Source organism: Micromys minutus (assembly GCF_963924665.1).
Source record: "Micromys minutus genome assembly, chromosome: 14".
Lineage (NCBI taxonomy): Eukaryota > Metazoa > Chordata > Mammalia > Rodentia > Muridae > Micromys > Micromys minutus.
In genome coordinates, this window is record NC_137983.1 from 1,822,771 (window position 1) to 2,046,387 (window position 223,617).

General features: G+C 53.6%; 16 protein-coding genes and 1 pseudogene across 39 annotated transcripts; 10 read left to right on the forward strand and 7 right to left on the reverse strand.

Annotated features, from left to right (window-relative positions):
* Window positions 1-2,788: 2,788 nt before the first annotated feature.
* CRLF1 (cytokine receptor like factor 1) lies at window positions 2,789-13,487 on the forward strand (the record flags this gene model as incomplete). Of its 2 annotated transcripts, none has more annotated exons than XM_080928667.1 (9): window positions 2,789-2,912; window positions 8,256-8,537; window positions 8,766-8,895; window positions 9,021-9,190; window positions 10,476-10,633; window positions 10,702-10,870; window positions 12,830-13,017; window positions 13,110-13,157; window positions 13,334-13,487. In XM_080928667.1, 9 exons carry the CDS (start codon window positions 2,789-2,791, stop codon window positions 13,352-13,354), a joined length of 1,290 nt encoding a protein of 429 aa, XP_080784793.1. In that variant the 3' UTR covers window positions 13,355-13,487. The 2 variants fall into 2 exon arrangements, with proteins under 2 accessions (XP_080784793.1, XP_080784794.1); XM_080928668.1 differs by having other exon boundaries at window positions 13,115-13,157.
* Window positions 13,488-13,811: 324 nt separating this feature from the next.
* REX1BD (required for excision 1-B domain containing) lies at window positions 13,812-16,154 on the reverse strand. The gene is made up of 5 exons (XM_080928689.1): window positions 16,059-16,154; window positions 15,895-15,977; window positions 15,145-15,349; window positions 14,454-14,530; window positions 13,812-14,016 (listed from the first exon to the last, which is right to left on the reverse strand). The coding sequence occupies exons 1-5, from the start codon at window positions 16,125-16,127 to the stop codon at window positions 13,944-13,946; spliced, it is 507 nt and encodes a 168-aa protein (XP_080784815.1). The 5' UTR covers window positions 16,128-16,154; the 3' UTR covers window positions 13,812-13,943.
* Window positions 16,155-17,208: 1,054 nt separating this feature from the next.
* Window positions 17,209-18,910, reverse strand: UBA52 (ubiquitin A-52 residue ribosomal protein fusion product 1). 2 transcript variants are annotated; one of them, XM_080928692.1, is made up of 4 exons: window positions 18,877-18,910; window positions 18,095-18,205; window positions 17,876-17,962; window positions 17,209-17,474 (listed from the first exon to the last, which is right to left on the reverse strand). In XM_080928692.1, the coding sequence occupies exons 2-4, from the start codon at window positions 18,195-18,197 to the stop codon at window positions 17,278-17,280; spliced, it is 387 nt and encodes a 128-aa protein (XP_080784818.1). In that variant the 5' UTR covers window positions 18,198-18,205; window positions 18,877-18,910; the 3' UTR covers window positions 17,209-17,277. The 2 variants fall into 2 exon arrangements, with proteins under 2 accessions (XP_080784818.1, XP_080784819.1); XM_080928693.1 differs by having other exon boundaries at window positions 18,095-18,208; window positions 18,877-18,896.
* A 2,096-nt stretch (window positions 18,911-21,006) lies between these two features.
* KXD1 (KxDL motif containing 1) lies at window positions 21,007-29,847 on the reverse strand. Of its 4 annotated transcripts, none has more exons than XM_080928686.1 (5): window positions 29,811-29,847; window positions 26,955-27,079; window positions 25,311-25,463; window positions 22,832-22,878; window positions 21,007-21,756 (listed from the first exon to the last, which is right to left on the reverse strand). In XM_080928686.1, exons 2-5 carry the CDS (start codon window positions 27,053-27,055, stop codon window positions 21,524-21,526), a joined length of 534 nt encoding a protein of 177 aa, XP_080784812.1. In that variant the 5' UTR covers window positions 27,056-27,079; window positions 29,811-29,847; the 3' UTR covers window positions 21,007-21,523. The 4 variants fall into 4 exon arrangements, with proteins under 4 accessions (XP_080784812.1, XP_080784809.1, XP_080784810.1 ...); XM_080928683.1 differs by lacking the exon at window positions 29,811-29,847 and adding an exon at window positions 29,576-29,705; XM_080928684.1 differs by lacking the exon at window positions 29,811-29,847 and adding an exon at window positions 29,440-29,560.
* A 3,309-nt stretch (window positions 29,848-33,156) lies between these two features.
* Window positions 33,157-39,797, forward strand: FKBP8 (FKBP prolyl isomerase 8). Of its 3 annotated transcripts, none has more exons than XM_080928677.1 (9): window positions 33,157-33,249; window positions 34,671-34,926; window positions 36,135-36,304; window positions 36,380-36,468; window positions 36,718-36,938; window positions 37,708-37,880; window positions 38,649-38,726; window positions 38,967-39,098; window positions 39,348-39,797. In XM_080928677.1, exons 2-9 carry the CDS (start codon window positions 34,695-34,697, stop codon window positions 39,432-39,434), a joined length of 1,182 nt encoding a protein of 393 aa, XP_080784803.1. In that variant the 5' UTR covers window positions 33,157-33,249; window positions 34,671-34,694; the 3' UTR covers window positions 39,435-39,797. The 3 variants fall into 3 exon arrangements, with proteins under 3 accessions (XP_080784803.1, XP_080784805.1, XP_080784804.1); XM_080928679.1 differs by having other exon boundaries at window positions 36,721-36,938; XM_080928678.1 differs by lacking the exon at window positions 33,157-33,249 and adding an exon at window positions 33,402-33,448.
* Window positions 39,798-44,040: 4,243 nt separating this feature from the next.
* Window positions 44,041-91,918, forward strand: ELL (elongation factor for RNA polymerase II; the record flags this gene model as incomplete). The annotated part of the gene is made up of 12 exons (XM_080928664.1): window positions 44,041-44,175; window positions 74,165-74,212; window positions 79,428-79,549; window positions 79,691-79,854; window positions 81,603-81,868; window positions 83,687-83,811; window positions 85,086-85,164; window positions 85,459-85,939; window positions 89,798-89,858; window positions 89,964-90,135; window positions 90,465-90,509; window positions 90,595-91,918. The coding sequence occupies 12 exons, from the start codon at window positions 44,041-44,043 to the stop codon at window positions 90,709-90,711; spliced, it is 1,815 nt and encodes a 604-aa protein (XP_080784790.1). The 3' UTR covers window positions 90,712-91,918.
* A 1,136-nt stretch (window positions 91,919-93,054) lies between these two features.
* Window positions 93,055-96,235, forward strand: ISYNA1 (inositol-3-phosphate synthase 1). Of its 2 annotated transcripts, XM_080928666.1 has the most exons (11): window positions 93,055-93,580; window positions 93,657-93,785; window positions 93,860-94,021; window positions 94,164-94,296; window positions 94,386-94,579; window positions 94,726-94,875; window positions 94,957-95,172; window positions 95,259-95,423; window positions 95,504-95,617; window positions 95,703-95,920; window positions 96,003-96,235. In XM_080928666.1, the coding sequence occupies exons 2-11, from the start codon at window positions 93,666-93,668 to the stop codon at window positions 96,202-96,204; spliced, it is 1,674 nt and encodes a 557-aa protein (XP_080784792.1). In that variant the 5' UTR covers window positions 93,055-93,580; window positions 93,657-93,665; the 3' UTR covers window positions 96,205-96,235. The 2 variants fall into 2 exon arrangements, with proteins under 2 accessions (XP_080784792.1, XP_080784791.1); XM_080928665.1 differs by having other exon boundaries at window positions 93,055-93,785.
* A 175-nt stretch (window positions 96,236-96,410) lies between these two features.
* Window positions 96,411-106,942, reverse strand: SSBP4 (single stranded DNA binding protein 4). 7 transcript variants are annotated; one of them, XM_080928676.1, is made up of 17 exons: window positions 106,784-106,942; window positions 101,341-101,413; window positions 101,167-101,228; window positions 100,997-101,081; window positions 99,277-99,366; window positions 98,730-98,789; window positions 98,586-98,655; window positions 98,390-98,460; window positions 98,241-98,311; window positions 97,986-98,031; window positions 97,857-97,892; window positions 97,719-97,773; window positions 97,568-97,638; window positions 97,405-97,483; window positions 97,098-97,126; window positions 96,904-97,011; window positions 96,411-96,660 (listed from the first exon to the last, which is right to left on the reverse strand). In XM_080928676.1, exons 1-17 carry the CDS (start codon window positions 106,837-106,839, stop codon window positions 96,631-96,633), a joined length of 1,092 nt encoding a protein of 363 aa, XP_080784802.1. In that variant the 5' UTR covers window positions 106,840-106,942; the 3' UTR covers window positions 96,411-96,630. The 7 variants fall into 7 exon arrangements, with proteins under 7 accessions (XP_080784802.1, XP_080784801.1, XP_080784799.1 ...); XM_080928675.1 differs by having other exon boundaries at window positions 96,411-97,011; XM_080928673.1 differs by having other exon boundaries at window positions 97,405-97,638.
* Window positions 106,943-115,824: 8,882 nt separating this feature from the next.
* LRRC25 (leucine rich repeat containing 25) lies at window positions 115,825-119,083 on the forward strand (the record flags this gene model as incomplete). The annotated part of the gene is made up of 2 exons (XM_080928594.1): window positions 115,825-116,612; window positions 118,867-119,083. The coding sequence occupies 2 exons, from the start codon at window positions 115,825-115,827 to the stop codon at window positions 119,003-119,005; spliced, it is 927 nt and encodes a 308-aa protein (XP_080784720.1). The 3' UTR covers window positions 119,006-119,083.
* Window positions 119,084-120,630: 1,547 nt separating this feature from the next.
* On the reverse strand, window positions 120,631-122,720 carry GDF15 (growth differentiation factor 15; the record flags this gene model as incomplete). The annotated part of the gene is made up of 2 exons (XM_080928681.1): window positions 120,631-121,262; window positions 122,441-122,720. 2 exons carry the CDS (start codon window positions 122,718-122,720, stop codon window positions 120,631-120,633), a joined length of 912 nt encoding a protein of 303 aa, XP_080784807.1.
* A 10,117-nt stretch (window positions 122,721-132,837) lies between these two features.
* On the reverse strand, window positions 132,838-133,431 carry LOC308429664 (U1 small nuclear ribonucleoprotein C-like; annotated as a pseudogene). Its single transcript has one exon. The product of its transcript is annotated as a U1 small nuclear ribonucleoprotein C-like (transcript).
* Window positions 133,432-137,190: 3,759 nt separating this feature from the next.
* On the reverse strand, window positions 137,191-145,880 carry PGPEP1 (pyroglutamyl-peptidase I). 2 transcript variants are annotated; one of them, XM_080928688.1, is made up of 5 exons: window positions 145,790-145,880; window positions 143,806-143,858; window positions 140,638-140,754; window positions 139,712-139,830; window positions 137,191-139,143 (listed from the first exon to the last, which is right to left on the reverse strand). In XM_080928688.1, the coding sequence occupies exons 1-5, from the start codon at window positions 145,821-145,823 to the stop codon at window positions 138,951-138,953; spliced, it is 516 nt and encodes a 171-aa protein (XP_080784814.1). In that variant the 5' UTR covers window positions 145,824-145,880; the 3' UTR covers window positions 137,191-138,950. The 2 variants fall into 2 exon arrangements, with proteins under 2 accessions (XP_080784814.1, XP_080784813.1); XM_080928687.1 differs by having other exon boundaries at window positions 139,712-139,944.
* Window positions 145,881-154,961: 9,081 nt separating this feature from the next.
* LSM4 (LSM4 homolog, U6 small nuclear RNA and mRNA degradation associated) lies at window positions 154,962-159,771 on the forward strand. Of its 2 annotated transcripts, none has more exons than XM_080928690.1 (5): window positions 154,962-155,150; window positions 158,006-158,047; window positions 158,872-158,970; window positions 159,048-159,228; window positions 159,386-159,771. In XM_080928690.1, the coding sequence occupies exons 1-5, from the start codon at window positions 155,148-155,150 to the stop codon at window positions 159,475-159,477; spliced, it is 417 nt and encodes a 138-aa protein (XP_080784816.1). In that variant the 5' UTR covers window positions 154,962-155,147; the 3' UTR covers window positions 159,478-159,771. The 2 variants fall into 2 exon arrangements, with proteins under 2 accessions (XP_080784816.1, XP_080784817.1); XM_080928691.1 differs by lacking the exon at window positions 154,962-155,150 and adding an exon at window positions 155,472-155,672.
* Window positions 159,772-178,338: 18,567 nt separating this feature from the next.
* On the forward strand, window positions 178,339-180,053 carry JUND (JunD proto-oncogene, AP-1 transcription factor subunit). The gene has a single exon (XM_080928680.1). The coding sequence runs from the start codon at window positions 178,489-178,491 to the stop codon at window positions 179,512-179,514; it is 1,026 nt and encodes a 341-aa protein (XP_080784806.1). The 5' UTR covers window positions 178,339-178,488; the 3' UTR covers window positions 179,515-180,053.
* Window positions 180,054-186,285: 6,232 nt separating this feature from the next.
* Window positions 186,286-196,341, forward strand: IQCN (IQ motif containing N; the record flags this gene model as incomplete). The annotated part of the gene is made up of 2 exons (XM_080928652.1): window positions 186,286-189,618; window positions 195,379-196,341. The coding sequence occupies 2 exons, from the start codon at window positions 186,286-186,288 to the stop codon at window positions 196,339-196,341; spliced, it is 4,296 nt and encodes a 1,431-aa protein (XP_080784778.1).
* Window positions 196,342-197,376: 1,035 nt separating this feature from the next.
* CIST1 (colon, intestine and stomach enriched 1) lies at window positions 197,377-200,646 on the forward strand (the record flags this gene model as incomplete). The annotated part of the gene is made up of 4 exons (XM_080928595.1): window positions 197,377-197,464; window positions 199,395-199,643; window positions 200,338-200,492; window positions 200,599-200,646. 4 exons carry the CDS (start codon window positions 197,377-197,379, stop codon window positions 200,644-200,646), a joined length of 540 nt encoding a protein of 179 aa, XP_080784721.1.
* Window positions 200,647-202,310: 1,664 nt separating this feature from the next.
* PDE4C (phosphodiesterase 4C) lies at window positions 202,311-222,838 on the forward strand (the record flags this gene model as incomplete). Of its 7 annotated transcripts, XM_080928657.1 has the most annotated exons (17): window positions 202,347-202,464; window positions 202,661-202,713; window positions 205,557-205,762; window positions 216,890-217,081; window positions 217,448-217,484; window positions 217,577-217,647; window positions 217,750-217,802; window positions 218,089-218,201; window positions 218,285-218,378; window positions 218,714-218,874; window positions 218,961-219,059; window positions 219,282-219,446; window positions 219,525-219,624; window positions 219,802-219,956; window positions 220,344-220,466; window positions 220,654-220,836; window positions 221,191-222,838. In XM_080928657.1, 16 exons carry the CDS (start codon window positions 202,672-202,674, stop codon window positions 221,428-221,430), a joined length of 2,034 nt encoding a protein of 677 aa, XP_080784783.1. In that variant the 3' UTR covers window positions 221,431-222,838. The 7 variants fall into 7 exon arrangements, with proteins under 7 accessions (XP_080784780.1, XP_080784783.1, XP_080784782.1 ...); XM_080928656.1 differs by having other exon boundaries at window positions 218,106-218,378; XM_080928654.1 differs by having other exon boundaries at window positions 202,311-202,356; window positions 217,750-218,378.
* Between the last annotated feature and the right edge of the window lie 779 nt (window positions 222,839-223,617).

A 223,617-nucleotide genomic window follows, 5' to 3' on the forward strand; every position in this document is an offset into this window, starting at 1 on the left:
TCCACCCACCCCTTCTAACATTCCCAGCCACCTTCAATGACTTAGGTCAATATTTGTCAGAAAGTACACCACGACTACCTTCCTTTCCTAAGCAAAGAAAGGCCTGGACTGGGGAGGAAAGAGTTAATTTCCTGGGAACACAGGGAAAGGGTGGGTGCACCATAAGGTCAACTTCTTTGCCCCAAAGGGTAAAGGTCATTCAGAGGGCAGAGGTCAAACACCAGAGAAGGCTGTCTGCCAGCTTGGGTCAGACAGCTTAGAGGGGTGTGTGTGTACCCTACTCTGAAACCCAGCTGCAGGACACTAGCTGGTGTTGTTTTCTGGCTACTTGGGGAGGGGGCAGGATTCTTTTTATGGCCTTTTCTTTTTGCATTTACCTAACTCTTCTGGCCTTCACAAGGCCCAGCAGCATGGGGTCTGGGGGCCCTCGGGTATTCAGGACTGGCGAAGTTAAGTGGCCAGAGAGCAGGCGCTTTTTAGGGCTATGCTGCAAAGACAGTGGAAGAGTGAAGGTGTCGCTGGGGAGCAGTGGGAATTCACGAAAGGCGCGAGGGAAGTTTTCCCAAAGCCACAGTCAAAGAACTGAAAACGAGCCCAAACAGCCAGGGAGCTGAGATGGGAGCATATGTGTGGGCACAGGGTGGCAAGGCAGAGCTGGGTCCCACTTTTTTCAAAGCCTCTTCTGCCTGGAGTGAAAAACAAAGACAGGAGGAAGGCGGAAGGAACCCCAGAGGAGGGCCTTGCAACATCCCGGGGAGAGGACTAGGGGCCTGGACCAGGGGGGGGGGTCAGATTCTCAGGATGGGGGTGTGTTTTGGAACCAGGGCCAACCGGATTGCTGATGGATTGTCCGTGTGGGAAGAAGGGGAAAGCACTCAGTCTCGCAGCTCCCAGGACGTTGCCTGCAGCACCTGGGTGCATAAGGGAAGTTACCCCCTTTCCACCCGGGACTGGGAGGCGGAGCATTCGGGGGGGGGAGAAAATAAAGATCTTTGCTCAAAAAACCTCCCGGGAGCCGAGATTCCTGCCTCCCTACCTATGCGGACGGAAGCAGACGCTGTGGGGGAGGGGCAGCGATGATCCTGGAAATGTAGCCAAGACCCACCATCTCCACAAACCCTAAGCCACCTGGCTACATTTCTCAGAGGGGACCTTCAGGCCAGTTCAACCCATTCACCATACTGTGCTAATCAGATTTTAAGTTTTGGAAGATAATTTTTCCGTACTTTATTCTTCCCACGTGAACTTTTTAGTTGGTCCCAAATTATCCACTGTACAAAGAAGAAACTGAGGCACAAGAGGCCTGGTTTGCCCCCCTCGAAATGGCAATGGCCGACTTAGTTTGTATTTTCCTCCTTTGTCATTTGAAGCTACTTGGAGAACCTTTAAGGAAGGGGCTGAGCCTCCAAGGAAACGACTGTATGGGAGAAGTCGAGCCCTTTACTCTCAGGGAGCTGTGGCTGGGGCTTTTACCCAAGCGTGGGGTGGGACCACCCGGGAACTCGCATTTCAACGCCGCCCCGCCAGCGAAGACCTTACAGGCCAGAGACCTCCGTTTGTGGGCATCCGGATAGGGTGGAGACGAAGACAAGACGCGATCAGGAAGATGCCAGGTCTGGGCTGGTCCGGGAGGGGTCCCCAAATCACCAAACAGTGGCCAACAAAAATAACCCAGAGACAGAAGTCTGCGCTCAATCGGAGATAATTCTGCGTTGCTCCGGGCTGCCCGCGTTACCTGAAGTTGGCGGGCGGCGGCCGCCGCAGTGATTACTCACCGCGTGGCGCACCCCACCCGCGGGCCGCTGAGTGGATTTTTCCGTGGGGGGGTGTGAATAAGTCTAGGGAGAACTTTCTTGCACCGGTGCCCTTCCTGGGAACTGGGAATGCGGGGTTCGGTCCCGTTCCCCAAAGGACACACCTCTCCCCATGTGCCCATTCATAGGGGCTCCCTGTGCATTCTCCCGAACATCTCCATACCTAACACCCGCAGAGAGGACAGGCGAGAAGGGAACGGAGGCCGGAGAATCCCTGCCTTCTGGCTAGCCCCCACCCACGTCCCCTGCGCGAGACCAGGCTGTGTGTGCACCAGGATGGAAAAGGTGGAATGAAGGCTTAGGGTAGGGACCGGTGAGACCCGTGCGCCCAGGGCAAGGGACTAGGGGCAACTTTCAAACTCTCTGGGGAAGGAAGAGGGACTGAAAGAGAGGATGAACGGGTTCAGGTACTTCTCGATATGTGTATGGCGAACCCATGTGGTTATGCGGGGGGGCCGCAAGGGGCGGGAAAGGCGGATAAGAAGGGTCCCGGTAGACTGGAGGGGATCCTGGAAAGGCACCAGGGCTGAGAGCTAGGAACCCATTCGGAGTTAAGGGTACAAGATCCCAGATGAGGGGGTGGGAAGCATGGGACGGGCGGGACCGGAGAGGGAGGTCCCACGGGCGGGTGGGGAAGGAGTGGGGGGCTTCGCGCAGGAGGATGGGACACCCAGGAGTGGTGACTGGGCGGAGGCCGGTCGGGTGGGGCGCGCGGTGCCCGCGGGCGGTGGGAAGGCCGGTGCGGGGCCCACGATCACCCCCCCCAGGGGCCGGGCCGGGCCGGGGGCGGGGCGGGGCCGGGCGGGGCGAGCGGCGCATTAGCGCCTTGTCAATTTCGGCTGCTCAGACTTGCTCCGGCCTTCGCTGTCCGCGCCCAGTGACGTGCGTGCGGACCCGAGCCCCAATCTGCACCCCGCAGAGTCTCCCCCGCCCCACACCGGCGTTGCAGTCACCGCCTGTTGCGCGCCACCCCCATGCCCGCCGGTCGCCCGGGCCCCGCCGCCCAATCCGCGCGGCGGCAGCCGCGGCCGCTGTCCTCGCTGTGGTCGCTTCTGTTGCTCTGTGTCCTCGGGTTGCCTCGGGGCGGATCCGTAGCCCGTGAGTACCGTGCGCCCTGCTCCCCACCTCCCCAGGGAGGCCGGAATCGAGCGCCCCGGGGGGTAATTGCGGGAGATGGAAGAGGGGGCGCGAGCGCCACCTGGACGGCCCGGGAACAAAGGAAGGCGGCCCTCGGGGCGCCCTCACCTGTGGGACTCATGGTACCACCACCCAGCAGCCCAAGAATACCCCGTTATTCATCAGGGGCCTTTTATGTGGGTCCCCTTTTGCGAGGCTATCCGGCCAGGCTTGTTTTGAGGGACATCGCAATGTCCTGGGACCCCCCCTCCCTTTAGGGTGCTGGGACGACTCGGGGCGCACGTCTGCGTCTTGGATCTCAGAGCGAAAGGGAAGCCTCCCTGGCCGGGGGCGCACGCTTGGGTGCGTTGGGTTGGGTGCTGGCGTGGAGTGGGGTCCCCTCCCCCCTCAAAGTGATGATCCCCGAGGGGAGGGTGGAGCGTTATCATGAGCCCTCCTGTTCTGTCCGCCTGGCATGCAGCCCGGGGTCCCCCGGGACTTGCCTCTCCGTGGGGCCGGCGCCGCCCCCTCCCCCTGTAGCGGACCCCATGCTTTGGTATCCTCGAAGTCCTCTCCACTGGTGGGACTCACAACTGGTCTCACTCAGGCTGCGCTGGGTTGAGAGCCTCTAGCGACTGAATTTTCGGTGAGGAGCGAGAGCAAGCGTGTCCGGGCACCGGGAGCCTAGACTTCATTGTCTAAGGGGCACCCAGTGGGGATCAGCTGCCGAGAGAACCCCACTGTCCCAGAAGGAACTCCTGGCCTTGAGGCCCCATCACCCAACGCACACACTCCCGCCAGGATGCGGTCTCCACATCCAGACCCTCTCTGGGACACACCCAAAGACACACAAAAGAGCCCCACTGGCTTATGTCCCGTCACCCTGCCCTCCGACGCGCGCTGCAGCCCAGATGCGTATTCGCACACCATCGCGGCGCTCGCATTCCATCCTCTACACACACACACACACACTCTCTCTCTCTCTCTCTCTCCCCCACCCTCATGCACGCACTCGTGGTCCTACATTCATTTCACAGGGGAGGCAACACCGGGGTACGCATATGGCCGAGTGCACTGGAGATCTTTCGCAACCACTCTCGGGACCCCATCCGGAGTCACAGGCCACACCGCAGAGGCACCAGGCTATGCTGCTGTTCCGGGGCTAGTAGCCTGTGCAGTTTGTCCGCGGTGTCTATGGACACCCTTCCTCTCTAGTCAGGGGACAAGGACTCACACTCCTGCTTGCCCAAGACGTCTGGGCAGGTGACGGGGTGACACCCGGGACCTTTCCAGGGAGTTGGTGTCCTGCCAAGCTTGGGCAGTTTTTGAATGCCACCAATAGCGTTAAGCTTTGTTTCCTGGCGGGCTGCAGAGCAACAGGCGAAGGTAGTGGGGGTGGCGCGTGTGGTTTTTCCTTTAAGGGGGAAAGAAATTAAATAAGAGGTTCTCACACCTCTGCAATCTGTTTGTACTTACGGTGTGTCTTAGCACCTGACCAGCCGGCCGATGGGTCGTAAAAGTGTATGCAGGTACCAGCGGGACAGGAGATGGGGACCCCTGGGGGACGGCTGGGATGGAGGCCACCTTCCCCTTGGCCTTTCAGGGAATCTCACACTTTTCCCTTTTAAAACACATGGTGTTCTTTTTAATAATGGCAGCAACGCCGCACTGGGAGGGGAAAAGCTTGTATAGGCCCCAGCTTTGTGGAGGGAAGGAGGGGTGTCTCTCTCTCCAGGCTTAGGGGGCTGCTGTCAGCTGCTGCTCGGTCTAGCTTGGCATGTGTGCGCCCCAGTCTCCAGTGGCCTTGGTCCATTGTTTGTGGAAGCCAAGAGGGAGACTGGAGTCCTTTAGCCTGGCTGCTACAGGGTGCCAGCCAGGCTAGTAGTGCTCGGGAGTCCCAGCCCAGAGAACGTCGTCCCTGCTTTATGGAGGAAATCAGGGAAGGGGGTGCCAGGTGTATTAAGTTCTTTTGGGGTTTGTACCAGTTGCTCTAAGGAGAAAGCTTGGCCGTAGGTCCAGGCTGGCTTGGCCTTGTCCCCCTCCCCCCCTCAAGCCATGAAGGGCAGCTGCCGGGGAATCCAGGCCAGGCTGGTGTGGTAAAAGGGCATTACCCCCCAGCCAGGACCCCCCAGAGAGTCCCCTTCCTGGCCAGACAAAGGCCAGGGATGGAAATTGGGGTGTGATCGTTGCCTAGGAGTACAGGCTGTGGGGTCCCGGGTCGGGGCAGTGCCTCCCACCCTGCTGATGGGGGCGCCCAGGCAGGAAGCGGTGGGTGGGCCGGGGTAGAGACGCTGGCACGTCCCAGTTCATGCCGAAGGAATTCTGAATTAGCGGGCGGCTGGCTGCCTGGGACCTCCAGGGCGGCCCCCTGGCCCCCGCCGCCTCCGCTCTGGCCTGCTCCTCCTGCTCCTTCGCACGGACGCGGAGACCTCCGCTGAGCCCTGGGACAAGCCCCAAATGCAACTGCGATTGCAGGCTTCAGCAAGACCCGCCTCCTCCCGAGGCCAAGTTTGCCCGAGAAGCATGTCGGTGCCACTTCATCCAGCATGAGGGACCGTCCAGGGCTGAAGCTTAGCTTCTTAGCGGGAGCCCGGGGGTGGGTGCAACCCCTGTTCTCTGAGTCTCTTGGGGAATGGGTTTTATTTGGGGGAATTGTTTCTGTTTTTTCCCCAATACTCTGCCCTCTCACGCCAACCTAAGACTCAATTTTCCTTCCTAAGGGTGAGAGACTTGCAGTCTTCCTTAACCTTTCCTTTGCTTCTACCCCAGGGCCTTTGCACGTGGAGCCCCACCTCCCCCCTTGCCCAGCTGTGGCTACCTACTCACTGCATTTGGCTCTTGGTAACAACAGTTCCAGGGCCTCAAACACAGAAGGCTATAGCCCTAGCCCCCTTTCTTCTCTTCCTCCTTTTCTTTTTTCCTTTGGAGACAGGGTTTCTAGGGCTGGTCCTGGATGGTCTCTAACCCACAGACTCACTGCCTTGCCAGTGCTGGCCCTAAAGGTGTGGGCCACCACAGTTAGTAAGGATAAGTATCTTGCTGTGTCTTTATTTCTATGGTGACCTCAGTTCCTGGCACACTGTAGGCTATGAATGAATGAAGCATGAGTTATCTCACCTGAGTAAAAAAGAGGCTTTAGAGAACTGAATGGAGTTAGGTACGCAGGGCAGCCTGGCTTGCTGGTCTCTTGGGAGCTCCCTGTGAAACTTCCCCCGTACCTCCCTGTGTGGCTGACAAGGATGGCCAATGGTCAGTCCTGCTGAGGTCCCAGCCTATAAGTAGAACAGTAGTGGGTTGCCCTAAGGGTAGGTAGGCAAGAAGCAGGGAGGTCCCCCAGGGTTGGTCACATGATTGAGGTCACGTCCTAAGTGGCCATCACAGTGGCACTAGGAAGTCTGATGGTGGAGAGTTGGGAGTCCTGATAGACAGTTGTAGAGAGCCTTGTATGTGGGCTTCTGTGGCTGTGCCTTGTGGCTCAGAACACGGGAGCAGTCCTTTGCACAGTCCCAACATGTACGGGGATGCAAGCAGGGCACAGAGAGAAAACGAAGGCTCAGTCCTCAGATTGCCCTTGTTCACCAACAGGGCTTCTCTTCTCCTCTGGACAGGGTCTGGCTGTGTAGCAATCTCTGTAGCAATATGTGGTCCCCTACCTTGGTCTCCTGGGTGCTGGGATGACAAATATTACCAGGCTAAGACTTTTCATTTCAGGTGTGTCCACTCCGCAGAAACACACGTGTGAGGTTAGGGTGTCAGAGAGAAAAGACACCACCTACACAGATAAAGAGGAGACGAAGGAAATAGGTAAACCAGGCAGGCCATGCTTGGAGGTTCATGTGATCCCAGAACTCTGGAGGTTGAGGCAGGAGAATGCCAAGTTTCAAGGCAGTATGGTCTACGTATAGTGAGATCCTGTCAAGACAAGAAAAGATTGGCTGGAGAGATGGCTCAGAGGTTAAGAGCACTGACCGCTTTTCCCGAGGTCCCAGCAACCACATGGTGGCTCACAACCATCTGTAACAGGATCCGATGCCCTCTTCTGGTGTGTCTGAAGACAGCTACAGTGTGCTTATACACAAAATAAACAAATAAATAGATCTTAAGAGAAAAAGAAAAATAAAGAAAATGTTTATAGACTGGCGAGACAGTCTGGTGGGTGAGGGCATTGCCTTCAATCAAGATGACCCCAGCTCTGTCCCTGGAACCCCATGGTGAAAGGAGAAAGCAGACAGCAGTCAGCAGACCTCCACACCTGTGTTACAGTGTGCCCACACACAGGGAGCCATAATAAATTCATTGAAATTACTTAGATTTGAGTAGGCATTTACGACTGATGCTTTTAAATTTTGGTTTTGATGGGGCATGAAAATATACTTCTTTGGTTTTGATTTGGTTTGGTGTCAGCTTTGGTTTTTCAAGACAGGGCTTCTCTGTGTAGCCCAGCCCTGGGTGTTCTAGAACTCTCTCTACAGACCAGGCTGGCCTCCACCTCAGGGACTGACTTACCCCTGTCTCCCAAATGCTGGAACTAAAGACCTGGCCCTGCCACTCAGCAGAATGCATACTCAAACCCCAGCATTTGGGAAGCAGAGGCAGGCTAATGTCTGAATTCCAGGACAGCCAGGGATAGAGTGAGACCCTGTTCTCACCCTTTCCCCCAAACCCCAAAATGTATTCTGTGCTTGTGTATGTACATATGTGTTGCAGCGTGTAAATGTCTGAGTACTTGAAGAAGTTAGCCCTCTCCTTTCACAGTACATATCCGGGATTCAAACTCAGGTCCTCAGGTTTAGCAGCAGTCTCCTTTATGCACTGAGCCATTTCCCTGGCCCCTGATTGCTGAGGGATTAACTTTTGAGATAAGATCTCCTGTAGCTCTAGCTACACTCAACAGTGTACCCAAGGCCTATCTTGAGCTGCTGATTCTCCTGCCTTCCTCTCCAGGTGCTGGAGTGATGAGCACACAGTGCATGTAGCACCTCTCTGGGGAAGGTGCATTTATTATATGTAAATACAGTGTAGATGTCTTCAGAAACTCCAGAAGAAGTTATCAGATAGATGTGAGCCACCATGTGGTTGCTGGGAATTGAACTCAGGACCTCTAGAAGAGCAGTCAGTGCTCTTAACCACTGAGCCATCTCTCCAGCCCCCTCCATCCCCCCTCACCTTCAATGAGTGCTTGGGCCTCATTGTTTCTGTTCTTTATCTGTAAAATGGGTGAAAATTAGTGCCTGCTCAAGACTTCCAGACTCTGGGACATCCAGGCAGGGTGAGGGACTTGATGTTGGCTCATCACATGCCTGACAAGTGTCTCTTTGATCCCAGACACAGCTGTGATCAGCCCCCAGGACCCTACTCTTCTCATCGGCTCCTCCCTGCAAGCTACATGCTCTGTACATGGAGACACACCTGGGGCCACTGCTGAGGGTCTCTACTGGACCCTCAATGGTCGCCGCCTGCCCTCTGAGCTGTCCCGCCTCCTTAACACCTCCACACTGGCCCTGGCCTTGGCTAACCTTAATGGGTCCAGGCAGCAGTCAGGAGACAATCTGGTGTGCCATGCCCGAGATGGCAGCATTCTGGCTGGCTCCTGCCTCTATGTTGGCCGTAAGTGGGGCCCCGGGATAGTTGGGGGGCAGCAATGACAGACTTAGAGAGTAGAGCTTGGGTCCTCTGTCCTGGGGTGGAGCCATGGGCAATCTGTGGTGGAAAAGAAGCTTGCATGCAGGCATGGTCATTCTGGGTACAGGTGTTGCAGCTCTGGGGACAACTGTGGCTACACTCTCCCCTTTGTGCCCAGCTGCTTTAGAAAAGCCTGTTATCTTTTTCCTGTAGTCCCCCCAGAGAAGCCCTTCAACATCAGCTGCTGGTCCCGGAACATGAAGGACCTCACTTGCCGCTGGACGCCGGGTGCACACGGGGAGACATTCTTACACACCAACTACTCCCTCAAGTACAAGCTGAGGTTGGTGCCCAGCCTAACCTTAGTGTGTGACTTCAGGCGATACTTGCCTTTTCTGATCAAATATGTTCCTGTTGAACCCTGCGGTTGCAGGAAGCAGGACAAAAGGGACTCTCCTGCCTCTACAGGTGGTATGGCCAGGACAACACATGTGAGGAATATCACACTGTGGGTCCTCACTCCTGCCACATTCCCAAAGACCTGGCCCTCTTCACTCCCTATGAGATCTGGGTGGAAGCCACAAATCGCCTGGGCTCAGCGAGATCTGATGTGCTCACGCTGGATGTCCTGGACGTGGGTGAGCCCCCACTATCCACCTGGTTTTCCCAATAGGGCTTCCCCAAGCCTTTTTGGTTCTTCTATAAGTCTTAGCCACAGGCATGGTGGTTGCAGGGTAGCTGTTGTTCATAACTTGATGCAAAGACTCGCCCCACCCCCCCACACACACTGCAGAAAACACCTGGCCTGACCACCCTCCCTCTCAGCAGCCCAGGTGTTCAGGAGGGAGTCCTAGGGGATCTGAGAGGGGGCGCCCAGGTCAGAAGGCGCCCCAGGAAGCTGAGGCCTTGAGCTGGGGGGTGGGTGAGGGTTGGAGGCAGGAAGTGGATGATCCCTGAACAGAATTGGGCCTAATCTAATTAGGGTGTTCCCAGCCCAGAGCAGCCTGGGCCATTTAACCCTTCAAGTGCCTCACTGAGGACTCGGGGGAGAGATCAGCTTGTACTTTCTCAATAGCCCCCCAGAAGGGTTCCTGGGTGTCCCTGGATCATTTCCAGAGCATTTGTGTCTTCCTGGTATCTAACCTTCAGTTGTGCCCTGTGGCTGGCACAGCTGCCCCTCAGAGGTTCCTGGTAACGTACAGGACAACAGAGGTGGGCATGGGGGTGGGGATACAAAGGGATAGAGCCAAACAGCACCCCGGGGTGGAGTGATATATAATAAAGCTTGTCATCCTGAGGCTCAGGAGGCAAACACAAGATGATCACAATCGTTGAAACTACTCTGGGCTATGTGGTGAGACCCTGGCTCAAAACACAGACAGTAGTAGTTTTAACAGTCAGGTTGTGACTTAATACTGGCACTCAGGCCTCTTAGATGCTGGGTGATGCTCACAGGTGCTGGGTGAGCCTCATTCCTGTTTAGTGAGAAAGCTTGCTGCTAACCTCCACCCCAGCTGGACTGTGTCTTCCATCAGAGACAGTCACAGTGATAGCAACTGCTGGTAGCTGTTTCTGGAATATTAAATGACAGTGGCCTATCAGGCCTGGGTGAGTAGCCTACAGGTGTGTGTGGTGGGAGTGGGGTCTGGAAAACGCAGATAGGGTTGCAGGAGCCACAGTAGCCTAGATTACACACCACTGGGAATTCTGTCCCTAGACAATTCTCATCAAGCAGAGTCCTCAGGGCTGGGCAAAAGCCTTTTAATTCCAGCATCAGGGGAGGCAGAGGCAGAAGGATCTCTCTGAGTTCAAGGCCATCCTGATTCACATAACGAGCTCCAGGCCAGCTAGGGCTGCACCGTAAAACCTTGTCTCAGAAACAACAAAGAGCATCTCCAGTGACTAGGCTTGCTCCACCCCCAGTGACCACGGATCCCCCACCCGACGTGCACGTGAGCCGCGTTGGGGGCCTGGAGGACCAGCTGAGTGTGCGCTGGGTCTCACCACCAGCTCTCAAGGATTTCCTCTTCCAAGCCAAATACCAGATCCGCTACCGCGTGGAGGACAGCGTGGACTGGAAGGTGCCCGTCCCGCCCCGGACCCGCCCCTGGTCCCGCCCCCCGCATCTGACTCCTCCTTCACCGTGCAGGTGGTGGATGACGTCAGCAACCAGACCTCCTGCCGTCTCGCGGGCCTGAAGCCCGGCACCGTATACTTCGTCCAAGTGCGTTGTAACCCATTCGGGATCTATGGGTCGAAAAAGGCGGGAATCTGGAGCGAGTGGAGCCACCCCACCGCTGCCTCCACCCCTCGAAGTGGTGAGCACCTCTCCAGGGCCGGCTAGCCCGTGAAAACCCCAACCCAGTCTGTTTCTTTTTTTCCTTTATTTATTTATTTATTTTTTTTTGAGGCAGCGTTTTCAGGTAGCGCATGCTAGCCTTAAACTCAGTATGTAGCCAAGGAGGACCTCGAACTCCTGGTCCTTTTGTCTCCACAGACAATGGCCAGCAGCCATTTAGGAGACTAGCCGTGTTACACTTAAGGCTCCGGATTCTATTTAGTCTGTCATTTGGTGAGGGATGGAGGGCAACAGTGTGACCTGTTGGGAGAGAACTGAAAACAGGCTTTCTTAACCAATGGTCTAGACTCTTCTAAGTTAACTTTACATAAAATAGAATGTTACACGTGGTCCCGCCCGCACAATCCATAGACCACACAGTGCCTTGTGTCTACCACATGGGGGTCTCGACTGTTGGGCCACCCTACCCTTAATATAAGGGCACCTAGGCAGCCTGCACGAGCCCTCTTTATCTTCTCTGGGTCCCTTTCTCAAGGTAGGAGGGCCCAAAGTTTGTCCTTTGTCTTGCAGACTTTGAGCCCATGGATCTGCATTTTCTTCTTTGAAATACATTGCTTAAAATGTCTGGCCTTAGTTTCCCCAACTGTCAGGTTTAGGCAGCATGGCCCAAGGCACTTTAGTAGTTGCAGGCAGTGGAGGAGGATGCTCCCATCCCCCACTCTCCCAGAGAGAACACTTTTACACTGAAACTCTGAACTCACACAGACGCATATGCTCAGTTTGCTGATGATGAAATAATGGGGAAACTGAGGCCCGGAGAGATTCCTGGTGGAAGAGAGGGTCAAAACCAGCTCCAGGAAGCTCTCCAGCCCCCATCCAGGCCTCTCCAGGTTCTGGGCTTGGCGGGAGTGAACACAGCCGGGAGGGGCCAGAGCCTTGGAGCTTTGGCCCTTGCTCGTGCCCAGCACCTGCGATTCTTGCACGGGAGCCAGCAGGCGGCTGCGTCCGCCCGGGAGACTGGGGAGGCCGGGGGTAGGGTTGGAGGGAGGTAAGCAGGGGCTGTGGGGGCCGAGGCTTGTGCCAGGGCCTGTCAGCGAGTCCCCAGTTTTATTTATGGCGTGAGGCCGATGTCCTTATCCGCTGGCCTGCTGGGGGACGACTGCGGCTGGGGATTGGACCCAAGGGCTGGCCTCCCACTCGGTCCTCTCAGCCCATCTCCATTCACCCGAGAATTCTCTCAGGCTTATCTTTCCGACTCACCTCTTGGTCTGTGCTTGCTGTCTGTCTCCCTCCATTTCTGTCACTCTCTTTCCCAGAGCTTTCCTTTTTCACTTTTCTAACGTAATTAAACAACTTTTTAAGTTGCTTGTTTTTGTCTGATGTGTGTGCCTTCGTGAGCATGCGTGCTACGGCACATACACAAAGGTCAGGGAACTTTTGTGAATAGGCTCTTTCCACTATGTGGGGCTAGGGCTGGAATAAATGCAATTACCCACTGAGCCTTCCCACCAGCCCTCACCCCTACCCCGTTCGGATTGTCACAGGCAATCGAAGGTAAGTCGCTGGCTTTAATTTTGCAGCTATCTTGCCTCAACTTACCAAGTGCTTGTGCTACCACGTTTGTGGGAGGGGCTCTCCTCCCGGTCATTAGGGGTACATTCTCAGGACCTCTGCTTTCTAGGTCTTTGTCTTGGTCTGTCCCATGCTTTGTCCATGTCCCTAGAGTCTGTCTGGCCCCATTTAGTCTCCATTGATTTCCTTTCCGACCGAACACTCAGTTTTGCCTCCCACTGATTTGACTCCGTCCTTTGCGCGTCTCCATCGCTGTGGCGTTGCCATTCCTCTGGGTGACGGTGGGTTCACACCTGACACATTTCCCAACTTTCCCCCGACCGAGGCTGGGCCGATATGGGAAGCCGCCGTCCCGCGCGCTCCCCCTGCCGGCCGCGCCCCGACACTGCCGCTCCACTCTCTTTAGAGCGCCCGGGCCCGGGCGGCGGGGTGTGCGAGCCACGGGGCGGCGAGCCCAGCTCGGGCCCGGTGCGGCGCGAGCTCAAGCAGTTCCTCGGCTGGCTCAAGAAGCACGCGTACTGCTCGAACCTTAGCTTCCGCCTGTACGACCAGTGGCGTGCTTGGATGCAGAAGTCACACAAGACCCGAAACCAGGTAGGAAAGTGAGGGAGGCCTGCCTGGGGGTGAAGGAGCTGAGAGGGACCCAGGTGTGCAGCCTCCACAACACCACAGCTCTTCTTTCCAAGCACAGGACGAGGGGATCCTGCCCTCGGGCAGACGGGGTGCGGCGAGAGGTAAGGGGGTCCGGGTGAGTGAGGGCTTCGGCAGTCTAGAAGGCCTTTCCCCCTCCTTCTTAGCGTTCATTTAGCACCTACTCCTACGAAGTATGGGGCACCATCATCCAAGTACTGAATGAAAGGGAGCCATGTCAAGATGCCCAGGCTTAGTATGGCCTCATTTCTGCCCTCAGGTCCTGCCGGCTAAACTCTAAGGCTAGGCCATCTTCCTGCTGGATTCAGACCTGGAGGCTCACCTGAACTGGAGCCCCTCTGTACTGTTACTTCGGGGCAAAAGAAACATACCAGGGTCCGGGGCCCAGTGAGCTCCCACCACAGCTTCAGTCCTCACGATGGTCAACCTGGGGTGTACCCTGTGAGGGCAGGGTTGGGGTAATGACCTTGCTTTTGCAGGACCCTCCAAGAGTTTCTTTAAATAAACGAGTTGGTTCAGGTCCCCTGATGGCCAGTGTGTTAGGGGCCTGTGTGCTCTAGGGGGTTGATACACCACCCTCACCTCTAAATTTCAGTCCTATTTTCTGGAACACTACCTGTCCTGAACTCCTTGGGTTTGTGAAATCTTACACCTGCTCTCCCTGTTCTGAGGAATCCCCTCCCCAAGGTAGCCGACTCATCCCAAGATACAGAGCAGATGGAAAGGCTGCAGAGGGAGAATTCTTTATTGCGTGAGGCACATTGGAGGGCAGCCCAGCAGGGCACGACCTCAGCCAGCTGGCGGTCAGGGCTGGGCTGGACGCCATGGGCCTCTTTTCCTGTCTTCCTCTGGTCCCTGGGGAGCCACCCTCACTCGGCAGATTCGGCATCAAACCTGAGTTCCTGCAGAACCTCGCTGATCGCCTCCATGGTTTTAATTACCCTACAAGAGCGGATGGAAACTATAAATAAAACCCAGATGGGGTGAATTAGCTGAGCTGCACAGCTAGCGGGGAGGGGGGTTATGGCAAGCCCTAGGCCCTCCTGTCTGCTGCCAAACCTCAAGCCCAGCCTGGGAGCATGCCCAGGGGGCTGGGTGGCTCGGTGGGTCACAGAGGGCTCATGGGAAAGGCCATGATGGGGGAAGGGGTGCACGTCACCACTAAGTTAGGATGTTTCTGCATGCCTGCAATAGAACTGTAGGGGTTCACACAGGGGAGCATGACTGGTCATGTTCAAACTCCTGAGAGCAGTGCTAGTGTGTAGGTGACATGATCCTAGGAAGCATGCATCCAGGAACACCAGAGTGCAGGTCAGAATGCATGCCCTCTGACTGCCGACCCAAGGTGCCAGTGTAAGGTGGTAGGTCACGGGGCTCACTTTATTTTCAGCTGGTGCAACTTTTCAGGGTCCTGTTCTGACACACCAGGTGTCCCCATCACCTGCAGCAGCGCCACCTGGAGGGGGAAATGGGAGTTACAGTAGACAAAAGCCACACAGAGGGAAGGATGGCCAGGAGAGGAGGGAGCAATGGTTTGCTTTAAGGTTCTCCTGTGGAAGGCAGTACAGAATATGGTCATAGTTTGGAAAAGCCAGGTAATGGTGGCAGGAATGGGAGTTTTATTTCCAGGATGGAAAAAAATCTGGGCTCTGCAGAGTTTGGGATTCTGCACTAAGAATTCCAGACCAAAGTCCAACATGTTTATAGTGGGCAAGCTCCTCCCCTGTTAACACTGGCTGTAAGGTTAGTGTAGGTGGGGCCTTGGGATCTGGGTCAAGGATGATAAATAAGTGTCTGAGGGTATTTGTGCGCTACAACATTAATAAATAAGAGTTGGAGAGGGACTGAAACAGCCACAGTGATTGACGTTGTTGGGTCCCCAGGGTTCTTGGGATAGCTTTACAGAGGGACTGGTATAAATAAGCAAACTCGGAGAGGAAAATATAGGCAGGCAGAAAAGACCAGAAGAAGGCCCAAATGCTTCGAGGCGTGTGGCAAAAATAGCAGGGCGGGTAGCTGGGAATGAGTTGTGGCCTATGCCCCACCCTGAAGGAGAGCTGGTGGTCTTACCGTGGCTAAGCGCCTCTGTTCTAGCTCCTGCAGGCTGCGCACGTGGCGGGCGAGCACCGGTTGCGCTCGAGGCCCCGCCAGCTCCGCTTCCAATGCCAGTACCTCCCGCGAGGCAGCGGCGAAGGCCTGGGTCACCTCATGCACAACACTCCGGTAACTCGGGAAGTCATGGTGCAGACCGCTGAGCAGGTACTGACGGTGAGCTCTGCGGTGGGCAGGGACGATGCTAAACCAACACTTCTGAGCAGACCACGCTCCCTGCTCCAGCCACTTGGATGACCCACCCTACTCAAAGCCAAACCTGAATCCCACAGACTGGGCGACCTGCTGTCAGGACAGAGCTAGAGCTTACCTATCTCTGCGCTCGGAGGATTGAGGGATCTGGTGGAGGGTCACGCCACAGCGGCTCCCCCCCCCCCCCCAGGCCACGGCCACAGTCACATTCTTCTCTACCCTGCTACTACGGGCCACACCCCAAGCTCTACACAACTTCCCGGAGTAGACGTGCTCTACCGGACAGATTTCTGTGTCACCAACCCTTTTACCCACCCTCCTAGACCTCGCCCCCAAGTACATCCGGCTACCTCATTCCCGCATCTCCTGGGTCAGATCTCGATTGTCCCCCCCCACCTGTTCCAACCAAGTCCACAACCTAGTTTCTCCCAGCTATGCATCCAGCCTCCTCCCCGCAGGCACCCCACAGGCAAGCTCTCCCAGGGCCCGCCCCCTCCTCCAGCCCAGCCGGCTCACTGGTCCAGCCGGCGGAAGGCCTGTGCGCGTTCATTCTGCAGTTGCTGGATCCTCTGCACCAGCGTAGCGATCGGGGCGTCTCTCTATAGGGGTGTGGGGCCATGAAGCCAGAGCCCCGAGCCCGCCCCGCCGCCCCGCGCCAGTCCCACCCGCACCAGGCTCACCCAAGCCCATGCAGGTTCCGCAGACCCGGGGCTGTCCGCAGCTACCACCTCTGCGGCAGCGGCGAGCATGACTGCGCAGTCAAGCGTCGCTTGGGAACTGCCACCGCGCCCCCTACCGACCGGGAGGTCCACCACCAACCCTCGCGCACCTGGCTGCCTTTGAACTCTATAGCAACTAGTTAGTCCCAGCACATCCGCCAGATCCTCGCAAAAGGGTCACAATCGAAGTTAAAGCTACAAGTATTTTTGCACGGGTGTTATTATAGTGACCGAACACTGGCTGCTGTTTCAGGGCTGGACCCAATGCCATCATTCGTTCACAGGGCTACCCAAACCTGTCTGCAGGACACTCATCACTGATGTCACCTCATATAGTGCATCCAAACTGTTCAAACTATACCTTTGAAATGGGATGCAGGGCAATGCATGCCCTTAATGCTAGCACTGAGGAGATAGAGACAGGAAGGTCTCTAGGAGCCCACAACACAGTGAGTTCCAGGACAGCCAGGGATACAGACCAGAAAACCCAAAATAACGCCGGGCCTACTAGACTGAGGAAGAATCTCCGAATGGTTCCCTCCCATATACCGGGACTTGTAACCGCTGGCTATCCGCTGGCTATCCGGTTCAAGCCACAGAACCTTTCAAATGACTTCGAAACTGTCCCAGGCCCCCTAGAGTGCCCAGCCCCCCCCCCAAAGTGTGCCTGTGATCCCCGGTGCCATGCCTAACAGAACAGGGCTGACGGTGAGACTTGGTGTCATGTTGTTCAGTAACGTAACTGGCATATGGAGTGCTGTTGAGTTAACTGCACCTCCAGAGACCCTAAACTGTGGTCCCTGCACAGACTAAGAGCTTCCCCATACACACCAGCTCTCCACAGCAGCACTGTGGGCTCCGTTCTTACACAGGTTCCAACAATTTCGTATCTTAACACACTGGTTGACCCTGCAGCCCAGGACTAGTCTTTTCTACCCACAGTTCACAAGCAGAGAGCCATCTGCAACCAGAGGCCTAAACTGGGTGCAGCAGAGGCACAGGCCTGTCTGCCATCCTACCCTGCAAGGTTTGTAGCCTGAGCTACATGCTGAGATCCCCTTTTCAAAGGCCCTCCCCCATCCCTGAAAAGAACAGTCCAAAGTGACACCAATTACTGCTCCAGTCGATGAAAGGGGCCTTTATTTGGTCCCAGGGGCCCAGGCCAGGCATAGCCCCAGCTTTATTTGACCTTCTTCTTGGGGCGCAGGTTGTTGGTGTGGCCGCACTTCTTCTTGCGGCAGTTGACTGCACGGGGGTGCAGACGTGCATAGCACTTGCGGCAGATCATCTTGTCACAGTTGTACTTCTGGGCAAGCTGACGAAGGGACGGCTCGATGATGCCACCGCGCAGTCGCAGGACCAGGTGTAGGGTGGACTCTGGAAAAGAGGAGAGAAGCTGAGCCAAAGAACCTCCTCCAGAGGCAACAGGATTGTCAGCTGCAGAGATTTGTGTGTGGGTGTGGCAGGGACATCACAGAATAAATAGGCAACAGCTCTGCTCAGAAGGGTTGGAGGCTAATATGAGCCACTAGGACCCCGGACAGTCTGGGCCTAAGCCTCCACTACAAAAGGCTTGGCAAGTAGTGGCGCACAGGCTTGTCTGGTGACCTGGGCTCAAGCCTTGAAGCCTGCACAGGGTAGAGAGGAACTGATTCCAAAAAGCTGTCTTCTTCCCTTTGTCCACAAACACACCACACATACCCACAGTAAACTCATAAAGTTATGACACAAACATGCCAGGTGACAAGTCCTGCCCTAACCAGCAATACAGTCCTTACCTTTCTGGATGTTGTAGTCAGACAGGGTACGGCCATCCTCCAACTGTTTGCCAGCGAATATCAGCCTCTGCTGGTCAGGTGGGATGCCTGTGCAAGGGATACCAGACTGGTCAAAGTTCCTTCCGGCAGGAGCTGGGACCACCCCATTCACTCAGAGGCAACCAAGCGCCTTAACCACTCCCGCCCCCCCAGGACAGGGCCCCGAACAGCACAGCCCACCTTCCTTGTCTTGGATCTTGGCCTTGACGTTCTCGATGGTGTCACTGGGCTCGACCTCAAGAGTGATGGTCTTGCCCGTCAGGGTCTTCACGAAGATCTGCATGTTGGCGTCTGCTACGCAGTGCAAGGAGTCACATGTTGAGAAAGCCAAGAATTATCGTCTTTTAGTAACCACCTAAGACTGCTTATTTCTTAGCTACCTTTATTACCAAAAAGGTCAATCCTGCTGCGAACGAAAGCTCAGTATTCCCACTCTGCCCAGTCCCAATTTTTCTAGTCATCACCACCAGGTGGGGTGGCAAGTCCCACCAAACAGGATCCTATCCTAGCAAGGGCAGACTAGATTCACTGCAACCTACTTCTCAAGTGTTGAAGTGAGATAAGTACACCACCACCACCATTTCCGGCTTTTTTTTTTTTTTTTTGAGATAAGATTTAGCCAAAGCAAACTTCCCAGGCTTGGGTGGCCACAGCCCCCATGCACAGGCTGGCCCTGAACTCCCTGTATGGCCACCACTGAAACCAAACATTCAATATGTCTCAGAACAGGCCCAGAACTCGCTCTGTAGCTCAGATCAGAGTTCTTGGTCTTTCCGCCCGCAGCTCCCGGGCCGGGCTGCCGCGTGTCCGCCGCGCGCCCAGGTCACGGCGGCCGCGTCCCACCGAGCATGCGCGATCCCAAAGAGCGCTCGCAGACCCCTACAGTCCCCTCGCTGGTTCCCACCACGTCCCCAGCCCGGCCCAGTCGCCACCAGCCCATCCGCAACGCAGCCGCCACCAACCCGCTCGGCCGCCTCGTTGAAGAGAAAGAGGACACCGGAACCGGAAACCCCCAGTTTCCTCTCAGGACGCCTGCGCACTGAGCACGCTGCGCATAACGTCACAATCTGCGCCGCACGTCGCCCCGTCCCGGGCTTCGCCAGGCGCCATGTTGGGTCCTGGCAAGAGAAGCCGGACTGTCTGGAGCCGCTTCTGGGTGGAGCTTCGCCTTCAGCTCGTGAGTGGTAGCGGCTCCTGTGGGAGGGTCCTGAGCTGCCTTTCCGGCGGGGACAGGTTCTCGTTTAATTGAGGCGTAGGTAGATTTGCGCTGGCCAGCCTGCTCTACAGAGTAAGTTTCTTTCAAAGCCAGTGAGAAGACTCAGCGAGTAAAAGGGACTTTACCATCATGGTGGAGGGAAGAGAACCGACTTGAGTTGTTCTCCCACTTTAACCGGAGCGCACACGCAAAAGAAATGAATCCTAGCAGTTGGGGGACAGAAGCCGCGGATTACTGAAGTTCAAGGCCAGTGTGGCCCAGAGTTCCAGACCAGCCTTAGTGAGATCCTGTTTCAAACAAAAACACAATCACCGGACGCTAGAGAGCTAAATTTCCTGTGAGCTTGTTTGTGTGGCTCTTTTTGTTTCTTAACTATTCCCCAGGCAAAAAGCAGGTGTGGAAGTAACTGGGAAAATACCTTTTCTTAAAAAAAAAAAAAAAAAAAAAATGGAAATAGGCTTTTTCTCTTTCCCCATACAGTATAGTATGATCGAGTCTTCCTTCTTCAAGTTGTCCCAGATTCTCCCCAGGTACCTACTCACTCAAATCCACACTTTATTATTATTATTACTATAAAACAGGCATATAAAATAAAACCCAGAATAGGCCGAGAAACAGACATAGGCTTATACATTTGTAAAACACCAAGTTGGAAACCATAATATGCTACCAAAAGGTCCAGACAAGGCATGAGGCAAACACCTCATGTGTGGTCTGTATACGGAGTAAGACTTTGTTGGAGATAATTCATTTGTGATTGAAGATAGCTTCTGAGTTAGGTTATCTTCCCTCTCAGCACAGCAGCCCTTTGCTTAAAGCCCTCCAGATCCTGCCATTCTGAGCTCATCCGTGTTCGTCATGCTGCGTTACAGGCCCTGTTCCTTGGTGTCCTGTCAGATTTCTAGTCTTCCTGCTCTAAGGTCTCACTCTGCACACTGTCCAGTTGTGGGTGTCTCTGTTCCCATCTGCTGAAGTTTACTTCTCTAAAGCTGGCGGAACAAGGCACTAGTCTGGTTCCCCACCACTTGCCAGGCAAAAAAATACCTCCAGAGAAGACGCTTTGACTCAGAAAGTACATACATATTGTTTTCCCTACTGCTTAAGTGTACCATACATAGGGCTGTGCCCATAGACCAGAAGAGGGCACTGATACGGAAATACTGATGACTGTGAATCTCCATCTGGATACTGAGAAGTGAACCTCTTCAAAAGCAGCCTTCTAATCTCTAAGCCATTTTTGCAGCCCTAAAAAAAAAAAATTTTTTTTTAATGTGTATGAATGTGTTGCCTGTTTGTGTGTCTGTGTACCATTAAAATGGATGGTGCCATGAAGTCCAACAGAGGGCACCATTTGTCCTGGGACTGGAGTTAACAGTTGTAATCTTCCATGTGGGTGGATCCTGGGACCTAGTGCTTGCTTGGCATGGCTCCGAAACCAGGCTGTCCTGACAAACTATCCTTTAAGAGTGCTTCAAGGCCAGAAAGATGGTTCAGTGTGTAACACTCCGGTTGTGCAAGCCTGAAAACACAAGTTCCACTCTCCAAAACCCCAGTAAAAGCTGGTATCTACCATCCTAGCTGCAGGGTCTAGATAGCCCAGGCCTGGGAGTAGCCTTCGCAGGGAACAAAGCTTTCTCAGAGAAGGTGGTCTATGAAGGCAGGGCTCTGCCCTTTCACCCCCACTTGGGTGCCTCAGGACTACCATCTAGCACAGCCTTGTCTTGGTAGTTCACAGGGTCTGGAGTTTGGCCAGCCTCTTCCAGCAGGGCCCCCTGGAGACATCCAGAACTTCCCCACGTTCTGGGGGGTGAGGCCCAAAGAAGCAAGCCATTGCTGGTATAACTTTCCTTTTTAACAACAGTCTTTATTGATAACTTCCCAACATCTGTAAACATTGGGTACAAAAATATTCCATCCAGCTGTTTTCTAAGGTGACCAGCAGCAGCTCTTGGAGACATTTGATGGACCTTCGAGAAGCAGAGCTTCCCACTGCCAAGGCTGCCTCTGTCTGGATCCTACTAGTCCTCCAGAACTCAACACAACAGGAAAACGTACTCCAGAGTGCAGGGAGACCACAGCTGAGTCAGCAGCTGCCAGTGGGAACAAGCTCAGCCCTCCGGTGTCCACCCAGGGTGTAGGGGACGATCTGGCTTTGGTCTCTGGGGACCTTAGAAGCACTGTTCAAAGCTGACCCAGGCTGAGCTCAAGGTCACCTGTCCCCAGACCCACCACCCCAGCTGGAGCACACATGCTGGCACAAGGAAGTCCTGATCTTAGGGGGAGTGGAAGAATTAGGAACCCTGCCTATGAAAGAATGGAACAGCAAAGCTACTGATTGTGACCCTAGGAGGACCACAGCTGCCCTGGGCCTTTCTGGGATGTTGGGAAGGAGGCTATTCTTCATGTGTCTCTTCCTCATCATCTGTCTGGCTGTGGCCATTGATAGCAGGAGAGCCAGGTCGCATGTGTGATAGGTCCTCAAAGCCAGGACTGAGGGACGGTGAGACAGTGTCAGGGCTGGTGTCACAGGAACCTGTGCTCTGCTCCGAGGTGGCGATGGTTGTGGTGATGCTGGGCGGAATAGGGTCTTCATCTTCGTCCTCTAGGAATGAACCTTCTGGGATGTCTGGGGAAGGAACCCTCATGTTGGTCAAGTCACCCTGTGCAGATTCCAGCCGTCTTCTAAGGGTAGCCCATAAAACTCTCACCCATGTGGTATGACTCAGCCCATTTTACTGAGGAGGAAATTGAGGCCTGGGCTGATGAAAGAAAACTCATCACGGGTCTAGGGTGAGGATGAACTCAGAGTGAGCATGCCCATCTGTCATCCTGTATAGCAGACAGAGGCAGAAAGAATACAAGAAATCTGAGGCTAGTCAGGACTGCACATGAGATGCTGGCTGGCACAGGAAGAAAAGCTGGGTTTGTGTGTGCACCAGCCTTGCCTAGTACTAGCATTCTAGGTAGAGGCAGAAGGATCAGGAGTTCAAGGTCATCTTTAGCTACAAAAGAATTTGAGGCCAGCTGGGTTACCTTAGACTATGTCTTGAAAACACAAAGCAAAGCCAGGTGGTGGTGGCACATGCCTTTAATCCCAGCACTAAGAAGGCAGAGGCAGGGGGATCTCTTGAGTTCAAGGACAGCTTGGTCTACAGAGTGAGTTCCAGGACAGACAGAGCCACACAAAAAAACTCTGTCTCAAAAACCAAATCAAATGACCAACAAAATCCACAATGCAAATAAAAGAAACCCCAGGAATTCCGCTTGTCACTGGAATGGACAGACCCACTCAGGAGATGAGATGAGTAGATAAAGCCTTTGGCAATGTCAGGGTCCCAGTGGTTTTGCAGCTGTAGATATGAGAACTGGATAGGTTTCTAGCCCTTCTGGCCCAGCCTCATTCACAACCCAGATACTATCACTTCCCTCTTCTGGGATCTCAGTTTCCTCTTTGTGAAATGGGATGTCCCACCCCCACTGCACACATGCTTCTGACAGCCTGCTTCACATCTTCTGGATGTGAGAGTCACTATTCATTCCTGAAATCTGCTTCCTAAAGGACATGGCAGCCTCTGCAGCCTCCCACTGCAGAGGCCTCTCCATCCACTACCCTTGGGACCCTGGATAGACAGCTGTCCAGGTAGATTTCAGATACCAGCAGAAGGCACTGGCAGCAGCAGGGTGGGGTGGGGCACACTTACGGCTGAAGGCCTCTGGGTGCTGCCGGGCCAGCTTCCCCTTCAGCGTCCTATGGAGAAGAGGACAGAAAGGAATGAGCCACCAACAGGAGTCTCACTGGGCTCTGGGAATTGGCTATGTCTGTCTTACTGTTTCGGGCACTTGTCTCCTGCTGTCCCATGCCCATGGCCTCCTCTCTTCCTAGGCTGTAACCTGAGCTGACCACAGCTGTCTACCCTTGTTCCTTCTATCTTGGGTCTTCCTTCTCAATCCATGTCCACCTCAGTTGTCCCAGCAGTGCCTCCATGAACCAGGCTCTCTGGTCAGCAATCTTCAGAGCCCAGATGACAGGCACCACCTACACCCAGCATTTAAAAAATTCATTTTGTCAGGCTGGAGAGATGGCTCGGTGGTTAGAGCACTGACTGCTCTTCCAGAGGTCCTGCGTTCAACACCTAGTAACTACATGGTGGCTCACAACCATCTGTAATAGGATCTGATGCCCTCTTCTGGTGTGTCTGAAGACAGCTACAGTGTACTCACATACATAAAATAAATAAATCCTTCAAAATATTTCATCTTGGAGCTGGAGAGATGGCTCAGCATTTAAGAGCACTGTTCCTTCCAGAGATCCTGAGTTCAATTCCCAGCAACAGAATAGCGGCTCACAACCATCTATGAAGGTATCTAATGCCCTCTTCTGGCCTCCAGATGTATATGCAGTGGGGCACTCATACACTAAATAAATAAAAATTGAAAATTTTTTTCATCTTGCCTTTAATGTGTATGTGCGTGTGCGTGTGTATTTCTGTGTATGGTTATGCACCTGTGTAGGTGGCCAAGGCTGACTCCAATGCTCTGGAGCAGGAGTCAAAGGCAGTTGTGAGCCATCTGACCTGGGTGCTGGGAACTAAAATCCTGTCCTTTGCAAGAGCAGTACACACTCTCAGCCACTGAGCCGCCTCCATAGCTTCTGTGCCTAACTTGTGTGTGTGCTGGGAACAGTCTCCTCCTGGGGCCCTTTTTTGGCTTTTTCAGACAAAAACTTGCTGGTAGCTCAGGCTGGCCTTGAAGGGCTCCCATTGACCTGGAAGTCAAGTTCCTTCCATCTCAAGCTCCGGTGCACAGAAGCACAGGCACGTGTCATCATCCCAGTTGGCTTCATTACCTTATGAAATGGCTTCTGGTTGCTCTGCCCTAAAGTCCTGCAGTCCAGGACTGACAGGGGCTAGGGAAGGGTCTTGAGAGAGCACAGCTCCTACTCTGACTGCAGCCAGCGTGGCATTGTCACACAGTGACTTGTCACTTGATACACTGGACTTCTGTCTCCTTCACATGCTATTGTATTAACTCTTAGGGTTCGAAGAGCTCCTATCTGTTCCCCAAACTACATGCAGAGTCAGCCTGGTATTTGTGGCTAGAAGTGTGTGTTAGAGGAAAAACTAGGATACAAAGGCAGCAGAGCACCTTGGCATTAAAGCAGTGGGCAGGTGGATCTATCTGAGTTTCAGGAGACCTTGCCTCAAAAATAAAGCAAAAAATCACTAATATACAATGAAATAGACTGTTCTAGAGCTTCTCAAGGCTTCTGGGTAGTTTACTTTGTCGCCTTGGCCTAAAGGAAAGGCACATGTATAATCTGGATTCTGTGGTCTTGGCTGTTCTGGGTCTGTACAGCTGGCTGCAGGTGTGTCCACTACAGTGATAGGTAAGGCTGTGCAGTACACCCGCAGCACAGTGCTGAGTGCCAAAGACATGGGCATCATGGTCCAGGAGCCAGCACCACTGTGGGGAGACCCAAACCAAGCCCTGCCCGTATCCAGGATGGACCCAGGGCCCTGGTTTTCTGCTGGCCAGTCAGCCAGAAGTAGGGGGCCTGACCTGTCTACCCAACTGTAACCTTTCCTGACTTGTATTGGGTCCCAGCTATGTAGCACAGATACCAAAGAAAAGGGAAAGTCACAACTGGGTGATTGAGTACCCAAACCTTCAATCCCAGCACTCAGGAAGCAGATGCAGATGGATCTGAATTTGAGGACAGTCTATTCTACAGAGGGAGTTCCAGGATCGCAAAGGCTACAGAGAGAAACCTGCCTCAAAAAGAAGAGGGGCGGGGAGAAATTCACTACTTGCAGATCACTCCCTCAGAGGTCAGCTTTGCCTTGTAAAACAACCAGAATTCCCAGACTGGAGAAGGCAGAGGGCAGAGCCAGTGGAAAGAGGGGGCCTCAGAGGGAAAGGAAAAGGAGAGAGGGAAGGGCAAGGACTTAAGGGAAAGGGTGTGGCTTCAGAAGGGACTAAGGAGGCAGAGGCTAGCAGAGGCCCCTGGCATAGGGTCTTGGAGGTGATAGGCAGAGCTTCAGAGTGGAGCTGCTGAACATCTAAAGAGAGTTGGTGACAGGCAGAAAGGACAAATAGTGGGGGTTGGGGAACAGTGGGAAAGATGTGCTGAGGAGGCATCTGGCTGTAAGACCATAGACGAGCTCTGGGGGGAGGGGCCACCTGATCCTGCGGAAAATGCTGTCCAGGTCTCGTTTCATGTCCACCAGGGTGCGCGTATGGTGCACGAAGCGTTCACTCATCTGCTGCAGCCGCACACTGGACAGATTGTTGAAGTTCAAAAGCATCTCGTTGGTTTTCTCGAAGCGGTCCAGCCTAGGGGGAGAGGGCAAGGACCTTTGCATCAGGCCTAGGAGCCCCCTCAGCCTGAGCTAATCCCTGAGAGTCACAGCCTGAAAAATTCTGTCTGCTGTTCTTGTTACTCCTACTCTCGGTTGGAGGTCCATTCAAAAGTTCTGACTTTGCAGCCTGCGTCTTTCATGGAGTTCTTTAGTGTGCATTAGTTCTGACAGGATGCGGCCGGTCTGGGGCCCACTCCATGCTGTCCTTGAACTGACTCTGGAGAAGCTCTGCAACAGGCTCCTGCCACCACTCAGCCACGAAGCCAACCTTTTCATTTTATTAATTTTTGAGACTGTCTCACTGTGTGGCTTTGGCTGGCTTGGGGCTTACGGAGGAGTTAAAGGTGTGCTCTGCAGCACCACACCACTCATTTCTGTTGTGTGCTTTGCCTTTGTGCACTGCCCACGGAGGCCAGGTGTGGGTCCCCAGAATGTGAGTTACAGTTGTGAGCCGACATGGGTGCTGGGAGCAGCCAGGGCTTTTAACCATTTACGAGTCTCAGCCCATCTTTTTTTTTTTTTTTTTTTTTTTTGTGTTAGATTTTTAACGTTTCCTGAGGCCAATATTATGACTTAACATACATCTACAGACGCATATGATATTGGGAGGTGTTGGAACATTAGGGTACACCCGCAAGGGGATCTTGGGAACCCAACCTCTTCCTCCATTTTCTTCTTGGCTGCCTGGCTACAAATAAAGATGGACAGAAATCTAAGCCAGGGCTTTCCTCTGTTAGGTCCCACCTCCTGCATTTTGTCACATCACTAGGAAGCTGATGGCCTTTCTCAGAACCTCTCAGTCCTCAAGCTGACTACTGAAAACCCCAAGCCAGTCCCTAAGACCAGGACAGTTCCCACTTGATTTTGTCACCGTTAGTCTGGGAGTTTACATGGCCATATTGGAACCTAGTGTAAAGAACCAGGAAAGAGTCCTGGGTGTGGTGGCAAAACCTAAAACAAACAAACAAACAAACAAACAAACAAAAACCCAAAAAACAAACAAACAAAAACCCAAAAAACAAAAAACAAACAAAAAAAAAACAAAACCCCAAACAAAAGTAACTAAATAACCCGGGGTAGAGAACCCCAGAAGAGTGCTGTCTCTGTCTGCAAGCTATGTCATAAGCACGGAGCTGGGAGGGCCAGCCGCTAGAATTGACTTGGAGTATCTGTATGCTTGGCAAACACTCACCACCAAGTTACCTTCAAAAGTCAAGCTAAATTCAGGGTAAGGCTGTCCAGTGAGGGAGTGAAGCATCCTGAACCAGGCTCCCTGCATACCCACATTGGTCGCTGGGTACCAATGCCAAAAGCCAGCATAGAAGCTCCTCTAAGTACCCCTATCCCTCTGGCCCTCCCAGCCTTGGCTTGGGGACAGGAGCTCATTTTCTTTATCCTATCACATCTCTGGGCAGGGTCTGGGGGAGACAGTGGGTCCTTCCCACGCCTCCCATGGCCTGCTCACATGTTCTTCTGGGCCAGAATTATAGCATTGACGTCGTCAGTGTTCACCATGCTGAGGAAGCGGCCACAGAACACCCTTGAGGCTGAGTCTGGGGTATCCATCTCTTTCTCTTTGGCCTCCAATGCCTGAAATGACCGGAATAGAATGTGGGGTCAGTACTGGACAGGTGAGGATGTCAAAAGCCCATCATGGTCCCTAACATGTCACCCCAGCTGGAATCCTGGGGTGTTTGGGGGCCTAAGAGGGACCTATCTCCTGAAAACATAATCGTGAAAGGCTGGGAAGGTAGCACACTTGTTGATTCTAGCTTAGGAGCTGAGGCAGGAGGACAGAGACCTAAGCTACCTGGGGCTAAAGAGTGAGGTCTTCACTTTGCCACCCTCCATAGCTCATAGTGGGTGAAAACCAGAACTCTGCACAGGCACAGCTGGTTGTTCTCTCCTCTCACTGGCCACACGGGGTCTGCTGTCATTCTGCCTCCTCTCAAGCTCTGTGCTTGTCTAGCTTCAGGTCAGTGTTTTCTATGGTACACGCCCAGGTGCTCTAGTGCTCACATCCACAGGTCCGCTCTTCACCAGCTTCCAGGGTCTGCCTATACCTGCTTCCTACCTCACCATCACTGAGCCCAGCTCTGTGTGTAGGTTCTAGAGACTGAACCTGGGTCCCTAAGTATGTTATCAGCTCAGTTCATGCAGCAAGCACACCCCCCCTTTAAGATAGGGCTGCACCCTGACTTACAGTACAGCTGAGAACAACCTAGGCTTCCTGATTCTCCTGACTTACCCCACAAGTGCTGGCACTTGGTTTTTATACATACTTACAAGTGCATGTAAGTACTGTGGTTGTTATGCATATGGGAATCAGAGGGCAATGTTGGGAACTGGTTTGTTTCTACCATGCTGGTAGCCCAGGACAGCTAGGGCTACACAGAGAAACCCGATCTCAGAATGAAACAAAATACTCCAAAAACAAAACTATACATATTTAGTTTTTTGAGACAGGATTTAACCCTATAGCCCTGGAACTTTTTATGTAGACCAGGCTGGCCCATCTCCTTTGTCAAATTGCTGTGGCTGGAACACAGGCCCGCCCACATATTCTACACATGAGGGCCTGCGGGCCTTACTCAGCCCTGCTTCTGATTATCTTAAAGAATGGAGTTTATACAGACTTTGTCTGCACTTCTTTCCTCCAAAGCATCAAGACTATTTGTGGCCTGAATCTGTCTATTGTAATACAGCCCTGCATCGATTAGAAACTAGCAAGAAGCAGGACAGTGGTGGTGACGGCCTTTGATCCTAGCACTCAGGAAACAGAGGCAGGGGGATCTTTGAGTCTGGTCTGAGTGGGTTCCAGGACAGCCAGGGCTACATAAATCCTGTCTCAGCAACAAAACAAAGAAGAAACTAGCTGCAGGCAGAGCACAGGCTCTTCCACCCAACAACCACATCAAGTCCAGTCCCCCAGTCATCAAGCATGAGCGTGGACAAAAGCAGGGTTTTAAACCCTAGTGCAAAGAAAGAAGAGTAATGAAGGAGAATCCAGCCTTCACAGCCAACCAGAACTTCTTAGATCTTCCCAAGCAAACCTGGGCAACATAGGAAGACTGGCCCCATTTCAGGTGGATGGCCTGTGAGATGGTTCAGTGCTTAAAAGACGCTTGCTGTCTAAGCTGAGGACTCCAGTTCAGGACCTGGGACACACCTGGCAGAAAACTTCTGCAAGCTGTCTCCTGCACAAGAAGGTGCATGCCCCCATTTCCCAAAGTAGTGTGTAAATTGTCTTAACAAAGAAGAAAAATGATGTGTGGTTAAAGGGCACATCCAACAACCAGGTTAGCAGCAGCTAGCACCTCCCATCAAGAATTCTGCTTCTAGAGATTTTGTTCTAGATCAGGTGTTAGTTCTGGTATGGTGCTGAACTGGGAGCACGAAGAAGCCCTGGGTCCCTCAGGACTTAGGGTCAGTTTGGGCTGTACATACTGAGATCCAGGACACCCTAAGATGCATGAAATTATTTTAAAACAGAAGCCTGATGTGACAGCTCATGTTTGCCAAGACTATTGTAAATTCAAGGTTAATCTGGGCTATGTAGTGAGTTCAAGACTGAGACACATAAAATTGTCTCAAAATAAATAAGTCAGATGTCTCGAATGCCTGTGAACAGTGTTGGAGAGGACAGGAAGATCAGAAGCGCCAGGTCATTCTGTTTTGTGAGTTCCAGGCTAGCCTGGGACAAATGAGAAAACAAGATTCAACGAAAGCCAGGTGGGTAACTCACGCTTGTCATCCCAGTATTCGACAGACTCAGAAAAGTGCATTTCAAGGAGATGGAGGCCAGTCTGGGCTACTATCTCAAAATCTTAATGACTTTCTCCTTGTAGTTGGGTGGCTGAGGCAGGAATTGGAGGCTAATTTGAACTATTATCTGAAAAAATACTAACTCTTCCCCCAAGAATGGCAGGCTGACAGGAATGGGTCTGCACCTCAAGGTCGCAAATAGGAGCACAAGAAGCCGTGCGGTCCGAGTCCTCTAGCCTACTTCAACTCCGCGGCCAAACTCCGAAGGGAAAACAACAGCAAAAAGAACCAAACCGGATAAGGCGGGGCTCAAACACACACCGAAGTCCCTGCCCCTTCGAGCGGGGAAACTGAGGCACACTCCCATTCCAAGCCGCTCAGGGCTCCCGGTTGCGGACCGTCACACATCTAAATTGGCCCGCGCTATCGCTGCGCATCCGGGAGAACTGAGGCTGTGTCGGTCCCAGAGCTAGGATGGGCACTCCCTCCCCGCCGCAGCCTCCCGGCGCCCTGCGGTCCCTCCCCAACCCCGCCCCGGCGTCTCCGGCCTCGGCACCTGAACATCTGGCGGCCTGGCTCGCGCTTCCGGGATGGCGCCCGCGCGCACACGTCATCACTGAGCGTCCACGAGCGCCTCCTGTATAGGCGCCTACGAGCCTGCGCGTACTCGCAGCAAGGAGGTAGGATGAAAATATTGAAGCACTTAATATAAACGTCAAACGAAGACCAATCACAGGGCGATATGTGCGCACGCGCAGTGTTCCAAACATGGCTCATAAGCGATCCATAAGTGGGCAATTAAATGTACTATTTATTAGTACAGGGTTATACAGAGAAACCCTGTCTCGAAAAGTAAACAAAGGCTGGAGAGATGGCTCAGTGACTGTTCCTCCAAAGGTCCTGAGTTCAATTCCCAGCAACCACATGGTGGTTCAGAACCATCAGTAGTGGGACCAGATGCCCTCTTCTGGTGTGTCTGACGATAGCAACAGTGTACTCATATCTCATGTCCATAAAATAAATAAATACAAAAACAAAAAGACAAAGTCATATGTACCCAGGCTGGATTCTAACTTGCCATGTAGCTAAGGTTTCCCTTAAACTCCTGGTCGTCCTGCCTCTACTTCTTGAGATGAAATGTATGCCATTGTATGCCACCATGCGTGACTTTCAGGGTTTTGCAATATTGCTGTAGCCCAGGCTGCCCTGGTACTCAGTATTGTGAGAAATAGCCTCTGATCTCTAATAAAGAGACTGATAAAATAAAAGCAGGAATTTGTTTTGTTTGAGTTTTCCTTTTTTTTTTTTTTTTGAGACGGTTTCTGTATGTAACAGAGCCTTGGCTGTCCTGGACTCTCTTATTTAGACCAGACCAGACTCAAACTGATAGATATATGCCGCCCTTTGCCTCCTGAGTGCTGTGCCACCAGGACCAGCCAGTTTTATTTTTTTGAAACAGGTTTCTCTTTTTATCTCTGGTTGTCCTGGGACTTTCTTTGTAGGCCCAGCTAAGAGAAACAGTTTTCAATATGCATTCTGCAGAAAAGGATTTTAACGCAGAGAAAGAGCAGAGGCTGGCATGGCGATTTCTTGCAAATAAGGCAGTGTTTGATTTCCTTTTTCTTTCTTTCTTCTCCTCCTTTTCTTGAGTACTCCTGGCTGTCCAGGAACGCCCTTTAGTGTTTTGAACAGGCTGCTCTTGAACTCAGAGATCTGTCTTCCTCTGCCTCCTGTGTGCTGTTATCAAAAGTGTGTACTACTATGCTGGGATAAGGCAGTGGATTTCAAAGTCCTGATCATAAGAAATCTCTGGCTACTTTTTCCTGTAACTCAGAGTTACAATCTTTGTATACTTTATCATAGTCCTCTTTAAATTCCCCATTCTATCCCAGGGATTCAAAATCTTATCAAGGGGCTGGAGAGATGGCTCAGTGGTTAAGAGCACTGACTGCTCTTCCAGAGTCCTGAGTTCAAATCCCAGCAACCACATGGTGGCTCACAACCATCTGTATTGGGATCTGATGCCCTCTTCTGGGGTGTTTTCTTGGTGCTCCACAGGACAACCTATTTGCCCAAACTCCATCAGCTCTTAGCCGTATAGCCAGGAGTGCTACCACAGATCTCGGATCCAGTTGCTGAACAAGCTGTAAAATGGATTATCATCACAAATGTAAGGCCAACCTGGGTTACAGAATGAGTCAAAGCCAGGCTGGACTATGTATGTAGTAAGACTTTCCCATCTCAAAAAGAAAATAAAATGTCAGGTGGTGGCACACACTTTTAATCCAAGTACCTGGGAGGCAGAGGCAGTCGGATCTCTGTGAGCCAGCCTGTTCTACAGAGCTAGTTTCAGGGTAGCCAGAGGCACACAGAGAATCCCCGTCTCAAAAAACAAAATCGAAAAAGAAAAAGAAAATGAGGAAGAAAAAGAAACTAGTTAAGAGATAAAACTGTATGACAGCATGAATCCACATGAAAAGGAAAAGAGCAACAGAAAAGAGTTTCAAACTTACACACCTGAGCTCAATCTACAGAACCAATTTGTGTGTGTGTGTGTGTGTGTGTGTGTATCATAATATATATTCCCATATGTAAAAAAAAAAAAAAGACAAAAGACACTGAGGTCTGCACTACTCTTCTGAGCACATACATATGCAAAGGCCCCAGATCCTATTTCATGTAGTACAAGAACCAAACAACAACAAAAAACAAACCCACTGGGTTTCAGATGTAGCCAGGTTCAAAGCCCTCTGAACTAGCCCAGGATTGCTTTGATGTCATGTGAGAAAGAGTTACAGAATCATTCTTGAAAGGGGACAGCCCAGGGAGGGAATAAAACAGCTGGGAAGAGTAGGTGAGCCCCTTCTAGTGAGAGGCATTCCTTCTCCCTGGCACCTTAGCACCCTTTGGCAGAGCTTGCACGGAGGGCAGGCAGTTACTGAACACCTGTGTGCTACAGGTGACTATCTTGGAACTAGAACATAGTGGCTGGGGCCATACAGTGTCCTCATGGGCTTGTCACTGTCCCTCAGCTTTGAGCTACTGTTCTTTTAGACAGTGCGATGTAGCCAAGCCTGATCGTGAAATTCTGATCCTCTGATTCCCACTTACCAAGTGCAGAGATGACAGGCAAGTACCCTGCCTGGCTTTCTGACCACGTTGGTACGTTCAAGGTAGTTTAGTAAGCAGTCACCAAGATCCCAGAACCTCACAAACAAGCTAGTTAAACACCTTGTAGTTAGAAGTGTTGGGTCCCAGCAATCAGGGAGCTGAGGCAGGAAATTGCTGCTAGCTTGTGCTACATATCCTGGCTAACTAAAATACAATATAAAACATGAAACAAAAGAGAATACTATAATAAAAGAGTTGAGACGGGTGTGGTGGCACACACCTTTAATCCCAGCAGCAGACAGACAGAGGCAATATGATCTGTGAGTTCAAGGCCAGCCTGGTCTGGTGTATGTGCAGTATGACAGCCAGGACGACAGAGAGAGGCTCGCTCCCCTCGCCCCAGGGAAAGAGAGGGAGTAGGGAAAAGAGGACATGGAATAAAGTATTCAGTATAATTATGAAAAATTACTGTTTTCCAAAGAGCCCCCAAATTGGCCGCTCATGAGCAAAGATGTTGTTTATTTCTAATTCCCACGTGAGTAGGAAAAAGCCTTCCACGGTGTGAACTCAAATCAGGACCCGCTGCTATCCTCCCATACTGAGGACCGGCCTGGTGCGTTCCCACCTCCCACTCCCAACAGCCCCTCCACCCAGAGGCTAGAGCCCCTTTAAGAACGGGCAGCGGAGCTTACCAGGAAGGAGGTGGCGTCGAGAGCGCGTGACAGACGTGTGCACAAGCCAATAAGTGTGGCAGCCGCGGTGTGATTAGCCAATGGGTGCGCGGGGGCGGGGTGGCGCATCTAAAGCTGTTTCCCGAGGCGCGGCGGCCGCGGCTGGGGGCGGGGAGGGGGCACAGGACCCCAAGCGGGGTCCCGGAGCCGCAGGCACGTGTGACGGGGCGTAGCGAGGAGGCTGAGGCTTCTGGGGCCAATGCCCGCCGAAGCTGCGGGGGCCAGGGCCTACCGGGGCGGTAGCGTGGACCGGGCGCGGGGCAGCGTTGGGGTGCGGGGCGCGCGGGGCATTGTGGGGGCTCGGGGCGGGAGGGTCTCCGGTCGGGGCCGGATCCCGGAAGGAGCCCCGCAGGTGAGGGTCGCAGGGCCGGGACGCGGGGCTCCGGGGCTTCCTGGGGCTTAATGAGAGGGCCTGATAGGATGTAGGGTTCTGCAGCTGGGTTGGGGGCCTCCCCAAGAGGCCTGGGGCCAGCAAGATGGTGCAAGATTCCATATTGGTGTTCCAACTACTCTTTCGCTTTTATTTAATTTTGAAACTGCGTCTCACGTATTCTAAGCTAGTCTTCCAAGTGGCTGTGTAGCTCAGGATGGCCTTGAACTCCAGGCCTTCCTGTCCCAACCTCCTAAGAGCTGGTTGACAGACGTTCACTGCCGCACCAGGTTTACAGGGGTGCTGATTTCAAAGCGTTGTGTTTGCTAGGAGAACGCTCTTCCAACGAATTACAACCGTGTCTTATGTTTTGAATGTCTTGAGACAGGGTTTCATGTAACCTATGAATTCCATGGCCTTGTACTTCTGATCATCCTTCATCCACCTCCCTATTGCTGGGATAAAGGCATTTGCTGAGGATAGAACCTTGGGTGTTGTGTTTGGTAGACAAGTGCCCTATGGCCTGAGCTATCTCCCCAGTGCCCTGCTATGATTAAAAGCTGGAAGCAGGCCTGATGATAGAGGCAGGATGGAGCCATGGTCTCTGTTGTTGGGAGATTCAGTACCTTCAAGGAATGGAGCAAGAGACATTAAGTATATGGCCCCAGTCCGTTATTGCTGAAGCCTTTAGCAGACAAGGTAGCCAGAGGCAAGAACCTCTACTAAAGATTCACTTTTCTCAAGTTACCCAGAAGTTAGAAAATAGCTGTCCCAAGGCCTCAGAGACTGTCCCCACTGCCTTAATAACGCCAACACCCTTTTCTTGACATTCAGTTCAATAACTTTTCAATCTTGGCCCTACTGTTAATTGGCTTGTTTTCTGACTTTGGCCAAGTGGTTTTGTCTTTCTGTGCCTGTTGGATCTTTTTTGTGTAAGCTAGGGTTTTTCTACTTTCTGTGTTTATAAAGATTCCATGGTAATTAGTTCCAATAGCAGTTAAAACAGCTGCAGTGTGTGGCTCAGAGTGAGGTCTGTGTTCCTTCTTTTAACAAGCCAGGTTGGTAGGATGCCCCATGTATACATGACTGTAAGGGCTGGTCTTGCTGAGATACTCAAGGGATGCCAGTATAGGGGTTGGAGCTTAGGGGAGTTAGAGGGGCTGTGTCGATGGGACTGTCACTGTCATGCTTGACTGTCCCCTAGGGCCAGTTCCTGATCCCCAGCAGCATGGCGTCTTGGGCCGAGCCCTCTGAGCCTGCTGCCCTGCGACTGTGTGAGGCTCCACTCCTGGATGCAGATGAGGAAGATGACTTCAGTGGGCTCCCACCATTAGAGGACATGGGACAGCCTACCGTGGAGGAGGCTGAGCAACCTGGAGCCCTGGCTCGGGAGTTCCTGGCAGCCACAGAGCCTGAGCCAGCCCCAGTCCCAGCCCCAGAAGAGTGGCTGGACATTCTGGGTAAGTTCCCGAGTCGGTCGGAGGTACCTTGATCTAGGGACTTCTGGTCTCTTTGGGCTTTGTTGCCCCTTCTGTGTGAGTTGGAAGTGACAGGATCTCAATGGCTGATCTTTATTTGTTTACTTGATTTGAGATAACCTTACTGTGAAACCCAGGCTGGCCTTGAGCTAATGCTACAGTCCAAGCTGGGTTTGAACTTTGGATCCTCCTGACTCGTTGTCTCAGGCTCACTGGTCTTACAGGCCTGAGCTATGTGGCTGGCTTCAAAGACAGCTTGCCACTGGTGTATTTGTGAACTCCGTTTGCTGGCTCATACCTTGGCATGTACACACTATTTGTAACAGGTTGATTTTTACTCCCAGTGCTGGTATCAGCAGCTCAGAGAGGCTGAGTCACCTTCTTGGAGCCACATAGCCTTTGCACTGGGTGCCAGCAGCTCTAAGACAACTCCCACTATATTTCCCTAAGCATTTGTCTAGACATGTGACAGAGTCTAAGAACTATGGCACAGCCCAACAGAGCGTCCAGTTCTGTTTACCCTTCTCTTGTTCCACAGCATTTATTTTCTCTTCTAAAATGCCTTCTCTGGATAGTGCCAGAGGATCCCCCCACCCTTCGGAGTGGTGCTAGGGCGTAGAGGGCCCCTGTATGCCATGTAGAGACTACCACTGGGCTCACCCCACCTCTCGGGGATTTTAGGAAGGGTTTCTTAAAATCCTGACCAGCAGGAGCTGGGAAATAGCTGCTTTTTTTAGAGGATGTGGGTTCAGTGCCCAGCACCTGCATGGTTGCTCACAAGAACCTGTAACTCCAGTTTGAGGGAATCTGGCGCCCTTTTCTGGGCTGCACCCATGCAGGCAGAATGCACATTTAGTTAAAAAAAAAAAGAAAAAAAAGTCCAGAGCAGCCATGTTGGCCAGGCATGTTGGGTACAAGGTGAAATGCACGTTCAGGTAAGCTGTTTGCTCTGTTTGAAAGAAGGTGGCCAGGCCAGCTGCGCTCCATGGTGCCAGTTTCCGGCTCCAGCCTTGGCCTGTCATTCCTAACTCTGTCCTGTTGAGGTGGGGCACTGGTGGAACATGCACAGGTCTTGGTTCCACCCTAGTGTTACAGTAGCACTGGGTGTTCACTGCACCTGAAGGTGGCTCCGTAGAGCAGAGACCCCCAGCCTGGCTACCAGATTACAGGTTCACACCCCGGCCCTGCAGGGAACGGATTGCTGCGGAAGAAGACACTGGTCCCAGGCCCGACCGGCTCTAGCCGCCCACTCAAGGGCCAGGTGGTGACCGTACACCTGCAGATGTCCCTGGAGAATGGCACCCGCGTACAAGAAGAGCCTGAACTGGCCTTCACGCTGGGAGACTGCGATGTTATCCAGGTGGGAGCTGGGTGGGCAGGTGGGCGGCCCATCACAGGGCCTGTGCTCTTGTGACACTCACTGGCTGTCCTTCAGGCCCTGGACCTCAGTGTCCCGCTCATGGATGTGGGCGAGACAGCCATGGTCACCGCTGACTCCAAGTACTGCTACGGTCCCCAGGGCAGGTGAGAGCTGGCCCGTGTATTTAGCTGTGCCCACAACTCTTCCCATTTTATAAAAAGGAAACTGAGTTTCAGACTGGCGGAGTCACAGGCTCGGGGATAGTATCTCAGGCTGTGATGAGTACCTGACACAGGGACCCCACGACCTGAGTCCTGGCCTTCCTGCCTCAGATCCGACTTGGCGAGGAGGGTGTGGTGGTGGCTGCAGCCTGGCTGCCAGGTCTGAGTGTCCTCTGTTGGCCACCTCCTCAGCAGGAGCCCATACATCCCTCCCGATGCAGCCCTGTGCCTGGAAGTCACCCTGAAGACAGCAGAGGATGGACCCGACCTGGAGATGCTGAGTGGGCAGGAGCGCGTGGCCCTGGCCAACCGCAAGCGGGAGTGTGGCAATGCCCACTACCAGCGTGCTGATTTCGTGCTGGCTGCCAACTCCTATGACCTGGCCATCAAGGCCATCACCTCCAACGCCAAAGGTGACCAGTTACCCGGGGTGTGTGTGTACATGTGGAAGTCGGGACAAACCAAGGAAGGTCTGCCCTTCCATTATGTGGAAAGGGCTCAAAACTCAGTTTGTCAGCCTTTGCAGCAGGACGTTTACCTGCTGAGCCATCTTGCCAGCCTGTAGGATGGCCAGACTTCTGCACCATCATTTGGGCCATAGAACATGCTAGAATATTCCAGTATATAGACATATTTCCTGCTATCATAACCTTCAGGTCAGTGGCTTCTTCCAGGTGGTATATGTAAGGTCAGAAGCTAAGGCAGGAAGATGGCCAATTGTAGTCTAGTCTGGGTTACATAGCAAGACCCTTTGTGTGTGTGTGTGTGTGTGTGTGTGTGTGTGCGTGTGTGTGTGTTCACTTGCAGTGGGGTCAGAGGTGAACACCTGGTGTTTTCCTCAGCTGCTGCCCACATTTTCTAACATGTCTTTGAACCCAGAGCTCAGTGACAGTGAGTGGCCATGCCTGCCTCTGCCCCAGTGCTCAGATTACACACATGCACATTGCACTTGGCTCCTAAGTGAGCACTGGGATCTGATTTCACACCCTCATGCTTGCACACCAGCCCTTGATGGCACGGGCCCGTCAGCATGAGGGTGGACATGGAAACGTCAGGAGTTGAAGTCGTTCATGACTGCATAGTGAGTTGGAGGACATCCATAGCTGCTTGAGATGGACTTGGGTGGTGTAGACCCTGGGGGCGTGTGTGTGTGCCTATTTCCCAGTGACCACTCCCCTACAGTGGACATGACTTGTGAGGAGGAGGAGGAGCTGCTACAGCTGAAGGTGAAATGTCTGAACAACCTCGCGGCGTCGCAGCTGAAGCTGGACCACTACCGAGCGGCGCTGCGCTCCTGCAGCCAGGTGCTGGAGCACCAGCCGGACAACATCAAGGCACTGTTCCGCAAGGGCAAGGTGTGTAGTAGCTGCCACGTTTGTGACAACTGCTTCTTGTATACCACCCTCTTTGGCTGCCAGAGAGAAAACTAGCTTTGTCATATCATGTTCATGGGGGCTTTAAGCCATGTGTCTCTGCTCCCATGTGGGCTCTGTAGACACAGGCCCTTCTCTCCTAGTTTCTATGTCAGCCATTTTGCGCAGCCCAGGTTGTCTGGCCCTGGTACTTCTGACCTGGTGCAGTTGTTAAGTTTTGCGGTGATGCAGTCCAAGGGCTTGCACAGGCCAAGGAAACCGAGGCACAGAGACACCTGGGGTATGTGGGAAGCTGCTTATGAAGCACTGTGTGCAAGCTTCTACTGGGAATCCAGCTGTGCTGTTCTAGGAGCCGACAGTGGAACCAAGGCCCTGTGACCCAGCCACACAGCTGAAGCTAAAGGGGGATTGTAGCCAGACACAGCAGTGTAGGCCATTAGTCCCAACACCCAGGAGACTGAGGCAGGAGGATTGCCACAAGATCTAGGCCCTCCTGGGCTATAGTGGAAAAATCCAGAAAGATGGTTAGCTGTTGAAACTGTCCTATCAGGAAAGCTGCCTTCAAATCCAGTTGGATTTTTAGGACCATGGGATATTGAGTCTGATCTGAGGCCCCTACAATCTGAGGTGCCTGTCCCCAAGTCTCTTGTCCCAGTGCCAAGCTATGGCTTGGGATCAGGGAGGGCATCATTGCAGGGTGGAGGGGAGCAAGCTGCGGGCAGATACAGAGAGAGGGTGCCTCTCCCATAGGTGCTGGCTCAGCAAGGCGAATACAGTGAGGCCATCCCCATCCTGAGGGCTGCCCTGAAGCTGGAACCTTCCAACAAGGTAAGCAGAGTTCTGCTGGTCTGGTCTGGCAAGTCCCTCCAGTTGTTTGCCTCTCGTTATTACTGCAGTTCTTTCTGACTTGCTTGGGGGTGATGTTAGAGCTGATGGGGGCAGTTAGAACCCCTGAATCTTGACAAACTGACAAACCCTGGGACCTGCTACAAGAAGGGAGTGGTAGTGATGACAGGCAAGTCGGCTGCCTCCTACATGTGCTCACCCACTCCCACCCACCTCCCACAGACGATCCACGCGGAGCTCTCAAAGCTGGTAAAGAAGCGTGCTGCGCAGCGGAGCACAGAGACCGCCCTGTACCGAAAGATGCTAGGCAACCCCAGCCGGCTGCCTGCCAAGTGTCCGGGCAAGGGGGCCTGGGTGAGCCTGGGTGGGGTTGGGCAGGGCTGGAGGGGATGCTGGGGACATTAGCCCAGGCAGAAGATGGGACTCTCAACCTGCAGGACTTGAGGTGTGGGTTGGAAGCTTAGGCAGAAGAAAATCCATTGGAGGAGTGGGTATTTAGTTGGTGTAGGTGTGCATGGTACAAACACTGGCTAGGATGCCTGTGTGGATCATAGCAGTTGCTTTGGCTATGCAGCCAGCTTTCACCCTTCCCTTTATCCACAGTCCATCCCGTGGAAATGGCTGTTTGGGGCAACTGCCGTGGCCCTAGGGGGCGTGGCTCTCTCTGTGGTCATTGCTGCCAGGAACTGACTGTCCCCCTGTGCACCTGGACCCCAACCTTTGCTCCCCAACTCCCCCAGGCTCCCTATCCACTGCCCTCCCTGGCCAAGATGCCTCCTATGGGTTGGGAGAGCAAGGATTGAGGGTTATATACCCCAACAAGCGGGAAGGACTGAGACCCACAAGGGGGGCATGGGGTGCAGCCCAGAGAGAGGGGCCCTGTTCCTCCAGACCCAGTTGTCTCTCTCCCACAACCCTGTCCTCTGGGGTCAGGCCTCAGCAGGGGCAGCCTCAGTTTTCCCTCTCAGTAGGCCTGGGGGCAGCACTACCATTCCTTCCTGCCCGCCTGCATCCTCTGTCCAGGCTCCCCACAGTGAGTTAAATAAAACCTCACCCCGCACCCTACTGCTTTCCAGCCTCTTTCTGATGAAACTGAGAAGCCCTGAGTTACAGCTGAGCCAGGTCCCCCACAAAAGCTGCTTTAAGGAGCGGCCGGGGTCGGGGGGCTGTGCCCAGGCTGCATACAGCTGGACTTGAGAGCAATCCTGCACACCTGCATCTGTGCTTTCATTCCCTGCCTGAGGTTGGGCCATGCTGGGCTCCTGTGGACGCTGGGTTTTTATTTGGTGGGTGTTATGATTTCAGAAGTGTGTGTGTGTGTGTGTGTGTGTGTGTTACTTTGAGTTGTGCAGGGATTATGGTCACCTGAGCAGGCTGCTCTAAGGCAGTGCTGTAGTTTATCTGAGACCTTGGGGCTGATGCTGATGGATGGGGGGCTGACCTATGAGCACTGGCCTGGGCTTTGTTCTGTTTCTAGAAGTCAGGATCACCTTGACGACCTTGTGTAGGTCAAACCTGTGACCTCATACCACCTGGTGTTGCCAGCAGAAGGGTCATGGCTCAGGCAGTGCCTGGTTCTCTGGGAACCTGTTTTGAGCAGGGTTTCATTGTAGCTGTAGTACCAGCTACCCTGCTCTTCAACTCCTCATCCTCCTCCCTCCACCTCTCAAGTGTTAGGATGGCAGCTGTACCAGCTACGATATCATACATCACACCTAAATGTTTTTATCTTTTGTTGTTTAAAACAATGTTTAGAGTTTTGGGATGGAACTAAAGACCTATTTCTCAAAAACCCTTCCAAGAGTTCAGAGGTGGACAGTGACTTTTCCTGGATTGCTACACAGCAGCTGTCCTGCAGATTCTCTGAGCCCCAGCTGCCCTTGCATTTTCCCAGCCCACCCGGCCCAGCCTTGGGGCTGAATGTCTGAGCATAGTGTGCCTGTCACCCAAAGCTGTTCTGAGCTGATCTCATTTAGGATGTTGGGGAGCCCTCCGCTGTTGAGGAAGGTACAGATGGTTTAGTCATATTACCCTACACCTGCCCACCAGAAACTACTCTTGCCCCCCCCCCCCAGATGCCCAGACTCCGACCTCCTCTGTATAAAGTACCCTGAGGTTGGGGTGCACCTACACATCCTGCATCCTTTGTTTACCACAAGGTCTTGCTGTGTAATCTCGGCTGAGTTTTGGGATTGCTGGATACTGGTGATCCTCCTGCCTCAGCCTTCTGGGTAGCTGGTACTACAAGCTAGTCACCATGGCTTATTTTGTAGTACTGGCAATCTAAAATCTCATTACATTTTATTAATTATACATTTGGGGGGTGGGGTGTTTGTTCAGTGGTACATATCACTTCCTCCTTGTGGGTCCTAGGAATTGCATTTAGGTCATCAGACTTGGTAACAGGCACTTTACCTACAGAGAGATGGATGAGCCGTGTGCCCAGCCTCTCACTGGGGGGTCCTGGGCTATGACTGTCCAACCTTTGGAGGCTGGGTACAAGGTAAGTAAGAGGACTGTGGATCCTATGATGGAGTCTGTCCTGCCATGGAAGATACAGAACACTGAGACTAGAGGGTTCTGAGTTCAAGGCCACCCTCAGCTATTTGGTAAGTTACAAGCAAACCTGGACTCATAAAATAATGCCTTAGAACAAGGGTCTGGAGAAGTGACTCAGCAGCCATGGGCATTTGCTGCTCTTGCAGAAGACGGGGGTTCAGTTCCCAGAATGGAAACTAGAGCCATCTGTAAGTCCAGTTCTAAAAGATCCCATCTCCTCTTATGCCTATACACGGCACATAGATACGTGTATGCAAGCACTCATGCACACAAAAGTAGCTTAAAAGTGGGTGGTCACTCACACCCACCATCTTAGCACTAGGGAGACCAGGACTGTGTTGGTGAAACAAAGCAGTTCCCGACCCTTTGCTTTGTGGTTGAATTAAATTGACTGGGAAGATAACGAGAGATATCTCCAAGAGTCTGCAGATGGCAGTTCAGTTGCCCTATGGCTTGACAAGCTAGGACCCCTCCTCCATTATACTATGTTAAAGACTTTCTGCTGGGCGTCAGAGGCAAGTGCAAGAAGCTCTTTAGTTTGCGGCCTCTTGCTCTCTACATAGCAATTTCCAGGCTAGCTGGAAACCCCGTCTCAAAGCTTTTATATATATGATATATGAGAAATACATCTTTAAAAAGATATATTAGGGGTCAGTGTGTAGGCGTTCAACATATCCCAGCAATTTGGTCTATTAAAAATTGTCCACAGGTAAGCAGTAGGAGCAGCAATTGATGCTGACTGTCACATGGGTAAGAAAAGCTGTTAAGTATACACAACAAAATATTAGTCGTCAAAAATGAGTGAAGCTCTGATTCATCACCAATTGATGGTCCTTGACAATAAATAATACCTCAAAGGCCTTAGGTTGTGGGACCGCACTGTGAAATACCCACAAAATCAAGCAGATCAGAGTTGCCAGGTGACATAGAGAACAGGAAAAACTGCAAACGAGGACCAGACTTTCCTTTGACAGGAAGGAATGTTCTGGAACAGTCAGTGGTGGCGGTTGTGCAACATTGAGTACGTGTTGGATGTCGTGTTAAGAGTTGTTTATTGGAAAGCCAGCTCATGACATGTGGGATTTCAGTTGTTGAACTTTTAGCATCAGACACGTTTAGCACACCCTATTTCCACAGATCTTGCCCGGGTTCTGGGAATCCCCCATCAGCTGGACACCCCCCCAACCCAGGCGCACTTGGTTTCATAACCACGCCCACCAGACCAGCCTCTCAGCAGACACCCACGCCCTCCTGGTAGGAGCAGGCCCCGCCCACTTCACCAGAGGGCTTTGCGCAGACTCCAAGGAAATGCTGAAGAAAACGCATAAATATCGGAACTCAAAGGCCCGAGTGGTGCTAATCTCCTTCAAGTGTTAAGGGTTCACGAATAACAGATAGAAGCAGGGCTAGGGGCTTAGAGAGGTGAAACCGTCAGCACCTTATGAATATGCATGAAGTGCGTGGGGAATAGGAAGCGTCCGTCAAGCGGTCAGGGGTCGTAGTCCGTTGAGTGACAAATGCTTAAAAATTGGTTTGCGCAACGCGGCAGCGGCAACTCCCGAGTAACTCAGCTTGTCCGAGCGGTTGAGGCTGCTGGGGATGGTCTCGGGACCTTGGGGTCTGGCAATGTAGCCCGGTGTGTGAACTGAAGTAGGGCCTTCCCTGGGACTGCGAGAGGCATATCAGTTGTGCGTTTGGCGGGCAAGCGGCGGTCTGGGAAAATCTCCAAGCACGCGGTGGGGAGGGGGCAACTGACCAAACATGCCTCATGAATAATGCAGCAAGTCGTGGGGCGGGCTTTAGGGGAGTTTAGGGGCGTGGCCAAGCGCGTAGCGTTTGGAGGAGCAGTTCCTCAGTGACGCCAGGATCCTTGAACGTTTGGGGGCGTGGCAAGGAACTGGTGGAGAAGGCGGGCTTCACCACATGTAGGCGTGGCTAAATGTGCAGTGTTTTTAAAGGTGATTTTTTTTTCCACTGGGGGTGGGCTTCCTGCAGGTGGGATACGTGGCCATCTAGGTTGTGCTGGCAAGTGCGAACAAACATGTTCGTCGTCGCGGACTAGCAGTGTACAAACATGTCGGAGACCACGGCCAGTCTCTCATAAATTGCACACCCTCGCGACTGGTCGCGAAGCTGAGAGGGCTTTGCTGGGTTTAGGATAAAGGTGGGTTTCCAGCGCTCCCGGCGGCGAGGCTACTTTCGACTCATGAATAATGCAGCAGGAATCGTCAGGTAGGAGGAACCTGCCTGTGAGCTGGGAAGGGGGTGGCCACCTGCGCACGCGCGTGGAAGTTGTTTGCCAGGAAGGGAAGTTTCTTAGAGAGCTCGGAGGCGTGGCCAGTTGGCTGCGCGAAGAGCAGTTTTAAGGCTAAGACTGGCCTCGTGAGACCCTTAGGGAGTGGCCAGTTGCGCTGCGGTTATTTTTTTATTTTTTTATTTTTGCAGGCGGTTCGGAACGCGCAGGAAGGCGGAGCTAACCTCTCCGTGAATAAAGCAGCAAGACTCGCAGTCTTGCGGCCCGAGGGCGGGCCTGTAAAGTGCTTGGGGGCGTGGCCATCTGTGCGGGCCGCGGGCAAAAAGTTCCTCAGCTCTGTCAAAGGTGGCACGCGTGCCCGGAGTGGGGCGTGGCTATGCTGGGCTCATGAATAATGCAGCACGTCGGCGGGCGGCGGGGCGGGGCGGACCGGCGTGCGGGCGCAGTCGCTGAGGAGGGGGGCGGGGGAGTGATGGTTGCAAGATGGCGGCGCTGAAGGAGGCTCGGAGTTACGGGTTGTCGTGTGGGCGCGTGAGCGACGGCAGCAGGGTGTCGGTGTTCCACGTGAAGCTCACCGACAGTGCTCTGAAGGCTTTTGAAAGCTACCGGACCCACCAGGTGAGCTTTGCCGCGTCCTGGCGGGTGGGCTGCGCCGTGGGGAGACACTTGCTGGGACCTGTGGGGGACAAGGCCGCGGGTCCACACCTGGCGACACCTTGACCAACCCCAGTGACATCCTTAAGGTTGACTCTACTCTTGACTCTTGTTATAAAACAGGTCCTTTCTACGTAGCCCAGGTTGTCCCTGAACTGATGGCCATCCTCCTACCTTAGGTTCTTAAGTGCTGTGATGACAGGTGTGTTTGAATCCACTCTTAGAAGGGGTAGTTTAGGCCGAAACTTACTGCCTGGCCCCAGATCCTGTCACCTCATGTAGCCTTGTTTCCTCCGATACTTTTGGACAAAACTGTTGTGTTTTTCTCACCGACTAAGGTGGTGGTGTTAGCGTGTTAGCCATGGGAGGGGCTTCCTCCGGCTGGTCACTCCGGAGGAGGCAGCTTGTATGTACCACACTTGGTTCCTTCTTCATATTCACTCTTTTTGGTACTGCCTTCTGGCTTGAGAGTGGCGTTAGGGATCCTGGCAGTATCCCTCTCTCCTGGGCCTCACTCTGGGTCACACCTCGATGCTCCACCCAAGCCTCAGCATCACCCTGCATCCATCCACTGGGACAGAAGTTGCAAGTCCCCAGGGGAAGTGACTTGAGGGTTCATCTTACTAAAGTGACTGGGGTGTTGGGTTTGTCTCTGGGATGTGTGTTTGCCTGTGCTGGCGCAGGGGGTGTTGACGGGTCGAGTGAACAGAGAGTAACTAGGAAAGAATGTGGTTTTCTTCCTGCCCGGGACATGTGCTGCACTATTGGCCAAGCCAGGAATTTATTCCCCATCCAGTGGTCTGGGGAGCCTACTTCTTCCCAAATATTTTCCTTTCACTTCTTTGAGCCACTTCCTGCCTGTGCCCAGGTCTTAGTTTTCTCCTTCCTAGACTAGGATTGAATCTCTTTAGAAAAAGTCATTTTTTCCCTTGTCGAAAAGGTCCCTCATCCTGAGGCAGAAAGTGCCCCTGCAGGTGAGAAGGAAGAGGTGGTGAGGATTTGGGTGGCAGCCACTGAGTGACTGGCCCAGCCACTCTTCCTGGTTTAAATTCCAATCTGGAGTCTTTCCCCTTGGGCCATTCTGACTAGTCCTGGAGGACCAGGGCCTTCTCAGAAACAGCTGGGCCAGAGCATGAATCACCGCTGTCAGGTGGACTTGGTACCTGGTAGCAGTAGCTGGCCCTTGCCCTGCTACCCCAGCAGCCTCCTCCAGCACCGCTGTCATACTGTTATTTTTAATTTTGGGTGTGCGTTACATCTCCTAACTAAGCCTGATCTTGTGAGGGCGCTTGTGGAATTGCAGGCCACCATGCTTGTCCCCAGCGGAAGCCAGCAATGTCTAGCCATGTGACTACCACCCATGGCCTGGGCACCGTGGCTGGCAGCATTCAGTTTTGGGACAGTCCAAACCTGTGTTTATCTGGAAAGCTGACAGGGCACTTAGTGGCAAGGCAACTCTAGAGTGTAATCTGTCATCAGCCTCAGAGCTCTACTCTGTCCTAGGCTGCTGTCAAACCCCTGACTCTTGGCACGAGGTGCCAAGGTAGCAGACAGGCACCCACCACCTCCAGCCCAGCTTCAGAGACACATATAGTTTGTTTCTTGTTTTTAAGTAGAGTCTCACTTAGTAATCCTGGTCTCTAGCTCCGGGAGATCTACCTGTCACCTTTGTTACATTGATGGTGTGTGCCACTGTTCCAGCTTACTCTGAGTGTGGAAGGGTCTGAGCTGACACAGTGGTAGCTCTGGTGGCAGGAGAGGATAGGTTTGGGATGGAGAATCATGGGGAGGGACTTGGAGAAAATTGGGTGATCAGAGAGGCACTGGTCATCAGCTGATGCTCACAGGGCCAGTACCACCTCTTGTCCCTGCTTTGAGTTAGTGCCCCACTAAAATGCAACAGTCCAGGTCGGTCCCTTTTGCTTTTCCAGCAGCTGGGTCTTAAGTCTGCTGGGCACTTGCTTACCACTGAGCGGTGCCGTCAGCTCTTACTTTTATGTTTGGTTTTTCTAGACAGGGTGTCTCTGTGTAGCCCTGGCTTCCTTGAACTCTGTAGACTAGGTTGGTCTGGAGCTCAGAGATCTGCCTGCCGCTGCCTCTGAATGTGGGGGTTACAGGTGTGCGTCACCACTTTCCAACCACTTGATTTTATTTTTTCAGGATTTCTTTACCGCTTCTGTATCCCAGGCTGGCCTTGAAGTGAGGACCCTCTGACCTTAGCTTCCCTGTTGACTGTCATGCCCCAGTACCATCCTGTCCTTTAGTTTGAATTACCAGGAGCTTTTTCTTAGCTTTAGGTGTAACCAGAGCAGGGGTTGGAAGGGAACTGGCTGTGGAAAGGGTATGTGTGGCCTGGTAAAGAAGCTTGTCATGTTGGGGGGAGGGAAGTGTGCTCTTGCCTGTACTGGCACAGAAGGCCATGCCAGTTTAAGGCACAACCATAGGCATGGCTGGAGCCAGGGACCTCTAATATAAAGATAATATTAATAAATAAAAAACAGGAAAACCGTCTGCGGTCCCAGGGCTGGGTAGGATGAGGCAAGAAGATTGGGAATTCAAGGCCAGTCTGGGCTATGAGATCTTTTCTCAAATAAACAATCTAAAAAGTCCTCAGACCAAACTGGTGCTGCTGTGTGTTTTTGGGCTCTGTGGGTGTGGCTCCCTCCTCCTTCCAGGACAGCCAGTTGCTATTGAGAGGCATGTTACCTGAGAGCCGTGAGGTGGGGCCCCTGCCTTCACCTACCCCACTGTAGTTCATCATTGCTGGGTAGGTGACTCTGTGGCCACATGCCCTCACCCTGCGTTTGTGGAGAGGCATGGAAAGATCAGGAAAACTGAAGGTTCTAGCGGGGTCCATGTGGCAGGGTTAAGAACTTTGAGCATCTGTGGGCTAGCAAGGGACAACCTCCCCCAATGTCAGTCCCTTCTGCAGTCTTCAGAGTCTCCACCAAGAGTGGCTCTTGCCTGTATCTTCTGGGCCCATCCTTAACCACCTGCCCCCAAAGAAAGAAACACCCCTTTGCTGTCAGCATACACCTTTGGGCCCACATGCTACCTCTCATGCTACACCTGATGTTTGGGAGGCAGAGATGTGTGGGAGATCCATCAGGATGGGTATCAGTAGGGAGCAAAGTGAGGGCTGCCATGGCCAGAGAGGGCCCAGAGGAGGGCAGAATGCCCTGGCTCACTGTGCTATATTTTGGGAAAAATCTGGGTGTTGGGCAGGAGGTCCCAGTTAAGCCAGCTCCTTTCTGGTGTGGCTGTCCTACCCCTGGGGATTCCAGCCTTTTGGAATTACCAGGACCCTGCCCTGGTCAGAATGGACTAGTGGCTCCCACTTTGTTCTGAGGCAGATGAGCCTGGAAACAGCACCTTATCCCCTTCTTCCCTGACTCCTTCAGTGCACAGCAGACTCAGGCCATTCTGCTAGTAACCTTCGAGCACACTCAGTGACTGAGGGGCTAGCTCACCTCACTGGCATGTCTGCTGTGGCCTGCTTATTATCCCTGCCAACCATCCCAGTCAGCCCCATAGGGGAGCAGGGTCCAATCTTTAGGTCACTGGTGGTGGCTTCCCAGGACCTCCAAGCAGGGAGGTGGCTCAGGAGCCAGGCGTCAAGGCCTCAGAAGGGCTGTGTTTCTGCCAGGCAGAGTGAAGCATGCTGGTTTGGGCATCAGGAGTGTGACAGCCTGTGCCTTTGGCCTCCTGGGGAATGGGTTTCCTGTGTGTGTTGCAAGGATGGTTCTGAGGCTGAGTTTCTCCAAGGCCTTTAACAAGAAGCTGGAGTCTTGAGTGGGTGATTGGTGTGTGTACTGGGGACCAAGCTCCTCCCTGGCTACCGTGACCCTTGACTGTGCTTCCGGCCGCCTGGCTGTGGCCGCGGCGACTGTGTGTAAACAGCAGGCACTCAGAACCCACCCTCTGTTGACTCATCTGCAGGCCAGAGTTCATCACCCTGCAAGCAGTTTGACAGCACACGGGGATTGTGACATCCTGGTGTCCTTGAGGGAGGAACTACCCAGCATGGAAAACACGGCTACTTTTTCCCTGCTTGGTCCTTAGGCCCAAACCAAACCTACAGGAGACCCAGGGACGGGGCAGCAGGGCACAGAGTCCTGCTGCTGTTGATCTTGATGCTCTGAGCTACACAGCTTGGTTTTTTTTGGTTTTTTTTTGTTTTTTTTTTTTTTTGTCAGCTCACTCAAGAGTGTCTTCAAGTGACTTCCTACCAGTAGGCAGCTAGGGTAGATGAGTATTTTTTTCTGTTTTTATTCTTTCTCCTCTTTTTAGACATGTGTTATGTAGCTCAGGCTGGCCCTGTCCTCTGTTTCCTGCTTCCCAAGTGCTTGGGTGACAGGTCTTTGCCACCACACCCAGTTGTTGTGTCACCTTTCAATAAAAAGAAAAGCTGGTGTCCAAATAGGCCATTCTGAGGAGTCTGTCCCACACTCGGTGTCATAGCCTTGTGCCCTTATGGTGTCCTGCAGACAGGAGCCTCTCTGGCCAAAGGGGAGATGTGTCTCCCCACTGAGTCACCAGGCCCAAGGGGTGGGGGTAGGGCTGTCTTTAAAGTGATTGGGAGTCTCCCGGTGTCTGTTTGCAGCACGTGGGAACCTTCTGAGCTCAGCTTGCAGGAGGGAGGCCCACGGAAGACAGTTGTGACTGTTCCTGCAGCACAACATCGCACTCCAGACACACTCTTCCCTAGCACTAAGTAAGCGGGTTATCGTCCCTTAAGCCTCAAAGCCTGTGTGCCTGGCCTCCACAAAACTGCCGCTCAGCCCAAGCTCTCCTGGTTGCTCCATTTTGCTTTTTTATTTTGTGTGAATGGATATTCCACCTGCATTCTCAGTGCAAGATGACGGCTTCGGGGCCTGAATCTAGGGTTACAGATGGTTGTGGGCCACCATGTGGGTGTTGAGAACTGAACCTGAGTTCTCTGCAAGAGCAGCCAGTGCTCTCTGCTGCCGAGAGCCACCTCCCAGCCCCTTAGTTTTTTCTTTACAGTTCTAGGGGTGAAACCGACACACTAGAGCATGCCAGGCAGGCAGTGACCACTCAGTACCCCAGACTCTAAAGCTTTTCATTTTGATCTCTTCGCCTCCCACGCTATACCCAGCAGGTCTCCCTGCCCCTTGGTCAGACAAATATTCTAAATGTGGTCCATGACCCTGGGGAGGGCTGCTGTGGGGAACTTGAGAAGAGGCACACTGGTGTGTGCTCTGGGTGAAGGTGTCCTAGGGAAGAAAGGCCTATGAAGGCAGAGGCCTGTGGTCTCTTGAAGGAAGCTCTCAGTGCTAGTCACTGGTGTGGCCCATGGGAGAGGTACGCTGAACAGGGAGAGCCAAGCTGGAGGGAGTGGGGCCCAGAGGAGGCCATAACAGAATCTTCAGACAGCTCTGAGGCCTGACCTGGGACAGTACCTGGGAAAAGACCAGAGGACCAGAGAGGTATGTGGGACATCCTGGTGTCGGGTCCCAGAAGGTAGGTCTCTCTTGGAGCCAGGTGGCTCAGAACTCTGCCTCCTCAGTGCTGGGATGAAGGTATGTCCCATGAGCCTGTCTTTCCTTTTTCCTTTCCTCATTCCCTCTCTTCTTTCTTTCCATCCTTTTCTCCTCTTTATCCCTGTGTCTCTCCTCTCCATTTGTATTCTTTCTCTGTTTGTGGAGATGGACCCTTAGGGCTTGGACTATGCTAGGCAGCTACTTATCATGGAGTAGCACCCCAGGCCACATGTGCGCAATTAGAATTTTTATTTATCATTGTGTGTGGACAACTTGCAGGAGTTGGTTTTCTCCTACCACAACTTGGGTCCTGGGAATTGAACTCAGGGTGGCAAGCGCCGTTCCCCACAGAGCCATCCGGTGAGCATCCTATGTGCAGTTTGAAGATGATTTCAGTGGGTGGAGTAGCCTCTTCCTCCTGGCTCTCAAGTGACTAAGCATCAGATGTCAGGGTCACCACATTATATTGGTGTTGAAGCCCAGGCTGGGGTGAGGACTCCTTCACCTAGGCTGGTGGAAATGTAGAGGTAGTTGGAAGGCCTCAGTGGCTCTCAGGTCACACCACTGGCTAGCTGTGTTGGCAGCAGGCTTTGTAGCAGCCCTCCTAGGACTCTGAGGTGCAGATGCAGGTCCCTGGAAAGGCAAGCTCACTGTGGGGATGCCACTCCTAACATGTTCTTCCTCATTTTTCCCCAGTGACTGTCCTGCATGCTTGGATAGGGTATGACAAAACCATGTATATCCCTCTCAAAAGGCCTAAAGACTGTCACTGATTCTGGCAAAGTCACTGTGCCACCCTGGAACCTTGGTGTCTCTGGGGACAGTGGGATATTGCCTTAGAGGTCTATCTTATTTTAATAAAGACATGGCCTCTCTTCTTACTAGCACTTTACCCTCTGGAGGCAGAGCGGTCAGTGCTGGGCCTCATGTGTCCCTGCCGCGGATCACTCAGGCAGTAGCGTGGTGGATCTCCTTGGGAGCCTGTGTGGCTCCCTCCTGGCAGGCTGCAGGTCATAGGAAAGAAGCCCTGCATTGTTTCCACAAGGTTCACTGTCACCTCCCCCTTGGCATGTGACATGCTTTAGTCTCTCTACCTCCTGTCCATCTTAATGTTTTTTGTTTGTATGTTTTGAGATAGGGTCCACATAGTTCTGGCTGTCCTAGAATTAATTACGTAGACAAGGCTGGCCTTGAACCCATAAAGAACCCACTGTCTTTGCCTCCTTGCTGAACATGCACTACCATGCACATCTTAGGTTAGCTGCAAAAGTGCTGGAATGACAGGTGTGTCCACTGATAATCCCATTATTCCACTGCACCGTCTCCATTCAATTTATCTTTATTATATTTTGGGTTTTTTTGTTTTGTTTTGTTTTTGTTGTTTTTTTTTAAAGACAGGGTTTCTCTGTACAGCTGTCCTGGAATTCTCTCTGTAGACCAGGCTGGCCTTGAACTAAAGGAATTAAACTTCTGGGATTAAAGGCATGTGCCACCTTCCCCGGCTAGATTGGTCTTTTTCTGTGTGTGTATGCACATGCTTGTGGACCTTTGTGCACAGACAACAGCAGTGTGTGGCAGCCGGAGGACAACACTGGAGTTTCTCCTCCCATGTCCATGAGTATGCCAGAGGCCAACTCTGGTTATAAGGTTTGGAGACAAGCACAGAGTGTCCTTTACCACTGGACATTGGGCTTTTGGCTCATGCCTAATAGAATGAATGTCTTCAGGAGGCCAGATGAGAGGAAAGTCTATTCAGCCACACTAGCTTAGTGAGGTGGTGTGATCATTGCCCATTGCTGGAAAGGCGTGCAAGCCTTTGTGTTCCTTCAGGATACAAGATGAGGAGGCCTGGGGAGAGCCTTAGTGACCACTAACCAATGCAGAGGTGAGAGAAGGTGACAGCTCTCCAGCCTTACAGCCTCATGGAGGTGAGCGGGAGGGAAGGGAAGATTTCTGAGATCCCATTTTCGGGCTGTTGGGAGAAGCCCCAGTCCTTGCCTGCCCCTCCGAGTGAAGTGCCAGCTTTCAAGCCCAGGAAACTGAGAGTCTCTGTCCCCAAGCTAGTTGAACTGGTTTGGGGTCTCTCTTCTTCACCCCCTCCCAGCACATACACACTTCACAAGTTTGTACATTTGCCTTTTGAATCAGGGTCTATCAATGTAGCCCGGGCTGTCCTAGAACTTGCTACATAGACCAGGATGGCTTCAAACTCATAGAGATCCACCTGCCTCTGCCTCCCAGGTGCTAGTATTAGAGATGTGTGCCACCATACCTAGCTCCCACAATTTACTATTGTGACTTGACAGGATGCAGGGGGCACACATGTCATGGCATACATACAGAGTTCAAAGGACAACTTTGTGAGTTTGTTCTCTCCTTGCTTCTTTTCTTGAGTTCCAGGAACTGAGCACAAGTCACCAGGCGTACACAGAAAGTGTCACTGTTTGCTAAGCCAACTCTGTGGCCTCCCTCTCAATTCTTTAAGGTAGAGTTTTTTTCCTAGGTAGCCTAGGCTACCCCATAACATGAGGTCCTCCTGCCACAGTGCTGGGTCACAGCTATACCACCAATCTCTGGTTCTTTCCTTCTTTTTCTTAAACAGTGGTTTTTCAAGGAAATTATGCTTCCTGCTCTGGACCTCGTGGTCTTCACACATCCGGCATGACTTCATGTCTCAGCAAGGCTCTAAGGTGATGAAGACATTTGCACCCACAGTTAGTCCCAAGGCTAAAAGGTGGACAGGACCCTCAGGAGAGGTCCCCAGGTGTCTCTTGTCCTCAGCTTCTTAAGGCTTGTCTCCAGGATCCTGATGGTCCAGGGCTATGTTCCTCTTTGATTTGTCCTGCTTTCTTTCTTTCTTTCTTTCTTTTTAAGATTTTTTTTTTTTTTTTTTTTTTTTTTTGGTATGAGTACACTGCAGCTGTCTTCAGACACACCAGAAGAGGGCATCAGATCTTATTACAGATGGTTGTAAGCCACCATGTGGTTGCTGGGAATTGAACTCAGGACCTGTGGAAGAGCAGTCAGTGCTCTTAACCACTGAGCACTGAGCCATCTCTCCTGCCCTTGTCCTGCTTTCTAAAGGGTCCTTTTTGCTACCTCTGCTGTCATGACTATGTAGGGAAGATCCTGTGTAGTGTTCTGTGCTGTGCTGCCCTTGGGTCAGTATATCAGAGGACACTGTCATGGTTGTTTCCCTAAATCAAGGTTGGGATGGCTGTTAAGCTTAGAGTATTGGCTTTGCCTTCCCTGTGGAGCCCCTTCTCCCCCAGCTCTGGTCTCAGGGTTGCACTGAGCTTGGAGAGAGTCCCATGGTTCTGGTGTTGTCATGTCAGCTGCAGGTGCTTGGGAGGGATGTCCAGCTACATCACATGGTCCACATGGCCAACATCGGACTTTGGAAAAGTAGTTACTAGGGATGCTCTCACCCCTGAATACTCCACAAATGCCACAGGACAGTGACTAGCCTGTGCTTCTTGCAGAGGAACCTAGGGGATACCTGGGAACTAGTGAGCTAGGTGACTAGTGACTTTCCCTGTTGAAAATCAGATGCATCCCTGCCCTGGACAGAGGACCCTGGTCCCTGATGAGTTAGAGCACAGTGTGGATGGAGGGAGCTTAGCTCCTACTCAGTTGTCTCTCTGGGTGCTGACTGCAGTCCTCTTCTCTTCCCACTCAGCTCTGTGAGGCCGCTGCCACCATAGGGTAGGTTTAGTGGTCTGTAGGGTAAGCAAGCGTACGCCTGTGAGACCTGAACTCTAGAAAGCTCCTGCTGGATCTGCCCAAGGTCATGTCCTTCAGGTAGCCACCACTCGCCACGCAGGGTGGAGACCTCCCTGGGAGCTGTTGGGGGCAGGGACAGGCCACAGCTAGAAGAGTGCCTTCCTTTCCTGTGGCCCTATTTTTGGAGTTGGCGTGATGCACCTGCCTCATGTTCCAGGAAAATGTACTTGGCTCAGGGGACATCTGAGATGGGGAGGGGATAGCAGGAGCTTGTGCCAGCCCACCCCAGGGTTTCAGCTTCCTTAGAGGGGGATAGGATCCCCTGGTCAAGGACCCTCAGTCATTCCTGCCCCTCCCAGAAATGACAAGGCTTCCCTATTGGTGGCTATCCACCAATAGAAAGCCAGCTGTTCTGAGCAGGCCAAAAGGGGGGCAGGGGGTCACCCTCTCTGCTGTCCCCCTTTTGCTTTCTCCTTTTGTCATAGCACTTCTTCCCCTCCCTCCCCCCAGGGAAGGTGCCCTGTTTTCTCTCAGCTAGGAAGGTCAGGAGTCCATTGCCATAGAGAAGGAGAGAGCCTGCTTTGGTTGATAGGGCCCTGGCTGCTTTTGCTGCAGCTCCTGTTCTCCACTCACATGATGGCTTGGGCTTTAGATGTCATCTTTGATGGCTAGCTAGCTGCCTTGGGACCCCAGGTGCTCCTACCTTCTCTCCCTCCCGTTCTCACCTCTGTGCAAGTACATTGAGAGCCTGGTTACCTTATGTTGTGACAGGAGCAGCCAGCAGTAAGGATGTTCTCCTGGGCAGTGCCTGAAGCTCTATAATGCAGGAGCTGCAGGTATACCCATCCTCTGCCTCACACCTAGTCCTAGGTTCCTAAGGGCCTGTGCAGAGGCCCAGAGAGTCCCACCTGCAGGCCAAATACTCTATCCAAGGTGTAGCCAAGCCAGGACAGAAACTTGGTAGAAGCTGCTTCTTACCCAGTGGTATCTGTGACCCAGGTGGCTAGGCTGAGTTAGGGCCAGGTTCCAACCTATTAATCCCCATGCTGGGGTCACTACTGTGAACCTTGGATATGTCCTAGAACCCTAAGGGTAGGTTGGTGGGGACATAGCTCCAGCCTTTGTGAGGCTGCAGCAGGAATTGTATGTAGCTCTCTGAGCCTTGGCCCTGATCTACCCTGTGGGGCCACCTCTCTCCTTGTGCTTGATAGTTGCCCAGTGATAGCCAGGCACCTTTGCTTTGAAACCTAGGTCCATGACCTCCTTAGGAGGCAGATGTGAAGGAGTGTGCAGCCCACCAGGCTGCCCTGTCTAGGCCTAGTAGTTCCACCTTCCAGAGCAGGCACGTCTTGTCCTCTGTGAGTACTGCTAGCCCTTAGCTACTTGTGATAAAGCTGGAGGCCCAAATGATTGGTGTGCTGGCAAGGGTGATGAGGATGTCATAGTGCCCACAGGCCTGCCCCACTGTCCTCAGATAAACCACTGAATACAGGGGAAGCCCTGTGTGGGCTCATGAGCCAGGTCTGGACTGAGGTGTACCTGGTCCCTGTAGACACATCTTAACATTTGATGGGAAGAAAATATTAGAAGGTAGAGATGTCACCACACTCATGATCTGGAAGAGCCAGTGGTACTACCTTTTTGTGGTCTTGTGACTTTTAAATTAAAAAAAAAGCAAAAACAAAAACCCTAGCCAGACAAGTGACTTACACCTTTAATCCTGGCAGAGGCCCTCTGCAGTCTAGCCTGCCTGGTGTACACAGTGAGTTCCAGGCCATGCAGGACTGCATAGTGAACTGCTGTCCCTGAAAAATGTATATGGGGAGGGGTGTGCCTCAGCATCTCTGTGGATCAAAGGGCTACACATATTTGGTTTTCCTCTTCTCCTTTATGTGGGGTCTTGGGGGTGTTATAAGCCCTTCACACACTGAGCCGTCTCTTGGACCTCTTTTGGTAGTTTTTTGAGATAAGATCTCACTATGCAGTCCAGGCTGTAATTTGTGTGCTCCTTCAGCCTCAGTCTCCCCTGTGTGGGGTCCCATGTGTGTCACTATGCGCAGTGGCCAGTGGACAGGCTTCCTTTGGCCTAGAATATGGTTTCCCTTTAAGGGCAGACTTTTTGAGTGGGGAACAGGTTGCTGTTGCCACCATGGATCTCACTATCTAGTCTGCTCCACCTTCCTCTGGGTGCACCCCCAGGGCTTTCTCTTTTGCATCTCCCCCTCCCAACTGTGCCAGATGCCAAGTGGGATCCCTTCCAGCTTCTAGTGTGTTTCCAGGCCACTCTGTCACTCACACACATGCTGGCTGCATATGATGCTTCCCGTTGGGTGTCTGTCCATCATTGCTCATGCTCCCAGCTCTGATGACTCCCACATACCCCTCCACCTTGTCAACTTGCTGGGTGGGGGTGTGGTTGCTATTCTGGAGAGGTGATTCTGCCTGCCCATGTGAATATATGTGTATATACTCATGTACATGCTGACATATTGTCTTAGTTAGGGTTTTGCTGTGAACATACACCATGACCAAGGCAAGTCTTATAAATAACAACATTTAATTGAGGCTGGCAGTTCAGAGGTGCAGTCCATTATTATCAAGACAAGAGCATGGCAGCATCCAGGCAGGCATGGTGCAGGAGGAGCTGAGAGTTCTATATCTTCATCCAAAAGGAAGACAGGAACAGACTGAGTATCCTCAGGCAGCTAGAAGGAGTATCTCCAAGCCCACCCCCAGAGTGACACACTTCCTCTAACAAGGCCACATCTTCTAATAGTGCCACTTCCTAGGACAAGCATATGCAAACCATCACACATATATGTGCATGTGCACATGCATTTGTTGTGTTTCATGTGTGCCTGGGGCAGTGGCACAGGCTGTTTCCACAATCAAGTTAGATTTCCATCTCCCAAAGACAAAGTCCAGAAAGGCCGAATATCTTATTAAAGAGACAGTTTAGAAACGACTGACCCATATTGAACCAAACATTCTAAGTTCAGCTGCATTCAAGAGCCCATTTGTCATTTCTACTTGGCAGGATTAGGTGAGGCAGGGCCCATGTATTGTGTGTTCCTTGGATCTCCTGCTTAAGCATCACAGCCCTTCCCTACTGGGCAAAGGCAGCATTTATCCCAGGAACATCTGAGCAGGAGCCTCTTGGTTGTCTGTGCATTGAATTTCCAGCCCTGGACTCGGTCACCGGATACCCAGGCGAGGTACTGCCTCATCAGAGCTGGCAGAAACCCGTTCTGGTCCTGGTGGGCTCTGCCTCCCCCACAGGGGTCCTCACAGCACTTGGTGGTGTCCAGTGTGAAGCACAGCTGCCTCACACCTCTGGGAAACAGCTGTGGCTCTGCTTGGTCATCCCAGCTGACTCTTAGAAGTAGGAAGGGAGAACACATGGGCTTATGTGGAGATCTTAAGGCTTTATTTATTTAAAACCAGTCTGATAAAGGCCAGGCTTGCCTTGAACTCTCTAGCTGAGGACAATCTTGAGCTCCTAATCTTGCTGTCTCGGCTCCTAAGTACTGGATGATGGGTGTGCAGTCTCTGGTTTGTGTGGTGGTGCAAGCCAGACCCACTTGTACTCGGCAAGCACTCTGCCCACCAAGCTGCACTCAGCCTCCCCACACTTTATAGCAGTTTTAATTTTACAGCAACACAGAGTATACTGTTAGAGATGTCTTACTCTCTCACCTGCACAGTACCCGTAACCGGCAAAGCACCTGCCATCTTGACTCTTGAAGGAACACTGGCAAGCATGGTGGGGATCTTTGCAGCAGGTAGCACTAGAGCTGGTGGCAGGTCACGTGGTGGCAGTACGCAGGAAGCAGAGAGCCTTTAAGAGAGAAGCAGGGCTGACCTGTACCCCTCATTGACCCACTTCTCCCACCTGGCTATACTTCCTAAGCACTCCAAGAACAAAACCAAACCAGCACCCCTGGCCAGGGAAAAATATGCTTACATGGGAGTCTGTGGAAACGGTTCACACTCAGACAGTGTGAGTGGGCTTGGGCTCATCTTCCAACCCTCACAGTTGCAATGGTTTCAACACTGTTTAAAAGTCCAGAGTCTCTGCTGTGTCCCTGTGAAGTCAGGCATGGCAGCTGTGCTGTTGTTATGGAGGGTCAAGAGTTAAAGGTCAACTTCAGCCAAGTAGTGAGTGAGTCTTAACACCCCGTCTCAAACAGCAACCACATGGTGGCTCACAACCATCTGTAATAAGATCTGATGCCCTCTAATGGTGTGTCTGAAGACAGCTACAGTGTGCTTATATATAATAAATAAATAGATCTTAAAAACAAAACTTTCAAGTCACATTCTCAGTATACAGTGGTACAGAACAAAACTCCCTCCAAAAAGAGGAGCCAGGGGCTGGAGAGATGGCTCAGTGGTTAGAGCACTGACTGCTCTTCCAGAGGTCCTCAGTTCAATTCCCAGCAACCACATGGTGGCTCACAACCATCTGTAATGAGATCTGATGCCCTCTTCTGGTGTGTCTGAAGACAGCAACAGTGTACTCACATATATAAAAATTTTAAAAATCTTTTAAGAAAAAAAGTAGGAACTCTTGAACCAGGCAGCCTCAGGCGTGAACAGTGCAGCAATGGCCAAGATTAAGGCTCGGGACCTTCAAGGCAAGAAGAAGGATGAGCTGTTGAACAACTGGACGATCTGAAGGTGGGACCATCCCAGCTTCGCGTCGCCAAAATGACAGGTGGTGCCGTGTCCAAGCTCTCCAAGATACAAGTCATACACGATCCATCACCCGTGTCTTCACATTAATCAGACTCAAAAGGAAAACCTCAGGAAATTCTTCAAGGGAAAGAAGTACATGCACCGCCAGCTCACCAAGCACAAAGAGAAGCTGAAGACCAGGAAAGCGCGGCTGTGGGCACACTGAGGCCTGAGACGACGGCAGTAAAGTGCAAGACTGACTGGCACAAAGAAGAAAAGAGGAGTCAGTATGGCCATGAAAGACTGGACCAAGCAAAGCCGCGCTCCAGTGAGGCACAGGAAACTGAATCATGTCTCTGGGTGGGCATCTAGGGCTCACAACAGCATCATCTGAAGTCTTGTGCCTGCTCTGCCCTGTGCCCACAGCTTTCCTTGCTGGGCATCTGTCTTAGAGCTTTTTCTGTGGCTGTGGTAACACTGGCCAAGATCTACTCGAGGAGGAAAGGGTTTATTTCAGCTTAGAGTTGTAGTCCCTTATCAAGGGGAATCAGGGCAGGAACTGAAGGCAGGAGCCTAAACAGAAGCCATGGAGGAATGTTGCTTATTGACTGGCTTGCCTGCTCATCTGCACGCCTGCTGGCACTGCCCAGAGGGATTATTAATCAAGAAAATGCCCCCCCCAGACTTCCCTGCAGGTCATTCTGATGGAGGTGGTGCCTCATATGATACTCCCCTTTTCCAGATCACCCTAGCTTGTGTCAGGCCGACAGAAACCCTAACCAGCACAGTGTCCCATGTTCCTGGCCATCTTGGCATCTCCTTGTCTCCATTACAACTGGTGCTTCACCTTCCTGGCTCTGTGCCTTCAGGGCTGCATATAACATGCAGCCAGGATCCATATTACCTGCCTCTCACACTTTAATTCTGGAACCTTGGTCTGAGTCTTTATGACTCTGCTACTGCTGCATCCTGCAGCACACAGAGCCAGTGTGGGTTCTACTGCCATCTCAAAATGTCACAGCCCTGAGTTGTGGCTACAGTAGCCTCTGCCTGCTCAGCTGAACCTGAAGGACACATCCCCAAGTGGCCATTTTCCAGTAGAGCATCTTTGCATTTGGTTGTCTCTTAAGATTCTCAAAGGAATGTTTTCCAAAGGGATCCTCAGTCTGAATCTGAGGGGTGGGGCCAGCCTGTAAGGTACTTTCCTGTTGTGTTAGAACTGCGTCCATGTCAGATTCCCTTTGAGCTCTGAACACATGCAGCCCTGCTGTGCTTTGCACAGCCACCTTGTTCACTTCAGTTTGCTATTCACCTCTCCACACTGCGCATTGGCCACATCTTCCTGCCCTATTACTCTCTGCTTGTAGTCTAAGAGCAGTGGGTAGAGACTATCCCAAAGCCTGGTGCTCTGCTCTTTTGAAATTTCCTCTGCTAGTTTATTCTGTTTATCTTGATAGTTTCTCAACTGTACAGTTCTGGTTGGCATGGAGCTTGCTACATAGACCAGGCTGGCTTCAGACACAGAAAAATCCACTTGCCTCTGCCTTGAGTGCTGGGATTAAAGGCTGCACTACCGTGCCTGGCTTATTCTGTTAATTTTAGGTGCACCCTTCCTGAAGGCTGGGCCCAGGCAGGATGCAGCCAGATTCATTGCTGGAGCCCACCATGAACATGCTGTACAGAGCCTTGTGGAAGTGCTGGGTCTGCTTGCTGCTGGCAGTCCGCCCCACGTGCTCCCTTCTCTGCTGAGGGTTCCTCTTGCCTTTCAAGGCTTAGGGCTGTTGCTCAGGCTTCTCACAGCGCTCCCACCCTGCTGCAGTCCCTGCCACTTTGGCAGGACACAAGACAGGAACTCGACAGTGCTTTTGTCCCTTGAGTCTCAGGGCTGAAGCGGTTTGGTGTGTGGTAGTGGGAGCTGTGGCTGGTCATATTCTGACAAGATAAAAACAGCTCAGACTGTTAGTGGGGCCAGGAACAGGAAAGCCGGCCCCTATTTTTCCCCTTCCCCGGCTAGGCCCCACCCTTTGGTGATACCACCTTTAACACAGCACTACCAGCAGGGACAGCGTGTTCAAATGCTGAACTTGTGGGGGATGATTCACATCCAAACATGCTCATATGTGCCTTGTATCTATGAAACCTGATGACGAGTTCTGAGCCTTCAGTACAGCACTGTGCAGAGTTCCTCCAGTCTCCCACACCTACCCTCTCCTCTGTTCCTTCATTCAGCCCCCATGCCCTGGGGCAGCTGATTGCTTTTGAAACAGGCTCACATAGCTCAGTCCTGAAGTTTGTTTTGTGGAAGATGCCTTGATCTCTCTACCTCATCTGGAGTGCTGGGGTGACAGTCTTGTGTTTTCTCCTGTGGCATGTCTATTATTTTTTGTTATTTAATGTTTATATGTGTGTGCTTGAATCTGTACCATATGCCTGGTGCCCTCAGATCTCAGAAGGGGCATTGGATCTACCAGAACTGGGGCCATAGATGGCTGTAAGCATCATATATGTACTGGGAATGGAACCTAGGTCCGGTAAGAGCAGTACATGCTCCTAACTGCTGGGCCACCTCTCCAGGCTCTTGTTTTGGTTTTTTAAAGATTTATTTATTTGTTATGTATGTATTTACACTGTTCCAGCTGCAGGCCAGAAGAGAGCACAGGGTCTCACCAGAGATGGTTGTGAACCGCCCTGTGCTTGTTGGAGATTGAACTCAGCTTCTCTGGAAGAGCAGATAGTGCTCTGAGCCATATCTCCAGCCCTTGCTTTGGTATTTTTGAGACAGGGACTTGTTGTAGCCCAGGGTGGCCTTTTCCCTTCAAGATACTGGGGATGCTGGGTCTGTGTTATTAGGGTCCATCTATCCTGTTGTATGATAATACTGTTCATTCATCTGCCCTATCAGTCCCCAAACCCATGTATCCTCATGGTTCAAAAAGCCACGGACATCCTTGTTTTTCCACTTTTTGACACATGCCTTTAATCCCAGCAATCACCAGGTTTGGAGCTTACCTGGTCTTCGTGGTGAGTTCCAGGCCAGTCTGCATTGCACAGTGAGAACAGTCAGAACAGAGCAGAGAAGGACCCTTTCTGGAGTGGCTGGCTTTGTCTCTCAGAGGCAGGCCATTCCGTTCTCTGGGCGCACACTCTGGTCTGTACTGTTTGGACTACAGGAGTGCCGGGATTCCAGATGCACATCTCTGTGTACTTGTATTCACCCGTGTTCCTGAGAACCAGGCCTGTGCAGTGACTGCTTTACCCACTGAGCCTCCTTCCTGGTCTGGCCTGTGCTTTTACTACATTCTGCTTGAGGCAGTATTGGGGATAACATATAGCCAGGTTGGCCTCTGATGTACAGAGAGGCCTTGCCTTAAGTTTCCCATACCCTGCCTCTGCCTTCTTAGAGTGAGGATTAGGTGTGTGCCATCACCTTCCTTAAGTGACCCCCATTCCCCTGAGGCAGTGAAGAGGAGGGAGCTTTTGGGACCTCAAGGTACCATCTGCAATTTGTCTTAAGGAAGACTAAAACCTGTCACATCTGCCACATTTGCATAGTGGTGCCAGGAGCTCCATTGCATCCTAGTTGTCACTTGGTGGTGTAAATAGCTTTGGCCATTGTCTCACAGTTCTGCTGTGACTTTTCACCACCATGGGCATAGACTTTGTGTCACAGACTACAGTGACAGTCCACCTCCTGTCTGCTGGCACCTGGGCTGCCTGCCCTCATGGCCAAAGTCAAGGAGTGTTCAGCAAAGCTGCTTCCTGCCCTTGAACTTAAGCCAGGAAGAAAGCTATTGCCACAGGAAGGAGGAAGTGTGACTAGTCACTGTAAGCCTGGTCTCTGTATATCCTTCTGCTCTGGGCCCTCTGGAGGGCGCTTCTACCCTGCTAAGTTACCTGAGCCTCAGCTCCCTTGAGTCTGGAGCGCATGGAGCATTGATGAAGACTACCTCTCTCCACAAAACACATTTGTGAGGCCTGTGATATCTAAGCATCTGCCTGGGATGGGTTACAGGTTCTTGGGGACCATTCTGGAACTTGTGTTCCCACAAGGCCCTTTCTTCCCTGGCTGTGGCTGTGTCAGAATCTTCCCCATAGCCAGAATGGCCAAGAAGCATCCAGTTATAGGCAGTTGAAGCCGGTACTGAATTCAGGAGCTTGTGGCCACACCCCTCTGTAAAGATCCCCAAGTGTCTCTGGGTAGTGTACCAGAGGCCAGCCTTTTCCCAGGGTTGGGAAAACAAGTAAGTGTGTCCATGCTCAGATTACCTCTCTACATGTGTGCATGTGCACCCATGTGTGGAGTGTGGGTGGGTGGAAGGGCCATGGATGTTCTGATGCAGTCTCTAAAACACTCCAGAGTCAGGGAGGGTTATTTTTGGAGAACCAGCCAGCAGATCACAGGACCCAACTGTGCCTGGTGGCTATGGGTCAGAGGACACCAGGACTGTGTATGTGGTCAGTGTCATTGTGTCCCTCCTCTCAAGCCCATGCCAGGCTGTCAGCTCAGGAGCTAGGTTGGGCTTTTAGCACTTGTGCCCACCGTGCTTGCTGACCATGAGATATCACCTTCCGCCAGGAGTCGGCCAGGTGGACAGCGGCAGGGAGCAGTGCAGTGGGAACACCGGTTCTGTGGCTATGTGTGAGCCTCACAGAGGGCTCAAGGCCAGGCTGCTCACTGTCTGGGCATTTGGGCTGTGGTGATAGATGCCCTAGTAAGATTTCCTTCTGAAGACTCCTGCAAAGCTGTTGGAGGAGGCTAGAGCCTGTTGGAGGGCCCTTGAGATCTGAGGTAGGGGAAGCTTAAGCCACAGGGAGTCTTGGGTATGCAAGCTGACAGGCATGCATTCCTTCACTCTCCTCAGGAACCTCTTGACCTGATACAATTATTGAGAAACTTCCCCAAAGTGACTGTTTTCTTGGAGGTCAGTACTATTGCAGATAGCTCTGCCCCAGGGAGAGCCCAGCTGCCTCCCTTCATGCTTGTCACCCTGAAGATCATCAGCCCACTTTTGTCTGCAGACAGATGATAACTGGATCCAAAGAGAAACTCGAGGAGTTGAGTCTGCAGTCCTTCCTGCCATCCCCACCACAGGTAGCTTTGCAAGTCTGGCAACACAGGGAGATATACCACAGCTCCACCTCATATGCTGGTATAGCTAAGAACCTACCTCTTTTTTGCTTGCCCTAGCTGGCTTTGTGTCAGAATCCAGCCTGCCTTGGGAGATGGGAGAGTACAGTGTGCTCTGAGTGTCTGCTCACTCTCTGAGTTTCCACACACGTTTTGATCAGACCCTGACAGCATGACTCCTACAGTGTGTGTGTCTCCTGCACTCGGGCTCCTTCATGAGCCCCTAAGCTCAATGACTGGGTTTCTGTGCTGCAGGGCAGGGGTCCAGGCTGCTCTTGACCTCCTGACCATGCTGTCATAACCAACTGAGTGGCTGGGGCAGGAGGTGGGGGGGTTCATAAATGTGGACATTGTAATTGGTTCTCTGTGCTGGGTGTTGGTCATCTTCCTGAAGCAATGCCAGTTGGCAGATGCTTGGCATCTGCTTCTGCACAGCTTGACAGGAGATCAGGGTGTGTCACTCTGAGGAAGGACACGTGGGGACATGTAGCCCGGGACAGTCTCTCTAATACACTTTACTGATGTTATTGCTTATGCAGGCTCTGCTGGCCACAGTATGGGGACAGTGGACAAAAGTTCTTTGCAAGGGAAAGTGGCAGCAGCAAGTGGAGTCGGGCCTGTCAGATAGCACAGGCTCACACAGGTCCCCCCAGTGTGACACAGGGTGGGTAAGCACTTAATTCTCCTCAGGAGGGCACTGAGCGCAGTGGGTGACCTGCAGTGATGCACCTCCTGGGTCGGGGTGGCCTGTGTGCATTGGTCATGACTTCCTTTCACTTCACAAACTTGGGAGTACTGTGCCTGAGTTGAAGACCCTGAAGACCTGTCATTGGGGTGAACACCAGTGGCTGTATTTGTCTGTAGTTGGTCTCTTTGCGCTTGCATTTCAGGAGGGACAGGAGGAGCAGGCTTGAAGCAAAATGGAGCCTTGGGCCAGCCCAGGGACCCCAGCTCTCTGGAGGTTGGACTGGGATGTGTTCAGAGAGGTGCTCTAGGGAGGTCAAGGGTTGTAGCTGAATGCACAAGCCTGCTGGGAGGCGATGGGTTGTTTAGCAGAGTTCTGAAGTTGCATGCAGATCATGAATGGGCTGAGTTGCAACATCTGGGTAAGATCAAATGGCTTGCTGGCCCAGCTAGGGTTGCCCCGGGGACAATAGAATTTGCTATCCTATGAAGCTGGTTCCTTATGTCCTTGTCCAAGCCCCAATCTTCTCTGTGCTTGTCCTGTGGCTGAGATTGGAGCCAGACCTGGGTAATGTCCTGGGTATGACTTTAGTGGGGTGAGTGGGTGGGTGGGTAGGACATGTGGCTGTTGAGAAAGCTGCTCTCAAGGTGGGTACAGCCATTGCAAGGAGCTGTGTGGATGGTTATTGTGTGGATGGTTATTGGGGAGGTTATTATAAAACTGGTTTTTCAGCAGTGTGTGGTGGTGCACACAAGTGGATCTTTATGAGTTCAAGGCCAGCTTGATCTACATAGTGAATTCCAGAACAGCCAGAACTATGTATCGAGACACTAGCCTTTCCAAAACTAGGTTTTGTTTCTTGTGTTCTAAAGAACAGCTGGGGATGGTGTCATTCTGTCATTTCAGGGAGGCGGAGGCAGCTACATCAGGAGTTTAAGACCAGCCTGAGTGACACAAGACCCTTCTTTAAAACTGAAACAAGAAAGTCAGGACATTTATAACAGGGGTCACCCATGTGAGTTAAATGTGCTCAGAGTCAAAGGAATGCCCCAGGCTGACCTGGGCATCGGGAGCAGCGCTAAAAACTTGATTATCATCTTTAGCGTCCAAAACCAGGTGCCTTTTCCTGACATTAAAGGTGTTTTGTACAGTGTGTGTGAACATGAGTGGAGGGTAGCACACTGTCGTCCTGGCAGGTGGGAGCTGATACAGAAGGACTAAAGCCAGCCATGATTAGATAGCAAAACGTGACTTTAAAAAACCAAAACAATAACGAAAATGTAGGGTGTGTTGGTACACTTGTCTTCTTGGCATTCTAGAGACGCCGGCCAGGTGCAGGCTGGGAGTTCTGGGTCAGCAAGACCTTCCAGAGCTGACAGAAGACCGCAGTGGCCAGCTGTGGAGCCCTGCACTCTGTCCAGTGTCTCATAACCTGGCATGGGCTGGGGTGGCTCATTCCCAGCTACATAATAAGTTTGAGGCCAGCCAGGAATGTGGGAGACCTGCTTACCTGGAAAAGAAAATCTAGTGTTCCTGTAAGAGACAAGAAGAGAGTTCCATGTGACCACCTGAGGCAGAGATTAAAGGACCAGTCAACAAGGAATGATGCTGGGTGCGGCTCCTCTGCCCAGTGACACTGATCCAGGGCAGAACAGGTTTGGTGTTTGGAGCTTCCAGGTCAGAGGCGTTTGTTATACAGCCATGGTTCTACACACTGTGTGTGACCCATGGACACGACTTCAGAAAATAAGTTTAAGGGGGCTTGACAGCAGGGCCGGGCTCTGAGTGTACAGGATGTGGCCACAGTGCCTTTCCCCCACTGTCAGGGCTACAGGAGGGTAGGGTGGTGGTTTCTGTTGGGTTTGTGTCTTCAGTTTCAGCTTTTAAGATTGTCTTCTTTGAGGTCTCACTGTGGTTCCACCAAGTGCATCAGGCTCAGCAGTTTGCCATCCATCTGCCCCATCTGACCTGCTCAGGTGGTCAGGAAGACCTCTGTGGGAGCCACAGCTCTGGGCCTGGTTCCTAAGCCCCAGTTGTTCATGGAGGTGCTTTTCCCAGCAGGGTCCATGGCCTTGGACCCCACACTCATTCTTCCAGGAAGCTGGGGGTGGGGAGAGGATTCCTGAAGGGCATTTCCCAACAGGCTGGGCTTTACTGGAAAGGGGCAGCAGCCAGGAGATCTCTGGCCAGGGCTCAGCCCCTGCAGTTCCCCCCTCCTGCTTGCAAGCCTCTGAGAAGAGGCAGCCAGTGGCCTGGTGCCCCAAGGAGTGCTGGAAGAAGGGATAAATCTACACCCTCCCTCCCCTGGTCTCCTGATCTGGGACAGGGGCAGGCAGTGGATGGAGTGCACACACTGTTTAGCAGGGTTGACTCTTGGCTCCAGTAAAGGGCACAGTATACTCTGCCATCCTCACCCAGCCTTGTCTGGCTCTGGATATGTGGATGCTGAGATTGAATAGCCAATGTACTTAACCACTGAAGCTAGCTCTCCAGACCCTCTTATTCCTTTTGAGGCAGGGTTTAATGTAGCCCAGGCTGGCCTCTAGCTCACTACATAGGCAAGGCTAATCTGATCTGCTTTCTCCTCTCAAATGCTGGGATCACAGGCATGTACCAGCACTCATAGTTTATGGGGTGCCAGGGGTGAAGTCCAGGGCCTCATACATGCTGGGTGATCCCTCTACCAGTTGAGCCCCTATTTGTTCTTCATTTCCCTCCCCCTTTTTTGAGTAAGGGTCTCTCCTGTGATCCACACTGACTGCTGTCACAGCTACCAAAAAGCCTGGGAAAGGGAGCCCCACTGCCACCCCAGAATAAACAAATCCAAAAAAAGAAAGGTTGTCATGTTCTTGAAATGCATATGGACCTCAAATATGTTGTGGAATGGTCCCAAGTCTGGAAGAACAGGGTTGAGTGTGAGATGCTGGTCCCAAGGCTACAAAGAACCAGAGCTGAGAGTCCTTATGTAATGGGTGGCTCACAGCTGTAACTCCAATTCCATGGCATCTGACCCTTGTCTGGCCTGTGCCCATACTAAACAAGCACATGGTGCCGACAGATGACATAAAAGTAAAAGCACCCATACACTTTGTTCTAAGGGGGCTGGGAATGGCTGAAACTGAGAGCACTGCTCTTCAGATGGGGACTTAGGTTCTGGCACCCACACAGAGCAGCTCCCAGTATATGGAGCTCCAGGCAACCTGAATCCTTTTGGGTTCCTAAATAAAACCAACATCCACATGCAAAAATTAAGTAAGCAAATTGGTTTTTCCCCTCTGTTTTTCTTCTTTTCTTTCTTTTTCTTGTTAGTTTTTCTAGGCAGGGTTTCTCTGTTTAGCCCTGGGTATGCTTGAACTCACTTTGTAGACCAGGCTAGCCTCTGCCTCTTGAGTGCTGGGACCAAAGATGTGCACCTCCACTGGCCAGCAAGACTAAATCTTAAAAAAAAAAAAAAAAAAAAAAAGTTGCCATGTGCTTTTCAAGCACATAGACCCCAATTCAATTTGGTGACTCCCACTGGGCAGTGTGTTGTGGAAAGGCCCCTGGTTGTCATCCAATAAAGTGTCCAAAGTAGTCAAGACACTAGCTTCTGGGCTGGAGAGACGGCTCAGCAGTTAAGAGCCCTGACTGCTCTCCCAGAGGTCCTGAGTTTAATTCACAGCAACCATGTCGTGGCTCACAACCATCTGTAATGAGATCTGATGCCCTCTTCTGGTATGTCTGAAGACACTGTACGCATAAAATAAACAAATCGTTTTTTAAAATTTAAAAACACACACACACACACACACTAGCTTCCCTCTGCACTGCCTAGGTACTGGTGTAAGTATCTTCCCGACCCAGGCTCTGCAGTGCTCACAAAAGTATCAGTCAGCCTCAGCCACACTTGTATAAACTGTCGCCTGCCTTAGGGCTTGTACAAACTTCCTGTGTCTCACCAAGCTGCTCTCCTGAGATGACCCTGTCCTGATGCTTGCCTTGCCCAGCTGGTGTCTTGGGACCAGACTGCTGGGAGGTTTGCCTATTCACACTGCATCGCCCTGTCCCAGGAATGGGTCAGGGCTGATAGCATGCAGGCTCAGTAACCAGGACACTCATGTCACTACCCCACAGGATCTGAAGTCAGCTGGCTCTCAGCCAAGTGTGGGCTGTGTTGCTGCTGTCAGCCAGGTGCAGTGCTTGGCAGAGCTGTCTGTTGTGAAAGTAACTTTTATTTGTTAGATTGTAATTGTGCTCTAAGAGGCAATAAGCCTCCCTCTGCTCACCCAAGCTTGCCCCTAGATGCATCTAGCTTCCATATAATCTTATCTAGGCCTAGAATGTTTTCAGCCCCTAAGACTTATTGTTGAATAAACTCACCCTTTCTAGTTCTTTCTCAGCTCTGGCTGGCTGGTTTAACTTAGCTGTTCTGGCTAAGCTCCTCTCCTAGCTGACTGATTCATACTCTCTTCTCTCAGCTTCTGACTGAATTGCTCTGCTTGGCCTCAAAACAAACTATCTCTAGCAATTTGTTCTAATCTTCTAGCTCCTTGATCTCTGGCTTGTTCTGTCTTCTCCTTTGTCTAGCTTGATCTCCTCTTCAACCTGTCTCTGTAAAACTCTCCAGGTAAAACATCCTCTGAACTCCATGAACTGAGCTGCCACAAACTCAGCTGCACTATTACTGCCCCTCACCTCACCAACTGAACAGAACTACCTGAACAGAATTGACTGGAACTCAGAGATCTGCATGCCTGTCTCCTGGGATGAAAGGCTTGTGTATTCCAGCAAGAGCACACAGACCAAGAAGGTCTTTGGATGTGATCTCTTGCCAGAGCAGCCATGTTCTGAATTAAAATTCTTCTGCAATCAACCAGGTGTAGTGCCCTGCTGGAGCTCCGGCTCACAGCTGTGTCCTTGGCTTCAGCAAGCTTCAGGAGTGACACCTGTCCCCAAAGAGTATGGCTGTCACTGCTGCCTGCCTTGCCCACAACACTTAGGCTTGTTAATCTGATGGGATCAGGGAGGATGTCACCTCCAACCCGGCCTGGACATGGTGCTGTGACCACCTTAGCTATAATTTGCCCTCCAGTACCCACCAGGGCCTTCTGGCTACCAGTGACCTCCCACATGCACATTGGAGCCAGTCTAGAAATTGCTGAGATCATAGAAAGTGTCACATCTGCTGTCACCTGGCCCACAGGACTTTGTCTTGCCGTGGAGGTGGTACCACAAAGTGTGGGACCCTGACAACAGCAGGCAGATGGAGAACCCTAGACTACAGCGGCAGGCATTCTGCCAGAGTGCCCAGCTGTCTTACACTGCCATGTCATTGCTAACTCATGTAGGACAGAGACCTGGAAGTAGGAGCTGATGCTGAGGCCATGGTGGGGCACTGTTTACTGGCTTGTTCAGCCTGGATGAACTCGGGACCATCAGCCTAAGGAGGACACCACCCAAAATGGGATGGGCCCTCCCCAGTCAGTCACTAATTAAGAAAATGCCCCACAGGCTTGCCTACAGCCCAGTCTTATGGAGGCATTCCCTCTCAGATGACTCCAGCTTGTATCAAATTGATGTAAGACTAGCAGAGAGAACTCAGGTTAAGAACACTGACTGCTCTTCCAGATGTCCAAAGTTCAGTTCCTCAGCAACCACATGGTAACTCAATTATCTATGGTGCCCTATTGTAGCTTGCAAGCAGAATTATATATATATATATATATATATATATATATATATATATATATATATATATATATAAAATCTATACATAAATCTTTAAAAAAAAACTTAGCCAGCACAATTGACCCCTTGTCATTTTGACATTTTCAAAAACATAGAACTGTTAAGCCATAACTTTTTTTCTTTTTCTTCTCCAGGATCACATTAATATCAACATTACAATATAAATATTCCAAATTCTTTAAGTCCCACTGTCTTTAAAAGTTCAGTCTCTTTAAAATAGCTGATCTCTTAAAATCCAGAGTCTTTTAAAAGTCAAAGTCTCTCAACTGTGGGCTCTTGTAAAATAAAAAATAGTTTCTTACTCAGGAAGGAAGGGCCAGGGCTCAATCAAATCAAAGCAAACCAAACCCTAGCTGTAAGTAACTCAGCATCTAGTCGTGTGGTGGTGGCACTTTCCTTTCATCCCAGCACTTGGGAGGCAGAGGTGGAACTCTGTGAGTTTGAGGCCAGCCTGGTCTACAGAGTGATTTCCAGGACAGTGAAGGTTACACAGAGAAACCTGTCTCAACACCTGCCCCCACCCCCAAATAGATTCAAACAACCAGAAGAACTTTCTATCCAGTGTCTTTGTTCAAGATCTTCTGGGCTCCTAAGGGGCTTGGACTTCTCTGGCTCTGCCATGTGGTCCTGCACAGAGACCTGCACAGATCTCCTAGGGACAGCTTCACCCCATACTGTCCTTGGTGGTCATCCCATGATAGTGGCATCTCCAAAATATAGGGTTTTCTACTGCAAATGGGCTGCACTTTTCTCAGAAGGCTTTCCTGGGTTCTCTTCAGGGACTCCAGGCCTGGTACACAGCGCCAAGCTTCAGCCACTCCCCATGCTCCTTTCATGCCTTAAAAACTAGTGCCGCCTGGAAGTCTTCACACAGGTTAGCTGCCAGAGCAAGCGTACCACACTGGCCACTTTTGGAAGACAGCTTCTGTGTGCCCATCCTGGGGAAACACCCCAGATTTCAACTCAGTGAAGCCATTCTCCTCTTAATCACAGCTGGGTCCATTGGCCCAGCATAGTGATAGCTTTACTTACTAGTTTTGGTCTCTTGTTAATCACAGCCAATTCTTAAGCTCCAGCTGATCAGACACCGTAGCTGTTCACATAAAAGACTTGGTAGAGCTTTTCTTCTGAAATTTTACAAGCCAAACGTCCCATCATCTGCGTTGCTCAGTATTCTTATATTGGAGGGTATCTCACTGGATAGCCTTGCCTCTCATGCATTACCAGCTTTCTGTCAGTCACTGCCTCACAGAACTCTACACAGGTCTGCTTAGAGGAGCTAAGAGAAGCCATCCTCCAAAGATACATTTCACTCTCTGGCTGACAACCTAGATGCAGTTCACACTCAGCATCTTCTGAGTGTGGTGGAGGACTTTGAGGGTCCCCCTGCCCTGGCCCCTGCTACCTCGACAGGACATATTGAGAACCAGGGCTGAGTGTGCTGCTCTGTCTGCATAGTTCCAGCGGGAGGTATGGTGGCCTGTGCTTGGTGCCTTGCTGCTTGGCTGGGTCGCCGTGTGCGGGAGGACAGCTGGGTTGCGTCTCCCCTGTTTGTGGGTAGAGGAAGCCTGTGACCCACCGAGACCCAGTGCTTGCAGTGCTGCCATGATCACCTGGAAAGGCCTCTCAGACGTGTTGCCAGGAGTCTTGTGACCCTTCAGGTGGCAAGGGTGTGTTACATCTTGTTCTGGTTTGGTTTGAGACAGTCTCGTTCTCGGGTGTGTGTGTGTGTGTGTGTGTGTGTGTGTGTGTGTGTGTGTGTGTGTGTGTGTGTGTGTGTGAGTGATGGACCCCTGTGGTGAGTCCTGTGGTGGGTGTGACAGGAGTAGGTGGTTTAGACCACAGGACACCTTTGCAGAAACTTAACTCCTCTGGTCTCTCAAGGCTTTTGAATCTTTGCTTTGTGAAAAGATTGAGTGTGAGGTACCTGCTGTCCTCATGGCCTGTCTGCACTGAGAGGTGACAGCCAGAGCCAGTCAGGCTATTGGGTCCTTCCACCAGACCACCTGCTGGGCTAGTGGCTGGCACCATCAGGGTAGCTCACCGTTGGTCACCTGTTTCCCGTAGACTGGCTCACTCAATGGGCCTCCAGCTGTCAGGCACATGGGCCAAGGCAGTGGTAAACAGCTGTGCTCCTCTGTTGTGGAACACTGAGTAATGCCCCTCCTGGTCTGCCTTTGTTCATCTGTTTTCACTTTGCAAGGTCACTGTAACTTTGTGACAGGTGTGGGTCATGATGGCATTCTGCCCATAGGCTGTTGGCTTTTGGGGCAAGGTCTTGCTCTGCAACCCAGGCTAACCTGGGCCTCATCCTGCTTCAGCCTCCTGACTGCTGGTGCACCACATTCACAGCCTTCTCTGTCGTTTTCAAGCCTGTGCATACCTGACCACAGCCCTTCAGGGGCTGCAGTCTAATGACAGTAGCACCGATAGGCTGGCTGCTCAGGTGGCTGCTAGGCGGGGCCTCTTGTCCAAGTGAATGGCTTGTTGACATGGAGAGCCCAACCTTGGTGGCCAGGAGTCCAAGTCTGTGATGGCAGCCAGGTTATATGGGGACAACCACTTGAGGTCAGCCATCCCAGGCATCTGAGGAAAGCTGTCTCTGTCCCTGATGTCCCTGTCCTTCGAGGCAGCTTTAGAGGACTTGCTCTACAGAGCAGGGGCCTGCTCAGCCACAGTGCCACAATGCTACCACCCCAGACTCCATGCACATCATGGAGGATGAGTCCTTTCCTGCCCTGGTTCTGGCACTCAGCAGTCCTGCTGCACGGTGGTCCTGTGCACTCTCTGCTTGTGCACTGTCCTCTAGAGACCAGGCCTTGGCCCTGCTACTTCTCCCCACCACCTTCTGTGCCTCAGGCCTGGTGCCACAGTGTCAGTGGTATTTTTGGCCAGCAGGGCCACCTGACCTGTCTGTCTCCTTTGCTGTGAATGGCTCTTGTGTCTCTCAAAGGCTTCCTGTAACCTATCTTGCCATTTATGGTAAGATATGGCTCCAGTGGCAGATCAAACATGTATAATAATTCTGAAGAAAATAGAGGGATAGTGAAAGGCACTTTCCATCTATTCAAGAGTCTGTATAGAGGGTGTTGCTCTGTAGTCCCTTGATGCACAGAGACCTCTGAGTAGGCAAGCAGTGGACACAGCCACAGAGGCAGCTCCCATGGAAGTGCCTGAGGGATTTTATGTTTGAATTTTCAGTCAGTGTCTCACACAGCCAGGGTTGGCCTTAAACTTTCTATATAGCCATAGATGGCTCCAGGCTCTACCTCATCCTCTTAAGTGTGGGGATTCATTCATGTTGCCTGTGTAAATTCTCCTGGTGTCCCTAGTATGGCATCCCAAGGTATAGAGTGGAGCTGGGGTGGGCTCAGTGACAAGTGTGCACCTGGGGTGCCTAGCTAGCATCACACAAGACACACTGTCCAACATGTGCACACATGGTTCTCACCTGGGGGCGGGGGCGGGGCTGCCATCTCTTCTGCCTGCTCATCCTCATGGGTGTGGATGTCCCACCATGGGCTGCATACATCTGCTCTCAGTTGTCTGCTCAGCACCTGCCATTCCAAAAGTCTCTCACCCTGTCTAACCAGCAAACACCCGTCTTTGTACCTAAGGGCTTGACCAGAATCTGTGCTTCTAATTCAACCACCGGGTGGAAAGTTGGCTTAAGATGTGGCCTGACCCCCTCTGCAGGAAGCCTCACAATGGTCCTCATGCATATGTCTGTTATATGTGGTCTCCGTGTGAAACAATGTAACAGGGTGGATGTGGGTGTTTTGTGCCATGGCTGAGGAGCTGACCTGGTTGTGAGGAGCTGACCCTGTGGAATGTGTCTACTGGAATGTGACTAACGGGCTCTGAAGACAAGGAGGCCTCTGCCTTCACCCTGGAGGCCAAATGTGTGCCATTTTGTAGGGCCACAGGCTGCCTCATCCTGTTCATCTGTCCCCTGGCTGGCTGCTCCTGCCCTGCCAGCTGGTGGCTCTGGCTCTGGCCCAATGTGCAGCATGTGCAGCCCTTCCCCTGCCTTGGGAGACATTGGCATTCAGTGCAGAGTTCCATGTCTGAGGGAAAATGGAGGGTGCAGGAGCCTCCTGACAGCAGCACCTCTGAGGAAGTGGTCTGGCCCCAGGATTGTGGGCAGGCTGTTCTGGGCTGAAGCCTTCATGCTGGTCTCCTTTAGAGACTGCTACATAGACCCCTAGTCAAACAGAAAGGCTAGCCTAGACAGGTGCGTCACACCAACAGCACACTGCATCTGGTAGAGTGCTCTTTGCTGGAGACTAGCCTCATGTGACCTGCTTCCTCCTTTCCCTGGGAGTCACGTCTTATGACAACATCCAAGGCTCTTGGCCTGTGTGTGTCTGCTTCTGTGACTTTGGCTCTGGTAGTTGGAGGAACTCCTACTGACCCTTTAAAACCCTGTGGGTGTGCTCTGGCCCTGTGTGGCTAGAAGGTATAGATCGTGTTTCTCTACTGAAGCTTTCCCTTTTTGTTCTCTTGTAGGATTCTGTGTCACTGAGACCATCCATCCGATTTGAAGGAAGCCAAGGAGTGAGTGTTCCCTGTCCTGACACACAAGCTATGGAAGAGGGAGGGCACAGGCGGCTTCCTGCCTGTTCGTCTCTGGGTTGCCTCAAGCCAGACTCCTATACCCAGTGAAGGTCATGTGTGAGAGGAGGGTGTTGGGGTGCCCTTTCAAGGGTGGATGCTATTACAGACCCTGGGGGTGGTGGGCATGTGTGGGATTTCAGATAGATAGGAGTGCGTTGTGTAAACCACACCCACCCACCTCACTACCTGTGCTTCTCTGGGGAGAGACCGGGAACAGCTCTGCCCCTTAGCTGCAGCCTCGGGCCTCTGCTTTAGTCGCTAATCTGTTGCTGTGAAGAGACACCGTGACCACAGCAGCTCTCCTATACTGCATTTTACTGGGGCTGGCCTGCAGTTTCAGAGGACTGCTGTGTTGTCACCATAGTAGAGAGCATGATGGCAGGAAGGCAGACATACTGCTGGAGCAGTAGCTGGAGTTCTCCATCCAGATCTGCAGGCAGAGAGGCTCCTGAGACCTCAAAGCCCACCTCCAGTGACACACTTGCTCCTAACCTTTTCAAACAGTGCCACTCCCTAGTGACTAAGCATTTAAATATATGAACCTGGATGGCCATTCTGGTTCAGACCACCTCGTTTTACTTTTTTAAAACTAGCCTTTTTAAACTACTCCTTTTTTCAAACTAGCCTCTCCTTACTTTTTTCTCCTAATTATTTTCATGTCCGTCTGTGCACTAAGTGCCTGGTGCCCACTGAGATAGAAGAGAACTGTGTGTGTCCGGAACTGAGTTAAAGGTAGTTGAGAGCCACCACTTAGGTGCTGGGATTTGAATCCAGGACCACTGTAAAAGCAAACAGTGCTGTTAACACTGAGCCATCTCTCCAGCCCCTACCTTTTACTTTATATTTTCGTTTGTTTTATCCAGAATTGCTCTTGTACTGAAAAATCCTCCACCTCAGCCTCCTGAGTCGCTGAGTTGCTTGTCTATGCCCAGTTCTATCAAAATATCTTTTTATTTGAAGTTGTTACCTCATCACTGACCTGGTCAGTGCCCTCTAGCCCATGAGGTGAGGTGCTGTGTTGTGTTCCCTGCGTCTCTTAGGTCTCTGGAGCTATATGCATGTCTGAATGGGAAAAGGTCATCCTAGCCACTGGCGCCTCCTGGGCATTGGCCGTGGGGCTGCAGTCCCCAAGGCAGGCTGGGTGGGGCACTAGTGTTCCCATCTCTCTCCTGGGGATTCCTAGGCCCTACAGGTAAGTTCTTACATCTATCTGGTTGTGAGTGGTAGCCAGGCACATGGCATACCCCAGCTGCCCACATTGTCTACAGTTGCTGGACCATGAAGCCCTAGGGAACATAGCCATGAAGAATAGCTTCACCCCTTTATTAGTAAAGGTTCTCTAGAGAACCAGAACCAATGTATGCATAGAGAAAGGGGTTGTTTAGAGTGGTGGCTCTCAGGCTGTGGTCCAGCCACTCCACTGATGGCTGTCTGCCAGCTGAAGAGCCAACAAACCCGTAGCTGTTCAGTCCATGAGACCAGATGTTTCAGCTGCTCCTTAGCATGAGCCACAGTCTTGAAGAAGTAGGCTGATGCCAGTGACAGAGTGGATATGCTAGATAGAGTAAAGCAAGCAAGGGCAAGCAGGCAGAGCATCCTTCTCTCATGTCCTTTACCTAGGCTGCAGGCAGGGTCAGAGGTGGATTTTCCACATCAGAGATTCAAACTAGAAGTGGATCTTTCCACTTCAAATGATTCAGTCAAGTGGCTTGGATTGTCATTGGGCATGCGTATTGTACTGTCTCCTAGTGCAGTGATTCTCACCTTCCTAACGCTGTAGCCCTTTAATGCAGTTCCTCATGGTGTGGTGACCCCAGCCATAACATGATTTCCGATGCTACTTCATAACTGTTATAAACTGTAATGTAAATATCTGTTTTCTGATGGTCCTACGTGACCCCTTGTGAAAGACTTGTTTGACCTCCAAAGAGGTCAGGACCCACAAGTTGAGCAGACAAGGACAGTGTAAAAAAAAATGTGGAAAACTCCAAAAATGTTCAGGACCAGTGTTAGCTCAGTGAAGAGGCTGAGCAGGCTGCCCAAAGGGCCAGTGTGGGAAGAGGAAAGAAGCCAAAGTCCCTGTGTGCTCTCGGAGACATGCTAAAATGAAGATTAGGCCAGTGCAAACAGAGGACAGCCCTACAGTGCTCTTAGGCTCCTGGGTGTGTCTTGAAGACAAGGGCCGCACAACCACAAAAGCACTCCTTGTTTGCTTTTGTTTGTTAGTTGGCTTTATTGATCAGGGTTTCTCTGTGTAGTCCTGTCTCCTGGAACTCACTCTGTAGAGACCAGGCTGGCCTCCAACTCAGAGATCCTCCTGCCTCTGCCTGCTGGGATTAAAGGCATGAGTCACCACACCCTGCCAGGCATTGTGTTAATTTGAGACAGAACTCATGTGGTGGCTAGCCTTGTTAGCACTGTTTGGTTTTTTAAGATTTATTTTCGGGGCAGGAGAGATGGTCCAGCAGCTTAGAGCACTAGCTGTTCTTGCAGAGGACTCAATGTAGGTTCCTGGCACCTATGGAGTGAGTAGCCTAGATTCATCCATAATTCCAGTTCCAGGGCTTCAGTGCCATCTTCTGAACTCAGCCACCAAGCACACCTGTGATACACAAACACACATGCAGGCAAAGCACTGGTACAGATAAAATAAATCATCTAAAATTTTCTTTTTATAAATAGTTGGGCTGGAGAGATGGCTCAGTGGTTAAGAGCACTGACTGCTCTTCCAGAGGTCCTGAGTTCAATTCCCAGCAACCATATGGTGGCTCACAGCCATCTGTAATGGGATCTGACGCCCTCTTCTGGTGTGTCTGAAAACAACTCAGTGTATTCGTATACATAAAATAACTAAATAAACAAATAAATCTTTAAAAGTAGTTATTTTTGTGTCCGGTCTCTGGAACTGAAGTTACAAGTGGTTTTGAACCTCCCTGTGGTTGCTGGAAATAGAACCTAGGTCCCTGCAAGAGCCACCAGTTAGTTCTCTTGACCACTGAACCATCTCTCCAACCCTAAAGTTTATGTGGTTTGTTGTTGTTGTCGTCATTGAGACAGGGTTTCTCTGTGTAGCCCTGGCTGTCCTGGAACTCACAAAGATCCTCTGGCCTTTGCCTCTGCAGTGCTGGGATTAAAGGTGTGTAACACCACCCCCTAGTTTTTTTGTTTTGTTTTTTTTAAACTGTGAGTTTATGTGTTGGGAAAGGTGGTTGTTCATGAGTGCAGAGTCCGGAAATGGGTGTTGAGACCTGTAGAGCTGGAGGTGCAGGTGTGTGTGAGCTGCCATATGAGTGCTCAGCACTGGGTATTCTCTAAGAGAAGTGAGCACTCTCACCTCATCTGTTGTAAACTGAGACATATTGCTTAAAACACTTCCCGACTGTTACCTGCCCCACTGCAGTTTTATGAAAGACCCCTTGCCTTCCCACAGATCATCTTGAGCCAAGATTACAGTGAAAGCTAAAAGGGCTCTGTGTGAGGCCGGTGCCCCTGATAGCCTTGCCTCAGAGCAGCAGGGTGCCCCTAGGCCTGGATTCTCAGGCCACCCACTGAGATGTCACTGGGTCTGGCAGTGTAGTCCATAGGGCAGCTGAGACCCTACCTACAAGTGGCTACTCCTTTGCCTGCCATCCTAGACATGAGCAGGCCCTGAGCTACACCATCAGGTATGTTGTCACTACCATGGCAAATCCTGCTCCCTTTGAACCCTGGCCCCGAGTAGCTCTCCCACCTGTCACCTCTACCGTGGCCGAGATAATATGGCTTCAGCACCCTGTATCTGCTTGTCCCTAGAGGTACAAAGCTCCCTTTGTAAGCCTCGGTCAGAACCCAACACTGGCACATAGTGCCCTGTCTGCACCTGTGTGAGATCCTTCGCAGAGCCCAGACTGCCCACCTGCATCAAGGCGGGCAAGGAGCTGGCTGTGACAGCAGCGAGATGTATCTCAGGGCTTGTGCCAAGGGAATGTCAACTCCAACCCAAGCCTGAAATACACACCAGAGTTGGATGGCATGGAGGATCCACATACTGGGCACACTCAGAAACCTCCGCAGTTCCTGCACCCAAAGCCAGGTGGCTGCTTTTCAATGCCATTCAGCCAAGTGCTGAAGCCATACCTGGAAGGACAGTCAGGACCTAAGCAGATGGAATGCATCTGGGGGGCATTGCCTCAATGGCTCCTTGCAGGCTGCAGTGTGTGTGTGTGTGTGTGTGTGTGTGTGTGTGTGTTGTTCGTGTTGTGCATGCACATATGAGGTTTGAGAGGCAGGCCAGGGTCTGACTTATTAGGTGCTGCGTGCAGACCCTCGTCCCTTTCAAGAGCTGATAAAATCAACCATGGGCTGGAGTTGGGGTCAGTGGGTAGAACACTTGTCAATCAACATTCCTGAGGCTCTGAGCTCCATCCCCAGTGCTAAGCAAACAACGTGTGGTACACATCTGTCATCCTAGCCCTGAAGAAGTGGATGAAGACAGACAGGAGTTTGTTAGCCTAGGCCACATAGTTGAGTTTGAGGTCAGGCTAGTGTAGGGACCCTATCTTAAAAAACAAACACATTTAAGGTGGTAGTGGAGCAAGCCTTTGATTCTAGCACCCAGGAGGCAGAGGCAGGTGGATCTCTGTTAGCTCAAGGCCAACCTGGTCTACAGTGAGTTCTAGGACAGCCAAGACTACATAGAGAACCCCATCTCAACAAAACCACATGCACACAGCCATACACCACATGTATTTACATTAAGGTAGACACAGGTGATGGGGGCCTTTCAAATTTGGTATTGAAGCTGTGCAGGTCTAGGGTAGGCTGCACGGTGTCTCCAGGCATGCTGGAAGGTGTGCAGTCTGTCTCACTGGGCGCTGATGCAGTTGTATGAACGTTACCTTCATGAGTGCCCCAGCTCAGTGCAGCTGCACTGGCCAGGTAGGAAGCCTGAGTGGCAGACAGCCTTGAGTAATGGTTTCTCCAGAGCCCAGCAGCAGGGCTGGGCTCTTTCATTGCTTAAGTGATCATTCTGTCCTTTGATTCCAGAAGGTGCCCATGCATCCCTGCTATACAGGTGCATGTTGTAAGCAGTGCATGGCATTTGTGACGGGTGCATGTGGCTTGTGCTGCAGCTTCCCAATGCCAAGGATCACAGTGACACCCCTTCTCCCTACAGCACATCTCTATACCCCAGCCTGACTGTCCCGAAGAGGTGCGGGCCTTCTCCTTCTACCTCTCCAATATTGGCCGTGACAGCCCTCAGGGCAGCTTTGATTGCATCCAACAATATGTATCCAGGTAAGGCTACCTGCCCTCAGGTACCTACCTGCCTCCAGGGACCCTAAAACTACCTCTCTGCTGCCTCTCCTGCAGTGTCCTAGGTTGGCATGGCTTGGCTCGAGTGGCACCCTAATGGTGAAACTTCCTCTTGCTTTGCAGCCATGGGGATGTACACCTGGACTGCCTGGGCAGCATCCAGGACAAGGTCACAGTGTGTGCCACTGACGACTCCTACCAAAAGGCACGACAGAGCATGGCACAGGCAGAAGAGGAGACTCGGAGCCGAAGTGCCATTGTCATTAAGGCTGGAGGCCGGTACATGGGTGAGTGGCCAGCAGCAAGCTGGGGCAGAAGCAAGTGTGTGTGTGTGTGTGTGTGTGTGTGTGTGTGTGTGTGTGTTTGTGTGTGTGTGTGTGTGTGTGTGTGTGTGTGTTTGTGTGTGTGTGTGTGTGTGTGTGTGTGTGTGTGTGTGTGTGTGTGTGTTTGGTTGGTTTGGTTTGGTTTTTTTTTTTTTTTAGACTGTTTCTCTGTGTAGCCCTGGATGTCCTAGAACTCACTCTGTAGACCAGGCTGCGCTGGAACTCACAGAGATGGGCTTGCCTCTTCATTTAATGTTTTCAAGGGTGGCCACTGTGCACTGAATGATTATGCTGGGGGGACTATTTCTCAGGAGTTCGGCAGTTCTCAGCTTTCTGCAGTTCTTTGTGTAGGGTTAAGACCTTCTGGTCTTTCCCTGTCCACTTTAGCATATGTACTGAGTTTGAGGCCAGCCTGGTCCACTGAGACCAAGTGGCCGCTCACAACTGTAACTCTGGTTCCAAGAGGTCCAATGCCCTCTTCTGGCCTCCTTGGCCACTGCACACGTATGCACAGACATAACAAATGTGCGAAATACTTGTACATATAAAATAAAGAGTAGAAATTTCTCTTTGCTTTCACCCTGCACCAGACACTTGTGTGGGACAGTAGTTAGACGATGGCAAGACCTTATCACAGGCACTTTTGTGGCATTGGTATTAGGGCCTTGTGCTGTCCCTGGTGACAGAGGCCTTGTCCTCACGGTCAAATGGGGTGTGCTCACATGTGAAGGAATCTGTGGTTAGCAACCTCATTTTGTCACACCTTGTTGGGTACCATGGTGATTTCTTTCTTTCTTTCTTTCTTTCTTTCTTTCTTTCTTTCTTTCTTTCTTTTTTTTCCTTTTTAATATTTAGTTATTTTATGTATGTAAGTACACTGCAGCTGTCTTCAGACACACCAGAAGAGGGCATCAGATCCCATTACAGATAGTTGTGAGCCACCATGTTGTTGCTGGGAATTGACCTCAGGACCTCTGGAAGAGCAGTCAGTGCTCTAACCAGTGAGCCATCTCTCCAGCCCCCCCCCCCCCCAATGGTGACTTCTAAGATAGTTGAATAATTAATAGGCACACCTGTTATCTCAGCACCCAGGGGGCTGAAGCAGGAGGATGCTGAATCAAGATAGCCTGGGCTACCAACAGAACCTTCATAGCCTTGGATGTACTTAGCCCAACCAACCCAGCGTGTCTTATTGGGCCCAGCTCACCCCTCTGACCTGAGGCCAGGCACATGATTCTGAACCAGATGTGAAAGGAAGTATTAGTACTGGAGGAAATGGCATCCTGATGACCATAGCTGCCACAAAGCATTGGATGAGACCGTGGCTCAGCCAGACACCCGGTCTCTACTGCAGCTACTGGGGCAGCCCAGGACTGCGACTCCTGCTACCTCTAAAGTTGTAGAATCCTGCCCAAGGGCACCTATGCCTCAAGGGAGCGCTCTGATTTTGCATGCTGGGGTCCACATATCCTGTGGTGGTTTGGTGTTCCATGTTCTCCAGGCTCTGCCTGGGACTGTTTCAGCCCTCAGCGCCATCTCTGCCTTTGGGTTGTGGCAAGATGCTCACACATTCACACAGTTTCTCCGTCTCTCACCCCCCCCCCCCCTCCTGTTGCCTAGTGCTTGCATTGCTGTGCTGTAGACCACTGATGATGTTTCTATGGCACGGTATGTGGTTGCTTCCTGTATCTTGAGCCAGGCTCTCATTTTAGGGAAAAAGGTTCAGTTTCGGAAGCCAGCACCAGGGGCAGCTGATGCAGTGCCCTCCCGGAAGCGTGCCACCCCCATTAACCTGGCAAGTGCCATCAAAAAGAACAGTGGGAGTGGAGCCAGCAGTGTGATACAGAGACCCTTCCGAGATCGGGTGCTACACCTCCTGGCCCTGAGGCCCTATAGGAAGGCTGAGCTGCTGCTGCGGTTGCAGAAGGATGGGCTGACACAGGCCGACAAGGACACCCTGGACAGCCTGTTGCAGCAGGTGGGTACATACCAGCCTGACCTCATGTGCTGTGTGAGCATTGCAGAAGTACTTCTCCAGGCTTCCCAGCTTCATGGTGGTCTCAGGCTTATCCACTTGAGGTCTTCAGTACCACTCCCTTCCCCCGCCCCAGCTGGGTCCATGGCAGGTGATGCCTGCAGACCTATATGGTGCACAAACTTGGCCAGTGGCCATTACCTGGAGACTTGCTAAGAGCCTGTGTCTGTGGCTGGCTGTTAACCCTGCATGGTACATCTGGGCCATGTCTTTCTGCTCTCTCCACCCTGGAGACATCTTGGGGCTCTGAAAGGTAAGCACTCATGCTGACTTCTTGCCCTGGCTAAGGTGTAGTGAGCTTGCTCAGTGCAAAAGGAACTTGCTGTCAGTGACCTGAGTTCTGCAACAGCATTCTCAACCCTAATGACTGACAAATTCAAGGGCTGGAGAGATGGATCAGTGGTTAGGAGCACTGGCTACTCTTACAGACATGCGTGGTGGTGGTGGTCCACACCTCCAATCTCAGCCATTGGGAAGCAGAGGCAGCCAGATCTCTGAGTTTGAGGCCAGCCTGGTCTACGGATTAAGTTTCAGAACAACCATGGCTACATTGAGAAACCCTTTCTCAAAAGTCAATAAAATGTCAGTATTAGCCAGGCTTTGGGGACAGCATAGAGGTGGATTGGGGCGGCTTGGTCCCTGTGGTCTGGTGTCAACATAATATCAAGTCTCAGAGAAACTCTGGAATCAAGAGAGACCATGGTCAGCCTCTGCCTCAGGCCATGGAGTTCATGCATGCAGTGTGAGAAACCAAAGGCGTCTGAGGCTTTGCAGCTCCTAGATCCTCTGATGAGTCATACCAGGTCTGACCTTGACCAGTCCTATCTACCCGGTCAAGGTCAGACCTATCAACTCAACTCCTCTTGAGTGAAGGATGCATCTTGGTGGGGGGGGGGGAGACAGCAGGACTGCACAGGTTTTGAGAACCAGCCTATTTGGAGCGGGGATCACCAACCTAGTCAGGTCTTTTGTAATCTCTACAGATCGTCAGAGTCGTGAGCATCTGCAGGGAGGAGCCATAGCCCTTCATGACTCTGCCTTTATTGAAGGCAGGGTGCCCAGAGTATGAGACGCACCAGAGGAGCTGGAAGCCTGCCCTAGGGCGAAATGCCTTAGATAGTGTCGGTCAGTGGGACCACATGCTATCATGAAGGAGCCTACATATGGGAACAAGTGTTCCTGCTTGGAGTACACCATTTAAATCTTAGTGCTATCATGAAGTGGACTATTAGTCAGTAAAAGGCTCGGCCAGTTTGGTATGATGGCATACCTGTGGTCCCAGTATCCTCAGACAACTGAGTCCAAGGCCAGCCTGGGCTATAAGGCAAGGCTATGTCTTCAGAGGCCACTAAATATAACTTACTCCTCTCAGTTCTTACAGGGAGGGTGGCCTGGCACAGTGGAATGGCCAGTGTGTGCGTGTGCTGCACTCTGGCACCTAGCAAGACTAGCGCAGACATAGCTTTGGTCCTATCAAGGCCTCTCATCAGATTCTTTGAGCCCGAGAGACAGCCTGAGATGACGTGGTTCTGTGGAGGGGAGGGAGTACTGGCTGGTGCCCACCATCTGAAAGGGTGGAGGCGGTGCGGTTCTGTGAGCATATGGATGACATGCTGTGCCTCATCAAGACTGTCTGGGCCTTCAGCAGCTCAAGTGCAGGGGACCTGAGGTGGTGTGGCCTGAGTCCCGTGCTCTCTGAGCACTCACACCCCCACTGCCTCCACAGGCAGCGACAGTCAGTGAGAACTGGGTATGTTGCAGGTAGCCAGTGTGAACCCCAAGGATGGCACGTGCACACTGCAGGACTCCATGTACAAAAACGTGCAGAAGGACTGGCCCGGCTACTCTGAGGGTGACCAGCAGCTGCTGAAGCGTGTGCTCATGCGGTAAGGCATGCACTTGGGGGGCAGCAGGCTGGCATAGATGGCTCAAGATTATGGCTGTCCCCAACTAACTATACAGCCTCCTCTGGGCCAGGCTGTCCCATGCATGTTTTCATGGCTTCCCATGAGCCTCTGGGGCCCACAGAGTGTGTGGGGTAAATTCCAAGGCAGTAGCACAGTAACTACCCGCTTCCCCTGGGTGCTGGTGCTGGGAGCAGAGTGATTTCTCCTTGAGTTCTGGGACACCACTGCACTCTGGCTCCTCTCCAACCTGTGCCTTGGCTGGTGCCTGGGGTTCCAAGTACTTGGAGAGGCTGAGAGGGCACATCTTGACAGAAGCACCAGGCCTGCCACCTGGCACATACTTCCAGGCATTACAGCCAGCTTACTTGCTTTTCTTTTTCTGTTTTTGTTTTAGTTTTTTTTTTTTTTTTTTCCTGATAGGGTTTCTCTGGGTAGTTCTGGCTGTCCTAGAACTCATTTTGTAAGCCAGGCTGGCCTCTAGCTCAGAGATCCGCCTGCCTCTGCCTTCTGAGTGCTGGGAGTAAAGGACTGTGTCGCCATGACTGGCTTTTTTTTTTTTTTTTTTTTAAGATTTAGTTATTTTATGTATGTGAGTACTCTTGCTGTCTTCAGACACACCGGAAGAAGGCATCGGATCCCATCACAGATACTTGTGATCCACCATGTGGTTCCTGGGAATTGAACTCAGCACTGAGCCATCTTTCCAGCCCAGCCCCCTGGCTTGTTTTTTTTTTAAGAGTCAGTGTCTTACAGAGAGAGTACAAGCCTTAACTCCTGCTCATCTTCTGTCTCCATCCTCCAGTAGTGCTGGGCTGACAAATGTGTGCCCCATTGTCAGTGTCACCTACACCCAAGTGCTGGAGGTGTCCACATAAAGCCCATCACTGCTCCATAAGCAAGGGTGTGCAGAGCGAGAGTGCCTGGGCTGGGTGCCACCAGTGACGCCACGCCCCTGTCACGAGTGAGATCAGGGTGGGGGTTGTGCTGGTGGGGTTCTGATGTGCTGCAGGCAGGGTATATGTTCATATCTGCCCAGCAATTCTCCATGTCATTGTCAAACCCGGGCACTAACTGCCTGAACCTCAGAATGCCAAAGTGGGAGTCCTCCCTGGGCACCCAGATGGGCTCTGCTCGGCAGCTGCCCTGTGCACAGGCAGCCCAGCTTTGGTTCTGAGAACCTGGCCCTCTCTGCGCAGACATAGTCCCAGGGGCACAGTGGCAGTACCACCACAGTGCCCCTACCACTCCTGCAGGAAGCTGTGTCAGCCACAGAGTGCCACCACAGACTCCAGCCCACCCAGAGAGCACGGGCGCTCCGCTTCACCCTCTCAGGTACCAGCCTGGGGCCCTCACTGGTGGTCCATAGCCCTTTACAGCCAGTGTTCACTGCCTGATCCACACTCCTTTGGGGGACTTGTCTTTAGGGGCGGGTGTGTTTCTCGGGGTGGCCATGTGCCTCAAGCACCTTCACTGCCCAATCAGGGCAGTCTTTTTTTCTCTGTCTGGATGCTTCTCTTGTGTGTGGCCAACTGTGTACGGGCGCCCCCGTGTGGCCACATTAAACACTGCAGGTGGCTACTGGTTCCCAGTACTTCTGTGCTCAGCCTAGTCCCCATGGCTTTTCAGAAAAGGCCACAGCCTACAGACTTCATTGATCCCCTGGCCAGCAAGAAGCCCCGGATCTCACATTTTGCACAGCGAGCACAACCCACCCTCAATGGCAAACTGGGTGCTCCCAATGGCCACGAGACTCTACTGCCTGCTCCAGGACCCGCCCCATCAGACAACCTCAACTCTAGCCATCTGCCCCCAAGGCTGGAGCCCCCACGGAACCACGACCCCCTGGCTGATGTCAGTAATGACCTAGGCCACAGTACCCAGGACTACAAGCACCAGGAGGCCACCTCAGCTCCAGCACCCCGCCTTGGTCTTCCCCTGCTGACGGACTTTCCTCAGGCTGAGCAACCCACTGGCTCCTCACACATCCACAGCCGACCCAAGAAGAAGTCCAAGAAACACAAAGACAAGGAGCGGCCCCCTGAAGAAAGGCCCCCCGCCCCACAGCCTGATACATCCACTGTCCCTGCACTGCCCCCAGATGTCCCAGGTCAGTGCCACTTGATCGTCTCCTCTGGTGTGTGGGATGGGAGGCCACCGTTGGGGTCAGGAGTTGGGGCCATTGTGGCAGGTCACCAGCCTACCCAGTGCTCGGGGCTAGGAGCTGGAGCACTGGGACAGCAGTAACATGGGAAGCAAGGCTTTCTGGGAGTCCTGAGATGCCCTGAGCCAGAGGCAGAGAGAGTGAAGAGAAAAACTCTATGCAGGGATATGTCCAGGCCAAGGCACAGATAGGTACACTGAGCCCAGGGAGCAAAGGTTGTTGGGATCGGTGGACACTGTGAGAAGGGAGTCAGAGGCATCTCTGTGGCTCCTCTGTCCACAGTACAGTGACAGCATGGGTCTGGTCTCCCAACCTGTGCTGGGTGGTCTTCAGTCCTAAGCTCTTGACACCTATCTTAGTCAGGGTTTTACTGCTGTGAGCAGACACCATGACCAAGGCAAGTCTTATAAAGAACAACAGTTAATTGGAACTAGCTTACAGGTTCATTATCAAGTGAACAACATGATAATCAAGGTGGAAACATGGAGACATCCAGGCAGGCATGGTGCAGGCAGAGCTAAGAGTTCTACATCTTCATCTGAAGTCTGCTAGCAGAAAACTGACTTCCAGGTAGGGGTCTTAAGCCCATGCCCACAGTGACACACTTATTCCAACAAGGTCACACCTCCAAATAGTCCCACTCCCTGGGCCAAGGATATACAAACCACCACATTCCACTCCCCGGCCCCCATAGGCTTGTTCAAATACAGGAGTTTATGGGGACCACACCTAAACATAGCATAATGCAAAATACAGTTAATCTACCTTCCAAAGTCCCCATAGTCTATAGCAGTCTCAAAAATGTTAAAAGTTCAAAGTCTCTTCTGAGATTAATCCAATTATTTAACTGTAACCCCCAAAGCAAGACAGGAAACCAGCTGGGCAAACTCCAAACTCTGCATCTCCGTGTCTGATTTCAAGGAGGTCTTCATCTTTGTTGACAGCAACAAACTTCTTTCTCTTGGGCCGTTTGCACTTCCTGCTAGCAGCTCTTCAGCAGATAGCCCATGGCTCTGGCATCTAAAACATCTTTGGATCTCCAAGGCAACCTCAGTGTTAACAGCTTCTTGTTAATGTCTGGGATCTTCTGGGCTCCTCCAAAGGGCTGGTGTCACTTCTCCAGCTCTGTCCTCTGTAGTACTCTAAGCTCAGGTTGATCCACTCCACTGCTGCTGCTGTTCTTGGTGATCATCCCGTGGTACTGGCATCTCCAATACACTGGGGTCTTCCGCTGCAACTAGGCTTCACCAGAGCCTCTCATGGGCTCTCTTCATGGTGCTAAGCCTCAGATCCCTTAAATAACCCCCTCAGTCTTGGATTGTCAACTGCAACTGAGGCTGCACCATCACCAATGGCCTTCCCTGGGCTCTCAGTGCCAAACCTCAGCTGCTCTTCATGACAACTTCATGCCTTCAAAACCAGTACCACCTGGGTGATTCTGACACATCACCAAGTCCAGCTTCAGCAGGAGGTACAGCCTTGGTTGTCTCTGAAACACTGCTTCTTTGTGCTCTCAGAAGACACTTCCCAGAAGATTTATCCTCAGTGATGCTGGTCTCTTCTTAATCACCACTAATTTCTTAGCTCCAGCTGACCAGCACCAGTTGTCCCAGTTCCTTCCCATTCTTGACTCTAAAGCTAGAGCTACCCTGGCCAAAGCTGCCAAGGTCTGCTGCTTGCCGGAGCTGGACCATGGTCCCCTTGTTCTATTACATTATCACTAGCTTCCTGTTTTCCAACTCCTTCACTGGCTGTCTGGGATCTTGTTCTGTGGGTTGACCTTGAACTCAGAGATCTGCATGCCTGTCTCCTGGGATTAAGATTTAAGATTTTCTTCACCTAGAATTTGTTCTGTCCAGGGCTGGCCTTGAATTTTGAGATCTTCATGTTTTACCTCCTGGGGTTATAGGTGCCTGGATCTAAATTTAGCTGGGTAGAATCTTGCCCCAAGTCCCACTCCCTCAATTTCTTATCTCCTAGAACACAGGATTCAGCTCTATTTCACTTCCTGGTGTCCCTTTAGTACTTGAACCATATCTTTTATAACTTTACTTTCTCAGCTTGTTTTACTTGTTCAGAATGTTCTGCATGAAACTTAACCAAAGAACAAAGTCTCTGCTGGGCATTTCTGAGACTTTCTTTGTCAGTGCAATTAACATAAATCGCTTTCCCTCAGGAACTCTTCAGACTAGGGCAAAAAGCAGCCACTTTACTCACCAAAATACCAGAAAAACAGTCTCTATGCCACATACTGAATTTTTTTTTACTCTGACCTCTTGGACCAGGTCTTCACAGTTCAAATCACTCAGCAACAAAGTCTTCCATATCCCTACAAGGATGACCCATTAAGCCCCGTTTAAAGCCTTCCAAAGTTTTGGGGATTCTAAATCCCCAAACCCACATTTTTTTCCCAAACAAAAGCATGGTCAGGCCTATCACAGCGATACCCCAGTCCCTGGTACCAACTCTCTCTTAGTTTGGGTTTTACTGATGTGAACAGACACCATGACTAAGGCAAGTCTTACATATACAAACCCATGACTAGATGTGCCCCTGGCACCCATAGCCACTTAGAAGTCGACTAGTGGGAGAGGTGGCTGAGGTAGCTGTAAGACCTTCAGGGGCTCTGGGGCCACTGTAGGCTCTGCATACAGCTGCCACACCTGCCAGGTGCTGTCTGCAAAAGGCTCAGCTACCACACAGCTGCTAGGTGGGCTTTGTCTGACAGGGGACACTTTAGAGGATCTTAGGAACATACATAGGCACACAGGACACATATTTCCACAGCCCCACCCCAGCTAGTGACCTCTATGAGAGATCAGACACAGCACACACCTGAGTGTGGCAGGTCACACAGCACACACCTGAGTGTGGCAGGTCAGACACAGCACACACCTGAGTGTGGCAGGTCACACAGCACACACCTGACTATGACAGTGCCCAGGCATAGACACAGCACACCTGTGACAGATTACATACACACCTATCTGTGACAGATCCCAGACATATGGGTTCCAGGTGTCAGAACTGGTCAGTGGCTACCTGGCCCACATCTGCTTAGGCAGGATGTTTGGGCCACACAGGTCACTCTTCCCTCCTTCCATCTGGGCCCACCCTCCCCTACCCTGTCTCTGTACCCGTGGAATCATTCATAGCCAGATCAGCTCTATAGTGCAGGTTTCCCCACCGTTTGTTTGTTTGCGTTGCTGGTGACAGGCTCAGGGCCTCACACTCATGGAGCATCTGCCACTGGGCCAGGGTGTGTGGGGGCCTCAAAGCTGCTGACTGAGGGAGGCGGCAAGTCGCCCAGGTTCAGAGTCAGACCCTGTTTCAGAGAGCCAAATAAATGGGTTAAGTGACAGGGAAATAGTGCTATACCTGCAGGCAGCCACAGCCCAGGCCCTTCTTGTGCTCCAGCTGTTCCTAGTGCTGGGTTTGGTCAGGGAGGTGGTGTGGAAGACCCCCCTGCAGTGTGCACTGTGCAAAGGACTCTAGGGTCTGACTGGGGCCTCAAGTGAAGACCTGTGCCAGCAAAGCTTACAGTTCGTCTGTCATCAGAGGTCCTACCATCGGCCCTTTTGTCTGGGTAGGTTTGTGTCCAGCCCAGTGCTGATGCCCCACACAGCCAGACACTGGGAGAGTTCTGAGGGCCTGCCTGCAGGGCACTTGAAGATAGCATAGCTGGGCTATGTAGCTGTGGGCTGGACAGTGTGTCCCCACTGTAGCTGGTGCTGACTAGTAGGCGCCCAGCATGGCTTGCACCCATAAACACTGGCCCTGGACTAACAGTGCATTGCTCAGCAGGTCTGAATGGAGCCTGTGCCAGTGTCCCCTCGTCCTCTTCAGAGACCCCGGACTACTTACTGTGAGTGTCTTACCTAGGCTGTGCCCCATTCCAGGCCCATCTAGGCCCTCCCTAAGCCAGGTGCTGCCACCCACTATGGCCCCTGAGACCCTTCTTGTTCCTCAGGAAATACCCAGCCATCTCATCCTCAGAGCAGCGTCAGAGCTACAAGAATGACTTCAACGCTGAATACAACGAGTACCGCAGTCTGCATGCGCGCATCGAGCAGATCACTCGCAGGTTCACACAGCTGGACGCACAGCTCAGACAGCTGAGCCAGGGCTCTGAGGAGTACGAGGTATCCTAGGCCACCCAGAGCTGGCAGTGACTTGTGGACAGGGTTTGCCCATGAATCTGCAGTGGGGCCTGGGTCCAGAGTGATGTGTCTGTGGTGTAGCATGCAGTTGTCTAGGACGAGCACTCCCCTTTCCTTAGCCTGGCTGTTTCAGTGTCTTACCCCATCATGTCCCCTGCTCTCCTAGAGCAATAGACAGGCCAGAACAATTAGAGGAAGGCTACCTGCTTCCTGCGGCTGTGCTCTGCCTGTCCAGCTGATCACTTCCAGAGAGGGCTAGCACTCGGGGCTTCCCCAAGTGGGACATCATTAATTCTTGGCATTTCCTCCAGACAACCCGTGGGCAGATTCTTCAGGAATACAGGAAAATCAAAAAGGTACGTGAGGCAGAGTGGTTGCTGAAAGAGGAAGCCTGCCTGACTCAGGTAGACGTGTCTCACCTGTCCCTTCTCTCCGTCACAGACCAACACCAACTACAGCCGGGAGAAGCGGCGCTGTGAGTACCTGCACCGCAAGCTGGCGCACATTAAGAGGCTCATCGCAGAGTATGACCAGCGGCAACTGCAGGCCTGGCCCTAGCAGACAGGCAGTCCTGATGGTTCTGCCTGCCTTTTCTAGTTTTCTATGAACTTGGCCCTTTAGCTGCCACAGAGACCGTCTATTTTTGTACCTTTTCTACTCCGTGCCTCCTCCAGGCCACGCCTCCAAGTGTTAAAGCCCCAGGGAGAGTGAGCAGTGAGTGCCAGGCCCTGCTGCCTTCAGACCCCAGCTGACAAGGCTGCTGCAGCTTCCTGGACTGTCCAAAGCCCTTAGCAGTCCCCCACACACTGCCCTTGTCTGTCCCTCCATCCATTTGTGGGTCCTGGGATCACCTCCTTGCTGGGTTCCCACGGTGGGGGGGTGCTGGAGGTAGCACCTTGCTTGCCTTCTCCAGGGCACAGGCCTGTGGCCTCCAATTGCTGCTTTTCTTACCGTGCCTCGTCTCATACCCCAAATCCAAATCCAAGGGGCCACTGGTGTGCATGTGTCCGTGTGTGTGCGTGTGCTTGTGATGTGAGTGGGTTCTGAGCACATTCAGAGGGAAGCCATTTTGGGGAAGCGGGGGCCCCACGAGATCGCTCGCTGCTACTCAGAGCTGCAAGGCCGGGAGAGAATGTCAAACATAGATGTCTTTTTTTCTAAACCATGTGCGTGTTTTTGGGTGGCTTCCAAAGAACCTGGCTGCCCGGAGGCACTGCCTAGTCCAGTCCCACCCCAGCCAGCTCCTAGCTTTCTTCTGGGATCCCTGGAGTCCCCAGACCCTAGAGGAACCAAGCCTTCACATTTCAATAGATGTTGGTTTCTAAATGGGGGCAGGGCCAAGTTCTGCATGGTGCACTTCCCACACAATTACACTGCGCAGGCTCAGGGTGGACCCCAGGTTACCCCTCTCCCGCCCTGACAACTCCATCCAGGGCTATTGATTGAACTGGTCTGTTTGGGTTGTATGTTGTCTGAGGTTTTGTTGTCAGTCTGAGATTTGGGAATGGCAGGGCCACACTCTAGGGATGTGGGTGGAAGCTGGCAGGTTAAGCATGGTCTAACTTATTGGTATTCTCCCGGCCTTTGAACTGCTGTGGAGAAAGTTTACTTTGAGCCATGGAGTTGGTGTTTACAAAGTCTTCACTTTTGCCAAAACGTTACAATTGAGAGGAGAGGCGGTGCCTCCAGATCCTTTCTTAGTCTGTCTTCTGTGCACCAAGCAGGTGAACTGCCAACTTTCAAAGTCTATAATAAATTTGATGGAATTGAACCTCGCTGTGGCTTGAATATGTCACTGTAGGGTGTGGGGTGGCCCTAAGTGAGAGTTTGACCCAGAGCCCCATGCGGTGAAGTGAGGTGTGAGTCCCACCAGGTGGGCTGAAAGTAGGGAGGAGCTACAAGACGGGTGAGCACGGCAGTGGTCACAGGAGAGTGGGCTCCTGCAACACCAAGGCTTTCGGGGTGTGCTGCCAGGCGAAGTCTTGCCCTCTGCTAGGAAAGACTGCTTGAGTCTGACACTGTTTTTAAAAACAATAGACCCCAGCTAGAGGTCTTAGAGCTGTCAATCCAGCTGGCATCTGAGGCCATAGAGGCTGAGCATGGCCACCATCAGCACAGGCTGGGCATGCATCCGAAGCTTCGTGTTTGTTTTCAAAGGAAAAAGCCAAAGGCAGCTTGTGAGGGAGGGCCCGGGGTCAGTCAGCCTCCCTCAGGGCCTTGGCCGGACTTCTGAGGCAGCTGAGGGGGCGGAAGGAGAGTCAGGCACTCCTCAGGCCACTGTGTACCTACGAACAGTTTGACCATGCTCTTCCCTCGCTTTCCCGGAGCCCAGGGCTGACCCTTGTCCCCACGCACCTCCCAACCAGAGTAGTCTGCTACAGGTACCCCACCCTGCTCGAGGACGTCCTGGTAAGAAGGGATCTTCTGGGGACTGAATCCTCTCTCCTTGCCATTGCTGGCTCCCACTTCTGAGCCCGTTGAATATAAATGCACCAGTGCAGTCTTTCTGCCTCGACTTCCAAATGCTGAGATGACCAATGTTGGCCACCAGACAGTTTCATTATCTAAAAGAGACTGATTAAATAATCTGTTGGAGTATACATGAGGACAGAAAAGGGCCTGCAATCTAAGGTTCAATTCATTTCCCCATGATGCTTCTCTGCCCACAGGTCAGCCTCACTTGCATCTGAGCCCCTCCCGGAGCTTTTCCTTTAGAGGATGCAGTGGGTTCCTCCTGTAGTTCTCCCCTGTAGTCTCCTCTTCATACATCAAAACCCTTCCCAACAGCCCCCTCCTCTGGGAACCCTGCATGGGTCTCTTCACCCGGATGAGTTCAGTTTGGCTGGTTCGAGTTGGTTAAAGCAACGGGAAAAAAAAAAGTCTCTGTGTGGACCTCTCTTTTGTGCAAACATTTCGGACAATCCACCTTTTTGGCCCAGCTCCAGCGGTGGAAAGTTTCCGCTAGGAGGAGGCCACTTGCTTTGGAAAGTTCTGGGGGCACCTCCCCCGCCTGCCTGCCGGGTTCCCACGTTCCTTATCACTGTGCCTGACCAGGGGGAGGCTGCTCTGACCTAGCCATCCTGTCTTTTCTGGGCAGGGCCACACAGGGCCAGTGCTCCGGACTGGAGGATCTGGAAAGCCAGTCCTGCAGCTCTGGGACTCCCCAAAAGCCCCCCCGCCCAGACATTCCCCACCTCCCTGGCGGTGGCTGTCGCTCATTGGCTGCCTCGTGGTACAAGGGTGCGCAGCAATGCAATGCGCACGGAGCTCGCGCCTGGGTCTGCTTCCGGCTACCTGGATTTAGAGCACCCAGAACCCTGGTCGTAAGTCACGCCCAATAGGGGCGTGGCGTTGACGCTTTCTTTCCTGCCCGCGAGCCCTAGGGCCCACGCCGTCGGCTGCCGCAGTCTGAGCCAACTCTGAGCCGGTAAGTGCGAACCTGTCGTGGGCCCTAGGGTTGGCTCCCGAGCGGTGATCCCGCGCTCACTGGCTCTGGCCCGCAGCTCGCCGCGATGGAGCCCGCCGCCGAGATCCTGGTGGACAGCCCGGACGTGGTCTACGGCCCCGAAGCCATCGAGGCGCGCTACGAGTACCGGACAACGCGAGTCAGCCGCGAGGGCGGCGTGCTGCGGGTGCGCGCGGGGCTTGGGCGGCGGCGAATACTGGGAGCCCGAGGTCCCGCGACTCACTCCTGAATCATCCTTAGGTGCAGCCCACCGCTACGCATTTCACCTTCCGCACCGCCCGGCAGGTGCCCCGGCTCGGGGTCATGTTGGTCGGATGGGGAGGGAACAACGGTTCCACGCTCACTGCGGCTGTTCTGGCCAACCGGCTGCGCCTGACCTGGCCCACGCGCACGGGTCGCAAGGTGGGGGGGCGTTGCTGCCAGGAGGACACTGGGTGTCGAGCAGAACTGGGGGGAGGGGCTGGGGGCGTGGTCTGGGGGTTAGCAGGATACCTCTACCCCTTAACACCCTGCTCTGCTTGCCGCACCACCCCCACACGTACAGGAAGCAAACTATTATGGCTCGTTGACCCAGGCGGGCACTGTTAACTTGGGTCTGGATGGGAACGGCCGGGAGGTGTTTGTGCCCTTCAGTGCGCTGCTACCCATGGTGGCCCCCAACGACCTGGTGTTTGACGGTGGGCAAAGCCTCGGGACAGGATAAGGGTAAGTGTGGGTGGACCCAGGGTCCGGAATGGGTCCAGTGTTAAGGGTCCCTGTAACCCAGGCTGGGATATCTCGTCACTGAACCTGGCCGAGGCGATGCGGCGCGCGCAGGTCCTGGACTGCGGTTTGCAGGAGCAGCTGTGGCCCCACATGGAGAGCCTGCGTCCCCGTCCCTCAGTCTACATTCCGGAGTTCATCGCTGCCAACCAGACAGCACGTGCGGACAACCTCATTCCTGGCACACGGGCCCAACAGGTGGGGGCCTTGACCAGGCCTTACTGTCATCTGTTCACTGACTGGCCATATGGTCTCTCCCTTTGGCAGTAATGCCTACACTCCCGGGCCCAAGCCCTCGGACAACTTAGACAACCTCCATCTACTCTAACGTCTTCCTTTTTCAGTTGGAGCAAATCCGAAAGGACATTAGAGACTTCCGATCCAGTGCCGGATTGGATAAGGTCATCGTGCTGTGGACTGCCAATACGGAGCGCTTCTGCGAGGTGGTCCCGGGTCGCAATGACACAGCTGAAAACTTGCTGCATACTATCCAGGTATGTACACGCCTGATTCCTGGAGATGGAGATCAATGCCAGTCCAGAGGAATACTTGGCCAACTACTTCTCTGCCCTCAGCTTGGCCTGGAGGTGTCACCATCCACACTTTTCGCTGTGGCCAGCATCCTGGAGGGCTGCGCGTTCCTCAACGGGTCCCCACAGAACACACTGGTGCCCGGTGCCCTGGAGCTGGCTTCGCAGCGCCATGTGTTTGTAGGTGGCGATGACTTCAAGTCAGGGCAGACTAAGGTCAAGTCTGTTCTGGTGGACTTCCTCATTGGCTCTGGCCTCAAGGTACCTGCGGGCTTTGTGCGGTGCCGGGAGGAAGGAGGCCGGGGTGAGGGTACCGCAGAGCGCCCACCGCTTCTCTGACCACACAGACCATGTCCATCGTGAGCTATAACCACTTGGGCAACAACGATGGGCAGAACCTGTCTGCACCGCTGCAGTTCCGCTCCAAGGAGGTGACGAAGAGCAATGTAGTGGATGACATGGTTCAGAGCAACCATGTGCTGTACGCGCCTGGAGAGGAGCCAGACCACTGTGTGCGTGGGGTTGCAGGCAGACACCAAGGGCAGGGGGCTTGGTGCTGTTTGGGGCTGTGTGACTTTTTAAATCTCCACAGGTGGTGATCAAATATGTGCCCTATGTTGGTGACAGCAAGCGTGCCCTGGATGAATACACCTCAGAGCTGATGCTGGGTGGGACAAACACCTTGGTGCTCCATAATACCTGCGAGGTGTGGTGGGCGGGGCCGGTGGTGGGCGGGGCCGGGCGTTGATCCTTCAGACCCTGCCTTACACCCTGCACCATCCCCAATGTAGGACTCCCTGTTGGCAGCACCCATCATGCTGGACCTAGTGCTGCTCACAGAACTGTGTCAGCGTGTGAGCTTCTGCACAGACTCGGACCCTGAGCCTCAGGGCTTCCACCCAGTGCTGTCGGTGCTCAGCTTCCTCTTTAAGGCACCGCTCGTGCCGCCTGGCAGCCCTGTGGTGAATGCCCTCTTTCGCCAGCGCAGCTGTATCGAGAATATTTTCAGGTGCGCCTGGTGGTGGGTGGGACCCAGGGCTGGCAGGGACAGTCTTGAGGTGGCCCTGCTGAATCTGCACTGTCCCCTGCAGGGCTTGTGTGGGACTCCCACCCCAGAACCACATGCTGTTAGAGCACAAGATGGAACGTCCTGTCCCAGGCCTCAAGCCAGCAGAGGTGACGGCCACCAGCCCATTGCCTTGCAAGAAGGAGCCCACACCTGCCACCAATGGCTGCACTGGTGATGCCAATGGGCACACGCAGGCACCAACACCAGAGCTGTCCACTGCTTAAACCAAATGCTCGGACCCTTCTACCCCCAGTGCCCCCAACCACTGTACTTCAGACAATAAAGGTCTTCCATCAGCCAAGCCTCACTCACGCTGTGCCTCAGCTTTTGGAACAGTTGGCTCCCAGCTCCATCCCCACCCACCCCATCTATAGCTACAGATCAAGTAAGGACGCCAGCAGTACCAAAGACCAAACTGAATGGTATTTATTGGCAGAACCCCTGCCCCCACCCCCCAGCCCTGTGATGGCACACAGGTCCGAAGGCCTGCACTGCTCTGAGGTTCTTTTTGTGTGTCTAGGTGTGTTTAGAAAATGATAAAAGTCCTTCGTGGGGGCCCTGCCGGCTGGGCTAGCCAGGAGTCCGGATGGCAGGGGTGCTGCCGCGACCCGAGACCTCACCAGCAGGACCCTGGGCTCAGGCCAGGGCTATCACACGCTCATGGTCATGCCGGGGGAGTACTGCGGAGAGAGGGTGGCGCGCGGAGCACGGCTCAGCTCCGGCCGAGGCTGGGGCCCGCCCTCCCGGGGACAAGGGAAACCCGGGGAGGATGGGAAGGAGGGTAAAGTGCCGCGGCCGCCCCCCCACCTGGCCCGCCGCGGTCATGGTCTTGCTCTGGCCCCGCGGCCGCCCCGCCGGGGTCTGCCCGCCAGGCCCCTCCGGCCCGTCGCGGCCGCGGGTGGGGAGTCGACGCAGGCGCTTACGCTTTCGCTCGGGAACGGGTGCAGGAAGGTCCCGGCAGCCGCCATCTCGCCGTCGTCGCGCGGGGTCCCCGGGGCGTTGCTCAGGCCGCTCACAGCGCCGGGGGAATTCTGGGGGCGGCGCTGGTCAGCGCGTGGGTCCCCCCACCCCGCCCCAGGTCATCTGTTCCCGCCCACCCAGTGTGGCAGGACCTCACCTTCGGCAGCCCGTCCATATCGCCCGAGCCTGCGGGGAGAAACACGAAGCTCAAGTGCTGAGCACGGAGCTAAGGGACCGGGTGCCCCGGAGGCATTCATTCCTGTGCCCAGGGGCAATGGAGGGAGGGTGCAGGGGCTGCGCCCAGGGGCCAACCGCGAGTCTGGGGACCGGGGTCTCTCTGAGTCGCTCTTTCTTGTGGCACTAGCCAGTGTAGTTGTCAGCAACTGGCTAACTTTATTAGGCTCTCGCCTCGGGGTCACGGTGCCCGCCGCCAATGAAACGGTAGGTGGCGCCCAGTCACTCACCCAGGGATCCGTTCACGTGGTGCGGCTCCATCGTGCTCATTGAGGCCATTGGGCCCTCCGGGCTGGGGCCGAGCGGGAACTGCGGGCATAGGGCAGCGTGGGGCTCGGGCCGGCCGCCCCCCGCGGGGTGCCCATCGGGTGAAGCGCACCGGCCCCCACTCACATTAGCCCTGCCAGCGCCCGGCCCGATGGGATTCATGATGGTGTACATATTCTCGCTTGAGTTGGTGGAGTCTGGGAGGAACAGAAGGGGCTGCGTGGGTAGATGCGTGGAATGGAGACCCCCGGCTCACCCCAACTGACATGCTCCTTACCTCCAGGGCTGGGCATGATGGGTGTTCCGGGGGCACCGCCTCCTCCTGCGGGTCCCTGCATGGAGACATGAGGACTGTGAGACAGGGTCTCTTCGGCCTGTAGCCGGTAGGTCCCACCAAGCACCTGCAGGGACTTACCGAGTAGCTGCCAGGAGATGAGGAAGAGAACGGGATCTGGGAACAGGCAGGGACAGCTGTGAGCAGGCAGGCAGGCAGGCAGCTGGACCCAGCCCTCCTTCCCCAACCCCGCCCTGCCTGCCCACTCACCGAGTTACTGCTGGGACTGGCCCACGGGCCGCGCACTCCCGGACCCCTGGAAGAAATGGTGGCCCTGCAGCAGACCAAGCACTCTGGGCCTGGCAAACCATCATTCCCCAGAGCTAGGTGGCTTTTTGGCCTCAGTTTCCCTTCCAAATACTTGGAATAAACAATGCTCAGGCTGTCCCTGAACATACAATCCTGCCTCAGCAGAGGGGACTAGCTGTGAGCACAAACAAGTCTTAAGCTACCCTAGGAGCTTACATGTTCATGGATGGCAGGACCTGGCTGGTGACAAGGGAATTGGGTGGGGGCCGCATGCCAGTTCCATAGCCCTGTTGAAACAAAGGGTTAGTCAGAAAGAACCCAGGTGTGGCCTTTCTGTCCCCACAACAGGCTGGGCCACCCCTTACCTGGGGCCCAACACTGGCCATTCCCCTCGGAGGGGTCACCCTCTGCATTGGACCTCCCAGGCTGGGATGCCCTGGACAGAGACACAGGAAGAGAGGATTCAGGCTTGGGCATTCCCCGGCATGACAGCACACCCACAGGGAATGGAAGAGGGGTGGAGTCCTGTGGAACAGCAGCTGGGGTGTATCTGTTACTCACCCTGTGCACGTGAGGAGGGGTCCATGGCCCCAGAGATGAGGGGTTGGGAGCCAGGGAGGCCCACAGGAGCCTGTGGAGCAGGGTTAGCACTGAGTCAGGGGACATCCCCAAGCAACTGCTCCTCCAGCCCCGGCCCTCTCTCACCTGGCCTGGCATCCTTAGGATCGGGCGGGCGCCCCCTGGGAACCGTGGTGACATGAAGGGCTGGAAGAGGTGGATGGGAATCAGTCACCTTCATCTTGTACTTGCCCTAAAGAAACCTTGTTCTTACTGTCCCTGTGGGGAAAGTGGGGGACTAGGGCCTCCAACCTTGCGAGTCCCCTGCTGCAGACCCAGACTGCAGACCACAGCCAGCTGGCACAGATGTGAAAGGAGGGAGCCGGTGCCAGCTTGGGTGAAGCCCACTACCTGGCTGTGGGGTCCACCACTGGGGCTGCACATCTTGTCCAGGAGGGAGGGTGGGAAAAGCTATGAAGCCAGGCCTGGGAGGGGATAGGCGCACAGCCTGTTGGCAGGGGGTGGCAAGAGAGGTCACTAATACTCAGGAGCAGACTGTCATGGCTGTCACTGGCTGTGACAAGGTACACAGGCTCACACCCATTGAGGTGATGACAGCCCTTCCACTGAACAGGAGCCTGCAGCATACCCAGACCTCAGCTGTGGGGACAAAGGAAGCCCCAGGCACCCATACCTGAAAGAAGCCTGGTGCCACAGGACCTGCTGTCATTGCGTCATTAGGGGCCATGGCACCCATCACGGGGCTAGGAGCTGCTGCTGCACTCTGCAAGAAGGAGACACCGAGGGTGGGACAGGAGCCACAGCAGGGGGACAGTTGTCATGTGGTCAAGCTGGGATGTCAATCTGGACCAGAGAAAGGGGAGGCTGAAGGAGAGACAGCAGTAGCCACACCCCCAGACTTCTGTGGGTCAGGTTCATCTTAAGTGGCCTATGTTCTGGGGGCAAGGTGGCCACCTTTTGTTGGCCCACACCCCAAATATAGGCAGTTGGTCCTTCCCTCCATGTCCTGCACTGTAAATGCTCACCCACCCCTCCCAGGAGGGAGGAGCAGTACTCTGGCTGGGTCCCCAGCCCCCAAACCTCCTTAGAAGGTCAAGGGCCAGGTTTGACAGGCTGGAGGGGGAGGGGTACCTACAGGCCACTTCCTCCGCCTGCTCCTATTCTGTCTACCACAGGGCAGGAAGTGGGAGCAGAGGGCTGACCTCAGGATGGGAAAAGGGCCCTTTCTGCGGGCCCTTCCTTTCACTGTCTTCCCAGGTGGATATGTGTCCCTGGCGCTATGCTGACTAGCACAGGAATGCTTAGGACTCTGGGGGTTCCTGGCTTGATCTCTAGCACAGGGACAGCCCCTCCATAGCTCGGAGCCAGGTCCCTAGTGACCTCTTTCTCCCACTCTCAGAGGTTGGTGCAAGCCAGACTCTAGTTGATACTCTGTTCTAGCTCCAGAGAGTAAATGACAGGCGCCCACAGGGAAAACGCACTGCCAAACACCTCCCCAAAAATCACTGTAATCTCCGATAATTTAGGGAATGTCATGGCCAAAGCCCCCCCGACGCCCGACGGTCGGTCCCCAATTCCTATTGCCAGGATCCTCCAGTGCAGAACAGCCCAGCACTGCGGGAGGGCAGCCTGAGCAGAAACTCTCCCCGCCCCCGCCCTGTCAATCATCCCAAGGAGGCACTGGAGCCCGCCCGCGTTACCATGACGACAGGCAAGGCCCGCTAGCGTTTCCAGGAGACGCCAAGGCCAGGGCGAGCAGTGGGGCGCCCAGGACCAGCTTGCTCTGGCTCCGCCCTCCCAACGCCCATGCTGCCATGACAACCAGCGCCTAGGGACTGTGGGGGTCCAAGCAAAGACCAGTGGCTGCCGGGAGCCCACTGTGCCAAAGGGAAACTGAGGCCAGAAAGTGGCAACGTCTTTAACTCCACACGCCACACTCCAGAGGTAGAGGTAAAGAGCTCTTAGGTTCTAGGCCAGCTTGGTTCACATAGGAGTTCCAGGCTAACCAGGACTAGTTAGTGAGACCCCGTGTCAAACAAACAAAAAATCCAGGGAACTGGAGAGATGGGCTCTGTGGCTTAGAGCTCTTCCAAAGGACCAGGTTTGGTTCCCAGCACCCACGTGGCCACTCACAGGCCCAAGGCATGCACGTGGCACACACATAGATATGCAGACAAAATAAAAAATTATTTTAAACAATAATAAAGAGGAGCGTGGTCACACAAATTTAATCCCAGAGCTTGGGAAGCAGAAGCAGGAGGTTCTCTGTAAACTCAAGGCCAGCCTGGTCTACAGACAGGCCCGGGGACAGTCACGGTCACACAAACCCAGTCTCAAAACACAGAAACAAAAACAAAAGAAGTGGTCCAGATCCCAGAACCCTGGAAACTCACATAGTCCTGGAAGACCTTGGCCTCACTGGAGTGTTCACAAGCCTCCCTGCGGTCTGGGGCTGCGCAGTATAGGTCCCAGAAGACGCTGTGGGCAGCAGAAGGATCACAATGATTCCACATGCCCCCACAGGTCCCTCCTGCCCTCCCTCTACTCCCACAGATGCACATACCACCACCAGGAGTGCAGGAAGCCAGGAGGCTCACCCAAGGTGATGTTCTTTTCCCAGCGGATCTATGGGAGAGAGGCAGAGTAAGGGGCAGGCACACTGGAGAGATCCACCAACAATCTGGACAACACGGGACAGTGTGGGGTGGCCTGGTAGAAGGGACAGATGCTGACTCACCTCAGACAGGAAGGTCTGTGCCGACTTCTGTGCCCCCACATGCAGCAGGTACTCATATACATACAACGCGAGCCTACAGGCAGGGTGGGACATGGGTTCAGGCTGTTTAGCACAAGGGTACCTGAAGCCTGGCCCAACTAGGCTGTGGTCAGGTTCCCCAGGCAGTATTTCATCTAATCCTCAGAGCTTCATCCACTGCCCTATACTAGATCCTCCGATCCACCAATCACAGAAAACAGCTTCTTCAACTCATTGACGGATCGTTGGCAGCCAGCTCCTATGCATCCATCAACACCCCACTACAGGTCCTCCCAAGGGCCCCATCTTCTTCCTTGGTATCCAGTGGTGGCCCTGACTTTCCCTTCCTGTAGACTACTCACAGGGACAGTAATTGCCAGGTCTGGCATGGCCAGGGAAGGGACACAGTTCCTGCCCCTGGAGCAGAGCCAGCAAGGCATGAATCTTCTCTAGTGCTGGCGACTGCTATAGGAAGAAGGTTTGTTTGTATCATAATGCATATATTTTACTTATATGTCCCTTCTGTGGGGAATGTTCTTCTTGCCAAGGTTAACGACAACTCCACGGTAATCAAAAACATCAGAACTCCAGGAAGCTAGAATGTGTCTGGTGTTCCTCAGGAAAATGGTATCACTGTGACCTTCAGAACAGCCTTTAAGGCTGTGGGAAAAAATTCTGAAAACATGAGTTCAAGAATATATAAATTAACATAAGAACTGTTCTTTACAGGATTTCTCAACTATGCAAAATAAAGATGCATTTTGAATTGTATGAGGGGCTTCATGGCCCTGAAACAACAGAGGCAGCTGCTCTAATGAGCCATCTTGTCAGAAAGATATTAAGGAAGGAGATAAAGAGATTTAGGAAGTGGTGATCTCAGGGCAAGATCCCACCCAGCTAAGCTTATTGTTTGTGTTTGCAGTTGAACAAATTTGGACTTTTAGTCTGGAATGAACTACAATCCAGAAATGGAAGGCACATCTGTGATCCAGATTTTGAGGCTGGAAAACCCAGGCTTCTGATCTTAATCTTGAGGAGTAGTGGCCACTGAACACTTAGGTCCATGTAGCTCTTTAGGACCAAGGGGCTAAGATCATAAAATGATGATTTGTGAGATAATCGAAAGGGAACCTGGGGTAAATAACTGAATTGATATGCAATGCCTAAGGAAATAGCTTATTCAAAATAAAAGGCAGCTTTGGTACAAGAGTTGGTCATATCAGAGATAGCTGAGCAGAACAGATTTATCTTTCTGCATTCATCAAGGACTCCAGGGCCCTCTCCCAAGCTGAGGCTGGTCCTTGGCAAGTAATAGTGCCTCTGGGGAGTGGGGAGACAGCAGGCAAGGCCTGCAGTACCACATACCCACCATGGGACCACTGACCTAACACCAATGTTTTGGCAGAATCTACAGCCTTCTGGGAAGCCCCTGCTCCATGGACTAACATGATGGTGCTAGGCCATTCTACCCAGCCAACCTCCTTCCACAGCAGCTGCCCATCCCAGGGTCACTATTCACTGTACACTCATCTTTCTAGCTCAATGTATACCCTCTGGGTAGCCCCACAGCCCACAGGGACATAAGGGTAAAAGAACTGCTAGAAGCTGGAGAAGCAGACCTGTCCTTGCCCCACCCTCCAGGCCCACCTGCCTCTGACTCAGGCCCAGCTCCCTGCTTCTCCTCTCCTCCCTCCCGTCCAGCATGCCTCCTAGTCTCCTATCCCCTCCAGGTCTTGGCCGTCCTGTCCCAAGACAGAGGTGGGAATGAATGCAGGTACCTTGTACCCCTTGATATTATTCCTTTATTCCTTCACCCATCCATCCACCCACCACCCGTCCACTGGTCTGTTCTCCTTGTGCAGCTGCATACTGCCCATGTTCTCACAGAGACACACCAAGGACAGAGCACACAGGATCTGGGTGGACTGGCCCAAGATGAGGGCTATGCTTGCAACTTGTACCATGTGAGCTGTGACAGCTACTGGACAGGCATCACAGTGTCAGCATGTCACCCCATGGTGACCATCCTTCATCCCCAGATCCTAACTTGCACCAAGCAGTCAGCATGTGCCAAGCCACCAGTGCAGGATAGGGGAGTGGCTGGGGTGGCATCCCAGCTACCTCCTGATAGTCAGGAAGGCACTGTGGTCAGAGGCTAGAGCCCCAGAGCCTCCAAACTTCCCTGGTCCACGGGCATTTTCATCCGTGGGCCTCTCAGCCCCCTGCTACCTTGCAGCTCCCCCACATCCAAAGAAAACTGAGGGACTGGGTATCACAGAGTGAGCAGGCTCCCAACAGCACTCCAACACAGGCTGGGGTTACGGGGAGGCCCCCATGGGCCCAACCACAGGGAGCAGAAGAGGGAGACTGGAGAGAGAGAGCAAGGCCAGGTCTCAAGCACACTCAACGGTCCCCTCTCCCCTCAAGTCTCAGATCTGCAAGAGCCTTGCAGAGCTATTCGCTCCAGGCTCTGCCATGTCTAAACTCCCACTCCTTCCTTGGCTACCTCCTGCCTCCTGCCCCAGGGCCTTTGCCTAGGCTATGCCTCCCCTGGCTCCAGTGTCCTACTATACCCAGCCCTGCCCAGACCCTACTCATCCTACTGTCTTCTGATAGTCCCAGGGTTATGGGTAAAGAAAAGCTCAGACAAAGATCTGAGACCCCCATCCAGGGATTCACTGTCCTGGGTCAGCCCAGCCCCTCAGAGACCCCAGTTCCCCTGTAGCAGAAAGCAAGCAGACAGAGGGACCATGAGAAGACAGGGCATGCTCAGCGCCTTTCCTGCTACAAGGGCTGAGTGGCCTGGAGTCCCAACTAGGCCCGTGCAGCACAGACAGCTTGTCAGCTGGTTCCTGCGGCTCATGACATCACTGCCACTGTCACCATAATTATGGGGAAATTACTGTAAAGGCCACCCCTGCCAGCACCCCTCAGACAGGCTGCTGGCAGCCAACGGTCACACTCTAGTCACCATCTAACCTGTCACCAGGTCCTACCCCAGTCTTCCAGTGACCCTGTCTCCCACAGTCCTTCCTCTCTAGGTGTGGGGTACTGATGTCCAGGGGAAGGGGGATATCATGTGCCATTCTGAAAGCTGTTCAGAGAATCCACCTCAACTGCTCACACACCCAACTTACACAAGGTCCACTCGGGCCCTAGCCTCATCCTCACCAGACAAGTGCAGGGTCTCCCCTGCCAAGTAGCACCCACAGGTCAGTAATTGCCCACTCCTGCTTCTGGTGGCCCAGGCCTAGACACACTGGCCTGCAAAGGGGCAGAGAAGAGGGGACAAGTGGGCCAGGGAAGTGGAGGCCACAAGCAGGTGAGGCCCGGATACAGGCAGGCGACCCTTACCCTACTTCTGAGAAGTTAAAATCAAGGCCAGACCAGCCAGTAACTGAGACACTGGAGCTGAAAGTGTCTGGAAGCTCCAGCAAGACATGGGAAAGATGGGACGACCCCACTCCAACAATGTACCAGGAAAAGGCCTGGTCATGGGCCTCACCCACCGAAACGCGCTCAAACTCAGGCCTCCGGCCCACCCCAGCTCCTGGACTTTGGCCTCCTCTCAGTTCTGAGTTGTGCCGTCCAGGTACAGTATTTCTTAGACAACGTCTTACTAAGTACCTGGGCTTGGATGGGAGATTCTCCTGCCTCGGCCTCCTAAATGTCCTTTCAAAAACATAAGTCTTCCTGTGGCCCACACTCAGCCTCAGGACGTCTGCCAATCCTCGGCCTAGCTGTGCTCCCTGCCTGCTTCTACCACAGGGCCTTTGCACCTATTGAGCCTACTGCCCACCCCACCTCTTCACTTTCCCCTTTGCTCCCCTCACAGCCTACCTTGAGGTTCCTGATGGTTCCACTGGTGCTTGACTAGATCCCTACTTCCTGGATGTGGGCTTCCTCTCACACAGGCCTCAAGTCATCATACCCATGCCCAACCCCCAACGTAGCACAGGACGGCTGTATGTAAACCATTCCCCAGGCTGGGACTCATCAGGTGTCAGGAGCCAACAGCCCCTGCTTCCCACGTCGGCAGTAGCCTGATGCCAGGAAAGGGTCACTGAGTCTACTGACCACAAATGAGTCCTAACTCAGGGGACAGCCTTGCATTGCAGCCCAGTGACCCAGACTTCTCTGTGCCAGGTGGTCTGTCCCATACCCAGGGCGCTTCACTGAGCAGCTCAGCCTCTAAGCTAGAGGGCCCATATAGGCCTTTCTACAGTCCTAGCCTCTCGTTCCCACACCTCAAAGGTAAATGACCCCCACCCCATTACCTACTTCTCCTCCACATAGGCACCAGGAAAGGAAAGCCAACCAAGATATGTGCCCACTGGAAGCTAGGGCACAGCCTGTCCACCTGGGCTACTCACCCTGTCCGGTGGTGGTTCTGGCCAAGGCACTGCTACAGTCATAAGGGGCTAAATAGGAGGACATTTAAGAGCCAAGGGCGGGGACTGGAGACTAGAGGAGAACGTGAGAAATGAAGCCTCCCACCCTGCTCTCCGGTGTGAACAGCTGCTGACTGTCACCTGGGAGTTCCGGGTGGTGGCCCAGGACCTCCATGGTCAGGCACCAGACCACTAGTCTGTACTCCTCCTTCAGGCTTTGCACCTGCACCTTTGCCTACAAGCGACAGTGGAGTCCAGGTTGGGTCACACAGGTTCATGAGAACCTCACAACCCAAAGCACCACATGGCATTAGGGTCAGACCCAACCTCCTCAATTTTGCAGCCACAATGAACCCTGTTTCAAATCTCCAGCTTGTATACATGGGACTCTGCAGCCCTAAGACCTGCAGCTCTGCACGAGTCCCCAAGGTCTCACAGCCCACCCCGAAAGCTCACACCTGTCAGGTCTGCGTGACCCCAGAACTCCCGAGGCCTTCCAACCCTCAGATGTGCCTGCTCTGGGCATCCTGTGACCGTTCAAGTCCTAACTCCTGCTCTCCGATACACCACCAGACACCTTAGAGTGAGCCCCTGATCTCGCACCCGACCAACTGCCACGTGACCCCAACAACCCCTTGGCTCTTGCTTGACCCCTTGATTTCCTGTCCCCTCAGGTATCCTGAAACCTCAAGTCCCCTTGGATTTTTAAGAAGCTCATGCCCATGTCCTCTATCTCACGTGATCCCAACCCCCTGGAACTCGAGTACCCCAGTATATTGTGTCCTTTGTGTATCCCGTGACCCCAAAAGACCCTCAGGTCTCGCACGCCCACAATCACACACCCTTCTAGTCTCGAGTGACCCTATGAGCCCCTTGATCTCGTGTGTACCCCTGAAATCCCGCACCAATTTGATCTCCAGTAACTTCACGAGCCCTCCAGACCTCCTGTGTCCCCCCCGAAATCCCGCACCATTTCTGGTCTCGCGTAACCCCACGGCCCCCGGTCCCGCGTGGCCCCCGCACCGCGCACTCACTTCTCGCGCGCCTGGCCGTCCGAGGGCGCGCAGCCCTTGCTCGCCTTGCCGTACATGCTCCGCACCTGTCAGGCGCGCGTGGCCATCGCTGCCCGCGCTCGGATCCACGCGGCCATGTCCGCGCGGGAGCTGCGGCCGCGGGTGGGTTCTCGCCGCGCTGCCCTCCGCGGGCTGTTCCGGGAAGCGCGCCACCGCCACAGCGCGCTCCCGCCGCTCTTAAAGCGGCAACGCCGGGAGCGCGGGTGGGCCCCGTGCTGGGAGCGCGCACGCAGAGCCCGTGGGGGCGGCACTGCCCACCAATAAGCTGCGCACGGATAAGCACATGCTGCAGTACCTCCCGCAGAGACACTCAAGCGGGAGAGGCGCTCACGCAGTTGGTATTCCTGCAGTTGGGAAACTGAGGCAGGAGGATGACCGCGAGTTCCATGCCTACATCGGCTGTGGAGCGTGACTCCCAGCTATACAGATATAGGGTGGGGAGGGGTCTGCGTGTATCTCTGTTTCGGCTCAGGATCTGCACTAGTTTCTTGGGCTCACAGGACATGCGCCCACGACATTCTGTTCGCAGGACACGCACTGCGAACCAACACATAGCGGTTTAGGCTGTGAGAGGCCCAATCTTCTTTTGAGAGGGTTTCATATAAACTAGTCTCCAACACACTTAAGCAGAGGATGACCTTGAAATTCTAATCCTCCTGCCTCGGCCTCCCTGGTGTTTGCAAGACAGGCTCGTGCCACTTAGACTGGTTTGTGTGCTGTGAGCAGAACCCGTGTTTTTTTGTTTTGTTTTTTATGCGTGCCAACGCTGGAAAAATAGAACCCCAGAACAAGCACGTTTTGTTTTTCTGAAACAAGTGTCTCTTAACACGGTAGGCAGAGGCAGGAGAATCTCTGAGTTCGAGGCCAGCCTGGTCTACAGAGCGAGTTCCAGGACAGCAGAAGATTCGTGATGAGACTCTTGTTTCAGAAGTCAGAACGAAACAAAACAGGGTCTCCTGTAGCCCAGGCTGACCTCCGGCTTTCTACTTCACTAAGGCTCTCCTTGATCTGGTGGTCCTCCTGCCCCCAACTCTGGGTACACGCTGGGAAGAGAGCACGCTTCTTCCCCACGCACCCGCGGGCCCCACACTCCTGAGAGCACGAGTGGTCTTGGCGCATGGACGTCGGGAGGCAGTCAAGGCTAATGCTCTCTTGCTGCAATGTTGGGCACGACATGCTGGAGATCGCGCCCAGGTTTCCTGAGTGTGTGAGCGTGACAGCCTGCAGGTCACCATGACCCTAAGTCTCGCGTGGTGTCCCGAGTGCAAACAGATTCCCGAGCCCGGGCCTCCCCACCCCCACCCAGCCGGCGGGCGGGAAGCCGAGCCGCCGAGGTTCCAGCGCTCAGGAAAGGCTGCCGGGGCGCGCCCCGCCTCCTCCCCCAGGGCCCAGCAGGGCGGACGCCGGCCTTTCCCATTTCCTGCTTGGGCCGCCGCCCCCTCCCCCAGCTTCCTCTCCCCGCCGGGGCTCTGGCGACTGCTGAGTGCCGGAAAGCCGTCGGGGCGGCTGGGCCACCGAGCACTGCACCTTTCTGCTGGCCCTGCTCTCAGCGAGACGCAGAGAGGGTGCGGGTACAGCCGGGAGGCGCAGCCCTCAGCTGTGTCCCCTAGGACGCACGGTTTCCCCTCTCAGCAACACATTTTTGATTCAGTGTCTTCACCCCCCCCAAAAGTATTTATTGATCAAGCCTGCTGTCTACCGGGCACTGGGGACCCAGTGGGGACACTTTGCTACGACTCCTAGAGAAAAGGATCCGCCGGGGAAAGCAGGCGCCTGGAGCAGGACAGAGGGAGGGAGGGAGGATCCGCGAAGGCGGCAGGAGTCCCGGAGGAAGGTGGAGGTGGGTGGAGGGAGGAGGAAAGAAAGGCGGCGGCGCCCGCCCGCAGCCCTTAAAGGCTGCTTGGGGTAGGCTCGGCGGGCGGGAGCAAATGCTCCGTAGTCATAGCAACCGAGGCGCTCCCAAACACAGCTAGGAAAGTCGGGGGAGTTGAGCTCGCAGGACGCGCGCGCGCACACACACACACACACACACACACACACACACAGTTTGGGCATAGAGTGGGGCCCGCCCATGTGAAGAAGAGGAAGCGAGAGGGCTGCCACTGAAGGACTTGGATGGAGTGAGCCTTCAAACCAGTCACAGCCAGTGCAAAGGCCCTGGGGCACAAGCGTGGTTAAGGTTCTGGAGACAGCAGCAGGCGGGTGGGAGAGATTTATTTATTTCAAGAACCACCATAAGTAGCTGGTGCTAGGCCCAGAAAACTGTTCCCTTGGGCCTGCGAGATGGCTCAACCAGTGAAGATGCTTGGCTCCAAGCTGGATGACCTGAGTTTAACCCGCGGGACCCACATAGTGGAAACTGTTGACTACTCTTGTGACTTATACACGCACAATGGTGCGTGTACTCCCACGCGTAAACACGGACACAGTAAGTAAGCATACGGCAAATAAAGTGATCCGGCCACAGACTTGGACTAACGGGGATGAAGCGCGTTTGAGAGGACCCCTCACCTGCTCCACTTTCTCTCCTGTGCAGTAGGGACCAGATTACCTGTTTCCCTAATTGGGCCATTCCCCGGCTTCCCAATGCACGCAGAGACCTCCGTTCCTGGAGCACAGAAAAACGAACCCAGAAGGATAGAACTTCCTTCCCTAGAATTGCCTGCCCCATAACAACCCAGTCCACCAGAGGAGCCAGTTCCATCTCACCCCCGTGTGGCCGGTCTCGGGACTGCAGGGCTGCCTCTCCTCCTCCGACCCTTCCCTTCCCCTTATTTCTTCCATCTCTTCTCCCTCCTCTACTTCCTCCCTCCTCTTCCTCACCCTTCTCCTCTACCCTGTCCCCCAGGCCTTTGGTGCCCTCTCTAGATTTCCCCAAACTGTTATTGACAGCGGGTGCTCCTGACCCTTGCGCCCCCGGGGCACCCGGCGGGGAAGCGCGAACCGCTGGAGAGGCTGTAACGCGCACCTCCCGGGCCACAGCCCCGCCCAGCTGTGCTTTGGAGGCGGCACAGCTGGAGCCCGGCTGTACTCCGAGACTGCTTCCTCTCCGCAGCTGTAATTATGGGTAATTTTCTAAGTGCAACACAAAAATTAAAACCCAAACAACACCGGGAAAGGAGCAGCCGCAGCTGGTGCACGCGGCAAGCCCGGGGACGTGGACCTGGGGTGGTGGGAGGAAGCAGTCCTGAGGGCAACCTGTGCCTCAGGCTCTCGGGGTGCAGTTCCCAAAATACAGGTAGTGGGGACAGAAGCCCGAGCTTGGACGCTGCTTGCTCTGTGCCGCGGTGCCAGCACAGCCGCTGCCCTCTCACAGCCGGGAAGGAGGGAGAGACGTCCGCCCTCACTAGACCGCACCCTCGTGCCTGGTCGGCAGCCCGGAGGCTCAGCCCAGCCTGCACACTGCTTCCGCCGCTTGAGCACTTCTAAACTGCACCGATCCTGAGACAGGATACTATACTGGTGTGTGCTGGTCACCGGCAAGATCGAGCCCCGTCGTCCAACAGTACGGAATTCCACCCGACCTCGGGTTCTCAGCTCAGAGCCAAGCACAGGGTTGAATTCATCTTTGGCTGAGTCCTCCCACCCTGCGTTGGTGCATCTGCAGAGAATAGGGCAGTCACAGCGTGACAAAGCAACCTGCCTTTGCACAACAGAGACCAAACACAGGGACCTCGTTTGGGATGTGCTGGTAATGCATGCGCCTGTCACAGACGCTCGTGTAGTAAGGAGAACTCACTAAGTCTTTGCTGAGCCGATTAACCTGCACCCCATTCTCTCCTTACCGCCCGTGGGGTATGGGTTTCCTGCCCCTCAAAACAGCCGTGGGCTGTAGTTCCAGGTGTGGCCACGCGATAGCAGCAGAGAGCGATGGTGACCGCGGCAGCCACACTCGGGGGTCCTAGTGGCACTAGGCCAGGCGCTTGTTCCCATGTGGCCTTCCAAATGGACATTATCTATTTATGCATTGGATTATATCACGGCAGAGGGCAAAATTCTGAGAGACTGTAGGTCTCTGGAACTCGCCATCTGCTTCAGCCTCTGAGGACAGGGGTCACTGGCCTGTGACTCCAACCTGGCTTAATTAGCTGATTTGTAGGGACTCAGCTAGTAGGAGCACTGGCTGCTCTTCCAGAGGACTTCGGTTCAATTTCCAGCACCAACATGACTGCTCACAACTGTTATTTGTCCCAAACACTGGAGTAGAATGACCACGACCCAATTAATTGTGGCCCCATTAACTAAAGCAAGCATCGGTATTCAAGTACACCGGCTGCCTCCCCATAAGGCAGGGTTCGAGAAGACAATCGATTGTGCGGAAGACAAGGTTTTTATAGCTCAGGAGTAGGGGTTCCAAATGGGGGGTTTTGGCAGGTAAAATAAGTGGGGCGCACAGGCAAACAAAAGGGAAAGGACTTAGTCCTATGGGCTACTGGAACAAAAATGTAGCTACCATTCCTGGAACAATCAGTGCAGAACCCTTTGTAGTTAAGGTGATGGGTGGGGCATAGCCCAAGCCTAGGGAAACAAACATAATCATAAACGGACTGAACTTAGTTTGTCTTTACCATAAGATGGTTTTCAAGCCCAAGATGGAGTCACACTGGTTCTTCACTGTAACTCCAGTTCCAGGCGACCCAGCACCCTCACATAGACATACATGCAAAACACCAGTGCTCACAGAATAAAATCAAAGAGAACAAAATTGGCTGTTGTTATTACCACTACATTGCCTTTAGCCAAATAGTGGAGATTTTGCTGCATCTTGTACAAGTCCAGTAAGTGTTCATACTCTGTGAGTTCGTACTCTGTGAGGTCAGCCCGTTCTACAGAGTGAGTTCCAAGACAGGGCTTCACAGAGAAACCCTGTCTCAAAAATAAATAAATAAATAAATAAATCTTTTTAGACATTACATGTGAAAATCTCAGGCTTGGTACATAGGTGGTAAATTACTTACCCAGCATGCACCAGGCCCTAGATCTACATAGCAAGTTCTGCAGACGGATTGATTATAATTGTCACATTTGCAAAGAGTTGTAATGCTGCAGGTCTGGAGCCTAATTGTCGTAGGCTAAGACATCTCCTAGATAAATAACCAGATACTGTTCACTCCTGCGGTGAACACTTACTGACCCAAAGACTCAGGAGGGGTGTGAAGCTGGAGGGGAGGCTCAGCCATTAAAAAATCTTGACCATCGTGAGAGGCCATAGATCCCTCCCCAGGCTCACAATGGCAGGGGATTGGAACGGCTCTTTTGGCCTCCAGGGATAGTCATACAATGTCACACACATATTGTCACACCTATAGACTTTAAGTGTCACACACATAACATATTTTGAATGTCAATAACAACAGAAGGCCTTCCCTGTGTGGGAACAGCTCTGTGATCCAGCACTCTGGAGGCAGATAGCTCTCTGAGGTCTAGACCAGCTCTCAAGTGTGCATGAAACTATTCTAAATAAACTTGCAAGTCCATAAAAACAATCCTCTGTGGATCCAGACAACATTAAGGTGACTTCACAACTGTGGCCAGACCCTCCGTTTAGTTATAGAAACCCTCAGAAACCACCCAAGCAGCTTGGGCCTCAGTTTCCCTGTCTGTGAAATGGAGGTGATATTACTCTCTCATGAGTTCTAGGTAGGGGCTGTACCCTGAGCCTCGCCCCCAGATCCTCACTGGGGATCTGTCTTACGCTGCCCTGGGAAAGCACTGGAAGCAGTGACCAAGTAGAAGAGGCTGTTCTCCAGGTCCACAGTGGTGGGTGTGGCCAAGTTCCTGCAGTTTGGGGCTGGTCTCCAACCCTCCGCATAGGGGTCCGCCTGGACCCCTCACACAGAAGTGCAACACTTCGGCGGGACCCTGGCCTCAATCATGCCATATTTCTCTACAAGCAGTTCCTGTAATTCTTTGAGGGTCTTCGCAAACGCCAGGGCCAGCAGACAAAAGACCCTGGTGAGGCAGGAGGGAAATCCCATCTAACAGGACTTGGCAGCTGGAGTCTGACACAGAACTCTTTGTTGTAGCCATATTTGAACACAATTTGGGGAAAAAACATTGTGCTGATAATTAACCCAACTGTGTACAATGAAGCTTAAGACATGTTTACATGAGCTGGGGAGATGGCTCAGCGGTTAGAGCACTGGCTGCTCCTCCAGAGGTCCTGAGTTCAAATCCCAGCAACCACACAATGGCTCACAACCATCTGTAATGAGATCCGATGCCCTCTTCTGGGGTGTCTGAAGACAGCCATATTCCTGGGTAGGAAACAACCATATGCAGCTTCTGTTGAAGAGTCTAGGCTTCCTGAATGCTTCTCTGTGGGCACAGGCCCTTGAGTGCTCTATGAAATCCCATCCTGGGTGGCAACACAGGCTCTGCTGCCCCAACACTGGGGATGCAGAGGCAGGAGGATGACAGTTCCAGGGTAGTATAAGCTACACTGGCTGAACAGACAAAGATCATAGTTCAGAACTGCTTTGCCTCAAAATTCCCCTGGAACTGGAAACTGGGCTTGTGGGTCTGAGAGTGGGGCAGACACCATGCTTCCGGAGTCCCAGTGTCAATCTTAACCTGATCAATGACTCTCAGTGTCCCCAGCCACCCCACCCATCCCCTACTCTTGGCTTGTTTGGCAGCCTGTGGAAAAGAATGAAGTGTGTTCTTTGCACAGCCTTCACTAGCCCTGGAGCTGCCACAGGGCAGCCAGGAGGGCTGGAGTACAGAGCCTGGAGCCTAGCAGCAGGGAGGGCATTTCAGGGGTGTCAGACATTTGTAGGGGACAAGCAGCAGGTGGAACTGACCTCAGAGACTGGGGCACTGGGAGTGCAAGCTGCTCTAGCACAGGAGCATTAGGACAGCAGAGCTCAATTGTGGGGTGTCGTATATTGGGGACCTTGGTGCTAAGGGCTGCATGTCTGCGTCTCTAGGGATCTTGGGGTAGTGTGTGTCACGGGCATTTCTAAGACATTAGGGGTCTCCCAATATCTTTGAGGATTTCAGTGATGTCTGTGAGAACCACTGGATATTTTGGGGTGTTTTTGGGAAGTTTGCTGTGTGTGGGTATTGGCAGAAGAGCTGAGGCTTCTGGACTCGGTTTGTGGCTACATTTACAGATTTCTGTAGACTGGCCCTTGTCACCATGCCTGACAGTCTGAGGTCAGCCCCTGAGACCACATGGAGGAGGGACAGCTGTCGTCCTCTGTCCCTGTCATCTCTGCTTCCAGAATAGTCCACTTCCCCCAAATGAGTCCCAGTGTCATGAGCAGAGGCCGCTCCTGTCATCATTGTGTCTGACTGTCACTCGGTGTCATGAGTCCACATAGGGCATCATATAACAAACATGTGGGCTGCTGGTGCGGGACCCAAACCCCCTGGTTCACGATTGGGCTGTGCCCAAGCTCTCTCAGCCTTTGAGCATTCTCTCCAGCTCCAAGAAGGTCTTGTCAGGGTCAGGGAGTACACACAAAACCAACCTAAAATCAACATAAGCCAGGCCCCCATTACCCACTCAGTGATGGGGTCCCTGTATCCCACAGCCCTGCCAGCCTTCCTGTGTGGGTAGACTCCCCAAGGGGTCAAGGAAAGAGCTGGTCATCTGACCCTATGACCTCACACAGCCCAGTCACTAGTCACTTTCCCTTCTAGGACAGCCTCTCCCTGGCATTGTCTCTCTGCCTCAGGGATCCAGATTCCGTCTTCACACCTCCTTCCCCCAGCACATACCAGCCTGGCTCCCACTGGTCCCGGGACTTGTGCAAGGCCCACACTTCCAGTTCCTCCTTCAGCTTCCTCTCACCCGGCAACTCCTCAGACCACAGGCTGTCAGGCTGAAGGTTGCTCCTGTCTGTCTGCCAGGTATTTATCAGCTATGTGCTCTCCCCTAGCTGGTCTAGACAGCCCCTCTCCTGCTACAGAAACTGGCGCAGAGCATCTCTGGAAAGTTAGGAGCTTGGACAATTAAGGACAGGTTTTAAGACTCCTTGGCAACTCCCAAGTTCTAACCTTCAAGCCGTCTCTTCTAGGATGCCTCTCGAGATTCTGCCCCTTTTTTTCTGTCCTGCCTCCATTGGGGCAGGGGATGGGGGTTGGACTTCTGATTACTGTCCAAGTCTGACCTTTCCCAGGACCAGATGTCCCCTGAGTACCTACCCAGAGCTGAGGCATTTTAAGTGATTGTTGAGTGGATTTTTGCAGAGCCTAGCAAAGGTCAGGAAGCGGTGGAGGGGAAGCTGCAGGCCAAGGAGCTCAGGGCGAAGTCACAGCAAGAGAGAAGTGGGACAGCATGGCCCCTCCTCCTCTCATGAGAGCCTGAGGCTAACAGAAGTCTCCTTGCTGTCCCCTCCCCTCAGACACCCGCTTCTCTTCCCCCCCCCCCAGGCATTGGACTTACAAGTGGAGAGCTCCAGGAGCTGGGAACCCCAACCCAGCCCCTAGGCCCTTGAGGCTTGTGATACAAGGAAGACCAGGAGGTGAGACCCGGGGCTCAGGCAGCTGGCTCGGGTCCTTCAGCAGCTTCCAGTCCAGCTCACTCGAGGGTGGGGCAGTGTAGACTGGCAGGGTCTGCAGGAAAGGTGGTCAGGACCCGGGATAGGCAGTTTCCAGGACAACAACTCTTTTGCATACATCTCGCTTGTCCTGACCAATGAGAGTGCTGTAGATGGTGGGAAGCCGGGCAGGTGTGGGGGAGGGTAGGCAGGTGCAGGATGCACCCATTTCACAGACCAGCAGTTGGAGGCTCAGGGACCAGGGAAACACAAAGAGAGGTTGCTAGCCAGGGGCCAAGAGCTTGTTAAGCCTTAACTAGTTGGGGTGCTTTATTTGGGTCTCACTATGCAGACCAGGCTGGTCTTGAACTCACAGAGATCTATCGGCCTCTGCCAGCCAAGTATTGGGATTAAAGGTATGTACCACTACATATAGACTGGTTGGAATTATTAATTAATCTGTATTTTTTTAAATCCACAGTGGTTAACTTAGGTGTCATCACACAGGTTGCTAGAATGGGAAGCACCGGGGCCGGACTGCTGTGGTGTCTCCCGATGCTGTTGGCCCTGCTGCACCAGTCAGGAAGTCAGAATCTCACCTGTATGGTTTACCCAAGCAGTGTGGACTGGACTCAGACATTCAATGACACCTGCCTCAATTTCAGTGGCCTTGGCCTGAGCCTGCCTAGGAGCCGGCCCTTGCAAGCCAGCCATGTTCAAGTCCTGGACCTATCTAAGAACCACCTGCAGGTGCTCCCTGGGGTCTTCTTTTCCAGCCTGGAAAAGCTGAAAACCCTGATTGTCACCCACAACCATCTGGACAGTGTGGACTGGTCGCTAGCCCTACACTGTGACCTGGAGCTCAGGGCAGACTGCAGCTGTGGTCTGGCCCCCTGGCACGACTTTCAAAAGAACAACTGCTCGAGGCAGCAGCCGCTGCTGTGTCTCCATCCTGACACTGCGGCTCCGAGGAACCTCTCCACCTTCCTTCAGGCCAGCTGTCCCCCCAGCTGGTCCCCGGGGATCATCAGCGCCCTTGTTGCTGGGATTATCTTCCTGGTTTTGGCTGTCAGTGGATCTGTGCTGGCCTGGAGACTTCGTAGCAGACGAGCCAGTGAGCAAGACCTCAGCAAAGCCCAGAATTCTCACGATGTCCCCAGACCAGTGACAGACTTCTTGCCAAGGTACAGCAGCCGGCGACCTGGCCCCAAGGCCCCTAACTCGCCACCCAGCAGTTTCACAACGGATTATGAGAATGTCTTCATTGGCCAGCCAGCAGAGGACTGCTCATGGTCTGAAGCCAGGTGAGTGACCACAGACCCTTGGCCACGGTGGGCATTTCCTCTGCTTTAGCAAGACATGGAGGCATGCCCCCATCAGAGTCAGGGCATTACCATGAGGATGTAGTTAACCTGAGACTCTCAGAGGGGCCTTGTGCAAGCTGTGTGGCTAAGTAGCTTCACATGTTCAGATGAGGGCTTCAGGCTTCACCTCACTGGGCTCTAGGGGTTGGGTAAGAGTTTGGAAAGTTCCCAAGGGGCCAGCCCCCACTCTGTGAGCTGTAAACGCAGCTCTTACCTCTGGAGGAAGCAGGGCTCCAGATCAGGTAGGGCTTGGAGAAGGGTCAGCAGCCCAGTCTCCTGACTCTGCGTGTCCCCATGCTATAGGGATCACTTCACCTCCCCGTGGCTCCCAGGATACACAACAGGTTAAGACTGGATAGATGAGTAAGGTGGTATTCTCACCTTCCCAGCCCTGTGGAGTGGAGGCAGAAGGATTCTGAATTGGGGACCACAGGAGACCCTGTGGTCTCTGTCTCTCTCACACACACACACACACACACACACACACACACCCAGCGGGGGGAGGGGAAGAGGGGGAATTTGTAGGTCAGCTCATGGGGGTCCACCAGGAATAGGGAAAAGAGAAGTTGAGCTGGAAGCTGAGGTAAGGGATTTGTGCTGAGAAGAAAGATATGCAAATGAGATGCAAATGTTGAGAAAGGGGAAGTGACCCGAGGAGGGGGATGGGGAAAGGTCACCAACATAGGTTGAGCCAGTCAGGGAACAGGAGAGATATCCACGCCCTGGTCTCACTGGCCCTGCCCTAGGCCCCTCTGAGCTTCCCGAGGACCAGGGTTCCCTTCCCCAAACCCTTGCTGAGCTCTCGGAGCCTGCCACACCCTCTTTTGCATTCACAAGCAAATGATAATGAAAAAAGTTACAAGTAAACTCCAGATGGGGCTGTGTCAGGGCTGGAGTGCTAGACTTCCCCTCCTCTCCATCCAGACCCGCTGGGGTGGGGGCTGTGAAATCTGAGTTCAGGTAAGCCTAGGCTACATGAGACCCTGTTTCAAAACAAAAACCAAACACAAGTACAAGAAGCTGGGATCTGGAACTGGAGAGAAGATATCAGGGCACACACTCACATGTATATAAGCACACAGGCACACACACTTGCACGCACAGACACACATACATACAGGAACCATACATGTACATTGTTGGGATTCTGTAAACCCCACCCCTCAATTACCTGGCAGTAGCCAGGTATGCTCCGCCCCAGTGACCTGACAGTATAAAAGGGGCTGCTTGCCCCCTCCTCTCCCTCTTGGCCTCTCTTGCCTCCTGGCTCTCTTGCTCTCCCAACCCTACCCCTCCTCTTCCCCTTCCCTTCCCCCCCTCTCTCCATGTGCTCATGGCCGGCCTCTCCTCCTCTACTTCCCTCTCTCTCTCTCTGCCTCTACCACCCTCTTAACTCTCCCATGACCTGAATAAACTCTATTCTGTACTATACCGTTGTGTGGCTGGTCCCTCAGGGGGAAGGGATTCCCAACATGGGCCCCTCAGAAGCATCTTGATTGCCCCCAGGCCTGGCCACATCTCCATGGGCCGTATGCCCCCTACTCTCTTCATCCTTCCCCTAATATTGGTGCCGAAACCCGGGACGTTATCTTTTCACAACATTAGTGCCCCATGACTTTAACTTTCATTGGTGCCCCGTCGTCTTTTTCTTACACACATACAGACACACTCATGCATACACACACGCACACAAAAGCATAGACACGCATGCACTCACATGCACACACATGCATGAATCATTCATACACACACAGGCACAAATACGTGCACGCACATGCATGCAGACACACATAAATGCAGGAACCATACAAATACATACACTCATGTGCACACATATGCACACGCACAGACAACATACATGCACTCACGAGCACACGCACGCTCGCACACTCTCACACATATACAGACATACATGCATGTGCACATGCACACACTCATACTACATGAGTGCACATATACAAGTCAGACCAGGCGTGTGTTTTCCACACTTAATTTTAATGATGCTGAATCGGTAATTTTCAGAGGAGTGGGAATCACACAAGGGTTTGGAAAAACGGGTAGAAACGAAGCAGGAGCATATATCTGTGAGGGCCAGGCTAGCCTGTCTCAAGAAGAAGGGACAGACAGACGGGCCCCAACCCCAGCGCTGCCCGCTGCCTCAGTCACGGCCTCTGATGTCCATCTGCCTCTGCAGAAGCCTCCCTACTGAGGACAGTTGCTGCTACATGAACTACAAGAGTGTCGACCCGGACCCTCAGCCCGTCTATTGCAACCTGGAGTCCCTGGGGCGGGCCCCACCGGACGACGAGAAGCGTGAGGTCTCGTGGCGCTGAGCCCAGTCCAGCGCGTAGGGACAGACATTAACCCTGGGAATCCGCCCCCGCAGCAACCACGCTCCCGCACGCTCAACATCACAGGGGGGGACGAAGACCCCCAAAGCGGAAGGAGAGTCAGAAACAACCCTCCAGCCAGTGTGCGTGCAAATGGTGCTCAATAAATGCTTTGGGCCTTGCGGAGCAGCTGGCTCTGAGCAGGACTGGCCGGTGGTTTCCGGGGAGTCCGAACTCCATCTGCATTCGCGGTTCTGCGCTCACTGTCCCCTCGGCCTGCCCCTCACCCACTGGCCACTGAGGCTCCATGGGGGGGTGGGCTCCCTGCCATCCTCTGCCCCTAGGGCTCTTTTCCCCTCTCTCCTACTCGGGTCATCCGGGGAGCCCCAGAGGTCCCAACACCTTTTCATCAGTTCCTCCTTCCCCTCCTCCACCGCCAAGACTGCCGGGTTCCGCATCCTGGTTCCGCTCCAGCCTGTGTGGCCCCTGCCTCTCCGTGTGCCCCCTTTTCTTTCCTCCTGTCCTTGCCACCAGGTTCACTGCTCACCAGACAGAGTTCACTTAGAGTCCCTTCAGCGCTGTGGTGGCTCCAGGTTGTCACCTTGACAGAATCTGGAATTAAACCCAAAACTGGAGGGCACACACCCCTGAGCCATTTCTGCTTACTTTGAAATGACCTTCCCTCCTTTATCCCTTCCTTCCTCTTCCTTCCTTTCTTCCTTCCTGAGACTGGGTCTCTGTGTAGCCCTGGCTGTTCTGGGTCTCATAGCTCTTCCTGCCTCTTCCTCCCTGGGAGCTGCACTTCCCTGTCTGGGCCTCACCTTCTGCTGGGAACTTATAGGACAATGGAAGAAGGAGACCTCGGCTCTTTGCCGGCTTGTCCTTGCCTTGTTTGCACATCCATTCCTTCACTGACACTGGAGTCTACTTCAAGACTCCAGCACACACTGAAGACCAGCTGAGATACCCAGTCTTGTTAACTGAGCAACTACTGGATTCTTAGACTTTTCGTTCACAGAACTGCTGCCTCCAAGTCCTTCTAATCCATGCATATGTATTTATAACAGAGAGAGAACCCTAACTAACAATACCAAGGCCCAGCGTTCAATAAGTTACGACACCTCAAGCTATCACAGGTTCTCTTGAACCCCAGCCTAGTCAGAGGCACCCTTAATTCTGATGTTGGACCTAGTTTGAAGGAGAGATGGGAAAAAATGTCCTTCACTTTCAGGGGAAACCTAGGCTGGAGCTGAGGCAGAGGCTGTAGCAATGAGCTGCCTACTGTCTGCCCCTTCTTGCTTGCTCAAACATCTGAGGACCACCAGGCACTGGCTGGTCCCTCTCACATCAGCTATCAATCAAAACTCCTCTCAGGCCAGCCTAATGGATGCCGGTCCTTTGTTTTTCTTCTCAGGTGACTAGGGAAACTGAGGCTAGCGAAGTGGGAATCATGCCAAGATCACTGAGACGCCCCATAGAAACCATAGCTTACCTTTATTAGGAGAGTTTTAAATAAATACGAAATCCATCCACCCAGCCCAACCCCAATAAATTAATAATATTAATAAATACAAATATAAATAGCGTCCTGGAAGGGGAGTGTAGGTGAGGAGCAGGGGCCCCAACGCTCAAGCGCAGTGGCAGCTCCGCGCCACCAGGTCATCATAAGTCTGCAATGACACACCGTTGTCTGTCCTGTGCATAAGAACCACCGGGGTGTAGCTGGAGGGGACACAGCACGGGGCGGGCACCCTGTCGGGCTGCAGGCCATGCAGGCGTGCTTTGATCTGCGCGTGCGTGTTGGCCGAGCGGTAGAGGTGAGGGCACTCGCCCACGCACATGCTCAGTTGCAGCTGGCGCGGGGACAGCACCCAGTCGCCCCAGCCCAGGTCTTCGAGAGTTGCCTGCACAGTCTCCAGGTGGCAGCAGCGCCCGGGACCCAGCGGGCAGGAGTCTCTTCGGTGCGCATGCGCGCTTCGGCGCTCTCGGCCCGCGGCTGCCCGTAAGTGCAGTTCCAGACGCGCGCCGCCAGAGGGCAGCACGTCCAGGTCCGGAGGCGGCTCCAGGCGCAGGCGCAGTGCGTGAGCACGGGGTCCCCGGAGTCTGATTGCACGTAACAGAGGCCTGGTGATGTCCCAGGGACCGGACGATGGCGTCAGCAGGAGCAGCGCTCGATGCACGCGGTAGGCTTCGGGGAGAGCCTGAGTCAGTGACGCCCGGTTGAGGCGGAGCAGCAGCTGACCGCGGGACCCTAATCGCACTGCAGAAGAAACCAGAACGCTGGTTACTCCGGTGCCCAGGGTGTGCCAGGCACAGATGTGCCCGTGTGCAAATGTGCCACTCCCGCCCACCACAGGGCCTTTGCACAGATGTCAAACAGAGGCAGCCCAGGGTCTCTCAGTGTAGCCTTGGCTGTCCTGGTAACTCTCTATGTAAGCCAAGTGGCCTTGAACTCACAGAGATCCGTCTGCCTCTGCTCTCGAATGCTGAGATTAAAGGCATGCACCACCGCCTTCTAGTTAAATGTTGATTTTGTTCTTAGCGACAGGGAGAGCTCTAAGGTCTGCTCTGAGGAAAAATTTTCCAACCTTTCGCCAAGCCTCTGAATAAAGTGTTTTAACAAACAAAAGTTGGTTTTCTTTAAAGCAGGGTTTAGTGGCCTACACCTGTCCTCCCAGAATTTGGGAAACGGAGACAGAAGGATTGCCCTGAGTTTGAAATCGACCTGAGCTACTCAAAAAAAAAAAAAGAAGACGAAGAAGAAAGAAAGAAAAAGAAAAGAAAGAAGGATAAGAAAACGAAAAAGGAAAAAATAGTCCCAGCTGGCCTTGAACTCATGGCAGTTCTCCTGCATCAACCTCCGGAGTAGTTAGGATGGCAGGCGTGAGCCACCACATCCGAGTATAGCTTTGCAGATCGTCAGAGAGTGATAGCTCTCTTGGATTCACACAAGGCTAGCGGATTTAGGAGGGGGCGGGGCCCAGTCGGCCCGGCCACGCCCCCAGCCCCGCTGGGTCCTCCTCCCTCCCATCTAGGCGACTGTCACTTGTTACAGTAGCAGACTCTTAACCAGCTATTGCGTCAGATTCCCGATCCAGTTCCCGCAGGTTCTTTCCCCTCTGGCTCCCAACCAGGCTCTTGTCCCTACTTCCTACCTCCAGGACCCTTTAACCATCCCCCGTGTCCTCCCCCTCTCGAGTGCCGTGCATCTCCAGGAGCGACCTCGACCTCTCTAGACATCATTTGTCCAGCTCCGGTCTGAGGACGGTCGTCTTTCCTACTCTGGCTGAGCCCCCTGCAAGGGGGAGTGCTGGCAATACCAGAGATAACAGCAGGGGAAATTGAGGCTCCGAAGCTAGGCTGGGCCTCGTGGACTTGAGTGTGTTGGTTAGAGCTTGGAGAGGGTGTTGTTAACGTGGGTCCCCAGTTGCCACTCACCCTCTGTACTGAGTATCCGGACAGCTGGGTCAGAGTTTGGTTCTGAGTTCGAGTCCTCCTGGCTCTGGTTGGCGTGCAGTCGGTTCAGCAGGTCCTGGAAGCGACCCCGTAGCTCGTTGGCGTTGAGTTGGGATTCCGGGCGGGAGCGCTGCTGCTCAGGCATTGCCAGGGCGTCCCCCTGCGATGGCCATGACAGCAGCAGCAGCAACAGCAAGAGGAACAGCAGGAACCTCAGCTGAGAGCCGCCTGTAGGCTGGGCCTGGAGGGCGGGCAGGGCCATGGCGCTTCTATTATGCCGCGTGTAGCTTTGAGTTAAGCGCTCTGCAGCTGCCTTTATACCCGCCGGACTCTGTCCGCCCCGCCCCCGTGTGCGATGCCAACTCGGGTGACCTGGCTAATCCGGGCGGGAATCCCAGGGCTCTGCAGGGGGAGGGGGCGGTACCTCTCATCTCAGGAGAGAAACCACGGGGTCTGTGACCTGAGTGAGGGCTGACCGTCCTCACAGAACGTGTGATAGAGTCCAGACTGAAGTTCAAGTGGCTTTTTCCTTCCCCTTGGGACCAGGGTTCCCTTCCTCCTCTCTCCCTCTCTCCTCCCTCCACACCCTTCCAAGGTAAATAAGCCAAGGAAACTCCAGAAAAGGCAAGTTCAGGCAAGGCACCCTGTGCCTCAGTGTCCCGGGGTAGACTACAGTCTTGCCCAATGGGCCGGGGCAGAAGGGCAAACCAGGGTGCACTGCACCTAGTCAGTGTCCTCTGTGAGCGTCCTACTAATCCTTCAAAACCTTCTGCGAACAGCACCCGCTTCAGGAACCTTAGCTAGACTTCTCTTTCTCGGATGCCTGGGTGCTCACACAGCCCGGCTCTGTGCTTGCCTCAGTACCCCCAGACCAGGGGCTCCTCTTGGAGAGAGGAAGAGGAAATCTGCTGTGGGTCTCCTTCCAGTCAGGAGACGCAGGTGGAGGAGGGTGAAGGCTGGTCACAGGCTCTGACAGAAGATGGAGGAAGACGAAGGTGCCATTGGTCCACGGTCAGCCTGAGCCTCGAAAGGGTAGTGGCCATAGTTAGAGCCTCTGGGTAAGACAGGAGTGAGCAACTAGAGGCACCAGGTATCACCAAGGGCTCCTGCTGGGGTCTAGGGCACCTAGGGTTCCCCCCAACATATACATACTGCTGGATGGCCTCTGACCCGTGCGGTCATTCTAGGTTATAACTGACTATGGGGCTCCATGTCCCCCCGTGAAGACAAGGTAGGTGTGTGGTAAGTCCTCACCGGCCGCCATCCCTTCTGTCCCACTGGCCTCGTGCTCGCTGGACAGGAGGTAAAAGCCCAGGCTGGCCCAAGAACCCTCCCCTGCTGATCCCAGACCCCTCCTCCTCAGATCCAAGCCCCGCCCATGATGCACTAGACTCCTCCTCCTGTAGAACCAGGACCCAGGCCCTGCCCCCAGAACTACCCGTTTGCTCCAGGACCCTTTGCCTAAGTGGGTGACTCTTCAAAATCAATGTGACTACCATTTCCTGGTGGTGTAGTGGCTAGGATTCAGCGCTTTCACCGTCGCGGCCCGGGTTCAACTCCCTGTCAGGGAAGATATTCTGACCATGAAAAGCCTAAGCTGTCCTGGAAAGGTCAGCAAAATCAATGTGAAGGAAGGTGGCCCCGCCGTGTGCAATTTTGAGGTCATTGCACCCCGTGGTGAGGGGCAGATTAATGGACATCTGGCCGGTGAGAATAGGGGGTTCTGGATTATTTAATCTCTGAACGTTTTCCCCCAAATTTAAGTCTCAGAGTTGGATTCTCTGCCCTGGGTGAGCTGCTGACCTCCGGATCAGTGGCCTGGCTCGAACTGCGGCCTCCTGGTCCCAGGCCAACCGTCAGTTTTCCTTTCTGTGAAGGCTGCTGTGGTCTACATCTTCAGGGATGGGGTAGAGCAGGGGCGGGAGGGCGCACGCTACAAAATGAGGGACTATCCCACAGTCCCGTGTGACCTTGAGCAAGTTCTTCAGTCTCTGCTACAGAGCAAAGGCCAGGATCAGAAGACCGTTTTCTCGCTGCGTGAGATGAGAGGTTGAGGCAGGACCATCAGTGGGGAAACTGAGGCTGGAGGGAAGCCCGGGGTCTCTTGGGATGCGGATGGCTGCATAAATGTGGGGCATGGGAGTGAGCTGAGCCATTGCTCAGGTCCAGGCGGGGCGCCACATGTGGTGAGGGGGACGCTGGGACATGCATTCCTGTTTAGAATCTCACTTTCCCAGGCTTCTGTGCCCCCACCCCAACACACGCCCACTGCTGAGTGTGACCAGCTGTACCTCCAGCTTCATCCCATGGGGTTACCACAGGCTGTGGTATTGAACTAAGGATGCCCATGTGACCTGAGTACACAGTTGGCGCTCAATAAATGCGCCTGTGTACCTTGATGCTATTCAGACTCACTACTGCTTGTTGATAGAGACCCAGGCCCAGAGTCTCAGGTAGGCACCAGGGTATCATTTGGGGAGGAAACACATATGTCAGAGGCTTAGGGGGCAGCTCCTCCAGGTCCACAGCACTCTCACTCTGTGAATCCAAATCCGCAATCCCCTGCCTTAGTCTCCACTAAGCTCTTGCTATATAGCACCCCACCCTTCCTTCAGTGTGGCAGCCAGGCCAACGATCGCGTCTGTCTCTTTAAGACCAGGATCAGCCGGCCATTTACTTTATTCATGGAATGTTCCCCCAAAGGGCTCCATGGGGTCCCCCATCCTCTGATAAGGATAAGCATCATCACCCCACAAACACAGATTTCTGGTTCACAGAACTTTGGAATGTGGCATCATGCCAACTTGGCTCCTCTCTCCTCAAAATCCTCAGCTGATGACCTCATAACCGGTCCTGGAGCCGCGTAAGGCAGCAGGGTGGCCCAATTGTGGCTGCTAGCCAACCATGACCTCAGCGGGCTGGGACCCTGACTTCCTCTCCAGAAACAGCATTCATGGGTCCCGAGGTCACACGGGAGCAGAGGTAAGCTGCCTGAGCTGGACCAACCCCACACTTGTCAACACTAGAAAGTACAAACCTTCCTGCCCTAGCGACGGTGCCTTGTGATCCCTGCAGATCAATTTGAAATGTTTTGAGTCTCCAAAGGACAGGGCACCTGCTTGTCCAAATACCCGATGACCTCGGGCAGTCAGGAGTATCCTAAACCATCTCTGTTTCTGGAGGAGTAGCTGAGGCTTCGATGGCGCTGCTAGCCCAGGATTGACCAACTAAGATGACTAAATTCTCAGCAATGATGTTGGTTTCAGGAAATCAGAACTCAGATTGACTTGAGTAAATTTTATATTGAACTCCTATTTATCTCTTAAGCCCCATTTTCAGTGTCCATCTTCCTATGTAAGACTTGAGTTTTCCTCCTCAGTGCCCTCCAGTTGGGGGAACACTCTGCAGTGAGCCCTGTCCCGAGCTAATTTTCCAATGCATAGATTTACTTATCGAAAGTGTTTTATTGTTCTAAAGCACACGACACATAAGTGTATTATTTTATGTAATACAGACATCCATTGGATTGTAGAACATTCTATCCCATAGATAGTACAGACACTTTTCCTGCACCCCTCCCCCACTGCCTGCCAGGCTCCTCCAAAGCTGGTGCCCTGGTGTAGTGACAATTTTGGTCTCTTTGAAAAACACAGAAAGATTATAAGAATATGTTTCATTTTAATCCCAGGTGTGGGATATGGGACGGCTTCCACATGTTTCCTGACTTCCTCTCCAGAAACAGCATTCCTGGGTCCCCAGGCCACACTTGGGAGCAGAGGTAAGCTGGGACCACAGATTGTCACAGCAGTAGACCATGACTTGCCCCAACCCTGACAGAGGTGTGATTTTTCAGCTGCAGGTAGTTTCTGTGCCTGTGTGATGTTTGGACTTCCGGGGACCCTTCAAAGGGTAGATAAATGCTAGGGCCCAAGAATGGCTTGTTGGTGGTGGTGGGGGTAGTGGTCGAGGTTTTGTGCAAAGAAACAACAAGGAAAAGAAATTAGATGTCTTGACCACAAAGATCGACCTTGCCCCAAGGAACTCAATACCCCTAACCAACAGGAAGTCCTCTGACACCACCCTCTCCCCAGTCCTTTTCTCTCTCCTTGCTAATGTTTGGGTGTTAGAACCATGGAAGAAAGAAGAACCCACAAAGTAGCCAAAGTTCAGCTATGTTGATTCCTGTTCTGTCCCCCAAGAGCGACTCAGCAGCTGTCCTTGTGGGGTTTATAGCACCCACTCTTCCTCCAGTCCGGCCACATGAACCATGAGTACTACCCTGCTCCTCCTAGGCTAGGTACATTAAGGGGAAAATGCTGTGTCATGAGGAGGCGGAAGAACTGTCACCCGCTGTTCCTGTAAAAGCACCCAGGCAGCAAAAGTGAATAGTCAGAGAAAAACAGCCCCTAGGAAGGGAGGCTCAGTCAGGTCATGGAGGGTAACTAACCTACCACATCCTGGCTCAAAACAGACTAAATAGAAGGTTGGGGCTCGCTTGGTACACTGCCTAGAGCTCAGTTTGAAGAGCGATTGTGGCTCTGTTGAAAAAGTGAAGAAGGTAACTCAGTTGACTGGGTGCCTGTAGCTCAGTTGACAGGGTGCCTGTAGCTCAGTTGACAGGGTGCTTGTAGCTCAGTTGATAGGGTGCTTGTAGCTCAGTTGATAGGGTGCTTGTAGCTCAGTTGACAGGGTGCCTGTAGCTCAGTTAACAGGGTGCTTGTAGCTCAGTTGACAGGGTGCCTGTAGCTCAGTTAACAGGGTGCTTGTAGCTCAGTTGACAGGGTGCCTGTAGCTCAGTTGACAGGGTGCCTGTAGCTCAGTTGACAGGGTGCTTGTAGCTCAGTTGACAGGGTGCTTGTAGCTCAGTTGATAGGGTGCTTGTAGCTCAGTTGGAAGGATGCTTTGATCTAGGTCTCAGGCCCTCCAGAAATGAGCTCAGGATGGAAGATAAAAGCCAGCATTTCTCAGGAACTTGTGAAATGGGTCTTCTGTCCCCTCCCTTATAGTCCAGTTTGCCCACCTGAGCTTGTGCTCTCTTGCATAGCCCTGCCCAGGAACAGATTTCTTTCTTTCTGCTCTGCATTCTTCCGGATGCCTCTGGATATGTTCTCCTTTACCCACAATAAAAACCTACCCCCCGGAATGAAACATCCATTCAACAGTTTCTACACTGTACCCCTCCCCCTCCAATGCAGTACACAGTACTTACAGCTTAGTGGGTGGAATGCTTCCCTAGCATGCACAAGGCTGCGGGTTCCATCTGCAGCACCACCTAAACCAGGATTAGTCCTGCACTCCTGTCACCCCAGCACCAGGGAGGCTAGGCTTGGGGATCAGGAGTTCAAAGTCATCCTTGGACACTGAGTGAGTTGGAGGCCAGCCTGCCCTATTCGAAATGGGATCTCAAAACAGAGACATCAGAAGTTGGAGGCTGAGGGTGCCTGCGGCCACACCAGATTGTTGATTATGTTCATTTTATCTCAATGTATGTTGGGGTCCTGTGTGCATGTCTGTGCACCGCATGGGTGCCTGCTGCCCAGTGAGCAAAGGCGTCGGGCTCCCTGGAGCTGGGGTTACACTTGTGGGGGAGGAAATTCGAACCCGGGTCCACTGGAACGTACCTTATCTAGCAGAGGGAAGCAGCCCCCCCTCCCTGTATCTATGCAAATAAGGCCCATGTTTCTGCCAATCACAGAACAGCTATCACACAAAGGCTCTCAGGCCACGTACCTTCTGTGGCCATGGCGTTCCCTGTGGACTGGACACGGGGATGCAGGGGAGTGGGGCGGGGAGGCGCGGATAAAGCAAAGGACACAGGGCACGATTGTGGGACAGGCAGGGCCCTGGGCTCACTGGCTAGTAATATAAGCAAAGGAGAAAGGCCCAGCCTCAGAGTGGAGCTTCAGTGACGGCTCAACGGTTAAGACCACCTGCTGCTCCTGCTGGGACCAAGATTCGGTTCTCAGCACCCACAGGTGGTCACAACCGGCTGTAACTGGCACCCCCTCCAGGCCTCCTCGGGCATTGCACATACACATGGCGCACAGACTTGCACAAAACACTCATCAGATAAAGTAAACTGTAGAAAGAGATAAAGGGGGGAGCGCAGCGGGCATAAATCCTCTTCTGCCCCGGCCCAGAAGGGTGACGTGGCTGGACCAGCACCAGCCTCACTCGGTCTGCCATTTTCAATTTTCAGAGTCTGTTGACTGTAATCTTGCTGCTTATATGTGCGTGTGCTTATATCCGATCCCTGGCACCCAGCATCCTGGACAGAAATAACACTGGGAATATTTTGGAAGTGTGCCCAAATTGGTGAGCGCAAAAGTCCTTATGTATGTATGTATGCTGTGTATGACGGCCTTGAGTATCCCCTTCATACAGTAGCTTTGGGAACCACCAGCATGTGTTGCCAACAGACTCTAAACAAGGACTTGTCTCCAGAAAATAACGGGAACGATCGGTAAGCCATTTGTCTCTGAACATGGAATGAGAGACATTTCAAGACGCTGTTCTCCATTTTTATGCTATTGGACCAATGAGCAGTATGAATGGTTAACATGCAACAGTTTAACACACAGGAATGTGATCGTAAGAAAGGACGAAAGAAAGAAAGAGATAAAGACAACCTCTGCATAAACTCCTGTGCCCAGGAGGCTGAGAAGCTTCACTGAGAATCCAAGGCCTTGAAAACGACTCATAGAAAATAAGCCCCTGCCAAGACTAGCAGGGACACGCTACGCTCATATTCTCGTTTCCTTTTTATAGCTTCTGGACTTTAGAGAAAAATCTCTGTGGAAACATTAACTCCTTAGGGCACAAGGATCTGTGACCAAAACCGGCTGGGCACGGCCTATGCAGCCTGAAAACCTGTCTGTGACTGTGGGCACTAGTGGATCTGTGAACGTGGGCTGTGAATGTTCACACTAGTGGGCTTCCCAGCCTCGATACCAGACCAGATCGGCTCAGAGGGCGCACTAGGACTGCGCATGCGCACCTGGGCCCAGCCCTGAACCTCACGGTGGAAGAACCCACTCCTGCGAGCTGTCTTCTGTTCGTTACATGTATGTCATGGCATGTTTACCCTCAGTCCAAATAAATGTAAGGAAAAAGGTTGTAAGTTGTAAGCCAGCTCGGGGGGTAGAGTGCTTGTAGCTTGCTTTGTGGAGTTTTTGTAGCTAAGCTGGTGGAGTATTTACTTTAGCATGCACCGGCCTTGCCAATGTCACTGTAAACTGGGCGTGGCACACTCCTGTCTTCTGTCTCTGGAGAGCGGAGGGAGCGCGATCACGGTTCATCCTCAGCAGTCATTTTAGGCCTGGAGCAACCATGCAGTGGTGAAAAGCACTGTCTGCTCCTGCAGAGAACCGGAGTTCGGTTCCCAGCACCCAAGTGGCTCATACTCCATGCAGCTCCAGCTCCCACAGATCTGACCCTTCGGGCCTCTGAGGACACCTGCACTCACGACTCCTGTGCACAAATCTACACAGACACACAAACAAACCCACCTAATTAAAAACGAGTAAATACCGACAGCACACTCAGGCCTAGAGGGAGAAATAAATAGTTCTGCTCACATTGAAGGCGTCAGTCTCTTACGTTTAATGCTGCCATGGTGTAGGTTTATGTTAAGCCAATACATGATTGGACAGGGAGAGGAGGTGGGGAAAAGGAGAGGAAACGGAAGAGGAGGAGTCAGAGAAGGGAAGGAGAGGAAGGAACAGAATAACGGCAAGTGAGAAGGGGTCTCCTAGGCGGGGAATAGAGAGGTAGTGGTAAATCTGCCCAAAATAGACCGCAGCTTGTTTTCCTAATTACCCAGTTGAATGGGTTTATTTGGGTTGAAGAGGATATTGCAACAAATTGGCGATTTGGGTTGAAAAGGATATCGCAACATCAGAGGGTCTCACGTTGTAGACCAGGCTAGCCTCATTCTCACAGAGACCTGTCACTGCCTCCCAGTGCTGGTGTGTAACTCCATGCCTGTTGCCGCTGCCCGCTTTAGTGTTTGTGTTGTTTTTCTGAGACAAGATTCTCCTTATACAGTCCAATCTGGGTTCAGGTCCACCATGCTCCTGCCTCAGCCTCCTGGAAGTTGGGAAACACATACCTCCACCCCACTCAGCCGTATATTAGTTCTTTTCTTCTACGTTTATGTATTTACTGTGTGGAGCGGCACATGCCACAAGGCGCATGCGTAGAGTCAGAGGCCAGCGCTTAGGCCGGGGTCTCTTCAGAGGTTTAGGGATGGTGGGGAGAAGGCTGCGGATATCCAGTCAGATGTAGGAAGCAAAGGCAGGCTCCCGGAACTCGGAATGTAAGGGAGGGATGCGGAGCAGATGTGGTTAACAGCCCGGACCATGGCAGGAGACCCCACCAGACCCTCACTCCCCAGATCCTTACCATGAGCTTGTTTTTCTCAGTCGACAGAAGCCATCTTTATGGAAGGTGTCGTGTACTTTACAAAGAGTTTCGATGTAGTCACACCTGATCTTTACAGCTTTGGTTTACTGTGTCTTTATTGGGCACACAGAACAGAGTTAGTGATCACCAGGAAAAATTTCAATAGATTGTGCTTATACATAAAATAAAGCCCTCAGAGTCAGACTCCCAAAGTTTGAGCCAAGCACAGAAACACCCTGCCCAGCCGTCCATCTTCTCTCCCTCGAAGATCACTACTGAACTGGCCTTGTAGTCACAGAGACAGTCAGCAAGGTGAGAACCTGACACACATCCAGAACATTCCATGTGGCAGAGAGGGACACCTACACTTCCCCAGGGCACATAGGACATTCTCCAGGGGTAACCATGAGTTAGGCCATAGAACAAGTCCTAATAAATTTGAGAATAGCTTGCCCATCCGCCTCCTTCCCCAGGGACTGGGTGGGGGCTGCAGCTGTGGCTGAACTCAGACCTGTAACCTCAGCAGGTGTGTGCTCCGTAGTTATCAGGAAAACAGACCCACAGCTGGCCAGACCTGACCTGGGTCACCCCTCATCCCACATCCTCATCTTCACTGCCAGGGCCGCTCTCTGCCCCGTGGTGCCCTTGACTCTGCCAATCACCACTATGAGCTGGAGGCAGAGGAGACGGGAGCTCCTTCACTAACTGCTTTCTAGGCTAGTCTGTGTTATGTGAGCCTTGTCTCAAAATAAATAAGTAGGTAGGCAGGCAACAGGCAGGCGGAAAGAATCAGGAGCTGGAGAGATGGCTCCGTGGCTCACTGCTGCTCTTGCAGAGAACCCAGGTTCAGTTCCCAGCACCCACATGGACTGACAGAAAGAGGATAGACTAAGAGACTGAGAACACAGAGAGGGAGGAGGAGGACTAAGAACTGCCTCTGGATAGAGGGGAGACAGACTTATAAAGGAGAGTCCCTGGATTAAGATGAGGTGTTGAGTTTTAATTGGGCATGTTAATTAGGTAGGCCAAAGGGGGTTTTGATTGCTGGACTTTGATACTTGGTAGCATTGAGCTTGGCAGTGAGCCTCAGGGGGAGGAAGTGACCAAATAAGGGAATAGATTTTGGGGACTACCTTTAGGGATCTCAAGGGTTAGCAAGGGGAACAGGGAAAAGAGGACCAGGGTCCCCGGGGCAGCTCGAGCTCTTCAGCATGACTCTCACACCCATCGGAACTCCAGCTTGAGTGTCTGCCGTCCCCTCCTGCCCTCTGAGGGCACTGCATGCCCTCACCATTCCAGCAAAGCACCCCACATACAATTTTTAAAAAACGTTTAAAAGTCATGAAATTCCTAAGATAAATGTCTAAAATGTTCCGCTTGCCCTCTCTGCCTCCAGTCCGTGGCTCTGACTCAATCTCACTGTGTTCCTGGTCCCTTATCAGTACTGAGCGAGGGGAGGCCAGGCCTGTTTGGGCTCCTGTCTCAGTTCCTGAGCACCTGGGACATGTCTGGGCAGGTCTGAGGCACTTCTAAGGGATGCATATTCCTTGGAAACAAGTTTCCAGAGGCTGAGGCCTGAAGGGAGGGCTGGTGGAGTGGAGGAAGGACTGTCTGAGGTCCATGGGAGGACTGTTCCCTTCAGTCCCACTCTGGCCAGTCACACTAAACAAGTCCCCATTGTGGCTCTTTCCCTCCCAAATATGGGGTTTAAGTGTCATATAGAAGTTGACAGGGGTTAATGTGTGTTTTGAGAGAGGGTCTTGGCCAGGCATGGTGGGTGGCACACACCTTTAATCTCAGCACTCAGGAGGCAGAGGATTTCTTTCTTTTTATTTCAAAAGAGCTGAGGATTTTATTTTCACACTTCACAATGTAAGTAAAAACTGCACTTTTTTGTCACTTCTCTTCAGGAGCATTCTGTTAGGAAGTTCCTTGTCCTACATCTACTAAACCCTCAGGCTCAGCACCAAGAGCTCCTAGTGAAACAACAAGAACAACACAATGATAAAGGGTGCCTCTGCTCTTATCTGTGGCCGGCTCATGCCAGGCCGTGTGGGCACCATCATAGGGCAGGCGGATGGGCAGGAGGAGGTCTCAGTGGAGGCCCCAGCATCATGGGCATGTGGCCTCCCATGGGTGGTCTCATCCCAGGAGCTGGTCCCACAGGCATCATCCCAGGAGGAGGAGGGCCCATCATTGGCATCATGGGAGGGCCTCCCACGTGGGGTACAGGCATCATGCCAGGCCGAGGAGGACCCAGGAGACTGGGGGGAGGTGGGATCATGGTCCCTGCAGGCAGAGGAGCAGAGAATGGAGCTGGAGGGGTCTTTGTTGAAACACAGCCGTTGTTTTGTAATCAGGCGCTGCTCTTCCATCCATTTCTGGGAATAGTCTTTCACATTCTCTTTGTGTTTCCGACCACTGCAGTGTGTCTTCCTCACAGACGGAGAATCGTGGGTAAGATACATATCACAGTAGTCGCAATAAAACTTAGGCGTGTTGCTCCACAGGCCGTTGGCTACCTGGGTCCCCCCGCCCCCTGGCCAGGAACTGAGAGGATTTCTGTGCATTCTAGGCCAGCCTGCTCTACAGAGTGAGTTCCAGGACAGCCAGAGAAGCACAGAAGCAGACCTCCCTGTCTCAAAATGAACAAACAAAAGTCAGGGAGGGTCTCCTGCAGGAACCTCATCTCTCAGAAGACTCAGGGATAATTCCAAGCTTTGCTCTGTGCTCCCATTTGACAGCAAACCCTGGAGCCCTGCCTGCATGAGACCTCTGTCTGGTTAGAGCAGGCTTGAGCCTGTATTGTAAACAGTCACATCCCAGGACTGACCCTCCACTTACAAATTTCTTCTTTATTTTACACTCCAAAAGGAGACTGGTCCCACCCTTCAAGGCCTTTGCTGTGGTCAGCTCCGGGGCCTGACCTCAGGACCCCAGCCGGTTAGAAGCACGTCCTCATGGTGAATAGTTGCTTTTGGCTGTTCTCTGACTTTGGTGGTCCTTTGCCCATTCTTGTGTGCCCAGTGATCCCAGCACTCACTGGGGCTCAAACTCAGATTCTCAGGAGAGTATGTCTGTCCCAGTGCCAGCCCGGTGGTGGTCCTGCATTGTCCCCTACCCCATCACTCTCGGCTCAGCTCTCCCACAGGGTGGTCTGACGGATGCCGGAGCTTCACCCTTCTCCTTGCAGTATGAGATTCCCTGGGACCTTCTAATGTTTTGGGGTCTCTTGTTTACTATTGTGATAGGTAAATAGAGGGCCCAGGCGTCCTTCTGACATTTCTGCCCAGGTGTTACACTGTCTGGCCTGTGTCCACTGATTGCCTAGCAGGGAATGTCAGCAGGAACTATAAACCCAACCGGAAACGTGGCACCGCGTGTCTCCACCGCTGACTGTTAGTTTATGACTTCCTATGACTATAAAAGTTTGTAGCGCGTGACAGTCATGGTGACAGGAATCTGTGTTCCCAGGCCAGGGTCACAAGCCCTGGCTTGGCAAGAATCACCCCATTTCTTCCTTCTGGTCAAACAGGGCTCAGCTGACCAGAGAAATTTCAGGCAGGGAGGACCACAGGAGATAAGGAAGCTGAGGTCTGGCTTCCACCTTGGGACTTTCAGACCCTTAGAATAAGACTAGAATGAGACTGGGGGTCCATCTCAGTCTACTCCAAAAGGAAGTTTCAGGTGTTGGTTCACACCTTTGACCTCAGACCCAGGAGAGCTGAGGTAGGAAGAGGGCTTCAGGCCAGTGGTCGGAGTCCAGCTTTTGTGGGCTGTAGCGGAGTCCCAGTTCTTCAAGTCTGCTCTGAGTAGGTGACATTGAACGCACAGTGACAGGTTTCAACAACTTTATTGATTTCTGGGTAAAGAGCAGAAGTTTCCCAGCGTGCAGCCTGCCAGGCCCTTCTCCCTTCTGTCCCCCAGGGTTCCAGACACCGGGTCAGGGTGCCCTGGTGGGAGCTCTGGGGTCAAAGAGAAGGGACACTGGGCTAGAAGGGTCTCGGGGTGGGGGGCCGAAGAGTCCCTGTTGAGAGGATAAAATACCTGAGGTACTGAGGGGTCCCCTAAACCAGCCAGGCCCTTGGCAGGGGGTGAAATACTTCCTAAGCTATGGCTGCCCTGGGTGGGGCCACCCCAGGCTTTGAGGGAAAAGAGCCTGGTGCCACCCAACACTAATGAAACCTCTTTATAAAAGCATAGCCTGGTGGCACTAGCTGCCCTCCTCCACCCTGAGGGCAGAGGCAGGAGGGCTTAGGGGTATCAAGGCCTACAGAATTAAACCACTAATAAAAAACTTAAAAAAAAAAAAAAAAAAAACCAAACCCAGGTATGAGCCTCACCCAGGCATGAAAACTGCGCCCTAGTGTGACAGCCCCAGTGTGACAGGGAGACAGAGCTATCGCTCCCTTTCTCACCTTCCGCCTGTGGCTCTTGGGGCATAGAGACTAGCTTTTAGGTTTGGTGGCAGCTGACTCCCCAGTGAACCATCTTACCCCCTCTTTCTTACTCTCTTCCTAAAGTTTGGTTTTTAAGACAAAGCCTCTCAAATCCCAGCCTGGCCTCTAATTTGCAGCATAGGGAAGGCTGGCCTTGAACTCCTGAGTCTCTGCCTCTAATTCCAGTGCCTGGATGAAGCAACCGTTATAGCTAGTGATCAGTGTTCCTGACACCAGGGACAGGCACCACTGACAGGCATGTTTAGTGACCGTGGCCACTCAGGATTTAGCTTTTCAAACCCACTGAGACATGTTCATTCCCCTACTGCTGCATACAGAGAAAAGGCCATTTGCCCTGTCTTCTAGTCCAGACACTGTACTTGTCTGTGTGTGTGGGTGCAGGGAGATAGTGGGCTGGGTCTGCATTTGAGGACCCCCACAGCTCCAACACTCAGAGCTGAGACTCTGAGAATAAGGCTTTGTCTCTTAAGTTCCCAGAGGGGACTTCTGGGCTCTGACACTCCAAGGGGTAGAGGGGTCAAAGGTAAGCTGTCTAGACAGTGGGAGGGAGAGGGGCAGGGTGGAGGGGCTCTCCTAACACACAGTGAGGTCACCCTGGGGGCGAAGGCATAAGCAGCCTGTGCACTCAGCCATCTGGCCCTCCTTCCAACCCCCCCCCCCCCCCAGCCTCAGGTTCACCCTGTTCTGAAGCTTGAGCAATGCATGAGATTCCTCAGTTTTGCTGAAGGTATCAATTTAGCTTCAAAGATCTGCCTCCAAAGCAGGCTCAGAAGCTGAACCCTGTCATCCCTGGGATGTGTAGGCAGGGAATTCAAGGTCCCCTCAGCTACAGAGTGTGTGTGAAGCCAGCCTTGGCTATACCAGACCCAGTGTCACCCCACCCCAAATCCAAATTCAAAAGATTGGTGTCCATCATGGTTATCCAGCCTCTGTTCCTTACAGTCAAGCTAGCTCTCCTTGTAGCCTTGGGAACATTGGGGTGGCCCAGGGCACACACAGCATGTTGGTCCAAAGGCTACATTCCCATGCCTAAGTTGATAGTGTAAATCACACACTTTCTGGGGCTGGCTGAGATCCCAGACACCACCATCGGCATTTCTGCTCATGTCCCTGGCTTCAGATTTATGTCAATGTGACCTCTCTTCCTCCACTGGCCTAGCTTTCTATTTTGCCATCACTGGTAAGGGCCAGCCAGGCCCAGGTCAGGCCCTGGCCACCCAATCCCCAAGGTAAGAATGGGAAATGAAAGTCAGGATTGGGGTGACCTGGACCTTAAGGGTCAATGTGACTGGTCTGGGCCAACTACAGACCCTGAACCACACTTGCCAAGAAACAAAAATCAAGTTTGTGAGTCAGGGCAAGGGGTGTGTGTTTAAGTGATACCTACATAAGTAAATCTGAGCCCAGCCCCATGTCCTAGGACCGTCAGCTCAGCAATGGGAACTAAAACATGACCAGTACATGCTCCCCAGTGACCAGAAGTCTTCATTCCTGAGCAGAGGATCATGGAGCCCCTAGCAGAGCTGGGCCAAGGAATGCCAGAGCTGTGTTTTGGGGTGCAGTTGCCACACCCTCTTTGCCCTCCTGCCCCCATCTCCCTAACTCCTCTCTAGGGTCCCCCTGGGGACTTTGAGGAAACTGAGAGTAGAGGACAACCCATAGTCTCCTGTGGAAGATTTGCCAGACACTGGATACATCTGAGGTAGGAGGATTGCCGTAAGTTGAAGGGCCAGCCTGAGCTACAGAGCTCTGCCTCAAACACACACACATACACACACAAAAAAAAAAAAAAAAAAAAAAAAAAAAAAAAAAAAAACCCAAAGACATATGGGAACCAAAATCAGATCCATTTCTGTCATCTCAGGGGGAGGCTGAAGCTAGAGGGCTAGGAGTTCAAGGCCTGCCTTGTCTATATGATGTCTCCGAAACCCAGGGCCCTGGGAGAATCCCTTACTCCTGAGCGCCCACAGGCAGAAGAGCCATACTGTACACAGCTAGCTGGGAGGCTGCAGGGCCTCTCCTCTAGGAGGTTAGCACAGGACAGGGGTGGCAGAGCCCTGGTTAAACTGTTGGCCACACCCACAGATGTTTTTGCAGGGACAGCAAGTCACCCCAGGGCACTCCAGGGAGCCCTCACCCCTGAGATCTGGAAGGAGAGCCAAGTGCTCAGATCTCCATGTGGCAACAGACAAGCCCCAGACACAGGATCAACAGGAAGATGACATGAAGAAACCACGTCAGAGCAAGAACACGAGAGCTTAAAACTAGTGGGGCCCAGCACACATGCTAACATAAGCCCTGGGTAGGGCGAGGTAGGAGGGTTAGGAATTCAAGGTCAGCCTCAGCTACACAGTGACTTGGAGGCTAACCTGGGCTATAGGTGACCCAGTCTCACAAACAACAGTAAAAATATCCAGGGATGAGAAGTTGCTTCAGAATTTAGATCCATCAATCCCATGGGGACAGAGAAGCTTCTGTCCATCCACAAGAGAAGGTGGCATCCAAAATGTTGAGGCTTCACTGGTATGAACTGTACTTGGTCTTGGAAGGACTCCAAGTCACATGTCACATCCCACCTTCCTGAGAGCCCCTCCTCCTGGCCTGGAAGTTCAAAGTCAGGTAGAGACAAAGGCTGGCTAGAGTCCCAGGCACACTTCCAAATGTAGTTCACCGGATGTCCCTGTGGCTGACATAACATGCAGGGACATGTCTGGGCACTGAAGCTCCCAGGTCCCTAACAGGATATTGGAGGCTATCTCAAGATGGAGAAAATCCACAGATCCCAGGTGATGGTTCACACTGTAGGTTCTGGATCCTGGGTGGGCCATCTGTGGGGCAAACACCTGTCCTCCCAGAGCTTAGGAAGCTGAGGCCAGCCTGGATTACACAGTAAGTTCAAATGGCCAGCCTGGGCTACCTGAGACCCTGTCTCAAAAACAACAACAAATACTCTCTAAATTTTAGAGTCTTTAAATCTTTAGAGTCTAAAAAACTCAAAAAGGAAACAAGAAGGGTGACACGGCAGTTCTCCACAGGCACCAGAGGCCACAGCAGCCTGCTCTTCTGCAGAGGAAGCTGCTGTGGAGACACAGAAGTATAATGGCATTTTCAGGGCCGGAGGCAAGCGAGGCCTCTCTTCCCCGGAGAAGAAAGACACTTGGTTAGGCCTGAAGTCTTAACAACAGGGTTATAAATTCCTGTTCCCTAATCTAGCACAGAAGGGGAGGTGGGAACTACAGAGACAGGCAGAGAGACAGGCAGAGAGACAGACAGAGACAGAGAAGATAGAAAAGGTAACCAAGTCCCAAGTGGCTTTGGTGGGGACTGTCCAGGGTTTAGGGACATGGATTAGAGCCAATCTACTTTATGACACTTTGTGAGGCCCCAGGCACAAAGAAAGCTTTGACTTCTTGGCCATACACCTGAAAATGCAGACTATGTCAGGCATGTATACGGGCTACTAGCCTCTAGTCATCCAGCCCTGGACTCTGGGCACAGCAGAACTGTTCCCAGACACAGGACAATAACCAGACGGAGCCTGTGATCTACCCGGAGGAGGGGCAGATGAGTCAGGACCCTCCATGGACCCAGTTGTGTCCCCTCTCATGGCACCCAGGTGTACGTGGCTGTCAGAGCTGGTGGCAACAGCTGATGTCTCTCTCTGCCTGCTCCAGGACACCCAGCATCTCCTCAATGATGGCCCGTAGTGCCCGGCCTAGCTGGTCAGCATTGTAGGGCTTGCCCAGTGGGGGCACATGGACAAAAGCTGAGCGGCCTTGGCCCCGGTAGAGCGAAGTGTAATATGTGAAGTCACACAGGTACCTGACAGAGACAGGAAGAAGAGTCATAGTGAGTCCCAGGTCAAAGCCACCAGGCTTCTGAAAAATCCTTCAAAGCTCTGTACTGTGGGATGGATGCAGTTGGGAATGGAGGAGCACATAGGGGTGAGGAATTTGGGGGGACCCTGGACACTTACTCTCCATTTTTAAAAAATTAATTAGTTAATTTTTAAAGATTTATTTATTTATTACATAAATACAGGGTATCAGATCTCATTACAGATGGTTGTGAGCCACCATGTGGTTGCTGGGAATTGAACTCAGGACCTCTAGAAGAGCAAGCAGTCAGTGCTCTTCACCACTGAGCCATCTCTCCAGCCACCCTACTCTCCATTTTCTAAGAACATTTTGCTGGGCATGATAATCCCAGCACAGCAACAGGTAGATGTCAGTCTGAGGCCAGCCTGGTCTAAGTAGAGTTCCAAGCCAACCTGGGCTACACAGAGAAACCCTGTGTTGAAACCTCAGGTGGAACATGGGGGAGGAAGTTATCTGCTGCTGCGCCCCAGCCTCCCTGCTGAAGAGGAAACCCCGTGGTGCCCGGAGCCCACCTGCCAGCGTCCTGGGAAATGGTAACAGACACGTCCAGCCCCAGCGTGGTCACCCTTTTGCACACGGCGTCCATGTCGATGATGGAGTCGATACTCTCGGGGCCATCCTCCACACAGCACTGTGAGCCGGGGCAGAACCGGCAGTTATCCAGTCCTTTGTAACCCTTGTTGTGGCCACATTTTTCCAGCGTCACTGTGGTAGCCATGCCCGACACCCCGACATGCACCACGAGCTGGGGATGGGGGGACGGTTAGCAGGAGCAGACACCCACCCATACACAGGGAATAAAGCATAGTGAGTCTCCCTTGCTATTACGCGGCTACTTACGGGCCCAGGGCAGACTGTCCCCGAATTCATGACTGCTGAGGTGGCAGCTATCTACCATCCCAGTGCATTGCTTGAGGTATGTTTTGAAAAAAATTTTAAATTATATTTTCTTTGGTGACGCTGAGTGGACATCAGGGCTTCACATACTCATATTTAACTGTAACTTACTCAAACCTGTCCTGGCTAGCACTCAGGCACAGAAGGCGTCAAGATCGTGCCAGGTCCCTGGTCTCTGTCTTCTATAAGAATCCATAGAAACTTGGTATTGGCCTTATGGTGGATGGAGGTGGGGTGGTGGTTTGAATGAGAATCACTCAGAGGTTTGATTGGGTGAGTCATTTGAAGGTTCATATATTTGCATGCTTAGTTACCATAGAACAGTGGAACAGCTTGGGAAGGATTAGGAGGTGTGGCCTTGTTGGAGGTGTTCAGTTGCTGGGAGTGGGGAGTGTGTGTTGAGGTTTCAAAAGCTCAGGCCAGTCTGTATCTTTCTCTGCCTGCTACTGCCCCCATGCCTGCCTGCCTGCTTCTAGAAACAATGTTCCTGACTAGGCTGGAGGGGTGTGGGGAGCGCTCTAAGCTCCTGAGGGCTGCTCACCTGGGGGCTGTGTTTCTCCCATAGCGCTGGGATGAGCCTCTGCACAGTCTGGTACTCCACGGGGATCTCATACACGTGCAGGTCCACGCTGTCCCCAAGGCCCAGCTTCTCAAGCTCCTGCAAGGAAAACCAGGGCTATGAGGACGAAGGGGTTGCAGGAGCTTCCTGGCTGCAGACACAGACAGCTCAGCTGGTGTGGCACACATGGGTCACACAGCACTTGGGAGATGGAGGCAGGATCAGGAGTTTGAGGTCATCCTCAGCTACATGAGACTCTGTTCCCCTCAAAAAAACTGTCTTGACTGTGCAGAACCCACTGAGTCCATCAGCAACTTTTCCCCATGACCACTGCAGGGCTGCCTGGAAGAGGCCTTGCTCAAGAGCCCAGGAAGCACACCTGAGGAAGAATCCGTAGTGACAAAGACCCAGGGTCAGGGCACATTATCCAAAAGGAAGTTAAGCTAGGAATCACTGTCAAACCACTGAGGATTATTCCTAACACTGGCTGAGGCAGGAGAATTGCTGCTACATTAAGGACAGCCTCCTATTCTACATAATGAATTCCAGGCTAGCCTGGGCTATAAAGCAAGACACTGTTTCACACAAACAAGAAACAAAAAAGCAAAAAGGCTTGGGACTAAAGCTCAGATGGTTAGCATAGTTTTAGTTCAGTTAGGAGAGTGTTTCAGCCAGCGTGTGGGTTAGGCCTGGGTTCCTTCCCAGCACCACATAAACCGGTGTAGAGTATGTGCCTAGCATACCAAACACTTGGGGGGTGGAGGCAGGGAGCTCCGGAGTCAAAAAGACCCTGTCTCAACAAACATACACCCTAAACTCAAACAAAGAAACAAAACCTAAAGAAAATTTAAAAACCCAAAGAACTAGTTTCTTTGGGTTTGCTCTGGGGCAGGGGAAGAGCGCCATCTGCTGGGTGAGTGGCCTCAGCCATGGCAACTGTATCTGATGGACTTCGGAACTTCACTAGTGAATAGGAAAACAAAATAAACCTCTTCCGGGAGAGCAGATGTTGTGAATCATTCAGCACTTACCCTCACCCCATGGCTGGCACCCCCAAACAGCAGGAATCACACACGGACAGGGTAGGTGCTTGGAACTCAGGGCTTTGCCTAGGAAACCTGAGGTGTGAGCCAGTATTTACCGTCCCTCTGAAGGCCAGGAGCTTGCAAAAGACTAGAACCCTTCCGTGCTGACATGCTGCTTGCGTTTTGTGTGGACTCTGTAGGTGGGGACTGGTCACAGATGTGCAAAGAGTGATGTCACCCTTCACCAGGTTCTGCCTTTTGCCCCTGTACACCTGGTCCTATCCCTCCTGGAAGAGGGCTGCGAGTCCCAAATCCCACGCCCTGGACCCTGGCTCAGTACAGCGGTGCAGCTGTGGTATTGTCCCGGGTCATCTACCTGAAAAAACCCTGTCTCAAAAGCAGGCACGGCTGCATCTGACCGACTGATTCCCTTGACCCCGGTACAAAGCCCTCTTTGTTTGCTGGTCCCCTTAGCAGGTCTGTCTAGACTTGTGGTGGCAGTAATTATCCCAGGATGTCACCACGTCTGTGGCCCACTGAGGGAGACTATGCAGAAACAAGCCAGAGTCAGCCTGGCCCTTGAGCCCACCTGAGCCTTCCAGGAGGGAACCTGCCACCCCAGACCTGGGGGAAGAGGAGAAGGCTGTTCTGAGGGCGCCCCCTGAGATCCCAGCACTTGAGAAACTGAGACGGAAGAAATGCTTTGGGTTTGAAACTAGTCAAGATACAGAATGAAATGTGATTGATTAGTCAGTCAATCAAAGGAGGCAGGCACAACAGTGCTAACCTGCCACCTCAGTGCTAGGGAGGCTGAGGCAGGAGAATCAGGAGTTTGAGGTCAGCCAGAGTGAGACACTGTCTTAAAACTTAAAAGCAACAACAAAGAGTAAAGCTCAAAGGTGATGAAGCCTGTGGCCCGGCCTCCATGCTCCATCCTGAGGTCTCACACAGTGGAAGGAGACAAGCCGCCCAGCAAGGTGCCCCCTGACCTCCACATGTGTGCCCTTCCACACACTTAATAATCAAATGCATAAACAAATAAAAGATTTTGAAGTAATAGGTTGAGAACATCCTTGGTCTCTTCACGACATGGAGTTTCCCCCGAGTCCCAAAGCTCCCAGGGAATATTCGAAAAGATGGTTTAATTGATTTTCCTTCCCATTTACATGCAGATGGTGCTGTCTGGGGCCCAGGAAGCCAGACACTGGCTTTGTGTCCACTCAGCCCCGTCTGTCTGAAACTCGCACAAAGCCAGACACACAAGTCTTCTCAGACACACTGGGGCTTTTTGTCTGGTGCTCCCGGGAGTGGATGTGCGAGCAGGGGCCCGGCCAAACTCCCATCGGCAAGGTCCCTGGGACCCTGGGGTCCTCCATCCGGCTTGTAGAGAGAAGGCGGAGAAAAAGAGGGGGAGCAAAGCAGCTGAGACTTATGGGCTCGGCAGTGTCAGGAGAGTGACAAGCTGGTGGCGGTGAACACAGGAATCTCGGGTGAGAAGAGAGGACCCTTAAATCACACATCTAATGGGCTAAAATTAATCCTGGTCCGGCTGCTGTCTCAGACGATTATTTATCAGAGAATCAAACGTCTGTCTCTCTCCACTCAATTGTTCCCTAGTCTGTCTGTCTCAATGTCCCATCTGGCAAGGAAATACAAGTTCGTGGAGTCACTTCTTGGATGGAACTCTGGGAAGAAACAGCCCCTGAGGTTCCCAGTAAAGAGACTGAGCCCTTGCCCAGGATGCCTGCCGGCCAGCCTAAGTAACACCTGCTAGGACATACCCTATCTTTCCTGAATTCCTTTTATTTGTGTTGTAGCCCTGGCTGTCCTGGAACTTGCTCTGTAGACCAGGTTAGCCTGGAACTCACAGGAATCAGCCTGCCTGTGTCCTGAGTGCTGGGATTGAAGAAGGTGTGCCCCATGACACCAGGCCAATGCAAAGGGTTTTCAGCTAGTGCTCAGGGGGCTGAGGCAGGAGGATCATGAATTGGAACTTAGCTTGGGCTATGTACCATGGCATCTTGGGGTAACAAGAAAGTCAGGGTTAAAGTTCAAGGTTAAACTGTATAAATGATTGGAAGGACCCTCAGCCCCAGGCGAGGCCCTGCCCCCAGCCCAGCTTTACCTGGACTGCAATCCAGCTGGCGTTCACTGTATGCTCCCCAAAAGGGCCAAATCCTGAAAACAGGAAAAGAGACGTTACTCTCTTCCTACCTCAGAGTTCTAATCTCATCCCCAGACATACCCCATTCTAGTTCCTTCCCAGCCCTTCCCAGTATGTCCCCAGCTCTGGGCCGTGGCTTCTGCTTGCTGCATCCTGGGTGACAGGCACCTCACACCTGGGAGGACGAGTCAGTTTCTCTCTTCGCTGCTCTGCTCTCCAGCCAAACCCAACTATGATCATTGTCTGGGCTGCGCTGGCCCAGGGCTGTGGGCCACCTGACTGTAAGATAAGATTGGAGGAAGGTCTCCAGGACACCAGGCTGCTTCTGTTCAATTCAACCTTCAACCTCCAGGCCCTACCTCTGACCAAGACAGACCTCAAGGCGCCGTGACCCTGGCTTCACTCCCTGTGAAGACAGGGCAAACTCCACACGGCACTGACTGTGCAGAGCCGGGACTTACACCCACATAACTCCGCCTCCTCCAGCCACTGGGCTGCCAAGAAAAGTTAAATTGAGAAAACAAAAGAGAAAAACAAAACAACCCACCGGCCTCCGGGTGCCCTGGTGCACACCTTGCAGACCCAGAGAATTGCATGTGAGGCCAGCCCAGGCCACATGAGACCCTGCTGTAAAATAAATAAATACAGCTGGGAAAATACCTCAGTAAGCTGCCACAACAGTCCTGAGCCCAGCTCTCTGGCACCTAGTGTGCAGTGTGTGAACAGGGCTGGCCAAGGAGAAACAGGCAGCCCTCCTCTCCATGGCCAGTAAGTCATTCTAATTGGCAACCTTTAGGGCATTGGCTCTCAACCTTCCTAAAGATGTTCTTTGCAACTGTTACAAATTCTAATGTAAATGTCTCTGTTTCCCCACAGTCTTAGGTGACCCCTGTGAAAGGGTCAATTGGCCCACAAAGAAATGCTACCTAAATGTGTCCTAAATTGAGATACTTTCTCAAAACAGAGGTGGATGGAGCCTGAGGAATGACACCCAAGGTTGACCTCTGGTACACACACACACATACACACACACACACACACACACCCTTCTACAAACCTGGGTTACTGTAACCCAGGTGGGTAAGGTCCCACCTGCTGCTTAGTGTTAAGAGGTTAAGAGAGGATCACCATACCTCAGGACAGCAAGTAGAGGCCACATCTTGGGGATATCTCAACGTGGTGGCACGTGTTCCACACCTTAGCATTTGGAAGACTAAACAATCACCCTGTGTTTATAACCAGTCTCGGTTACATAGTAAGTTCCAGGTCAGCAGAATAGTGCTGACCAACCAAATAAACACCCCACCCCAAGAATGCTCCAAGGAATCAGTGACACAAGTCGCTCACACCTGTATTACAGGGAACAGCCTGGAGAAAGGCCCAACCTTCCTCAGTTACAAAACACCTGTCGGAGTGGGAGTTTTCCCTGGCTCACTCCCTGAGGCCTCTCCAAGGCTTGGTGGAGTTCACTCCATCAAGTGGCCCCAGGCTATGTCTCAGGAAATAAGAACAGTTAGCTTCCGGGGGTGTTGATGACAGTAGAAGCTGTTCTCTCTCGAATCCCTGGGTCATTCCTGGGTCAGGTTGACGTAGGCCCAACATCTGCCCCAAACCGGGTTGCAGGCCCCTCCAACAATGCAAGGTGCCAAGAGCAGAGACTGAGCGGATCATGTGTCATCGGGGACTTTTCTTGGCCGTAAACCCGCCTTTGTCCCCAGGGTCAGCGGGTGAGGACAGGCCGGAGCTCTGAAGGGGCCCGGAAGGGACTGCAGTGTGCGAGGTGACCTGTCTGCACCCCAGTTCCCGCGCACTCGAACTCCCGGCCGCACGACCCGGGACTTTTCAGGTTACCAGGGCCGAACGGTGCTACCGCGGGCGGCGACAACTGCAAACCTGTGGCAACCGCGAGCACCTGCCCCGCCACCCCGGGTCCAGCCGCACCTACCGGTCACCACCACCGCCTTCCGCGGCTGCTCCATGGCGGGATGCGTTCTCTAGGATCCTGGCGGTGGGGACTGGAGCGGACACCGACCCCGAGCCCCGCCCGGCTGCCCGTCCCCGCCCCCTAACGCTGGGCCTGCGCGGACACGCCCAGGACACGCCCCCGACCAGCCCCACGCGCACCGCTACACCCCAGACCCCAGCGCCACGACCCGGCCATTCTTAGGCCACGCCCCTTAGAAACCACACCTCTAGCAACCCCGCCCCCAGCCTTCCAAAATCTCTCCTCCGGGTCCTGTAAGGGACACACCCCAAGAATCACACGCCTGGTGCCTTCCAACCTCTCAGGCCGGGGTCACGCTCTAGGCAGGTGCGAAGCTTCCAAGACACCCCCAAACTTATCATTGAAACAACTGGACCCAGGTCACGTACCCCCGCCTCCCCCGACGCAAGTGCAGATCCGCCCAGATCTTCCAAAGCCTCTTGGCCAGGCCGCAGTCCAGGTTCCCACCCGCGACCCATGACATCCCTGGTTCAGGCCACGCCCTCCGAAACTTCTTCTTCCTAAAATCTATTCCTCCCCGAACCCACCTAATGCAACGACGCCCCCCTTCACTGTAAGCCATGGAAACGCTGGGCTGGGCGTGCAAACCGGGTCTCCATCTAGGCTCTGCCTCCAGCCTAGCCCCGCTGGGTCCCCAGTAGCCGCGGGGCTCTCAAGCCTACCTGGAGTTATGCCCCGTCCCAAGCACGGATCGGCCCTGGTCTGACTACCTTCCCTAGTCCCCATCCCTGCCTGGCCACGCCCATCCTCAGCCAGGACCCTCCCCCCTACTTGTTTGTTAAGCTCCGCCTCCAACACTTAAGGGGGCAATAGGAGTCTGCTTGTCTCCACCCCTCCCAGCCTCAGTTTCTCTTCCCGTAAGGCGGGGACAGTAGGGCAGGGGAGCAATTTGATTTTGCTCACTCATCACAGTTGACAAACAAGTACACTGAGGCATGGAGGCCAGAGGAATTCAAAAGGGTCACTCCAGCAGAAAGCTGAGGGAGGGGCTCAGAGCGCCCATTACTTTTGTAGTCTGTCATTGCCCATGTGGCTAACTGGCCACTGGCCACAGTGACTACTTCCTTTCTATGGCTCCTCTTGCACTTTATCCCTGGGCCTTTGCTCGGGGACACATCTAGCTGTTCACATCGCAGACTTCCTCCTCCTGTGGTCCTTCTCAGATCATCACCTCTTTTAACAGATGCAGTTTTTCCATCCCCTCTTTCCCCTGACTGCCCCCGCCCGCGGGATTCCTGTCCCTCTGTGTCTGCCAACCCATTCTCTCCATTTTTAAAATGTGTTTTGTGTCTTTAAAAATCGTATCCATTACTATGGTGTGTATCAGTTCATCTGCTTTAGAGGTTAGCCTGACAGGGCAGAGCCTTTTGATGGAGTATGGTGTTTGACCTGGTGCCCAACGTCCACTTGGGCACCTGGGACATCCCCTGCCTACCCTGTAATCCTCTATTGTGATTTCTGCAAAAACACCAGAAAGAGAAAACAGAATCCCCTGACGGTGTCCCCAGAGGCAGGGTGGGAACCTTACTGAGCCACAAGCATCTTGATCCATGCAGCTGTGACCCCTCATGTTCCAGGACCCTGGAGGAGGACTGGCTTCCATGCACCAGCCGAGACCCCTTTCTCTGGCTGCACAGACTATAAACATATATAACCACCATGGTATGTTCTGGGGGGGCGGTTTTAGGTGGGGGGGGAGAGTAGTAAGGAGAATGAGCAGCCGGGGGGGGGGGGGCGTTGTTGCACAGTTTAGGCGGGAAGAAGGTGGGAAGGACTAGCAAGAACTGTGAGCTCTGAGCCAGGTGTCTGTGGGCGTGTGCTTTGCTGTGCTGATTGGTGCAGCTCCGTCCACTCACAAACACTTCACAGACACACAGCATTCTGTCCGGTGGAGCTGGGATAGCAAACATGAATTAGCAGTGGCGGCAGGACCTAGCAGAGACAGCCAGGCCTCAGCCTCCTCAGAGGTCAGCAGGAGGGACCTAGAGGGACACCAGAAGTAATGGGCTGTGACGAGAAGACAAGCAAGGACTAGAGACCCACAAGTGTTGCGCAGCTGGTTCTATGAGCGAGCCAAGCTCAGCCTCCATCACTGTCTGCTGGGCCTATTTATATCCTCCAAACATCACATGGCTTCCACGGATCTGCCTCAGCTGACATCACTCTGCCAATCAGCCTGAGTCTGAGGAAGCTTCGAGAAGCTGCAGTACAGCACCAAAAGTTTTTTGGTTTCTCTCTGACAAGTGCTGCTCAATGCTCAACTGTGCAACAGGAGGTGGACCGATACATGCGTGTCACCATGTGTCTTACACGTGCTTGCTTTAGCAGAATGTCTTTCTCCTGTGTCCACTTCAGCTAAACGTTTCTTGTTTGCCCCAGCATAACACCATCCAACCAACTTTCCAAAGAGCCCTAGGTTTCCAGTTCAACTGATCAAAACTTCTCAAGGGAACAGGTATGGGGGACAAAGCTCAGTGGGAACAATGCCTTCACAAGCATAAAGATCTAAGTTTGAATCCCTAAACCTGCATAAAGAGCTGTGTAGGGCTGTGCGCACCAGCACTAGGGGTGGAGACCAGAGCATCTCTGTGCTCACTAGACAGCCTGCCCAGCCAATTGGAGAGCTCTGTGCTCAAGGAGAGACTCAGCCTCAAAAACTAAGGTGGAAAAGCAACAGATGGGGCTGAAGAGATGGCTCAGTGGTTAAGAGCACTGACTGCTCTTCCAGAGGTCCTGAGTTCAATTCCCAGCAACCACATGGTGGCTCACAACCATCTGTAATAAGATCTGATACCTCTGGTGTGGGTGAAGACAGCAATAGTATGCTTATATATAATAAACAAATAAATCTTTAAAAAAAAGAAAAAGAAAGCAATAGACGACCTTATACTGACCTCTGGCCTCCATGTGCACGTACCCAAAATCACCCAATACAGAGAGGGCAAAGGGAGCTCAGGGAGGCCTAGGGGACCTGCAGATCTCGGTGGGTGATGGGGAGGGAGAGGAATTACCTTCAGCGGCACAGCCACTGGTGTGGCCATCTTGCCCCTGTAAGGACCCCAGTTAAACTCTGCAAGTCAAAAAGAACCAACAAAAGAAGCCAGGAGGAATAAGGTGTAGGAGGGGGCTGGGCACACCCAGCAATCCCTCAGGAACAGGAGGCTCAGAGGGCGCAGTGCTGGCCTCCGAGACCCCCTCTCAAGGCAGCAATAGTAACAGGCCTCCGAGACCCCCTCTCAAGGCAGCAATAGTAACAGGAATGTAATTAGCAGTATTTAAAGATGGCCTCATCTGGGTCAGGCATGGTGGCACAGGTCTTGGTCCCAGGAGGCAGAGGCAGAAGGATCTGTGAGTTCTAGGACAGCCTGGTCTATAGAGGGGGTCCCAGGACAGCCACGGGCCGTGCAGGACACTGAGCTGAGGTCCTTTACTGATAGCTCTGGGGTTGTGGGGCAGCTGCAGGGACCACGTCTTCCTGTCTGCTTTCCTTCTGTTGTTTTTCCACTATGAGCCTTGTCCAACCTTGCTACTAAACCTGCTACTTTAAAGTAAAATTAAGACAGTGTTTCAAGTAGCCCAGAACTTGCTACAGACCTAACAATCGTCCTGACTTCTCCCCCTCTCTAGGGTTGAGATGACAGTGTGGCTACAATGCCCATTTTTGGTTTTGGTTTTGAAAGTTTTTGTTTTGTATTAGATTTTCTATTTTGTTTGTTTGTTTGTTTGTTTGTTTACTTGTTTGTTTTGCCTGCATGTGTGGATGCTGCCTGTGAGTTCAGAAGAGGGGATCAGATCTCCTGGAACTGGAGTTACAGCTGGTTCTGAGCCCCTGTGTGGACCTCAAACTCACAGATCCACCTGGTCTGCCTTTTGAGTGTTGGGATTAAAGGCAAGGCTATTACACCCACCACCCTGCCCTGTTCTTTCTCCCTCTCTTTTGAGAAGTGTTTTGCTATGCAAACCAGGCCAGCCTCAAACTCCTGAAGGCGGCAGCAGGAGTAACAGGAATGTGGCTACATCGTTGTTGGGATTATTAGTTCTTGTGTTACTTTTGGCTGTCTTGAGGGAGTTTTGCTTTTTAGCAGAGGCTAGCCTGTACTTGTGGCAATAACCCTGCCTCTTCCCTGGTGCTGTGTCAGTGTGTGTTCAGTCACAGGATGATGGCTTTCATACACTTCGGACACATTTTCATCACATGTGCTCTCTCCATTTCCGGCCCATTTAGGCAAACAGTGGCTTCCGCACAGGGCCTAAGAGGTCCCCAGCTACAGGTGTGGAGCCCCAGCCTGTTTGCAGCTGCAGACACAGGTCCTCCTCTAGGCTCCAGGCCCTGCAGTGCTTTGGTGATGCTGGTGGCTGCCATGCTGCTGGTGCCACAGTGGCTGCTAACTCCACATCTCCTGATACCCAAGCAAGGCTACGAGTCATGGTGGCATGTGTTCTGGGATGACATCATTTAAAAAAATTATTTATTTATTTAATGTAGACACACCAGAAGAGGGCATCAGGTCACATTGTAGATGGTCGTGAGCCACCATGTGGTTGCTGGGATTTGAACTCAGGACCTCTGGAAGAGCAATCAGTACTTTTAACTGCTGAGCCATCTCTCCAGCCCCTGATAACATCATTTTATGTCAGTCTTACACAAGCTAGAGTCCTCAGAGAGAAAGGAGCCTCAGTTGAGGAACTGCCCCCATGAGATCCACCTGTGGGCATTTTCTCAGTTAATGATTAATGAGGGAGGGGCCAGCCCATGGTGGGTGGTGCCATCCCTGGACTGGTGGTCCTGGGTTCTGTTGGGAGTCTGTAAACCCCACCCCACAGATACCAGGCAACAGCCAGGTATATGTTCTGCCCCACAGTTACCTGGCACTATAAAGGGGGCTGCTTGTGCCCTCCTCACTCTCTTGCTCCCTTCCCTTGTCCCTCCTCTCCCCATTCCCTCCCCCTCTCTCCACATGCTCATGGCCGGCCTCTGTTTCTCTCCTCCTCTTCTCTCTCTGCTCCTACTACCCTCTTAACTTCCCTCCTCGGGGGAAGGCATTCCCAACATGGGTCCCCCAGAGGTATCCCCCTTTCCCCCATACCTCGCTGCACCTCCATGGCCTCTGCATCAGCTCCTGCCTCAGGTCCCTGCCCTGCGTGAGTTCCTGTCCTGACTTCCCTCAGTGGCGAGCTATGGTGTGAAAGCATAAGCCCAGTAAGCCCTTCCTCAGCAGCTTGCTTTTTGGCCATGGTGATTTGTTGCAGAAATAGAAACTCTGGCTCAGACACAGACATGAGCTGCTATCCCCTGCTACTTGTTCTGTGACCCAAGGGAGATGAACTGGGGTTGGGCGGGGGGTGAAGCAATTAGACCTGAGTTTAAAATCTCTATGTGAAAGTGAGGCACAGCCATACCCGAGTCAGCATGGGGAGTCAGAGACAAGGAGGTACCAGGAGCTCACTGTCCGGCTGCCTAGCCAGAAAGGAACGCTTCAGGTTAGGTAAGAGACACTTCCTCAACAAGTAATGTGGTGAGTGATGGAGAGGACCTGGTGTCACATCTGGCCTCTGAAGGCCACACGAGGGCACATGTACCCTCCCTCATACCTGCATACAGAACACACAGTAGCACTGCAAAACAAATTGTTAAAAAGTTAAAAAAAAAAACTCTAAGTGTAAAAACGTGTATGACGTGTATTTTTATTTGTGTGCCTGTGTGGGGTGCTGGGCTCCAGGATGTGGGTAACAGGGATCAAACGCAGGTCATCAGACTTGGCAGCAAGCTCCTCTACCTGCTGAGCCATCTAGCAGGCTCAGCTGTTTGTTTTTCTTTCCTTTTCTTTCTTTCTTTCTTCTTCTTCTTTTTCTTTAAATAAAAGATCTGTCTCCTAGGAGAGGAGTTATGTACCACCGTGCTTGGACCTAATCTTTTTTTTTTTTTTTTAAGATTTATTTGTTATTTATGTGAGTACACTGTCGCTGTCTTCAGACACACCAGAAGAGGGCATCAGATCCCATTACAGATGGTTGTGAGCCACCATGTGGTTGCTGGGAGTTGAACTCAGGACCTCTGGAAGAGCAGTCAGTGCTCTTAACTGCTGAGCCAGCTCTCCAAGCCTAGTTTGTTTGTTTTTCAAGACAGAGTTTCTCTATGTAGCTCTGGTTGTCCTGGGACTCACTCTGTAGACCAGGCTGGTCTCAAACTCACAGAGATCGGCCTGCCTCTGCTTCTAGAGTGCTGGGATTAGTGTGATAAACCACACCCCATGCCCAGTTGTTCTTTATCTAGAGTTTGGACCTGTCCCTATCTTCTTGGAAGAAGAGACAGGCAAGTGTACCTGCTGATGAGAGTGCCACCACCGCCCGCATTGCTGGCTGGCATCTGGGAGCCACAGGCAGAGAAACAAGGTGTAGGGTGTTTATTGAGGCTGTTGCTGGGGGGTCCCCTGGCCACCACTCACACGGTCACTTGGGTCAGAGATAAAGCTCCTCTGAGGATGGCTGGAGTGCAGGGAGCCAGGTCAGACATTTCTCCACTGCAGTGCTGGCTTTATTTAGTCCTGGACGTAGCCTCACGCTTCCCGCCCTTCTGACCTTTGACCTATCTGCTGGAACCTCAGGGAACCCTGTGAAGGCAAGCTTGTGAAAAGCTCAGAGATCCGGACAGTGGCAAGATGGGGCGTGGCTTATGGGCAAGGCCCTCAGTTTCATCCAGTTGTTGATGGGGAAGAGAAAAGAAAACAAACAGGAAGAGAAGAGTGTTACCGTCAGGCCACGTGGGGTGCCAAAGCAGAACTTTCAAGTTTGAAAGGAGTATTGGAAATGGACAAAGAAGACTGCTCAGAGAATAGTCTAGAAGAGGCACAAAGGGGTGGCCCAAAACCACAGACAGGGATGTCCTTTGTAGCCACCAGGGAGCTCTGACCCTTCACCCAGGTGACTTAGGTGATGTCTTAGGGTTTTACTGCTGTGAACAGACACCATGACCAAGGCAAGTCTTATAAATAACAACATTTAATTGAGGCTGGCAGTTCAGAGGTGCAGTCCATTATCATCAAGACAAGAGCCTGGCAGCATCCAGGCAGGCATGGTGCAGGAGGAGCTGAGAGTTCTATATCTTCATCCAAAAGGAAGACAGGAACAGACTGAGCATCCTCAGGCAGCTAGGAGGAGTGCCACTCCCTGGGCTAAGCATATGCAAACCATCGCAGGTGACTTGAGGCTGAGAAGCTAGAAGCTAGAAGCAACACCCCAGGTTTCAAGCTCCCCCCCAGGATCATGGGATCATGAAGGTACCCATGAAGGCTGATGTCAACTTTGCCGGAATTCATCCAGTCTTGCTGTGTGGGTGCACATCATGGGGTGCTCATTCCCTGCTCAGATCCTTACGTCACAAACCCTTTGGTCCTTATCTCAGAGCTGGATTCTGGGGTGACAGGTACTCTCTAATCTTAGACGTGAGATCAGTGGGTCCTTTGCTACACCCCCTTTTACTAGTGAGTAAAGTAGACCAGGCTGTTCTTGAACCACCGTAAGGGAAGATGGCCTTGAACTCTTGGCCCTCCAGCAACCCCTCCTCAGTGCTGAGATGACAATTCAGCCAACGTTGCTCAGGTTCTCCTTGTCAGTATTTACTGATTTTATTTTACTTTATTTTTAGCAATGCGGGCCAGGAGCTCCAACCCTTCCCTCTGAGCTGCAGTTCTAGTGTCACTTAGAAGAGCCCTAGGTAGTAGTGGTGCCGAGGGAGTCTCCCTGGAGCCACACCAGTGAACTCATAGCTAACATCCTTCTCTAGGGCCTTTCAGCAACTTGATGAAACAGCTGTCCTGCTTGGGGCAGCTCAGGGTGGAGGTCTGATTCCATCACCAGCAGCCAAAGGAAATAAAAACAAATGGAAGGGCTGGGGAGATGGGTCATGGGTAAAATGCTGTCCAGTGAGAAGTTCAGGAGCCTAAATCTGTTTCCAGGAACTGGGCAATTCCAGGCCTCAGAAGCCGCCCTGTCACCTGTCCTGAGGGAAGGACAATGGGTCAGCAGCAGTTTCAAGCCCTCCCCCGTAAGTTTCCAGCCCCCACATCCCAGTAATGGAATGTAGAGATGGACCCAACAGATTAACATAAAGGTAGGTCACCTACCCCGTAATTTCCTAATGCGCTTTAATCAGACTTCCAAGTTCACTTGGGTGTCTATTCTGGTAATGGGAGACCCCAGCATGCCGGACTTCTGTAGAACAAAACACTCTTTCTGATTACTCACTATTTGAGTCCGGGGTATCATTTTTCGGTGGTGAATCGTGGACCCTTACATTTACTAATCGTGACCCTTAAATTTGTTTCTCAAGAAGATACATTAAAACATGCAACATGGGCTGGAGAAATGGCTCAGCAGTTAAGAGCACTGACTGCTCTTCCAGAGGTCCTGAGTTCAATTCCCAGCAACCACATGGTGGCTCACAACCATCTGTAATGGAATCCAACGCCCTCTTCTGGTGTGTGTGAGACAGCTACAGTGTACTCGTATATATAAAATAAATAAATAAGTCTTTAAAAATAAAACACGCAACATGACAGGCATGGTGATGCATACCTGCAATCCCAGCACTAGGATCTCTGAAAGTTCGAGACCAGCCTGGTTCTACACTGGGTGTTTCGGCTAGTCTGCATAGAGATACCCTATCCTCCTCACAAAATGATAATTAAAAAAAAAAAAAAAAAAAAAAGGAGGAGCTGGCTTGGTGGCCTACAGCGGCCGTGCTAGCACTGGAGAAGCCGAGCCCATCTCAAAACACGAAAATTCCAGCGATTTGTTTTCACCTCCTGTCGCCGGGGAAGGCCGGATTTGCTGTTCGCGTTCAAGGATTATATCTGTCTTAGTAAAGAAAAAGGCTAGAAGCATGAAGGGGGCCCGAAGTGGGCACGAGGAGTGTTTGTTTCCCCAGCCCCGCGCGAATCATATGCATTAGCCAGCTTCGCCCACAGAGTGGCGCCAAACCAGATTCAGGAGTGCACGTCTGCGCAGGCGACATTTCCCAACATACACCCTGAGTGGGCGTGACGTGCAGCGCGGCCTTTTGCGTCGCTCCAGCGTCGCACTTTACGGTCGCTCCTCAATCCCACGGTGGCAATACGGCGCGGCCAGCCATCGGGTTCCGTAGGCACCACCCTAGCCCGTTCCGATTGGATGAGTGTCCGTTTACCACGCTCTGATTGGTCATAGTTTCTGCCAGTCTTTTTCAGGCTGGAGCGCGCGGTGGGCCGCCGGTGGGAGCACGAGTGGCTGGGCTGCAGCGGAAGTTATCTCTGCAGGGAAGATGGTGAGGGCCGCGAGGCGGCGGGGCGCGCGCTCAGGGTCTTCGGGCTGCTGAGAGATGGGTGAAACTGAGGCCGGAGGTGACCAGTGTCTCTCCAGAGTCCCAGTCCGTCGCCGTTGGGGATTTATTTCTGAGTGGACATGGTTTTTGCGGCCGGAAGAGGGGCTATGATCGCTTCCGGGGTTTGTTACGGTCTTCGATAGGAATGCTGCGTTTCCGGGAAGTAGGCGGACCTAAGGGCTCACGTGGGTTCCATTGCCCGCTTGATGCTTATCTAGTGTCTGATTCAGCTGCCCACGCCTTTGGCTGAAAATCCAGTTCGGAGAGAGGAATGTTTCTCTCCCTGGGACACACAGCGTGTCCTGCTCAGGAAGACGGAAACTTTTTCTCCTAGTTCAGGCTCAGGGACTCCTAAACCTGGTGTAAACGTGGTGGAGTAGAGAGATCAGGTTTCCCTGCTGCCCTATCGAGGAGCGCATTGGCCCAAGTAGGGAGAGCCGGACATGCCCATCTCAGTTCTTGATGGTAGGATGTTTGGATTTGTTTTTTGGTTAGACTTTCTAGTCTGGACTGAAGTAATCCAGGCTAGCCTCAAACTCATGATTCTTCAATCACTGGAGTATGGACAGGACACGTGTGTACCTCCACATTTGGGTTAGGACGGGAGGCAGGGTCTCATATAGCCCAGGCTGGCTTTGAACTACTTTCGTGTTCGTGTATGACTGAACTACTAATCCCGCCTTTACTCCGGAGTGACTGTGGTTCTTGTGGTGCAAGGCCGAACACAGGCTGGGTAGGCACTCCCCACTGGCACAGGAGTGGCCCAGCTGAACATTCCTGAACTGAGAGCCCTAGGCTTGGTCCTCTAGTCATGGCTACACATATAAACGCTGGATCCCAGAGAGTCTGGAGGATGGCTGAGAAGGAATTTCCTTTCCTGAAACTGGCTCCTCTGGTGGGAACCCTAAGCCGGTGGCCATAAGACTCAGTGTATCTCCCCCACTCAAACACCAGTGAATGTCCCAGCCTCAGCCTCCCTGCCCACCCTGGTCCATTTCACTCAGCTTTTTTTCCTCCATTTGGGAGGCCTGCCCAGCTGGAACATGGACTAATCACTTCTCCATGAACCCCACTCCTTCTATTCCTCTGTTCCTGCCCATGAGGCCCTGGGGTGGCAGCCTGTCCCTATACCACACTTTCCTTACCTGTAGTGCTGGACAGGATGCACCTGTGCAGGGTGTTCCCACCCCTGCATATTCAGCAAGTGTTTATTGCCCCTCCCCACTCAGCAGAGCCCACGCCTACACTGACCTTCTGTCTAGCCTGGGAGACTGGTGCTAATCACCCCATAATTATAGAGCGGCCTCGGCTGTGGTGGGTGGGAACAGGCTGGCATCCCAGGGTGGCTATTAGGGGCTGGCCGCAGGAGGGGACATGCTCAGCAGTATTGGATGTAGAAAGTCTGGGGACAGGCACCCTGGGTGCTGGCTGGAGCCCTGGCAGGAGGGACAAAAAGTTCAGCAGTAGTTTGGACCTCATCATGGCTGCCTCACAGCCAGACCAGGCCTGTGCTGGGCCATAGCAGTTCTGGAAGAGGTGTGTGAGTGTGTGTGTGTGTGTGTGTGTGTGTGTGTGGTTCAGCAGTGCTTGCCCCAGCCCTTGCCTTGTGTTTGGGAGGTTGACTGTTCTATTTGTTCCTTTATTGAAATAACAATCTCATGTAGCCCAGGCTAGCTTCACACTGTAGCCAAGGATGATCATGGCTCCAGCTCCCTGAAGCTGAGCCACAGGCCGCCATGCTGCCGGACACCATCATTACTGATCCACCAGTGCCACCCGCCCACCACCCATTTTCACAGAAGCCATCCTCTGCCTCCTACCCTTCCAGGAAGCCTCTGCAGGAAATGGCTGCAGCCTCACTTCCTGCCACTGAGCCCCCCACCCGGCTCTCCTTAGGAAGGGCTTTGTGCTGCATGCAGGCTCCCCAAGTCCTCTGGTGACCCAAAGTTACCATGCTGGCTGTAATGGCTCTTGTTGTTTGTCCTTCTGTTTGGATTTCATGTGCACTGGTGTGGCCTGCATGCGTGTCTCTGTGAGTGTTATAGACGTGTGAGCTACCGTGTGGGTGCTGGGAATTGAACCCCAGTCATCCAGAAGAACAGCCAGTGCTCTAACCACTGAGCCATGTCTCCACCACTTGTTCTGTTACTGTTGTTTGTTTCACGGTGTAACCCAGCGGGCCTGGAACTTAAATCCACCTACCTTAGCCTCTCAATGCAGGGGTTAAAAGTGTGCACTCCGTGCCTGGCTGTATTTTGATTTTTTTGTCAATTTTGGAGACATATCTAATGATAATCTCAGACTGTAGTTGAGAATAACCTAAAACTCCTTATCCCCTGCCTCAGCCTCCCTGGTACTGGGGTGACAAGTATGCCAAAGCACACCTGGTATATATTGGTCTTCATGGTGTTGGCACTTGAAGACAGTGCCACCAGCCTTGCTGTCACCTTGTCCCCCATCAGACCTTAGCCCTTCCCCCTGGAGCTCAGGTCACCCCTTCTGGAAGCACAGGGATGGGGTGTGGAGTAGAAATGTCAGGCAGGCATGCAGCCCTGGGCATTGAGAAGGCTGTGGCCAGCCTGGGCTGTATGATAAGGTTGTGCCTCATAAAACCTACCAGGCCACTACCTCCAGACAGAGGACCTGGCCCCTCCTGTGGTTCTAGGTGACAGGAGTTGTGGAGAAATGGCCAGAGTGGTCCAGGAGGCCAACACCTGTGGGATGGGATGTGCGTGGGGCCTGTGCCCAGGTCGTCCCTGAGTTGGCGGGCACTCCTCACGCCGACATTTGCCTTCCAGCTTCCCTTGTCGCTGCTGAAGACAGCACAGAATCACCCCATGGTAAGCACGCTCACTTGGGTCCACCTCCCTCATGATGATGGAAGAGGGTTATGGCTTCCCTAAAGTTGCCCTCTGCACAGACAGAATGGCAAGTGCAGTACAAAGAAAAACGTCCAGAGAAACCTTATAACAGTAATGGCAGGAAGTGGGGCACAGTGCAGCTCAGATACTCCTGGTCCTCAGCACAGACCAGGTCACTGTCACCCCAGCTGCCTGGGAGGCTGCAGCAGGAGGATTGCCACAGGTGAACCATTTTTTTAAAAAAGGAGCAGCAGTGTGGCTGAGTAGCCAAGTTGGGCCCGCATGCCTCGGGCCTGGGTTTCATCGGAGGTACCAAGGCAGTGCTGCCTCTGTTATTCCCTTCAGCACCCATGTGGAGTTCACCCCAGCCCTAGCCGCCTGCGTACTGTCCCCGCCTGTCCTCTTTACCTGCCTTTGCATCTTGTGAGCATTTCTGAGTGAAGAACGTGTGGCTCCTCTACGCCACTCAGTGGTTTTGAGAGTCTTTTTCTTGGCTGTGTGATACTCCACCTGTAGGTGACCAGACTGGGCTTGCCCATTGTCTCCTCACTATCCTCCTGCCTCAGCTACCAGAGTCCCGGAATCACAGGTGTGTGCCACCATGTTCAGCTAGTGTGAAGTTTTTGTCTCTGTCCATACAATGGGAGGGGAACCTGGGTGGTGCCTGCTACTCAGGGCACCTGCAAGTGACAGACAGCCCTCAAAGGTTGATGAGTTGCTCAGAAAGCCCTAGTTTGGATGAGAAGCCAGGTGTGTTTGGGCTCGGCTGGCGGCTTGGCCTGGGCTGACAGGGTCTCCCGCAGCTGGTGGAGCTGAAGAATGGGGAGACGTACAACGGGCACCTGGTGAGCTGCGACAACTGGATGAACATCAACCTTCGAGAAGTGATCTGCACGTCACGGGTGAGAGGTCACGCTTGGAGGGTGCATTGCTGGCCTGGACGGACTGTGCCCACCTGTAACATTTCCCCTCTCCACAGGACGGTGACAAGTTCTGGAGGATGCCCGAGTGCTACATCCGCGGCAGCACCATCAAGTACCTGCGCATCCCCGACGAGATCATTGACATGGTGCGGGAGGAGGCCGCCAAGGGCCGTGGGCGAGGAGGGCCGCAGCAGCAGAGGCAGCAGAAAGGCCGAGGCATGGGCGGTGCTGGCCGAGGTGGGTCCTGATGAGGATGAGGTGGGGGAAGGACACTGGACACTCCCCTCTCTGCACCCTGTGGTCTCCATGAAGGGCATGGTGGTGTGGACTCCTGTTAGGCTTGTCTCTGCCCAGGGGAGCTGGTGTACAGCTTTACCTCTTCTGTCCTGTGCAGGTGTGTTTGGGGGCCGGGGCCGGGGTGGCATCCCAGGCCCAGGCCGAGGGCAGCCCGAGAAGAAGCCAGGACGGCAGGCAGGCAAGCAGTGAGCAGTCCCAGCCTGAGCCAAGCCCAGGACGGTGGGTGAGACCTCTGGGCGCCTTCGTGTGAAACCCCACATGGCATCTGGTCCAGTGAAGTCCTGGCTGGCCACTGACTCAGTTTCTGGAAGGTTCCCAGTCTGAGTTGACTGTGAAGCCTTGGGTGTCCTTTCAGGGCTGGCTTCTTCCAGTCGTCTTTGAGTTTCATATTGGAGCTGCAGGCTCAGCACGTGGTTTACCTGTCCTTTTCCAGCCCTACCCCTTACGTCTTCTGTTTGAGAAATAAAGGCAAACACCACAGAAGGAGCCAGCCATCCTTCTGCCACTACCCACCCAGGTCACTGTCCCTAATCCCTGAGCCTGTTGTCCCCAGGGCACCTGGGTCTCATCAGAGGAAGCAGTTCCCTGGGTATAGGGCTGTCTGTGTGTCCTGCCAGCAGAGGTGAGAGCGAAACAGATCCACATTTAGAAGGCTGAGAGGAGAACCAGGAGGTTTGGCCAGCAGGGGCTATGAAGAAAGCACTTACAAAGCCAGAGCTGCAATGGCTGAACTGCGGAGACTGGGGCAGGAGGTGGAAAATCCAGGCTAAGGCTGGCAGGCTGCTTCAGCAGGCAGACGGTTCTGACCCCGTACCAACCCAGTGCACCACGGGGAAGGTGCTCCCCTGGTGAACACCCTATGGGACGTGTGTGTCTGTGTGTGTATTTACCATATGCATACCTGGTGCCCATGGAGACCAGAAGATGATATTGGAAATGAATTTCTAGCCACTGGGATGCTTGGCTCTACCAAGTGGGCTCAGTCCCAGTTTCCACATACAAAGTGAGGATAATCAACATATTTCAGCATAATCATGATGCACGGTAGCAGAGGCAGGAGCCAGCCTGGTCTACAGAGTGAGTTCCAGGCCAGCCAGGCCTACACTGAGAGACCCTGTGAGTCTGAGTGCCAGGCTGTGGGTGGCCTGGTCTTGATGGGGTCTACTACAGGGCCCATATCTGGGTCCCATGTGATACCCTGCCCAAACAGTGTAAAGGGAACGCGTTGCAGCAGGCTGACCGCCATGTTGAGATCCTCCCTGGGGTAACTGCTGTGGCAGGTGTAGGCACTCCAGCTCTAGTCCATGGCCCCATGCCCTCCTTCTGTGAGCCTGGCCTGGTGTGACAGCTACTGGAGGATTGCTGTGAGTTCGACTGTTGACTATAAGACTGTGACTCAAAACACCACATGAAGCAAATTTGAGGCTTTGGATTTTTCCTTTTTGAGACAAGGTCTTCACTATGCAGCCTTGGCTGGTCTGGAATTCAGTCTAGACCAGGAACTCAGAGGTCCTCCAGCCTCTGCATCTCAAGTGCTCAGATTAAAGGCCTGTGCTGGGCTACAATCTATAGTTTAGTGACAGCAGCTCCCTGGCCCTATCTGTGAGTGCCCTCCAGGTCCCCAGTGTCTGTTTCCTGTTCTTGGGGGCCCGTCCATGCCGCAGCCCCTGCTGTCCTGGCTCCATGCCTGCCCCATGGTTCTCCTACAACACGGGGCAGAGAATAGCTAGCTCTGCTACATGGGCTATGCACCATGGCTTAGGTGCATTGGCTTCTAGAAGCGTCTGAGCTGAGGTTTCTGAGTTCTTCCTAGTGAGTTCCTAGAACCCAGACTCAGCCCCTCACAGAAGAGAGTAAACCAGAAGCCAGACCTAGTTCCTGAAGGCTGCCTTCCAGATCATTCTAAGCCAGGCCCTCAGGGCTGCTGCCCACACCCATCACCTGATCCCGGCTGCTGTTCTGTGGGTAGTTCCTCCTCCTGGACTGCACTTCAGGGTGACTCACCTAGGTCCAGGGACTGCACAGGGGCCCCTTTCCATGGTGGGTGTCTTCCCACGGTATTTCTGCCCCAGTTACTTCTGACAACTTGCAACCAGGCCTTAGTAACATACAGCTTAGGGGGCACTGGAGTGCCTGACCTAAGTGGTCACTAGGGCATCTGACAATGATTGTCCTGGTGTGGGAGGACTGGCACCTAGCCAGCAGCAGATCCTTCACCCCGCTGCCCTGCCCTTCCCCTAGAAGGAACCTGCCACAGATAGACCAAGTTACCACTGCAGAAAGAAAGTGTCAGGGAGGAGGGCAGTTGAAGAAGCAGCCAGGGAAGGGGTCAGGTGACCTTCAGGACAAGGGTAGCTGACAAGCTTAGTTTGTTCTCCAGAACCCATATGATGGACTTAGAAAAGAGGTTACAAATTGTCCTCTGACCTTTGGGTGCCAGGGGGAGTCATACATCACTGACTAGTGTACACAAAGCTCTGGGTTTGACCCTGAGTACTATTTATTAGTTGGGAGTGTTTTACAGGGCCAACCACCCAATTGGTGTTCCAGGCAGATGCAAAGGTCCTGTGGCCAGCAGACATGAGCTGGAGGAGTACACCTAGGTAAACATGAGGAGGTGATGGGCTCAGCCAGGGAGAAGGAGGCTCCTCTTTCCCATAGCAGGGAAGAGCAAGGGCAGCCTCGCTGGGGTCTGTTAGTGTGCCTGAGGATGGGAGCCAGCAAGAAGTGCATGGCTCGAACCTGCTGATGGCAGCGACTCCTACAGCCACCTTTCCTCCGCCAGAGACCTGAACCCAGGGTCTGTCCTGCCCATGCTCTGAGCTTGCTCAGCTTTGTGGCTAATTCCAACTCCACTTCTTCCTACTTCAGATGGAGAAGGAAGACTCTTGGGACATACCTGTCCCAGGGCATTACCAAGGCTCCTGGCCCCACCCACAGGAAGTGTCCAGTTAATTGCCCAGTAGAGAGTGATTGCTGGACAGCACATGCCTTTAGCTCCAGCACTGGGGGCAGAGTCAAGCTAGCTTGGTTTATAGTGAGGCCCCGTCTCAAGGCACAGCATGCACGTGCATGTGTACACATGTACACACACATACTAGGTAACATGAAACTTGATGTGGCCAGTAACCTCTGGCCTCAGCTTCATCAAGGGCCAACAAGGAACCAAGCGCTGGCCAGGAGCCGGATAGTGAGGTCCTGGGTCTTGTTAAGAGCTTTCATTCTGTGGCTCCGCCCGTGCAGAGCTTGCTGGGCTTCTCAGTGATAAACTTGGGGAAAAATCCTCCCCTGGATGGGTGTGTCTCCCTCAGCCTGTGTGGAGGCCTGGAGTTCCCTCCCAAGCACCACAGAGCAAGACAGGGCCTAGCCCAGCAGTGGGACCAGACAGGCTTGGAGGCAGGTAAGGCCCCTGGACCACTTCAACCCTACCATGCCTCAGTTTCCACACTGCGCCAGCATCTCAGTACATGCTCAATAGGTGATGAGCTGATCGCCCAAAGCCAGTCTGGAATGCAGTAAGTGAGCACACACTGAGGGCAAATTACTGGCCTAGTGTCCGGCAAAGGTGTGGTACAATGATCATCACTCCTAGGATCAGCCTGATATGCAGCAGGTGCTAAATAAATGTGTGCTGCGAATGAGCCGTCAGTCAAGCTGCGAGCACAGCTGTAAATATGTGGCAGGGCAGTCATCGCTGTGACCACTCCTAAGGCTAGCCTGGTAAAGAAGTGCTCAGCGCGGTGCTCACCCTCGGCCAGCCTGTAGAAAGTCAGCACTGAGAACTCAATAAACGCACAGACCCAGCCAAGAGTGGCATCGTCCAGAACCTTCCTGTTGTCCAGACACTGCTTTTCACAAGCTGTGGGAGTTGGTGAAGACAGACTGGCTCAGCCTCCCCTGGGCAGCACCAGCCTGCAAGCTCCCTCCCTCGCCCGCCTGGTCTCAGCCACCAGGCGGTGACTCACGCCCTCCGTCCCATCCCACTTTACTGGATCCAGGCTCCTAAGCAGCCACCCAGCCTGCCCTCGGGAGGGGCCATAGACATACTTCAGAGCTTCGTTCAGCGCCTAAAAATACCCGCGTCCTGCAGTCTCCACCGCGCCCTCCCAGCCCCGCAGCAGCCCACCCGGAACCATTTCTGATCTCCTTTGCTCCCGGGCACTTTGCTCAGGGACACCTAGCCGAGGCAGGAGGGTTGCGAGTCCCAGGCTCTCACCTTCCTGGTTGCACTGGGCAGCTCCATGTCCATCTCCATCCCCCCCCCCCCCCTAGTGGACCTGTCTGCCCTCACAGGCTAAGCCACGTATCTTTCTGGAGGCCTAAGAAACCCGCAAGGGAAGAGACAGGGTGGGGGTGGGAGTAAGCTGGGGGACGACCGGGCCCGCAAGAAAGCCTAGGCAGCTTCACCGAACGCAGGTATAGGCTCCTCTAGCAGCCAGAGCAGCACGTGCAAAGGCTCCCCGGGGCTGGCACAAGCCGCCTGGGCGCTGGCCTTAGGTGCCACTCAGCAGGTGTCCCGTCAGGTCAGGCAGTACCCGCGCCCCACCTGCTTCTCCCTGAGGGAGGGTGAGTCAGCCCCAGACAGTGCAGTTTAGGGAACCGGCCTCCCTGACCCCAGCTTCTTAGCAAGCGCAGGGAAACATCTCGTTTTGAGTGTACTGGGTGAATTTTACTCTTTGATGAGCCGTATTTCTGTGTAATTAATGCCTCTGTGTGCGCACACGCATGCTGAAGTCACGGCACAGTCTCTGGGTCATTCCTCAAGAGGTGTCCACTTTGGTCTTTTTTTTTTTTTTCCCCCAAGACACAGTTTCTCTGTGTAGCCCTGGCTGCCCTGGAACTCACTCAGTAGACCAGGTTGGCCTCAAATAGAGAGATCCTCCTGCCTCTGCCTCTTTAGTGCTGGGATTAAAGGCATTTGACACCCCTATCTGGCCACTTTGGTTTTTCAGGTTATTTTATTTCTGCTTGTATGCATGTGTGCGCGTGTAGGTCAGAGAACAACATGTTGGAGTTCCTCCCCTCACAGTGTGGGTACCAGGGAACTAAACTCAGGTTGTCTGCCTTGGTGGCAATTGCCTGTAGCCACTGAGCGATCTCACCCTGTCCGGCTTTTCTTTTCCCTACAGTTTCCAGTAAGCTCCAGGGATCCATCTGTCTCTCCCTCCCCAGTTCTGGGGTGACCCAGGATTTATGGATCAAATTTAGGACCTCATGCCCTGGGCATCCAGGTTAAGACAGGGTAGCTCTGTAGACCAGGCTAACCTGAGACTCAGAGAGCTCTGCCTCCACCTCCTGAGTGCTGGGATGAATAGGTTCACACCACCCATCTTTTATGTATGCTCTGTCCCTTTTGTTGTGTCTGGTGACAGTGTTACTGTGTGATCTAGGGTGCTTGGCATCAGCCTGTCAAGTGCCATCAACTAGGATGGAAGAAGATAAAGAAACCAAGAATTTAGAGGCCCAGAGGCCAGCTGAAGAATAAAAAGGGTCCTGTGGCAATTGGAGGTGCAAAGGCCCTGGGGCAGAAATGAGCTGATATGGCTGCAAGTGGGTGGATGGCGGAGAAGGGTGCTAGCTGCAGGTGTTGTGGCTGTGGGAGGTGTGAGGATGGAGGGCAGTGGGGGATGGGGACAAAAAATGAGCAGGTGGGGTCTTAGCCAGTGCCAGAGATGGGTCTGAGTGGCCACGAGGTCATTCAGCACAGACCCCACCATGACACAGTACATTAGTACACAGGGCGTGTTTTGCAAATGTGAATTGAAGGGATTGACAGACAGGACAGATGAGAGTAGGGCGGGTGGGTCAGAGGTCAGGTAGACATGAGAGCAGAGTGGATAAGTGAGTTGCTCACAGGTCAGGCAGATGGATGTATGTGTGTGCATCCTAATAGCCCCAGTCAGGGTCATTAGAAGCCACACCACATCTGTCATCTTCCTGCTCTGACAGGTCAGTGTCTGTGGAGAATGTAGCCTGTGCACTCTCCCCGCCCCCATAGCGACCCTGCTCCCCTGTGGGTTGAGTGCTGGGCAGGATGCTGAGTGCTGGCCATGCAGAGGCGGGCAGCCGGGTACCAGATGCCACTACCTGCCTCTGCCTGTGAGTCAGCATCACCATGACAACTGGCTCTTCCGGATGCTTCCTGGGATCAGCATCGTCACTGCAGCCCAGCCACCGTCATAGCTGCCTCCCTGGCAGGGGGCACGGATATTTTTAGCAGATTTCAGTCATCACTGGAGACAGGAAGTCGAACTTATGAACAGTGTCCACCTCAGCACCTCAGTCTCCTGGGACAGGTGGCATGTCTCATGGGGTGGGCACTCCTGCAAACCAAGAATAGCCAGGGCTGGGTGACCACATCATAGGACAGCACAGCTGGGGTTGAAGAGCTGGGAGCCCAGGCCTTTCCTGGGGAATGAACACTGGTGGAGAAACTGAGGCAAGGAGAAAATTATGGGATGGTAAATAGCCACTCTCATTCCTTGAGGCCCTGAGGACTCTGAAGTTGCTCCTGCCCGGATGCTCTCCACCCACACTCAGCTCCCTCACTGAAGTGTGTCCCATTCTGACTCAGGGCCTTTGCTTAGGAATACCTTCCTCTGAGTATTCTGGAGCTATCTATACCCCAATGCCACACACTGTAGGAAGTCCCCCTCCAGAGCCTCTTTCCTTCTGATTTTTTGTTTGCTTTGTTTGTTTGTTTGTTTTTTCCCCTAGACAGGGTTCCTTTTTGTAGCTCAGGCTGGCCTTGGACTCATTCTGTAGACCAGGCTGGCCTTGATCTTAGAGATCCACCTGCCTCTGCTGGGTTCTACTGTGGTTTTTAGACCGTTGGTGTTACCACCCAGCTCTAAGGCTGTTTTGTTCTGAGCTCTTTCTGCTCCCAGGATATGCGGCTACTAGCTGATCTTCTCAGGACTGGCTTTCCCTTGCTCCCTGGAAGCTTCTGGTCACTCAGCCAGGTGTGCCAAGGCCAGGGGAAGAGGTAGGAGTGCTGGAGGTCCCTGGCTTTGGCCAGGCTATGGGGACAGGCTGAGAAGAAACTCCCTGGGCAGAACTTTGCAGCAGCCTTCTACAGGCCAGGCCTAGCTTTAAAGGCAACTTACAAGAATAGAAAGCCACACATGCTGAGCATCTCGGGAGAGAGGGTCCCTGCACACTCCCACACCATCCATATATCTGACCAAGATGGGGGTCTGGAGAGACAGCTTAGCATTTTGTTTGATTTTTCAAGATAGGGTTCTTTCTCTGTGTAGCCCTGGATGTCCTAGAACTTGCTCTGTGGACCAGGCTAGCTGTTAATTCAGAGATCCTTCTGCCTCTGCCTCCTGAGAGCTGGCTTTAAAGGCACCTTAGTGGTTTTGGGCACAGGCTTCCCTTCCACAGATACTCACTTCCACAGCACCCACACGATGGCTCACAACTGTTTGTAGCTCCAGTTCCAGGGAATCTGATGTCCTCTCCTGTCCTTCGAGAGCACCAGTCCCACAGATGGTGTATGTGCAGGCAAATCACACACCACTCCCAGCTGAGATGGGTTCAGGTTTTGGCGAGGCAATCTAGACTTCTGTGCAGAAGTGTTCAGAGTGACCAGGAGCAGGTGAGCCAGCCCAGGGTCACGGCCAGAGGCTTCTCACTGTTGAGAGTGGGTACAAAAGGAGGATAGGAGAAGGTTCCACTGGGTCAGGACTGCAGAGGTCAGGCCAGCCACGTACACACACCAGTCCTCACTCCTGTCTCATTCACAGTCTTTGCATGGTACTTGCTACTTCTGGAAGCTCTAGACCGGGCCACCAATGGGTAAACCAAGTCAGAGCTCAAGCTATGACTAAGTGTGTGTGTGTGATTCCTCCTTGCCACGTGGGCCATTCTTCCATGAAGCTGAATGGGCCGTGCAAACCATACTACTTCATCAGCGGGCGCTCTGAGACTCGGAGCCCTGGAAACAGCCCTGTCTGGAGTGACGTGTGCAGACACACACATCACTTTCCAGCTAGAATGAGATCTAACGCTAATCTGTCGTCTGCAGCCACAGTCCCAGTAGCCATGACTTGGTCTCGGCACACATCCCAGATCGCCCGTTGCTGGCAGTGAGAGGTGGAATCCCTTCTGTCCACACTACAGTGCATTGATGTTGGCAGCCAGAAGCAGACTGGCTCCAACAGGACTGCTCACTGGTTTTGAACTGTGTGGGTTTGGGACTCCCCAGGACGCTCCTATGGCACCTATGTAATGTGGAGGGGACCTTCAGGCATGTTGGGGTGTCTGAATGCCAAGTGGACTAATGCAAAAGTCACACTGCAGTCACCAGCGAGGTTTCAGAGGAGCCTCAGGTTCCGGACAGACAGACAGCTGCCCACACAGCCTCTGGTGTGGAGGCTTGGCCATTTCCTTGCAGGATTTTCAGAGGTATAGAAAAATAGGAAACAGTGAGCCTTTCTATCAGAAATCCCTTTATTTCTGTCAAGACAGGATGCACACCCAAAGACCCCCAAGCTCTGAGGTTCCTTTTGCATCCCCAGGGGCACCCCGCAAATTATTCCTCTTCTTTGGTGAGATTGCCAGAGGGGATGAAGCACTAGGCATCCCGGCCTTGAGAGGCAGGCCTGGTAAGCCAGGCTGACCGGAAATATAGACCACAGTTGATAGACCATCGATGTGGCCAGTGCAGGGCAGAGGGGGTCAGGCCCACACAGGTCCTCACGTGGAGTGCCTGGTATCTAACCACCCTGCTCTTAGTCAGTACTGTCCCTTGTTAATCCCTGCCCCGCAGTCGGCCTGTGCCACTGAAATGCCCACAGGCAAATTGGCCGGCCTGCAGTGACCAAGTGGCATGGACTAGATGGTGACATGACCCCAACCTTTGGGTCAGGACCCCCACTGTGTGCCAGAATTAAGCTCATGTACGAATGGGAAACAGGCTGGGGACAAATCTGCAAAGGAAGCGTCAAGTTGCTTGGTTTCTTCCTGTCCCAGTTCCCTTTACACCTTGCAACCAGCCTCCCATCAGCCTTGGCTTTAGGGCTCCCACTGTTGGGTCCATCACAGGGCAGGCAGGGGCATTGCCTTTAGTACCTCTCAGGGACACTCAGCTGTTCACAGCAGCCACTCCAAGGAGCATCTTTCTTAAAGCCAGAGTAGCTTGTCCATAGGAGTCACACACAACAGGCCATGAGAGCCACAGGACAGTCTATTTGGAAAGGACTTCACGGCTGCCTCAAGGGCATCTTACACATGTTAAAAAGCATTAACAGAAATCTGTTACCCAGAACTTGTCTGTGGGAGGGGACTGATGTGTTGACTCATCACAGAATGCTCTGCCCTGGCATAGGCCATGATGCTACTCCCAGTGGGCTCCTGGGGCTGCTATAGTCTGGTTCCCCGCAGTGGCCAAAGCGACATCATGCTCAGGGGCCTTGCCACGGCCTAGTGTCGGGCTGCACCAGACTCACCCCTGCTGTCCCTGTCTGGTCATTCTCTGACCTCAGTGGCCTCTGTGACAGCTAGTGTATGGTCACTGCTATGTCACCTCTGAGTTAGCGGCCCTGCTGGTAAGGTCCTAGCCCTGTGCCACAGCAGACCTACTCTCTGTTAGATTTCTCTGTTTCTGCCTCAGTTGGACCTCCTGTGCTTGGTTGGCAAGTGGCTCCAATGAAGCCTCTTTTACACACTAGCGTTAATGACAGCAAAGCCTTCAGACGTGTGTAGCTTCTGACAGTCTCCCTGGGCCTGGCAATCGAGGCTGAGTTAACCATCCTGATCCCAGGAGCTTCTGCTCTGATTGGGATATGAAGGCTAAGGCCTCCTCAGGTTGTCCAGAAACCAGAGCTCTGCAGATGCCCAGGGGGCCTGAGATCCTCCTCTTTCTGAAACTTCCTCACGGAAGTTACACACCTTTAACCCCAGCATTCAGAAGACAGAGGCAGGTGGAACCCCTTGAGTGACAACCGGGGCCACACAGCGAGCTGAGCAATCAAACATATGAATTAAAACAAGAAAACCCAAACCAGCCATCACTAGGGTTCCAGCAAGGCTCCTCAGGGGAGCTAGTTCTGGGCATCTGTTGTCCTTGCCTGGAAGTCCCCTTGCCCCTCAAGCAGCCTGGGTGACTTCTGACGTCCTTCAGTGTCCAGCCGGCAAGAGAGGCTAGTGACAGTCAGGCCACACAGGCCGGTTGGGCAGTCACAGGCCGAGGTGTGACTGTGTGTAGGTGCCCCGTGTCTGGCCATCCATCCCAATGGCAGTACAGGGACCAGGCTTCCCGACGCGCTATGTACAAGGCTTCTGGGCAGCGTAGGGAAGGGGTTAGACAGGCCTCTCAGGTCTGACTCCGTGGGAGGAGTAGGTGGTGGCCTCTGGCACAGTTCCTGCCATGCAGGGCGCACAGCAGAGGAATCTCCTCCCCTATCCCACACAGAGGAGGCTCCTTAGGTCTGTGTTCTGATGTGGGTGTCATCAGGGCCACCATGGTTTTATAGCCACTTTGGCCAAGAGAGGATCACATCTTGCCAGTGGTACAGGTGCTCTGTCAGGTGCTCTTGGTTCCTAGGACGCTAAAGTCTCTTAACTAACTCTTTATCTAGACGTTCCTGAGGGGGGGCACCCCGCCCTGATAAGTGGGGGGAGAAAACAACATAAATTCCTGAACATATGTTTACAGTTAAAACTGCATTTTGTCTGGTTGGTTTTTCAAGACAGGGTTTCTCTTTGTCGCCCTGGCTGTCTTGGAACTTGCTCTATAGACAAGGCTGGCCTCAAACTCACAGATATTCACGTGTCTTGTCTCCCTTAGAATTTGCTGAGGCTGTGTGTAAACCCCAATGTCAGACCCCTCCTGCAAGAGGCCTCTCTCAGCCGTATGAACCTTGCCATATGGATCCTTGGTCAAACCAGGACCCTCCCATCACCCTTCTTTACTACATTCATAATTCCATCTCCGCCCTCCCAGTACCACAGAGCCGCAGTCTCCGTGAGACTAGTAGAAAGCTCTGAGAAGTGATCAGGCTTCCCAGAGCCAACTGGTTCTTCCCAGTCACCCTTGGCTGGTTCCCAGGCCTTCCTGGGATCCTGGCCTTAATCATCACAACTAACCCCCTATAGATGAAACAGTCTGACGTGCCTACCTTCCCAGAGGTGATCTCACAGTTTCTGTTCCCCAGATCTGAGCCTCAGAGAAACAGTGCAGGGCTGTGAGAAGGGAGAGGGAAAGAGACATAGCTTACTCACACCCGGAAGGTGGGCGCCTTACTTGTCCTCAGTTTCCCAAACATGTGACCGAGGCAAGCAGCGGCAAGAGACTGTGTCCTGCTGCCATCCCTCTGTTGCAGGACTGCGTGGTACTCAGGGGTGCACTCTGCCCTCCCGAGCTACAAGGCTGGGTCTCCGCTGTTCAGACCCCCTCCCTTTCTACCCAGATCTCACCATGAGTGAGCACATTTGAAAACAGGGAGCCTAGATCTTTCTAGGCTTTTCTAGCATCCCAGAGCTGGCTTAGAGCACACAATTCCCAGGCCTGGACAGACTGCCTACTTGACCACCTGCCCGTCTCTTGCCAGCTGAGTTGCACATCTGTTCTGTAGCTTCATTTGTACACACCCCGAGCTCAGTTCTGAGGGGAATTCCTCTTTTGTCTCACGAGATCATTGTTTGATATTCTATTTCAAACAACAGTGTTCAACTTTCTTTAAAGTCTCTAATTTAAAAATTAAACTGAAGGCTGGCTATATAGCACAAGCCTTTAGTCCCAGCACTTGGGAGGCAGAGGCAGGATGGTCTCTTGAGTGTGGGGCTAGCCTGGTCTACATAAGATAGCCAGGTCAGCTGGGACTACATACACTGCCTCAATAAATAAATAAATAAATAAGTAAATAATTTAGAGATTGGTCAGTCTTCACACTCATGGTGACCTGATATTAGAGCATCCCTGAGCCTCTTTCCCACCCTGAGTGACTGTCAGTTGAACCCTACAATTTTCTAGTTTTCTTGTTAAGCTTGGTAGAGGCTAGATTAGACACATTGTGGCTAGCTCTGGTGTGCCTATGCACTGGGTGGAGTTGGCCGGTCCCTGCAGTAGAGGCTGTCTAGGTGTTTGAGTTCTCAGGTCAGGTCCCCAAATACTGCTGCTTTACTAATTGCTGTGGCTCCTCTGACCCCAAAGTGGGTCCCTGTAAAGAAGCAGAAACTCCGAGTTTCAGAAGGAAGAGGGCCCTCTCAAGCCCCGCCCCGTTCACAGCCCCCTCAGGTACATGCACTGGACAGCAGCCTCCAGTTTTGTGGGCACTATTTCTTCTGGGATCGTGCGTGGGAAATTCTCAGTGTTACATTCCTCCTGTTCTTGTTTAGAGTTCAGCACGGGCTGCTATTGAATCTGGAGTCCACGGAGGATGGGACAACAGGAATGTCTGCAACCCGAGGTGAGAATCAGCCAACCACGATCACCTGTGGTCTTGATGTCTACTTCTGCTTTGTGGTTTCTTTCCAGATTTCTTGTTCTTTCTTTGTTTTTTTTTTTTTTTTTTTTGTTTTGTTTTTGTTTTTTTTTTTGTTTTTATAAAGACAGGGTTTCTCCTAGAACTCCCTATGCAGACCAGGCTGGCCTTGAACTCAGAGGTGCACTGGTCTCTGCCTCCTGACTGCTGAGATTAAAGGCATGTATCACCATGCCCAGCTTCCTTTAAGTTTCATTACTTTTAATTGTGTGTGTGTGTGTGTGTGTGAGAGAGAGAGAGAGAGAGAGAGAGAGAGCACACAGTGCCTGCACAGGCCAGAGACCTTGAATTCCCTGGACCAGGAGTTACAGAGGGTTGTGACTCACCATGTGGGTGCTGTGAACGGAACCTGGATCCCTGCAAGAGCAGCAGGTGCTTTTACAGGCTGAGCCAGCTCTCCAGCCCGGCATGTTCTCTATTTTCCAGCAATAGGGAGCCAGGAAGTACAGCTCACCATGCTGGTCCTGAAAGGCTGTAGGGAAAGCGATCAGAGGGGGACCTCGGGTCCTCTCCCTGCAGGAGCCAGGGAGGCCCACACTTACCTGGCTGTGCCCTGTGGCCCAGCTCACTGTTGGGGTCCTCAGCAAGCCAGACAGACAGGACCTCCTCCTCGAGCCTTGGGCAGAATTTTGGAAGAACTGGGACAGGGGTGCTGGACCCTAAAAAGCAGCCCCATAATCTACAAGGGATTGGCTGCTTTGAGGAAAGGCGGGAAAGGAGGACAAAGAACGGGTGCAAGGAGGAGGGATCAGGAGGAGGGAGGAGGGGTGGAGGAGGGAGGAGGGTCTGGAGCAGGGAGGAGGAAGGGCTGACTGCTGCTGCGGGGTCAGGAGTTCAGATGTGGAACCCTTAGGGATCTGGGTCACCCTGGCACACACGTGTCGAATTGACTGGACGGACCTGGGTCCTCGCACCACTCGAGTCCCCTTGCAGCTCTTCTCCCCCCCATCCCGTTTCTCCGCCCCTCCCCCAGCGCTGGGTTCAATTAGCAGCATACTGGGGGGGAAGCCGATGTGGTTGCAGTGGAGACAGGAGGCTGCCATTTATTGTAGCCTCGCCCTCTCCCCCCCTTCTCAGCTGTGCTGTGCACCCGCCCACCCCTGGGCCACTGTGCAGTAAGGGAAACTGAGGCACGGGCCACACAACTGGAGTGGGTCTGGGTAAGGGCACATCAACGCTCTGAACACACCCAAAACTCCCCCAAATAAACTCTAAGTTGTTTCCTAGCAGCCATAGCCCGGAACTGGGAACCGGGGAGGGGGCAGGAGGGGGCCCTGTACCTAGGTTTCACCTGGGCTCCACCCCACCGCTGCCAGCATCCCCCTCTGAAGTTAACTCGCAGCTGTCTGGCGATCTGTTCTGCCCTGAAGCTGGCACATTGGTTCATAAGTTCCTGGGGTCCCATTTTGCTCAGTCCTGAGCCTTCATGTTTCTCTCTCTCTCTCTCTCTCCCTCTCTCCCTCTCCCTCCCTCCCTCCCTCCCTCCCTCCCTCCCTCTCTCTCTCTCTCTCTCTCTCTCTCTCTCTCTCTCTTTCTGTTTTTGAGACGGTTTCTCTGTGTAGCCATGGCTCCCCTTGGACTTGCTCTGTAAACCAGGCTGGGCTGGAACTCAGGCCCACCTGCCTCTGCCTCAGAGTGCTGGGCTGTGGGCATGTGCCATACGGCCAGGCTGGTGCTTCCTTTCTGAGACAGGGATATCTTCCATCTTCCCGGCCTCAGCTTCCAGAGGTCTGGCCTGAAAGGCATAGGGTGTTTGACAACCTGTTTCTCCATCTCTCCTCAGCCCTTCCTCCAAGTTACTCCCTGGCTATAGCAGCACAGGTCTGTGCTGGCAGTGTGTGTGTGTTCTCTGAGGGACCCCACAGCTGGGTTCCACAGATACCTGCCTCCCAGTTCTTCAAAGATAGGAAGGAGGTCTTCATGCACAGCTGCCTCAGTTTCCCCCCACTTACTGCCTCCCTGAAAACCTTTCAATGCTATTCACTCACACAGCACAGGAAGTCTGTCAGTGGCCTGGAGTGCTGTGGGTGGGGACAGTCCTGAGGCCTCCAGATGAAGGCTGAACTTCCTTTTCTCCGGTGGGGTCCTTGGCCACAGACCCTGTAACCCGGAAGTGGGTCAGTGCTTCCATGAAGCTTATGCCAGACAGAGGCAACCCCTTCCTTACACCACCCTGGTGTCTGGGACTCAGTAATTGAGTACATACCGTGTGCTGGGTCCCATACCCCTCAAGGGGACAAGGATACCTAGCTATGTGTGGCTCAGTGTTCAGTATCTTGAATACCACCCCATGTGAGGTACCAGCGCAACCTGGTTGCACAGGAAGGGAGCAGCCTATGCCTGGTATCAGATCATCGTGTTTCTAGTCCTACGGCAAGAGAAACCGGCCTTCCATCCTTGTGACCCATAGGGTACTTTGAAGTAAAACCAGAAAAAGGGATGTGCTTTTACAGATGAGCCAGGGATGGTGGCACAGGCCTTTAATTCCAGCACTCTGGGGGCAGAGGCAGGAGCATCTCTGAGTTTGAAGCCAGCCTGGTCTACAGCCAGGACAGCCAGAGCTACAACAGAGAAACCCTGTCTTTAAAAAAACAAAACTACAGAAAATTAGCTTACAATATAATACCTCATTTATTCATTTTTTATCCTTATTTGTTTTGTCTTTGATCTTTTGAGACAGGGACTCATGTAGCCCAGGCTACCCTCAAACTATCTAGCTGAGGCTGCTCTGGACAGCTCATGACAGGTGTACCCGGTGCTTCAGGGAGACTGCTGCTCCCTTTGGGCTGCTGAGATGGCACTGAGTTCAGTGCCCAGGACCCACAGGATAGAAGGCAGAGTCAACAGGCTGTCACAGCTGTCCTATGACCCCAAGGAGTGGGCTGTGACTTATGCACACACACCAAATAGCCGGGTAAATGTCATATTGAAGAACCTGTCTTTTGTGAACGAGCCTAGAGAAAAGATGGTTTAATACACCACTCCAGTGTATGCTCAGTAAAGCCTGTGAGAGGTTAGGATGGGCCAAGCAACAAAATGAAACAAACACTTGGGCAGGGCACGTTCACCGAGTCAGGGTTGGGCACACAGCAGGTGCATTTTAATGCACGTTTGAGGTGGGTAGATTGGTATGGGAAGGATTTCTCGGGGAGAGAGCCCTTCATGGTAACTCTTGACTGTCAACTAGTCATCAACAAACATCCCAGAGACCCTGGGCCGGTGAGGAAACTGAGGGTGTGCTTCATTTCCTCATTTTAAAAAGGTTTTATGAGGCTGGAGGGAGCGGGCAGCAACCCAGAAAACAGGACATGAGGCCCGTCGGAGAAGCTGCGCAAACCCCTGCGGTCGCACCCCGGCGCCGGCGGAAGCAGCGCGGGAGGGGCGGAGGCCGGGTCTTCCCGGTAACCCGACCCTCAGGAATGCGGCCGCCCCACGGGGCCCCGCCACCTGGGGATGGTGCCCACGAGCTCTGCCCTCACACTCCTGGGACAGTCCCCTCTGCCTCAGCCCCTCCCAGAGGCCCCCTTCCGGTCTTCCCAGCGTTTGAAGCTGATCATCGGTTTCTGCCTGATCACGGAAAGGCTGAAAACGCAACCTAGAAAATTCAGATTTATTTTCGCACTGTGGAAGGGTTCCTGAGAGCCTAGGGATTCGAACCCAGACCCATGGGATTTCAGGTTCAACGTGAAGGGTACGCAGTCTCCAGCCTGGGCCATGGCGCCCAGTACAAGTCGCTTCCCCAGACACTGCCCAGGGAAGACAGAAGCGAAAACAGAATCCTGAGTGGGCGCTGTTTCTCCCACTGACAGGATGTAACGCACCGTCTCCAGTCCAACCCGGCGCCCGGAGACTTTCTGTTCCCTCCACTCCTTATTGCGGTGGTTTTGCAGGTTGAGTAAGAGTTTTTCCCAGAGACTAAAGGCACCCCAAATCCAGCAGGTTGTTTCTCCAAATAATAAGAAAAGTAAACAGTGGCTGATAGGGTGTCAGATGTCTTTGCGGGTAAAGGCGCTTGCTGCCAAGTTGAGAGTCTGACTTGAGTTTACAGGACCCACACAATGGGAGAGGTCAGGCGCTGAAAGCTGTGGTTCACGCGCCTCTCTGCGAGCTCTTTTCCTACAGAAATGCAATTAAAAAAAAAAAAAATCCCCCACAGGCTGCTCACGCCTTTAATCGAGGCTAGCTTGGTCTACAGAGAGAGTTCCAGGACAGCCAGGGCTACATGGCGAAACCCTGTCTCGGAAAACAACCAAAAAAATTCAGGTCTTATTATTTCTTTACATTGTCCATACACTACAAAACGCTCTCTCCGTACCTAATAGGGAAACCGAGTCTCAACAGAGGTAAAACTCAATTTGGAATGTATGCTCGCCTGGAGAAAGGTCCCCAGCCAGCTCAAACCACCGCCTCCAGAGCGCCAAACCATCCCCCCACTGGCCAAGGCCAAGGCCCAAGGTCAGGGCGGAGCCTCGCGCGCTCCGCCAACTCCGTTCGGGCCCCGGGGAGAGGCGGGCCTGGCGCCCGGGGCTGGCTGGCGGCGGGCCAGCAATAGCTGGCTCAGTCCTCTCGGGGGCCCAGGCTGGGATCTGGCCCGCGAAGCGCAAACCCCACATGTTTGCTGAGGGAAGAGTCCACCCTATCTTTCTGGATGATCCTTCGGCTACAAAAGGGAATAAACCCTGGGCGTGGGGCTCCCCGAGGCAACAACTGTGCCAGGCTCCGGCGTGGGGCTGGGACCCTCCGGAGGCCTCAGTTGCCTGGGCAAAGGCCCTGGGGTGCTAAGGAGCTCCGATGAGCGACTGGTCAGACAGGGGTCGCAAAGGAGGGTTGAGAGTCCTCTCCGGTCCTCTAAGGGGCTGTTGTGTTGAGTATGCTGGGACCTGTTGCTCCCACCTCCTCTGCCACCTTCGCTTCAGGCCTGGTGACAAAATGTACTCATTAAAAGGGTAGTTACCAGCCAGGATTCTTATTTGCAGGCTCCACTCTGGGAGCCACCTCAGGCCCTAGAAGAGTCAAAAGTGTACTGTCATGGCTATCTAGAGGCCTGGCACCCTAGTTCTGTCCTGGGGCAGGGGGACAGGTATGTGGTACATGCCTGTCCTTCCAGCACTCAGTGGGAAGCACAAGGATCACTTCTGAGGTCTAGCCTGAGCTATAGAAAAACCTGTCTGGAAACAACAAAGCCAGAAACAAAACTCACAAGCTCACCCCGGAACTTCCAGGCATCACCAGAAGTTCCAGGTCAGCTGGGTTACACCTGCATGGTGACCCTTTTAACTAAAGCGCTGTAAATTCTGTAAACTCCGAGCCAGCCTCAGCTGTGAAGTGATCGACCCTTGCTGAAAACAATATAAAACTCAACAAACCCACAATTCAAATCTCAGGCTAAGATAAGGTGCTTGGCCTGTCTTTCAAGCTGAGGCTGTGGAATTGCCCTAAGTTCTTGGCCAGCTAGGGTACAGGGTGTCCTAACAAATGAAGTCAAATACAGATCCTTCGAAGCGAGGCACAACGGCAGATATCAGTCACCCAGGAGCCTGAGGTCAGATTTCGGGGGAATTCAAGAGGTCAGTCTGGGCTAGAGTGAGATTCTATTTCAAAACATCCCAATCCAGGGCCATGGGGTTGGCTCAGAGAGTAAAGGTACCCGCACCCAAGCTCGACAGCCTTTGTGCCACACCAGGGAGAACTGGCTCCCAGCTGTCCTCTGACCTTCCCAGACACAAGCGCACACACACACAAACATTGCCATACACATACACACAAAAAGTTCTTGATTACCGGAGGCTAGAGAATGAGATCCTGTCTTAAAATAACTCAAAACAAAGATTAAAAAACGTTCTTTTCACAGAGATCAAGAAAAACCCCACAATTGGCGGCTGTCTTGGCCGCGGTTGGACTTCTCATATGCCATCCTCAGTTTCCCCATCGGAAAAGGCAGGAAGTCAGCTTTTAGGCGTCCGACTCCATTCTGTGAAACTGACTGGGCGCTAAGTAGTTCTGGGGACTCTCCAAGGGACCCTCCTCTGCCCTCCCCCTTCCTGCCCACACCTGCCAGCTCCCAGCCAGAGAAACCCTGGTTGGAGGCCAGCCCCCCGAGGGGCGTGCCTTTGGTGGGCGTGACGTGAGGCGTGGCTTCGCAGAGGGCCTGGGTTTATGAGGCTCGGCCCATCACGCCACCGAAGTGCCAGAGACGAGGGGAGAGATAGGTACACGGATGTGATCCATTCTGAGGGAAACAGAGAAGAAAGAGAGAGAAGTAAAGAGGGGAGGAAGAGAGAGGGAGGAGAAAGAGGCAAGAAGTTGCAGGGGAGGGACAAAGACTGCCGGCAATCCAAGCTGGGCGTGGTGACCTGGAGAAATCGCGTTCAGCCCCACCCCCATGACGTCAACCCACAATGCAGCGCGTTGTTGTGCCATGTAGCGAGCGTCGCTCTTGGCAACAGCGGCCGCGGCAGCCACCAGGCGAGGGCGTCCCACTCCCGCCCCTTTATGCAAATCCACGACGTCACCTCGCGCCAATGGGGAGCGGGGGCGGTGAGCTCATCGCGGGGGGCCGAGGCTATAAGTGTGCGTGCGGGCGGCGCGGGTCACAGCGGCCGGCATCGGAGCCGGTCTGTACGGGTAGCGGACTGGGGGGCATACGGGGCCCCCCGGGGAGGCCGCGGCCACTCCCCCCGCCCCGGGGCCGAGCGCGGCGGGGGAGGCGGGGATGGAAACGCCCTTCTATGGCGAGGAGGCGCTGAGCGGCCTGGCTGCGGGTGCGTCGAGCGTCGCTGGTGCAGCTGGGGCCCCCGGCGGTGGTGGCTTCGCGCCCCCGGGCCGCGCTTTCCCCGGGGCGCCCCCGACGAGCAGCATGCTGAAGAAAGACGCGCTGACGCTCAGCCTGGCGGAGCAGGGAGCGGCGGGATTGAAACCAGGGTCGGCCACTGCACCTTCTGCGCTGCGCCCCGACGGCGCCCCCGACGGGCTGCTGGCTTCACCGGATCTTGGGCTGCTCAAACTTGCGTCGCCGGAGCTGGAGAGGCTGATCATCCAGTCCAACGGGCTGGTGACCACCACCCCGACCAGTACGCAGTTTCTCTATCCGAAGGTGGCGGCCAGTGAGGAGCAGGAGTTCGCCGAGGGCTTCGTCAAGGCGCTGGAGGACCTGCATAAGCAGAGCCAGTTGGGTGCGGCCACCGCGGCCACTTCAGGGGCTCCCGCGCCCCCCGCGCCCGCGGACCTGGCGGCCACTCCCGGGGCCACCGAGACCCCGGTCTACGCCAACCTGAGCAGTTTCGCGGGTGGCGCCGGGCCCCCTGGGGGCGCGGCCACCGTGGCCTTCGCCGCGGAGCCAGTGCCCTTCCCGCCGCCCCCGGGCGCGTTGGGGCCGCCGCCACCTCAGCATCCACCGCGCCTGGCCGCGCTCAAGGACGAGCCGCAGACCGTGCCGGACGTGCCGAGCTTCGGCGACAGTCCTCCGCTGTCGCCCATCGACATGGACACGCAGGAACGCATCAAGGCGGAGCGCAAGAGGCTACGCAACCGCATCGCCGCCTCCAAATGCCGCAAGCGCAAGCTGGAGCGAATCTCGCGCCTAGAGGAAAAAGTCAAGACGCTCAAAAGCCAGAACACCGAGCTGGCGTCCACCGCCAGCCTGCTGCGCGAGCAGGTGGCGCAGCTCAAACAGAAAGTCCTCAGCCACGTCAACAGCGGCTGCCAGCTGCTGCCCCAGCACCAGGTCCCCGCGTACTGAGCCCGAGCGTGGGGCGCATGCGCGGACTAGCTGCGGTGGGGGGGCGCCCCGGACTCTTTCGAGACTCGGTGCCCCCGGACTCGACAAGCCGGACCCCCCTTTACTCTGCATGGGGACCCCGAGCGCACGACTCCCGCCCTCGCGCCGCCTCTGTACCCCGCCCGAGTCTTGCGCGTGGCTGCCCCTTTGTACCTCGGAGTAGGGGCTCTAAGGGGCGCGCAGCCTCACGCTCTGCCTTTCCCCCTCCCCTTTTGGAAGAGAGAACGGGAGTGTTCGATTTCGCCCTATTTATGTTTCTACTCCGGGAACAAACGTTGGTTGCGTGTTGCGTGTGTGTTTCCTTATGTTGGTTTTTTTTAAAGAAACGGGAAGAAGAAAAAAAAAACTCCCTCCACCCCATCCCCCGCTCTCTCTCCTCCTCCTCCCGACACCATCCCCTCTCTTTTCCTTTAGTTTTGTTTTGCTACGAGTCCACATTCCTGTTCCGTAATCCTTGGTTCGCCGGTTTTTGTGTTTTCAGTAAAGTCTTCGTTACGCCAGCTTGGCTGTCCGCCTCCTTCTTCCCCCGCCGGGGCTGAGGGTGGGCGGGGCTGGCCCGCTCCCATCCCCCTCCCTCCTCCTCTAGTCCCCCCCTCAACCCCCCCCCCCCCCCCCCGCGCCCTAGCTAGGCGGGAGCGAAGCGTGGGCGCGGGCCATGTCTGTACATCTGCAGCGCAGCGAGCGCCACCTAGGTGCACGCTGTCGGTCCAGGTCCAGGTGGCACCGGGACTCAAGGTTCCTGGGCTAGACTAAGCAACTTAGCTGGTATATCCTCTGGGAAGAAGGGGGACTACATGGGAAGGAGCAGAACGAAGTGCTTACAGGCTTATGTAACGCTTGGGCCCTCGGTTCTCGACCACACAGAGTAGAGCTGGGCTTGCAGCCTGCTCAGTAGATTTCATTCGACTTTGTTGGTTTTCTCTGCAAAACTATGAACTGGGAGCCTAGAGTCCTGTAGGTATATTTAAATATCTCCGACACGCCCCCTTCTCACAGCACCTGCTCTCCTATTTGGAGGAAACAATGTTCAGCCAAGTAAAACAATTGTGTTCAGTCACCACAATATCTTTATTTTATGTTATTGACGGGGTTACTCCATGTAGTCCTGACTGATCTGGAACTTGCTATGAAGACCAGGTTGGCCTGGAACTCATAGAAATCCCCCTGCCTCTGCCTCCTGAGCTGGGGTTAAAGGCATGTGCGGTCCAATCACACCTGCTGTTACATCTCTGTCTCCAGTACCAGAGTTAAGAGCGCATTAGTTAAGGTCTCCAGCTCAGTCCTAGTGGGAACATTTGACCCTAGGTCTCTGCCCCCCACCTCCTGTCAGCCCTGGATGCTGCTGTTGAGACCCTGGGTCTTGGGGTCCTGACTGTGCTCTGGGTGTCACCGTGGGTGATAAGATCACATGGTAAGTCCCGGGGTGGGGGGCAGGTGTCCCTAGACAGCCCTGCAAGCCTGCCACCCAGAATGGAAATGTCTTGGGAGACCAGCTTGGCAGCTCTGGCATGATCCCAGGAGGCTCCTCTGTCCTGGGCCAGCCTGAGCTACAGACCCTGTCTAGTAAGGAAAAGGCTTGAGCCCAGGTGGGTCTGGTCCGGCAGTGTGAGGATGGAAGGCGTTTTCCCAAGCCTCGGGTCATTCCCAGCTCACCGCTGCACAAGCTCCTCTCTTCCTCTGTGGGCCTCTAACCCGTGCCCTAGGAATTGGAGGTGTCCTGATGATCTCTTCCCTGTCCCTCTGCCCCGGGAGGGCTGGAGACCTGTTCCACAGGCTGTGGACAGCATAGGAGAAATTTGAACTCTGACCCCTCCTTTGGCCCTTGGACTGCTGGGTTGCCATGCACACCAGTGTCTGCTCCATTCTGCTTCGTACTGTTGGATGGAACCTGGATCTTTATAAAGATCTGTGTTGTTGTTTAAGATGATGCCTCGCTGTGTAGCCCAGGCTGGCCTCAAACTCAGTTTTGCCCACCTCTGAGACTAAAGGCATGTGCCACCCACACCTACCCAGTGAAGTTTTGTTGATGTTGGGAGTGTTTCCAGTCAGCTGATCAGAGGCAGGCTGGGCACTGCAAGCCTGTGACTCAAGCACTTGCAATGTAGAGGCAGAAGGGTCATGAGTTTCAGTCTAGCCTGGGGTACATAGGGAGCCTATTTCAAAACACCAAGGCCTCTGACAGCATACCATCAGCCCAGAGTTCTGTTCCCCGCACTGAAAAGCTGGGTCTGCAGTTCAAGCACACCTCTTTCCCCAAGCCTCATCCGGCACACGGGCTCAGACCACCATACCCGGCTCCCAGGGACACCAGAAGTACTCAGAAGAGCTAACGGACAGAGGAGGCAGGGAAGAGCACAGGGCTGTGTGGTCTGCTCCTCGCAGAGGCCTTGTTCTTATAGCCCCCTGGCCAGGCGGAGTGGTTCTGGCTCGAGCCTGCTGTGCATAGGCCAAGGTGTGTGTCACCCTTGGCTGGGGCATCTGTGACTCATGTTGGTTAGGAGCCCAGCCTGGGGAGGTGGCCTAGAACACAGACTTCACTCCGTCTGCCCCATCCTAGGGCTGTGGCTCACAGTACATGCCCCCCTTTTTTTCTCTTTATACACAGAGCCTCCATATGTAGCCCAGGCTGTCCTTGAACTCACTGATCCATAAACTACTCCGTGCTTGACTGCCACAGGCCATATGAGGCTTCGCTGTGTGCCTTCGCATGCTCCACCAGGGGATGTCCCCAGGATATCTTGGAGGCTCAGCAGCTACCCCAGGTCGTGACAGACCTCCCTCCAGACACAAGGGAGAGGTTGGAGTGCCATCTCTATTCTGGACCCTAATTTTCATTCCATGTTGGACTATCAGAACAGCTCAGATACTCTTGTCCTGCCAAGGGCCACAGTTCCAGGTTCTAGAACCTTCCTCCTCCTGGCTGCTGGGGATGGGTCGGAACTCAGCTGGAGTCATAAAGACATTTGGGCGCACCGGTCCACGGCTGGCTCTCCGGGCTGGTGGCTTCAGCTCTGGGGATAGGTGAGTGGGCTGGCAGGGGTACAACACGCTGTCACAGAGCTCTTGCCAAGAATGTCTTTGTCCTCTGGGCTGCTGTAGGTAGCTAGGCCCTTAGGAATGGTATTTGGTATCCCTGCAAGTCTTGGTACTGTCCCTTGGTCACTAACCCTGTAAGTCTGTTTTTCCTTCTCCAGCACCAAGGTAGGGTGGGCTTGCTCTGTGAGACTAAGAGCAAGCCCAAGGTCTCAGAGATGTCCTCACAACTGTCCCTAGACAACTGCCCTGGTAACCCTCATTTCCTCTTCCCACTCCACCCGTCTCCCACTCTGCACTTTCAATAGACCTTGCGCCACCTGGTGGCTTTTCTTTTCTTTTTTTTAAAATAGGGCTGCATGTAGCCCAGGCCAGCCCTGAACTCACAATGTAGGTGGGGATGACCATAAATTCCTGATTCCCCTGCCTCCATTTCCTGTGTGTGCTGGGCTGACAGTGTTCACCACACACCAAGCTTTGTAGCCTAAGCTGTCCTGGAACTCAAAGCAATTCCCCTGCCTCAGATACCAACTTGCCTGATTTTATGAGGTGCTAGAGATGGAACTCATAACCCCTCACACACTCGTTTGGGCCCTGCAGCATGAGCGCCAGCTCTGCCCACGTGCTTACTTCAGCTTCCTAGTTCCCAGTGTCTCAGCCCCACTTTCCCCTGTGACACAGGCATCACCTTGGATGACAGTCACTGATTGTGAGCCTGCTGACAACTCCTCCCAGCATGCTGGGGTTTCCTCCCAGGTGCCCTGTACGCATGAATGTTCTGGGATTTGGATGAAGAAGATAGTTTGGGTTACAGAGCACACAGAATGGGGTCTCAGTTGCTGGCCTCATGCTGGATCAGTGTTGAAGCCAGGGGTGTCTTGAGGGCCTGGGGGACACAGTGACCACTCCAGGACTGAGGACACCCCTGGGACCTGTCCTAAAGGAGAGGGCTGGCGGTCACCCTTGCTGACTGGAATCAGCGAGCCAGGTTCTGCTGTGGACCCTGTAGTGACCGTGAAAGGTAACTTCACTCTGAGATCCAATTTCACTTCTTTCATTTTCATCAGACAGGTACCACTCTGTAGACCAGGTTGGCCTAGAATTCTCAGAAATCCACCTGCCTCTGCCTACTAAGTCTGGGGATCAGAGGCATGCGTCACCACATGCCTGACACCATGCTGTTTTTGAGACAGGGTCTCACAGGCCAATGGCTCATGATTCAGGATTCATCAGGACAGAGTGAGCAGCCAGCCATCCCAGGGATCTCGCCTGTCTGCAGACTGGCTTAGAAACATGAGGGTTTTGGTGGTTGTTCTTTAAGACAGGGTCTCAATGTAAATCCCTGACTGTCTTGGAAGTCGCTGTATAGCCTCAGACTCATGTAGCCAGAGACCTGCCTGCTTCCACACACAGAGCATTTCTATGTGTTCTCAGGCTAGTGTGGCCAAAACGGTTCTGTACCCAAGCTTGGCCTGTTTGCGCTGATAAGCACCAAGAGGCCTCTAAAGCCCCTTGTACAGCTGGTGTGATGCTGCACACGGGGCTTGGAGAGGGCTTGGGCTGTTCTAATGGAGGACCTGAATAGTTTCCAGCACCCACAGGCTCCCAACATTCGTAATCGCAGCTCCAGGAGCCATCCTCAGTCCTCAGGGGCACCTACATGCACACAGCAGAGTCAGTGTCTCTGTGCTGTGAGGAATCCCATGCCTGAAAGCAATCGGGAAGAGGAGGATCTGTCTGCCTTACACTTTCACACCCACTGATGGACTGACGTCAGGACAGGAACTCACATAAGGTGGAAACCTGGAGACAGGAGCTGATGTAGAGGCCACGGAGGGTGCTTATGGCTGCTCCCCAAGGCTTGTTCAGCCTTCCTTTTCTTGTTCTTTGAGACAGGGTCTCTGTGTGTAGACCTAGCTGTCCTGGAACTAACTATAGAGATGTATAAATAACACCAAAAATAATGTTTAATGAAATCAAATGATAAAACGGGCTGGAGAGATGGCTCAGCGATTAAGAGCCCTGACTGCTGTTCCAGAGGTTCAATTCCCAGCAACCACATGGGGGGCTCACAACCAACTCTTTTGGCTTCCACAGGCACCATACTACACCCAGTGCACAGACATACACACAGGGAAAATACTCACATATGTGAAATGAATTGTAAAAGTTAAAGTCACAACCAAGGCAGAGTGACAGGGTCTCTGCAGTCATGAAGATCAGCTCAGATCCCAGCACCCACAAGACAACCTGAGAGACCATACACATCTGTGCATGCACCCACATCGCACGCACGCACACACGCACACACACGCACACACACACCTGCACACACACGTACAGATATACACATAAAAAAACATTTTTTAGAAACTATATCCAGACATGGTGGCTCACACTTTTAATTCCAGTGCTAGGAAGACAGAGGCAGATAGGTCTTTGTCAGTTCCAGGTCTCCAGGCTAGCCTGGTCTACATAAAGACAGGTTGTCTCAAAAAAAAAATTAAGCCATCCAAAATTTTTAAAAGATTTGTTTATTTATCCTATACACTGTACCTATCTTCAGACACAACAGAAGAGGCATCAGATCCCATTACAGGTGGTTATGAGCCACCATGTGGTTGCTGGGATTGAACTCAGGACCTCTGGAAGAGCAGCCAGTGCTCTTAACCACTGAGCCATCTCTCCAGCCCTTAGCTAATCGACACATATTAGTTTGTGTGTGGAGGGTGGATGCACTAGGTATTCATGTAGAGGCAGAAGGTAAGGACCAGTAGTCAGTTCTCTGCTCCCATTGGCTGGGTTCAGGGACAGCATGCGTCATCAGCCTTGGCCCCAGTCACTTCTCACACTGAGCCTTGCAGCTCCTACTGCTGGATTGTGTGCTGGGTGGGTGTGTCCGGGATGTTTGCCTTCTTCATCTCACCCTGTAGACAATAAAGACATAGATATCCTCGGCTCTCCAATCCCACAATCCTCTGCTCTCCAATCCCACAGGCTGTTATGTCCACATTAAGTCCAGGAACTAACTGCCAATCAACACTGAAGTCTTATCAGGCCCTTCCTGTGGTGTCCTCTGTCCTGACTCCCACAGTCCTTCATCTTCCCTTTGCCCCTCAGCTCTGTCCTCCTGTAGCCTAGTCCACAGCCCCACTCCTGTTGGTGTTTCTAACAGAACCCGCCCAGAGCGCTGCTGTGTACATTTCTTGGAATGAAGAACTGAAGACAGCCTCCCCTTACAGGCTGGCTTCCAAGATTACATCTTCTTCTTCTCCTTTTCCAACTCTATGACCCTCCAAGGTAAGGAGATTGCTGGGCCACGGCTTGGCCAGGCCTGCCCTGGGGAGTGCCTCTGGCACGCATTGGCATCCTGCCCAGGTCAGAGGTCGGAGGTCTGCTGGGTCGTGGTGTCCCTGCTCTCTGAACCTGCTGTCCAGCAGAAACCCATAGGTATCACTGGATTGTGTGCTCTGCACTCTCACCGCCCGGTGTGTGCCCCGCCACGCACCTCTGGCACTCACCCACCTCTCAGACCCTCGACAACCCTTCTCCCAACACTCCACGTATATCCACATGCCCCCTGTCTCCTTACCCATCTCCACCCACCGATCTATGCAAACCCCCAGCTGTCTGTCTGTCCATCCCCCACCCACCAAACCCTTTGTCCCCTCCCCCCAGACTTTTCTGCCCGGCTCAGGAATGGCATCCATGCAGCCGGCAGCTCAGCTCCAGTTCCAGAATCTCATGTCACCGAGCGGGCCGTGCCTCCCTCAGCCTACCCCCATTCACCAAGAGAAAGTGGCCAAGCTATGTCCCCAGACCCGGAATGACTCCTATCTGTCCAAGGAGCTGGTAGTTTTACCGTGTCGGGAGGCGCCTTGTCTGCAGGCGGTGGTGGAGAGCCAGGCCTTCAAGAACATCCTGGTGGATGAGATGGATATGATGGTCTCCCGGGCAGCCACTGTCATCCAAGCCAACTGGAAGGGCTACCGGCTGCGTCAGAAACTCATCTCCCAGATGACAGCAGCCAAGGCCATCCAGGAGGCCTGGAGGCGCTTCAGCACACGCCGGCTGATGCACTCCAACAAGCTGACTGCTAAACAAGCTAAGAGGGAGGAGGACAGGGACATCCCGTACCACCAGCCACAGCAGGTGCGCTTTTGTGCCCCGGAGGACCAGTCACCACTCATGGTGACTAAAGAGACTCAGTTCCCATCTTTTGACAACCTGGTCCCCTCACGAGCCATGGCAGGTCCCTGTGCCAGCCGAGTCCCCAGAGGTGGCCCCCAGCCACAGTCTGTGATTGACAGACTCACAGGTCCCTGCATGCTGACCAATACTTTTCAGAGCTCTTGCCTCATGAAACACTTGGAGAGGGACAGTGTGGAGATCAGGCATGTGGGTTCTAAGACCATCAATGTGGGGACCCTAGAGCCGGCAGCAACGGGGAGATGTGCTCAGGCCATTCAGGAGTCCCTGAAGACCCACACCCAGACAGAAACAGACGCCCCCAAGGCTCCACTGTATATACATCCAGTCAACAGGACCCCTACCAAGGTGTGTCCAGTAGCTGCTGCTGCCCCTAAATTCCCAGCCGCAATGTCCACAGCACCAAAGAGTGCGCCACAGACACACCCCTCTTCCCCAGCCCCAGTCATGAAGATGCAAGCAGCCACCAGCCCAGCCTCCCCGATGACTAGGCCCCCAGCTCCTGTGCGACCCAACTCTTCACTCTCAAACACCACACCACAGATGCAGGTCCGTCCCATGGTCTCCGGGGGCAGGGCACAGCCCCCAGGGTCTGCTGTGACCTCTCCAATCAAGGCCTGCCCACGCTTAGGAGCTCCTGTCACTAAGGTTCCACTGCAAACTGGCCCTAGGTTCACAATGACAAAGACCTCACTGCAGATGCGTCCAATGGCCAGAAGCCAAGCTCAGACAAGCACAGCGTCCACTTCATCCAAAACCTCTCAGTCAAGCCCCATGGCGAAGCCTTCACCCCAGACGCGTCTGGCAGCCATGCTAACCAAGACTCCGGCTCAGTTGCGCTCCGTAGCTGCTGTGCTCAGGACCCTGTGTCGGGGCACAACTGAAGTGGTGGCCTCAAGTCCCAAGTGTTCATCCCAAAGTCCAGGGGCTGCTGGCAACGCTCCATTCCAGGTCCACTTGAATAGTGCGAAGGCCAAAGTCATCGTGAGCGCCAAGCAGACCCCTGCAGTCAAGGTGGCCTCTCAGTCATGCTTGGCTGAGGGGAAGGGCAGGTGTGCGCCCCACGGAAATCTAGCTGCCATAGTTCCTAAGCCTCCAGCCAAGTCTCCGTTGGAAGTAGAAAAGATGACGCCTTGTCCCACAAGGGCCCCCAAGAAGGAAGCAGCTCTCAAGACTAACACAGGCGTTACAACCAGGGCTCTGTCTTGGACAAAAGTGAAGGAGACCGAGAGCAAGACCCTGACTCAGATCGAGCAGAGGGCAGAGATTGTCCGGGTTCACTCCAGGGTGTACATGCCTGAAGAGATGACTGTGACCCTCACCCAGGCCCAGTTGGCTGTTCCCCTGACCAAGACCTCCCGAGCCCAGCCATCTTCCTGCCACACCCGAACTCGGCAGGCCTCACACTTCTGTAGAGCTGTGTCCCAGACTTGCACAGCATCGAAGTTGGCCCGGGGCACAGCTGAAGGATGGCGTCCACCCGTAGGCCTTTCTGGCTCCCTGTCCTCCTCGCCCCTGGCCGCACACCTGACGTCGCTCACAGCCCAGCTGCAGTCCATTGGTGAGCAGGCCAGGTCTGTGTCTCGAGATTATTTGACCACGTCATGTCCAGCCTCTCTGCAGGCAAGGTCCTCAGGGATGACCTTAGTCCCTCCTGAAGTATACCCACACACATATTCACCCACCTCTGCTCCCCAGCACCACTCGGCCTCTTTCCTGACCAAAAATTCATCTCAGCTGCGTCCACCTGCGGAGCATGTCAAGACCATGGACACACAGCCCTCCAGGGTGGCGTGCCAGGTGTGTCCATCCAAGAGACTCAGCAAGGCCCCGTCCCTGGCCCAGCTCATCTCATGTCTGGCTAAGGTTCCGTCCCAGGCACAGCTGGCCACCGAAACAGCCAAGTGCCTCTTGGCTGCCCACCCTACCACTGACCTCAGTAGCAAGACCCAGTCGCAGACATTCCTGAGAACTTCCAAGGCGTCTGTCCAGTTGTGGCAGCACTTGGGAACACTTAGCACTGGACCCTGTACCAAGCCAGATGACAGGAGCGTGGCCCAGTCCCAGCTCCATAGCCATGTACCAAACAAGACCATGCCGAATCCACGTTCAGTAGCCACAGAGACCCAAGGGATGCTGGTACCTCTGATGACTCCCAGCGGACACCCCGTGTGCAATGCAGAATCCTGGGGTGACAGTGGACGGGCACGGACCCCACCTCCATCCCCTATACCCAACCAGGCAGTATCCTGCCATGAAGACCTGGCAGCATCCATTGCATCTCTGTGTGCAGACCTAGTAGCCACGCTGGGCTCCCCTGAGGATCTTCGGACACTCCTGGTCAAGACACTTTCTCAGGGGGAAGTAAGGACGGCGCTGAGCCAGGCCCTGTCCCGGGAGGTCCTGGGGCCATCTGTGGTCAAGGCCTTGCCTCAAGGCATGTTGGGAATGACACTGATGAAGGCACTATCGTGGGGTGAACTGGGCATCTCCCTGTCCCGGGCCCTGTCCCGTGGTGAGCTGCGCCCAGAACTCAGCAAGGCCTCACAGGGCAAGCTGGCCGAGGTCCTGTGCAAGGCTTTGACAGAAGACGAGAGGGCTACACTCAGCCAGGCGCTCTGCCAGGGTGAGCTGGGTGCTGTCTTCACTCAGTCCTTAGCCCAGATGGCCCAGAGGACAGGTGCCTTCCTCCCTAAGGCTGCCTCAAAAACAGTGGGGAGTCGGATGACCACAGCGCCTGCCCCAGTGGAGGTGACTGGCAGCGGGAGTCTGTCGGTGGCGTGGGGACCTGCGCTGGGTCCTGTAGGAGCACAGTGCCGCAAGGTCAGGGAGGGCCTGCCCTGGGAACAGCCCGATGGGATCCTATGGGAGAAAAGGGTTGGAGTTACGTTGGAGGGGTCACCCTGCTCGCCACAGCGCCCCATAGGCTGCTTTTCTGAAGGGGTGCTCAGCAGTACTTACTGCTGCCCCCTACTCAAAACACCCACACTGTCTGGGGGGGTAGGTTCAGTCCTTTATTCGGGTCAATACCTGCGGTCATTGGATCTTGACTCCATGGCATGTGGTGAGGGTCCCCATGTCCCCAAGCGACCTTCGCAGCCACCGCCTCCTGGTCCATGGAAGCCACTTGTTGCCAATGGTGTAGGCCCAAGCAGTAACCAACCGTCAGTGACCAGCACAAGCCCCTGCCAGCCATCTGTGGCCAGCAGGGTACCCTGCCCAGGGTCGTCAAGCCGAGATGGCAATGTGGTGGCCAAAAGGCACTCAGGTCGCATGGGTGACGGGAAGTCCCCCACGTCCCCGTGGCCCTCTCGCACTTGTCAGGGCAATATGTGTCAGTGTTCAACACTGGGGGTGCACAGGAAGTCTCCCTGTGTCTACTGCTCTTCCCCAGTGAGGAGCCGCAGAGCAGCGCCCAAGGAGGCTTGTAGGCAGTCCCCGCCGTCGGGTCACAGGCGAGTATTGCCACCATCAGGCAACAAGGACATGGTCACCATAGTCAGGAATGTAGTAGATGAACAACCATGTAGTGATCAGCCGTCACCAGGGATTCTAAATCCTAAGTTGCAAAAAGTCTCCAGCAGGCCCACCCCCAAACAGGAGAAACACCCCCAAGAGTCCTTGAACCCATTTCAGAGCCGGGCCACTGGCCACCACAAGTCTCTTCTGGATGAGTTACTAGCCAAGATCCCACAGCACCCACAGATCGTGTTAGCCAAGAGTTATCCCAGGGCCCAGTGCCAGGAGAGCTATAACTCTCAGAGCTCCCTGCAGAGCAGCCCCTCGGCCAGCCCCTCCGTCCAGTCTAGTTTGCCGCCCTCAGAGATTCTGGTATGTGGCAAGGAGGGTGACAGGCAGGACTCCCGGCCAATGCTGAAGGAGATCAGAGAGGTGAGGTACAGGCTCCAGGGGCAGGTGGAGAGAACATGTCCATCTGGTCTTCAGTGCATGCTCCCCAAGTTCCAATGCCCCCCTCAGGAATTTGGGCCACTCCTCTCTAGCACCAGCCTGGCTTCAAATATCCAGTGGGACTCTGACAGTGGGTCTGACTATAGTACTGGGGACCTGACTGAGGATCTGTCCCAGGACACACCTGAACCCTGGCAGAAGAAGGATCAGATTCATTCCAAAGACCGGAAGCCAAATGAGGTCACTTGCTTGGATTCCGTCCTACCCCAGGATATATTGGCTCATGTGGGAGCCCCAAGTCCTGCGCAGGCACACAAGGCCAGTGAGGGGTCTCAGCACCTAAGTAAACCATTAGAGGCCAGGGGGCTGTGTCCAAGCTCATCTCAGCCTGCAGGGTCCAGGGGTGTGTCCCCAAGCCTGGCTCAGCCATCCACAGGCACTGGGGAGACCCCTAGCCTGGCTCATCTATCTGCGGCCACTAGGGTGTCCCCAACTTTAGCTCAGCCACCCATGGACACTGGGGTGTTCCCAGGCCTGACGGAACAATTGATATATTATGGGTCCACTCAGTCACCTCTGAGTAGCTGCTGCTCCTCCATGGTCACACAGGGTTCAGGACAATCAGACTCAGTCCAGACACCGGTAGCCACCGGGGTGTTTCCGAGCTTTTTCCAACCATTCCCATCCTACAACGTGCCTTCACATTTCACTTCACCTTATATGGCCACAGTTGTAACCCCAAACTATGTGCAGCCATGTGCGTCCCACAGCATGTCTCCAAGTCCAGACCAGGCTTTCATGGTCAGTGTTAGGTCCCCAACCCTGGCCCATGTATCTGTGGCCAACAGGGCCTCTCCAAACCACAATCAGCCAACCATAGCCAGCACTGTGGTCCCTGGAGTACTCAAGATGCCTCTGCCCAACAGGGTACCCCCCAATTCGAACTCTTCATTTCTGGCTCCCAGAATGTACCCTGATCTTTCAAATGTACCTGCGGCTGCCTTGGGAGCCCTGAGCCTGTTGCCGCCCACCGTGGTGTGTGGTGTGGGTCGCGGGGTCAGCACGCCAGCTTTCAGCCCACAGCAGCACACACAGGACAGCAGCGCAATGCAAAGCCAGCCCTCCATGCCCAACGAAGGGGGGCCACAGCCATGTGTGAAGAGTGCACTAGGCCAGCCATCTCTGGGAGTCTACAGCGGCCCAGGTGGGAACCTCCTGATAGGTGCCAGGAGCCAGCCCAGCCCGCAGAACGCCACAGCTCACCCTGAGCCGACTCAGGCCAACAAGGGGCCCTCAAGTCCTGTGGCTCAAACCATGCATGGCCTTGGCCATCCATCCATGGCTTCTGTCGAAGACAATGGCCTGGCTGGAGGGACCAGTGGCTCATGCCAGCCTTTGTTCAGGAGCATAGCCCCAGGGATGTCCCAGGGGCCTCTGACTACTGGATTGTTCCTAAGTTTGGATCAGGGGGCCAACCCACCTCCCATGGCTGATGCCTGGGCCTCACCAGCAGGTGTACACTGGACTCAAAATCAGGCTACCATGGCCTCAGGCATGGGCCAGAGCCCATGCCAAGCTATGATTCCTAGGATGCAGGTCCCATCTGAGCTCTTCCCAGACCAGCTGGGCACCGGCATCCCTCAGCCCTGTGCCACTCTACCTATTGCATTAGACCCCCAGCTCTTCTCTATGGCCACCATGGTCCCACCCAGTTACCAGTATGTAGGTATGGTCATTGCAGATACAGCAGGTGCTGGGGGTGGGGCTTTGCCCCAGGGTTCTGTAGATGGAAAGGTGTCCTCAGCACCGGTGCCCAAGCCTGTGGCTGAAAGCAAAACTCCCATCCTTCCTCAAGTGTCTGTGATCAGGGGTGTAGGCAAGAGTGTCCCCTCTGAGTCCACGGAAGATGGCGTGGCACCGAAAGTCCCCCCAAAGCTCATGGTAGATGTCTCGGTGCAGAGTGTCCCCCCTGAGTCTATGGTGGATGGTGTGACTCAGAAAGTCCCCCCAGAGTCCATGGTGGATGTCTCGGTGCAGAGTGTCCCCCCTGAGTCCATGGTGGATGGTGTGACTCAGAATGTCCTTCCTGAGTCCATGGTGGATGTCTCGGTGCAGAGTGTCTCCCCTGAGTTCATGGTGGATGGCGTGACTCAGAATGTCCCCCCAGAGTCCATGGTGGATGTCTTGGTGCAGAGAGTCCCCCCAGAGTCCATGGTGAAAGGTTTGGCACAGAGAGTCCCCCCAGAGTCCATGGTGGATAGTGTGGCCCAAAAAGTCCCCCCAGAGTCCATGGTGAAAGGTTTGGCACAGAAAGTCCCCCCAGAGTCCACGGTGAAAGGTTTGACACAGAGAGTTCCCCCAGAGTCCACGGTGAAAGGTTTGACACAGAGAGTCCCCCCAGAGTCCACGGTGAAAGGTTTGCCACAGAGAGTCCCCCCAGAGTCCACGGTGAAAGGTTTGACACAGAGAGTTCCCCCAGAGTCCACGGTGAAAGGTTTGACACAGAGAGTCCCCCCAGAGTCCACGGTGAAAGGTTTGCCACAGAGAGTCCCCCCAGAGTCCACAGTGAAAGGTTTGACACAGAGAGTCCCCCCAGAGTCCACGGTGAAAGGTTTGACACAGAGAGTCCCCCCAGAGTCCACGGTGAAAGGTTTGACACAGAGAGTCCCCCCAGAGTCCACGGTGAAAGGTTTGCCACAGAGAGTCCCCCCAGAGTCCACGGTGAAAGGTTTGACACAGAGAGTCCCCCCAGAGTCCATGGTGGAAGGTTTGACACAGAGAGTCCCCCCAGAGTCCATGGTGGATGGCGTGACCCAGAATGTTCCCCCAGAGTCTACGGTAGGTGTCAGAACTCAGGACCCATTGACAAAATCAGTGATTACTGGTGAGGATCAGAGCCCTCACAAAGATGCTGGGGCCAGTGACGAGGCCCTCAGCCTCCCTCCATGCCCTGTGGCTAGCAGCAAGGCCCCTAGTCACCCTCAAGAGATTGACGGTAATAGGGAGAAGCTGAGCCCAGCTGTCAAAGCCTCACTAAGCTCCCATTTTCCAAACTCCCAGCCGAGTGTTGTGGCCAGCAGCAGGACAAGCAGCCTGGGGTCCATGCTAGTAGGGATCTCTCCACGCCCCTTTCAGGCGACACAGCATAGGGAAGCCTCCCAGGTGCCCTTCCTGGTACCCTCTGGCACCAGCCTGGCTAATACTCACTCACCAGAAGCACAGAAACTGGCTGAAGACCCACCGCACTTGCCCACAGTCTTGTCAAGTGCCTCAAAGATTAGCCAAGACCCCGGGCTGACAACGCATTCAGGTGTCAATGACCTAACCCTGCCAAAGCCAGGACAAATGGCTGACACAGAGTCCTCGGCAGTGGCGCCTAGCACAGACTCTGTCAAACCCGAGGGCCGTGAGGCTGAGGCAAAACTGAGGGCATCACGGACAGGCCTTGGTGCCACAGGAGAGGACGGACATGGACATAAGCCTCTGGCAGCTGAAAATGTTCTCAAAGACCAAATAGTCTCAAAGGCCCTGTTAGACAAGGAGTTTCCTGGACAAGTCAACAGTGTGACCCCTGTCCCTAAGCAGGTCCCAAGTTTAGGTAAGCACCCCACAGCCAGTAGCTTTGTTGTTCAGCCCTTAGCCTCAGAAAGCAGCAGTCACCCCCCCAGCCTCCACCCTACTCCCAGGGTTCCAAGCCTGCAGGAGGCTCCTGTGGACAAATTGAGCCAACTTCTAGCTTCTCGTGTCTCATTGGAGCCACAGCTGAGTACAGGCAGAGCTGGGACAGCCGAACTGCCTCTGGGGTTGAAGGAGGCTAAGCCTGGAAATGCCAGGGCTGCCCAAAGCTCAGAGGGGACAGACTCATCACCCCCACCTAAAAATGGGGTGTCTAGTGCCTCCAAGATCGAAGAACCTCAGAGCCACACAAGGAGTAGCCACCAAGAGTCCCTCACTGCTAAAAAGTCCCACCAATCCATTCAAGGCAGCTTTGTCTCAGAACTTCTAGAAGGTTCCATGGACAGACTGCTCCCTTTTAGTCACCCATTCAAGCCAGTACCTCAGGTCCCATTGTACAGTCACAAGGAGCCCTCAGGGACATCCATGGTGGGCATCACACCCATCATCTATGTGGGGGATGAGAAGAGTCAGAATGTATCCACAGGAGTTCAGAGGGTGTCTCTGGTCCATGACCCATCTTCAAATGGCTCCCAGAGACCCCTTCTTGATGAGGCTGTCCAGGACGCCAGGCAGGCTGGCCAGCCAAAAACAGTGCTAAGCCTCACCACACACCTTGACCAGAGGCCCCCTTCTGTCCCAGACCCCAGAGTTAGTTATGATAGTGGTTCCCTGGCCCCAAACATGCCCCATGGCCAAAATGTTGAGTACATCAACAGCCCTGTCACAGGCTCCGATGGGAGATCAGGAATCCCCACTGTACCTCACAGCCAAAGCCATCAACATGTCCCAGTCTCTAAAACTAGTTCTGATGAGGCTTCTCAAAAAATCACCACCACGTTCTGTGGCCATGGATTTCAATATATCACAGTGCAAGAAACAAGCCTCAATGGGAGTTCCCAGGCCCCCAGACCCACACCCCACAGCCACAGACCCCACCTTGTTACATACCCTAAAACTGGCCATAATACGATATCCCCACCCCCCACTGTACCCCAGGGCCCTGTGGATGTCGGCCTGGCTACTAGCCAGTCATGGAATTCCAAAGTCCCCAACGTATCAGTCAGAGCCACAGCACATGCTGGGGCTCCCCAAGATATATGGCATCCCAGCAGGGGCCACAAGCCATGGGAGCCCTCTGGTGCAGAGGCAGCGCTGGACCACAAGCCTTCGGCTGAACTGCTGATGTCAGTACAGACCGTGGAGAAAGTTGTCTTCCAGGCCGTCGTTACCATCCAAGCGTGTGCTCGCGGCTACCTGGTACGCCGCACTGTGAGAGTGTGGCACCAATGGGCCACCGTCATCCAAGCTACCTGGCGTGGTTACCGTGTACGACGGAATCTGGAAAGGCTGTTCAGAGCCACCACCATCATCCAGGCTGCCTGGCGGGGCTATTACATTCGCCGGACCCGGGCCCACCACGTACTGCTCCCTCCTGCGTGGTCAGAGCACAGCGGCAGAGCTCAGGGAAACGCGGACGGCAGGAACAGCTCCGAGCACCGCTGCTTCCTCTCCTGCCAGCCCGATGTCTGCAGTGTCTGCCAATCCCTGGGCCCCCCGGTAAAGAGTCCACCCAGCGTCGTGATGCTTGTGGGGTCCCAGCCACGCACTTGCCACGTGTGTGGCCACACGCTGTCCACACGCGTGGTGCAGGGCTTTGGCCAGGGCATCTCAAGCCAGCCAGTGTCTCGATGGGCCTCAGCAACCCAGCAGAGTGCCCTTAGCCAGCGGCACAGAGCATGCACCATTATCCAGGCAGCCTGGAAGGGCTACAGGACCCGCCAGCAACTCAGACAGCAGCAGTCTGCAGCAAAGATGGTTCAGGCCATGTGGAGGGGACATTATACTCGAAGCTGCCTCACCACAGATGCACTCTTGGGAACAGGAGGCCCGTGGAGCGTCTCCAGGAACACTTCATGTCATACCTCAAGGGCTTACTCTTTGCAGTGGCCTGGGGTCTAGGCACCTCCCTGGCTGTGGGCAAGAGACACCATCATGGCCATGTGGCCCCAGGAGTCTTGTGAATAAAGCATGCTACAGCCTGATTCTGGTCATATGTCTTGAGTTATGGGAGGGACAAGGGAAATTCTAGATCATGCCAGACCCAGGTTCCCAGGTCTCTCGCCCATATGCCATGTATCTTTAGCTAGGGTTGGGGACACTAATTATTTTCCAGGGGCCACAGGTAACCAGCATGGAATCCTGTGTGTCACATGGCCAATGACTTGTAGAATGTCACATCTGGGACCAGTGAGATGACACAGTTGGTAAAGGTGCTTGCTACTGAGCCTGTGTGTTTTTTGGTCATGGGACTCACATGACTGGCAGAGCTGACTCTCCTGACCTCCCTGAAAACACACACACAAACAGTACATGCATGTATATACACACACAAACAATACATGCACACACACAAAAAATGCATGTATACACACAATACATGCATGCACACACACAAAAATGCATGTATGCACACACACAATACATTCATGTACACATGATACATGTATGCACACACACCAAATGTACATAAACTTGTGAAAGGTACACACCTGTCATCTCAGCATGGATGGCTGAGGCAGGAGAATCACCAGGAGTTTTGGGTTTGGCCAGCCTGAGCTAACAGTGATTAACAACAAAATGGGAGAACCTACCTGCCAGGGACCAGCCCACTTTTAGCTTGTACACGAGAATTCCTCCTTTCAAAAACGTTAGTGAGGAGTCTGGTGGCCAGAGGGACACGGGTATTCAAGTCAGGTTTGGGGCAGCTATAGAAGGGGGTATCCCCGGGTGTCTGGGGACGAGGCACCATGTGTCCTTAGAACCTTCAGGAGCCTCGGCCCTATGCGGAGGAGGCGCTGGGGTGCCACGGAGGAAGGGCAACCCCAGAACCCCGCGCAGTCCGCCATTCCTGCGGTCGGCCGGCAGGGGCCGCGCGTGGGCGAGGCGCTGCCAACCTGGACGCTCACCTGCAGCCTGCTCGGACGGACCGAAGGAATGGTGGGCTCCCGGCTACTGTCCCTGGCGCTGGCTCTGCTGCTGCTCACGAGACCCGGCGACTCCTCGGTCATCCTTGCATGCACAGGTAGGTTGGTGGAGGGAATGGGAATGGCTCCGGGGGACAGCGGGGGCCGGGACACAGGGCTCAAACCCTTCTCTCCCCTTCCCTCCCAGACACCGTAGGGTTGATATCAACCCCTTAGGGTCATCTGAGCTGAGGCAGAAGCCAGAGGTTTCCGGACACTTCAGGGAAGTCCCGCCCCATCCAGAAAGTGGTGAGGACCTCCACACTCCCCGAGCCATGCGAAGGGCCAGGGGATCACTTTCTGTTCACTCACTATCCCAGCTTCCTTTAGGAGTTCGTGGTGCCGGATTTATTCCCTCCAGCTACTTCTCTAGACAGGTGACGGTTTTATTCCGAAAGTCCCACAGTTATCCCTGGAAGCCCAGGCAGCCTCCAGCCTGTGGACGACCCGAATAGGGACAAATGCCAGCTTTTATCTCAGAGACTGAGGCAAAGGCCAATGCCAGGCACATTGCCAAAAACACCTCTACTTTCCTTTTTTTTTGTGTGTGTGTGTTTTTCGAGACAGTGTTTCTCAGTAGCTCTGGGTGTCCTGGAATTTGCTCTGTAGATCAGGCTGGCATTGAACTCAGAGATTAGCCTGCGTCTGCCTCTTGTGTGCAGGACTAAAGGCGAGCTCTACGCTCCTTTTTAACTTTCCAGGAAATCTTGAGGACCTATTTGATGCTAGATACTTAGTAGGACTGGAGATTGCCACCACCTCCTCTTTAATCACTTAAAACCTGGTTAAATAAAGTCCTGGTTTTGCTTGGGGTCCACTGTGGCATCCGAGTCAACATTATTTCCCCAGGGATTTCTCATCCTGTGGACCCCACACCCTTAGACTCCTTTGCAGCAGGGTCTGAGAGACTGAGGTGTAGCTCAGCACCCCTCCCAACACCTAAATGTTATTTCCTCATATCTGCTGTGTGGTGTGAGGCGTGGGCTGGGCAGGGCAGCCGATGCGGTCTGTGCCCTGCACACCTGGGTGGAGTGACCTGGCTCTGGAAGGAAGTAGGAGGGAGGGCAGGAACTATTTCTACAGCCTCTGAAAGGCTCCAGGATGGGGGAAGGGTGAGGTGGGAGGTGAAGCACGGGGGGGGGGGGGGGAGGGGAAAGGGGGGGCTGGGTAAGCCATGGAGACCTGAATCCTGGTGTTGCCAAAGATGGGGCGTGGCTCAGTGGTAGAAGGTGTGGCCAGCATTTGGGGTTAGAGTTCAAGTCCTAGTTTAGGTCAGGGTTTCTCAGTTCTCAGGGTTCTAGGAAGTTCTGGATGGAGAGGTGGTGCCTGCACCCGAGGGACAGAGCTGAGTAACGCTTCAGCTTTCTGGGACTGTTTCCTCTTTTGTAAAGCAGAAGTCACAGGTAGTCAGTGACTGAGTTGTAACAGGCGGCCCTCCAGAGCCCAGCTCTGTGGAGTCAGACAGGGTTGCATTAGGCGGCCAGGGCACTTGCAAGCTGAACTCAGAGCACCCTCGCCTAGCCACAGGTAAGAATTCCAGCCTTGGTATGCTGGCCAGGGGCTGAGATCGAATCTTGAGCAGCATTTCAGCCCAGAATGCCCATTTGCAAGCTTCATAGATACACATCCACATCTTGGTTTTTGTTTTTGTTTTTTCAGGTGTTGTTTTTACACTATTCTGGGAGAGTGTAATAACACAAAACTCCTCAAGTTTACAGACAACACAGACAACCCCTGGCCTCACCACCTCAAGTCCAGGGACCACCCCTGAGTCCACCTCTCCAAGCCCAGGGACCACCCCTGAGTCCACCTCTCCAAGCCCAGGGACCAGCCCTGAGTCCACCTCTCCAAGCCCAGGGACCAGCCCTGAGTCCACCTCTCCAAGCCCAGGGACCAGCCCTGAGTCCACCTCTCCAAGCCCAGGGACCAGCTCTGAGCCCACCTCTCCAAGCCCAGGGACCAGCCCTGAGTCCACCTCTCCAAGCCCAGGGACCATCCCTGAGTCCACCTCTCCAAGCCCAGGGACCAGCTCTGAGTCCAGCTCCACAAGTCTGGAAACCACTTTCCCTCCATACTACAGCTCCAGCTCCACAGCTCCAAAACCTGTCTCAGCCTCCCCAGAGTCAGAGACACCCTCTCTTCCCAGCTCTGGGTTCCCCAGCTCCGAGCCAGTCACCACATCCCAGTCCATGAACTTGGCTCCACAAGGGTCTCTTACTGCGACCAGCCCAGACCAGGGTAAGTTTACCGATTGGCTGAAAACCTGACAGCAGTTCTAAAACCAGTCAGCAGGGGGCGACACAGACCGGGAAGTGTGCGGGCCAGCTTGAGCCAGTTAGTTACCTTACTGCTGTCTGTGGCCTTATTAACTTGCTAGTGTATTGTGGCTCCTGAGGACAGCCGTGTGCAGGAAGCAGGTTCTATTATATAGTTGTCACCGTGTGTGGTGGCCCAGTGCTGTGTTCCTAACACTGTGAAGAGGAGGGAGGAGGATGGCCTCAAGTTTGAGACCAACCCAGGCCACATGGTGGGTCCCTGTCTTTTAAAGAAAAACAAGCAGGCTGATGGCGGCTCAGCACTCAGGCAGAGGCAGGAGAATCTCTGTGAGTTCCAGGACAGTCTGACAGCCTGGTCTACAGTGAGTTCGGGGACAGCCAGGGCCAGAAACCCTGTCTCAAAAAAATTAAAAAAGAGGGGCAACAGGAGGAAGGAGGAGAAGGCGGGTAAGAAGAGAAGGAGGGAGAGGAGGAGGAAGAGGAGGAGGAGGAGGAAGAGGAGGAGGAAGGAAGAAAAGAAGGAAAGAGAGAGAAGGAAATGAGATTATATATTTGTATATAAACAGCACGGGCCCTGGCGTGCCTCAAGGGCTAGAGTTCCTGCCTGGAATCCCTCTGTGAGGGGCTGAGGCCAGGGCTGACCCCTTTCTCTACAGGCAGCCTCTGGATCCCCACATCACACAGGAGCCCCGGCGTGGTGGTTGCTGTGTGTCTGCTTGTGTCTGTCTTACTCATTGGATCTGTGTTCATCCTCGTGAGACATTATAATCAAGATGTACCAGCTTTTCACAATCTGGATACGGTTTCCATGGTGAGATGGGCACAGGCAGGGCTGGGGCTGCTGACTTCCCAGCAGAATCCCCCTGCGGTAGAGCCCTGTGGTGCTTAATGCTAATTCATGCGTGTTCCTCTTATAGAGCAGTGTGAGCCAGAGGCTGCCATTTGCTGACCGCCTACAGTCGTGACTCTCAGAGGCCTAGAGATATGGTGGGGGTGACACCTGGAAAGAACAGTGCCTGGGACCCCCACCCCTGCTATTCTGACCTGGAGATAAGGAGCAGGACAGCTGGAGTCCAAGAGCTTCAGGCCAGTTTGGCCCACACATCTAGTACCCAACTCAGAAACTAAATCAATCTGGGTGTGATGGAGCGCACCCGCCATTCCTGCACTTGGGAGGTAGAGGCAGGAGGAGCAGGTGTTCAAGTCCATCCTGGCTACTTAGGGGGTTTGAGGTCAGCCTGGGCTACACGAGACTCTGTCTTAAAAATAATTTTTTTTTGGAGGGGGTGCTGGAGAGATGGCTCAATGGTTAAGAGCACCGGCTACTTTCAGAGGACCAGGGTTCCGTTTTCGGCACCCACATGCAAACCCACAACCATCAGTAGCTCCAGGACCAGAGGGTCTGGTGGCCTCTTTTGACCTCTGCTGTCACCAGGTTCACAGGTGATACACAGACATACATGCAGGCAAAACACATTAAAAAGTAAAACTAAATAAACATAAACTAAATAAATCCTTATGACCCATAGCTGCCTCCTGAGTCGTGCGTTGAGGACCTCTGTGTCTTAAGCCAGAATCACACTGTTGACCCTGTATCTGCTTTCAGGAGAGATGACAATTGGAGGATGCCATTTCAGGTTCAAGGGCAGGGCTGCTGTCCTCACCCACCCTGGCAGGACAGAGGCTGCTCTCTAAGGAACTGGATGACCTAACCTAATGGGAGGCAGCCTGGGGAAAGCCACAAACCCACATGTGAGGGGGGCGGCTGGAAGGAGATAGAGTTTTCCAGCTTCGAAACCTTGGGGTACAAGTGGTCTGTGCAGAGGTCGGGGGCTTGGGGACGCACTGGCTGCCTCAGTTCCTTTCTACACACCCTGCTCTTTACCCCTCCCTCAGGGGCTCAGGCTCCAGGCTGGCGACCCTTCCCCCAGACGGCTGACTTTTCCAAGATGCTACTGGCGTCTCCAGCAGAGGGTGAGACAGTGTGGGTGGGGTGCCTCCCCAGCTGCTGTGATATTTGACAGCAGAATGAAGTGTCCGTCACCCCCACGGCAAGTCATGCTCTGATGACCACTGGAGTGGGAAGTGAGAGGTCTCCTGGCCAGTCTGCAGGGGTGGAGGTGAAGGGTGAAACATTAACCTGCTTCACAGCCACAAATCGGAGTGGCCTCAAGATCCCTTGGTCCAAGCCACACGTCTCAGTCCCAGCTCCCTGGCCTTCCCACTTCTGACTGCCACTCTAACTTGTGGGTGAGGTTTGACCAGAGAAAGTCATCAACTGCCTGGAACAGCACAGCATAGTGGGGCTAGCTTTCCTAAAGCCTTGAGGTGCCTTGATTGGTACCCTAAAATACTAAGGTAATGTCCCAGTCCTAGGCTATTTTTGTCCTCTGTCAGATGTAGACCCATTAACAATTAAACCTGCCTGACCACTCACCTCTCCCCTCCCCTCCCACTCAGCCCTGCTTTGGTCACACATTTGCACACACACACCTCCCTGCCCTTGTGGTCACCCTTCCCTTTCACCCTCCTCCAGTCCTGAGGGTGTCTCCTGGCTCAGGTCCGGTCTGGTGCTCAGTTACAGGACCTGGGAGTGTGACAGGACCGTCTGTCCTCTGATCCCGAGAAGGTCAGAGAGCACACTTACAGCAGAAGTCCCATAAGAGCAGCTTGGAGTGAGTACCACATCTGTGTCAGTGTGAGAAGATCCTGCCTCTGGGAACCAGGGTCTCAGAAACCCCACAAAGCTCTAGAGTCCCTCTGGGAGCTAAGGGCTCTCTCAGGTGATCTGAAGCCAGGATTCTACTCCCTAGGGTTGGCCAGGGTGGGGAGCTAGGGCAGGGTCTGGGTACCTGCAGCAACTCTTCAAGCAGCTGTGACTTTGCTGCCTTGCTGATAGGGCTCTAAGCTCTGGGGTGGGGTGGGGTGTCCCAGCAACTGGCTGGGACCCTGGTCTCACTGATCTCTCTGTCATCCCAGAAGCCTACACCATGAGGCGGAGTGGCACAGCCCTGTCCTTCCTGTTGACTGAGGTGAGTAGCCTGGGACCAGGGGCCTGAGTGAGGTCTCTGCTCTGAAAAGGCCAGAGATGCCTCACATGAGCTCAGGGGAAACTCGGGCACAGCACGGCTCCCCGAGTCCAGAGCTGGAATGCAAAGTAGTTTTCATTCAGTTAAAAAGTAATCTTAAAGAATTGTTTATACATTTAATATGAGCACACTGTCGCTGTCTTCAGACACACCAGGAGAGGACATTGGATCCCATTACAGATGGTTGTGAGCCACCATGTGGGTGCTGGGAATTGAACTCAGGACCTCTGGAAGAGCAGCCAGTGCTCTTAACTGCTGAGTCATCTCTCCAGCCCTAAAACTATTTTTATTTTGTGTATTGGAATTCTGCCTGAATGGTTTGTCTGTGTACCATGTTCGTTCAGGGCCCACTCAGGTCAGGAGAGGGCATTAGATGCCCTGAAACTGGAGTTACAGATGGTTGTGGTCTTGGTGCTGGGAACAGAACTCTGGTCTCCAGCTGCCATTGCTGTAACCTCTGAGCCACCTCTCCAGACCCCTCCACTTTTATTTGTTTTAGATTTATGGTTCTTCTTCAGTATGTGTCTCTGTGTGTCTGTCTCTGTGTGTCTCTCTTTGAGAAAGGAAAGAGAGAGAGGAGGGAGGGAGAGAGAGAGAGGGAGAGGGAGTTTTTCTTACAGTGAGACAGGGTCTCATATAGCCCAGGCTAGCCTCAAACTTTCAATGCGGCCAAATATGACCTTAACTTTCTAATCTCCCCACCTCCTGAGTGCCGAAACCCAAAGCTGAGAGCTCTATGCCTGTTTTTTTGTGCTACTGAGGATGGAGCCCAGGGCTCTGAGGTAGGCAGGGGTGGGCTGATGTGAGGAGCATGGCCATGTCTGAGAAAGAGCAGGAGGTGGGGGAGTACAAGGTTTCCTGTGGAACTGGCAGTCCCAGCTAGGCTGACAGGCTGGGCAGCTGCTGGACAGACAGCCTTTGAAGTTAGTTAAGTTGCCTATTTACTTTTGAGATACACACTTACTATGTAGCTCAGGCTGGCCTGGAACTTGTTGTGTAGATCAGGCTGGTCACAAATTCACCACCTGCCTTGAATCACTAAGGATTTACATTGTCATGCCCGGCCCTTTTCCGAAGAAGACATTTATTCAGTTAGTGTGTGGGTTGCAGAGGTCAGAGGACAATCTGTGGGAGTCAGGGCTCTCCTTTACTGTGTGGAACCTAGGGATGGAGGTCAGCTTGTAGGGCTCAGTGTCAAACACCGTTACCACTGAGCCCTCTCTGTAGACCTTTCCTATCTTCTAACTTAATATTTAAGTTATATTTCCCTGTGTCTTACGGTGTCTGTGCAAGAATCTGTTCTCTCCTATCATGCGAGTAATGGATGATGAAATCAAGTCGCTCGGACTGGTGGCAAGCTCCTCATAGGCTTGTATTTTCAATTTTTAAACACTTTAAAAAAAAAGATTTATTTATTTTATGTATGTGAGTACACTGCTGCTCTCTTCAGACACACTAGAAGAGGGCGTCAGATCCCATTACAGATGGTTGTGAGTCACTATGTGGTTGCTGGAATCTGAACTCAGGATCTCTGGAAGAGCACCCAGTGCTCTAACCACTGAGCAATCTCTCCAGCCTGGACCGTGTTTTCTAAACTAAAATATTCTTAAAATAAAGCTGAGTGGTGGTGCATGCCTTTAATCCCAGCACCCTGAGGTGCAGATGTCTGCGAATCTGAAGCCAGTTTGGTCTACAGAGTAGTTTCAGGACAGCCAGGGCTACATAGAGAGACCAGGTCTGAAAAACAAAAACAAGTAAAATAATATTCTCAGAATAAAATACTGAAAGCGAGTCCTGCTCCCTGGCCATCCCCTGAGCCCGCTCCAGCCCACCCCAGGCTTTCCACGGCCCCGCCCCATACTTTTCTCTGGCCCCGCCCCCAGGCCCTCTCCTGAGACTAGAGGGAGATCTACCTGAATCAAACCAGAGTCAGAGGGTATGTTTCTCAGGCTTAGCCGCTATCCGCTCTTGCCCCTTTCCATCTATTGATATGCTCTGATCCTGAGGGTATGGGTTCGGGCCTCAGTTTCCCTGTTCACTCTTCTGATACTGGAGATAGACCGTTAAGAAGCTCAGGAAAGCTGAGCTACCCTCTGGTCCCCACCGACCGCATTCTTCCCAGAAGGCTCCTGTTTGAGCAGCCCGTGGCGGTCAGCACTGGACAGCTCCCTGATTCCCTTCCAGTCAGCAGCCCAGAGGAAAATGGGGTGTGGCTCCTGGCTCCCAGGTCCCTGTGTTCAAATCTCAGCACCTAGTGACCATGGTGAGGAACAGGTTGTATGTAGAGCTAGCATCACAAGCGATGAAAAAAAAAATCCCCACAGAGACTTGATGTGTCAGGGTGGGGTTAATGAGATGGCTCAGCAAGTGCAGCAAGTGGGGGGAACTGACTGGAAGGATTGTTGTTCTCTGACCTCTGCTTATGGACGGTAGCAGGTGTATAAACAAACTGACTCTTAAAAACGCAACAAAGTAGGCTGGAGAGACGGCTCAGTGGTTAAGAGGATGGACGGTCTGTTCTTCCAGAGGTCCTGAGTTCAATTCCCAGAAACCACATGGTGGCTCACAACCGTCTGTAATGGGATCTGATGCCCTCTTCTGGTGTGTCTGTAGTCAGCTACAGTGTACTCACAATATGACAAATAAATCTTTTTTAAAAATGCAACAAAGCCATAACACCCATGCACACCCCCATCCCACACACGTGCACCAAAGCCCCGACGGCGGGGAAGCGGCTGGTGAGAAATGTGTGTATGTGTGCTCATGAGCTCCTGCTGTCTCCCCAGCGAGTCCGGGAGCCAGTGGATTGTGGAGTGACCCCTGTCAGCCCCCTAGGTGGGGGTGTGATCCTGAGACGGTTCTCAGGGACTCTGCTACTGCCTCCACTGTCCAGCCGCCTGGGGTCCTCTGGGGAAGTGGAGTCAGCTGCCCATGTGGTTTTCACCATCGGAACTCGAGGGACAGAGAGAAGCCATGGCTCGGCCCAGAGCAGGTGAGGACAGGGAGCGGATGTAACTGCCAGGGAGGCAGAATGCATCTGGTGCTGGTCTTTGTACTTAGCAGGAAAGTGGGTAGTGGGTGACTGCTCCTGGATAGCAGGCTACCCTGTGTTGAGGGAGAAAAGTCATCCATACTCAGGCTGACCATGGAAGTCACACGGGATGTGACAGAGGATCAAGTGCCTAGGAGGTAGAACAGCATCTGCCAAAGCAGTTTGGCTGGAAGGCCCAGGGGCATAGGCAGAGAAGGACTTCACAAGACTGTCATGGAGCACAGTTGGGAGCACAATGGGCAACGGTTTGACCATATTGGCTTTTTTTTCCCTTTAAATCGGCTTACACTTCCATCACTGAAGGTAGTCAGGACAAGAACTCACTCAGGGCAGAAACCTGGAGGCAAGAGCTGATGCAGAGGCCACGGAGGCGTCCTGCTTACTGGCTTGTGCCCTGTGGCTTGCTTGGCCTGCTTTCTTATCCCAGGACCACCAGCCCAGGGATGGCACCACCCACAATGAGCTGGGCCCTGCCTCCTTGATCACTAATTGAGAAAATGGCCCTCAGGCTTGCCTACAGCAGTCTTATGGAGTCATTCACTTGCGGTTCCCTCACATCAAGTTAAACAGACTGGCTGGGGCTGGAGTTCCGTTGATACAGTGCTTATTTAACATGTATGAAACATGTATGGTCCTGTCCCCGGCACCATAAAAACAGGTGTGCTGATACTTGGGGGCAGGGTGGAGTGGGGCAGGAGGATCAAGAGTTCAAGACCAGCCCCACTTCAGGAGCTGTGGACTAGAAGTGACAGTGAAGTCAGGGTGGAAACAGATCCAGGAGGAGGCTCAGCAGAGTGGGAGTCGATGGTGTGTGAACCAAAAAGAGAGCTCAGCCTATGGTGGACACCCAGTGAGGGTGAAGATGTCAGGGTGATTCTGTGGCAGAGGGACAATGCTTAAACCAACCACCCAAGCTAGAAGGGAGGGGCCTGGGACTCACAGACAAAGTGATGAACAATTGAAACCTTCGGGAGAGTGGTGGGGTGGTGGTGCATGCCTGTAATGCCAGCACTGGAGAAGCAGAGGCAGGAGGATTGCTGCAAGTTTGCAGCCAATGTAGTCTATGTAGTGAGTTCCAGGCCAGCCTGACTTATAAGTATTAGTCATTGTTCTGTTGCTGTAACGAGACACCATGACTAAGGCAATGTAGAAAAGAAAACCATTAATGTGGTGCTAACAGTTCAGAGGCCATCACAATGGGGAATGTGGCAGCAGGCAGCAGGCAGCAGGCAGCAGGCAGGCAGCAGGCAGCAGGCAGGCAGCAGGCAGCAGGCAGGCAGCAGGCAGGCAGGCAGCAGGCAGGCAGGCAGCAGGCAGGCAGGCAGCAGGCAGCAGGCAGCAGGCAGCAGGCAGCAGGCAGGCAGGCAGCAGGCAGTAGGCAGCAGGCAGCAGGCAGCAGGCAGTAGGCAGCAGGCAGCAGGCAGGCAGCAGGCAGGCAGCAGGCAGGCAGCAGGCAGGAGGCGGGTGGGCAGCAGGTGGGCAGGCATGGCGCTGGAGCAGTAGCTGAGAGCTTACATTTGATCCTAGAGCAGGGGCAGAGAGGTGGAGGAGAAAGTCTGACCTGTGGCCTGGGCTTTTGAAACTTCAAAGCCACCATAGTGGCTTGCCTCCTACATGATAACATGTCCTAATTGCCACACCTCCTAATCTTTCCCAAGTGGTTCCATCAACTGGAGACCAAGCACTTGATCAAGAATATGTGCCCATGGGGGCCGTTCTCATCCAAACCACCACAGACCCTGTCTCCAAACCAAAATCCAACCCAAGGGGAGAGACAGAGGGAGGGGTAGGAGAGAGAGAAAGAGAGAAAGAGTGAGCCAGTGAGTGATCACAGCAGAGGTTCCCTTCTTTCATCATGTGGGTTCCAGGGACCAAGCTCAGATTGTCACGCTTGGTGTGGCAAGTGTGTCACCGACTAAGCCATCATGTCTTCAGCTGGGAATAGGGACAGTGCTGGTGTTAGTTTCCATGTCTCACACCCTCATAACAGTTCCCAGCACAGTGTCCTTAGGGGACTTACACCAGGCCTGAGGCACTGCCATCGCCATCTCCCCCTCCCCCAGCCGGCTGATGCTGTCCACACACTTACCGCTTCTACTAATTAAGATGGAAAGTGTCCTCACAGGCTCTGACACTCTCCGGGAAATTCCCCCTGAGACTAGGAGCAGTGGTGGTGAGTGAGCCTGCTTTTTCTAGAACTGAGAGGGAAGAGACCAGCTGGAGGTTTGGACAAGAATTGTGGTTGCAGGGTGGAGCCCTTAGGTGTTTGGGGGCCAATGATATCATTCGCCGTGGCGGGGGTGGGGTGGGGTGTGGGGTCTGAGCACATTGGAGGCTATAAAGACCCTGGGCTGTCTGCAGTGTCCTGCTGGCCGCCCTGAGCTCACAGGCAAGGTGGGTCTTCACTCTAGCTCTTTAAGCCCATGGGGTAAGGACATTCTTTGAACTGCAGGGATGCGCATGGGAAGTGACTGGCTTTCCTTCTGTCCCCAGCCCTTGAGATTCCTGGCCTGTGATTTTGTGTGCACGTGTCTAGGCCAGTGAGAGAGAGTCTCTATTTCGTCTCCTTTCTGGAACCCCTCTTCTGACCCGCTGGGACCTCTCTTCGAGACCCTGAATCTGGGCTTCTCGATCAGGTGCCCAGAGTGTTGGTGACTGGTGGGCGCAGCCTCACGTCTGAGTCTTAAAGATATTCCCATGCCTGGCTTCTGAACCGCAGAGAAGGCGGCTCCGTGGGGTGGAGAACCCTCGTCCCACCCCGCCCTGTGCACTGGCACTCCAGGGGCCACCCACTGTTTCCCTTTTTCTTTGTCGTCGGGGGCAGCTCATGGAGACCCGACTTGTCGGCCGCGCAGGGGTTCCCCGACCCCCGAAGCACCTGTGGGGGCAGCCGCAGCGCCCCATCCGCATCCAGCGGCGCTTCCACTCGGACCCGGAACGCCCAGATCGGCCAGCGCCGGTAAAGTCCCGGCGTTCGTGGCCCAGCTCCTTTCGCCGCCGGTAGGTGACGGGGCGGGGCCTGGCTGAGAAGGCGGGGCCTATTAGAAGAAAGAACTCCTATTGAGGGGGCGGGGCCTGGTCGAGAAGGCGGGACCTGTTTGAGGAGACGACCTGTATTGAGAAGGGACTCTTACACAAATGGTAAAGGTCACCGTTTTCAAGGTGAGGGAAGCAGTCAAGCTACTTGCAGAAAGTTGGAAGATCTTGAAGGAAATGGGTGAGGGATGTCTGGAGAGGGTGTGGTCTGTGGTGGGTGGGACGGTGTTTCGTAAGGGAGGGACACATTGGGGGTTAGAAAGGTACTGGCTCTTAAAAGGGCAGGGTGGGTAAGGGATCCTGGAAGTGGTGAGGCCTGGTATAATTGGGCATGGTCCGCAGAGGGCAGTGGTTTGGATGCTTGGATTGGATGCAGAAGCATCCTGATCTCTGGGGAGTTGTGGCAGGGGCGGTGCCTGAAATTTGTGGGCGGGGCTAGTGATGACCAGCCCACATCAGGCAGAGGAATGTCCTGGCTCTTCTGCAAGTGGGGCAGGGCAAGGCCTGGAGGCAATGGTGCGTAGTCTGGTGGGAGGGCTGGGTCTTCTGTGGGGGTAGGGACTATCATAGGCTGGACTGAGCTGGGCACCCTGGCGCTGGAATAATGCTTGCTACCCCTGAGGACTTTGGCGTTAGGAGCGCACCTTGGAGGCAGAGCTATGTCTAGGCGAAGGGACCTTGGTCATGGGTGTCCGTGGATTGTTTCCTGTGGACCTGAGTGACTTGGAGTGCTCAGTGTCATGGGCTCCTAGTGTAAGGCTCACCAACCAGCCTGAGGCCCTGGAAGTGGCGAAAAGCCACGGGAAGCTGAGGAGTTCTTTGGTGAGTTTCTCTTCTATGACATCACCACAAGTTAAGCTTAGCGACACAATGTAAGGCGAACCAATACATGTGCGTTGTTAGCCAAGAATAGCAAGGCAAAGCAAACCAATGCTTGATCTCTCACAGTCTGTGGGGTCATGTTTATATTCCTTTATCATGTGTCCTTTCACGTGTCTGCTTCAGCAGAGCATCCTTTTACCTGTGTGCCCCAGCAAACATCATTGGCAGAATTGACTTTCCACTTCTCCAGGACCTGGAGAGATGTGCACTTGCAGAGGACGTGAGCTTCTGACAACCTGATACCCTGCTCAACACATCTAGTTTAAAAGTATTAAGAATATACTATAAAGAAGTGAAACCATGGCTCTGGCGATTGGTGGATTGCTTGCCCACCATACCTGAAGCCCTGGGTCCCATATGCAGGTCATCCGCAGGAGCATAGCAAGTTTGTGGCCAGCCTGGGCTACCTGAAGCTGTCTAAGAAGGGAAAAAAAGGCATTGAAGTTCTTGGTCTCTGCTTTTTGGATTGTGGGAATGACAGGGGACAAAGAGACTCCACTGGGGTGAGGTAGTGTCCCTAGGCTCTGTGTGTGTGCCTGTGGGGGAAAGGCTCTGTCCCTAGGGACAGGCATAGCCATCCAGGAGACACAGGACACCTTGAGTGGGTCTGGGAAGTGTTAGGAAACATATAAAGAGTGTAGAGGTGATGTGTTCTATGGAGGTGTGGTGAGATGTGGGGGCAAAGGGGATGCCTCTGGCGGACCCATGTAGAGGCATCTCTTCCCCCTGAGGAATCAGCCACACAATGGTATGGTACAGAATGGAGTTTATTCAGGGCATGAGGAGGGAAGTTAAGAGGGTAGTAGGGACAGAGAGAGAAGAGGAGGAGAGAAGTAGAGGCCATGAGCTCTGAGCTCGTGGAGGTGGGGCGGGGAAAGGAGAGAGGAAGGACAAAGGGGTAAGGGCAAGAGAAGAGAGAACAAGAGCAAGAGAATGAGGAGGGGCCAGCAGCCCCTTTTATAGTGGGGCAGCATACCTGGTAACTGAGGCAGAGCATACCTGTAACTGTGGGGCGGAGCATACCTATAACTGGGGCTGAGCATACCTGTAACTGTGGGGCGGAGCATACCTGTAACTGGGGCGGAGCATACCTGTAACTGTGGGGTAGAGCATACCTGTAACTGTGGGGTAGAGCATACCTGTAACTGTGGGGCGGAGCATACCTGGTAACTGTGGGGCGGAGCATACCTGGTAACTGTGGGGCGGAGCATACCTGTAACTGGGGCGGAGCATACCTGTAACTGTGGGGTGGAGCATACCTGTAACTGTGGGGCAGAGCATACCTGTAACTGTGGGGCGGAGCATACCTGTAACTGTGGGGCGGAGCATACCTGTAACTGTGGGGCGGAGCATACCTGTAACTGGGGCGGAGCATACCTGTAACTGTGGGGCGGAGCATACCTGTAACTGTGGGGCAGAGCATACCTGTAACTGTGGGGCGGAGCATACCTGTAACTGTGGGGCGGAGCATACCTGTAACTGTGGGGCGGAGCATACCTGGTAACTGTGGGGCGGAGCATACCTGGTAACTGTGGGGCGGAGCATACCTGTAACTGGGGCGGAGCATACCTGTAACTGTGGGGCGGAGCATACCTGTAACTGTGGGGCGGAGCATACCTGTAACTGTGGGGCGGAGCATACCTGTAACTGGGGCGGAGCATACCTGTAACTGTGGGGCGGAGCATACCTGTAACTGGGGCGGAGCATACCTGTAACTGTGGGGTAGAGCATACCTGTAACTGTGGGGCGGAGCATACCTGTAACTGTGGGGCGGAGCATACCTGTAACTGTGGGGCGGAGCATACCTGTAACTGTGGGGCGGAGCATATCTGTAACTGTGGGGCGGAGCATACCTGTAACTGTGGGGCGGAGCATACCTGTAACTGTGGGGCGGAGCATACCTGTAACTGGGGCGGAGCATACCTGTAACTGTGGGGCGGAGCATACCTGTAACTGGGGCGGAGCATACCTGTAACTGTGGGGCGGAGCATACCTGTAACTGGGGCGGAGCATACCTGTAACTGTGGGGTAGAGCATACCTGTAACTGTGGGGCGGAGCATACCTGTAACTGGGGCGGAGCATACCTGTAACTGTGGGGCGGAGCATACCTGTAACTGTGGGGCGGAGCATACCTGTAACTGGGGCGGAGCATACCTGTAACTGTGGGGCGGAGCATACCTGTAACTGTGGGGCGGAGCATACCTGTAACTGGGGCGGAGTTTACAGAATCCTAACAGGAAGACCCTCCAGAGTTGAAATGTAGCCTAGGGGACCTTGACCACATCACTTCCCTCTTAGCTCTGTTGTGCCTTTGGGACACCCTTCATGCAGTTCTTCTAACACCAAGAAAGCCTCAGGCACATGCGAATCCCACAGCCCAGGGGACCAGGTCAGCCATCCCAGGTGACCCGGCAGGGCCTGCCCTACCCTTTCTAGTGACTCAAGATTTTCCATTTCCCAGAAAGAACAAACACAGTTGCTTTGGACCTCTCTGGCGAGGGGAGGGGAGACCCCACGTGGTGGTTCGGGCTTCACTGGCCGTGTCGGGAGAGGCTCAGCCCAGGAAGTCAGCTTCACAGCAGGGGCAGGGTGGGGTGTTCTGGCCCTAGCTTAAGCCTTCTCTAACCTGGCTGAGGATGCCTTAGGTGTAGGAAGGTCAAAATACCTTGTAGTTCAGAAAGTTTTTATAAAGCACCTACTGTTTACCAGGTGTGGATTAGCCCCTGCAGAGAGGGGCTCACAGATTGGCAGGCTATGGGGGGGTTCAGGGTGAGTGAGGGTCAAGCAGGTGCAGCTGGGAGCTAGGAGCTTGATTTGGAGCAGCAGGAGAGAACCAGGCTGAGTAGACAGACAGACAAACGTGATCAGCAAGATGGACAGATTGAAGGGTGCAGCTGGTGAGTGGGAGGGGAGGCTCAGTCTGTCACATGTATTGATCAAGCACCTACTGGGTGCTGGTGGGATGCCGAGGATGAGGCGGGATGAGGGTTACTGCTGAAACAAGGCAGACCTGCCCTGCCCTTGACCCACTTGTGGGCCAGCTGCAGCCCAGTAGGCTGAGAGCAATTGCAGAGGCAGGCTGCAGAGGCAGAGCTGTGAATTCTGAGGGGGGCACGAGAGAAATGGGGGTGGGGCTGCTCTGCTCTGGCTCCTGGGAACATCTGGGAGCATCCATAGTCACCACCCCCCTCTACTCAAGCCTTCCCAGGGGACTTGGACAAGGGGAGTTTCTCTTCCCAGATCTCAGCAAAACAGAACAGTGTTCAGTTCCCCTGTCTCCAGACTTCCATAACAGAGGAGAAAAGTGCTGCCCTGGGGGAAGGGATTCAAAAGGAAAGACTGGAAGGCAGCAGGGGGTCCAGGGCACCAGAGACTTCCGGTTTTCCCTGAAGTCACACAGCGTTGTAGGGTAGGTCCCATAGGGCTGTTTGTACCACCTCCTTCTAGTGGCCCGGCACCTGGCAGGACTTGACGCTCACAGGGCCAGGCTTTGAATGTCCAGTCCAGGCTGCGGCCATTTCTCTACTGTAAGAGATGCCTGTGGGGGCCATGAATGAAACATGAACTTGTGAATGAAACAGTTTAGGACAGGGTTTAGCAAATGTTAATGCTAGGCTAGACTGCAGAGGGGTGGATAATTAGTTAATGAATTAAATGCAATGCCCACACAGTGGAGTCACTGACCTGGGACCCTGCGAACCCACTCTGCCATTCACACCTGTGTGACTTCAGGCAAGTGGCCCGACCTCTCTCTTCCTGTCAGCACTTGGTGCTACACTGGTGACATGACAGGTTGGCTTCACCTTTCTGTTTTCTATGATTTTGAGGGTGGAACTCATTCCCTCTGGGACCCAGTTTGTCTTTGGAGACCTGGGCACAGGGATCGTCCCTCAGGGCTGGAGTGATGTCCAGAGTCCTTGGACCCTGGCTGGTGGCCTCTGTCCCTCCCATCCCCTGGGAATGGCTATAATTAGCTGCAGCCCAGCACCACAGATGGTATTTTCATTTTGGGCTCAGTGAGGTTTTTCCCACCAGTTGTCAGAATGGCAACTAGTGGGTTGGAGGGGCTTCCTGGCTAGGCTGAGCCTACCCCACATGGGGGTGGGGCGGGGGCTGTGTGAGCCTCTGAACCTCAGTGTTCTTGTCTGAGCACTGGATATAACTCAGTTCTAGCTAGACCCCCACCACTTAGGTCCCCACCAAAACCCTGCTCCATAGTTATCCCCAGGGTGTTGAGAATCCTGGGAGTCATTTTTCTGGCGAGGGCTGGAGCGTGAGTATGTGCGTGCGTGCGTGCGTGCGTGCGTGCGTGCGTGCGCGCACGCCTAGTCTCAGCCTGGCCTCTGCATAGTCCATGTCTTTCCTTTATCCGTGACCTGCATGAGCCTCAGTTTCCCCTTTTGTCCAATGTGATTGTGTACATCAGCAGTCCGGCAGGGCATCTGGCGTAGATTCCGTGACATTTGGAGCAGTCCAGGCGGAAGGCTCTGCAGGCGGATGTTTGTGTGGGAGACACTACTTCACCACTGAAATGATCCAGATGCAGAGCCTGGGGAACATCAGAGCGACGGGGTCACATGGGGACCTGGGGGCTAGAGCTGTGTTGCAGCACTCCAGGGAAATCCTGTGATCACACAGTGCCTCAGTTTCCCCCACAGGAAAACGGTTCCAGGGTTTGCCATTCCAGGGAATTACTGTGGGCAATGGCAGCTCCGTACCTTACGGATCTCTCTCCCTATGAGGGGACATCTTTCTTCAATTTCCCACACGATTCTTTGAGATAGTCTCACTCTGAGGCAGTTCCCAGCCCAGACACACAAACCAACCCTTAAGTCTGTGCTGGGTGGCTCACACTCTCTCTCCAGCTCTCTGTCGGGAGGCTGAAGCCGGCTTACCATGACTTCGCAGTCAGCCTGGGCTACAGAGTGAGTTCAAAGCCAACTTGGACTACTGAGGCCGGGTCATTTAAAAAAAAAAGTGAATAAATAAAAGAGAATAGAGTCGCGGGTATGCTGAGCCTCAGTGACCCCCAGGGTAGGAGACGCATAGAGGTGGGCGGAGCCTGGTCCTCTCACTCCGCCTCAGCGCATCTAAAAAGGTCCAGCTTCCCGAGACCTAACCCAGTCCGGCAATGCAGGGCCCCACGGCGCCTGGCTCCCCCCGGGGGTCCCCCCGCAGCTCCCCCGCGCTCTTCAGGAAGCTGCTGGTGAATCAGAGCATCCGCCTGCAGCGCCGCTTCACGGTGGCCCATCCGCTGTGGTGAGGGGAGCAGGGTCAGAGACAGGGATTTCGGGATAATACGCAGGAGCAGCCACAGCCATGCTAGGATCAGGCGTACGTCTGTCTGCCCGTCTCTCCCTCTTTTCTGCCCTGTCTCTCTCATAGTTAGTCTCTGTCCGTCTGTACCTCCACTCATCGCTTCGACGCACGCTGAGGGGACCAGCCCATTGTCCCCACGGTCCCCTGTGCAGCTGTGCGGCCCTGCACAACTCGTTCTGACTCGGCTGGCTTAGTGCGGGGGCGGGGGGAGCTTCCCTCTGATGTCCCATCCCTCGGCCCAAGAGGCTGGGCGGTCAGGCGGGGGGCTTCGAAAGAAGAGGTGGAGTTCCCAGGTTCCATTCTGGGTTCAAATCCTAACCCGTGGTAAGGAGTTGTAACCTCATAGACTATAGATTTATGCAGTCAAAGCAGAGACTTGTGGGCGCACTGTGACCAGCCTCGTGCAGTCATTCTGTGGGGAATGCGTGCAGGCTGAGTGTGTAGCACCCTAAGACGAGCGTTCCCTCACTCAGGTCACATAGCCATTTAGTGACTGCTAGGGGGCGGGGTGATCCTTGGGAGCAGCGGACCTGCTCTGGAGAGCGGCATCAAGACCACAGCCATCAGCCAAGAGCGGGCCCCTCTCCAGGGAGTGAAGGGAGTGTGTCACCTGGTACCCAAAAGTGATCCTGAGGGAGGAGGACTGGTTCTCAGCAGGTTGTAATGAAAGCGACTCTGAGGTTCTTTCGTGGCTCGGTGCCTCAGTTTACTGGTCTGGCTCACGCGACGTTCCCATAGCCCGGACAGGAACCTCGCCCACTGCTGTTCCCGTCATGGAAAGGCCGCCTGACCCGCTAACCCCGGCTAAGTTTAGAGCAGAAAGAAAAGCAGCCTTCCAGGCCCCAACGAATCTCCAGCCAGCCCTTAACCCTGCGCGCCCGAGGGCGGGATTAGAACCTAGCATGCTGAAGTTGCCCCGCCTCAAGTTTTTCCAATTGTCCCCAGGTGGGACGGGGAAGGGGACCACCACCTGAAGTCCTTGAGATGGAGAGTTTTGGGCGCTCACGGGTATACCAGGGAGCCCCTGGGCCTGAGGATAGAAAAGGCAGAGGAAGCTGGGATGTACATGACGTCATGAGGTATCTGTGCCGCGCCCTCCAAAACCCGAGAATCGGCAGAGGATGAGCACAGCCGAGCTCACCCGAGCGAGGCGTGACTGGGCCGAGGATGCACGAACCCATTCGAACTCGCCCAATCCTTGCCGGAAACAGCCGAACCGAGCCGAGCCTACCCCGCACTACTGACGAGGACCAGGGTGGAATGACCTCTAGGGTACAGCGGACAATCACGTGACCGCGTCTCCGGCCAGCTGGCAGCGCTTCCCAAGGTCGCCACCGTCCTCCCGCGTCCAGTTCTTGCCCCACCAGGCCTCTTTTTAGAAATGTATCTATCACTGTGTGGATGTTTTGTCTGAATGTGTGGGCGCCACGTGGCTGGTGCCACGGAAGCCGGAAGAAGGCGTCAGATCCCGAGTACTGAATCACAGCTGCGGGCCGTTACGTGGGAAGCGAATCCCGGTCTGCAGCCCCCCAAACCTTTCTGACCTCTAACCTTAAGGATAGAAGTGTAGGCCCACTCCTGCCGGCTCAGAGGCACTGCCGAACCTGGAAGACTGTGGCAGTGGGCGTGGTCTATGGGGGCGGTGCCTGTGGTGGGTGGGGCTTGGGGCGGGGCTGATTGGCTCAAGGCATTGTAGGTTCGCTCCTGCAGACTAGATGGAGGTGCGGGGGTGGGGTGGGGGGAGGGCGATTGCGGGTCCCGGGAGGATGCTTCCGACAGACAGACAGAAGGACCCTTCCCTGAGGTTGTTTTTTTATTCCTGCCTCCAGCTTTGACCTGGAAAATGGGCTCCCGAGCGGCAGGGGTCCCTTGGACGCTCAGTCTGGGCCGACTCTCGGCCGCGCCCTCCAGCCCCCTGTGCATCACGGCCAGCGGCGTGAGTCTTTCCTGTATCGCTCAGACAGCGACCATGAACCTTCACCCAAGGCTGTGTCCCGGACCTCCTCTGCGGCCAGCGACCTGTGAGGCCCCTTCCTCCGATTAGTGAGGTTTTGGAGTTGAAGTAGGAGTTTTCCAGAGTGTTACTTTGTGAATGTCCAGCATGTAGCTTGCTTGGCCTTAGGCCAGGTTGGGGACAGAGTGGCATATTAATTCGGGAACATTAAGGCACATTAGTAGCAACCCAACAAATACTATTATTTGAGCTCCCTAGTAGCTGTGATGAAAAGGGAAACAATTATTTCTGTCCCGAGTCTGTTAAGACCCGTTCATTCCCTATTTTAGATATGGATAATGTAGGGGAGAGGATGGAAAGGCCTGGTTAGGAGTTCTGAAGGGAGGGCTCGCTGTAGCGGGCAGATGCGCTCAGTGATGGTCTTGTCCTGCAGACATGGAGAAGACATGATTGTCACGCCCTTCGCCCAGGTGGGTGTCCCCCGATGCCCTCTCGCCGCCGGCCTTGAACCCACAAACGGAGTTGTGCCTCCTCCTACCGCTGAGCACCGCTCTCTCCACAGGTCCTGGCCAGTCTCAGGACGGTGCGTAGCAACGTGGCTGCCCTTGCACACAGTCCGGGCAATGTCACGAGGTATGGAGAGCTGCAGGAAGGGCGGTTGGGGCGGTGGTGGGAGGTGAGGACCGGTCTGGGAGAACCTGGTGAGGTGGGTCCTTCTGATGTCCCTGTCCACAGGCAGGTGCTCCTGGGGACCAATCCGACCAGCAGCCAACCGGCCACCCCAGCAGGTATCATCCCACCCCCATTCCAGGGCAGCTGTGAAAGTCTTCCCATCATGCCCTTGAACTGTGGCTCCTTGAAACAGGCTCCACCCCCAAACCCACATTTGCACTCAGAGCCCCCAGCCCCGCCCACATTACAGACCAGAGAGGGCCATGGTCCTGTCTGGCTTGACACAGCCACTCGCAGGACAGCTGTGGAGCTGTGGCCCTGGGCTCTGGGGGTTGAGGTGCGGAGATACTGTTGGCACAGACTCCCAGCGGGGGTCCCTGCCCTGACCCCCCTGGCTCCCAGAGGACTCTGGGCTGCAGCTGGCACAGGAGACGCTGGAGGAGCTGGACTGGTGCCTGGAGCAGCTGGAGACACTGCAGACTCGTCGCTCCGTGGGCGAGATGGCTTCCAACAAGGTGAAGACACAGTGCCCCTGCTCACCGTCCTCCCTGCCTGCTGCCCTCCGTGCTCACTCTCCCCGCCCCCCCGGGCCCCACAGTTCAAGCGCATGCTCAACCGCGAGCTGACCCACCTGTCGGAAACCAGCCGCTCCGGGAACCAAGTGTCAGAGTATATCTCGCGGACCTTCCTGGGTGAGCCGCCTGACAACCTCCGGAGGTCATAGGAGGGTTCGCGGGACAGATGTCATTGCAGCCCCCTGTGGAGGAGACTAGCAGGCTCTCAGCCAGCACAGTTGGCCAGGGTCGGAGGAGAGGAATGACAGGGAGGAGAGGACATCACAGGGAGGATTTTGAAGCAGAGTAGGAGTTTGCCAATGAAGACGAGGGGAACACACCTGACCCCGGACACAGCAAAGCCTTCCGATGCTCATGGTGGGAGGGGAACCTCGGTGATAAACAGGATAGCTGGGACTGGGACTCTGAATCAGACCTCAGTGGGCTTGAATCTGAGCCCCTGTCCCCTGCAGACCAGCGGGCTGAGGTGGAGCTGCCTAAGCCGCCCTTGGAAGACAATTCACGGCCCATGGCCCAGATCACTGGGCTACGTAGGTCTTGCCACTCCAGCCTTTCCACAGCTGCCATCCCACGCTTTGGGGTCCAGACAGACCAGGAAGAGCAGCTGGCTAAGGTGTGTCTCCCCAGAGCCACTGGCCTCAGTTTCTCAACCTGTACATGGGGCTCAAGGGACAAATGTGGCACTGCTGTCACCCGTAGGAGCTTGAAGACACCAACAAATGGGGACTTGATGTGTTCAAAGTGGCTGAGCTGAGTGGAAACCGGCCCCTCACGGCTGTCCTATTCAGCGTCCTCCAGGTGCCTCCCCTGCCTTTGCTTCAGCCCTTCTGTTCCGACCTCGGGAAGCCCCAGACTGGAATGGAGAGGCCTGACCTGAACTGTCGGTGGAGTAGAAAGGGGGAAAGGACAGAGGAAGTCAGGACATCCTGGAGGAAGGGGCATTGGAGGCAGAAGAGAGAGTGGGTGAGGCGAACTGGGGCCCCCTAGGCAAAGCCCTGAGCCAGGTCTGTGATGCGCCAGGAACGGGACCTGCTCAAGACGTTCCAGATCCCGGCGGACACGCTGCTGAGGTACCTGCTGACCCTGGAGGGGCACTACCACCCCACCGTGGCATACCACAATAGTATGCATGCTGCTGACGTGGTGCAGTCTGCGCACGTGTTGCTGGGTACCCCGGCCCTAGAGGTACCACGCCCAGCCAAGGACACGGGGTGGGCAGGATAGAGAGGTCACCCTCTGCCCTGACGCCCAGGCTCCACACAGGCCGTGTTCACCGACCTAGAAGTCTTGGCAGCCATCTTTGCGTGCGCTATACATGACGTAGACCACCCAGGTGTCTCCAACCAGTTTCTTATCAACACCAGTAAGTGAGGCTCGCCCTGTCGTGTGCCCAGACGGGTGTCTGCGGCTTGGGTGGCTTTCTGTGGGAAGGGGCATTAGAGTTTGGGCTTCACTGCGTATGTGGGGGTTGGCCAGAGACGTTCCGTCCTCAACTGTGTTTGGGTGGAGTTGGATCTCCAGACCCTGGTTGTCCCCACAGACGCGGAGCTGGCACTGATGTACAATGACTCATCGGTGCTGGAGAACCATCACCTTGCCGTAGGCTTCAAGCTCCTGCAGGGGGAAAACTGTGACATCTTTCAGAACCTCAGCACCAAGCAGAGACTGAGTCTGCGCAGGATGGTCATAGACATGGTGACGTCACGGCGCGGGGCAGTGATGCCCTACGCGGGCTAGGCTTTCCACACAGGCTGCATGGCAGCAGGCATGGGGGTTTCCAGGGGCCTGCTTGGTTCTATCCTAGTCAGTGGGCTGTTAGGGGTTCAGGGTCACATATTTCATCTATAAATTCGACAGTTTATAGGCGCCTGTTGTGTACTGACTTCACTTAGGTCCTCTGGGTATTCCTTTGTTCTTTACGTGTTTTTGGAATTCGTCCCTCTGCCTCTACTTCTGTGCCCACAGGCAGGCAGCTTCAGTTCACTCTGCTGCCCAGTGTTCCCATCCTCACTCTCACAGGTGGGGATACTGAGGCACAAAAGGTCTCAGAGACGTAGCATCCTTAACTTCATACCCTCCCAGGTGCTGGCCACAGACATGTCTAAGCACATGAGCCTTCTGGCTGACCTCAAGACCATGGTGGAGACCAAGAAGGTGACTAGCCTTGGTGTCCTGCTCTTGGACAACTACTCTGACCGCATCCAGGTTTGTGACTCAGGGCCCAGAGCCTCAGTTTCCCTCTTTAGCTTCCTGAGAGACTCTCACTCTGTAGCCCAGACTGATTAGTCAACATTCTCCTGCCTTGGGTGCACACCACCACACTGCGTTCAGCTTTGGGGTGTGGTGAAGTGGGGTGGGTCCTGGGTCCTCTGAGTCCCTTCATACCCCACAGGTCCTCCAGAGCCTGGTGCACTGCGCTGACCTCAGCAACCCTGCCAAGCCGCTACCCCTCTACCGCCAGTGGACAGAGCGCATCATGGCCGAGTTCTTCCAGCAGGGCGACCGGGAGCGTGAGTCGGGCCTGGACATCAGCCCCATGTGTGACAAGCATACAGCCTCTGTGGAGAAATCCCAGGTGCGGGGAGGGGGCTGTACCTAGTATCAGCTGGAGTCTTTCTTGAGTTGGGGCTTTTCTGTGCAGCCTTGGCTGTCCTGGAAATCCCTCTGTAGACCAGGCTGGCCTCTGCCCCCAAGTGCAGGGATTAAAGGTGTGCACCACAATCCAGATGTCACCCTGGCTGGCCTCACTGGCTTGAGATTAGCCTGCCTCAGTTTCTTCTGTGTTGTGTCAGGATGAGTTTTTTCAAGAGGGTTTTGAAGGCTGAATAGGAGTGGGTAAATAAGCATCCCAGGCCGAGAGCACCATGCAGCAGACGGTGAGATGGGGCTGATTCTGAGACTCACTTGCTCCTTCTGTGGTCACCCTAAGGTGGGATTCATTGACTACATCGCTCAGCCATTGTGGGAAACATGGGCTGACCTAGTGCACCCCGATGCTCAGGAGCTGCTGGATACCTTGGAAGACAACAGAGAGTGGTATCAGAGTAGGATTCCCTGCAGCCCTCCACACACCATTGGCCCTGACAGGTTCAAGTTTGAGCTGACTCTGGAGGAGGCAGAGGAAGAAGAGGAAAATGAAGGGCAGCACACAGCACTGAACAGGGCTTAAATTCCTGCCCTCTGACCATCCCAAAGCCCAGGGTCTGCTTTGTCCAACAAGAGTTGGGCTAGCCTAGTGCAGACCGTGAAGTCATGCATGGTCAGGCTGTTTGGGCACCTATGAGCACTGGTGACTTCTCTTTCCACCAGTCAAAGAGGACAGCCAGGATTTACACATAACCAAGCCTTGCGGTCCAGGTCCACTTGAAAGCCTGCAGCTGTGGTCAACTCTGACTACGAGCTTGGCTCGGATGGCACCAGAGCCTGGGCAGCGCCACCTCTTACATCTCAGAAGATGGAGTCAGCTTCGGTCTGCAGGGAGGCTACAGAACACACAGGACTGTGTTATGGTTTAGTTGGTTTCTTTTTGGTGCTGAAGCTGCAAACCTGGATTCCCATGGGCTGGCTCTGTGAGTATAGTGACCCTAGTCCCAACATTGCCTGTGGATGTCCTGCCTTCAACGGCCCAGCCGCAGCCTTTATCGAGTCCCTCAGGGGGGATCCCTTTTGTAAAATGCAGGCAAGACCACCTCCCATGGGGGCCTGATGTTTCCTGACACCAGAGTCTGCACAAGACTCTTCTTATATACCGGGAGGCTGGTGGCCCTCCTAGAAGACCCCATGGTCTCAGTCTTCCGACGAGCTGCTCACACACTTCACAAAACTAGTGGATCAATGAGGATCCTCTTCACCAACAACATCAGGCTTCTCAAACCAGTGGGCTCTGTTTACCCACAGGGCTTCACAGACTCAGGAGGTGGAGGCACAGGGTGGTCCAGGCTGGGCAGCTTGACTAGAAATAAAAAGGAAAGAGGGACTGGGGCATGGCCCGTGTAACAGCTTTAGCTTGTGGGACGTCCTGAGTTCCATTTCTATCACTGCAAAAATAGAATAAACCTTGTCATGCTCATTCACTTGTGGGGAAACTGAGTCATAACTTGTCTCTCAAGGCTTTTACAGAGTGGGCACTGGTTCTGGTGCCGTCTGGAGGTATGGCTGATTCCCTGTTTGTTTTGCAAACTGTTCTTTGGACTTTTTGAGACAAGGTCTCATGGCAAGTTCTGATGTCAAATTTGTTTGCTGCAGACAATGACACCAAAGTGACTTTCTTGCTTCCACCTTCCAAGTGCTTGGCTAGGGTGACAAGCATACGTCACAGGGTGGGCTCTCTCCTTTTCCCTTTTTCCCCTGGCCTGTAATCCTGCACCTGACTGAGGCCTCCACGGAGCCGGAGTGGCAGACGACTTCTTCTGTAAATATTTTGACTCTGGCTATTCATCCCCTTGGAGGTACAAAAGGCCATCTTGGGTCACACACTGGAACATTTCCTTCTTCCTTCCAGATGTTTTAAGAGGCGACCCTTAGAGATTTCTTGTTGAACAAAGTAATATGTGTTCACTGTGGGAGAATTTGGAAGTCATACAAACTTATAAAGAAAATAAACTATTGGGCCAGTGAGATGGCTCAGCAAGCCAAGGTGCTTGCCGCCAAGTCTGATGACGTGAGTTCCATCCCTAGGACTTGTGGTGGAAGGAAAGAACCAACTCCCTATGTTGTCCTCTGACAGTCCCCTCTTTCCAACACAAATAAATGGATATAACGTAGGAAGATTTGACAAACAGCATTTCCTCGGTTCCTGCTCTTCTGCCTGTGCTTTCGCTTCCCCGGGCCTTTAACACACACATTTCCTTCTCCCAGATGGCTGTGCTAACCTCACAGTGCAGTCTCTAGCTCAGAGATCCCCAAGTGCCGTGTGGTTAAAGGTTTTTGCCAGCAGGTTTACACACGGGTTTATAGTATGAGACAGTCTCACTTTGTGATCCAGGACGATGATGAACTCGCAATCCTCCTGCCTCAGCCTTCCAAGTGCTCCCATAGAGCCTTGCCACCCTCTAAGCTACAAGCACAGTTCTCATGGAGCCCTTGCTTGGCGGTGGAGGCGGCTGGATTCCTCCTCTGGCCTTATCACCTGGGAATAAATCCAAGCCAGGCTCAGGGTTCCCCAGCTCCTCCTGCAAACCTCCTCAAACCTGGTCCCGGTCCCCACCGAAGCCTCTGCTTGGACAGGGAGCATGCTAAGTAACAAACGGATGGTCACTTTGTCTCTCTGCAGAAGTGCAGGGGAAGCAGAAATTAGCTTCCTCGGAGGCCTCGGGTTGGGCGGAGCTCCAGGCTCCCCGCGGGGGTGGACAAGCAT

Excerpts from the sequence above, each read along its gene's own strand:
- FKBP8 (XM_080928677.1), top strand. The coding sequence starts at position 34,695 with ATGGCGTCTTGGGCCGAGCCCTCTGAGCCTGCTGCCCTGCGACTGTGT. Across the intron at positions 34,927-36,134 it reads AGAGTGGCTGGACATTCTGG|GGAACGGATTGCTGCGGAAG; the intron begins GTAAGTTCCCGA and ends CCGGCCCTGCAG. Across the intron at positions 36,469-36,717 it reads TGCTACGGTCCCCAGGGCAG|CAGGAGCCCATACATCCCTC; the intron begins GTGAGAGCTGGC and ends CCACCTCCTCAG.
- SSBP4 (XM_080928671.1), bottom strand. The coding sequence starts at position 106,839 with ATGTACGGCAAGGCGAGCAAGGGCTGCGCGCCCTCGGACGGCCAGGCG. Across the intron at positions 98,790-99,276 it reads TGGCACCAGGCTTCTTTCAG|CCCTTCATGTCACCACGGTT; the intron begins GTATGGGTGCCT and ends CACCTCTTCCAG. Across the intron at positions 98,312-98,389 it reads TGGCCAGTGTTGGGCCCCAG|GGCTATGGAACTGGCATGCG; the intron begins GTAAGGGGTGGC and ends TTGTTTCAACAG.
- LSM4 (XM_080928690.1), top strand. Across the intron at positions 158,048-158,871 it reads CAGCACAGAATCACCCCATG|CTGGTGGAGCTGAAGAATGG; the intron begins GTAAGCACGCTC and ends GGTCTCCCGCAG. Across the intron at positions 159,229-159,385 it reads CATGGGCGGTGCTGGCCGAG|GTGTGTTTGGGGGCCGGGGC; the intron begins GTGGGTCCTGAT and ends TGTCCTGTGCAG.
- PGPEP1 (XM_080928687.1), bottom strand. The coding sequence starts at position 145,823 with ATGGAGCAGCCGCGGAAGGCGGTGGTGGTGACCG. Across the intron at positions 143,859-145,789 it reads GAAGGCGGTGGTGGTGACCG|GATTTGGCCCTTTTGGGGAG; the intron begins GTAGGTGCGGCT and ends TCCTGTTTTCAG. Across the intron at positions 139,945-140,637 it reads GGGAGAAACACAGCCCCCAG|CTCGTGGTGCATGTCGGGGT; the intron begins GTGAGCAGCCCT and ends CCCCATCCCCAG.
- JUND (XM_080928680.1), top strand. The coding sequence starts at position 178,489 with ATGGAAACGCCCTTCTATGGCGAGGAGGCGCTGAGCGGCCTGGCTGCG.
- REX1BD (XM_080928689.1), bottom strand. The coding sequence starts at position 16,127 with ATGCTCGCCGCTGCCGCAGAGGTGGTAGCTGCGGACAGCCCCGGGTCT. Across the intron at positions 15,350-15,894 it reads GCCTTCCGCCGGCTGGACCA|AGCTCACCGTCAGTACCTGC; the intron begins GTGAGCCGGCTG and ends TGCCCACCGCAG. Across the intron at positions 14,017-14,453 it reads TTGCACCAGCTGAAAATAAA|GGTAATTAAAACCATGGAGG; the intron begins GTGAGCCCCGTG and ends CCGCTCTTGTAG.
- KXD1 (XM_080928683.1), bottom strand. The coding sequence starts at position 29,662 with ATGTGTGACGGTCCGCAACCGGGAGCCCTGAGCGGCTTGGAATGGGAG. Across the intron at positions 27,080-29,575 it reads TCGAAGGGGCAGGGACTTCG|GCATTGGAGGCCAAAGAGAA; the intron begins GTGTGTGTTTGA and ends CGGTCATTTCAG. Across the intron at positions 22,879-25,310 it reads AGCATTTTCCGCAGGATCAG|GACGCTGAAGGGGAAGCTGG; the intron begins GTGGCCCCTCCC and ends TCTTCTCCATAG.
- ISYNA1 (XM_080928665.1), top strand. The coding sequence starts at position 93,666 with ATGGAGCCCGCCGCCGAGATCCTGGTGGACAGCCCGGACGTGGTCTAC. Across the intron at positions 94,022-94,163 it reads CCACGCGCACGGGTCGCAAG|GAAGCAAACTATTATGGCTC; the intron begins GTGGGGGGGCGT and ends CCACACGTACAG. Across the intron at positions 95,921-96,002 it reads TGTATCGAGAATATTTTCAG|GGCTTGTGTGGGACTCCCAC; the intron begins GTGCGCCTGGTG and ends TGTCCCCTGCAG.
- UBA52 (XM_080928692.1), bottom strand. The coding sequence starts at position 18,197 with ATGCAGATCTTCGTGAAGACCCTGACGGGCAAGACCATCACTCTTGAG. Across the intron at positions 17,963-18,094 it reads CAAGATCCAAGACAAGGAAG|GCATCCCACCTGACCAGCAG; the intron begins GTGGGCTGTGCT and ends TCCCTTGCACAG. Across the intron at positions 17,475-17,875 it reads TGACTACAACATCCAGAAAG|AGTCCACCCTACACCTGGTC; the intron begins GTAAGGACTGTA and ends CCTCTTTTCCAG.